This window comes from Amblyomma americanum, chromosome 4 (assembly GCF_052857255.1).
Source record: "Amblyomma americanum isolate KBUSLIRL-KWMA chromosome 4, ASM5285725v1, whole genome shotgun sequence".
NCBI lineage: Eukaryota > Metazoa > Arthropoda > Arachnida > Ixodida > Ixodidae > Amblyomma > Amblyomma americanum.
This window is the reverse complement of record NC_135500.1, coordinates 180,960,685-181,249,042: the sequence shown is the minus strand read 5'-3', so window position 1 is coordinate 181,249,042 and position 288,358 is coordinate 180,960,685. Positions and strand designations below refer to the sequence as shown.

The 288,358-nt window shown below is 48.3% G+C and overlaps 1 protein-coding gene and 1 pseudogene across 7 annotated transcripts; one reads left to right on the top strand and one right to left on the bottom strand.

Annotated features, from left to right (window-relative positions):
* Nucleotides 1-65,121: 65,121 nt before the first annotated feature.
* LOC144128781 (uncharacterized) lies at nucleotides 65,122-286,566 on the top strand. Of its 7 annotated transcripts, none has more exons than XM_077662479.1 (6): nucleotides 128,974-129,161; nucleotides 131,143-131,222; nucleotides 161,976-162,036; nucleotides 215,613-215,689; nucleotides 255,761-257,803; nucleotides 283,626-286,566. In XM_077662479.1, the coding sequence occupies exon 5, from the start codon at nucleotides 256,126-256,128 to the stop codon at nucleotides 257,794-257,796; it is 1,671 nt and encodes a 556-aa protein (XP_077518605.1). In that variant the 5' UTR covers nucleotides 128,974-129,161; nucleotides 131,143-131,222; nucleotides 161,976-162,036; nucleotides 215,613-215,689; nucleotides 255,761-256,125; the 3' UTR covers nucleotides 257,797-257,803; nucleotides 283,626-286,566. The 7 variants fall into 7 exon arrangements, with proteins under 7 accessions (XP_077518604.1, XP_077518608.1, XP_077518605.1 ...); XM_077662480.1 differs by having other exon boundaries at nucleotides 161,976-162,118; XM_077662478.1 differs by lacking the exons at nucleotides 128,974-129,161; nucleotides 161,976-162,036 and adding an exon at nucleotides 65,122-65,366.
* Nucleotides 241,234-241,390, bottom strand: LOC144130685 (U2 spliceosomal RNA; annotated as a pseudogene).
* Nucleotides 286,567-288,358: the final 1,792 nt, after the last annotated feature.

The window sequence follows — 288,358 nt, the reverse complement described above, 5'->3', positions numbered from 1 at the left end:
GATATGACAGAGGCCTTTGTCCTGCAGTGGGCGTCGTCAGGCTGCTGCTGCTGGTGACGATGATGTTTCAGCCATAAAACCATTGCCGTCGGTCATTTTTACGCTTTCTCGCATCCTTGTTATTTTACAGGCCAGGGACATATTTGATGTGATAATTCCGCGAATTAAGACGGCTGCGCTGCTGAATAACATTGTGTTAGACGATTTAATGTCAGTGTTTTACGGTTTATCCTGTTATATAAGAAAATAAAACAGTAAGATAAATGTAATATATTGCACAGGACAGCACTACAACTGACAAATATAATGAACATACGCATTAAAACAGGTTTTTGTCTGTCATCTCGTTTGAATTATGACACATTGAGCCTCGTTTTCTGCTATCTGAATAGACGATTTGTCGTCTTGAAACACAAGGCTTTCTTTCGAATGCCTGTCAAATGCCTCATGACTTCACTGGGAGACGGGTTGCATAGCCTTATTATGCTTTTGCGGGATGCAAAATTAAAGGAGCTAATTTTAGTTGTCCCTGTGTCCTCGCTCTCAGAAGAGGCGCTGAGCAAGGATATACACCGACGAAAATTATGCGCTTTGGTATGGTGCGACCGCAACAGGAACTCCTCGGAGTTCCTCAGCATCTGGCTGTCAACAAAACAGCATTCATCATCATCAGTCTGACTACACCCACTGCGGAGCAAAGGCCTCTCCCATGTCTCCCCAATTAGCCCTGCCTTTTGCCAGCTGCATCCACCCTTTGCCTGCGAACTTCCTTATCTCATCCGCCCATCTAACTTTCTGCCGCCCCCAGCTACGCTTGCCTTCTCTTGGAACCCACTCCGTTACCCTTAAGGACCAGCGGTTAACTTGCCTTCGCATTACATGCCCTGCCCAAGCCTATTTTTTGCTCTTGATTTCGACTAGGATGCCATTAGCTCGCGTTTGTTCCCTCACCCACTCTGCCCGCTTCCGGTCTCTTAACGCTACACCTGCCATTTTTCTTTCCATGGCTCGCTGCGTTGTCCTTAACTTAAGCTGAACCCTTTTCGTTGGCCTCCACGTTTCTGCCTCGTAGGTAAGTACCGGTAGGATACAGCTGTTGTACACTTTTCTCCTGAGGGATATTGGTAATCTGCTATTCATGATGTGAGAGAACCTGCCATATGCGCTCCTCCCGAGCATTGCTACATGTTTACGGCACTAAATTTTATTGTGAGACGTTTAAATCACGTTTTTGAACGGCTACAGCGAAAAACTGAAGCGGTCCTTGTGGTGTCGTCTGCCAGCGCTTCCTTACCAAAGCGTAGCGTCTAAGTCATTTATTCATGTCGCCAGACGGCGTCTCTGCTTTCGGCTTTTCAGGTGCCTCTTTATTATGAGTGACATGACCCTCCTGCTAGCCCTCGGTCCCCTTGAAAAGTTCTGACACTTGTATATGCGCACTCCGTGTTAATATCGGAGGTGTGCAAATTTACAACCACCACACAATACATCTGGGTGCCTAGTTTACTTATTGTGTATTACACAAAAGTAACGAAAGTGGACAAAATGTAAATTCGCGCGAACGGGCGTATGTGGATTGATTGATTGCCTGTCGGACTTTACCTTCATGTGTGTCTGTTCAGACATCTTTGATTCCGTCATCACAGTCTTTCTCTCTCCCCTATCTTTTATTTTTACTTGCCATGTGTTTAGTAGCAAGCCGGATCTTTATTGATTAGGGCGAGTCTCGAGCGTTCCCAAAATTTCCCTTTTCTCTACGTTTACGAGGCACACATCTTCGGGCTTGTACACAAAGAGCCATCGCCGCCACCACTCTTCCTTTTTTTCTTCGTTTTATAAGTCTTATCAGGTAGGTTCCCGCGCGCTTTAAGCAACGCTGCACCAATCGCATGTTTCTGTTCGCAAGAAAATAAAAGTATGTGCTTGTATACACTACGCCACTCCAAAGGCGTATGCAACCGTAAGAAGAAAAATTAGGCAAAAGTAGTATCTGCCGACAGAGGAACATGTAATTTGAGCACAAAAATCTGTTCAGTTCAGAATATGGAGAAAGAGAGCCTTCGTAGAAACCATTTGTCAAAATGCGTTCGCCGCCCAGCCTTGTCATTAAAGATTACAGAGAAAGCCTTCGTGCGAAAGCTCCCGTCTGTCTTGAATCTGTAAAGTAAATAAGCTTCAGGAACCGAGCGTAATCTTTTTTTTTTGATCACGATGCAGGCTCCGGGTGGTCTTGCTGCTGTTTTATTGACTTCTTATTAGTCTTTAGTATGGCGTCTTCGTTTTGTAAAAAGCTTCCTTGCCATCAGTCGCTCTTTGCGCGCAGCTGCCAAGGGGACATTTGATAAACTCTTGCTGCGGCTGCACTTTAGTGCATCAACACTTCTTAAATCAGGTCAGCTGAATTAAAGATTGTAGTGTGTGTTTTATGAAAGAAAAAAATACAAACTACCTTTTAAGGGAGTGTTATTTTACAGTGGTAGGTAAGTTGTGAGCGAGTTGGTTTTAATTTGGTAGCACCTTGCTGTGGATCTCAATCGTAGCGGGTTAAAAAATTTTCCTGCTTCAACCTCTACATTGTTTGCGATGAAACTGCGCACGGAGTTTGCATATTGCGGCAACTTTTGCCTCCTAATAAGCTTGTTAACGCTACATACCTGGCTGAGCCGCACATGATGCATGTTCTTAATAGTCTGCGCCGATATCGAAGGACCGAAATCCGCCAACGCCGGGTTTCTGCCGAAAAACGGAGACGGCGTCACGTGTCGTCTGCAGAGGGGCAGACGATTACGGGATTTTATCCCGTACGACTGAACTTACTACGAGACGGAAGTTACCGCAGGATGCAAGCTCGGTGCGCAGTTGCACCACGGACGAGGCAGCAGTTGAGGCGGGAAATTTTTTAAAAAGTTCCTGCGATTAGGATGCAGAACAAGGTATATAACTGACCTCAAAAATAAAGAAAATTAAAGAACTTACCGTTTGGTGCGTCCGCCATTTTTTCACGCCGTTGCAATTTTTTTTGTGTGCTATTGAGCAAACGAACTATTTTCATTTTAAACCAGCCAGAAGACGCGACACAAAGGAAGAAGCAAACAAGACAAGGCTGGACTAACAACTGAAGTTTTATTGAAAGGAAGAAAACAACGAAGACTCGCACTGAGATGCGCGCGCACATAAGCCGTATCAGTGAAAGGGCACACAAAAAAATTTTTCAATGTCAGGGTCTTACTAACAAGTTATCTAAAAAGGCAAATTCCTTAGCGTGAAGGTTTACCGACGGCTTAGCCACACACGTGTCCTTAGCCTTAGCAATGTAGAAGGCTTCAACTATCTCGCGACAGATTTGTTTTTCATTTCTATAAACTACAGTAGTGTCTTATAGTACAGTAGTGTTTTATAGAAATGAAAAACAAATCTGTCGCGAGATAGTTGAAGCCTTCTACATTGCTAAGGCTAAGGACACGTGTGTGGCTAAGCCGTCGGTAAACCTTCACGCTAAGGAATCTGCCTTTTTAGATAACTTGTTAGTAAGACCCTGACATTGAAAAAATTTTTTGTGTGCCCTTTCACTGATACGGCTTATGTGCGCGCGCATCTCAGTGCGAGTCTTCGTTGTTTTCTTCCTTTCAATAAAACTTCAGTTGTTAGTCCAGCCTCGTCTTGTTTGCTTCTTCCTTTGTGTCACGTCTTCTGGCTGGTTTAAAATGAATACTTACCAACTCGCCCAGTCCTCAACCTTGTTGAACTATTTTCCCCTAGCATACATTTATCCTCTATGCTTTGCCTGCAAAAACGTCCTAATACAATGGGCTTCAACATGCTAGGTCTTACTGAGTATAATAAATATTTACACATTAAAAACAAAGTGAGAGAAGAGGATTAGAAAAGGCGAAATATAACGAGAAAAAAAAAAAACTCGTTAATCTACATTGCGAGGTGGGACGCGCTACCCATGCTGGTTGCCCTTTCCTTCAGGTGAAACTTGTGAGCCTATTACTGCCACCTGTTCGTCCCTAGTTCTAAACTGTCATTAAATATGAAATACTACCTCCGTTTTGCGTCCCCATTGTAGGATATCTCCGCTTCTGCAACGTGACCTCGCTTCAGTATTTCTCGTTTTGCTTTCCCGCACTAGGGTACTATCTGCAAAAAAGCCAGATTTACAGGAGGAAAAGAAATTCCAAGACAATTTGTTGGCAACTGCTTTTATGGCCATTTACGGAACATAATGAGATTTTGCCTACGTATTGTACGCGATAATGCCTCATTGAATTTTCTTTTATTTTTAGCTAACACGGATGACTCAGGGAATATTTTCGTGCTAGTGTATTTAATTGAAATCACTAAATATATACCTTAACCGACGAATGTAGTAGTCAACGAGAAAATGAAGGCGTGGGCAGGCACACACGACACGAGGGTTACTAACAACTGATATTTATTTGGGTGTGCAAGAACATATATAGACTTTTTCAACATGTTCACCGCCCTACTGCTCGCTGGGCTGATGTCTGCATCTGGAGTTCTCTCTCTCGGCGTCACTCTATCGGCGTCGCGCTATCACTTGCTATTCCGCTGTTCGCCCCTGTCACAGGCGCGTTGGACTGCTAATATCAGGGGCAAAACGCCGTTTGGCGAGCAGCATGGCGCTTCGAAGGTCGGAATTTTTAATCCTACACTTCTAACCTTAGGTCACCTCGCTGCTTTTGAGAGCGACATGCTGCGTTGAAATCTTGCCATTATCGGTACACCGCACAACGTGACCACATCTCTATAAAATATTACTTATTTGTTGCAAGTGCATATTGCTTTATCTTTCAGGGGTGTTTGTTAAATTTCATTAGTGTTTACGCTCTATCCAGTGCGCCCTTGTATGAAAAGCATGGCTCTCTTCTTACGACCGAAGAAGTGCTTAAAGCTTTTGTTACGAGATGGCGCCACATTGTTCTGCCTTTCTTGGTAGAAGCTGTAACCACAGTCCATTAAAGGTGTCGTCGACGAGATGTACGTCACTGTTCCTTAACAGCTTTCGTGGGAAACTCAAAAGAACGGTACGCTGTACTACAGATGTTTGATTGTTGTCCGGCGGTGGTGACTGTATATTAAGACGAAAGTCTTTAATGGTTCATGCTCGCGTCCGCCCGTCCGTTACGCTCTTCAACTCGATGAGAAAAAAATCTTTGTGTACGATAGGATTCGAACCACCATCCTTCCGGCCCGCAGTCGAACGTGCTAACGACTACGCTACTTCCTGCCAACGCATATGCAGTTCTCTTTGCCTAGAACGCTGGAGAGTGTATGCAGAAAGGCGTCGAATCATACGGATGCCTCCCAAACGCCCTTTAGTGTCTCCAGCATTTAAGCTTCACAAACAATTGTGTACTTGATTGGCATCTTAACCACACATCAGTGACACGAGCAGCAGCATTGCGATAAAGGCTTTCGCCTTGCCGCAGTTTAGGTCAACGAAGTGCCCCCCTCAATTTTTTTAGTTTTTAGGTCATCGCTTTCGCTAGCGTGCAATAGCCATCGCGCTCTCTGATCACGATTTACAGCGTCGGGATGCGAAAACGGGCGCATCCAGTGATGGAAAACATACTCGGATAAATTATTTTACGTAGTTCCTGAGAAAACCGTTCCGGAATCAAGTACCTTAGTAGCATCTCCCTCACGCTTAAAAAATTGGGCGTTTAAAATTCTGTTGTCGGTTCTTTTAAAGAATGTTGTTGGCAGAAAATTCAGCGAAATACAATGAGCACGTAACCTAACGAGGTCTGACGTAAGTGACGTCTACGTGTTCCTGCCAGTCTATGTTGCTACGTGGAAAGCGTTGCCATTGATGGTTGAAGTAGTTTCTCTAGGAGGGAGCACGTTGTTGCAAGCTACCGTCTAGGGAAAAACAATATACGAAAAATGAGCAACTAAGTGCGGTTGTGTAACGCAGGTTCCGTTTCGTCGCTAATTAACGCGAAGCGCCAAGGACTCGTTATGTATACAAACCTGTGTTAAGTGCCTCTAATTACAGTGCACGAAAATGTGTTTACAAAAGGAGGCATTCGCGCGTCGTAACTGCTTAACGCCGTCGTTAAAGACTCGGCTTTTATTCCCCATCGGGGGAATTTTTGATGGCCTCTATCGTAACGGCGCAATCACCGTTCTGCCTTTAACGGCAACCTAAACGAGACATCATTGATTGTACGTTCGCTTAATGAAATTACATAAGGCGACACGCTCCTGTTTTGCGGAAGTGATGGATCTGACACGCGCGCACATACATACATGCAAAGATAAACATGTCGTTTGTGTAGTCAGGAGATGTCGGTGCTTAACCTGGATATATAAACTACGCAGGAAAAATTGAAAAGACAAAATTAAGAAAAATTAAGAAGATGAAAAAAAAAACAGGGGGATGGTCACACTAACCTAAACCACTGATGGAAAATTCCGCCAGCGGTCGGACGCCAACATCCGCACGAGATGCGAAATATAAATCCTTTTCGTGTTACAGTTCGCCTCTTTCGTTTTGCTTTTCAGCTCCTGTCACGTTCAATGCGCGTCGCTCCCGTCGTCAGGGATGAGTCAGCGTACTTCGTAAAAAATTAAAATCGGTTTTTAGGGGAAAGGAAATGGCGCAGTATCTGTCTCGCATCTCGGCGGACACCTGAACCGCGCCGTAAGGGAAGGGATGAAAATTGGTTGTTGGGGAAGAGATAAAGGAGGGAGTGAGAGAAGAAAGGGATAAAGAGGTGCCGTAGTGGAGGGCTTCGGAATAATTTCGACCACCTGGGTATCTTTAACTTGCACTGACATCGCGCAGCACACGGACACCTTAGCGTTTCGCCTCCATCGAAACGCGGCCGCCGTGGTTCGGTTCGAACCCGGGTACTCCGGATCAGTACCCGAGCGCCCTAACCATGGAGTCACCGCTGCGAGTTACTTCGTCAACAGCGATTTGAAAACGAGTGGAGTAGGTATCGTTGCTGAGCGAGTGATTCGCCATCAGCTGTGTTATGAAAACTCGTTAACTGCGCTGAAAACTGATGCTGTAATAACAATTCGAGAACTAGGAAGGAACAGCACTATTTAATGCGTCAAAAAATTTTTCAATTATTGACGTTCAGCCGCTACATAGGCGTCAGTTTTTTGCTTTAAAAACAGTGGCGTTGTTCTTATTAATAAATTTAGCGGTTCTTTTGTGACCCTGTTCGGGGAAAATCATTAATCACTAAGGTATTATCATAGCAGTTTGGTCTTCATTGCCTAAGTCGCTTTTTTTTTGAAAAGTGCCTCTGGCATCACTCAGGACATGCATTTATTATACACAAGTTGAACGAGCATCACCTCGCTGCTGACCTCTACTCGTCTTGTAGCAGACGCTGCAGAGAATTTGAGAATATAACAAACTGTTCAAAATGAAATCAGTATCGAGGAGCTCCCAGGGTTTCTTCCTCACAGCGATTAGTGGGTATGCCCGAATTTGTTGCGGGAACCTGCCTTGCGAAATTCTGTAATCCCCTGCCCTCAGTTACCATGTTTTTCTTAACACTGTCCGGGACAAAATACTTACTCTAGGCCAATGCTTGCTTCAGTAGTACAGGCCCAGTACTTCCCAGTACATTCCCTCGCCGAACTAGCTCAACAGCTGTCTGGAACACAGCGCTGCCTAAAAGCGCTCTGTGCGTTCCATTATTCGAGCGAAGAAAAACTAAAGGCGTACACTGTTTCCAAAATTAGACTGCAAGAATAATTTACAGACTTACATGGGCGAGAAATGTTTGCGGCTGTATTACAGAAAAAGAAGCTTTGCAAATACGACAGACATGGACGAACTGGTAATACTTTGGACCCCTAGAGCACCGTGGTCTAGAGGTTCCCAAGTAATGTTTAATGGTGGCCCTGTTGGCAGTACATGTTCAAAACGCTTGCTACCAGGAGAAAAGAATAGAGACGCAAGAACAAAAGAGAATAGGAAAGAGCACTCGTGAAATTCATTGCTCGCGTACTTCTTAGCTCCTATTGATACCTCCTTACACTGTTCTAGCTGCAGCCGTTAGTTCTGAAGATGAAATTTGCAGCACTGTGCTCACTAGCAGAGACAGTCAGTCGAGTCTTCAACGAAAAAAGCAACAACAAGTAATCAGTGGATGTCAAGAAGAGCTTGGTTTGTACACTCAGACGCAGTTACAGTCGAAAAACACAGCATTCGCGCTGCGAGATCGAATATGTGGAGAACAGTTGACATTGTTCATGATATGGTTCGAAAGTAGGATAAAATTGTGCGGCATCTTAACAAAGAGTTCCAAAATGGTATATCGCAAAATGTGAGCGTAATGCAGCTGTATCCTCAGACGTAATATGTTTGCAGTCACGGCCAGCTTAGCTCTCGCTACAGTACACAAGGCTGATTTAATATAATAATTATTTCCACACTGCTCTGTTCCTGTCCTTTCATTCTCCGCGTTCTCCAGGTGATAATGAAGGTGTGTCGACGTCTCAGTCGTCATGAAAGGCGAAAAAGAATAGAACTTGAATGGAATCCTTAATATTCTCCAAGCCTCGGGTGCTACGCTTGAGCTCTGATAAGCCTTGTCCTGTGCCCGCCGCGGTCCCTTTGTGTGGGCAGTGCTGTCCAATCTCATTTCCCCATCCCAATCTGTGTGCCTCTTGGCTGTTTACCTCCATTGCGTGCCCAGCCTGTTACTTGAAGAGATCTTCCGTTATTGGTTATTCGCATTACGATGTCTAGCCCAATCAAGATTTTTCTTTATTCCAGATTCAATATTATCCACTCGCGTTTGTTCTATAATCATTAATACTCTCTTTCTGTCACCTAATTCTGTAGAACACGGCTTTCAAGAAAGGGTGTACAGCGCTGACCAAGGAATGCTGCGTGTAGTAGTGACTAAACCTACCGCTAAATGCTTCGGAGTGAACGTTTCAAAAGGGAACTCTTTCTTTTTTTTTTTAGCTGTTACCGCATTTACTTTTATTTACCATGTTCTTATACTACACGTATCTTACAGTGGTGGTCGCATTGCTTCAGAGTAAGCTCATGGGCAACTACTAGGTACTGAAGCTCGAAAATTTGTTTGTGAAATAGACTGTTGTAACGGGCAGTTAAACACCAAACCACAGCGTTTAACAAGACAACGCACTGCAGTGCACCGCAGCGCACCGCAGTACGCCGCAGTACAAGAGTACTGCGGTGCAAGTAGTATGGTGCAGCACTTTTGTGGTCAAACTCAGAGTCCTTTAAGCAAAAAAAAAAAAAAAGACAAACAAAAATATCCGTACCGGTGTGCCCGGTACTAAAGAGTCGCTCCTACTCGGGGCAGCTCTTATGAACCGCGGAACAAAAACAAATTACTTGTCGGTCTCAGCCGCGCTCTCCTCTTTTAGAGCTGCTTTTCTCGATACCCTTTGGCGCGTGTCCCGTGCTCGCCTGGAAGGTCGTCAATCTTTCTTACGCTCTTAAGATACGTTGAAAATTCCTCGTGTCGCGAGTTGTTTGCGGAATGAATCTTCATTCGTTATACAGCGGGCGACAAGAGCCGCAGTCGCATAGAACTTTGTCGGATCAGCGGAAATATTTAGGAGGGAAGACTCTCAAAAGAGGCGCGTTGGCAAGTCAGCGTTCGCCGAAAATTCGGAGCTGTCTGAGCGGAGAAATAAAGAAATGACTAAGCGAATTACGGGATATGATCGAGTACTTTCAAGAGTAGTTTCATTCTCATGTAACAGCATAACCAGAATTAAGGTACGCGGACGGCATTACAGACTCGAAGTATTTAAATTAGATTTCGTCACCAGCTCATTGCCTCGCCACAGCGAAAATATAGAGGAGAGGAGGAAGAAAAGAAGAAAAAGGAAGTACAACGTCCCGGCAAAGGAAGCAAGGGGAACAGACACAAAGAGGGCAATGCGAACACAAAGCAGTGAGGGTGAGTGCGGCGCGCACGGCGTACGCGAGAAGCGGCACACAAAGCCAGAAAGGGTGGCCCTCTTTTCTTTCTCGCCCGTGTCTTAATCGATTGCGACGAACGTTGCGCTTACGAAATACGCCACAAACGGCGAGGACAAAAGAGAACACAAGCTAAACGGGGCTGCATGAACGCCGGCAGCACAACCGGTGCGCCATAATTATTAGGAAGGCGGCTCAAGCAGCCGAATCCGAAGGGCACTAATGAAGAAAAAGACGCCGCAGACCCCGCTGCAGATCCGGCGCGGGAGGGTCGCCGTGTAACGAGAAAAAGGAAGAAAAGGACGGGTGGTTATAAGCGTCGCCCTTAGCGCGCGGGGAACAAAAGGAAGCCGCATTAAGGAGTCTTTTGCACTTCACCTGGCGTTGATAACGGCGGCGCGCCGGGGAAAGGACAAGAAGGAGGGCCGAAGCAGCACCGCAAGCAGACGGCACCACCACGGAGGGCGAGAGAAGGACGCGCGGAGGGTGGCTGTAAAACGGAAAGCGCGTCTGCCTCGGCCGTCGGATGCGGCGGCCAGAAAGGACTCGCGCGGCGCCAGACACGCAAACACGGCCGGCAAACAGGCACGCTAGAGAGTGCTCGCTGCTGCCGCGGGGCCGAGTGGGGCCCCGGGGCCGAGCGATCGATGAGCGTGTTTCCCATTGTGACCGCTGAATGGCAACGCAAAACTCCGCAAACGGCGCGACCCCCCTCCCCACCTTTCTATCCCCCCCCTTGCGCTCTCCTCTAGGAGACACGGACCTCGGCGACGATGATGCCGCGAGCGAAAGCAGCCGTCGCGGACGAAAATCGTGTCCCGAAAAAGCGAATTACGGGGCGGACGTCATTAGCAGCGGCCTCGCCACCGCGGCCGTGGGTCGGTGCCCGCTGCGCGTCTTCTCGCTGGGTGACTGAGGGGACAGACGCACGCTGCAAGGGGCCACAGCAGGTGCGACAGTGGCGATGTTTCTCTGAGGCGCCTACGTTCCTCCCTACCCGGGTGGATTAATAAGCGGCCGTCCTGCACTGTGTGGCGCTAAATACACCCAAAAGTACAAAAAAAACTTGTTACAAAGTGACAACATGAACACGTTTCGTAACTAATGGTTTATTCAAACCTACAGTGACTACTCTCTGACCATCTCTGAAAAAAAAAATTAGTCTGATGTGGAAGCATGTGCACGCAGGCTCAAAAACACATGGATAGCAGGAGAAATAAAATGCAAAATTCACATTTCACACGTGACTTGTGAAGTCTAGATCAAGTTCCTCACTTTTCCTCTAATCACGCTGCTGTTGTGTTAATCCGCACCGATAATTATTAATGCTACGTTGGTTTGGTAAGGTTGGCAATTTTTATCCTTGCTATTGTGCTGCTTACCTGAAAGGCTTTAAATTCAGTGCTACAACTCACCGAAAGTTCACTAACTGGTTTGTATGCTCGTTAATCTTTCCATTTTTGTTATCAGAGTTCGTGCTTTCTGCTCCGTGAACAGTGCTAACAACAGGACAACGCAAAAGAATGTGTCCCGTCGAGATAACGCTCGCACCCACGGGCCACTGCCTAGAGCAGTGGAGCGATAAATCACGCCACGTTAGCAATCTGATATGAAACACGAATAAAGAATGCTTGATTGATAACTCTTCTCTTGACGTTCACTTTTTGGCGCCTAAACGTGTTCTGTTTTTCTATTTCTGCAAAGGACATACTACATATTAAGCGTTTCGGCTGTATAAAATCTTTATTACTGCAAGTCGCCGAGAATAACAATTCTCTGGTGGCCGCGCGGAGCCCACAGTTTCAGCGTTTCTGCAAAGAAATTCTGCTTTGACCGACTGCATTTTTCCTGCGTCGCTTTCTGCTTCTTTGTTCTATTGTGCAAACACACGTAATAAAGGTCGCGTTTTTCAGCGGCCAAATTTTTGGAGTTTTTGCGAGTTGTCCCTGGATTCCTTCTAAAGGCCGCGACGCAGTTCGCGAAAATTGTCGGACAGTGCCATTGTGTGCGGATCGAATTCGGATAGACGACGGCTACGCTTCAGATGGAGTTGGAGATTCGCAAAAAAAAAAAAATGGCACTCGATTTGCGCAGTTGGCACAACACGAATTATGTGCGTCATTACTGTGTGGCCATTGTTTTGCATTGTTTATCGTGGTTATGCTTTCTTATTCGTGATATTGCTAGGCGATTAAAGTGACACATGAAGTGTATTCCGTGTGTTGCGTGCGTTTGCATAACTTGGACGAAGCACAGTAGATGCATGACACAAGGTTTATCACAGTCATTCAATGAACGCATGCATGTCATGGTTCCCGTCCTGCAGAAAATTCGGCGGCGTTGTCAGCTGAACCAGGACACAGCAGCAGTGGCCTAGAGGATGGGCTGAAGCTCATCCCGCAAAGGAAGCGAGTGCTGGGCCCGTAATTGGGAAATTTTTACCGATGGTTGCATGCAGTGGCCATGAGGGCGCCAACAATAAAACAACTATGGAAAAATCTAATAACAACTAACGCTGTAATAATACTAGCAAAATATTACCAATTAATAAGGTGATTCGGCTCTCCCAGTTTTTTTTCCTTGCGGTTCATGATAATGCTCCCACGTACGTGGCTGATTTTAAACCAGCTTGCCCATCCAAATTCTCTCGATGTGTTTCAAGACCTTATCACTAGCGTAGCTCTTCTTCGCTGCCGTATTCCACCGCAGTATCGGATGGTCAACGGCATATGGGCTAATAGCGATGGTACCCAGCCAGATGTTGCAGACGCTGTTGTAGCGGGCACCCATTTCTCCGTCCGTGTGGGCGGCCAGGTAGCTCGGTGTTTGTGTTTTGCGTCGTTGCGGTAATAGCTCATCCAGCTGCAGCGACGTGATATGCATGGCGCGAACCAAAGGCACTGGCTGAGGGAGCTGCAGGAAATGAGGACGCCGTGCTTATCTCACGCATGCGTTCGCCATTCAAGTCGTCGTGGCATGTATGACGAACGCGACACGCGTGCCACTGCGCGACATTTTCGTGTCACGTTCTTAACAGCATTTGCTTTCGTCTTGAATTTGTTGGGTGGTTTTGTTTTAGACTCCGCTAATGTATAACCGTCATCGCTTACGATGTAGGGGTTGTCCGCTTTGTGTGCTTTTAGGCGCGAACAGCGCGTACACTGTGCCCAGGGCGCAGTGTCCGCCACTTCTTAGCTCGCGAGCACTTTGTTTTTCAAAATGTTGAGCGGCAGGTTTATCGCGTTCCTTAAAATGGCCAGGCCAGTACAATTTTGCTGTGAAAACCAAGCGATGATAAGTATGCTTCTGCAATCTGTAATCAGGCACATCCAGCTCACGTACTCCAATAGCGGGAGCTGGGCGCGCCATGTGGCTGTGCCATATCACGGATATCTAATCAGTTTGCTCTTGCAATGCAGGTTAGTGCGTTCTGTAACTTGCTTTCCAGGAAAGCCACTGCCTTGGTGCAGATGCCGAGCCCACATGGCTGGTTTTACTTAGTTGGTGATATTTTTGTTAAGTGGCCTCGAAACAGACCCAGGACCCGACCCTATCCTCGCAGAGTTGCAAAAGCTCTCCGCTGGTCAGTCACAAATACCATGGGATGTGAAGTCTCTTAAAAGCCGATTAGAAGTTACTACCAGCACCATTTCCGAGCTGACGAAACGACTAGCCGACCTCCAAATCCAACATAAAAATCTTTTATCTCTGAAATTGGATCTTAAAACAATACAGACTGGCACCGTCCAAATATCTCTCTATGTGGTTTGGAAGCCCGTATTGACGACTCTGACAACAGTACACGGCTCAATAATTTTATATTATATGCCTCTGCGACAACAACCTCTGGTGGTAGTGGTAACAACTTTATTGGATGCACTAGGGTGGGTTTTAGGGGCGAGTGGAGGGTTTCACCGCTCTCTTGCCTGTAGTCTTTATTCCGGGACACCTTTGGCGGTAGCCGCTGCCCGCGCTCATTGAACCAGAGCCCTCTGCGACTCCAAGTCTAAGCAGTCGGACAGAGTAGCCTCTCAGCCCTCTCTCGTTGACAGATTTATTCCCGGATTTTTCTGGCTGGCCCAGACCAAATGTTATGCATCTGCCCACGTGTCAGAAAACTTTCAGTACCCTGAAAAAGTTGGGTCTGTGTGTTTTAAAATCGCGGGGCTTAGAAATGACTCTTTTTGCAGTCGCTACGCGAGAGGGCATCTGCACCGTCTTGGTCATACAACAACCCATCATAAAGTTTTGCTGAATCCAAAAAAAAACCTTACCGTCTCTCTTCTGATTCCTTGCATAAACAGTTTACCCTGATCGCATCAAAAGCGCGCGCATCGGCCGACCCACTGCTGAACGACTCCGCTCAATAGCCGTCAAATTTTCGTTTTTCAAAAGCAAAAAAGCGAATCTCTTGGATGAGCGCACACTAAAAGACACAGATTAGAGAATTGGCCAGTATTTTTCTCACAATTAAAAACTTTGCGCAGAATAACACAGGACGGAAGGGAGAAACACGCACACACGTGCGCAATTGCGCTCGTGTGTGCGTGTTTCTTTCTCCCGTCCTGTGTTATTCTGCGCAAAGTTTTAATTATGTCGCTACACCAACTGGCCCAACGTTCTACCCTATTAAGCTTCATTTTTCTCACCCAGTTAAAAATTCCCGTAAGCGTATCCTTGTATCTGCAAAGAGCAAGTCTGTGCTTGTTAGAAGAGGATAGGTTTCGGCGTGTTGACAATTCATACTTAAAAAAAATACTTAAAAGAAAAAGGGATAGGCAAACTGACGTCTCGTCGTCATTTGTGCGCCATCTTTTGTTTTTAAGTGCGCCCATTAGGTTGCCAGGCTATAAAAATGTAAACACGGACTCATAGGCGTTATACTTATGCTCAATCCTCAAAAACTTTAAAAGAAATCGCGTTGCTACCGGCAAAATCATAAAAGTGTTTGCAAACAGCGACGCATTGCTGACTGATCAAATCTCTTTTTTCTTTTTGTAATTTGCGCTCACATCCGCAGCTTCTTTCCTAAACGTGCTGCTTCGTCAAGCCTTGTACTACCATCCCGAAGTAATGTACTAACCCTGACCGAAACGTGGCTTACCCATGGCGTCATTCATAATGCAGTCTTGTCAGGCTTAAGAATTTTAACGTTTTTTGCAACAACGATGCCATTACAAAGGCGTCCTTTTGGCTGTTTATTATCAATTATCACGCTCCCATATTAACATCACGTCAAAACTGGAAATCCTGTCGCTTATGTGTCACACCGCACCGAAAACCGCATTGTCGGCCGTATGCTGCAGGTCTACTCAAAGTAATCCACAGTTTCTTTGAAAATTTCATAACTTATCAATCCCCCTAAGATCTAACTTAGAATATCCTAGTGCCAACATTCTTCTCTTTGTAGATTTCCAGTACCTAGACACCTGCTGGGAAAACGAAACATTCCTGACGAGTACTTGCGAATCCAGACAATTCCGGGATTTTTGCGCATTCTTTGACCTACATCGATTAGTATACAAATCAACACGTGTCTCACGGTGCTTCACACGTTTTAAACCTGACACTGATCTCGGAAACTTATCATTCATGACAGATTTGCGTGAAATTAGTGACCACAAAGTTATTCATACCAGGTGTTTCAGCGAACACTTTCAAAAATTTTCAAAAATGGGCTTCTTGGGGTAAAAATATGGCATTTGCGGCATAATATTACAAATGTTGGCCGACACCAAAACCGGTGAATCGTTTCTAGTAAGCTAGTTAAATAAGTTTTAATAAATAACTTTTTTAACTTGTAGAGTTAGGCGCCTAATTGCAATTAGATATTTGTAGTAGGTCGTTAGTAACACTCATATCAGTTTTTAGAATTTCGAAAACGCGAGTACCCTTGCCACTGTGGTTCGACAAAATTTGGCAAAATACACGCGCTTTCGAAAGCACGCAGGCAAAGCAACCCCATCCAGTGCACGCAACTAGTCGAAAAAGTCAAATTTTGTCGAGCCACAGCGCCAAGCTTAATAGTGTTTTCGAAATTAATAAAACTGATATGGCTGTTACTAACGACCGGCTACAAATCTCTAATTGCAACTAGGCGCCGAACTTTACTAATGAAACAGTTAATTATTAAGATTTAGTTAATCAGCTTGCTACTTAAGACGATTCACCGGTTTCCTGGTTTACGCCAACACTGGTAATACTATGCCGTAAAGCCCTAATTTTATCCCAAAAAACCTGGTTTCGAAAATTTTTGAAAGTGTTCGCTGAAACACCCGGTATAGCTTTTCGGTTTGTTGCCTAGTTGAGCGAGAAACTTAAGACTATCAGATTTTACGATAGACGCAATTACGAGGCAGTTAACGATCTGCTTCCTTCATGAGTTTCAACATGAACTTTGCTGCCGTTCTGTTAATAATAATTGGCTACCATTCACTAAGAAGATCATCCAGCTTGCAAACAAATGCTTTTATCAAATCACCATCCGCGCTAATCACTAAAAGCCATGGCTTGCGAACAAATTGAAAAGGCTAGAAAAAAAAGAAAAAGCGTTTTTTTTTCGAGTAGCAGAATTGAGACCAAGAACCTGCTCTAGGAACAGGTATTATGCGGCCGAGAACGCCTGATGTACTACTGCTATTCTTAGCTCTAAACAGTGGTTTTTTAAAGCTCGAATTACCCATGACCCTCAACAGTGACATAAAAAATTCCTGCAAATAATAAACACAAATAACACTCATACCATTACGCTTTCCAACAGAGGGGCAAGGAGGTTAGTGGCGCTGATTGTACTGAATTGTTTAACGTTGCGCTTTAAATCCGCCAATGAAGCTGGCGCGTCATCTCCTGCCCCTCCAACTACTGTACGTTTCCATTCACTGCTTTACGTTCTCTTGTACTGGTATTTTGAATCCAATCTAAAAAATGATGATCTCGTCATAAGCTGGCGAGGACGAAATAACATACCAACTATTAAAGAACACTAAGCACGTTGCTGCTGAATACTTGTCATTGTTGTTCACGCATTCACTTGTTACAGGAAGCCTACCGAAGGACTGGAAAGTGGGGAAGTTCGTTCCAGGGTACAAATCAGGTGGCAATCTCCCCTTAATAATCACCCATTTCTCTAATCAGCGTACCATGTCAAATCATGAAAAATGCTATTTACTCCCAAATCAGGAACTTTGTGGACGCTAAATTTTTTTTCATTATTCACAGAATGGCTTCTGCAAGGGCTTTATTTCTCCAAACCCAGCTCGCACTTTTTGTTCATGATCCGCATGCTAATTTTGATCTTAGTGTACTCCAAACTGATACCATATATTTATATTTTTCAAAATTTTATTGACAGCGCGCTTCACGAAAGTTTACCAGTAAAGCTGGAGCTGCTAAATTTACAACGTGATGTCTTCGCATGGATCAAGGAATTTCTAGCCAACCGCTCTCTGTTTCTTTTCGTTAAAAAACAAATTCTGCCTCACTTGCTGTAACGAAAAGAATCCCACATGACTCTGTCCTTGGTCCGCTATTGTTCCTGATCAACATTAATGATCTGCCAACGCGTCTAACATGTAAATTGTGAATGTTTGCTCGAGATCGTACCATCTATCGCACAGCGACGAACACATCACCCCAAGCAGCTCATCAAAACAATCATCACGTTCAGGAATGGTGCCGAAAGTGGCTCATTGAGCTGAACGCTAACAAGTTAAAACTTTTCTCGTTTTACTGTCGCCGGCAAACCCCCGTTGTTAGCAGTATCACCATCTCGCCTGTTAAACTTATACAATCTTATAAATACCTTGGCTCAATCTAAGTTAAACACCGTTCTTTCCTGGCGTACTCATATCAATAACTTCATATCAACTGCAAACAGATTTCTCGGGTTTCTAAAACATCACCTACGACATGCGCGACCACACATAAAATTATTCAAAAACAAAACGCTCATCAGGTCGAGGCCAGAATATGGATTTCCAATCTGGCACCTACATTAAACTGATCTACGTAGCCCACTTTAAGCTTTGCAGAATCGTACTGTAAGATTCCTTTATTCTGACTATACCTCTTGATACCCGCGTAACAATTTTAAAACTTCAATCCGGACATTAAACCTTGGCACTCGTCGTCGCATCGCTAGGTTTTTTCGACTTCAAAAGGGATAGCACTGTTTCCCTAATCTACCGCGCACAAAGCTGCACCGTCAATTATATCCTACCGCACTGTGCATCCTTTTCATATTGCTCAAAAGTTTTCTAGAACCGCTAAGTTAGCATGCTCTTGTTACACCGAACAGCTATCGACTGGAACGGCCTTCCTCAGGACGTTGCTGCCATCACCTGCTCATCGACACTTGCAACGATCGTGACTCCTCATATTCATAACTTGTAAGTAATCTACACGTAATCCCACTCTTGCGTAATACTTCGAAACGGGTCTTCAAGGTAATAAAACGAAACAAAATTGAATCTGAGTGTTTGGCATTTTCTACTTGGTCGACTATCGGGACCTGTTGTCCACGCCTCTTGAAGCCGGGTCAAGTAGATATGAAAGTATTTTCGTCGGAAACTTCCGTATTCAGCAACACCGGCTTCTGTGCTTTCCGCTGTTCTGGCCCTCGTGACGATTTGTCAAACGCTTGGCGCGGAAAGGCATACCTTCACAGTGGAAGGGCAGCTGAAGGAGCGGGAAAATACGCATTCTGCACTGCCGGCAGTGGAGCGTAAAATAGAGGCCACTGGTGCACGGGTCTCTTGAGACTGCGTTCACTGTTTTTCACGAGCTTCGTGCCCAAACTGAAAATTAAGTAAATTTTTATTAGTAACTTAGGTATCCTAACTGGGTGTAGAAGAGCTTACTGCAATTATTTGTGCGCTGCCGCTCGCGCAACTATGTAACGCAACGGGAAGAACGAGGTTGGCTTACTTAGGTCTCTCAGTACTTTTAAACTTTTTCCGAAGATATTTTACCGCTTAAAAAAAGTTATTGTTCAAAAACTGTACAAGGACGAAGTTTCGATCCCTACAGGACTCTATTGTCACGAAAGGAATGTGATTCCTCGGTCTAAATGAAAAGCTTCCCGACAGTAGCATTGATAGTGTCTGAAGATGCAGCAGCTTGTCTCTGCTCGGGTCGTACGAGCGTTTTTATGACAGCTATTAGACTGAGCCAGCGACATTTATGAATTACGTCTCAGCTATGCAGTGCTCGGTCCTGCGAAGGCATGGGAAGGAATAGCTTTGAGTTGTTAAAAGGAAAAAAAAAAGAAAGACGAAGCCGTGGTTAGCGTGAACAACTCAAATTACAAATAAGCTTTTTTTGCTGTTTTTATATTCGTAAAACAAAACTTGAAGATTTATCGCACAAAAACGGAGCGCTCTTGCGGACACAGTGGCTTTTTACATTTATTTATGCTCTCCCTGAGTTTAGACTTCTTGTGTTTTCTGTGAGATTTAAGTATTCCGGTTTGTAACAAAAGAAAAAAAAAGCAGAGGGCATAACTATGCGAGAAAAAAACCGACCTCCACGTCTCGCTTCACCTTCTTTAGTTTTTTTTTTTTGCACTACGGAACATTCCTGACATTCGTGGTATACACTGAGAGTGCGAAATTATAGAAAAATAGGAAAACACATCGCGCAGTGTTCCAGCGGATACTTCTGCTTCCCTGCAAATCGTCTCAAGAAACCGCGCTTCTACCGGAGCGATTCGGGTTTTTGAAGGTGGTGGTGTGAGCATGCATGGAAAACGTAAGCAGCGCTACGAACCGCGGAATTCCTGGAATTTCTTATCGGCCTCACGGGGGGACACCCAAGACGCCACGCCTTCGCAGCGGCAGCTCAGGACAACAGCTACGGTAGAAAAATGAAAACCTGACAAAAAGTGAGCATATATGCTGACAAAACAATACGGTGCGTAGCAAAGAAAAAAAAAAGCGAACCGGCTGTTGCGCAGCATGAAGAAGTGATGCGCGGAGTGCAGTGTCTGTTGCTTTTACGAAGCAGCGCTGGCACTCAGGACAATAGAGAAACGGAAAAACATTGAATCGTCTACATAAGAGGTAGATAGTTTGGTCAGCCTGTTTGGAAACGGAACCGACGTTCAGCTAGCAGCGTGTGTTTGTCCCATTTTTGCCCACTTCACGAACTTGACAAATACGGTTACCAGAAGAGCACCGTTACTTAGATGCGCTCGCCTATAATGCGGCGGACTCTTTCCTCCGTCAGTAGTACAAACAGCATCAACGGGTAGGTTTGCTTAACTGTCCAGCGCCATCCAGAAATTAAAAAAAAAGTGTAGTTAACTTGGAGCACAAATACGCAGCCGTTTGTATTTGGAGGGACAGTATAAGGGCACCTCCAGAGATTGTATACGCAATCAATTGAATGTGGTCAATATTTTTTTTTTTGCTCAGGGTTAACGCTGTTTGCCTTTACCAAGGTATAAAAATTTGCTTAGCGAAAAGAAGGCAGATTTTTTTTCATTTTACGCCCATTATAATTTGTAAACTTGTGACATATTTTTGTTGTGTTTATTCTTGCGGATTATGCGTCAGCTGTTATTCCAGCAGGCACACTTTCGGTCGCTTCGCCATCGGGGCGATTAATAGACTATTCCAAGGTATCGATAGAACCGCCCTCCCTGCATAATAAGGGCGATTTTATTGAGCAGAATGCTATGTCAACAGTTGGGCCTTGCTACGAATGCTCATTCTGGAGGCCCGTATGTCTCATACATTATTAATGCCTGAAGAGAACACACACGACAAGCTCGATTCAATGCCGAAAGCAGGCTGTAAGCAGTAAAAAACCTTACCTTTATTGGTACACGGGAAAAATTAAGCAAGCAAGCTGATCGTAGCACGGATGCGCCATTGCGCATTTTTATTGCTACAGTCATCAATCACAATGGCAAGTATGGCATGAGCTGGAGTAAACGTGTTGTGAACGTACTGAAAATGTATTGCTGTGACTATTTTTTTTCATGGTTTCATTCCATCTCTTTGGAAGAGAAATTGATTGAGGGCTAGAAAAACCCAATTGGAACAATTGGTTCGTGGCATCAGTTATGCTGCATTGTCTGCTGATAATGTTTATTGCGGAAAACAGTAGCGACCCGTTGGGAAACAATGTCGGTGTCTCGTATTGCTATTTACCGCTTCACACATTTACGATATCTATGAGAGTCAGTCGGACCGCTGTATCGATGTCAGGCATCACACGTCTCAATTGCTTGCAAATGCTATTGTAACATGAACTTAGAGCCACTTGGACTGAACACACAGATTTCGGAAGGTATTTTCCACAATTTGAAAGCATATTTATTGGCTCTACCTCCATAATGGGAAACTATCAAAAGACTTCAGCCTTCCAAGCTGTCAAACTATCAGCAAGTGTGCGGCATGATGCTTACGGTCTCTTTGCATCCAAACTACTTGCGCATTTTGGGCTGACTGAAGTTCGCAGGCCACCCAGTGTGGCGTGACAGCTACAAAGCAGCGCTTGTGTTAACAACGGCACTCTCGCTTTACTTATTTTTTTTTCGCTTTTCCTATCCTAGCTACGTTGAAGCAGCAGCAGCAGCAGACATGTAAAGAGAAAAAAAGGGACAGGACACGAGAGGTAGGGAAGTGGGGGAGAGGGGGGCGGTATTGGCACGCGCGAGGGGCGGCCGACGGCAGCTAAGGGTTACATCGTCATCGCTGATTGCCGCTTCGATTGGGGCGCGCGTACGAAAACTCGGGGGGCGAAGACCGGCCGGAACCGATGGGACCTTGTTTGCCAGCTCAAGGTTGCCCCTGCGCGGCGGCGGGCGAGGTTTAGCGGTAGCGCCTGCCGAAAAAGGAAAGACGTTTCATCCAGCAGCGCATGGCCCGTAATGAAGCTCATTAGGAAAGCGCCTTAATGAGAGCGGGCCCTGATTGGGTTAGCTGTGAACGAATCTCGGCGACACACAGCCCTCCCCCTCCCCCACATCCCCCTTTCGCCCCTTCCCTCGCTTTTCTTGGGCCATCGTAGTACGTCGTCCGAGGTGGTAGTCTTCCACCCGCACTTCGTTGTTCCACAGGGGCGCTCTCCACCGTCTCGGCGCCGCGCTGTCACCTGGCCCTGACACGTTGACAGCGGCCCGTCGACGCTGTTCTTCTCGCATTAGGCTTTACTTCGTGACGTAACCGAGAGGCCAACGCCGTTACTCGTCCGAAAAAAAATCTCGCATTTGTTTTTGTTTTCTTTCCAATGGTCCTACGTGAGAGGACGGTCGCCGTCGCCTTGGACTCGAAGTCGAGCAGAAGTGGGAAGAAGAATAAGGACCCCCCCCCCCCCCCACCCCCCCTCTCCCTTCCCAGGCGTAGGGGTTTCGTGCTCTAATGACGGCGGCAGGTTTCGTAATGAACGCCTCGCGCTCTCATAATTGCGACTCGACGTCCTATAGCTTCTAATTTGCGGATCGCGCCTGTAATGCGAAAGCGAAGATGCCCGAAGACGTGGTCCCTGGTCTATCACCTCGCGGCAGTAAGAACGCGAAAAGAAGGCAGCCTGAGAGAACTGAAGGCAGGCGGAGCCTCGTTTTCTCGAAGCGCTTTTTTTATCAGATGCAGGAAATTATATCAGCATTATAGAGCACTGCGCGGGCTCGTGCCGGCCCGAAAGACCGTAACTGCATTGCTTCGTTGGGCCCGGGCTGGAAGTTGTGGGTCCGGGCCGGACTCGGGCCCGTACAGAAACGAACCTGTGTCGGACCTTTGATTCCTTGACGTGCGTTTCGGCGGCATGCAGGATACATGATGCGGGCTCAGAAAAGAAATTAGCCAACATTTATTTTTTTTATTTGAGGGCTCGGTGTCTACCACAGTCGTGTTATTCTCACGCGAGAAAAAGCAAGAAGACTGCTTTAGATATTTCTTCCTTTTTTGCAGCTGCAAGGAACATTTGGGGAAACGAAATTCCGACTCTGCAATTTCTACAAAGTTCTTCGTTGAAGCAGAGTGAGGGAAAGCCTAACTTCGTAATTTTTAAGCGGGTGTACGCAGCGTCATTCAGAGTGCAATGTCCAAGTAAACCTGCATGCGCATGTTCGGCCACGTTGAATTATAAATAGGTAGAAGTTGAAACACTGCTCTCGGTGGTTTAAGTGCAGTGGCGAAAGACCACTATCCCTGGTTCTAAAGCACAAAATCAAGCAGCACGTCTGGCGGTCTCGGGGCTTTCGCTAAATGACATTATATGTAATCTAGAAGAGTGCAGTGAGGGGCTAGTTGGTACGACATTGCAAGAATAATAATTAACTGCGCAAGAGGGAAGGGACAAGAGAGAAGAATCACACGGCACGAGCGCAGACTATCAACTGGTTGATTGCACCAACACCTCCTTCCTTTAACAAAGCTCATGTTTTATTCGAACTGTGGTTTTCAATTAAACTGCGGTAAGGTGTACGTCGGGCAAACGGGACGCTGTATTAGCGTTAGATTACTAGAGCATTCGAATTCCTTAGCTGATTCACGGGGGCAGCATCTGGCCAAGCATTGTAAGACCTGCAAGCATGACGACAAAGAATGCACTCCACGTTTCCGCAGGCCTACAGTTGTCGGACTCGCAGGGAAAAGAAAGGACGAGAAATTATCGAAGCCTTGGAAATCGTGAGATTAGGTCCTGACAAATGTGTTAGTGAGCCATCCAACGACTTGTACCGCAAGGAGTTGGATTTTCTCGGTTTGACGAGATGATTAGGTTTTTTTTTGTCTTTGCGGATGGTACGCATGCCCTTCGTTGTTGAAAGAAGGAGGCGTTGGTGCAATAAACCAACTGTTAGTCTGCGCTTGTCCCGTGTGCTTCTCTCTTGTCCCGTCCTTTTTTGCGTAGTTACTTATTGTTCTTATAATGACATTATATGGTAAGATATTAAGCAATGAAAACAAATTTATTTTTCTACGATAGCGTTGCCATGAAAGCAGAATTCGGAAAGTTTCATCAAATGCCGTTTTATACATAACATGTTCGTTTTGTGATCGGCTGTTTCATCGAGCTGCTTGCATTTGTATGGCGAAAAACAACGTATTTGCCCGCCTCCTTCGTATATAACAATTTCTGCTCGCTATTTTTTCTTTTTTGGTTCGCCTATATTGTTGCTCGCTGAACTTTTTCATTGCCCAACCTAGCTAAGTGAAGCTCGGCTGTTTAAGGCCTAGCTGACTTGTGGCGCTAAGGACAGGGGAGCTTTGTACACTATTTGCGAACTACAAAAAGCAATCAAGTTCGCGCTGCTCGCGCGATAATGTTCAGGCTCTGTTCGAAAATAAGCGCACGCGAGCGGCCACTGTGCATAATTATTTACAGAAAAGAAATAAACTGCACATATATAGCTTTCTCGCACGTAGCGTCCTGTATCGAACTAATCGCGCGCGCGGCACACTGCACGAGCGGGCGGGTGGGGCGTTCGGCCGCGTACCGTTCGAGGTAGCACCCGCGGAGCGTTCATGCCACGCGTGCACTACTCACGCATCTTTTGTGCTGTTACACGGTTAACCCACCGGTACGCGTAGTAATCAATCGGTATGATTCAATCAGCTTGCGCGTGTCGAAACTCCATACACGGCGGTTGTAACCTGGTCAAGACTTTCATTGACGGCTTAATATTCCTCGGAAGTACCGTTCGGCGCAATTTCTTCGGTTAAACAGCCTTCGGTGCGCAATAACCCCACTGAACCCGCGCAGCTTTCGGGTGGTCACACGGCGCGAGAGCTTCCGGCCTAGCAGCAACCCAGGTGCAGTCCAATGTTTAACCCGATAGCGTTGTTGTTGTTGTGGCCTCAAATCGATGTCACATACGCCCGGAGGGAGGGGGAATTGGCCAGGGGCCGATAGCATTAAAACTCCTGCTGTGCAGAAAAATCGGCGTCGTCGTTGTCGTCATCGGCGCTTGGAGCGAAAAATTCCCGGAGAAGCAAGCTGGGTGGGCCGCCTAGGTCACGTGACCTTGTGGCGTCATCACAACCTGCCCACTGGATTGTGAGCAAACTGACCACAGTGGCAGGTGGAAGCTAAATTAAGGATTGGTCACTAGGGAATAGGAAACTTGGTCGAAGAAGCCCCAACGGTGGCAGCACCTGCCATCGCAGGGCAGTGGCGCATCGCTTAACCGCTGCACCACTGCGCAAGTAGCGTATGACTACCCCCAGGAATCTATGAATAGAGAGTCGCGAATGACCAATTCCGCATAGTATATGGACATTAATTAACCCATTAACGCTATAGAGTTCCCTCCAATTTTGGGGGGAGATAGCCTTACCCGCTTATGCACCGTGAAACCCAACCCAACGACAATATCTAATAATAATAATAATAATAATAATAATAATAATAATAATAATAATAATAATAATAATAATAATAATAATAATAATAATAATAATAATAATAATAATAATAATAATAATAATAATAATAATAATAATAATAATAATAATAATAATAATAATAATAATAATAATAATAATAAAAATAATAATAATAATAATTGGTTTTCGGGGAAAGGAAATGGCGCAGTATCTGTCTTATATATCGTTGGACAATTGAACCGCGCCGTAAGGGACGGGATAAAGGAGGGAGTGAAAGAAGAAATGAAGAAGGAGGTGCCGTAGTGGAGGGCTCCGGAATAATTTCGACCAGCTGGGGATCTTTAACGTGCACTGACATCGCACAGCACACGGCCGCCTTAGCGTTTTTCCTCCATGAAAACGCAGACGCCGTGGTCGGGTTCGACAATATCTCATGGAGAGGGAGAATCCGTCGCAGAAATGTCGCACCTCGATCGAATACCGGTCACTAACCTCGGGCGAATTGAGAGTTTCCGCCATTCTGTTGCGAGCTGCCAATTTTCCTGCAGCAGAATACCTTCGACGGGATTGGTTGTGCAGAGCTACGGACATGTAATAATAATAATAATAATAATAATAATAATAATAATAATAATAATAATAATAATAATAATAATAATAATAATAATAATAATAATAATTGTTTTTTGGGGGGAAAGGAAATGGCGCAGTATCTGTCTCATATATCGTTGGACACCTGAACCGCGCCGTAAGGGAAGGGATAAAGGAGGGAGTGAAAGAAGAAAGGAAGAGAGAGGTGCCGTAGTGGAGGGCTCCGGAATAATTTCGACCACCTGGGGATCTTTAACGTGCACCGACATCGCACAGCACACGGGCGCCTTAGCGTTTTTCCTCCATAAAAACGCAGCCGCCGCGGTCGGGTATCACTGTTTAAGAAAACGAACGGGCAAGCCCACCCCATTTGCTCTTGTTTCTCACTTTACCAAACCAATTTCTTCAAGTGTTGTACCGATATAAGTGCCCTTGCCGGCCCCATTCTTTATTTGTGTGGCATGAGGCTACTTTCACGCAGGGAGCAATTTGCCTCTTGCGCTGTTACCGGGAACGGACTCGGGGTTTGATCTTCGGGCCTGGGCTGTGCCTGGGCCTCAAAATGGGGCTTGTGCAGTGCTTTAATACATATACTTAAGTTACAACCACTTAGGTGCGCGCGAAAAATAAACGAGTGCTCTTGACTCCGAATGCGGTGGTTTTCCCGCAGAACAATAAAAAGCAGACAAGTTTTTTCTGCTAAAAAAAAAAAAGACGGTCGATTTAGCGTGTTTACGACAAAACAAATTATGTGCACTCGCGCTTTAGTTTTCAGTTCGGTTTCGGGTCGAGGCTCCGTTTACGAGGGCAGTGCGTTACATGTGTTTCCTGTATTCACTGCGCGCGAATGGAAGTTGAAGACGACGACATCCAAAGCGCTGCGCGTGAGACTGGCCGTTAAAAACGCGGGATGTTGGGCTGCGGAGATGGCGTAGTGGCTATGAAGCTGATGTGTTCTCACATTCGCGGGTCCGAAGCCCACTCGCGGCCATATAGTGCTTGCCATAAAGCCTGCTGGCAGGGGGCCCACAACCACCTGCACATTGTAGCAGGTGGGCCACCTTCCAGAGGCTTCGGGCAAACATCGGCGATATCTGGGGGTTTCAGGGCTCGCGCGCTAAAAAAATATTGGGGGCGAACACCGACGGCGCGGCGTACTCGAGGCCCAGTCCCCCACCCCACACCCCCCCAGCTGGTTCGAGCCAACGCGGTTTCGGCTGCGAAGCTTTGCCCTGTTGCAACGCCAGCGGTAGGAGTAGTAGCGCCGTAGCCCACTCTGTTGGGTTTGCGAATCCTCAGGCGCGGTGGCAGTGTCCTCTCCGCGGATTTGTGAGCGCGCCGCAGACCACGTAGCCCGTTGTCCGTGTGCGGGGGAACGTCCGGAGGGGGTCTGGACTGGGCACGTGGAATCCGGTTCAAAAAGGCATTACAATTTCAAAAGTGTCAAAGAAAGCCGCAAGATATTTCTCTCGGTATGAAGAGCCTACCGCCCAGCAGCGGACGCGTTGCTTTCCGATTCGAAGATGTGGATGCCTCACTGGGGAATGTGGCTGGCCAAACCATGCCTAGGTTTTGGGGAAGTCGCCCTTAGACCTGAAGGAGTTGAAAGGACACATAGTAAGTAGCCTCTTCGGGATACCAGTGAGTCCGGGCACTAGCGAAATCCTGGCGATAAATGACCATGTAATGGTCAGTATGTAAACCTTATGAAATCGCAGAACAATACCTAGCCCTAAATAATTGAGGAGAGGGGGACAGGGTGCAAGCAAAAAGACATTGCTTTAGCGTGAGGTGTGAACTGCGGACATTAAGTGAGGTGCCAAGCCTTTCAAGACTGGAATTGGGCGTCTCACATACTTTGTCAGGAGCGAACGCCGGTGGTGCGACGCCGCGAACACCGCGAAAAGGTTCCCGCTGCGAGAGCACCTTGGAGTTAAAGCCGAAGCACCAGACGGGTGGCGCGAAAACTCTGTCCTCTCAGTACAAGCGGAAGGTCCGGGTGATGGAACCTGGCTTGGGTAGGAGACCTTGGTCGTCGCCTCTGCGCGATTAATCCTTCTTGGAGAGTCGGAGCCCCCGGCAAACATTTCCTGTGGTATCGAAGTACGTTTGGAGGCCGAATGCCTTCAAGCGCACTTATCGCTTATCGGCTGACTAGGTGACTATTTTGATTGAACAGATGTAGCTAACCGCAATAGTTATTCTAGCTGGCGCATGTGAAAAATTTGCTCTGCCGGCAGCAGAACAACTTAAAAACTTTGCCGATGTATACAGGCCACCACTGGCACACTACATATTATATTTGGTCTGTGCGAGGCGAATAAACAAATTCGAATACAGAGCGCCAGCCTACAAATATATTTTTACGTGCATCAGAGAGCGCTTTGCGATACTTGAAAAGAGTGGCACCGAACTGTTGCGGAGGGCACTTCACTTCCACTTGTGATAACAACGAGGTGACTACATTTTCGCACAGTTTTGTAGGAAGGACTATAATATGAGTCCATCCAATCTTGGGACTCGCTCCGCTCCGTCCCCTAGGGTTTGCCTCCACGCGATGCATCCTTTCTAGTTACCTTAGCCAACTAGAAGTGGCGCCCGCATCGCAGCGACACTAGCGCCACAGACGGCGTGATTACTGCTGCTGCGGGAGACATGCTCTCCCTCCTGGGCCTCGGGACCTTGTCGTGTGCGGATGTTTCGACGCGGATCCCCGTACTCCGCCACGGGGCGAGGTTTCGTGGGAGCCTATCCCGCGAGCTCGTCCCGTCCGACCTCGGAGCTTCTCCTGGACCGCAGCGGTGGCCAAGTGGTTGAGGATCCGCCTCGCATGCGGGAGGTGCGGGGTTCGATCCCCAGTGCCGCCGGGTACCCACCGGTGATACAATGGGCACAAGCTTCCCCCTGGTCTGGTGCTCGGCTTCTTTAGGGTGAAATGCTTGGGAAATGGGTCTTTGACCCCACCTTGAGAAATAGGAAATACCTTGTGCCATGGCGCTCTTTGGCCGTAGATGCTCTTGCGCCATAAAAACCCATCATCATCGTCGTCATCGGAGCTTCTCCCTTGCCTTAGCGTGCACGATCAGCTTTCGCTCGTAACCCCGCTGGAGAGCCGGGCGACTTTGGTTACTTCGTGTGTTTTGTTGCCAGCCGGCGTTGTTGTTGCTGTATCAATAAATGCCTTTCTGTGTCAGCCAGTGCAGTTCCTTTGCTCCCAGCAGAGCAAGGCGCGCCGTGGTCGGTGCTTTTAGCGGTCAGCCGCGGATAAGCGGGGAAAAACATATTTACCCCCTTTTTGAACCCCACACCTGTAATATGGTCTATGCATGTTTTATGCTAGTGCTTCTGGCAAAATTTTCCAGTATGTTTTTGAAGCACTTGTAAAGCTCATTTTCCGTGTAATCTTCTCCTTCATACAAACACCACAAGCCAACTGCATCTCTACCGCCTCCCAAACGCTGACACACCGCGTCTATATGCCGGCTAACATGACGCTTAAAACTCCATTAGGAGGCGTTTTATTCTTGGAAACACGTCACATGGTGGCTTTCAAAGTGGAAAAGAATGCGACCAGGACGCAGGGTTGATTTCACTTTTCTGGGTGTTTTCGAACACAGGCGGCATCTCTTAAGCACACGGTACACAGACGCAGTGTTCGCGTCTCTAAGCCTTTCAGAAAGCGTGATTAGCTCAAACTTCTCAAACCGCAGCTCTGTTTCGCTGTAGTTTTAATGCATGAGCGTTATAGAACGGCCACGCGAACGAAAACCCGCCTCTTTTTGTTCGTGAAGAGTGGAGTGGAGAGGTGGAAGAGGATTTCTGTGTAGTCGCGAAGGAGGAAGCGCTGCTTATGAGGGGGGGGGGGGGGGGGGAGGAGTCAAGGAACCATCAAAGAATTGGAAGGGTTGCAACTTGAAATGAAATTGTAATTGCAGTTAAAAATTGTATTTGGAATGGGAAGAATTGTAATTAGGATTGCAATTTAAAAACTATATTCGGAAGAATTTCAGTTGGAGTTAAGATAGGAATTTGGAAATAAAATGGAAAGAATGTGAATTGAAAAAAATTGTAATTGCTGTTAGAGAACTGAAAAAAAAGCAAGGGAATAATTTGTCAGAGCGGAAATTAAATAGTCATTGCTGTAAATGAATCCAGTTCTTCAACACAAATCGCTCCCGAAATCGGAGCCCACGTGTTAACGCATTTCCTTCAGCATTTTTTGCTCATCATTTAACTCCTAAATGCCTGCCTAGGAATTCCGCTATGCATGTATAATTATGTGCTTCTAATGTTGGAGGTTTTGACGTTGTTAACGGTGCCATATTTAAACAAGGTCAAAGAAGGAAATAGTTCCTTAGAGGAGAAGTAAACATGCCTGCGCTCGCAGCTTCAGTTGTGAGCCCCGGGTCGGCGCTTTGAAGTACGGCGATTCCGGCTAGAAATACATGCTATAAACGTCTTACAAAGTTCATTTCAAGTGAGGGCTGGATGTTTGCTTCCCTCTATACTTTTTTTTTCTCCACCAATTTTGCCTTGGTGCGTTTGGAAGTAATAAAAAAAGAAAACGAGTTATTCGCAAAAAGCTTTTGGGAGAGCGGTGGGTTGAAATCTCCGTGGCCCAGATGCTTGTGTTTGCACAGATGGGTCAGATAATTTAGCTAGCCCTGGACATTAGCATCCGCGCCAGAATCAAATATTGGCTGAAGAAGCGAACAAGCGAGAGATATTTGATCGGCGTTGTTTTTTACCAATGAAGTCGGTCCCGCAGAAACTACTGTGGGATTTCGCTTAGCATAAGGAAGACCTTTTCTGCTAGCGCGACCCGCAATAGTACTAACTACAAATGTTACAAAATAGCACCCGAGGTAGAGCAAACTTTGGTAATTGGCCTGATTTGTTTCTTTGATCTTTCCGCTATGAAGCCTTCTTACAAAGACAAGATCATACTGTTGCGAAATTCTTAACGTATGTGAACTCTAAACGACGTTGTCGGTGTTGCCTGGATTCCTTGTGGCGTTTCTTGCTTGAAGGCGATTTCAAAATCTTTCGGAAACGAAATATGAACGGGGTGAGAATGCCAGAAAAATGGAGGAATTTCAATGTTTCGGATGTGCGCCAGAGGAAAGACAGGAAATAAGTTCTTCGCCGACAAGACAGAACGAGGGACTGAGAAATTGAAAAAAAAAGGGGGGGGGGTTTAAACTGTCTGTTGGGAAGAGGAAATCAAAAGATGCAAGGGTCCCATGTTCTGAAATTTAACCTTGCACAACAGAACCCCGTAATTGGCCTTGCATAAGAGCTGGACAATTTTGGAGGTAAATAGATGATGAACTAATCGTGATAGACAACAACAAGCGCCCCAGCCAGTCATGAAACGCACACTAAATAAGAAAAAGAAGCCGAAACATCGCCTCTAGTGAGGCGTAGGAAGAAAGGGGACGACCAACAAAAATAAAAAAAAATGGATGAGGAAAACGTGAAAGCAATGGTGACCAGCTGATAAACACGGATGTTATATTGAAAAGCGAAAGATAGCGCTTATTTCCGATGCAGGCACATGTTTACTGCAGACTGTTAGTTGAGTGATGAAGCACTTGGATTGAAAGAAGATTTAAAATGTTAGTTTGCGCTTTCTCTCAGTTTGTCTTGAGAAATTTGTTCAGATGCAGTAGCATCACAATATCCATGTCAACGCGTTTAGCTCAAGCAGAAATTTTTGCTGAATACCTGGCACATGTACCTACGAGTCTTAAACACCCTGCCTTTACCGGAGCAAGAGCAGGACCCGTAGTTTTTGCAGAAAACATGCCAATTCCGACACCTGCGGTATCGAAGAAAACGCTGCATGACTGCTGAGATAAGATCGCATGCCAACAGGTAGCAGGGCGCAAGCCCGCGGAAGCTTTATTTTTCTCAAAAGCTTCGAATCTTTTTAGTTTCACTCGACATCTTTCCAAGTTGCGAATCGCAGAAAAACCCGCTTCCATAACGCCAGTCCGCTCACATGCTCGGGATAGCTCTCTGAGCCGTCTTTTTTCTTCCCGAACCAAAACGAAACAAACAGACAAACAAACAAACAGACAATAACAAAAATCTCGATACTGAACATAGCGACTCAGCGGGTCTTTTCCTTTCCTTGGCTGAAAGTGACAAGGAAATAAAAACCAGAGGCACCGCTACGCCCAGACACGGCCGCCGAAGGAGCAACGCTGCAGCAGCAAAGGCGGCGGCGGCCGGCAGCATAAAAAAGGATTACGGCCGCTATATCAGAGCCGAGATGTACCACAGCAGTCGTATACGACTGACTGCAAGAGGCCATATCCCTCTATGGACAGGCAACAACAGACGCAGAGGCTGCTCCTCCTATCGGTGTGGGCGCAATGAGCCACCGTCTGTCGGGAGAGGCCGAAAGGGGGACGCGCGCGCCAGCCGAGCTGGGAGCGATAGCCTAGAGGACTCCGACCAGCGTTCGGTGCTGCTGCAAAACGGCCCGTAGACGTCGCGATTCACGGCACCATTGGGCCGAACGCGCTATACCACCACCGTTGCACACCGGAGCACTCGCGCGCGCGGGACAGCTAGAAAAAATAAAGTGGAGCGGGCGCTCTGGCGAAACTCAGGAACGCCGGGAATCCGGGACGGCAGCTCGTCGGAGTCAGTCCGGGCGACGACGACGCGTCGCTCGGCCGGTCACGGCAGCATCGCGCTTGCATTTTTGGGATACTGACCCATCCTTGCCTCCCCCCTTCGCGCACCTTTCGGGAAGCGCATCAGCCCAGCGGGTGGGCATCTGTTTTGCAACGCTGGCATGCGCGCCATCCGCCGGTGAACGGACGGCACTCGGCCAAATGTTGGTGCCGCTGTCCAATGGGAGCCCGCGCGCGCCGCATTTGCCGTATACCTTGGTGCTGCGCGGAGGAGGAGGCGGACGGAGTAAGAGGGATTCGGTTTCGCCTTTGCGCGTTTCGTTTTTCATTCCCTCCTCCTCCTCCGTATGCGCGCTTCGGTGCAGCCGGCCGAAAAGTGCGCGGCCGGCCCGCCTGGGAACGCAGTCAATCGCAGATCCATCAGGGCGTAAATTGCCGAGTGCGTCGATATGGGGCGAGCCAGTTTGCGCGCCGTGTGGCTCCTGCAGCCGACTGGGCGCCGAAATTGGCAGCGCGGGTGGGGCGGAATAAGCGAAGATCAAAACGAGGATTCCACTTCGCCCAGCGGGCGAGGTGCAGGAAGTGGATTAAAGCAACTTTTTGCGCTACAAGTGAAGCGCGCACGGGGTAGGGGATGGTCTTGCCGGCCGCGCTGCTGCGTTGGAAGCAAGAACATTCTCGTTTTAATTAAAGCTGTGGTTGATGATGACTTGCGCATGGTGGCTTCGCTCTGATTGCGTAAACAACGCATTAAGGAGGTACGCCTTCGACATCCTAGACTTTTTAATTAATGCATCATCATCAGTAACAACTGATTCCTAACCGTCGAGGTCTGCTGAACGCCACGCACATTTACTGCCTCACGTGCCACCGACGAGCCGCGATACTGCGTCCTCACGCGAGCAGCACGTAGGCGATGAGCAGCCATTCAGGACAGATTGAAGACAGCGTTGCCGAACATTGCTCGGAATTTTCACGCGAGGAATTTAGTACCCTCCTGTCTGAAAAAAAAAGAAATGTCCGATATCGGCATTGGCGACCGTTTGACGCCTTGCAGCTACAGCGGCTGGAGCAAGCGGCCCCTCTGGCAACCCAGGTGGGCCACTCTGGTCACGTGACCTTGTGGTGTCGTCCCAACCTGACCACCGGATTGTAGGCAAACTGACAACCGCTGCAGGTGGCAGTTATACGAATGATTGGCAGCGACAGGTTGCTCGGGAAGAGCAACCTGTGTCGCACAAGCCTTACCGGTGGCAGCACCTACCATCGGATGCCAGTAGCGCATCTCTTAACCGCTGCGCCATTGCGCTAGGAGTGGTATGAGGACTCCCAGCCATCTATTAATGTAGTCGAGAATGATCTAGTTTGCATATATGAATATTAATCCATTAACGCTATCACGTCTTACCCTTAAGGTGAAGCTTAAGTGTCCCCTCCGGTTTTGTAATCTAAGAATGCATTACTTGTCTATATTTCCACCTCCCCGTGCCCTGTTCTCCTGGGTCTGCTCGTCTTTCTATGTCCCTCCTTCCGCATACAGACCTGGGTAAGAGTAAACCGCAGGCTCGTGTGGCAATAAAAAGCCTCAACGTCATTGCAAGCTGGCACTGCATACACCGTACCCGGCGCGTATTGCATACTCTGTTTACTTTGCAGCTTACATATGGGAGGCTGGGCTTTTCACGTTATCTAGGTGGAGCATGCAAGAACCGGACGATGAACCGGAAAGAGCACTAGTCGAAAAAAAAAAGATTATGATCGAAGAATACACTTCATGCATTTCGTGCAGTTGCCTGATTCAGGTATAACACGCGCAATATTGCGAACGGAGGGTATTCTCTACAAGTTTCAATGTGACAAAAATTAGGCACTTCGATGAAAGAAGCGTCTGTGCATTTTTATCCCATAAAGATCCTATTTTTATATCGTAAATCCTATAAAGAAGATTGAGGGACACTTAAGTTCCACCGTAAGGGTATGACGATTTAGCGTTAATAGGGTAGTGGCCATATATGTGGACTTGGTCATTTTTTGCTTTGCATTCATAGATCCCTGAGCGCAGTCATACACTCCTTGCGCAGTGGTGCAGCGTTCAGCTATGCGCCACTGCCATGCGATAGCAGGTGCTGCCACCGGTACGAGTTTGTCAGACCTAGGTTGCTTTCCGCGAGCAGACCTCGCGACCAATCATTAATTGAACCGCCGCCTGCCATGGTGGGCAGGTTGCCCACAATCTCGTCTGGAGGTTGTGATGACGTCACAATCTCACGTGACCTAGGTGACCAACCTACCACCTAGGTTGCTTCTCTGGGGATTTTTCGTCCACTGCCAATGACGCCGCCGCCGCCGATGGCGTCGAGTTTTCTGCGACACGGTGCTCTTAACGCTATCGCGTTAAATAAGAGTCAGTGGGAGTCCAGGTCTAAGCAAGTAAAAATCATGCACCAGGCATAAGTTGCAGCTTGCTGGCAACTTCCATCTGCTATGAGATCATTTCATGAGCATCGCCTTTACAAAGCTGCCCATTTCCAACGAAGCAGACGATCAGTCGCGAGCATCGATCCAGGTGCTGTTGCACTGCCCCTTTGCACACAGCCCACCTGATGATAAAGGTCAGTGTTCGCGGCGAAAATTCAGGTTACAGGACGACCGAATTCTCTGCAGACGTATGTGATAGGTGATAGGTTTCTCTTAAGTTCTAGACTGCTCGAAAAAAAAAAAACTGCCAGCCTAGTTAACGGTCTGTAACGCGAATTTCGCAAATTTTAGTGGCTGTTGTGACCATGTACCGTTTTTGCCAAAAGCAGCCAAAGGAAAAAATGGTTTCATTCTCAACAATATCGCGGAGTACTTGCGCTGCCCTTTAAAGCTCTAAATCAGTGTAATGTAAGGAAAACCCTTGTTCTCGTCTTTCAATACCTCCTGATTTTCAGAATTTCCGACCGGCTCCCCATATGCGCCAGAGAAGCAAACCCCGTTGCTGAGTTCCTTTTAGCAAAAGGCGGTACATGTTGAGCGACAATCTGCTGTTACCAGAGTGTTTTGCTGCAGCGCTGAAACGCAGCTTCACTTCCAAAGCGTTGTCGTGGTCCATTGACGGTTCCAACACGCACAACTTCGGAAATCAGCCGGATGAACTGGTTTCGGTGAACGTCACGCGCATTTGATCCCCGCGACCTGACAGTGAACTTCATCAAAGGCACGGATTGGAGTTCGCGTAGCTGCTGCATGCGTTGCGTGGTCATGGCAGGGAGTGCGGAGGCGTATTAGCGTAGACGTTTACTGGATTACCGGATGCAGTCTTCGCAGGCGCATTAGAGGAGCACGCCCCACCCGGCCGCGTAGCTGCCACTGAGCCTGTGCAGCAGGCATCCGGTAATCCGGTATACGTCTAAATGAGCACGTGTGCACAATTCTAAAACCCTCCTTTGGGGCCAAGAATGTACGCCGTGGTCGATGCAAAAAGGGAGCCAAGTGCGTTCACATAGATGACGCTCGACCGCGCGCGCGCGTGCAAGCAAGCAATTAAGCAACCAAGCAAAGCAAGCAAAGGACAGCAAAGCAGAGCAAAGTAAAAAGCAAAGCAGAAAGCAAATAAAAGCAAGCAGGGCAAGCTAAGCAAAGCAGAGCAGAGCAAAGGAAAAAAACAAAACATAAAGCAAATCAAAGCAAAAAAGCAAAGCAAAGCACGCAAAACAAACAAAGCAAAGGAAAGCAAACAAGCAAGCAAGCTGACTCGACTGGGCTCGACTCGACTCGACTCGACTCGACTCGACTGCCCTACAACATAGCTCCTCCGACGAGCCATAATTCTTTACAGATTATTCAGTTGAATTGCAGGGGCTTTCGGCGAAAGCGCGATCCTCTGCAGCAAATTATCGCAAGTTCGTCATCCCCACCAAGCATTATCGCCATTCAGGACGCCAGTGTTTGCAGGCAACTGCCAGGATACGCTTTTATTTCCTCAGACCCCACTGATCTTCCTCGGGTGGTCACATACGTCTGTAAATTCTTGCATTACGCGGAGCACGTAATTAGCTCCCCTATCACTCATAGGCTTATTGACATTTTACCGGCCAGCCCTGCAAAATCACCCCTATTATTTCTTAACTGCTACCTTCTCCCATGTCAGCCAATTAACCTACTCCCCTCACTTCTCAAATCCGCAACCCAATTGGCTGGATCAAACCCCCTACTTATTGCCGGCGATTTCAATTGCGCCCACGTGGACTGGGGCTATCGACGCACCAACCACAGAGGAACAGTTTTATACAATGAGACGCTGGCGCTCCACGTGACCATCTTTAATAATTTCAGCTTACCTACCCGGATTGGTAACAGTGTTACTGGCGATACTAGCCCAGACATCACGCTTGGTAGAAACTTGGACCACCTGCAGTGGGAAAGAATGCTTTCCACACTAGGCAGCGATCACAACCTAATTCGCAAAGCGCTAAACTATCGCCGATTTCAGCGCAAATTTACCGTTAAGCACACTAATTGGGACGCGCTCCGCAAATTCAGGCAAGCGCCGCCAACACAAGCCCCCTTCGACCTAGGCACCTGAATTATTCAGTTGCAAAAAGACATTCGCCAACACACTCAAACGCTGGACTCTACCCGAGACACCCCCGTCACTGACAGCAAGCTCGCCCACCTCCTCCAAGCACAGGACAACATAACGCAAAGGTGGAAAACTCAGAAGCACAATAGGAGACTAAAACTCAAACTTGCCCAGATTCAATCCCAAATAGAACACTGTAGTGCCACTCTTTGCAAAGCTAACTGGGCTCAGGTTTGTGACGGTCTCCGCGGCAGTCTCTCCCCAACCCGCGCTTAGCACCTGTTACGGCACATGTTAGACCCCTCGCAATCCAAATCCCAGACGCGCCTTAGCATTCGCCGCCTCGCTCACAACCATCGACAGGACACCGACGCCTTCCTCGCGCAGGTGAAATGCACCTATACTACCCCCGGTCTCCCTTGCAAGTACCCCGATTATGCGGGCCCACCCCAGCTCGACCATGACGCCCTTATTACAGAATCGGAATTTCGTGCCGCCCTATTGAAATTACGAAATACCGCACCCGGAGACGATCAAATTACCCATGCAGCTATCCGAAATCTTGACTATGCTTCCATCTCTGACTTAGTTAACTACTTTAACGAATGTTGGGAGGCAGGTACTCTCCCTGCCTCGTGGAAGCATGGAAAAATCATGTTTATTCCAAAACCCCACATGCCTATCACCCTAGAAAACATCCGCTCCATTTGTCTTACATCCTGTGTAGGCAAGGAATTATGGAGAACATAATTCTTGCTCGGCTAACAACGTACATGGAAGACAACCACCTTTTCCCCCCACAGTATTCTTGGCTTTCGTTCGCATCTATCTGCGCAGGATGCCCTACTTCAAATTACGCATGATTTGCTTGATGATACCATCCCCCACGACACTAAAGCTATCCTGGCAGTTGACCTCACCAAGGCATTTGACAGAATTCGACACTATGCCATCTTACGGGAACTGCAGGCTCTACAGGAAGGCCCTAAAACCTACAACTACGCTCGCGCCTTTCTCTTGGGCCGCACTGCCTCCCTGCACATAGATCAGATTACCACACCCCCTTACACACTCGGAGAACTCGGAACCCCTCAAGGAGCGGTCCTTTCTCCCCTTTTATTGAACGTTTCTCTCAACCCCCCCCCCCCTCCCCAGCTCACAAACTGGCTCTAATCCCACACCTAAAGCATACGCTGTACGCTGATATTACCACATGGACCACTCATGGCTCTGATGGGGAAATTGAGGAAACTCTTCAGTTAGCTGCAGACACCATCTCCTCTCACGCGTCGTGCATCGGGCTCGAATGTTATTTATTTGTTATTATTTTTATTTATGAATACTGCGATCTTGTGCACAAGTTCATTGCCTTCTAAGTCCGCGCTCTTCCTAATTAGGCCAAAATCTGGCGCTAACTCGCCCATCCAAATCGCTTTAAAAGAACTCCCTATCCCAATCACAACCGCCCTCCGCATCTTTGGCCTCCACTTGCAGGATTCTGGACGAATTGAACATACCCTTAAAAGACTCAAGGCCTCCACACAATCCGTGTTGCACCTTCTACGCCAAGTATCCTCCCTTAACAGGGGTTTAGACGATGCGGAAAACATGCAAGTAGTGCATGCATTTACGATTAGCCGCATTCTATACGCAACCGCATTTCTCAAATGGAACCGCACGGAAACCGAACGCATGAACGCCATCATCCGCCTTGCGACTAAGGCGGCCATAAACCTATCTCGTAGCACTAGCACAGCCAAACTCCTTGCACTAGGCATGCATAACACATTCAGAAACTAGTTGACGCGCACCTTCAGACACAGTACCTTAGACTTATAATAAACTGCACATCTCCAACGAAAAATGTTAACTTTAACCCAGCGTTTCGAAGCCGACTCGGTTCCATCGTCAGGGGTGACTGAGGGCAGTAGCTAGCGTCTTTTAAGTATGAAGGGGAGGGGGGGGGGGGTGAAAGGAACGACAGCTGTGTCGCGCAAGGCGCGGGGGAGGGGGAGGGGTTTTAGGATGTTAATCACGCTGGCGCACTGCAGGTAGGTGATGAATGGCGACTTTTTTGCGTTGCGTTGAAGAGTGAAGTCCCTGGGCATATACTGGGGGCAGGTTTCCTTTTGTGCGGTTGATGTTGTTCGGGGTGGTTTGGATATGCCAGGATTCCAGAAGGGGCCTCTTGTGGTAATTTGTTTCGGTTCCGAGGATGCGGGTCTCTTCAAAGTTGATTCTATGGTCCGAGTCCTCGGAATGTTCGGCTACTGGATTGCGCTCTCTTGCAAATTTGCGGACGTCGTTCTTATGTTGCCGAATTCTTTCTTTGAAATTTTTGGTTTCGCCGATGTAGCTTGCGTCGCAGTCGGCGCATGGAATTTGGTAGACAATGCCTTGGGCTCTTTCTCTCGGCGGCCGGTCTTTGGGAACAGGTAGGCAAAGCGCAACAGTGTTTGTGGGCTTGTGCGCAACCTAGAGACCCGATTTTTTCAGGATTCAAGCGATGGTTTCGCTGACACCTCCGACATAAGGTAAAGTGACGTATTTTGGTGGTGGCGTTGGTCTTTGTGCGTTGATTTCTTGAAGAATGTTGTGTTTTTGACGTCGAATGGTTTTTTGAATAAAGTCTTTTGGGTAGCCGTTCATGATGAGTTCTTTGAATATCGTGCGTTGTTATTTTTTTCTGTCAAGTTCTGTGCTGCAATGTGTCTCAATTCTTCTGAACAGCGTCTTCAGCACTAATGCTTTATGGACTGTCGGGTGGTTCGAAGAGAAGTGGAGATACCGGTCTGAGTGGGTTGGTTTGCGGTATACGAAGAATTGAAGAGTATTGTCATTTCGGGACACGAGGACGTCCAAAAACGGAAGTGAGTTTTCTTGTTCCACCTCTAGCGTGAACTGAATGTCAGGTTCTACGGAGTTTAAATGACGAAGGAAATTTTGAGTCTCAAATTTTTTGATGACGGCGAAGCAGTCGTCGACATACCTGAGGAAAATTTTTGGTTTAGGGTGGAATGAGTTGAGGGCTCGCTGTTCGACGTGTTCTATTGTTAAATTGGCCAGGACGACAGAGATGGATGCTCCCATTAGTGTTCCGTTCACTTGTCGGTAAAATTCCCCGTTTGACGAGAAGTATGTGTTTGATAGGCACAACTCCATGAGGCGGCACACATCATTTACACTCAGCGGGGTTCGTGCGCTGAGTGTGTCGTCGTGTTGTAGGGCGTCACGGGTAGCGGCCACCGCAAGCTTCACGGGGATGTTTGTGAAAAGGGACACCACGTCGAAGGAGACAAGGCATTCGTCGGCCTCAAGGGTGGCTTGGGACACCAATTCGATGAAGTGACTGGAATGACGGATATGGGTCGCTGTTTTTCCTGCGATTGGAGATATTAGTTTGTGAAGGTATTCTGACAACGAGCGAAGAGGGGAACACCGGAAGTCGACAATCGGGCGCAAAGGGATCCCTGATTTGTGGACTTTGGGCAGGCCGTAGTATATGCTCAGGGACTTCGCTCTTCAACGCAACGAAAAAAAGTCGCCATTCAGCACCCCCCTGCAGTGCGCCAGCGTGAATAACATCCTAAAACCCCTCCCCCTCCCTCGCGCCTTGCGCGACACAGCTGTTGTTCTTTTCACCCCACCCCCTCCCCTCCATACTTAAAAGACGCTAGCTACTGCCCTCAGTCACCCCTGATGAAGGAGCCGAGTCGGCTTCGAAACGTTGGGTTAAAGTTAACATTTTTGGTTGGAGATGGGCAGTTTATTATGTCTTCAAACTCAACCAGACAGGTAAATCTGTTAAAATGTTTAGTTTTCTACCTTAGTCTTGCTACTGGCGCCACTGGCCGCCATATACTCTCCTCCCTTCGCATCAACATACAGGCTAACCATCCAACCCCTTATAGCAATTCCTCGACACATCCACACACCTCTCGTTGTGAAACCCCTTCCTCGAAACGTTCATCCCCAATATCATATCCCTCGCCGCGTAGCTCGTGCTAATGCCTTCCATAAGTATTATGGGCAAGCCCACGATGCCGTTTCGGTAGACGCCGCATGTACAGCGCATGAAGCGGTAGCAGTTGCCTACAATCAAACCCTACCCCAACCCCTTACTCACCGTCTTCCCTCGGGCTCTACGCCCGAGGAGGCAGAGGAGACCGCCATCGTCCTAGCCCCTTGCACATTCGGAAGCCCAATACATCCTCAGCGACTCCAAAACAGCTCTGTACAACTTTGCCAGGGGCAGGATTCACACCCCTGCCTAGCAATTGTTGAACACTCCTACCCAAAATTTACCGCTCAGGGTAGGGCTTCAGTGGCTGCCGGCACACTCTGCGAACCCTGGAAACGAGGCTGCCGATAAATTGGCCCGAGGTTTGATTTCCGCGGCTCGGGACAGTCTCGATCCATGGTTCTCGAGGGAGCGGGCGCCCACCTTTGCGGAGCTCACTCAAATACCCTGTTTGGACCGTCGGACTTACCCCCACCCCACCCCTCTCTTGCGCACTCCCAACAGATCCTCTTCAGACGCCTCCATACCCGCTCTCTGTCATCCCCTCAGCTGTTATCCCACTATTGTGGCACATCCCCTCTAATCTCCCTGTGCGGTGACCCTCACGCCACACTCTCCCACATCCTTTTCGGCTGCCCTACTGACCGTCCCCCGCAAGGACAGCACGCCATCTCGAGCTGGGAGGACTGGGAGGTCCAGCTCACGTCTGCAGACCCGACACCGCAGCTTGCTGCGTTGACTCGGGCTGCCGACGTCATGTCCCGGCATGACCTACTTGATGCAGTGCGGGACCGCGCAGTGGCCCAGGGACCCAGCAGGGTCTAAAACTCACTTGCCAAATAAAGTTCTTCTGTCCGTCTGTCGACTCGTTCGGCCCGACTTGACTCTGAGAGCACAATCGCAACTCTTGCAGTGCGCCGTAGTGGGTACCCATGCTGTGGTGAATATGTGCGCTGCTGTGCTGATTCCAACTCTCGACACGCAAGGAGGGCACATTTTGTCTTATTTTCGGGCACAAAAGCAACTGCTTGCAACCTGTTTTTATCTGCTGCCTTTCTACTTTGCTCGGAGTCAGGTGACAAAAGCAAGTAGCAAATGATTCAATGGCCTAATGATTTGAGCATGCGCTTCGTATCGCTCCCCAGAGCGGCCGGGTGCCCACTCGTTTGCGAATGAGTGCGAGGTTATCCGGGGTAATATAATATTAACACGTGATAGGCGCGGGCTTTCTGCCACTTTTATTTTTGTTTTTAGGTGCTACCATGGCAGTTCGACACCCGAGCAAATATGTTGGAATGGGCTTTTAACCGCATCTTGTATGCACCAAGTCTTTTTAGCGTGCCGCTTTCGCTTGCGCCATCGAAAGGAATCATCATCATTAACAGGAGATAGCATAATGTCGAAGAAATCAAGATAAAGTGTCAACGTGGCCTGTTGAGCGACATGCTAAGTGTCAAAGATCCCGGTGATGTTGAAGGACGGAAGCGGAAAACGAGAAACAATTCGCTCTAAAAACGGGGTCTAAACAGAACCCAACCGACACAACTCTTTTTCTGCATGTAAGCGCGACCATCTCATTCTCTAATAATAATAATAATAATAATTGGTTTTTTGGGGAAAGGAAATGGCGCAGTATCTGTCTCATATCTTTGGACACCTGAACCGCGCCGTAAGGGAAGGGAGAAAGGAGGGAGTGAAAGAAGAAAGGAAGTGAGAGGTGCCGTAGTGGAGGGCTCCGGAATAATTTCGACCACCTGGGGATCTTTAACGTGCACTGACATCGCACAGCACACGGGCGCCTTAGCGTTTTTCCTCCATAAAAACGCAGCCGCCGCGGTCGGGTTCGAACCCGGGAACTCCGGATCAGTAGTCGAGCGCCCTAACCACTGAGCCACCGCGGTGGGGTCATTCTCTAACTAGCGAAGAGGAAAATCACGATTAATTCAAAGTGGCTCTGTACCTGCAGGCCAATGACGTTATCCGGTGGAAGTCTACGTGCTCTGTCAGCCTATGGAATATTTCTTACTCCCGTGTCGATTATTATGAAGGGTCAGTGCTACTCTTAGTGCAGCAAAGTTCCCTCAAGTGCAACGCAGAAAACGTAGAGCGGTATGCATTTGCTCCATTTCAGGATGCGCCGCGTCCTTGTACGCTCTAACTAAGGTTCAGTTTTAGACACCTACTTAGAACAGTATGCACAAAGAATTTGTAAAATTAAACATTCGTATTTTTCAAAGACCTCTATAGCTGCTGTTCGCTTTCGCCGTTCCTTAAGAGCTCGCACCGCGTTTACAGCAGCTGTTTCGTTTTTAGAGATCTAACGGGCGCAACAAAAGTCGGCCGCTTCGGCTCGGAATCACTTGCTGCGGCGTCCTTATCAGAGCAGCCGATGCAACTGAGCGATGTACAGCGTTTGTCAAAATTATACAGCCTCAAAGGGTTTGTTTTCAAGCCGTGTAACGGGGTAATTCCTAAGCTTGGGAGAGTTGAGGAGTTAATCTCGTCCCGAATTTGTGAGATTAGGGTCCCTGATTATGCAAGAGAAGCCGCGCTGCAGGGCTCAGAAACAGACCCCTTGGGCTCCATACTTTTGACAAAGACTGCGCGTCAAAACTGCAGCCCTATATTCCAGAAAGCTTGATGAAAAAAATTAATGTGGACTAGCTCAGCTAATCCAGGATATACAAAGCGAACGCGAGATTGAGGTCTCCACTGGCCCACGGAGCTGGTTGTGCGCCTTTCCTTTCGCGAAAATGAACGGCCCTTGCAAAGTTGTCAATGTCAATGAACTCTATAAACGCCGTCGGCTCACTTGTTTTCTTTGGTTTTTGAGGAAAGTAAATGCACAGTAACCGTCTCACATATCTCGGTGGACACCCGAACCGCGCCGTAAAAGGAAGGAATAAAGGTAGGAGGGAAAGAAGAAAAAGAAAACTGAAAATTGGTAGTTGTATTTTGAGGAAAGGCGCGGTGCTGCGCTGCGACGGAACACCAGCGGCTCGGTGCTAATAGTGGCGCATGCGCAGTTGTGACTAGGGAGCGAGAGAGAGAGAAAGAGTCGGCGGCGGCCACCTGCTCCGTGCGGGACGTCACTCATGCTCCGACATACGCCGGCTCGCGCGAAGCACGCTGTTGACTAGCGTTCTCGCTTCAAAACTGACGGAGCCCGGTCGAACTGCCAGCTACTATCGGGCCTGCCAGCGTGTGGCGTAAACATCTCACACCGCGACCGCGTGCGCTGCAGCGTCTTCGCAGTCTCCCGCGTTCTTCCTCATGTCCCCTCTATCGCTTTTAGCTACTCTTTCCTTCCTTCGCTCATTCCTCCTTCAATCACGACCGCGGAGGAATGAGCGAAGGAATAATAGAGTTACACGTTGCCGAAGTTTTTCATTCATGAACTGCCGGGATCACATGGCTGTTGGTGGTGACAAATTTGATGCAACATCGCAGGTATCCATGGACGTTGGTAATAGCAGTAATGGACTCTTTGTAGAGTAAACTTATAGCGGTGAATGGAAAAAACGCTAAATATCTCAGAACTCGTGCTTCGCATCTAGTATGCCAAGTTTTATAGACTATTTGTTCAATACTCGACTGTTTTTATTCGTCCGCCAAAGTTATGATCTACGAAGTGGGCTTTTAATGCGAAAGCATTACCAGTCCCGTTACGAGAAAAGCCGGCGGGGTGTGTTAGCATGTTAGTGTGTGTACGCGGAGATGGTACAGGAATTCACAGTGATGTCAAGGAAAATTAGGTGACGTCATCAAACGGACTTAGGGGCATACACAGCAACCCTAGCACCGCCCTTTCAGACAATCATATGCATGGCGTTCGTCTATATAAACCCCCACTGGCCGACCTCAATGTGGCGCCTGTTTTAATGACTACATTCGTACCAAAAATGTGCGCAACCGTTTGTCGTGCAACGTATCGGGTAGTGCCATGAGATTTCTCATTGCATATACATCACATGTGCTATTCAAATTGGAGGCTAGTTTGCGATAGGGGTTGGAACCGACGACATATGCATCTTCAGTTGTATGCCTTCCCAGACTCTCTGCCTGTTTCCTTATGGCGCAGTTGACGTGTCCAGCGAGGTGTGAGAGAGTTACTGCGCAATTTACTTTCCTCAAAAATCAGTTTTCTAATCAAAATTGTGACGCAGCCATTCGTCGTACACCGTTGCGGGTGGTGTCATACGAATACGATTTCTCTTTGCATATAGCATTCGTCTCTTAGCCAGATCGAGGCTAGCTCGCAACAGGAATTCAAACCGAATGTCCGAGTGTTGACCACATTAACGACTGCTTGGCTATTTTTCATTCCACTGCAGACACCTTTCGTTGGCGATTGCAACATACAAGCGTTGAATCCACAAAGGTCCGAGTGGATTCAGCGCTTGTGGATCACTCGGACCTTTGTGGATTCAGCGCTTGTAGGTTGCAATCGCCAACAAAAGGTGTCTGCAGTGGTATGAAAAATAGCCAAGCAGCCGTTAATGTGGTTAACTGCTTGCTAGCGCATTTAAACCTTGCTCTTGACAGATGATGACGTGTCATTTTTCGGCGAACAAAGGGAAACAGTATATGCTAAAGAGTAGGTGTGTCTTCAGAAAGAAAAATAAAAAATAAAAAATATAAGGAAATAAAATAAACAGTGCTTTCACATTAAAAGTACTTAAGTAATCTTAAAGGAGTGTAGGCACCTAACTTTTGGGTGCGTGTTTTCTTCTTTATAATGATGCGTAAGGCATTATTATACATAGATTACCATGTGGTACTATTCCCCTACGACCGCTCAATAATTTATAATCGAATTTCTTTCTCTTGCTGTTTCGGTTTTTGTTTCAACAGACGAACGACGACTGTGACGTCAACGTGTGTTCATAGGTCATGTGAGGAATGAATAAACTGCGATATAATCGCTAGTTCGTCGTTTTAATACACTACAATGCTAAAGCCAGCCTGCCTGAAGAGACGGAATGACAAAAATATGTAAAAGCGGCGATTACATTACAGTTTTTTTCATGCATCACGTGACCTTTAAGCACACGTTGACGCCCCAGTTGTTATTCGACTGTTGAAACCGCAACCAAAACAGCATGACAAAAAAAAATCGATTTTAAACATATTAGGGGTCTTAGGCGAGTACCACGTGGCGATTCATGCATAGTAGTGTCTTCCGTTTCATTGTCGAGAATGAAACATGCCACTAACATTAGGTGTCTACATTCCTTTAGGTGACCACCGTAATTTTTTTGTTTCTCGTTGCACCCGCTAAAATGTCTAGCATGTTACTGAACTGCTTGGCTGATGCATTCGTAACGAGCTGGGGCTCAGACTCACTCAAAACCTACGCGGTTCATCTTGGCTGCCTTTCAAGAGCTTCCGTTTCTGCCATGCATAAGCAAATATTCTTCATTCTAAATTTGATTCCGGAACGCTCTAGCCGCACTGTCCGTCGCTGCGAAGCGACGGAAAATATAGGCGGATGTAGGTGGTCGACAAAGCAAATGCCAGCATTCGATCATACTCTTTTGTATGACAGTGGGTTTTCGTGCACTTAGTGGGTGTGGAAACAGCCGCGGCCGCATCGGTGAGCGAGCTATCAAATATCACGTACTCTTTGTGTGCTGGCACAGAATCGGACGTGCATTGCTCGTCTATACCAGACCACACTAGAAAAAACCCGTAAGCCATGAAGCGTTATTACTCTTCGGCAGTCGGTAATCAGATGAGCAAAAATATGACTAGAGGGTACTTCACTATTTCTCTACCTGATGTAAAATCGAAGCCGCGCTGAAATACGTTTAGGAGTTTGGCAAGCTAAAAATACTTTTTCCAGCAAAGGCATATCGGTTTAGTCGATAACCTCAGAAACTATACAGACGTAGACCGTCCGAAACCGTTCTCTGAAGTACAAAAATAAAAATGAAACAAATAGGCGCAACGCTCTCTTTGTATCGAGGTTTGCTCTAGCGCACCGTGTTTGTATGTCGAACTGTAAGCAGCACCAGAACGGACTGGTATAGTTAAAAGCCCAACATACTTCGCCTGCGGCCATTTGGTTCGCCAGCCAACATCTGAGTCGACACTTTGAAAAGTATAAGAAACTACCGGTAACTTCAGCCTTCTTCCCCCCACATTCCTGACGCCACTTTCGGTTCCGGGATCATGATGACGTTACACTGAATTTTCATTACAACTTTTGTGGTCAACAACACAAGGTATCGTAGCTGGTGAGTCATATAAGGCTTTCGTCTTAAAAAAAGCACAGAAATTACGTCAAATAATGTAGAAGTTGAGCAAACCGGGTCGGTTTCTTATTGCCTGAAAAGGAACTCCTAGAAAAACTTTAAGAATGGAAGTAAGCTTATAGTCTCTGAAATGCGACATATCGTGGCTTTGTGTCCTGTCTCATTAAATTGTTAAGATGTCGGGGAGGTCGAAAGCCGAGGAAGACCATATATTGTTGGACACGTTTTGATTTCCAACGTATCCAAATTTATTGTTGCGTACCTTCCTTTGCCCCTTTTCAGTCGTAAAAGATTTTAAATGAAAGATGTTTTATTCAAAAGTTATTGTTTAAATGTGCAGCTGAAACAATAGTCGTAGAGTTTTGTATTTGGGACATTGTCGTTTTATAAAAAAATATTCCTTCTGCGCTGTAACTCGGTAACTTCTTGAGGTTTTCATGTGTTGCATACTGCAGTAGTTAATGTGCGAAAGAAATAAAGACTAATAAACTAAGCACATTACGTAAGAGGGTAAGATTCTAAAGCTGCAGGAGAAAAAGGCCATTTTTTTGCGATAACTTAGAAATAATGTGGGGCACGTGGTCCTCAAAGGAAATTTGTTCAGCAAACACGACAGCCAGGCCTTTAAATTGTACGATTTTCAGCGGACAAAATCTAAAATCTCTTTTGCCAAAATAACTTGTTTATTCTTCGCTCTAAAGATACCTGGCTTTCTTTTTAGCTCATATTTGAGAGGCATTATTTTGTGCCCACTCATATAGGTATTTGATCCGCAATTCGCAATAACTATTAGATAACTGCATAGTTAGTGTATGTTTTGTACTACTACTACTAATAAACTTCGCAAGAAAAAAACATGAATATTATGAATGTGAAGATGAAAAGAAATTGTCGCATAGTATCTATATCGCTATTTGGCGACTTCTCTTAGATAGGCCCTTCGATAACTCCGCGGGCCACTCAGCCTGTAGATTATGTGATCAGCAGCCTCCTGGCTTGACCCTGTCACGGCAGTGTCAAGTATATTCGGAGCTTCGCACTAGGAGCCTCGCGAAGTTTCCAACTTTAATCCGCACGGAAGCGGACGGAGACCGGGTGCTTCCCAAGTCACATGAGATGCGCGACCGTCGCTGAACTGGAAAGCTCGTGGCATTCATTTATGAAGATCCGAACACGATGCTTAAGCTGATCCAGATCTGCCCAGGTCACCTTGACTACCGGCGAACCATACGCTCACACGGGTATCATGAGCAACAGCAATTTTTAAGGTCGTTAAAAAACATTATTCGATTAAATTCTGCTCCAGTTGCTAATTTGTTCAGCTGCATAAATTGAGTGCACTTACTGGTGAACTGTAAGAGCTTGCACACAATTCTTGGTAGCATCATATCAATTGTAGTAATTTATAACACGAATGCCGATTTTCACAAAAACGAGAAAAATGGTAGGGTTTTAATTTAGTTTAACCGAGTAGACGTGCGAAAGCATGTGTTTTGCCTGGTTGGCTCGTAGTTTTGCTTTGATGGGTCGCTGGCACGTCTGGCGACGATATTAGACTCAGTTTAAGCTCTGATCGAGGTTAAGCTGATCTGATCTGTTCGCTCCGCAGATGGAAGTTGATGAAGATGACAACGTGCAATGCACAGCGTGAGTGTGTTGCAGTTTAACACGAGGCGTGATTGGCTGCCGCGATCGCATAGTGCCTTCTTGCAGTGGCCAGCGAAGCTGATCTATTCACGCCGCCGCGGGTTCGAAACCGAGGCGCGGCAATACTTATTCTATTTCTGCACCCTCAAGGTCAGGGACGCCACAAGATACTTGGTAAGGTCTGGCCCCGTAAAGAAGTGCTTTCGGACTGAAAGGGCGATTGTTGGTTAGTGGCAGGACCCTATAGGGGCAGTGGGGCCAAAGGTAAATCAAGAATGGCCGCGTTGATTTAGTCTACCATTCGACGTAATTAACTGTCGCCTTAGCCTCGAGCGTTTGAGATCGTAAACAAAACGGAAATGCCATCTTCAGGCAATATAGTGGCTTTCTTGCGGAGTCGTTGCGAAGATCTGAACCGAACTCATAAAGGTTGCATTCGCGGCGGGGAGAAAATACCCGCCCGAGGGCTGGCTCCCGACGGAGCTCGCAGCAACCGTTCGATGGCAATTTTCGACGCTCCTCAAATATGAATGATGATCTGCCATGAGTGAAAACACTAATTGTTGCAGCGTTTGGGGCTATATATTTATTGCTAGCTCGATGTATCGGATGGAGAGAAACGTTAGCAGCTGAAGACGGAAATTGTCGAGAAATGTTTTATGGGCCGCTCACAGAGAGGTACGTCAACATCAATTACTGATGATAAACGTGAAAAAATACGGCAGTTTCGAAGACAGTACGGTACGGTCGTTACATAGTTAAGGTAGCTAATCTGTTATCCTCACAATTTACTCGCTGCTCAGTGGATGTTAAGACTTCTGAGGTTAGCTTCTGTTTTAGTTGTTTCTTAATACGTCGAGCACAAAAAGAGTGCAAGTTTTAACGTCAACAATAGAATATTTCAGGATAGCATATAAGAACTAATTTCTTTTAGTCGTCCGCAACGATGGCTTAGTGAATACAGCATTCAGCTGGGCAGCCCAAGGACCCGGGATTGATTCCCTGTCGCGGCGGCCACATTTCGATGGAGGCGGAATAGAATAAAACCGGTATGCTTGGTACCAGGGCAAGTTAAAGAACCCAGGTGGTAGAAAATAATCCGAGGACGTCCACTACGGTGTCTCTCATAGCACATCTGCAGCCTTGGAGACGTTAAACCTCATACCGGGCCGTCCTGCACCTTATCGTACCATACCATACCATACCATACCATACCATACCATACCACACCATACCATACCATACCATACCATACTATACCATACCATACCATACCATACCATACCATACCATGCCATACCATACCATACCATACCATACCATATGTTACGAACTTTTGATACGGCAAAAAATGGCTTTGTGTTGTGTTATTTTTAATTAACAGGGATCAGTATAATATATATTCATGCCTAACGCGTTTTTATTCGTGAACGTGAAGAGACAAAAGTTATTGTGGGGCGATAAAAAGAACGAAAAATAAAGTGTCCCTGCCCGTACCACTAAGTATAACGGGCTTGAACCAATTAAAAAAGTAAATGAAAAGGGATTGCTCCAATAAGAATTTTGGGGAGAAAAAAGGATAAGAAGGGATGGGGGAGAGAAAAAAATACTACCATCATCAGCGAAACCACGGCCAAAGGAGCGCGCCGGCAAGCTCAGGGATTTATTTTAAAGTCGGAGAGTAGTTGTTTTATTGTGTTTTCTTGAGCCTCTCCAACATTTTGTAAATTAAATTCTATGTCTTCATTCTTCAAATGTTCTTGAAGATCTGCTAAAGTTTCAGGGCTGGTTTGGTATGGCGGGATGGCTTGAGGCAATGGGATGTTGGCTTGAAGATAGTGAAGTCCCAGGGTGCTGAATGGGCTTGAGGATGGTTTGGCCCTTTTGCGTGGAGAGGGGTGCTGGACAGGAAGAGGGCAGAGTGGGTCAGAGAACAAACGCGGGTTAATGACGTCCTAGTCGAAATCAAGAGGAAAAAATAATCTTAGGAAGGGCATGTAATGCGAAGGCAAGATAACCGATGGTTCTTAAGGGTAACGGAGTAGGTTCCAAGAGAAGGCAAGCGTAGCATGGGGCGGCACAAAGTTAGGTGGGGGGATGATATTAAGAACTTTGCGGAGAGAGGGTGGCCGCACCTGCCACACTACACAGTTAACTGGAGAGATACGGGAGAGGCCTTTCCCCTGCAGTATGTGTAGTCAAGCTGGTGATGATGGTCATGGGGATCCACTTGTTTTTCTTCCGGTCTTAATTGCTTTGTTGGACGCTTACCTCAGTTTGGTTAAATTTGGGTAATGGACAGATGCTGCGGTCTCGGACAGAAAACCCTACAAATAGACAGCAGTTATTTATCATTCGTGCGAAAAAGAGAACTTTTTGTGAATTTTTCGAGGTTTTTCGCTATTTTTTTTTGCTGATAATTGTACTTAAGAATTCTTGCGGTGTTTCTAAATGCTTTTCTTGGTGTTGTGACATTCCGTGTGTGCTACGAGGATCCACGTTCGACGGCGCGGCGTAGACGGAGACCCGTGACAGCGGCATCATCAATTACCCAGCCATGCTCTTTGAGTGACGACCAGAACAACCGGACCCGCCGCCGCCCCGGGGAAACAGGCTTTATCCTCCCCAATTTCCGGGCACATTCCAGGACAAGGGAGCTGTCAGCGGGCCAGAGCGCGCCGTACCACAGCCGACGCTATGCGCTACCGCGAAGACAACATTCTTTCCCTCCTTCCCCTTTCGACGTGGGCTATCGCCGGGAAGGCACCCACAGCTTCCCGCCGTGCTTCGTGAACAAAAGCGCATTCCCAGAAGGGCCGTGACGGACACCTGTCATGGCGGACAGGCAGTACTCGCCAAGAATGTGGAAAGACAGGCGCTAGTGAATTAGCTCCGAAGAGAGAGCCTGTGTATACTCTCACTTGAGAGAGAGTGGTGGCGTTTTTGTTGTTTATTTAGTTTGCATTGTTAACAGACTCTGGGTTCGAGGCTAAGCCCAACCCAAGGGGTGGTCCCCATCTCGCATGTTATTTTGGATTGGAGAATTGATGCTTTGGGCGGGCCACTGGAAATGACCGCCCTTAGTCCTTTGTTAATCAAGTGCTTAAAAGCACATGTAAACGGATGCAGTCGAGTCTGAGCTGAGGACGACATCGTTCGCCAAGAGGGCCTTCAGCGCCGAAGCCCGACGGCGTGCAGCTTCTGCCAGCAACCGCTCGAGCCCAACTCCGGAGCCACTCCATCGCCCCCATGAAGTCGTCGGCACGTAAGCTCGGACGCCCCAGCCTCTGATGTATAACCTTAATCATGTGTAATTATTGAATATACCTGTTTGTTTAAACTGAGCCATACGGTGTCTCTTTGCCTCTCCGTCCCGTGTGGACCTGCGCATTATGGGGGTCATCACACTGGTGTCAGAAGTGGGGTCTCAAAAGCAAATGTCCTCTGAATGCTGTGACATTCATGACTTCAAAATTGTAATCAAAATGGAATCACGGGACTGATTGTGGGACTTTTACCCCCATTTGAGAGGCTTGAGGCACCGGAGGGCTTGAAAAAAGAAATGTCTTTATCTGAGGGAGCTCCCACTCCACAGCCGTCGTTCGGAGCAAGCATGCTGGCATTAGGAAGCGTCATTCTGACGTTTACGGGAGATAAGACAGGGGTTCCAATCTGCGATTTCTTTTCCATGCTAGAAGAGATTGGGAAAATGGGGGGATGGTCCGATGCTCAAATGCTGGGAATGGCGAGGTGTAAGATGGCAGGAGCTGCTCATGATTTTGCATGGCGAGACGAAAAAGTAAAATCCACAAAATCATTTGCGGAATTTAAGAAGCTCGCGTTTGAGCATTTTGACACTGAACCACGTCACGTGCGAGTACAGAGGTTCCGTGACGCCGGACAGATGGTAGGGGAGGACGTGCGAACGTTTGCGTCGCGGCTTCAGCGCTTAGCGCGCGATACGTTAAGCAGGGAGGAGGAAGGAGACCAGCTTAAGAAGAAATACGCGGAGGATATACTTAAAGAGGAAATGACCGCTTTGTTCGTGGCTGGTCTGCAAGACCCCGTGCGCCGGTTCGTGCTCTCGCGCAAGCCGAGCAATTTCGACCAAGCCGTGGAGGCCGCATTGGATGAGGAACAAAATGAGGCGTTAACGACAGCCGCAGCGAGAGTACGCGTCATAGAGAGAGCGGTGCTCAACCCTGAGGTTGCTCTCTTGACAGAGCGGTTAGATCGCTTAGAACAGCTGCTATCTCAGCAGGTAGAATGCCAGGTTGAAGCGCGCGCTCAACAGCGCCCATTCGCTGGAAACCGGAGACCGCCACAAAGCTACAGGCGCGGTATGCGAGATTTTGAAGAAATCGTATGCTTCGCTTGCCAGGGTCGCGGACACATCGCCAGGTTCTGCCAAAACGTGCGCCGTGGGGAGCCACAAAGAGAAGCAGGCGAGACACGCCCTAAGCAAGCCGACAGCGGGGCTCCAGATACCGAGTCAAAAAACTAGTTAGTCCTCCCCAGCCTGAGGAGCGTGGGGAGGGAGCAGTGGATGATGAGGTGGTGGTAGTTTGTGTGGCCGACGAGGCATGCCCTGTTGTGCGTTGCAAGTTAAATGGTTGTTGCATGGAATTGTTGATAGATACGGGGTCAAAGGTGACATTGCTTAAGGAGAGCAGTTTTAACACGCTTCGAAGGAAGGGGGACCGCGAGGTGTTGGAAGCGTCTGGTGGCATGGCAACCAAATTTGTAGGCATAACGGGGGATCCTCTTGGCATAAGTGGACTCTACCGGTTACACTTCTCTCTCGGCGGAATTGCATTGGAGCACCCCTGCTACGTATGCCCGGACACGGTGTCTCTGCCAAACGGAGTGTCAGGTATATTAGGGCAGGATTTTTTGAGAAAAGGGAAGGTAGTAGTCTCATTCTCTGAGGAAGAGGTTAATGCGGGCGGCTCAAAAGTTCCGTTTTTGAACAGGAGAGGGGCTGAGATTCGCATTACCGATATTGACACCCGTCAAACAGTGGGATCATTGGAGAAGGTATATTCGCGGGTTGCCGTCCGGCTGGTCGAGGAGGCGGTCGTCCTTCCTTGGTCGGAGCACATTTTGTACGCGTTTGTGCCTTCAGATGTAGAGAGCGGCGCCGTGGGAGTGCTTGAGCCGGTCGACTTTCTCAGCAATGGCCTGAAGGCAGCCGCGTGCCTCGTGACAGTTAATGACGCCCACAGAGTGCCCCTACGGGTGGTTAACTGTAGCCAGCAGCCACTGAGCCTTCCCAAGAACAAAACATTGGCTTTCTTCACCTCTGCGATAGAGCAACGTGAGCCCACCGATACGGTACTCGCAACTGTAGAGCATGCTAGTCCTTCGGCTGCTCCAAAGGTGTCGTTCGATCTTTCTCACGTAAAATCCAGGGAGAGGGAGGCTCTGGCTGGTTTGCTGAACGACTACTCGGAGGTATTCGCCGCGTCCAACCTGGATTTGGGCTGCTGTGGCGTTATAAAGCACAGGATAGAAACCGGCACTTCATCGCCCGTTTACCAGCGTGCGTACAGGATTCCTTACTCCCAACGTGAGGAGATGGAGCGGCAGGTGCAGGACCTGATTGATCGCGGCATTGTCGAACACTCAAAGTCACCCTGGGGAGCACCAGCACTATTGGTGGAAAAGCCAGATGGCTCGTATCGATTGGTAGTGGACTACCGCAAACTAAATGCCGTAACTCGCATCGATCCATACCCCATCCCCAATATACAGGAGACGCTTTCTCAGCTGGGCTCTGCCAGGTACTTCACGGTAGTGGACATGGCGGCGGGATTCTGGCAGATAGCAATGGATCCGGCAGATGCCGAGAAAACGGCATTCAACACGCCCTCAGGGCACTATGAATGGAAAAGAATGCCGATGGGTCTGGCCAACAGCCCTGCTGTCTGGCAGAGAACCGCTGATGTTATCCTGGCAGGTCTTCTGGGGAGGCTGTGCTTCGTGTATATGGATGACATTATCATATACAGTGACAGTTTTGAGAACCATTTGCGCGATATTGAGCAGGTTTTGGTGCGACTAAGAGGAGCGGGTCTCAAGCTGAAGCCCTCTAAGTGCCAATTCCTCAAAAACGAGGTGAAGTACCTCGGGCGCGTTGTTTCAGCTGACGGCGTGCGACCGGACCCTGAGAAACTAAGGTGTGTCTCGGATTTTCCATCCCCGACTAGCGTCCGCCAGGTCCGGCAGTTTCTCGGCCTGATCGGTTACTACCGAAGGCACATAGAGGAGTTCGCCAAGCTCGCTAAGCCGCTCACCGCCTTAACAGCCAAAAATGTCGCCTTTCGCTGGGACGAAAACGCGGAGAATTCTTTTGGGGCCCTGAAAAGGAAGCTAATGAGTGCACCGCTGTTGCGCCACCCGGATTTTAATTTGCCCTTCGTTATGGCCACAGATGCGTCAAAGTTCGCAGTTGGTGCCGTGCTATCTCAGGTTATCGAGGGCAAAGAACATCCCGTTGCTTTTGCTAGCCGACAGCTGAGCCCCACAGAGCAAAAGTACGGAGCTACGGAAAGGGAGTGCCTCGCCGTTGTCCGGGCAGTAAAGCACTTCAGATGCTACCTTTACGGCCGCAAATTCAAGCTAGTCACAGACTGCCATCCTCTGAAATGGGTGATGAGTGTCAGGGACCCTAGCTCGCGACTCGCTAGATGGAATCTACACCTGCAGGAATACTGCTTTGAAGTTGAGCACAAGTCAGGAAAGACACATCTGAATGCTGATGCACTCAGCCGCACAGCTGCCGTGGCAGCTATAGATGAGTTTGTCCCTGTAGTCGACCCCGCCGAATTACGCACAGAGCAGTGCAAAGATCCTGACCTGAAGCGAATAATCGAAAGCTTAGAGGGCGCACCGTCTTACCCCGAACAGCTAGGTTATTTCATTGACAAAGACGGCACCCTGTGTCGGCGCACGAGGCCAACCAGGAAAGGGAGACCAGAGAAAACCGCTTGGGAGAGAGTCGTCATACCTCGGTCGTGGACAGAAAGGGTTCTTCGCGAGTTTCACGATGCGCCATGCGTCGGTCATTTTGGCGTAGCAAAGACACGCAGGCGTGTGGAGCGTTTGTACTTTTGGAGTGGCATGCGACAGGATGTTAGAGACTACTGTGCGAAGTGTCATTCCTGTCTCGAAAGAAAAACACCCAAGGGACGAAGACCAGCTCCAATTCAGCCGTTCTCTGAGGTTTCGGCTCCCTTCGAGCGGACAGGTATGGACATAATGGGCCCATTGCCCACGACCACTTCCGGAAACAAGTACATTTTAGTATTTGTCGATCACCTTTCAAAATTCGCGGAAGCGGTAGCACTCCCAGATCAGAAGGCAGACACGGTTGCAAGAGCATTTGTCGAACAGATCGTGCTCCGACATGGACCCCCGAGGCAACTCTTGACAGATCGGGGAACGAACTTCGTGTCGCAGCTAATGAGGAGAGTTTGCGAGCTGCTTAAGATCGCTAAGAAGCAGACAACACCGTACCATCCGGCTTGCAACGGCGCGGTGGAGCGACTGAACCAAACCGTGGCCGGGTTCCTGTCGCATTTTGTTTCGCGCGACCAGCGGGACTGGGACTTGTGGCTCCCGTATGCAATGTTTGCCTACAATTCCGCAGCACACGAGAGCACGGGCGAATCGCCATTCTTTCTTCTCTACGGCCGAGACCCGGACCAGCCTAGTGAAGTGCCAGAGGGCCCCCGTCGTGTCCCATACGCTTCACTGGACGACTATAAGGTTGAGCTAGAATCGCGCTTGCAAGTGGCGAGGGACATCGCAAAGGAGTCCTTAAAGAAAGCGGCGAAGCGCAGGAAGGAGGTGCACGATCGCAGTGCTAGAGACGCGCCGTTTGATGTGGGGGACAGCGTGTACATTGAAAACTGCCAAAGGCAGATTGGGCTAGCTCGTAAGTTCCAGACGAAGTGGAGAGGACCGTGCGAGGTTGTCGAGAAGCTTTCTCCGGTAAACTTCAGAGTCCGAGACGTGAACCGGCGTTTGATAAGGATACACGCAAATCGCCTCAAGTCGGCACCGGTTCAGTATTCACGAAATGAGGAAAGGGAAAGCGCGGATTTTGATGGGGACAGAAGTGAAGCGGAGCGCGCAGATAGTTCGCAAGAAACGCCCTCTCCTGCATTTGTTCGGCAGGCGCCCGAGGTGACGGCCGGAATGCCACCGGATTTACTTCATGCATTGCTAGAAGAAGAAGCGCGCGAGGTTGCCGCGCAGATAACGCCAGGAGAGGCTCCTGCCACGAGCCCTCGCGAGTCCCAAAGCAGACAAAGGGGCACAGACTTACTTAGTATGACTCATGAAGGCCGATATCCGCTGCGAAATCGGAAAGCTAAATCGGACTAATGGCGTAAACAGAGCGGAGTTGTGAACTGGTTAGAATTGTGTAATGCCGCAGCTCATAACATTGCTATATGCGTATGTGTTAAGTTATCGGAGTTAATAGTTAAACCTTTCTGTCATTAAGTAACACCTTCACAGGAGAGCATGCGGAGCGCATGCAGAACCTGCCCTACTTCCTTTCGTTATCTATATTTTTGTCTGTGCCGTGATCGTGCTAGAAGTGGGAGCTCCTTTGTAACTGTGGTATTTATTTCGTCCAGTTTGGACTAGAAAGGAGAGGCTTGGGTGCTGAGTTTCATGTTTATCTGTAAAAGAAGATCAGTGCTGCCCCTGGAGACGCCAGTATTGACAGCGGAGGCATATGGTGTTGTGCAGTGGTGTTGAGTGCAGCGAAAAGTGTTTTGTCGGACGCACTGTGCGAGGCGATTCAGAAAGACAAGGGGAGCTGCGTGGACTCAAATGTTCGGAGAACATTCTTCTGGAGGGTGAGCGAGTGTGACATTCCGTGTGTGCTACGAGGATCCACGTTCGACGGCGCGGCGTAGACGGAGACCCGTGACAGCGGCATCATCAATTACCCAGCCATGCTCTTTGAGTGACGACCAGAACAACCGGACCCGCCGCCGCCCCGGGGAAACAGGCTTTATCCTCCCCAATTTCCGGGCACATTCCAGGACAAGGGAGCTGTCAGCGGGCCAGAGCGCGCCGTACCACAGCCGACGCTATGCGCTACCGCGAAGACAACATTCTTTCCCTCCTTCCCCTTTCGACGTGGGCTATCGCCGGGAAGGCACCCACAGCTTCCCGCCGTGCTTCGTGAACAAAAGCGCATTCCCAGAAGGGCCGTGACGGACACCTGTCATGGCGGACAGGCAGTACTCGCCAAGAATGTGGAAAGACAGGCGCTAGTGAATTAGCTCCGAAGAGTGAGCCTGTGTATACTCTCACTTGAGAGAGAGTGGTGGCGTTTTTGTTGTTTATTTAGTTTGTATTGTTAACAGACTCTGGGTTCGAGGCTAAGCCCAACCCAAGGGGTGGTCCCCATCTCGCATGTTATTTTGGATTGGAGAATTGATGCTTTGGGCGGGCCACTGGAAATGACCGCCCTTAGTCCTTTGTTAATCAAGTGCTTAAAAGCACATGTAAACGGATGCAGTCGAGTCTGAGCTGAGGACGACATCGTTCGCCAAGAGGGCCTTCAGCGCCGAAGCCCGACGGCGTGCAGCTTCTGCCAGCAACCGCTCGAGCCCAACTCCGGAGCCACTCCATCGCCCCCATGAAGTCGTCGGCACGTAAGCTCGGACGCCCCAGCCTCTGATGTATAACCTTAATCATGTGTAATTATTGAATATACCTGTTTGTTTAAACTGAGCCATACGGTGTCTCTTTGCCTCTCCGTCCCGTGTGGACCTGCGCATTATGGGGGTCATCACAGTGTTTTTATTTTTGGTATAATAATTTATTCACTTATTATTCTGCCCATACGGTTTAAAACACGTTTTATTTGCTCCTTAAAATACAGCCTACAAACGGGGTTCATATTTAGGACGGGAGGTTGTACATATCGATGTCTGCGACCTGTGAAATTGGTTTCGCGAGATATCTCTTTCGCGCCTGCGTTCTGAGGCTGCTACACAAGTTATATACTTTTTTAAATAAATTCAACGAAGTTAAATTTTCTTCTGCAATAAACTCGCTTAGCAGGTTCTTGACCGGGGACAGAAAAGAAGGCCAGCTAAAATACACGTTTTGACCCGTAATGACTTACCTTGAATGAAACGAACTGAGCCTCCGAGCGAAAGAAATCGTTTCCATTTTCGCCACAGAATGAACAAACACTTGTCTGTGCCGTTGAGTGGCTTATCCAGAAAGACTTGCGTTCGATTTCGAAACATGGCAAAAAAAAATGGGAAGAAAAGTGTGAAAACGTTGTATACTAATGTTCTCATCTAAAACGACAGGCACTTACCCAGACTAACCTAGAGTTTTCGTTAAAGAGTATCTCCTCTTCCTGCTGGGCACTTGCTCCTAACAAAAAAGAACTAATGTACGAATTCGAGAGCGAAACAGTGGGATTTTCCCTGCTGCTGACATCAACTCTATACATAAGCAAGAATAGAAATCAGGAATGTAGGTTGAAGTAGTCAGATTCGCTGCTCACACTTCGTATAAGAAGAATTAAGTTGGCTGGAGTGGGCACGTGTGCGCGGGAAAAAGTACGAATAAATCATTCGGACAGTAAGGTATATAACATATAATATGCGGAACATAAATAAACCCATGAACATAAACGCTATGTTCTCCTCGTTACGTTTGGCAAGAAAAATTGTGATAGCCAAGAAGAAATACGACATGCGAACAAAATACGCGCCAGGAAGACAGAAAATGAAAAGCAGTGGAACAGAAAGACAGAAGGAAATAGAGAAAAAAGAGGATATAACAGGCTTCTCAGCGTGACAGGAAATTTTGTCTTTATTTATTTAAGTACGTTTCTGCGCAAATACTGGTCGGGAAGTTCCAGATTTATTAGAAAAAAAAACAGCGCTGGTTATTTGTGTCGGTTTTTAAACGCAGGGTAGCCTACGTATAAAAACGAACTTCCGCGGGAGTAAAAGGCAGTGCAATAAACAGAAAAAAAACAAGAGAACTGGGAAGAGAATTAACGCGAGCCGGCTGTTGTAAAAACGAAGCAAAACAAAACGAATAGCAACAAAAATTGGAGTCTTGCTGTCACAGCCGGCTGCGCTGACCAGTTTGTCATCCCTGGTTTCATGAGCTTGCCTTGGCCCCCACTTTGGCGCGGTATGCCGAACTACCACAGCAACAAGCGCACCGATGCTGTTTTCACTCTTAGCCGTTGCGAGGAGAAACGGTCATTGAGCGAGAATAGATTTGTCTTGATGTGTTAAAGGGTGCCCATATTCGTGCGGTTACAACTTAGCCCTGTGCTTAACCCCCAGTTAGGCTTAATAAATGGCAAGTGTTTTAGGATTGGAGCTGAAGTAAAGGCGTAAACGGTACTCCGCTGCTGATGTCACAAAAACTTTTATTCACAAGCGACAGAATTTCACTGCTGCGTGACGTACGTAGGGCAGCGTTTGGTTGTGAATGAGGTCTAGGCTGCGCCGCAGCGCCACTAAACCAAGAGAAGTTGAAGGGGCCCAGCGATTACTTCGTTATAGCCGCAGCTTCGTTATGGCCCGTGTTGACGAAGCTTCCAAGGGGAATCGTAATTGCTTCGTTATATCCATCATTTCGTTATAACCCGTTCTGGTAAAACGATGTTGCACTGTACTACTATCTCTGGGTTACTGTGGCTTGAAACTTGACTACCAAGTTTCGCCAGCGTGGAACACGATAAATGCCTCGACCGCCCTGTCTCAAGGTTATGTTGGCACACATGACTCTGTGACGTAACGATCTTATCGTTCCACTGTGTTTTCTTGCTTCCCTCACTGCCTGTCCTTTTATCTCTGGGCCATGTTAACTTTCTCCCTCCCCTAGCTGTAATCTAAATTATCGCGGCGCCTTAATAATGAGGCAAGAAATGCACAGGAGGAAATGAAAGGAGAACTCCGAGAATGCCGACTGTGCGTCTGACTGTGCGAGAGTAATGGATCTCTCGCTCCATATGAGATCAGCTTGAAACATCTCGGTGCTGCTGGCATGATACAGCGCACGACAAAGTAGCGAAAATGAAGGCCGTTGCAGTGTGCGCCGTCTTAGGGACGCAGCCGCCTCTGCGTGCAGGTGTAGTTTGCTGCCAGGACGGTAGCGTCGGACACAAGAAAAACGCCACGCTACGCGACTGCTGCCGGTTTCCTTAGGGTACGTTCTAGCTACCGGCCGCCGTACCTCTGTTACCTGGTTACCTAGATTCAGTACCGCCAACTTAGGTGTCCGGCGCACCGAGCCAAGGCTATTTCCATAATTTCCCTTGCAACTTGGAAGCTCTGCAGGTTCCATGCAACGACGGAGCTTGCGAGAGGAACTCGACGAGGTTGGGAATATTACCGTGTGACACTGCAGCAGCTTCCGAAAACGCAGTTCCAGCGGCGTTTTATACGGTGCATAAATGGTGGCATGTTGCACGCGCTTCGCCATCGCTTTTCTTTAGCTATCTATATTCTTAAGCGCAGAATGCTTTTAGGTGCAGTCAACTAGACTTCAAGTCGGATCTTGCAGAATCTCACGCACTCTCTACCAAACACAGTCTGTCATTGGTCACGAGATAATGACTCAAAGAAAACCGCGTAGCGCTTGGTAGAGCGGTCCATCCACGTCTCGAGTGCAGTGCAGGTGAGATACCGGTTAACGTGCGAGCCCATCTGCAGTGATGCTCTGGTTGGGCTGCTCGAGCTCGACACAACCCCTTCTCAAGATTGTGGCCGATGCTTCGAAGGCCACGTCATTTCTTTCCTATGTGGCAGGAATTTACTTTTTTGTGCGGAGCGTATACATTGGCAATCGAGGTTGAGTCGACGTCGCCGAGCCATGCAGCCCCTGATTTGAAGAATTGAAGATTTGAAGATTTGCTGATGCCACTAATAAAATACCTTGGAGAATAACATGTGCTAGTACCAATAGGGATATAATAGGCGCCTGTTAGCGCGTACAGAAAATAAATTTCTGAATATTTTTGATTTTCTAAAAATAATGACGTGTTATTGCTTTCTTAAATACTGTCATGCCGGATATGGACATAAAGTACTATGTTTGATTGTTTAGAACTTTTACGTCACGCATAGGTTGGTTACGCTGCAATCTTTGGAAATGGCGATGGATTTTTTTATCATAAGTTTATCTGTTCATTATTGGCCTCTGCAGATCCTTCGTCATTTCCCTTGTATCTGCCGTCCAGCGCTAGATGCTTGACATATGATGCGTGAAATAACATAACTAAAGTACTCGTATATTTCAAGGCACGATTTAGTACATTTACTTCATTTTCCGCTGTGCGAATTTCTTTTTTATGCGCGCAGTTCTGTGGATTTATCGCTGACGTAGGTGTTCGGTGCTTTCTGCAGAACAAGCGGGGCATAGTAAGGGGAATTCTTGTACCTCAGCGTCAGCTTTGGGAACACCACACTTGCATCGAGAGATTTGATAATGAAAATGGCAGCGTTGACGGAAAATGTCACTACTCCTTGTAGACAGAACGCGATTGGGATTGCGTTTAACGCCCAGAAACTGTACATCGCCTTACATGCTGGGTACATGCTGCGGATTGATTTCCGCCATGCATTATTCTTTAACGTGCACTGACACGACACCGTACAGCATATGAGTGTTTTTGTATCTTGCCTCTACCTAAATGTGGCTGTGATTCGACCCCGTGACCTTCGGATCACCATCTGAACGCTAAAGCTACTGAGGCACCGCGGCGGGTCAGTATGCCGCTGGTGAAACTAAGGGGCATAGCATGTAGAAGTACGAAGTAAGGTTATTGCAGTCAAGTAGCAGGGAAGAAGACTCAATGCAAAAAAAAATGAGTGAGCAAAAAGTGCTGCGATAAACAGTACAGCCTTCCAGATTTTTAATAATATAGTGCGAGCCTGGACCAAACTGATTGTCAGTGCCTTATAACGGCGATAAGCGTACAACACAACGAGAGTTCGCGCACGCGCACGAAGGGAGAGCACCGTCTGCTACGCTGTTCCCATCACGAGGACACACGCCCTGCCACAATATCTGCTGGCAAAAAACCGGCGGGCACTAGAGCACATGTGCATGACTAGGAGGTGATACTGAGACGCGCTTTCCCTTTTTTCTTTTTCCTATTACGGGAGGCCGCGTTGGCGAAGCACAGTTAAGATAAGAAAAAATAAAAGGAAATAAATTAAACAGCACGTGGAAATGATTGCCTGGAATGCGAACCTTCTGATTTGAGCAACCCTCTGCGATATGGGAACACAACAAAAGGGGCGCCAACCAGCTCTTTAATTAGTCCTTCAGTGTCTAGACGGTATAAAAAAAGCATCGCAGCTTTCAAACGTCTCCCATTTGTGGCCTCGTCTACAACCGCCGAACTGGCCGCCATTCATTTGGCTGCTATCCTGAGCGAACGCCCTGGGGTCAAGGAGGCAGCCATCTATACTGACTCCAGGGCAGCCCTCCAGCTCCCCCAGAGGCCCTTCAGGGGCCCCCCTCTCCACCCATCGCCCGCAGGCTGTCTTGGCGGCTTGACGCAATTTGCACCAGGGGAACCCGCATCCGGCTGACCTGGGTCCCGGAACATGTCGGGGTCCAGGGCAACGAGGATGCCGATTCCCTGGCCAAAGCTGCTCTCCCCTGGAACTCCTCTTTCCAGGAACTTCTGACCCTTGGACCTGACAAGGAGCGTAGTGGATCGCCACCTCCTCCTCGACCACCCAGATCCCAGGGTGGCTAAAGACCATCCTCCACACCCACTCCCATCTGTTGGCCTGGACTGCAAAGAACGCAGCCTCCTCCTGAGACTCAGGTTAGGCTGCGCCAACATCGGCTCCCGCCTCTTTCGCCTTGGCCTCTCTGCCTCCCCTGGGTGCACCCTCTGCAATGACCCAGAGGAGACAGCCCAACATCTCCTATGTGAGTGCCCTGCCTTTGTACCCGCAAGGACAATCATGGAGGCGGACTACCGCTCCTTGGGCCTCCCCTGCTGTACAGTTGACCACCTTCTCTTCCCCGGTGGCCACCATCCTGCCAAGGCCTTCCGGCACCTCCTCTCCTTCCTGGAGGCCACCGGCCTCTCTGGTCGCCTCTAGGCCTGAGGGGCAGCACATGTCACCTGGCATGATCATTGCGGATGCGCGCCTACCCTCTCCTTTCAATCTTCTTCCCTTCCCGCTCCTCCTTCTACGACACGCAGGCAGTGGGCGTGGAGGCTAGCCCTCCAGTAGACAAGCCTGTCTTTTCCCACTTTCATCCTTCCTACAACCACAGAAGAAGAAGAAACGTCTCAGTGTCACATCCTAGTGATGCATATGTGCTCTTCTGCCCGCCGCCTTTTCGCTAACCGATATTGAGCAGGGCGTGTGTCCTCGTGAACGGAACAGCATAGCAGACGATGCTCTCCCTTCGAGCGCGTGCGCGAGCTCTAGCCGTGTTGCACGCTTATCGCCGTTATAGTGCGCTGACTAGCAGTTTGGTCGACGCTCGCGCTATATTATTAAAAAATCACGAAGGCTGGACAAATAGAGAGAAAAAAAAACACATTGCACTCTCGGCAGTTCGGCAGCGCCAGTTTCGAGGTCTCAAACAACGGATCCTTATTTCCGACGCTGTTTTATAATGTGCCACCATTCTAAGACAGGGAAGAAATCAGAAGACAAAACAATCCAGAGAAAAGACTCAAACAACGCCACAAAGCGCCGTCTACCAGCCGAGATTTTTAACTCGTGCGCATCAAGCAGCTGGGAAGAAAAAAGAAATGAAGTTTGTTGCAAGTCTGCACTGTTTTGTATTGGCGCCTTGTGTCCCCAGTTGGGTTGCTCTTTGAACCCTTTCTTCAGCCTGTTGCACAATGCTGTCATTATAGCGACGGGTCCACTCAAAAGCCTCACCCATTGTGTGCCTTCTCAGTCACCTTAGCGCTTCACAGAGGCGGCGTCGACTACAGCGTGGGCGGGGAAAGCGCGGGCGAAGGCGCCGCTAACACGGGACGGTGCGCTCCTTCCCCTCGCCGCCGCGAGAGAGCGCGCGGCTCGGGCCACGGGGGCTCCCGGGCGGACCAGAGCCTCTTGGGCCGGTGTTGTGCACGGACGCATCTGTGAACTGCTGCCGACGCCGCCGCTGCTTCGGTCGCGCTACCGCCGCCTCTGCTGCCGCCGTCGACGCGCGGTCGGGCCGCGCCGGCGCTTGTTGCGAAGTCGTCGCAAGTGCGATTGCGGATAGACTGTGCGGCGAGGCGACGACGGGACGCCCGCCACGGGCCGTGCCGCGCGCACCATCGCCCGGAGCCGCCGCCACGGCTGCAGGTGAGTTATACCTCCGTCGAGCGGCGCGCTTTCGATAAATAGGCTGACCATGAGAATTCCTCGACGGTCCCGGAGTCGTTTTCACGGTGAAGTTTTCTGGCCACGAAGGCGCGGACGAACTAAAACATGACACTGGCTGTTTTCGTTCCCTCTCTGTGAGAACTGATAGTTTCAGCAGCAAGTAATCCTATCCGCGATTAAAAGCACCTAAAATTAGTCGGCACGCTTCGTGTTTCAAGTGCAGAAGCCTACATAGTGTGAGCATCCAGCGCCCACAGAATGCAAATAGACGAACGTGACAAAGGACACATACGTGTCTGAACAGAGACGGACGCATTTTCCCCTGCGGCTGAGGCGCTCGGAAACCCCGTCGCGAACGTCCAGCGGCAGGGGGAGGAGATGGAAAGCGTGGCATAGACAGCTTTACAGGGACGCGGCTGTGATAGATGATGATTACGACCGAAGGCCGGCAAACTAGCTGATAGCGGGGCTCATTAGAATGCCCTTTTAGGGCCAATCGGCCGGACCGGTTAATGAGCGCCAGTGGCCATTTCGTGCCCGAATGTTGGCCACACGGTGCGCCCCAGGTTAGAGGCGCGGTGTCCGGGCTTCGATAATCGTCGCGTCCTTTCCCGAAACGGCGGGCTCTGAGCGAGCTCATCCCCCCCCCCCCCCCCCCCCCCCCCCGGGGTGGGTGTGTGCGCTGATTCCGCATGGGTGCGAGATGGAGACGAATGTGCCGGTTTGACCGGAGCGGGCGCATTCGGCAGGCTGCGAGGCACACCTGGGCGCCCTCCCACCGGCGCTTTAGACCATGTGAAACACTATGATCAAAAGCGAGTCTGTCTGTGCCGTTCGTTTGTTCTGAGGGTCAACCTAGGAAAAAAGCAATGAAATGTATTGTTTTCACCACTGAAACCAGTAAATACGAATTTGGTTTAGTACAGAAGCTTTGTGAAATGCAAACTCAAGCTCTTTATGTGATTTTAACGCGGCGGCTTTCAGCAATAATGGTCAGACCCGTTGGGCTTTTTGTTGATATTTTAGCACTGCTTAAGTGTTATCTCGAATCCATGTGCGCAAAATGACAGGGTGTGCATAGCCTCATGTATCGCTCCTGTTCTGATTGAAATATTTCTGGCTCAGTGTGATAAGCGTACTGCCACGTTCTTAGACGGGGATAAAGGTTTTAGATTTATCAAGATTTTTTGTTACGTGGTCGGTTTTCTTATGTATAATTTGGCTTCAAGAAGACGACAAAATGAAGAAGCTGTTATAAAGGCGAGCGGGAAAGTGCGCAACGCGGATGAACTGATATTTTTTTGAGGGGACACGATGCTTGCGATTTCAAATTTGACTTGTAAATGGTGATTGATATTTTATGACGTTATGGTAGCTTGTCCAAAGAGAGCCATAGCACAAGGTGTTTCTACTCAAAATAGGATCAAAAATATATTTTCTAAGCATTTTGCCCCAAGGAGACGAGCACCCGACAGGGAAAAGCTTACAACCATCCTATCACCGGTGGGTACCCTTTTAGCACTGGGGACCGAACCCTGAAATTTTTGCATACGAAGCGGATGCTTAAGGGACTAAGCCACTGCTGCGGTGGTTTATAAATGGGGAGGAAGCAGGAACAAAATGGCTGAAGGCCGCCGCTTAACGGCTTCAATAAAAGTATGAAGAGAAAAATTCAGCTGGTAAACGAACCTTGGACTGGTGTCCCAGTTGATGAGTTCCTTAAGCATGTTTCGCCGTAGTTTTGTCGCAAACAAATACAATGAACAAATACACCTTGTTGGTATGTCTTCTGCGAACAGTAGCGCTTTTTTTTCTTTTTGTTTCGTCTAGCATGGTAATTTTCATGGACCTTAGTTTTAAGCACAGGAGGATTTATGGTTTATGGGGGTTTCGCCCAAAGCTACTCAGGCTATGAGGGGCGCCGTAGTGAAGGGCTCCGGAAATATCGACCACCTGCGTGCGATATTTGCACCTGGGATTCTTTAGCGTTTTTTAACGTGCATTGATATCGCACAGTACATGGGCCTCTAGAATTTCATCTCCATCGAAATTCGACCATAGCCGCCGGGATCGAACCCGCATCTTTCGGGTCAGAAGCCGAGTGCCATAACCACTGAGCCACCGCGGCGGCCTGGACGATTTTGAAACACTGCACATATGTGTGAACAATAAATATGAAATGCAGCATATAGTGCACTAGGACATGAATGTATTATGCTCCTTATCAAAGTGAGTGCTTTTGATTACTTCATTCATATTCTTCTCGTTTTTTTATTAATCGCTTTCTAGCATGAACGTTTTTGAACGCTGCTCCTTGCCTGGTTTCTTTCAATCAGACGTGTAAATTTTGCAATGAGCTGTCCGCACATATTTTATGAGATCACCCAGAATCAAAAGGTGAATTGCCAAAATCAGCAAGAGGAAATCTCAACTAGTCTTCTGGCCTACGCTGTTCACTCTAGCGACAAGTTTATAAAACAGGTAACAGTAGTTAAGCATATAAAGAGCAATACAACTACACAAGGACTAAACCAACGAGACAGAGACTGTGGAATTAGTGTCTTTGATAACACCAACTATTAAACAAATTTTTCTGGTGCTTCATCCTGTAACAAAAAGATGGGCCACCAAATATACCGCACGCCGTAAACGTTGCCCCTGTTGAAAGGAAACAAGGACGAACTCGCGTACAATGACTGAAAATTAATCTAGATGCCAGCCTCAACCTCATGTTAATCAAAATATGAAATAGAAAGATTGTACTCTAAAGACCCAGGGCTCCCAGCTACCACAATCAACATCCGAGGAAGTGCAGATATTTCCCCAGGATAGTGTTTTCTGTGTTCTGGAGGAGTATTGATGCACGAAAATGTTGTTCCTCAGAATTTGAGGAAAAGCGTTTTATTATGACAGCATCGAAACAAAGGTTCCAGGGTCAGATGAGGGCAAAAATAGCGCCAGTACGGTCCAGGAAATGAGGTTGCTCCAATGCCTGCTCTGCTGCGCAAGGATACTCTCCGCTGACAGCGTGCTTGCGCTCTATTCCTCGCCTTCGTTTTTGAATTGGTTCCATTTCGAAATTCGGTGAAAAAAGAACGGAAGTGGGGGGGTGCGGAGAAACGGCAGTTTTTGGCGCTTATACAAGAAACCTTTCTATAACTCGGGTTTGTCGTCGGTATTTTTGCTGGAAAATATAATTATTCGTTGGTACGCATTTTACGCAGGACATCAAACTATTGAAATATTTGTTTATCGTGAAGTGCTGATTGTTGGCTCGTTGCACCAAGAAACTGTTTACCAAATCTGATATTTTTTTCCCGTTCACGCCATTATTTTTACGCGTACGTTACAATTAGAAATAAAATTAACAATTATTTTTACGCGTACGCCACAGCGGCTATCCTGAACGCGCATGAGCGCTTAAACAGGTTGACGCGCTCGAAGCAATGACGTCAGTAAACCGTCAGGCCAGTGCGTGCGTCTTGGCGGTTTACTTTTAAGAGGCACCTTTCGATCTTATCCCCAGGTGAAACCATGCCGTGGATAAGAAGTTTTAAAGGGGGTTTGAAGTCATCAGCAATTTAAATAAATCCTCGCTCTTGAACAGACTCATTTTATTCGGTAATTTCAGTGCGATATCTTCATGTTTTGGGTCCACACGGCCACATTCCTTTTGAAGTCGCCCTCTCGGGTAGAAATTGTGTTTGAGCCAGTTCTTATGAAAACTGGTCTGGATGAAATAGCATAGTAAGATTGCAGATTGCAATTCCAGACTGCAATTTTGCTGGAAAGTTTTTAAGAAAATATGGAAAGAACACATATCAGTAACAAAAAGACTTAACGATATTCAGGCTCTACTGGAAAGTTGCAACCGATTCGTTTGAGAAGCCTATGTAAAAAATAAAAACAGTAAAAATTGTCCTCCTCTACGAGGGCGAAATCGTAGTGCTCGGAGTTGGCAACATACTAGTGCGAGAAATTACAATATTGGAAGTGGCGGCAATCAGCCCTAAAAAGATTTCGTTCAGATCACTTGTGCGCGCACAAAGTCGCGTAGCACAGCTGTAACGTTGTCTCCTTGCCGAAGGCATTATCACGTTGATAGGCGCAGCTTTAAGAAGGGTTAGTAAGTGGATTACAAGAGTCGCTAGGTTACAAGATTCTCATTGCTCCAAGGTTCGAAATCTAAAACGTTTGCTGCAGGCAGGTGCTAATTCTTTTTATTTGCTTTTTAATACATCACAGTGTATCTACAACGCACCTGGTTTCGTGACTTCGGTCCGGGTGTACCTTTTACAAAAGCCTAGTTTCGAGATCAAATAGATTTAGGTCAAACCTCGCAGAATGCCAGCTGACGCCTACGTTTAGAGCGGCTATGGTGAACCGCAGGAAGCGGAACGTGCTCGCTTCGTGGCAAAACATGAATGATTAGAGACATGGAAAGACGTAATGAATGGGGCGAGGCTGTGAGCACCCGTGCGAGCCGGAAACGTTAGCGTAATTAACGATTAACGAATAGCGGCAACTAGTATGAAAACATGAAATGGAAGCGAAATAAACGGGAACCAGTAGAATGAAAAAGACTTCAACCTTTGTCCTTAACGCGAAGTAAAGGCAGAATTCAACGCGACACATCTTCGAAAGAAGTGGGGCCTGAAAAGTCTTCGTCATGTGATAGAAAAATACCTTGATATAATGTAACAGCCTCAATCTGATGCGTGCACAATTCTAGAGTAATCCACTCTAAGGCAAGCTATCAAGGCTAAGTTTCACGGCGCCATCGGCCCATCGAGTGATGCATCCCATAGGTCACATGGCCGTTGCTTTGCACCTCTGGAGAATTCAGAATTTGCAAACTTTCACCCGGTGAAAAGGCAATGCTTCTCAGAAACGTAACTGATTTACCGTAATTTTAGAATTCCAGTTCCTCCGAAACTCGCGATGCTATTGTTGCGTGCAATATAACACGCGAGTTAGGCCTGCCTTCAATTTACCGACAGCTGTTTTCTCCGAACAAGCGCTGCGCACATCAGATATCTGACTCCGTGCACTCGCTTTATTGTGGTATCAGAGAACGCTCGCCAGATGCCGCTTCCTTCTCGTAGGTACGCTATACAGAAGCTTGCGCCGTTGAAAGAAACAAAGGATTAAAAAGGAACGAATTTAAGAAAAGAGTAGAAGAAGCATAGAAAGCTAAATACCATGAATGAAAACAAGAAGAAAGCAACCCGCACAAAGTTCGACCGGAGTTTTCGTACGGCGTTCGTAAGTTTTCCGGCCAAAGCGACAAACTTCGTTACAAACATAAACAAGGAACGGAGTGAAAACAGGCGCACGGCCAACCCAGCTGAGAGCAGAGCTCCCCGCTCCCGGTGAGCGGGTACGCCTCAGTGCCCGTGTTTGCACGGGAATGATCGCAGATGCCGGGCTTTGCCCAATATCGCGCTTTGCAGCGCGGCGTTCGCTCTCTGATGAATAATTGAGTAATAACAAAGCGTGCCCCAATTTAGATGTTGCTACAACGCGGTTTAATTTGCTCGTAAACGTTGAAAACGAGAAAAACAATATCTGGTTATCGTCGATCGATGTCGAAGTACCGTTTTTTTACTTAGACACGAATGGGCTGTTGAAGTAGGAAATGTTTCTTTTCGCTTGCAGATAGTGCATTATAGTATAAAAACAAATATCACAAGTTCTAGTTTTAGTTGAGAGCGAAAAATTCGCGCCTACTTTGGATTTAATTAAAACATTCCACGTATGTTTAAAATAACGTTTATCTCGGCTAGCTTTCGCAACTCAAATATGCTGCTCGTGTCATTTTTACCGAGTTTTCTTTCGGTGCTAATTTCTGAACATTGAGTAAAAAAAAGCACACATGTACGTATTTTTCTGGCGGTGCTTTTTAAAGCGTTTTAAATCAACCCGATTTGAAATCGCAGTACTGCTTTCTCTAAATGAAGGGACAAGATCGACGGTCATATTTTCTTTTCAGCTCATAGGTGCTATTCGATTTATGTGATTTGCCTTCACGTATGCTCGCTGAGCTGACATCAGGCAGTTGTGCATTTTTCGCGATGATCGACGTGCGACACGCATGGTATACGTTAAAGCTATATCAGATTAGGTAAAGTTGTTGGGCTAATTCTGTGACCGTGTAACTTTGTTATTTGTTTTTAATTCTTTCATTTCACTTTTTTATGCATTCTTTTCGTACCACCTTTCTCTCCCAAAAGCCCGCCTGAATACAGAGTGGCGTATGCGCGCAAATGAGGGCGGACAAGTAGCGCAAATTCCAACCAACTTTGAAGAAACAAGGTGACACACAATGAAACCAGGAGGGATGCTAACAAAACATGACCAAACGCAGGTATTCTTCATTCACGCACAAATCATCAGTTTGTTTCCATGACTCAGCAGTTGATTACACGCACTGCACAGTCTATTAATTTCTAACGTGTCAAGTATTTCGCTGTGAACTGTGATGGGCGACTGCCGATAACAAGACCGTTTTCAGAATTAGGATCGCAGGCAGAGTATTGGCAGTATTTCGTAACGTGCCCCCCCACGCATGTCTGATCTCGAGAAATACGCGCTCGTTGAGTCATTTTGTGTGCTTTTTAATTGCCTCTTTTATTTTTCCTTGCGTGTCCAATACATTCCGCTTACTTGCTTAGTTAAAATCTCGCTGAGAATTGTTCTACACCTGTTGTCATCGGTCTGTCCTCGTGTGTGCCCACGTTGTGTTAAGCATTATTTTTTTGGTTAGCCCACACTTGCAGGCAAGAAATATTTATGCAAGTAGTGATGCTAAAAATCTATTACTTCTGAGTAATTACTGCATAACTGGTCCAGAGTACTCCTTGCGGATGTTGCGTATGCGGCGCGAGCCTGATTACCATTTTTTGTTAGATTAGTTTTAAAATCTGGAGGAACCATTTTCAAGGGCTAGGTAATATATAATGTACAGTGGCTTCCAACGGGAGAAGAAGAGAAAATTTCTGATTGTGCAGCTTTCTTTTCTTTTATTACGTGGGTAACTTTCTAAGTGCGCTCCTAGTTGAAATCAAGAGGAAGAATTTGGCTTGGGCAGTGCTTGTGATGCGAAGTCAAAATAACCGCTGGACCTTAAGGGTAACGGAGTGGATTCCAAGAGAAGGCAAGCGTAGCAGTGGGCGGCGGAAAATAAGATGGGCAGATGGGATTAAGAAGTTTGCGGGCATATGGTGGGCGCAGCTGGCAAAGAACAGGGCTAGCTGGAGAGACATGGGAGAGGCCTTTGCCCTGCAGTGGGTGTATTCCGGCTGATGATGATGATGATGATGACTACCAGTATTTTCCTTCACATTGTCTCTTCTTGACATATTCTTCTTGATTGGAAAGCCGGCACCTGTACTAAAATTACTTCGCAGGTAGGGCTACACTGGTGTGGAATTTGCGCCATTCACTAACAGCACTGTTAAGGCCTAGGCGCCAGGTCGATGAAAAACATCTTGTACCAAAAGTTGAGCTGCCATACGGATCCGCCCTTCAACGTGTCATCTAACACTTCCGAAAATAAAGCGCCTTTGTAGCAATACGGCTCTTGCTGCAGAGAAACATAATTTACAGGCATAAACTTCACTAGACATCTTTCATATACCGCCGATTGAAGTGCCTTTCCGGCATTACGGCCTCTACTGCAGGGACAAAATTTACGGGATAGACCGGCCATATGTTGCATACGTCTTGTTCGTATCCACAAATTTCAGTGCGTTTTCGCGAATATTGATCCATACCGCGGAAAAGTCTTATTTACAGCATCCATTTTCATGTTTAGGCTACCTTCTCTGAAAGGAATGGAGTTGAAGAAACAGGAAAAGACGCGAAATGGAACTCAGGAGAGGAAGGGAGAGCAAGTAGATAGGCGTAAAACAAAGCAAAATTCTGCCTGGTAATTGTCTGCACTTCAGATACATACTATGCACTGAGCCAAAAAAAAAAAACCGGTTAAAGCAATTCGTATGTCTCGGTGTTCGTTCCATTGGCATATTGCGGGAAATAAAAACCAGTCTTAGTCAATAGATGTCTCCCCCTTTCCCCCCTTTTTTCGGTTGATTATTGCGCACCAAGAAGATTTTCGTGGGTTGTTCAGATCAGTGCAATGCGAATATCAGAAGCTGGCGTGAGCAGCGAAGCATAATTGACTTATAAAGTTAAAATTAGCGAGAGATGAAAATATCAAATTTCACACCTTTAGTGATGGCGTTAGCCGCTAGCTAAGTCAGCAAAGAGGGTCCTGTAAGCATATAGCCTTTGCACGCATGGTTCCCTTGCCGGGCCAGCACGCACTCTGCGTTGCAGACGGTCTGTTAGACGGCGTCGTCGTTCCGAAGCTCTGGCGTACATGCGTCGAGGGCGGGCCAGGTGCAAACATTGCAGGGCTTCCAGGTGGCTGCCATAATCCTTTGAGTGCCGGGTGGGCTGAGGTTTTTCTCTTTCTTTTCTCTGTTTTGGGGGTTTAAGGTAGGAATGCCTTAACAAAGACGTCGACGCATTTCTCTGCCCTCGGTTTTTTGCGCAGCAGCTTCGGTCGTCGATTTTTGCGAACTGGCGGGTGCTCTGAAGAGTGCGCCATCTACAATCACCTCATCTCGGTGGGACTGGGAGTGGATGCACTCCAGGGACGGTCCTTTACTTGCACGGAGTGCATGTCGAAGCAGTCGCGCACATCTTAGAAGTTGTAAGGGAACGTGCAAAGTACTTGAGCGTAATATAAGCTTAGAAACGCTTCAGGTTATAGCTGAGCCGAGCTGAGAACGAGAGTAGGTCAGCAGGTACGTGACGCACGAAGAACACGCCTGGGAGATGTAATCAAGCACCGATAGCCCTTTCCACTGCGCTTACTGTGGCACACGGAGAAAAGCAATCGACCGACAAAACTTAGTTGAGTAAGCGCACATAATTACAAACTTACTCTCTCATCTATAAAAATGCTCGGAGTTTGTAGGCGGCTTTAGCAGCACACGTAAGCGCCATCTATTCACGGACGGAGATCGGGTGAAAAGGGGCACTGCCGCCGCCATGCCTAAAACGCACGTTTAAAAGAAACAAAATTAAGACAGCAAATAGCGTAAACTCTGCCGAAAGCTGCGGTGCAAAGCATCGTGGTCACACGCGGTAACGAATGTCGTTCGCCAAGCAGTAAAAGTAAAGAAATGAAGACCGGCCGTTCGGCGTTTTCGATGACAGGCTGGCTGTGCCGGGGCTTGAGCCGCGCGTCAAGCCGGCGCTATGGCCCGGACCTGTTTTACGATCAGCCGGAATCGCGGTCGCAGAGCGAAGCGCTCGGCCGAAGCCTCTGTCCGGAGCCCGTTTGCAAAGCCGAATGCGCCCTTATACGGCGCGCGCGGCCGCCGGAGCGGCCCGGCAGGCCGTAAAAGCGGAGAACGGCCGCGGGCCGCCTAAACGCGTTTATACCTGCTCGCGGCGGCGCACTGTGGCACGCGCGGAGGCTTTCGCGATGGCCGTGCGCGCCTTGGGCGCCAAGAAGAGAGGCCACACCTGGCCTAGGTTTGAATCCAAGTGGCCGTTGCAAACTTCTAACGGCCCTGGAACGCATTAATGTTGCGCTTCCAGAAATGGAGATGCCCGCGAAGCGACGTTCTCTGTCTCGTGCAAATCGCGCGTGCCACCGCGCGAATCCTAGCTGTGAGAAGTAACGCCAGTGCGAATGCGAAACAAAGCGGAAACAGGCAGAGGATACGGAAGGGACTGTTGTGGACCCCGTTGCTATAGCGGTCGGTTTGGCTGATGTTACCGGGAGTTGCAGCTTTGGAAGCTGGTTGCCTCTTTTGGTATCGAGCTATTGCGTCTGGACTAGCGTGTAGTTCCAAAAAACCACCGCAACACGTAAGAGCCTGGAAAATATCTTCAATTTAGGCGGCGAGCCTCTGATGGTGAAAATACGCCATAGGTTACAAATTATGTTGAAAAGAACAGCTGTGCACACAACTCTTTGACTCGGTTAAAAAAAGAAAGAGAAAGGAACAAGTCAGGAAAGCTGGAGAAATTATTCAACACCATGCCCGGTTAGCTTCACTTCACATGAAGCAAGGTGGTGAAGAAACGGATAAGTTTGTGGGGCAGAATTGACAGAGCGTGCACAAGCGAGTATACCCAGCTTACCTGCATGCGGTCGCTTAATCCTGTTCGTTTAGGATAGCGCGATATAAGATATCATAATTTTATTTCATAATATCAGAATATTATTTAAGAATATCAGCATATTTTGAATTTAGAATAGCGGCGCAGTTGTGGCATTTCGCGCCATTCAAGCATTAGGCCAAGTATCAGTTCATAGACAAGTAGGAACAAAGCAAAGGGCGGTTAGAATTTGAAGCGAGGGCACTAGAAACTTGCGCCTTGCTTATGTAGCGGGCGCATAGATATCAGTGAGCAGTTGCGTCGTAGAGTGCACGGAAAAGTGCAGGCTGCGCATTGCACTCGCAACGTAGTTGTAGATACCGTAAATCAAATCTAGTGTCCCGAAATGTTGACGCGCTGCAACAAATTCCTTGACGAAAGTTGAAGTATATTAGCCGCCTGAGTTCGCATTTCTACAGGACAGTCTGCTTCTGTGCCTTTGTCTGCATTTGTGTCGCTAAAAACAGTGCGTACGGCGCACTGGCCATTATCGCGGTTGTTATGACTGTATTGTTTGTAAGGATGAATATAGACGCAAGGGAAAAGAAAAAGTGGAAGCGGATAGAAAGAATGGAGAGAGAGAATAAAGAAACTGGGCTAGGGGAGAATAAATGTAGGCGCGCATGCTCACAGAGCCCCGAAGGAATGGCTTGAGGACTCCCAGAGATCTATGAATGCAAAGTAGAGAGGGACCAAGTCCGCAAACAATTCCGTTTCATTTGGTCGTCTCCGTTACTAGAAACAAGCAACGGAAAAAAAACAAACGAAAAAGGACCATCTATTTCGAAAGCGCCGCAGTAAACGACGCAGCAGCACAAAATTTTCAAGCTGGCAATTACTGTTTTCGAACACGTAGCCAGACAAGCGTGCGAGAAAAAAAACTGAAAAAGCGCTTATTGAGGTTCCTATGGAGACGTGGTTTTGTGCTGAATCTCATCATAGACGGTTTTCGGGGAGAGGAGAGGAAAGAGGAGGAGTACGATGGCGCTGCTTGGTGATAAACACCTCAGATTAAAAATCACGAAGCAGCGCGTGTTTTGTCGCGTGACACTTTCGACTACAAATGCGGGACGGTCCGATTTGATGGCTGTAGGCGCCGCGATGTACTTCAGGACCCGGCCCGAGCCCCTTGGTGGACGATGTCCGACACGCCTTTACACTGGCGTAACTCAGCTTACCCTTATTAGAGGTCAGTACGAGGAAAGGACAAACAAAAATGCGAAAACGAAAGATAAAATGAAATGAAATGACAGGGTGTGGCGCGCAGCGTGTTCTTCGTCGGAGGCGATGTCTAACCGCGCGCCATGCACGCTACGCGTTAAGCTGCCGCCGTACATACTCGAGCGGTTCAGCCCGTTCGATAGCCCGCTCCGGGAAGCCGCGGGTGCAAAACGTGTGAGGAAATTTGATCAGGGTGGTCGCCAAGTGCTGACTCGGAGACGGGGCGTTGACTTGGGCGGAAATTTAATAAGGCGTTAAGCTCGCTGCGACAGCCTCGGAACGGTAGCGTTTTGGTTGAAGCCGTTCGGCCTTGTCGATTGCTCAAGCGATGTGCTGATGGCGCCGTCTGCAGGCGAAAGAAACCGAGGTTAATAAAGAAGCTGTAGAAAGTATGGAAGACACATCGCGTGTCCCTGAAGCTCGTTTGGTTTGGTTTTATGGTGTTTAACGCCTCAAAGCGACTCGGATTGTGAGGGGCGCCGAAGTGGAGAGTTCCGAATAATTTCGACCATGTGGGGTTCTTTACCGTGCACTGACACCGAACAGTACATGGGCTTCCAGAACTTCCTCTCCATCTAAATGCCACTGCAGTGGCTGGGATCGAACCTGTGTCTTTCGGGTTAGCAGCCGAGCACCATAACCACTGAGCCAGCGCGGCGGCGTGTCACTGAAGCTGGTGCCGGGCTGTATTATGTACTTTCTGAAGGACTGCCGTCATTTCAGAACTTCAAAGATTCTAAATGACAGTTCTCGTTGCTCCATAGCGCTTCGGAGCTGCAGGAGGGCCATTCGAAGTCCATAATACAGCCTTGCGTAAGCGCCGGTCACGATAAGCAGTGGTCTGATTTCTTCAGACTAGTACTGTACGAAACGCATGCATCAGGATTTTACCGACAGTTTTTAAACGTACGCGCACCGAACAGGCAAATCCCCGACATTGCATATATTTGCTGAGATTTTGGGGGAGTATGTTTACTTCGCGTAATTTTCGTGAGCCCAAGTTATTGAAGATCTGTACTTATACGATCCGGAGATACGTTAACATTTATTTCTCGACACATCATGAAATCTCAAGGTTTTTACAGTTCCATGCAGCGGAAGTAACTCTAGACCGCAGACAAGCTGAGAATAGCATAGAGTGTATCGAATGCATTGTTGTTTTTCCTTCATGTTAAGGAAGCACCGCAATAAAGTTGAGTCATAACATTTGCTACTTAAAGATGTGAGTTTTTCTGCAACACGTCATGGGTTATGCCGAGGAAATTGGCAAGTTAACAGGCCTAATACCAGACATTGCTGAATTTGCCGACATTTGGGGAAAAGATGTTGCTTCACCTAATTCCTCTGGCCCTGAATTTAAAAAAAATTGTACTTACATTATTTGAGACATCGGCTGGAAACTTTCAGCCCCTATGTCAATTTCCACAAGCAGAATAAAAGCACTGCATTTTAATTAGGCTCCAATGTTGCAGTTCGAGCTTGTTACAGCTCCTAACGTTTCAGAGGCGATGCGCTGCTTATCAGAATAGTTTAGTTTACGGACTTTAGCTACTCCAACTACTACTTGCACATACTAGCACACCCTACTTACACTTACTACTTACACTAGTTGACCCGGACACGGTGAGCACATGTGTAACAGTTCACTACACGCGCTTGACATTTGTGTGCTGAACATTTTTGCTCATTAAGAATGGCTGGCGAGGTTATCTGAAGGGGAGGCTACATTTACATAGCGTCAATACCATCAGAATTCGTCACCAAGCAAATCAAAGGCGTGCCCTCGGTAAGTACACCACGCTGCTAGCCTCCTAAATTTGCACCCGCGCAACAGTCGTGCTTTCAAACAAGACATCAACGAGCATTTTACCGCTCGGTGAAACCACTGGAACCCCATACCCAGTCAAACGAGAAAGCCTTGCAGTAGTACTCGGGCTCCATTAATTTCGCACGACACTCAGATGTTCGTTCTATGCGTAGGTGGTTGTTTTCGCGTTAACGTTTGCGTGTTACGCGCGATGGTCGCCGCTACGATGTGAATCGCTTTTTAGAGCACCTACACTCAGTTTGCGTCGATTAAACAACATAGGTTGGACGCAAACATCCAGTCTTCAGATGTCTCCAACGAACGTACGCCGAATGACATGAGCGCGACCGTCAGCAGGAAGCCTCAGAGGTTAAACGAGCTCGTGCACCATAGGCGGCATGTACTCTATGGCCGCTCCAGTATACGAGCGGGCATGAATAAAACTCTGATGGGATCATATAAAACTGCGGTGGCTTAAGGAATTATATAAAACATCTGACAAACGATTAGTGCCCTCAGAAGCTTTTTGGGATCCATCAAAGGCGCTGTGGTGAGCGTTCTTGCGATACAGCCAAGAATGGGTTGAAACACGTGCCCATAGGGAGCAAAATGAGGGCTTTAAATAAGTGCTCAACGCGTATATAGTGTTTGTATTGCTCCTTTTTAAAGCGTAACGCATGAAAGCGATTCCGCTCCCCATCCACGATGTGACCCTGTGGTATTGACTGCGCTGGCGGTAATGACGTTATTACGGCAACTATAATATCTAAATGATGAGGGCTGTTTTAGAGTGTTGCCTGTGGCCACAAAAAAAAAAGTTTTTTTTTTCAAATAAGTATAAGACAACTGCGGCCTCGTGCGGAAGTTGAGCGACGAGGCATATTTATGTGCATATATTCACGAAAGAAGCCAACTCCCTTTGAAGTCATGAAACGCTTTTTTTTTTAAAACGCCTTTCAGACATTTCTGTGGTTTGGAAGGGGCTAGCTTTTTTCATACACATATCCTAACCAGTCCTTCAAGTCGCCTATTTTTGTGGGCCCGCAGAAAAGCACACGTAGGCACGCACGCACACGCACGCAGAATTGCCAGTAGCATGTCCAAACGTGACGGAAGTGCTACGGTGCATCTTCAGTTTTCAACTGATATGACGACATACACTGGGGAGAAGTTGTGGCTACGTGCTTTCATCTTTTGGCAGCCCAGACCACTTCTCAAAGCAGGATTTAGTAGCAAGGCTGAATGCCCGGCCTGTTGGTAAACCTTGTTCTGAAGGGTAACAACCAGTCGAAAGGGCTGCACACACGTCACAGAATAGCACAGGATAAAGGCGTGACTAACAATTGAAAATTTTCAGATCGCCGGGTAATCTGCCACACATGAGCAGAACCGGAAAGGTAATTTACGTATGATAACTAAAAAAAGAAATTGTTTTAAAATCAGCGCTATAGATGCTGGACTCACGCCAGAATGCCCATGTTTCGTTATCTGGAAGGCCTCAAAGGTTTCGCGCGCGTTACGTGCTTTTCGGCGTTGCCCGGACACATCACCGATGCGTGGGGTACATTTGTGGGTACATGTACCCTGCAACAAAAAGTTGCCCTCTTCGGCATCGATTAACGATCGATGCTTGCGCACCCTTTCAATCGTGCATTCGCCTGTCTGTCCTATGCGGTATTTTGGAAAGGTCAGCGGTACCTAATAAACGACCACCGTGTTAAGGTTTACGTACTTGTTTATGTTTTTTGGTGCAGCGTTTCTTATTTCGAATGGGCGTAATTCGTGCCGAAAGACCTGAGCTTCGCTGGAGCTAAAAAAATCACACTAAAACCTTGGCGCTTGGCAACTTTTTTTTTTCATTGTACGCTACTTAGCGTAAATACAGAACGGCTTGAATTTTATTTCTCTGGTTACTAACCTCTTTCCTCTTTTTTTTTTGGACAACGCCGTCAATCTCTTTTAACAGAGAACAAACACCCACATCAAACAAGCGCTTGGCCTGCGTAGTGGCACTGAGTTAAACAGTATGTCTGCAAACGTTTTATTCACAGCGTTTTGGAAGCAAGCCCTCGAATTACCCCTCTTGATTAGCTTCGAATGATTAGACTAGTAATGTAACATTCGTTCTGTGTTCTTGGCGAGCGCATCAAGCCCACATGTCTTTTTCTTAAAAAAGTTAGTAAAAAGTCAAGAAGTAGTTGTGCATGGCTAATGCGTAAGTAAATTTCAAATAGGATGAACATCGTCGAAAGGCACGGACGATGCTTTCTGCTACTTACGGATAAGTCATTTGGCGCGACGTTTAAAAAATTATCAGCATGCCTAACAATTCGCAATTAGCTGCTATTAATTGGAACTATGCATGCTGATAAGTAAATCCCAGTCTTCTGAATAAGAAAACCGTCAATAAAGTCAACGACAGTCGAAGATAAGTGCATAGGAACTAATTAAAAAAATATTTCGCTTTGAATTCCACATCGTGTTTGAAAAGCCAGTTGATCATACTGGTCAGTAAGCTTTTTCACCGCATAGAACATTTCGTAGTGACGGGCCGAGTAGGAAAACTCCTCGATATACACTGAGAGGGCAGAATTTGCTCCTAATAGGCCTTGCTGGAGTTCATCTACGAGAGCTGCAGAATTATTTACCCCTGGTTTGGTCTTTCGGAGTAAGGCTATTCAAATGTCGTTGGAGGTCACTTTTTGCCACGAACCTTCTTCTGTGACTAAGGCCCTTAGCGGCGTAGATGGCCTATTCGTCTTCGCCGAGAAAAAGTCTTTCAGGGAACTACGATAGCATTTACTTCATGTATTTGCGCAAGTTATTCAAATTACTTCCACAAGCAGCTGTTCTTTAGCTACAGGACGCGAGAAACAAAGGGCCATTAAGGGTGCACTGCAATTAAGTAGCCCAAAAAAGGATTACATGACAAATCACTCACAAGCGACGGCACAAAGACCTGAACTCTATTCGTGAACATAAACAAAAAACCCACTTGCCATGCCACGTTCCGGGAGCTTGTTAAATGCGTTTGCACCAGATCGCGGGTAGCTATTCTTTTTATCATGCCGGTCGTAAACGACCTGGGCACTGAAACGCGACCCGGAATGCATGCTGTCTTACTCACTGCCTTTTTTTAATAATTATTTTGGAGCTATGTAGCAGCTTCTCTAGTTTTCGACATTGCAGTAATCCAGTCCAGGTGACTATGCACTTATTTTAAATGAACGAACCTTACTGTACAAGAATTCGAGAAGGAATGGCTTAATAAATGAAATAAGCAAACCTATTTCGTTTACATGCAAAGGTTCTTACTGTTGAAAAAAATATAGCAGCCTACTAAGCCAGCAGTTTGCTTGCAGGTTTCGGCTTTAAATGTCACACTATGCGACCTATCAAGAAGTTAACTGTCTGGACAAATTCGAAAACGCTTACAATAATACCAATAATAATTTGTACACAAAAATCTGCATTGACACTGCGCAATGCGCATAAGAAGTCCCAAATAAAAGGCTAGCATTATTGAGCTCACTTTGTTGCACCCTGGAAGCAATACTGAAAGCATATCGCAGCTCAAGGCCTATTTCATTTTAAATGCGTTTGATACCGAGAGAAAAAAAAAAATGTCCAACCATCTGTGCAAAAAATAAAAAGAAAAAGAAAGACTGCCGGCTGCGTAGTTAAAACTGTTCCTTGCCGCCAACCTATGGATACTTAGATGTTAGATTATGCACAAGTTTCGATATGCGCGACCGTCGAACTTAATCTGTACCGCACAGAAGAACAAACCAGTCAGCGTACTGTCATAGTGCAGACATTAATTAATTTTTTTATCCACACAGGCAATAACCACTATGCTGTAGAGGGTAGGCTATTTTGCCAAGATGAAAAGCAAGAAAAGAAGCAGAAAAAGAAAGGCCTCAGCCGGTATTTTTTCGTGCGGCTTGCACAGCTCGTGGAAGAGTTACGTTCTCCTGTGCTCTTACGCTGGAGAGCACGGCGAAATCCAATTTAGTCGAGACACTTGTAGTCCGCGTTTTGTTAATTAGTGGAGGGTCTTTTTCTTGCACGAATGGAGGGCGTCTATGGCTTCCTTGCGCAACGACGGGTCGCCAGCAGCGTCTAGGTTAATGTCCGAGCAAAAAATATTCGGACAATTCGCTAGGAATAACCGAGAGAGTTTGTAAGCAACGCGACTAAAATTTAGCCATTTAGAGAATGAAAAAACAGGCGCAGGTCATTAGACGAGCGAAGGTGAAGAGCTTGCTCCTGCTACTGTTTCTGAATTTAAAAGGCTTCATTCTTCTGTTTTAAGCTTTTTAAAGCGCTGGCAGAGTAACTACTGGCTAAGAAAACCGTAAACTAATATCAGCAAAGCAGAAACACAATAAAGGAAGAAATGCGTAGCTGAAAAGAACTTTCTTGAAGCTTTGGGGATATATCGCCAACGCTCCAAATTGCCGTATTTTTCTGAAGTCCAGAGAGTGTACTTGCTTCTTCCTCGGAAAATAAACCAGCCATAGACCGCACCAAATACTTAACGAAAACAAAGAAATCGTCTGCAAGGGAAAAAGAAAACTACACAAGTGAACAAAATAGACAGCACTAGCCGAGACGTCTACGGCCCCGTCAGCAAAAAAAAAAAAAAAAAACGGCTGCTTCGCAGTTGAGGCGTTGGGCGCACAGAGCTTTTCTTTCTGAAGCCCCGACTGCTTTCATGTTACCAGAGAGACCGCACTGCAGGAGCACTCTCACGCGACCAGCTCGTTTTTGATGTGGAGAGAGTATTGTGCCCTATTACTTTCTATTTACGTTCTCTGTCAAAATGACAAAACGTACCTCTGGTACGCACCACCGTTCCGAAAGAGTAGGGCTCTCCGCAGCAGAACTATCATATGAAAACCTAATTTATCAGCGCTGAAAAAAAAGTCTTTGTATCCACTGAAAGTGCGTAGTGTGCTTCGAGGGAGGAGTATTGAACGCTAAGAGCTATCGCATTAGGAGAGCAGAAACAGCGAGCGCGAGAGAATATTTCCGTTACTATAGTGGCGCTGTCGTAAAAAAAAAAAACGCGGTGGTTTAGCTTTGGCTAAACCAGGAGTGACGCGATAGCTATAGCTGGCCGAGTGGAACTTGATCACGTGCCCAACCACGTGATCAGCCACGGCACCACGCCGCCGGGAGCTGCTCCGCACCACGTGACCACCAACCACGTTACAGCGTGACGCCGCAGCCACGCTGAAGGCTCGAAATGCTACCGTAATGTAGCTATCGCTACAAAATACCCGTATATATAATTCATCTTATTTTGGGTGAGTTCAAGAACAGCCCCAGCATTTCACATTCTTGCAAAACAGATGCGTGCAGCACGAGCCCTGGTAAGCATGCTGGTTGATAACAGTCGTACTTTTGTAACGTCGGGATTTGTTGCCTGTAATGAATGGGATACGAACGAGGCGACGTAAGCACACTAGGGTGCCTCTCGCAGTTATATTGATTAAATCGTGTCCCACTCAAATTTTAAGTTGTTTTTTATCAGTAGTGACACTAAAAAATTGGAGCTGCAGTCATGAACGCGTTTGCGTTTTCACGCATATAAATAAAAATCGTAGATGCACGACTGTCGTTGGGCTTCATACCTCCTGCCTGGCTTCTTCAGAGAGAGATAGAGAGAAAAAAAAACCCAGGATAATAAAAAATTGCCTTTTTTGAGCACGGTTTCAGCGTCGCGGTGCTCTAGTGTTTTTTTTTTTCGTTTTGTTTTCTGGCATCCAGGCAGACCCGTGCAGAATCGCGGATAAAGTTAAAAGCAGCGGCGAAGCCTCGTGGTGATCCATCAGCATACGACGGCGCTGGTGTCGTTTTCATTGTTTGCTTCCGTGCTTTTTCTGGCGCTTCCGCGTGGAGCTTTTTCATCACACGCTCTGTTGCTTGCGCGTTCGTTACGTTACTCCTACGCTCCACTGCTGCCCAGCTTCTGACCTCGTCCGAAGCATACAATAGGTGCGCTACTCTCGGTAAAGTGAAAAAAAAAATGGAGCGGAAATTACGTACAGGCCGGCAAAAAAGCAGAGAGTCACAGGCACCGTAAACGTCTATAATGACACCTCGATTCACCTCAAACCACCAATTTAAGTAAAACTGCAGGGTCAGACTAAGTTTCACCGCGTGCAGTTCCAGGACTGACAAAGGTAAAGCCTAAAGCTCGCAACTCGCGTTCGGGTAAAGTTTAGGCTTTGCCAACTTTTGTCATCATGCCGGTCGATGTCACTGCAAGATAACGCTTGAATGCTGGTTCTAGTCAAAAGGTAATTCACAAAAAATAAGAATCAAAAGTACTTGATGTTTTAGGTTTTTTTTTACAATCTCCAAAACGCGTTCTGAAGTTTTTAATTCACTTCGTGGTTTTCGTGATTACCTGGACGTCTTCACCCACTGCTTCGTTCTTCAGCATTTTTATTATGGCCCTGAAAGAAATGACGTTATTTATCACATCCAGCTGAGAATTTCGCGAGGCTTAGCTGTTGTTGGTCTTTCACAGATTTGTTGTAGACAGCTGTTGTGTTCGTTCAGTGTTTTCAGACAGCAGTTGCGGTCAGCGGTACCGCAAGGTAGAAAAAAGTAGAAACATGCTCATTACTGAAGGAAGACGCCCTCTCCCCTTTTTTCCTCTCTTTCTGCAGCTGCGGATACGCCTGCCAAAGTCTTCATACGTTTTGACGTCCCCTTTCGTTCGCTTCGCTGCCTGCTCTTCTGTCGTATCTGGCGTATATAGCTCTAAAGGTCTCCTCCATCAAGCAGTTGGACGCAGCCGTCGCGTTTTGGCGGCCATACGTAAACGAATCGAGCTGTTTTTTTTTTCTTTTCGCTTCGCCCGTTTCACCAACACCGCCGTGGAGAGACCAAAGGCGGGGGGTGTCAATGTCGCCCGTAGAAGCGCTCCAAGCGCCTCCATTTCCTGCGGCCTCCATAGCCTTTCCTCTAACAATACTTTCCTCCTTTGCTCTTTTCCTCCTTCAACCCTCTCTCTCTCTCCTCTAGCACTGCTGCAGCAAAGGTCTAGATATATACTTTTTCAAAGAGTTTGTTTCGCGAATCGGCGGCGCCGCTGATGGACGAGGGTAGACCCGAATAGGCTCGAGCTTTCTTTGGCCCCGCTCCTCATCCTGTTGGTTCTTGCTTTTGCGAATGTGCGGCTGCATCTCCCTCTTCGGGCGCGAGGGAGAACAAAAGGAAGCAGAGGAGGCTGAAAACAAAACCGGAAGCCTTTCCCGTCGCTTTTTGTTTGCCCTCCGCGATGTGGCTCTCCTTTCAACCCAGGCGCCGCGCGGCCTCTCGCCCGGTCGAGCGGAAATTGCGTTGTTATCCTTTCGATTCTGCGAGACGTGTATAAGACGGAGGTCAACAGTTTGCCGTTGCCGGCAACGTGATTATTTTTTTGTCCGGAAGCGAGACATCGTTGATGTGGACGCGCTGCCTCTGCCTGGCGCCCCTAAGAGCAACAGTTTTATGGGCTCCCGCCGCAGACGGGTTTGCAGTTGCTATTAAGCTTACGTATAGTTTTTTTTCCTTGTATCCCGTGACACCTGCCATGGCTGGTTACGCATCTGTACCCTGAAAAACCTTCTTAGGGGAAGCTCACTCGCAACGCAGCTGTTAAAAAGACGACCTGCGTTTATCAGTTATGAAAGAATTTATATTTACCTCCTCAGATGGCACTCTTCATGAACGGGCGCAAGAGGAAACTCACGGCTGCTGTATTTTAGCCCGGCAATATTTGTAATGGGGTGTACAGGAGACGTTGAAAAGGCTCGATAAAATCGTGCTGCAGCTGCATATGAAACGAAAGACTCACGCTCGCTGAAATGTGTAAGAATTTTGCGAGGTAACTGGTTCTTCTCACGATCTTCCTCAGAGATGTTATAACTTGCATGGCGGTTGCTTAGAAAGGCGTGGTTGTACCTGAAGTAAGAGATAACGTATGAAGCAGGCTCGACAGCTCTCGCAGAAAGAGCGGGGAAAGTACAGATGCATAATCGAAGACATTGTGATTACGTTTTCGCGATACTAGCCGTTAGTACCATACAGACCCGTGCTCACAGATACTTTTGGAGAAAAAAGGAGTTGGCCTTTCACTGACCCAACTTACTGACCGAGAGAGTTCACCTCTTCAAACACTGAACGCGAAAGGATGTTCTGGAATAACGTTTTCGGATACGTGCTTGAGATGGACGAGATGTTTTTTTGTTTCACTATAGACTGGTGCTTCTTTAAGACCTTAGAAATCGTGAAATCTTAAAATCCAGCGCTTGAAAGCCTAGAAAGGTGTGATACAAAAGAAAAAGACATCGATCGGCTTTAACAGCAACGATTATGTCTATCAACCGATCGTGAATGACTTGCACTAGCAGAACCACCTGAGAAGTGAGGCACTTTCTTTTCCAAGATGCATGAAGCCGCATGGCAGAGTGCGGCCGACAACCCAGCTGTAACTGTCACACGCGTTGCGCGATGGCCCATAACCAAAATGATTCTGTACTGCAACGGCATCATGTTTACGTGACACGAGCTCATCACGCGCGCTCGTTGAACACAATAGGTTTTCGGCCCCAAAGCCCTATTAAGCAAGGCGAATACTAACATGACGTTGGCGCACGAAACAATACTGCACGGTTTTAGACATAGCAGCGAGAGAGGAAAGAAGGAAACGCGAGTTCATCTCATGCGCAGACCTACTCCTCATATTCGTCGGCGCCGAAGTGCGCTTTGACACGGCACGGGGCGCGAAAGGAAGGCGAGACAAATGAAGCCGCTTGACGGAGAATGGCTGTCGCCATCGTTTCGCGACTAAACGCTGCGCTGTCCCCACACAATGGGCTCGCGCTGCTCTCGCCCTCCGCGAGGCGGTCGATGTTGGCGCAGACGAAAGAGTAGCGTTGGCTGCAGTGGCATTTTCTCCCGTCTATTCACTGGCTGGGACGCCGCCCTTCGACGGTAGAAGAGTGCGTACGCTTTCTTCTAAACAGGGCACGCGACGCGAACGCAATCAGTGCTAAAATCATGCAGAGCACGGTGGCGTCGCTGTCGCGAGACACTAAGCTTATGTAAAGTGATCTCCTCGGTCGGCGGCTGTATACAGCACTGCGCGTCATTGCGGGGATAACAGACTGCGTTGTCAAGAATTTTCGGAAAACAAAAAAAGAAACCATGAAATTGATAAACAGGCATGTTCTGAAATAGGGATGTGCAAGTTAAAACGAAAAACGAGGTCGGTTCATAGAAATTGTGATTTCTTTTAAGTGCGGAGCAGCCACTTCCCTCAAATACGAAAGCGGACAATGAAGGCATTACACTGACAGAAGATTTTGTGATTGCGAATGGCAGGTTAATTTGCCTAACGTAAGCAAATGCGCCAGTTAATGACTTTAAATATCGCAACGTAACGACTGCATTTGTTTTCGGCAGAATCTGGCGAGGTGAAAGTGTTGCGAGAAATAAGTTTCGTGAATCTCAGTTGGGAATTTTTGATCACTGGCGCTTTAACACACGCTATTCGGATGGCACGCATAATGATAAGTTTTAGTTTGTATTTATTTGATTGCTATTGAATTCTCGTCACGCCCGTCGTATCGAAGTCGGCAGCCACCTGCGTTTCTTAACAGATTATCACAGCGTTTGCAATCACTTTTCTGCGCACCACTCAGTGCGAATTTTCGATGCGTTTTCGGTTACCGGGAGCCTAATTTACACTTCAGACATTGCCGGAGTCCGTTTTACCAGAGTCTTTAAACATTTTCTCTGGTTATGAAGCTCCCATGTACAGCGATGGGATAGCTTTATATGCTGCCATAGGTGACCGCGCCGCGGCGCTAGCACTCACGGGGAGCCGACGTTAGAAAAAAATTCTTAGAGCACTGTCTGCTTACGTGGAGGAATGCGAAATCATGTGTTATTAAGAAAGTAAACGTTTTTGAGGAATGGAAATGGCGCAGTATCTCTCAGATCTCGACATCTCAGTGGATACCTCAAACCCGCCTTAAACTTTTTTGTTACCCATTGTGTGACCCATGACTCGGCACTTTTTTGTGGCCAACTCTGTGACCAATGACTCAGAACTTTCTGTGACAATGACTCAGCACTTATTGTGACCCATTTTGTGTACGTGGCTTATGATCATGACTCATAACTTTGATGACAATGACTCAATTCCTGTCTCGGACAATAACTCTGGTCATGACCACATTGATTGATTCCGGTCGTGACTCATAACTTCGGACTAATGACTCAATCACAATGACTGACATGACCATGACAATTATCTCACACTATTTATATGCAAAGCGTTCTACACATTCGATCATGACTACTATACACTAGCTGATGACGTCATATCGTGCGACACAATTTGATTCCACATTTTGCGTCCACTTTTTGCGGATACGTGAACTGCCGACATAGCCTAGTAATGCTTTCGCATTAAAAAATAAAATAGAGAAAGAAATATAGAAATCTAGACATATAGGAACAGAGAAATATGAGGCATTCACTACTCCGTTTCAAAGGGGATGCCGCTAACATTAATCCATCCATCCGGCCGGCCGGCGGAGAAGGCGACAACCATTGGCAGCGAGGGTGGTGTTAACGTCGTGACTTAATGCCGCGTCATTTTTACAGTTAATACCCTGTATTACGTGTGGAATGCCGCGTGAGACCGCGGAGACGGATACCAAAGGTTCGCTGCGTTCTGCATTCCCGCGTTGGCTATAGGAGAACGGACGAAAAAGTGTCGATTGTTGCCTCGCCGAGTGAGTCCGAAAGGCGCGGATTATTGCACTGGCTGCACCACGGCGGGAAACCGGGTCGCACTGAGCGTAACTGTAACTGGGACAACTGCAGAATTGTCCCTTGTCATAGTGTTGTTTTTGTTTTTTGCCTTCAGAATGTACCAATTATCTCAACACTCCATTTTATTCCGCTTTTACTCCGTTTTACTCCGTTTACCCTGCTTACAACTTACCTCAAAGAAGGTCCCTGTCTGCAGAAAGTGTTTTTAGGTTTGGTTTAGTTTATGGGGGTTTAACGTCCCAAAGCGACTCAGGCTATAAGAGACACGGTAGTGAAGGGCTCCGGAAATTTCGACCACCTGGAGTTCGCTAACGTGCTTTGACATCGCACAGCACACGGGCCTCTAGAATTTCGCCTCCATCGAAATTCGACCGCCGCGGCCGGGATCGAACCCGCGTCTTTCGGGCAGGCAGCCGAGCGCCATAACCACTCAGCCACCGCGGCGGCGCAGAAAGTGTTTTTATTCTCAGTGGCAGCTCTCACGTCGTCCAAGGTGTTGTCATGTCGCAATGTGAGAGCAGGTGAAGTTCACTGCGCGCGCTCAGAATACAGGACAGACGGACGCTGTCCCGGTTATACAGTCAGCGTCAAACGCAACGCGAACACCACAGCTGAAATGGGAGCAGCAAAACGAGGAGGTTTTGAAGCGAAAAGCTTCACTACACCAGCTTTTCGAGCCCTCAGCGGGGCCGCAAGTTTAACCTTGAATGTAGCTAGAGTTCAAACAATGAGCATAACTGGTGGTAGGGGTCCGACACATGGCGTCAGCTGCTGCAACGACACCAGCGGCTGTTGCACAAACTATCTTGTCTTTGACCTTTGACCTTCGGTCAAGCGGGAAACCATCTGCCGGCATCGCATGCGCAGGTCATGAAAGTGGGTTCTGCGTAAACCTCCCGTGCACTTTGAAGCGTTCAGCCTAACGCTAAAAGTGTTCGATGCGACGCCTGCCGTGGATATCGCCAGTCGCTCGACCACAAACGTAGCCAGGAAATGCAGCTTTCCGTTTTCGACCAGGGTTAACCAGAGCTAAAAACCACCAGCAATTTTACTTGAGGCAGGCTGACTATTAGTGCATTTGATTTTCACTGTGATGACACGAGGACCCATGCATGGAAGTAATAATAAACCCTGCCTGTATTTCTTCTCCAGCACCTAATATTACGGTGTCCAGCCGAAAAACACAACAGAAAATGTTTTGTCTTCACAACAGATGTTTTTCTAGTATTTTTGGCCATGAACTTTTAGTAACAACCCGAAGATTAGTAGTAACAAAAAAATTTTCGGTAGTATTCTGCTGTCCCTTGCCGTACACTCTAGAACACGAATACGCCTGCATGGGAGTTGAAAGGAAGTAAGTTGTTCTCCAGCGCACTTCCTTTTGTATTTGTCTGTTGTACTGCAGAATTTTTCTGTGGTACTGTCGCTACACTCTAAACAGAAAGGAGTAACTAGGGAGTAAGCTGTAAAAGCGTGTGCGCTAGAGGAGAGTTTGTTCCCTTTTTACGCCTTACTGTTTAGAGTGTAGCGACAGTACCACAGAAAAATGCTACAGTGCTACAGACAAATCTGTTTGTTGTGTTGTGTTGATTTTAGTGGCGCCTAAGGAACTAAGGCTATCATGCGCCTGTCGTTAGGACAAAATAAGTCATTATGACAAAATGACAATATTTCGTCGTATTTAGGCATGGTTCTCTCATTCTTTTCGGCTTGGTGTTCTTCGTTTTGTCGGTAATGATTTCCTGTTTGCATTTTGAATTGACGTTGATGGTACTTCTGAAAAACATGTCCGCGTGTTTCTCATAGTAGAAATTGATAAGAGGACCATTGGCACAACAGCGAACCATAAACCAGCATCTTGAACCGTCACCTGTTCCTGGCACAGCGGAAAATTGTGCTGATCCCGTTCTCAAACCTCTCTAACAAAGCTGATATAAATGATGGTAAGTACCAGGGCAGCAGCAGCTCGCTTCGTTACCTGCTCCTTCATTTCGTTATTAGCACCACGCTCTTGACGCGCAAGCTGACGATGCATGAGATTCGGTTTTTATTCTTCTGAAGGCGCCAACGTTTGCAAATCGAAATGTAGCCGCGGCGCCCAAAAAAGTGAAAGCGCAGCATCTGTGTAGACAGCGATTTCAGCAAGTCTAATTAAGCTTTCACAGTGCGCGAAAACACTATTAAAAATAGCACGCTTACCTATTTTAGTTACTTCCACGCCTCGGGCGAAGAGGTACGTAGTTGTGGCTTTTTAATTATTTTGATAAATTGAGTTCATAAATTACATGCTGAAAGTATATGCTGAAAGTAAAGTATATGCTGAAAGTATATGCGCATTCATGTTTTAAACCTTTTTCACATTTTTCGTTATCCTTGTGCGGGGTAAATAATATTTGAAATTGTATACGAACTGAGGCGCGCTCAGCTTTCTCGCGAACATTCGCCTTCACACGCTCGTGCAGTGCCTTGGCACAGTTCTTCACACTATAGGCAGGACTTAGTAACTCCGTGAGAAGTCTGCGTTTCTGCGATCTCCAAGGTGGCGCAGCCTGATTCTAACTTTTTCTCTTTAACCAACACTGTTTCGATACAAAAAAAATGACATATAAGGACTGCTGCAGTCCTGACACGCATTGAAATATCCGACGGCTTCTGTTTACCTGCGCCGTCGTTTCTTTTATGGCCAGGATCGTTACAAGCACATTTTCTTCCCGACTCATGTCTGCTCAAATTTTGCAAAAAAGTGGCGTCGATACTTCACGTAGGCGACGCAAAACTGCATGCGATGCGCGCGCCACAGAGGCAGAAGCGGCAGGTGTCAGCATTGCGGGGTGTATGAAGTGTTCAATTATCCCCAGCCACACCGGCGAAGGACATGACTACAAAGGCAGGTATGAGTACTCCCTCATGCTGTGTCGAATTAAAACTAAGGAGTGTGTGTGCAGCGCTCATTGATACTTTTTCTCGGAAGCGCAGTAGAATTATGATTGATGCTCGGTGGTTTTATATAATTTTCAGTCGGCAGGGCAATCATCATCATCGTCGTCGTCGTCGTCGTCGTAGTCGCCATCATCATCATCAGCCTGAATACACCCACTGCAGGGTAAAGGCCTCTCTCATGTCTCTCCAATTAACCCTGTCCTTTGCCAGCTGCGCCCACCCTATGTCTGTGAGCTTCCCAATCTCATCCGCCCACCTAACCTTCTGCCGCCCCCTGCTACGCTTGCCTTCTCTTGGAATCCACTTCGTTACCCTTAAGGGCCAGCGGTTATCTTGCCTTCGCATTACATGCCCTGCTCAAGCCCATTTCTTGCTCTTGATTTAGACTAGGATGTCATTAACACGCGTTTGTTCCCTCACCCACTCTGCCCGCTTCCGGTCTCTTAACGTTAAACCTATCATTTTTCTTTCCATGGCTCGCTGTGCTGTTCTTAACTTAAGCTGAACCCTTTTCGTTAGCCTCCACGTTTCTGCCCCGTAGGTGAGTACCGGTAAGATTCAGCTGTTGTACACTTTTATCTTGAGGGATATTGGTAACCTGATATTCATGATCTAAGAGAACCTGCCATATGCGCTCCACCCCATATGCGCATCACCCCGCAATGCATTTAGCAGGGCAATAGAGCCTGCTAAATGCACTGCGTCGAAAATAAGGGCGCTCTAAAGGCCGTCGGCCACGAAAGTGGTTGCGCATGCGTTGCGGGATCACGCGACGGTGGACAGAATTTATCGTACACCCACACCAGTTCTCTGCGAGGACAGGTGCGATGAGGCCCGTTCCCCTGCGTTAAAAGTGAGGGTGTGCACATGACAAAAGCGGCGCACTTGCGAAGGACACGGGGCCTATATAGCTGCGACTTCTCAAGTTGCTGTGGCACAGCTTTTTTACGTACGAACTCAGTTCACTTTTCACTACGTAAGTACACTTGCTGGTTTGATAGTGATATAGACTCTAGCTGGGGTCGACTGAGTTGGCTTGATGTGTACGGCTTCATCGCGCATAAGCGACTAAGGCTATTAGGCGCCAAACACAGTGTATGAGTTCAGTACGCTATCAGGCGCCGAACACAGGGTTTAAGTTCAGTTAAGCCTGTTAGAAATTAGAGATGTGAACTTAGCGTGCAATTAAGCACACCGCCCAACCAGTGGGCTCCTGAACATTAGACATCATATATCGCCTGCGCACTAACATTGCCAACAGACTGTGTCTCCACGCGCTCTTTGTGCAGGCAGCCTGCACTTGTGCGCAATTCTGCAAGGTTTCAGAAGAGGACCTCGGAGCGCCGCTTTCTTTCTCTTGGTAGCCCAACACGTTAAGGCTTCTTCCGTTGCAAAATTGCGTCTCTGCGCGTGTAGCATATTCCCGAACCTCCAGGAAGCCGCACTCGTGGGCTTTCCCAGCTCCGTTGTAGGAAGAGGAGCCGAGTGGCGCCGCAGCAGCAGAGGCTGCGGTGTACCAACGGCGCGCGCCGGCACGCGCCTGTTGTGCCGCTCCTAAGTGCCCGTGACGCGCGCGATGGAGACGCGCGGCCGCGCCCGTGGCGCGTGGACACGACAACCGGTGAGCCACGGCGACGAGCCCGCAATCGGAATGCCTCGGGGCTTTGATTATGAATCCGGCGGACCCATTAGGGCGCCGAGTCACGTTCGCCCAAGGAGAGAGCGGGGGGCGCCTCTCATTTGCTTGATTACAAGCCCGGCGCAAGGGGTGGGAGAGAGGAAAAGGTCGACACTTTTGACCTCAGCGGACCACGCTGGAAGCCGGTCACGCGCGCCGCGCGGTCGCCCCCGCCTGCGCGTCGTCCGTCCGCGCGGTGGCGGCGGATTCGAAAGCCCCGCGTGAACGCGGCGACAGTGTGTGTGGGTGGGTGGGGGGAAGGGGGGGGGGGGGGTGTTGAGGCCGTCGGCGTGGGCTTCCCGCACTGACCCACATTCACGCGCTCGGGGGACAGAGTCGGACGGAGAGTGACGTCGCCGCGCAAGCACACACACTTGCCTCCCTTCTTCATATGGCCGACAGCCTTTTGCACTCAGAGAAATCTGCGAGTTTTACATGCGATTCGTATGCGGGATCGCCAGCATTGCGAGAGGCTCCCTTTTGCGCGACCGCGTTGCATCCCCCCCCAGTAATGAAGGCGACTGTCTGGGGCTCCCGCGCCACGTCTGGCAGCACACGCCGGTTCTGGCGCCGCAGTGTGTGCACAGTGAGCATCTGACAGACTTGTCTGCGCAGAGCACTCCGCAATCGCGCCCTGCGCCAATGCGTTCACAGCGGATTTCACACTTACAGGGGACTTCCATGGTCTTGGTTTCACGAAGCGTGGAGAGGAAGGAAAGGTATTGGCAGGAAAAGGAAGAGAGTGGAGATTGCAGAGAGTGATAGTAAGGTACACGGAGCTGCTCATACGGCGTACAACGCTGAACGCCCAAGCTTGCGATCTAATCACACGCACTGACCGCGCCAAAAGTGAGCACGCAGAATGATTTCACGTAGAAACTGATGAATTGAGTTTTTTAACATCACAGGGGATAGATGCCGTGTCGCCCGTTGATATGTGTTAAGCTCTGAGGCAGACGTCGGAGATGGGAAGCCCAGATACGTGGGTTAAGTATAAACTGTTAACTGTGGGGTTTAATGTCCGTAAGAAACGCATGGGCTATGAGGGAAGTTATAGGGGAGGGCTCCAAATTAATTTGGACCACCCGGTGTTCTTTCACGTGAGCTGACATTGCACACGACAGGGCGCCTTTTGCATTTCGCCTCCGTCGAAATACGGTCGCTGCGTTCGAGGTCGAACCGGCGAACTTGGCGTCAGCAGTCGGACGACAGAGCCACTGAGCCGCCGCGACTCACACGAGCCACGAAGGAAACTAGGCCTAATCCTGACATGAACGGTAGAAGCACTATAGGGCTCGGGATCATTACGCTCAGTTAGGCTCACTTACTAGCGCCTGTCCTGTCACTCTTCTACACTTCGTCGCGTCTGGTTACGTACCACTAGCCGAAAACGCAAGCGAAATACGCTACCTCCACAACAGGAACAGAGAATTGGCTGCTCAAGAAAATATAAATGCAGTTCCTGTTAATACTTTCAGCAGTGGTCTTTGCTCACCTAAAGCGAAAATCAAATGCAGTAGCAGTAGCGCTGGTTGAAGTAAGCTCTTGCTTTTTTCTGGTCTCGTTTCAACGGTTTTGTGTGCATTTCGTTTGAAGCTGACAGCACATGTATTATTACTTGCGTCACCTCAGTCGAAAAATACGACAGAGCCGGTACCAAAATAGGACAAAACTTTTATTACTCCTGTCGTTACGAAAGGTTTTTGTGTAGTATTGCGAAGTTGTCTGTTGTCGCGACAGAATTGGCTCTGTCGTTACGACAGGGGACTGCTCAATACTAGTGAAAATACTCTTGTCACGACAAGAATTTCTATGATCAGGTCCCGAAATGCTGCAGGATAATTTGATGTGACAAAAAACATTCTATTGTGTTTTTTTATATGTCTGGAGAAAAAGCGCGCTGTTTTAGTGTGCCGAACCTGCTGTCAAGGGAACGCTTTAGAAACGCCCTGCTACACTTATCTGAGCAATGTATAAACCACAGACACATCGGCTGCGAAGAACTAAACGCAGCACCGCGACGGCGGACAAGAAAGGAGGACAAGCGCTGACTAACATCTGAAGTTTTATCGAAAAACACGCGTATTAATTCACTCTCCAACACAAACAGGACGCTTTCGCCTCCCTACATACTTCTAATCATGAGAATCCAGACATCCAATATCACAGTCATTTAAGAGCACTGAAGCTGTGCTTAGGCACGTGTCACCATGCACATGGATGTAGTAGGCTTCACATATTTCTGTTGTTATCTTGTCCCTATGCCTGCATATAAATTTGGATTCTTTGAAAAGCGGCTTTTTGAAAAGAGGTCGCATTGGAAGTGAGTACTTGAACCACGCCGTGAGCGAAGGATGAAGGCGCAGCTGTGGTAAGGAACCTGTGAGCCACGCCTCCGAGGCATGTTTTTTCACCTCGACATGACTATGGTGCTGGCATCTACGGGGAAGGAAGCGGCTGATGCATCCACCTCTTACTCACTTCGTTCCCTCTGTGTGTCGTCAGTACCTGCCCTCCCATGTGCATCCTCTCTTCCTTATTAACGCTGCCATGGTAGCATTTACACTTGCGTATACCTTCCTCGAACAGAACTTCCGGTTCAGGAAGATGTCCTACATGCAAGCTATGATCTCCGCCCCCGAAAGAATGCAGCGTAATGGCGTGCTGTTAACTTTATTAACCTTCTCAAACAGTCACATCGCATCTGTCATGAAAAGCAAAAGTTTGTTTCTTATGTCAATCCCACCCCCATCCTTGAAGACACCCAAAAAGTGGTCTTAAGTGAAGTGAAATGAAGCAACTGTCTCACTCCTCGGTGGAAACGACCACCTGGGGATCTTTATCATGCACTGACATCGCAGAGTGCACGGGCGCCTTGTATTTCGCCACAATCGAAATGCGGCAGCCCTGGCCGGGATTGAACCTGCGTCCTTTTGGGAAGGCAGCGTGTTCAAAAAGTTTCGACCTTGGCCATTTCGTTCGCTCTCCTCTTGAACGACGTACCCCGCACCGTCTTGTTGTAAAAAAAGTGTATAAATAAAAATAAAGAGAAAGAGGATTCGAAGAAGCCATTTCGTGGCTGAACCATTCCATAAAAATGGATGCACGCTCATCAAGCATAGCTTCTACCGCATATTTGGTACCATCGGTGTCGTGTACGGTCTTATCAGCTCAGTAAGCAAGGAAAGACAGGACAACCCAAACCAGGATCGAAACTAAATTATAACGAGAAAAAAAGGATATCGTACGGGGAAGGAACGGGTCAATACGCGTATGATTCTTTTGCCTAGCTGCCGTCGTTCAGCTTATTGTTAATGCTTGAGTCGGGTCGAACGTACGAAACGTCGTTTGAATATTGATGGGCCGTTAATGATGCATTTCGGAAAACACGGAGCGGGCTCTGGCCGGGCGACGGGCGAAGGGGCGTACGAGGCTCTTGAGTCGGCTGCGCACATGCTGAGACGCGCGCGCCCGCGATTACGTCGCAACAAGATCGGTCCCCCGAGATGTCGTGCTCTACCGCATGCAGGCGGCGCAGAACGCAGGCGCCGCGCCGGCTGCGTATAGAGTTTTTTTCTGTGCCGTACGGTATGCTGCATACTCGAAGCCTGCAGTGTGCGCGTGTTGAGTGCTTTGCCTCATCAAGGATCCGAGCACGAGTGGACAACCTTGAGCCGTGCGTTGTCTGTATTTCTACATTCCCGTCCCCATCTTTTCTCTCTTCCTTTCACCCCGTTGCTCCCGTTGAGGAGTGCGCCCGAATTCCTATAGGCGGCGGGCTTCTTCTCTCTCACCCTCTTTCTCAATCTCTTCCTTCTCCTCTTCAACATTTTCCACCTCTTCCTCAACCGGCCTTACTCTCTAAACTCATGTATCCGATATCTACCCGCCGCGGTGGCTCAGTGGTTAGGGCGCTGAGCTGCTGAGTAGGAGTACCCCGGTTCAATGCCGGTCGAAGCGGTTGTGTTTCAACGCAGGCTAAATGCAGAAGGCGCACGTGTGCTGTGCGATGTCAGTGCACATTTAAGGAGCCCGGGTGATCGATCGGAATTAGCCCGGAGCCCTGTACTATGGCGTCTTCCATAGCCCACATTCTGCCATTAAGCTCCAGATTCTACTGCAGTCCGAACAAATGCAGCTTCAGTGATAATCGAAAGCCGCAACATGCAAGTTTCTTTTAGGGGGCGCAGCGATGTCTTCAAAACTGATCGCGTAACTACCTCTTAGATGAAGTACTGCAGCAGCATGAGACAGCACTCTCATAGTTATAGGTTAAGCGAGCTAGCTACAAAAGAGGCGACAACGTGGCGACATTGTGAGTAGCCTTCCCCAAAAAACGCGTCACTGTTTACCCGGAAGCGGATCGTTCACTCTTCCGGATTTCGGGTTGCTCTCCGTGCATTGCGATGGAGCACGTCTTGGCCTCGGCAGTTTCGCCGACCTGGTGGTCGCCGTTCTGCCAGCGTAGACCTCAAACAGATTCGTCATGCATTTCGAAATGGCTGTGAGATACAATCTAAAGATTTTAATGATGAACATTTTTTTGCCCCTATTGCCGGTAAAGAAGAGTTAGCATAACATTACTAACGACGTTTTATGTATTTTATGTACATGTTTTCTGCATTGTGCGATGCGCGTTGTGCCGGGAACGGGCTCTCGGTTACGGAAGTACCTGCGCTTCAGAGGTCTGTGCTTAATCACAGATTGCGCAAATGCTAGTAATAGTATGCTTAATTTATGAACAGATTATTGTGACAGACTAGTATACGGTTTACAAGTTCGCAGTGAAGGCAGCGAGTGAAATTCAATACTCTGACGGTGTAGGTAGCGTCACCTACAGTCGTTTCTGCCATGCGCTACTGGTTGTAGAGAAGCCCAAAAGCGCAGACTGATGGGCGAGTTGGTGCTGCATTGCAAACCCCGTACGTGCGAGCGCGTACGAACGTTGGCAGAGAAAGACACAGGCCACACAAGCGCTCAACATAAGCTCGCCGTGAAGGAAGACGCATATGTCATGCATTTGTGTCAATGAACGATTAGTTAGAAGTAAGCGCTTGTGTTGTCTGCGTCTTCCTTTCGCTTCGTTCGTGTGCGCTCGTACGTGGTCTGCACTCAAGAAGCCGATCTGACATTTGTAAGAGTGCGGAGATTTAAGAATGGGAGAACTTCTTTTCGCAGCTCGTCGGAAGTCTCGAATGTAGCGTGTAACTTGCGTACAGTTTGCGGGTGAGAGCGCGCAGGATGTAGCATGACGGACACACGCTGGACGTGACTTTAGTCGGGGAGCTGAAGAGCGACGTCCGCCGTACCTTCAATGAGTATTGAATGGATACGTCTGGCGTACCTTAGACTCTTCCGAAAATTTATTGTAAAAAAAAGATAGCATGCCCTTCATTTGCATTTTCAGTCCATGCAAAAAAAAAAGACAATTATCAACGTCGTCATGTTTAAATTCACAATGACAGAAACTGTAGCATAAGCGTTCGTATGGCTAATGATGTTCCGAGTGCAGTCGGGAGTATCGGTCGGTGAGATTTTATGCAAGCTCAGAGCATCTAGTGCGACGAGGCCAGAGAAGACACTATTGACTTCCCTATCTCTCTACTCACCGAAACGCGCACTTCACGACAGCCAGCACAGAACAAGCATTACCACTGCTCAAGAGTTCCTAAATCCAGGGCGACTCGGAGAGCATTCAGCGACAAAAAGCAATTTTTCCGATGTCATCTGATCTCACTCGACGTTCTGGGAAACAAGTATAGTAGGTCGCTTTATTTTGTAATGATAAAGAAACTTAATAGCTTCCTAACAAGGAGTCGGCTGCAAAGATAGTTGACTTTATAATATACATTATGAAAAATTGAAGACGCAGGGAGGTCAAAAAAAAGGAAGCTAAGAAATGCGTTTTACTAAAACGAAGACGCCACAGAAAAGTACTCGCAGGAACGAGCTAGTCGGTTTTTTATGGAGGAGTAATGAATAGTCTGAAGCGGAGTGCTTGGGCTTTGAAGCACGCAGATATGTTTTTAGGCACGACATTGATCTTTCCGTCGTCCGCTTTAATGTAAAACGCACGTAAATGCGTCGGCGAGCACTTCTTAAGAGGTTTCTGGCGTGCGCACGATGCTGTCCCAGATATTCGATGCGGTCTTGTGGCTGCCGTTTTTTTTTTACTGCACAAGAGTGTTTTTGCTACATTAAAGTGTGCTTGCAGGAACTTGGTCAGTGTGCACTTGGTTTCAAGACTGACTTCAATTAATGCTGGTGAGTAACTCATGCTGTTTCAATCGAAAGAGGTTTGTAAAAATGTATGCTGCTGTTTTTGCTTGATGTTTACTCGTTCCGTTTACCCATTGTCTGCTTGATATAGTATTTATAATGGTGTTGAATTTACTTCTGCTCTTTCTAAGCTCCTTACGTAACGCTCTCGCACAGTAGTGCAGCTGAAGCCTGTGGCATATCTGAATAAAAAAATTCAGAGGGGCGCGTAATTTCGTTAGGTTTTGGCAACGCGATATCATTAGCAGCTGTTGACGACTTTACCGGAAGGGACGCCACTGCCGATCTGGCGACGTCACTTTCCCACAAAATGGGAAAGTTCCGGTCTAGTGACGTCACATCCCTCACCCCAGAGGGTGAATTTTATGACGCACGGCACATTTTAGTCCCATGGGGATTTTAAAACTTCCGCATTAAAAATAATGTTCACGGAAAGGTTATGACCGAGGAGCGAAGCCTTGCAAATGCGTAAGATGTGGTAGCGCAGCTAACGGCACATTCGCGTTATGGAATAAATTTTGTCATAGAGTAAAATATAGCCGAAAAAATGGCGGTGGTTTAGCTCTGGCTAAACCTGTAGTGACGCGATAGCTACAGCTGGCCGAGTGGAACTCGCTGAGTCGATTTGCAAAGTCAGTCTTTCGCCGCTCCATTTCGCTGGACGTTTAATCTTCATCTTCGTCCCAGGGCGTGGATTCAGTCTCTCCTCCCCACTCCCCCACTCTCCCCCCTAACTCGGTTTCGCCGGTGCGCCGCGCCGCCGGCAGCTGATCCGCACCACGTGACCAGCCACGGCTCCGCCATGGTGGCCACGCTGAAGGCTCGAAATGCTAGCGTAATGTAGCTATCGCTACAAAAGCACAATTGCCTGGCATAACGTAGTGGCTATGAAACAATCGAATAACTTTAACCTCAATGGCAGTAATATAGTAAGCTTTCTCTGGCGCGGAACGGCGCCTATCAGGAGCTCTAGGAAATGCCGTGCGCAATCCGTTACCGCAGCAGCGGCCGCAAAGTAGTGTCACATTGTGAAATCAAAGTAAGCAGAGGACAAGCATAAAATGCAGTTTCGTGCAGTTCGGCATTCAGTGCAGCAGCTTTCAAACCGAGCGCTCTCCGCCATGGGCAACACAAGAGTGCTATTTGCCACTCACGCGTCGCGTGCTGACGTACTCGCAGGTTATTTTTTTTTTGCGCTATGCCTTGGACAAACTGAAACTGCGGGGATGGACTCTCATTAGGCACATATTCGAGTTTAGAAATATTTTCTATAAAAGAAGAGAAGATAAACGTGCTTCGTAATCTACGACAGGGCCAATTTCCGGAACGGTACAATTTTTTGCCGCCGGCACATCATCACTTGCCCTTGGTGAAAAAGGAGCAAATAGTTGCAGAGTGTTTCCAAGAATAAACCATTAGAGCAACCATTTAGATGCGTGTAAATACGGTGGCTTGAAGCCTGTACGTACGTAAACGTTAACACGCGCAAACGACAGATGCACACGCACAAACTGGAATTGACGTAATGATCTGCGCTGTTTTTTTGTCTGCTCCTGTTGCACATGCTATATCGATCGATGCTTCGCGAAGCCACCTGCTATACTTATCAGCGAGCGAGAGAAATAAAAAAAAATCAATGGCGGTTACAGTCGGGGTAACTAAAATGATGAGCATTAGCTATGGAGACACAATTACCTCTCAGTCTCATTTATCCAGCGTCGATACCAGTCGTGTAAGCTGCACTAGCCTTCGTCCAGGTTACCGTTCCTCGGGGCATCCAAATGATAGGGAGAACTTTACTTAAATGGTATATTGCGGCAGGTCTGTCTGGTAGAGTAACATTAGTGTTAAGGTGAATAGTTGGCAGTAAACGAAAGTAGTTAACCTGATCTTCGGGTAGAATAGAATATATTTTTAATAATGGTTCAGAAGGCAAAATTTCCGGTCTACCACAATGAACTTTAATTGCTTTAATGACTTTTTAGGACAAGGAATATATTAAAATACCCTGATGTAGTGGCTTCCCACACGAGAATCTATTATAATATTTTGGAATAAAAGTGAGCATAATACAATGAAATCTTGAGCCTAGTCGGTATTAAGTTATTGATTTTATGTTAAAAAATATCCTACAGCTTTCTCGTTTTTTGCTTAATTTAAAACATGTACGTTTGATGAATGGTTTTCATTGAACCAAACGCCTAGAAATTTGATTTTTTTATATGTAATAAGTATACTGCTTTGCTCAACGGTGCTGATTGGCCTAAATATAATGTATGTAGATTTACAAAGATTAAAGCTAAATTTATTTATAATAAACCAATCCCCTAGCCTACCTAAATAATCATTGACCTTTATTTATAGTGTCATCGGCGTACATGATCAGATGTGGTGAATCGGGAACATTAGTGATATACACTAGGAATAACAATGGCCCCAAAATTTATCCTGGTGGACGCCTTCTAGTATAAACATGTTAGTATAAAAGCAGTTATTGTCATAGAGCCGTAGTGCATGACAAACGACAGAGACTCTGAAGTAGGGTGCTTTCCACGATGAATGCCTGCCTACAGCGGGCAGGCTTCGCGCTCTTGCGTGGGACATTACGCTTGTCGCGTGGAATTCCGGCCAATTTTTCAATTCACGTTTAAAAGCCTCGGACCCAGATCTGAAACTCCGGCTTCCATCCGGGCTACCACGACGTGAGGAAACTTTTCTGTGTCGCCTGTGGCTTGGTGTAGCTTTCACCAAGCACTACTCGTTCTTAATCGGTATGGCTGATAGCCCTGCATGTGCCATCTGCGAGTACGATGAGACTACATCCCACATTCTTTGTGACTGCCCTGCCTACAGCGCCGAAAGGCAGTCGCTCTGCCGTGCGCTGGAGCGTCAAGATCCACGCCCACTGACAGGAATGAAGATTCTCGGCCACTGGCCGTGGCTCTCATCGGTGGAGAAGGCCTCCAAGGCACTGCTCCGCTTTTTGCGAACTTCTGGCCTGCATGATAGGCTGTGATTTTTACGAACGCTGACTTTTCATACCTTTCATAGTGGCTCTTTTTTCTCTTTCATTTTTTATCCCCTCACCTCTTTCCCCTCGTGTAGGGCAGCAAACCGATTATTATTCCGGTTAAACTCTCTGCCTTTCCTCTACTTCTTCCTCCTCCTCCTCCTGCCTACAGTGCCAACGTTTGAGACACCCGCTTCTGTAAAACCGCTTAGCTTCTTCTACAAGGCGTCCTGTTGCGTGGCGCTATCGCAGAGGTAGATAGTTATCGTATTACGTCATAATTGTTCATGCGCAGGTGAACAGAAAAGCGCTTCCCGTCAAAGTGGTGATTGATTCTCGCCGCGGCAATAAACATGAACTGAAAATTTTTAAAAAAAATTGAAGGGGGGAGAGACTGGTGAAGGATTCTCACCGCGGCAATAAGCATGAACCGAAAATTAAAAAAAATGGGGGGGGGGGGGCACTTAAGCTCTGCCTAAAGGGTGTTGCGCTATAGCGTGATGGGTTATTCCCATATATGCACACGGTCATTCTCTACTTTACAGCAATAGATCCCTGGGAGTCACCATACCCCTCCTGGCGCAGTGGTGCAGCAATTGAGCGATGCGCCACTGCCCTGCGATGGCAGGTGCTCCCAGCGGTGGGCCTTGTGCCTCAGATACTGCTCTTCCCGAGTGACCAATCATTAAATAAGCTGCCACCTGCAACGGTAGGCAGGTTATTATGACGCGAAAAAGTCGCATGGCCTAGATGGCCCCCTGCCTCCTAGGCTGCTCTATGGGCACACCATCTGCCAGAGTCATGCTCGCGATTTTTCGCTCACAACGCCAGCGCCGACGTCGACAACGCCGACACCGGATTTTCTATACAGCGGGGCATTGAACGCTATGGCGTTGAAATGTATTTCCGATGTTAGCCTCCATTCACTGTGCAGTTGATTCGCTGTACGGCGCCATGGGCAAACGTCGATCGGGCGGCGCCGGGGCACGTCGCCCAGTTCAAGAAATCGTGCCGAACTCGCAGCGCGTTGTCGCCGCCCGCGTGCGTCTGTATCTGTCTCGGGTCACGCGGCGGTGCGGTCGTCGGGGAGAGTCGTCGTCGATGGGCGCCGCGTTACGTGGCGTGACCCGGGGCGACGTGCCCTGCGGCGCGCGCTGTTTCTGGGCGCCACGTGCGGCTGGGCCTCCTTCCTTGGCGGTCGACAAACGCGGCCGACCAGCGGAGACGTGACTCGCGGCCCGCTCGTTTAATCGAGCTCTGGCACGGCAGCTGGTGGCGCGGGCCAAGGCACTCTCCGGGCTGGCCGAAGCGGAGACGCCGCACTTTTTTCGTTTTGGTTAAGTGTTGCAGCGAGTTCGCCAGTGGCACGGGGCAGCAGTTTCGTCGGAACACAGTTCTCACGAGGAGATACGCATGTTTGTTAGGGGCTGCCTTTGAGGCGGGCGTTACAGGCGTACGCGGAAAGGCCAGCCGTCCTGCGGACAGGATACGGCGCGATAAGAACGATGTAGTACACATTCGCGAGCTTTTTGCTTTGGAGCTCCTCGTGTCTGCGTTTACCAATTTATTCAGTCTTTGTATCTCCCAAAGCACTGTCCTGGCAGTGAGCCTTTGGCATAATTGTTTCTGCGTTCTCACTGTCTCTGTCGCAGCGCGGCCTTGCAGCGCGTATAGATAAAGACTGTTTTTACAGTGTGTTGTGAAATTCTTAAAACAATAGCTAGAAAATCTGAATGGAGACGTTAAACAAGTTGAAGCCCGGGTAACCATCTCTTTATTGGAAGCAAAGAGTACAGTTTGGTTTGCAAATCTGAACCCATCGCTGTGTGAAGACGTGTCAGCCAGGCTTGCCCGGCCTACGGAGAGATTTCAGGCATCCTCCACATGGTTTGGAGCTGCACCGAGCAACGAAAAGCGCACAGTTTACAGGAGCTCAGCCATGAGTAGTGGGACGCGAAACTGGCTCACACAGAGCTCCCCCTTCAGCGCCAGCTGATGGTCAGGCCTGGAGGGCCGTGTTCGCCAGGGGTTTTCCGGACTTAGGTGAACCACCGGCGTAATTACTCTATATTAATTAAGTTTGTTCTCTCTATTTCTCTCTCAGCCAGGCTTTCAGGAATATACAATTTGATATTTACGCCACCGGTAGCGGAGGCATAAGCTACGCTGACGAAAAAAAAACAAGAACTAAAAAATTGCTTGCGTGTAATACTTATAGAAATTTAAGGAGGTTAGGTATGGTTTTGGAGTAGTGAACACAGAGAAAGGATAAGCAGGCACAGAAATCGAAGAAATGATGCGAATAAAAAAATAGGAACCCAGCTCCAAAAAAAAAAAAGTTTCATTCATGATGGTCAGGGATTTTGAGGCCGAGTTGATCAGTTCATTCACTTATTTTCGATAAACATAACTTTTGCCGAGAAGATATGCGACTATCACCGTTTACTGAAGTGTATCAAACTCAGCAATCTTTTTTTATAACATGTGCTTAGGGGAGAAGAGATAGAGATTGAGAGCGTACTTGGGCAGTGAGAGGGAGGTCACCGCTGCAGTAAGCAGCACTTGACGCTTCTGTTGGACGTGACTGGTCTGATGTGTGAGCTACAAACGGACAACGATGATGGATCGTTATGTCTCGGTGCGGAATGATTAGAGTGTGTTGGATACTTCCGCTCCCACATGGGCAAGCCGGGGCATTAACGTAACTACGCAGCATAACGTAAAAAGTGGGCGCTGACGGAAGATATGAAGAGACAGCACTAGGTGGCACGGAACACAATCGTATCGCGCTGCGCTCTGCCGTGAGTGCAGCAGCAGAACGGAGTAGCGCGTGCGATTCACAGCGTGTTCACGCATTTATAAAAGCAGCTAATGCCTGCCGATGACTGTTGTCACCAGAGGTGGTGTTCGAGGCGTGAGGACACAGCGTTGAGTAGAGCGCGTAGCGGTAGCTATTGCATATATTTGCGGTCTGGGTGGGTTCAGTAGCATGCGCAACAGAAAAATTGCGGTAGGACAACACTACGACTGAGGACGCTCCCGACAGTGGTAATGTGCGTTGTGTTTTTATGAAAACACGTGAAGTAGGGTTGGCCGCTCTGCTTCTTGCTTTGTTTTATGATAAGAAGTAGAACAACAAGTTAAGTTGTCATGAGCTTTATTGAACGTTTCCCCTGTGGGCACGGTTGAATTTTTTTCTTTAACACTTTTAAACCAATTAGGTTTCTATATTAGAAAGGTTGTAAACCTACAATTTTTCAAATTTTCATTACACTGCGAGCGCTGAATAAAAATAGAGCAAGTTGTTTTCTGCTGAATGGATTCATGGTGCAATAAAACAATACTAATTCTGTAGCTCATATTCTTGTTTCTATAACTGTTTGAAAGTCCCGATATCATTTAGGTGCTTGAAATTGTCAGTCACGTAAAATAAAAGCCAAGGAGGAAAGTCGGATAAAGCTGGAGTAAACCAGGGCAGTAAAAAGCAAAGAAAAGTCAGTCGGTAAGTGGTACCACAAAACTATCCGTGCGACCGTGGCCAGTTGTTTGGCTTTTCCGTAGTTAGATGCTTTAGGTAACGAAGCTAGATTTACAGGAGGATATTGAGTGCAAAGCGGTCTGATGAGAAGAATATCAAGTTTGAATGAATTATTTTGGAGGTATTAGAGTAATTACTTTTTTATACAAAGTGTGGTAGTGCAGTTACGTCTGAGAGGAATAATCCTGTGTTTCTTACAAGATATACAGCCTGTGCGTTTTTAATAACGTTAACGTGCTGATTCTGTGTATTCGATTGCAACTGTGTATTCTGTGTATTCGATTGCAATATTACGCCAAGTATTTATGCCATTATATATGTATTTATGTATGGCAATCGTAATTAATAATGGAAATAAGGAACAACGCTGGACTGCAAGAAGCCAACGGGACCAGGTTGGTTTTCAGACGTGTAGTACTCGATAGTAAATCACGTTCATCCTATGAATATAAGTACAGGAGAAATCCCCAGCACAGTACAGCACATCCTTTTATATGCAACCTTATTAGAACCCAAGTTCACATTTAATTAATTACAGACAGTAGTGACCATACAGTTGTGGTGAAATCAAGATGTTGAGGAACCACACCTAATTTGCTGGATAATATCGACAAGGAATGCTTGCCGCGATCCTGACACCACTTACCTTCATTCATTAGGTTATGTGTATGGACTGAAGGAGAACGTTTAGCTAACTTTTAAGCAACTGAGAGGACGAATTACAGCGAATTACTGAAAACCTTGCCGCGCAAACAGCAGCGACAGGCCGGAGACTGAATAAAATCAAAGGACTTTTCAAGTCTTACGAAAGAGAAACAATTTGGCGGACTTGATATGTTGCTGGGATTAGTGTTGTAGTACATCAGTCTACACCAAGTAGTCACGGCTGATCAAAATTATGCATGACAATTGGGTGGAGTGCATATGGCTATCATTATTATTATGAACAGAAACTTACCCATACCGCTGAAAAGAAAATTACCGTAATTTTTGGTGCACAATTCGCCCTCGGTTCGAACTGTATACGTGAATGCAGGGCTTATGTTTTTCCTGACAAAAAAAAATTCTGTAGATCCTCCGCATCCAGCACATGGTCCGTACCCGCAATATAGTCCGAACCCGTTGCTCTGAGTCTCGTTGGGCATTTCATGTGATATTACTTTTTATAATAATTTCTTGCGCTTTGCCGCATTTTATATAAATTCTGTGTTTATTATTTGTTGTTTGTGAATGAAATTTATTTATTTTTTACCCTACTCCTGAAATAGCCCCATATAGGGGCTGTGGCATGTTTAAATAAAATGAATAAATATTAGGCAATATTGAAAAAAAATGCGGTATAGTCCGCATGTATCGATAGTCCGCGAAGCCCCAAAATTTAGCTCCTTAATAAGTACAGTCCGCTCTCTGTAGGCTGTAATCTATGGCCCACGGTAGACGGTAGATGTGCGTTTCCGGCGCTGTCTTGTAGGGCGAAAACTTGGATATTAACAAAAAAAGCTAGACATCAGGCTTAGAACAGTGCGGCGAGCGATGAAAACGAGAACTGTAGGCGCAATGTTGAGAGAGGCTGAAAACAATTTATATAAATTAAACGTGGGTTTAAAATGTTTTAATTGAAGTAAAAATAAATAGGCGCACAAAAAAAGTAAAGAGCAGAAATGATAACCGATGGCCTCGTAGAAAATTGGACAGAATAACGGGGCCGCGCCTGGTGAGAAAGGAGAGTAATGGCACGTCACAGGAATACTCTTAGCCTTCTCTCCTCCTGTGGACCCAACTCGAGTGCTGTTGCTGATGATGATATTTATGGTGTGAAAAGCTTTGAGCCATTAAAGGAAAAAATTGCATTCACATGTTTCACATGTGATGAGCAAACGCAGCTGCACAAGACGTCATTATGACCGCGGCTGTGGTTCGCGTCGATGCAGGATGGCAGGGAAAAAAAATAAAATAAAATATGATCCACGTTCCGGGGTTTTTTGTGAGCTGTACAGCATGCTGCAGAGAACTTAATATTTATTTCGATTACTTATGGCTACAGCTCTTCGCCGTGTGAAATAAATTCAACAAGAGCAATCCTTCGTTGTTAAGTTCATCGTGTTCTAACAAGCGCGCTGCCTGTCATCATTAGCGTGCGTTCGCAGCTCATCAAGTGGCTGTGATGACTAGCACGTAGTGCGACTCGGCATGTGCGTGCGCTACTCGCGGAAGCTTCAACCGTTCGCTTCTACTTAGATACTGCTATCAGAATTGGAAGTCCGTCCCGCCAACTGATGCTAAGCAGCAGAAAGCTATATATAGTTAGCAGGAAATCATACCAGCGCTTCTAATTCGCTTGGAGGCCGCCACATGGTGCTTGGCTTTGAACATTAAAAAATAGCGCGTTAACATCATCCGTTACGTAAAGAAGAGACAGAGAATGACCGAGTGGCTCCCACTGAATCGCTTGGTGGCACTGGCCAGAAGCTGTCCCGAATTCCTGGCGATGAATTGTTAAGCCGTGGCGGCCTGTCACGTGATGTCACAACGTGCAGGTTCCCCTCCCAAATGGAAGCATGTAAAACCCATTGTCTTGGCAGCTGCCTTGACATATCTCTACAGCCGTATTTTAAGCGCCAAAACGTGTAACTTGCAACGCACTGAAATATTTACGCGTGTGTGTTGAGTGTGTAAGGATGTGTGCGCGCATGCCGTGGGGAGGTAGGAGGGTATGTGAAGAATTACCCTGTTCGGCGAACATAAATCAGTTCTCTATTCTTAAACGAGAAAAGAAAAAAAGCCAGCAGTAAGTAAAGTAAATAAATAACGGACTACGCTTGTGCTTCCAATGCGAATGAAAACGGAACGAGTACTGCGGACTAGATTCCCGATTTCCAAGCAGCTCTCTAATTAGGAAAGGCTTCTCTTCATTCGTCTTAAAGAATCTCCTCCGGCGGCCAGAGAGAGAGAGAGAGAAAAAACTCAGTGTTTCTCTGAATGAGAGGCTTTCTGGAGCAAAGATTTACCAATCCGCTTGCAGAGTCCAGCAGTACATTATTATTTGCATCCCGGACAGCACTTGGTAAGTGAGCGCAAGAAGGTCCCTAATTGAAGAGCGACACGAATTTTTCTGCACGATTCTTGACATACGGATGACGACGAGCTTTTTTTAAAAGGAGATCGCTGCCTTGACTACCGGTAGCCATACGCTTGTCAATTAACTTGCCCTACCTCTTGATGAGAGCATGCGAGAGGTTTATGAGCAGCTTGCTTTTGTTGGTGTAGTTATTTCTGTATACTGCTATGGCGTCCAATACAAGAAAAATAGTGCAGGCTGTGGCAAGATTACAAAGAAATAACTAAAAAGAAGACTAGAATACTTTATTTTCTGGTTTTCGTTTACCCGTTTCAATGTACTTCGCATTTTATAGCTCACGAACGCCAGATTTTATTGGAGTCTGTTTGTAGATATTTCTTTTCCCACTTTCTATTGTTGCTTCACTAATAACTCTGCGTTTGACGTCACCCTCTATTAAAAGTGGTGTGCTAACTGATTATCAACAAAATTTTCTCGTTAAAAGCATTATTAAGCATGCATCGGTTCCTTCTGTGCAACCGTCGCACGGCAAACGTCAGAGACGCGCCGACAAGGGCGCACTTTTACACTTCCGAGCGAAAGTCTTTGCATCAATCCTTTAGTACTTTGTTTTGGGCGACTTAGCTGTTGCATTATTGTCTGTTGCGCTGAATTGTTGTGCTTTCGGCGGAGACGAAGGATCATAAAAGAAGAAAAAAACGGGAGATGAACCGAAATAACTTGAATAAAACAGCGAGTACTATTTCTTTCGTTCAACCATTGGAGATTCTCTAACGAGACGTGTTGCAGTTGATGTGGCACTATTTGTATAGTTATAGGCAAATTTAGCTGTGTAAAAATGTCTAGGACGATCAGTCACGCCCACACTCCGGCTATGCACAGCTATTGTAGCTCACAGTCACGAAACTGTGCCTGAAACTCTCGTATATATTTAATGTTTATGTGTCGCTACGGTGCAAGAATTGCCGCTAAAGTAATTGCGAGGTTAACCTCACCTGTAGCTTACAGCAAACTTGACCTAAACCTCATTACGATCTTAAGACTACATTGCCAACTTGAAAAAGTGAGCTTGGAAAAAATTAACGTTACAGAGGGTCAGCTAAAAGATCACTGAAAGACCATTGGACCTTCTATTCTGCGTGCTTAACTTACTAATTTGGCAGTTGGTTGGAACCTAAAGTGCGTTGCCTTCTGAGGACATAACTAAACGTAGCTTTTAATACTTTTTTTAATGGGGCCCAGTTCACGTCTGGACATTTAAACAAACAAGCGCAGTCATATTTCTCAACATGTCCAATCTGTTCGTCCTCGCCGGTAATGTCAAAGGCGCTATGCATTATGCGCAAAGCCCTGAGCATTTTATTTCGGACGAAAAACAGCGCAAGTATCATTGACTAACGAGCACAAGGAAGGAACAGAAGTGCGTAGAGACCAAATAAGAGAGATTATTAAACCGTATCACATTGCTGTAAACGTCAATAAATTTGTTAGCAAGCTTACGCTGCTCTTGACAGAATAAGAAATTGCATTTTTAAATTGCAGATTAGTATCATTACTGTAACGGGGGGTTTGTTACGAGGTACTGGGGCGACGGGAACGGCAACGGCAGCAGTCTGGGATCAGAGCGGCAAAAGACACACAAGCGTAGCGCTGGCAAAAACTCTCGAGAACACTGTCACCTCGTCTTCGTCTTTTCAAATCATCCGACGCATCTTCTTCTTTAGCCTTACAATCACCCCGGGGACAAGAGGAGCCATCCTGGCGACTTAGGATGATGGCAAGACGGCGGGGTCGTAGTAGGGCTTGAGGCGCTGGACATGAACGGTCTCCCGTCCTCGGCGGCGGAGATCAGGAGACGGCGTGAGGGGTTCCACGATATAATTAACCGGAGAGGTGCGCTCCAGCACACGGTAGGGACCATGGTACTTCGCAAGAAATTTTGAGGAGAGACCGGGAGTTCCTGAAGGGATCCAGAGCCACACAAGTGCACCTGAACTGTAGTTCGGTGGGGTTTGGTCTTGGTCGAGGCGGGAGCGCTGGCGATGCTGGGTGTCAGTGGTGAGTGACCGGGCAATTTGGCGGCAGGCTTCGGCGTGTTGCGCGGCGTCGGAAACAGGCCGATATTCGGATTCATCAGGGTGGTAAGGGAGGATAGTGTCGATAGTAGCAGAGGGTTGGCGGCCTTAAAGTAGGAAGAAAGGAGAGAATCCGGTGGTAGACTGCGTAGCGGTATTGTACGCATAAGTAACGTACGGAAGGACGAGATCCCAATTGGTGTGGTCAGAAGCGACGTACTTGGAGAGCATGTCTCCGAGTGTGCGGTTAAATCGCTCAGTGAGGCCATTGGTCTGCGGATGATAGGCGGTGGTAGTTCGGTGAATCGTGTTGCACTCTTTGAGAAGCGCCTTCACCACCTCAGATAAGAACACGCGGCCTCGGTCACTGAGCAGTTCACGAGGTGCACCGTGGCGAAGGATGAATCGGTGCAAAATGAAGGAGGCGACGTCCGTCGCTGTGGCAGCCGGAAGGGCAGCAGTTTCGGCATATCGTGTAAGGTGATCCACCGCTACTATAGCCCAACGGTTGCCGTCTGCAGTGTATGGAAGCGGACCGTATAAATCAATGCCAACGCGGTCGAACGGGCGTGAAGGGCATGGTAACGGCTGCAGCTCAGCAGCAGAACGATGGGGAGGTGTCTTGCGACGTTGGCAGGGAATGCATGCGCGCACGTACTTCATGATAAAGGTGTACATTACGCGCCAGTAGTAGCGCAGCCGTATGCGGGTGTAGGTCTTGAAAACGCCCGCGTGACCGCTGTGGGGGGCAGCATGGAAGTATGCGCATATCTCCGAGCGTAAGTGACGTGGAATAACGAGCAGCCACTTGCGACCTTCAGAGTTGTAGTTACGGCGATAAAGTAGGGTGTCACGGATCGCAAAATGGGCAGCTTGGCGGCGGAGCGCACGTGACGGTGAAGCAGCCGTCGGGTTGGCGAGAAAGTCGAGAAGGGAAGCGATCCAGGGATCCATGCGTTGCGCTGAAGGCATGTCGCTGAGGCGAAGCAAGGGCAGAGAAGTGTCGGAGGGGGAAAGGCTGGCGATCGCGGCTGGAAGGGGGCAGCGTGACAGTGCATCGGCGTCTTGATGCTTGCGGCCGGTGCGATACACGACGCGGATATCATATTCTTGCAAGCGAAGGGCCCACCTAGCGAGGCGGCCGGAGGGGTCTTTCAGGTTGCAAAGCCAACAGAGCGCATGGTGGCCGGTCACAACGTCAAAAGGGCGCCCATAAATGTACGGTTGAAACTTCGCGAGGGCCCATACAATCGCCAAACACTCTTTTTCAGTTACGGAGTAGTTGCGTTCTGCTGGTGTGAGTGTGCTGCTAGCATAAGCAACGACGTATTCGTCAAAGCCAGGTTTTCGTTGGGCGAGGACAGCGCCGAGGCCAACACCGCTGGCGTCCGTGTGAACTTCGGTAGGAGCGGCCGAGTCGAAATGGCGCAGAATGGGCGGCGCCGTGAGGAGACGGCGCAAGGTGGTGTATGCGTCGTCGCACGCTGGAGACCACAGTGATAAATCCGCACTTCCAGACAGCAGTTGAGTCAAAGGCGCAGCAATGGACGCAAAGTTGCGAATAAACCGGCGGAAATATGAGCACAAACCCAGGAAGCTGCGCAGGTCTTTGATGGAGGTAGGTTTGGGAAAGTCAACCACAGCACGAAGTTTCGCTGGGTCGGGACTGACGCCCTGCTTAGAGACAACATGACCTAAGATGGTTAATTGACGAGCGGCAAAACGGCATTTTTTTAAGTTCAGCTGCAGGCCGGCGTCAGAGAGGCAGGTCAAGACGTGCTTCAAACGGGAGAGGTGGGTGTCAAAGTCCGGGGAAAAGACCACAATGTCGTCGAGGTAGCAAAGGCATGTCTTCCACTTAAGTCCGTGCAAAATGGTGTCCATCATCCTCTCAAAAGTCGCGGGGGCGTTACAAAGCCCGAAGGGCATCACCGTAAATTCATACAAGCCATCCGGTGTCACAAAGGCGGTTTTGGGGCGATCGGCTTCTTTCATAGGAACTTGCCAGTACCCGGAACGCAAATCAAGAGATGAAAAGAGTTCGGCCCCTTGCAAAGAGTCCAGAGCGTCGTCTATGCGCGGGAGGGGATAGACATCTTTGCGCGTAATCTTATTAAGGCGGCGGTAATCTACACAGAAGCGTATGGAGCCATCCTTCTTTTTGACGAGCACCACAGGCGACGCCCATGGGCTGCTTGAGGGCTGAATGACGCCGCTCTGGAGCATCTTGTCGACTTGGTCTTCAATAACTTGGCGCTCGGCGACAGACACACGATAGGGACGTTGTCGCAGCGGTGCGTGGTCACCTGTGTCGATGGCATGGGTGACAGTGGAAGTTTGGCCCAAGGAACTTTGATGTGAGTCAAATGATGAGCGAAACTGATTAAGTAAAGTGAGAAGCTGTGCCCTTTGCGGCGCTGGAAGGTTGTCGTCGATGGAGCGAAGGAATGCTTCGGTTGAGGAGGGATCGGGCGCAGCAGTAGGTGGGCTGAGTGCGGCTATGGAGAGGTGCGGCGCGTCGTCCGTCTCTTCGCGGATGAGCAGAGACGCGAATGGTTGTACCGTGCCGAGACATTCACCTAGGCGCAAGGCGTTGGGGAACGAGAATGGGTTAGACACGAACAGTACGGAGAGGCCAGCGGATATAGTCAGTACAGCGTATGGCAGAGGCAGACACTTGCGGTGCAGAAAGATAGGGGACGGAGTGAAGAGGACAGTGTCGTCGCGAAGAGGGCCGCAAAAGAGGGGTACGAGGACGGAAGAGCAGGGAGGCAGGTCAATGTCTTCGGCAACTAGGGCCTTAACACAGGCACCAGGAGGGGCAGTGTCCAAGACAGCTTCGGGCAGGTGAGAGAACTCGACTTCAGCTCGAGCACAATCGATGATAGCAGCATGGCGCGATAGGAAATCCCAGCCCAAGATAACAGCATGAGAACAGCAGGGCAGTACAACGAATTCGACGGCATAAATGGTCCCCTGGATTACAACGCGAGCGGTACACGCTGCTGACGGCTGGATGTTCTGAGCGCTGGCGGTGCGCAGTGAGAGTCCAGCAATTGGCGTCCTTACTTTTCTTAAAGAACTACACAGCTTTGCGTCCATGACGGAAACGGCAGCACCAGTGTCGACAAGCGCCATGACAGAAACGCCGTCGACGGAAATTTCAATGAGGTTAGCGGCTGACGGATGAGGCCTTTCGAAGTTCGTTGTGGACGCAGTTCTCGCCTCAGGAACTGCGGCGCCTAGTTTTCCTCCTGGTTAGCGGTGGGGCGACGTCGCATAGGCGAAATAGACCGGCGTCGTGGAGAAGAGGGCCGGCGGCTGGAGAGGGTAGAACGGTCCGGCGAGGAAGTACGACTTTGCGGCGGCGCAGCTGGTACAGAGTACTGACTCGGTGGGGGCCAGTGCCCAGGAGCTTGGGGAGGAATTTCCGCGTCCGGGAGACGACGGCGGCAATGCCGAGCTACATGACCTGGGAGACCACAAAAGAAGCAAATCGGCCGATTGTCCGTTGTGCGCCAGGAATCGCTGACCCTTGGAGTAGGTCGTCGGTAAGCCACTGGCCCTCGCAAATGCGCCGGAGGCGCACTATAGATTGGCGGCTGCGGTCTTGCTACGACATCGGCATATGTCACTGGAGCCGCGACAGGAGGCGGTCTCGCGACGGCTTCGGCATATGTGAGCGGAGCCGCCACAGGTTGTGGTCTGGCGACAACGTCAGCGTATGTCAGCGGAACCGTGACAGGTGGTGACGGATGAGCCGGTGGAAGAGCCTCAGCAACTTGCTCTTGAATTGTATGTCGGAGCGCTGGAGTCAGATATGATGGTCGGTCGTGAGCGCTCGGCAGAAAGGAAAGTTGACGTGCCACTTCTTCCCGCACGAAGTCTTTAATCTGCTGTAGCAGCGAGGGGTCAGGAGCAGGCGTGAGCCCAGCGAGCGACTCAACCTGCTGTGGCCGCTGGCGTGTCAGAATCCGCTGCTTGCGCAACTGCTCAAAGCTTTGACACAGCGTGACGACTTCAGCAACGGTACGCAAGTCGCGCGCTAGAAGCATCTGAAAAGCGCCGTCATCGATGCCTTTCAAGATGTGTTGGATCTTGTCGGCTTCCGACATACGAGCGTTGACCCGCTTGCACAAGTCGACGACATCTTCAATGTAGCTAGTGAAGCTTTCACTAGCCTGCTGAGATCGTTCACGCAATCGCTGTTCGGCTCGGAGTTGCCTGACAGCCGGTCGACCAAATACGTCTGCAAATTTAGTCTTAAAAATGGACCAGGTTTGAATATCTGCCTCATGGTTGCGATACCAGAGGTTAGCCACACCGGCGAGATAAAAGATGACGTTGTTTAGCTTCGTCACATCGTCCCATTTGTTGTATACGCTCACCCGCTCGTACGATGTGAGCCAATCTTCCACATCGTTCTCGTCAGTCCCGCTGAAAATGGTCGGGTCCCGTTGACGAAGAGAGCCGCCGCAGATGACAGCCTGGCCCACTTGTACGGCCTGGTGTTGGACGTCCTCAGGCATCGTGCGCGCCGGGAGAGCACGACTACGGAGCTCCAGGGCCGATGTTTTTACCCGGCTCCTCCACCAAATGTAACGGGGGGTTTGTTACGAGGTACTGGGGCGACGGGAACGGCAACGGCAGCAGTCTGGGATCAGAGCGGCAAAAGACACACAAGCGTAGCGCTGGCAAAAACTCTCGAGAACACTGTCACCTCGTCTTCGTCTTTTCAAATCATCCGACGCATCTTCTTCTTTAGCCTTACATTACTCTTATATACATTTTATAACAATGAATTGAGATGCTGGACAGGCTTCAGGAATTCGGTGTATTCGCGCAAAGTGCTGAAGATCAAAGTCTGCTCTATATAAGTACGCGCGTGGTCATGTGTCCTTTTGCGTGCGCCAGTGTGCGTGCGTGTGCGTGCGTGAGCGCGTCTTCCTGATCTCGTCTGTTTTCTGCATTTTAAATCTAGCTTCCAGGTCCACGCCTTAATGTCCTTCTACGAAGTACTTTTGTCTTGAGTTGTGTGTTGACATTTAGTTTATGCAAGGACAGCTACTCGGATCAGTAATCTACAGTACATATTGTGATTATTCATTGGCGCAATTTTAGTGCCCAGTTTCCTAATTAGCCACGTGTATAATTCGGCACTATATGCCGGTCAAAAACATACACGTCCACCTTCGCAGTTTCTTAAAATTATTCTCTACTCTTTCGCGCTGGGCCATCTGCTAGACTGCTTATTTAGGCTGGATAGCTTAATTACTACAGTGACTGCTGCGGTGATGTGGTCCTACGGGCACAGATCTATAACGAATTACTCTTCCAGTTACAAAGAAATAAAAAAAAGATCTGTAGCTTTTCCTTACAGTGGTATCCCCACGATGTGGGGCATGTTAATAATAAACATTTCTTCCTTTACGTATTGCTTCGAATATAACGTCAGTCAATACCTTTTGTGCCCAAATATTGGATTTTATTGGCACGACTTACTTAAACGGCCCCAGATAGCATGCTTCTGTGCGCATCGTTCTAGATTTGAATTTCGTGTTGCGTAACTAAACAAAATGCATCCATTCGTGGTATCACTTCTCGTAAAAAATTAAAAAAAGGTCAGTACAGTCATGAGCCCACGATTTCTTATTTAGGACAATTAGTGCATACCCGCGGATATATTGCGTGCGTTGACCTTGAAGCACCTTGTGGCCTGCCTGCAGCGAGCAAGAAGGGCGAGAGAAGAGCAACTACCACAGAAGCAACGACGCGACTTTGTTAACAAATGGTGCCTGAGAGACCGTTTAGGCTCACCCCGTCGTCGTTCTGCACAACGGAGGTCTTTGCCTCTCAGCGTTCACAGTTGGGGCTGCGGGCAGCGCACTGATCCCGGTCGGCAGGCCGGGCTGTACCTCGGCCGCGGAAGGCGCGCGCATCACTTCGTATTCCCTCGGCGTGTCGTCCTCACCGAGCACGTTCGGCTCGCCGTGGTGGCAACGGCTGCGATCGAAGAAGCGGCGCGTCTGGCCCGGCCAGAAGAGCAGCAGCGGCGGAGGAGGAGGGTGAGGGACGAGTAGAGAAGGCCCTTAGCAAACTTTTCTTCCCCCAGGCTAGAGGTTTTCACCGGTGCCGAGGAAGCCCCCAGCTGGCCCGCGCCAACCACGACTCGTGCTCGGCTGTGCACCGTCAATACCTCGCAAGCAGTAGCAGCAGCCCAGAGACGGCGTCGAGTTTTACCAGGGAGCCCCCCCCCCCCCCCCTCCTCTCCTCCTCCTCTCTCCTGCTGGCTTCCCTCAGGCGGACGTGCCCGGGATGGACGGAGACCTCGGGTTACGGCATCGATGGAATGTGGATGGGACGTGCTCGCCAGGACGGAGAAGAGAGGGTGTGGCCATCGAGACGTCAAGCGTTGCTCCATCGCCCTCTCGACTCGAGTCGACCACCTCGTGCTTTGGCCTCCCGTCGGCTCTTCTCATTCCTCACTGGATGGCCTGAAGGAGGGGGAGAGGGAGACGTGTAGAACATTCGGGAGGTACACGGCGGGGAAGAGGATGTACGATGCCCCCGTGAGCGGAAGGGGGGGGGGGGCAACGGCACAACCTTCTCCCTCAGAAACGAGTGATTTTTCGGAGCATGCCGGAAAGACGCACTAGTGGGTAGCATCTGGGAGCCTAGATCTTCTTGATTAGTTGTTGCCGATGTGCTCGCGGCGCCAAATGAAATTCGAACAGGATAGATAATTGCAACGGGAATACAAGAACACAAATACATTAGATGCTAGAGAACCAATATAGTCACACTCCAATAACACTTCCACGAAATGGTCTTTGCGTCATAGAAGTGAAAGTGAAGTGCTCTAATATTATGTCTCCGTGTTGAAAAATCTTCTCCCTTTACTTTTCTTGTTTCAGTTGTCGTGTTCCAGTTTTATTTGGCTACGTCTCGTCGTTGCATCCTTTCCGTAGTGTTGATGTGCAAGCCAGACACGGGTCGTGCGCAATGACTGTTGCTGTGCACGCGTACGGTGGATAGCTGTTTCACAGCAGCGCTACTCGCAGCTAGCGCGAAAGCGTGCTCAGCTGAGTACTCACGAGATGAACATGTACTCTTGTACTTTCTTACCTGTCTCGCAGTGAGGACATTTCTGGGTAAAAATAAAGGTTAAGAAGCGTATATTCGTACGTTGCCTAAAGAAGTGTTTTATCAAGAGCAGATATTTTGCGCGAAGTGGTTTCGCTCGGCAGCAAAATGAAACTGTGGGACCACTTGAGCACTTCTTATGAAAAAATCCGATAACATTAGACTCAGCGGTTGCACTTACTTTGTGTGTTTGCGTCAATACTTTTGCATTTTCATGACCAACATTCTCGGAGGAAAATTTTGAAAATTGAAAAATTGCACGGCACCGTTGTGTACATATTGAAGGCAATGGTTCATTCTTCTGTTGTGTATCAAGATCTTTCTTTTAGAGTGTTGCCATTGATCGCATGGAACAGTTAAGAATGCCATATAAAACCAGTGCGGAACGCTTTTGACGGTAGCAAAAAAACGTTAATAGAGAAAAAAGTGCGGGACTGTCGTCGGGTGATCAGCGGATATATTGATTGTTATAATGAAATCTTACATTATAGGAAAAAATTCTCATCATAGACGGTTTACCGCCCAAAATTGATTTTGTCCACAATTGTTGGGTATTCGTATTCTGAGCTGCAGTAGCAAGTCTGAACTGTGCGGTTTTGTGCTTAGAATGCATGTGCCACATACACTTTGTTTCTGTGTTTTACACTGTTTATTTCACGCACTTAATTATGCTACGTTTTTTCCTTAATCCACTTTCATCCACCCTTAATTCATCTCTGTCGCATATTAATCCGTCTCAACCCGCCTCTTACTTCTTCGTAATCCATTTTGCATTTGGTGGTTTGAACTTGCCTCTAGTGAGTTGTGCGCTGTGGTTAGTTCTTTTTTGTCACGTGACACCTGTTCGTCGACCAATCAGGCAGTCTTGTGACACCGGACATCGGCGTCGTTTTGATGTGACGACAACTCTAATGATACCGCACAAAAACAAACAAACAAACAAACAAACAAACAAACAAACAAACAAACAAACAAACAAACAAACAGACAAGCATACAAGAATAATCAGCACAACGAAATTCAGGTTCTGTTCGATGGTCCTTCCGGTGTAACGAATGTAAACACTGAGACGTCTCGAGCCGTCCTCCTGCCGCAAAATGAAAGTCATTAATTCTCGTATCTCCTAACCAAAACTAAATCTGCGGCCTTTCCGGAGCAACTACTCCTGCACGATGAAAGCGAGCCCCGGATATTAATCACGTATTACGAAACCTAGAAGCGCTGAGAGCGCATACCTGTACTAAAGCCTGGCTGTAAGCTCGCAGGCATATTTCGCGCGGCAGCAGCAGCCACTGAGGAGAAAGGCGTCGGTCAGTGTTCAAGCTCTTCCTGCGCGCACAGCGCGAAGCGGCCCTAATTGCGCCATTTCGCGAGTTTACGTTGTCCCAGACTTCCCCTCGTATGAATTTCACATCGTATATATGCAAAGTAAACGCGCAACATCATTTTTTCCCCGAGCTCCACTTGCACGTTTACAGTGCGTCGGAGGAAACGAGCCATAACTCAGCGGGGACGTCACTTAATAACCTGCCGCGAAGACGACTAATCTTTTGTTGGCCAAAACGAAGCAGAACGCTGCTGCGAAGCAGTCGAAAATTCGGTGCACGAGCGCGCCAGCTGAGAGATAAGCGCCCTCTAATTGCATCTGGTTGCGGACTAAATGTTTAAACAAACCCGGGCTCTAATTATACCGGTCGGGCTCCGACACCTGTTGTAATTAAAGAAGCCGAAAAGAGATGCCCTCCCTCCCGCCGTCCACTCGCGCTCTCCTCCTAATTTAGCCCCGCGCAGCGGCTTGGGTTCCCTCACTGGAAATGGGAGGCGAAAAGAATAACGCTCGCGTGTTAATCTAACACGCGAGCAAAAGTTTAAGCAAGAAAGGAGAGCTCGAAGGGTCCCGCTTTCTCTTTCCTCTACGGGGCCTCGCTGTGTTCGCCGAACGCGCGAGATGTCGCACGAAGCAATGAAGATCGAGTGAGAATCGCGCTCGCGAGATCTCGAGTGTGTGCGACAGTAGAGGAGGAGGAGGAAAGGAAAGGTGAGAATGAGGGCGCAGTGAGAGAGAGAGAGAAAAAGATAGAGGGTGAGGGGACCGACTTGACAGGGCGGGAAGAGTAGGGGGAAGAACGGGAGAAAGAATTGACAATAATCTCGGAGGCAACGTCTTGTTCTGCGAAGGGTTAAACAAGTGGGGCGTTTAACAGGAGGCCCATTTAAATTGCAAATCAACGCCCACGCCGGAGACGACGACGTTCGGGCCCCGACGTCCTCTCCTAGCGAGTGGGTGCTGCGGGCTCACGGAACGCTGCGCTCGCGAGAATGACGTTATCAAAATCAAAGGCAAAAAAAAAAGGAGTCGCCGATGAGGTAGACACCGCCGGGAAGTTGGGGAAAAAAAAGGAAAATTGAACTGGCACAAAAATACGTAGAAAAGGAATGAAGAAAGAAATCGACGCTGGCACACAGAGAAGAGCCGAGCTAAGCCCGTCCTCAGTGAGCGAGACATTCAGACACCGTTATGTTGAGCTTCACTTGCGCAATTCTTGGAGTGCTTTTTTTCTCTCTTCACTCGTCGCGCTCTAGTTTTACCAGAGTGCGCCGTGTTTCGCCCCTCGAATCCCTGCCATCTTCTCACCCTTTGCACTCTCTATGTTTTCTATACCGCCTCTCAAATTTTCGAGCATCGTCTGGGTTTTATTTATTACGCGCGTTTTGCCATCCTTTCGCGCTTTCCAGAAGCAAAGCAATCTTTTGTCCTGTCCCGTTCAGCGGTTCCCGGCTGCGGTGATCTACAAATAGATACAAAGATGCACGTCTGAACATTGAAATAGAGACTTTTTTTTGTTCTCTCCACCTTTCTCGCCCCATTCCTTTCCATTTTTGTGTTTCAATTCGGTTTATTAACGGGACTGAAAAAACACGATCGGCGAAGCTGCAAATTGAATAAGAAGCTGCCACCAGAGGCGTCTAGCAACGAGGAATTTCGCCTGACACATCTATGTATCTCTCTTCGCGTCTTGCGTCCGCCTGCACGCGTAAACGTATCTTCACGCCTTCGAGCGGAGAAAAGAAGGCGGCCGTCGCTAGCGGGCGACATCTTCGATTGAAGGAGCGTCCTCAAACAGCGGCCCGCTCTCGCACACGTCTCCTTCCTCGCAGCCCGTCTCTTTCCCGAACTGAGACGAGGGCCCAAATTCGGTTACGGATGGAGCACGGTGGGAGCACCGGGCGCGCCTGCTCATATGTCGCTCGCTGCGATCGTGGGCCGGAAAAATTTCGCAACATGCCGCGAGTTGTGTCGAAACAGCATAGGGAAAAGAATGAAAAGAAAGAAAAAAATTACAGTTAAGGGAATGGATGTGAAATAAAAACAGGACGTCGAGGTAAAAAGGGGGACCGGAACTCGAGATCTGCGTTGTTGATTCGCTGTTTAAGTGCGCACCTGCTGCTGCTTCGCCTGCTGCGGTCGCTGTGTGAGAGTTGCGCCTAAGGGTATGTTGCAAGCAAGCCGGAACTGGAGTGCTCGGGGAATGGTGCTTGCACGGTCTTACTATGTATCGACCTTCGCAACACTGTGTGTTTTATTTTCTTTTGAAGGCAGAGAGCTGAGGGACGCATAATGAGCCTGAGTGGAGGTCATCCTGAAGCAGCCTGTCGGGGAGTTAAAACTGGGGAAGTGCATGGCGATGTTTTCACCTACTTCGTTATGCGTGTACGAGTTGCGGCATCTTGTTGCTCGCCGCGGTGGCTCAGCGCAACGTTATCGGCCTCCCCTGACTCAGTTTGATGACGCTGGCTCGAAGCCCGGCGGCAGCGGCTGCACATCAAAGGAAACCAGATGCGAAGACGCTCGTGGAATTGGAATTCATTGCATATCAAACAACCCAAAAGCTTCGGAATCTATCGTAAGCCGTTTGTCAACAGTGCATCTTTGCCGCCTAAAGGCCAATGCATTAGCTGATTACACTTAAGAAGAACTATTTGACCAAAACAACGCTGGTTGGAAATGGAAGAACGGAGCCAGGAATAGGAATACGATAACGTCGGTGGCACCGGAGTAATTTTTTCGTGCTTAAGATTTTGGCTAAGCAATTAAGCGCGGGCGTTTGCTGGCATTTCGCGTGTCTTGTTCATGCTTTTGCAATGGTAGTGCTCCTTTCGGCTGAAGTTAGCGCGAAATAAAATTTTGTTTGTTTATGACTAAAAATTGTTTGACTCGTTTTTCTGAGAAGCAATGTTCTTACGACTTTGGGCAATACAATGGTTGTTTAGTTTTAAGTTATACTTATTATCGCCAAAATTTTTCCAGCTCTGAACCACCCGCCGTCTCTGTGTCCCAGGAAAAACCTGATTTGATCGCTCCACCTGACCCTTTGCTGCCGCCGGAAGCGTTTTTCATCCTTGTAATCAATGTTGTTGTTTTTGCCTCTTAATCAGTGTTTTTGGCATGTAATCGATTGATTACATGCCAACTTGGGCTTATTTATTCTGATTTTTTCTGATTACAGGACAGGCATCAATAGCTGGCACATTTCTATAATTCACGCTGTCCTCTTCCTGAATGTTACCTTTAACATCATTACACCCTGCTTGACGCCTGATGGCTCCTCAAACCATTCAAAGTGGCTAACCTCAATGAATAAAATTCCTGCAAGGAAAGTAGCCGCGTTCAATTTTAAATGACCACCTGTCCGAACATATAAATTATCAGCACCCTCTGCTATGTCGCTGCTCTTGCCACCACTCTGGCCAGTAACTTTTCAGCCGGTGTAGACGAAGGTCCGTGAAATAATTAAATGTGTACATAGATTCATCTCGATTTGTATAACTACGCAACTTGAATCAAATCGCACTGTTCATTTTGTACATAGTCTAAATAAAATAACTATATTCACGATATAATCGTGTTGCCCTCGCGCAGTGTTGTTGCGTTTCGACAGTTTAACTGACCATTCCAACACTCATTTTTTTCGTACCATAAGTGAGCTCCAATACACATCATTTATTACACAGACTTATTCACCCTTAGTTGAAAGCATCTGGTAGCACAGAACAGCACCGCAGGCACTAAGACATTTCAAAATTACCGTAAACATGCAGAGAAACATCTCGTGTCTCAGAAAGACGCCGCGGTGGCTGGGTGGTTACGGCGCTAGGCTGCTGGCCCGAAAGACGCGGGTTCGATCCCGGCCGCGGCGGTCGAATTTCGATGGAGGCGAAATTCTAGAGGCCCGTGTACTGTGCGATGTCAGTGCACGTTAAAGAACTCCAGGTTTTCGAGATTTCCGGAGACCTTCGCTACGGCGTCCCTCATAGCCTGAGTCGTTTTGGGGCGTTAAACCCCCATAAACCATAAACCAAACCAATCTCGTGTCTCAGAGAAATAGAGAAATAATTACGCTTCGGTATCTTGTCATCCAAGACTGCACAAACGGTTCAAAAGGAAGCAGCATTAGAACGTACTCATTCAACAACGTGCTGAAGTACGCATTTATTTTTACAACTTTCGAGGCCATCTGACAGAAAGAGACACTGAACTGAAGAAAACGTCGAAAAAGAGTGTGTAATAAGCAAGTATGCAGTTCATTCAATACACGACGCCGGCAGCATGAAGCTTTTTCTGAGTCAGCGGCAACCAAAAATACGCAGAGAAGACAGCAACCGCTCAGTTTTGTTCAATCTGTTCTGCCGCTAATGCACCCATTCACGTGTACGTTCGGGAATTAGCGGAATATAAAATAAACACACAACTCGAGCGCCAGAAGAAAGGCGGGCAACTGGCGACGCCATGGATTAGCATAAGCGAACAGGGGCGGTGACAAGGGACGGCGGTGCGGCGATAAAAACGAAAGCTGCGGCTCTGCGTCCCAGTGGCGCGCGACCAGCGCTTCGTGTACACCGAGCGCAACCCGGGCCTAGGGTTAATTAAACAGAGGCCGGCGCGCTTTTGCGTGCGTGCTTCACGCTTCCCCGCGAATGTTGCTAGTATTGCAGCGAAGCTCGCGCAAATCAGACGGCGGTTGCTGGTGCGATTAGTTTTAGTTGCGCGCGCGAATAAAAGAAAGAGAGAGACGGGGGAAACCAAACTGCGTACGACTTCCAGTTGTGGGGAGGGGCTCTACATGGTGTTATCGCTGCGGCTTGAAGTTCCTCATAAACCAAACTACATTATCGTCGCCATCACCATCCCGGCCACCTGCCTAACTACATAGACTGCAAGATGAAGACCTCTGCCACTGACTGAGAATCAGCCCTGTCCCATGCGAGCTGTGGCCACTTTATCCCCGCAATCTCTCTATTCTGATCAGCCTACCGGACCCGTTGCCATCTCCCGTATGCTTCCCTTCTCTTAGAATCCATTTAGTTTTCCTAAGATGTCATCAGTTATGCTCTATATCAAGGCTTAGGTAAACCAACCAGGCAAACCAAACCAAATCTGGTAGTTTCTAGTTATCTTGCATTATACTACACCAAAGCAAGTCGACGGCGAAGACGTCATGAAAGCGGGGACTGCGGCATATACAGCTGTCGCTGTAAATTAAATAGACTTGCCTTGGCACGTCTTCGGGAAGGTTTCCCTGGCGAACTGCGGAAAAGAAAGTCAATAGTGCAGCACAATAGCTCCTTGACGCAAGGACCCCTGGCTTGGCCGGAATCATTTCGTTGAAACCAAGGGAAACAGAGGAGGACATCTTTTACTCTCGTATTACATTCAGAAACTGAAAATCATTGCAAATTAATTGGCAAAGTGTTCCGAATATGAAACAATTGGCTTGTAAAGAACAAGACCAGAAAATACACTAGCACTGATAGGTATTCATACGTGTGAAAGTCGAGAGCTGTAATGACAAGCATATCGCAATGCCAGGCGTCCGGATTTATTACCACCGCGCCCGGTTTCTCGACCTGCACTGAAATTTTTATAGATGAGTGTATTTTCGCTTCGGTCAAAGCCTCCACCTTGTTCTCTTGTAGCTCAGTACCGTAGCCAGTCACACATTTCGTCGGGAAGGCTGGAAATATTTCTACTTCGAGCCCGCCGTCACACCGGGTTATCACGAAGGGTTCGCTTCTCATAAGAAGCGATCAGAGTGAAGCAAGTCTCGTGCATCTCAAGTTTTGAAACACTCTTGGAGAAAAGTAGCGTGCGGTGCAAAGTATTACGCCAGCGCCACCAAACGGAAGGGTGGGCGTCGCGCAGACTGCAGTGAGGAGCTGCGTGCTGGAGAGGACTCTCCTAAGTAAAAAAAAAAACAACTTAAAAGCGAGGAAAACGGTTCTGCTTGCCGACAGCCTCGTTCCCTTTGCCCCCTTCTCGACGGCCCGCGCTAAGGAACCAATCTTCTTACTCGTAGAACGGCGCTCATTACGCCGAAAGCGCGAGTGCAGAAACTACACGACTTCTTAAGCGCGGCTGTGGCTTATTCTAGGCAGCACATTTTTCTATTCGTTGTTGGCGTTTCCCCGGCGAAATCACGTGTTTTTTTTGTTTGTTTTCGTTGTTCAATACGTTTCTCTTTATTCTTTCGAGACTCATTTGCCTTTTTTTCCGCAAGAGTCCTTCTTCGCTCGCTAAAAAGTGCACGGGTTGAAGCCACTGCAAGGTCGAGGCGGGCGAGGCTTCGCAAGCCCTAGGGGCTCGTAGGGAAACGTAGGCGGATGGGAACGAACTGCGCCGTCGCTGAAGCCAAGCAAAGCCCGAGATAAGAAGAAAACAGCCCCTGTGGTGCGGAGCTGACTTGGAGCGAGTTCGGATCTCTTTGCGACACAGAACGTGCGGAGTGGAAGGCTTCGTTGCGGCCAGACCGGGGCTTGCATACGGGGGAAGGCGGAGCGCAAGTTTGTACGCACTGAATTTTGTGAGAGCGAAACGTGGGGTGTTTGCCTTGGATTCATAAAAAATCTCTGTCGAAAAACAACACGAAATTTTCTCTAGTTACAACAGATTTCCTGTAGTAATATAGTTTTTTATTGACACCAAATTCTCTGTGAAATTTGTCACTAACAACATAACTACAAAAAATGTAAAAACGCCAGCACTACAGAAAAATAGTGCACTACAACAGAAAAATCGTTACGATAGAACGAGAAACATTTAGTCGTATTTTGGACATGATTCTGTCGTCTATTTTTCGGCTGGAATTTGCATGATTTAGGAATAATTTAACGACAGTTTTTATCTCTATGCTAAGGAAAGAAAGCCTGAACAATGCTGCACTGATTTGAAGAGACTTCAACACAGCGTTTTCTGAGCTTAATTCCAGTTTTAACAAGTTTTGCGTCTGAAACTTTTTTTTAAAGTTTCATTGGTACATCCACTGGAAAACCCCATGAAAGTGCACAATAGTCATTTGTGCGGCTACCAACTACATGCGTTGCTCGAGGTAGTATATATGTATTGCAGATGTTATCGGAAGTTCTTTAGTTGATATGATTTATTTTCGTTTCAGGCATCTCTGAGGCAACAACGCTGATGTCACGCATATATTTTCACGCGTCAGATGCGTTGTGTGAGCCTTAAAACCTAGGCGTCGTTCTCTCGACTCGAGCATCCACTGCTGATATTTTACTGCTGTATACGACTTAATAATTTCATATGACGTACTCACATGCGGAGAGAATAAGATGAGATTCCTTTTGTTCGACAGTATGGTAGAAAACGAGCACACGAATTTACTTAATATATCGGAGAAAATAGGGAGTGATGTCGAGGATCGCTGCTCAAGAGAGGGAGCGAAAATATCGTAATCCCCTTCGACGGCAGAATGAAGAACTGATTCCGTGAAAGCGAGTTAAATGTGGACAGCAGGAAGCTCGTCTTGCGTCTCGTACTTCATGTAGTGTGTGGATTCCCAATGCTAACATCAATGAATGTTTCTGAGCCAGCTCAATCCGCTGTGTTTTTCCCGAAGAGCCTGCGCGACTGGTGTAAGTCAACCTGCGAAATGATATCTTAAGGGTTAATTCTTTGGATGAGGTCTCTCTATAATGTAAACTTCTTAAGAAGAAAAATATTGTCAAAATCAGTTTTCTGGTTTTTTTGTTGTTTAGCTGGGACTTGAAGTCACCCGGCGCGATCGCATAGCGGTGGCGACGCTCCGGTTGTTGCACCCAAGTTCGCGGGACCAAATACCGCCCGCGGCGGATGCATTCCTGTAGAGGAGAAATTAATGGGTAAACGCCCGTGTATTGCACGATGTTTTTGCTTGTTAAGGAACCCGATAAGGTCGAAATTGATGCGAAACTTCGTACTACGGCGTCGCTCACTGCCGAGATGGAGCTTCAGGACGTTAAACGCCATGCGCAAACTCTCGAAGTAGTACTGTGAAGGAAGCCGCTGCGGTGGCTCACTGGTTATGGTGCTCGGCTGCTGACTCGAAAGACGCGGGCTCGATCCCGGCCGTGGCGATCACATTTCGATGGAGGAGAAGTGCTAGAGGCCGGTGCACTCTGCGACTTCAGTGCTTTTTAAAGAATCCCTGGTGGTCAAAATTATCCGGAGCCCTCCACTACGGCACAACTCATAGCCTGAGTCACTTTGGAACGTTAGCCTCCATAAAGCAAAATCAGTACTGCAAAGTCATTTTCTCCCGAATCCGTCCACTTCCGCTCCAGGACGACTGACTGACGACACGCTGTAAAAAACAAAAAAAGATCCATGAAGGGAGAAAGAGAGAGAAAAGATGGAATAAGGCGCCCTCTTTGGCACACGAAAGAAAAAAAAAAGAGCGAGCCGCGAGAGCGGAGGTGCAGCAAATGCCTCATGAGCCGTGCAGAAGGCAGCGTTCGCAAGGCGTCTGCGGAGTGTCCGATAAGACGCCCTGATGGCTGCCTGCCCGTCAGGTCGGGTTCGCTTCGCTGGGCGCCTAAGGGTTGGGGACGACAGTGGCGGCGCACGTGAAGGCCACGCCTGCGGGAGCGGCTGCTGCGACAGTCGCCGAGTTCCGCGCCGCAGCGACCCGGATCCAGGCGTCTCGGTATGCTCACTCCAGAAATGTAACGGTCAGGAGACGCGGCAAGAAGGGGTTTGAAGGATCTTGTAAGCACAAGGAGCGACAGAAAAGAAAAGGAGGGACAGCCGGGCAATTACTGCAAAGCTAGTCTTTAACTGCTCCTGTGTATAATTTTTTAAATCGCTTTCCTCACGCCAAGGTCTGCACGAGAGCTGTCATTTTGTGCTTTTGTTTTGCATACTACGCGTGAGCAGCAACGGCTTGCATCGCTGTTTCAATCCATTTCAAACAGCGAGATTTCTCGGCTATGTATTACTCCTTACTAAACGTGTTCGGTTACAACTACATTCTTTGTTCCACATTCATGCATGTTGGGTTGCATGCACCGCTAATATGCTATATTTTTTTTTATGTGAAAAAGATACCTTACATTCATTTACTACCTCCTGCAACTCGACATTCGCAATAAGTCCGCAAAAAAGAATTAGCACATTTTCCTCCCTATAGCGAATAGCCGTTCTGTTCGATAATTATTGGAAAGTTCTTACAGCATGGACATTTTTAATCATAGGGGTTGGTTTAGACGAATGAAAGACGGATTGCACGAATAGAGATTTGAGCACGATTTATGAGGGCTTGCTCTCTGGCACAAAACGCGCAGTTTTGTTCGCATTCAGAAATGTTATGCTCGTTTCATAGAAATACTGTGTTTGCAGGTAACGGTGGTAGAGTGATTAAGTAATGCATCAAATGCTGACGCTGTTCAGGCACTTTATGACGCAACAGGCGCTGATACTGTTTCCGCGGCGACCCCGCGCGCAGGTGGCAAGCTCTTGCGAGCACATTGAGCTCTTCGTCTGACTGTCTTCCAGTGATGTGGAAAAGTCAATTTAACAAGCATTAAAAAAGGTTCTGCTGGGTGGCTATGGCTAACGTCTTTTTTGCTTTCGGTAGTACCAGAGCAGCCGATGAGCTTGTGTTTGTTCTTTTTGGTTGAGTGGGCGTGTGCTGGTTCATCGAATACGTTTGATGACGTGCATGCGCTGAAGCAGAAACGTTTGCATTATGTTGCAGCTCTAGGCGTTATAGCGAAGCTCCAGCGTCGAGCGGCTGCGATCGCGTGACCACCTTGTGCGCATAGGCCCCCACCCACCCACCCACCCACCCACCCCTCGCGCCTAGCGGTAACTGTGTCTGAAGTGACTGGATGGCGCTTCATCATGCGCAGGCAGCCGGCGTAGTTAAAATCCAGCCGCGAAAGGCAATGTGGCGCGTCGATCGCGTTACTGGAGTGTCATGGATGCAGCCGAGGCTGATCCTCTTGCTCGGAACGCTGCACGTATGCGGGATGCCAGAGTTACAAACGGGGTGTTGGTGATGGGGGTTGCAAAAACATTTATTTAGGATTAGTTACAGCCATCAGTGATGGGCGGATTCCTCAGTCCAGGGCTGTAATGGCTCATACGATCCGCCGCGTTCGTTCGATCAGCGATTGCTGGTCGCTCGGTTCCGAGCTGGACAGGGCAGCCTTCCGGGAGGAAAATGAAGGTTTGGGAGATGGGTGTTTGATTTTCAGGTGGGTTCGGACACTCCCATACATGTTAGGCTTGGATTGTTGCACTGTGGACCGCATTCGGGATATTCGGTGGGGAAGAAAAGGTGCTTGTGAAAAATGTTAGGATACGCGAGTGTTTTGAGCTGGCAACAGGCAATAGAGTCTGTTCTATAGAGGGTTTTGTGGGGCGGTGGAAGGGTTCCTTTGCATATACGGTACGCATTGCATGACAGGATGGTCAAATTCGTGATAATACATTTTTCGGACTACAAAGCACGCGTTGTGAAGCTCCCAAAACAAAAAGACACTCGTCACCCAGTCACTCATGGCAGAATCATTCAAAATAAATTGAAACAAATGCGAAACACAGTGCGATTCAGATAGCTCTGATCATCTGCACTGGCAGGAGCCTAATCACCATTTGTGATTCTTTTGTTTATCACCTTGCAGTTCTTTTGCGCATACTTGGTCATCCCTGGAACCGACGCCGAGGACATTTTGAAGGACAACCAAGCCATGACAGTCTCCAGGTATGTCACTGAATGTTAATGTTATAACGAAGATCTTCTCAGAGGTGTAAGTCACAGACGCGTGAACACTGTTGTCAACAGCCAGCAAAAAACAGGGCCTTGTTGTTACTTATGAGCTTGCAGTCGGAATATGGACAGCATACCATCTTTGCCTTGAGAAAGATTTCGCAGAGCGCCACAAAGATTGTAGCTGTGGGCGTGAGTTACACAAAAACCTTTTGAGTTGAAGTAAACACACTCAGTAGTAGCTTATGTCAGCTATCAGCAAGAGCCGTCATCACAAATAGTATCCTGGTATTTTCGCAGAATTTGTAAGAGACTCAGATGCAAAGTATGTTGCATGATTACTGGCCTTGAATCAACGGAAAAGCATTGTGGAGGCTGAGAAACATTTTTTTTTTTGTATGGACGCGAGAGTATTCCCGAGAAAGATCATGTTCAAATCTATGAACAGGGCACAAAATGACATCGCTGACCGGGTGGCAGCATAAAACACCTTTTTGCTTGGCTACATTTTTTTCTACATCTGAATGAGTGAAATACAATCACGTGAAGATGACTGGAAACGTGGCCTGCATTTGCACTCTACACGCCTCAATTGCTATCAATTCGACGCTTTCTGCTGATTGCCTATTCAATGGGAAGTAAGGACTTCCATATTATACTTATAGGTGGTTAACTGTTGACACGTGTGTTTGAACCAGAGTTCCCCCAGTCCCTCAGGTGAGAAATTTTACATAGGAAAAGTTCGCTGAGCCTCACGCCTATTTTCTGTCCGAAAAAAAGTCTCCAGCTGCCCCTTCCAGAAATGATATTAAATGCGCCCCTGGTTTGAACAGATGCTAGCCATACAGAACGTTATTCTTCTCGGCACTCCCCTCAGTGTTCGAACATCTCTGTACAGTTCTGTATAACGACAGTGGCTGTCCTCCAGCTGCTTTTAAATCATTTTAGTTGCCGCTGTCCAGTGCAGCCATGTATATAGCTCCAAAGGAGGAAGCTTTGCCCTTGTGCAGCTCGGGACTTAGTCTGTGCGGCATTACACACATCGGTCCGGTCATCGCGAACGTTTTAAAAAAAGTCAGCGCAGTCAAATGCAGCGATTAGAAACTTATTGTTTTAAGAGTCCAGCGTTTTAAGCACGATCGCAGTCTCAAATTGACACATAAGAGCGGGGAAGAGGACTCGTGTCCCACCCCCCTCCCCCTCTCCTGCGTGGATGTATAAGAATGGCCTGGAATCGCCTCCGCTACGTTCCACATGTGTTGTGTGCGGTTGTGCCGAACATTATCGTACGTGATGTCCAGTGTATAACGCGGAAAGGTGTCTGTTGTTCGCTTCTCTCGCCAAGACAGGGGCCTCTCACAGTTTCCTTCAGGACATCCTCTACCCGCGCCGAAATCAGTCACGTAGAAAGCAGGCTTCACGCAATTCTTTTAAATTTCCTCGACTCGGATCTGGGCTCCAGACGGGAACAGCAGAAATTGACTATTGACTATATATTATGTGTAACTGTGTGTATAGCGATGTAGATCAGTCAGGTTCTGAGCTATCTGCCTAATTTCTGAAGCTTATTTAATATTCAAGTGTCGCTACGGTGGAGCAATTGCCGGCAGAATCCGCAAAGCTAATCCCACCTGTAGCTTTCAACAACCTCAACCTATCGAGTCCACAATCAACATAATGCGAGGCCATTCAAGTGCCGCCGATGTGGATAACACAACCGAAAAGATACAGCATTCAAGCCTTGAACGGGCAGGTTCGTGGCTTTGAATAAGCGCAGCAAGTGTCACACATCACTGGTCACCAGAGCAATAGCAAGTTTCGTACTAACGAATGAATGAATGAATCCAAATGCGCGCCACGCTGCACTACGCCAGATTCGTCGCTATATAGTGGTGGGCGCTGCCGCGCAGGCGACGGCATCGCGCGCTACAGCGCAGGAATGAGGAGCTGCGCAAGCCGACCTCCATCCCGCCGGACTCGCTGCCTCCGCGAAATGGCGCTCTCGCGTGCTTACGACGACGCTTCTCCTTAAACCCCCTCCGGCTGCGGCGGCACCGCTGAAATTATGGCTCTAACAATTTCTTCTTCTCTCCGCCGACACGCGAGAGGGCGCGCTCGGCGGCGTCTCGTACGCTCTCCGGGTGTTTTGTCTCCGCCGGTGCCGAGCGTCGCTCGCGCTCTCACGGGTTGCCACACGCGCACTTTGCTGATGTTTGTTCGCCGCCCGCGCAGCGCACCTTTATCGTTTTCTCTTTTTTTTTCTCTTCCTTCTCTCTCCGTGTTCGCGTCCGTCGTCTTTCTTTTCACTCTCGTGCTGTCCACAGTCTGGAACTGCGTCTCCTTGAGCGTGATATAGTGAGCCATGGGAGTTCATCGCGTTATAAGGCACAGAGAACATAAATCCTGGCTGCATACTCCGGCTTTCTTCGGGGGTCTCGGCGGCCAAGGAGTCGCAAGAAGAAACTGGTTCAGCGAAGTGAAAGGGGGCCGTAAAAGAACCAAGCTGAGGTCAGGCACTCGGATGGAAGCACATTCGAGCCAGTATGTTTTTCCAGTACGACGCGGCCTGAGTAGATAACACTTTATGTTAGTTTTTCGTGGACGCCTGTTCGAGCCGCTAAACTTGAGTGGTGGGTTTAAGTGGTAACGCCGGCGTTGTTGATATAATGCGTGTTAGCGTGCTGACGCTCTCTGAGTTTTTCAAAGAGGTTGCTGAATTAAGTTGCCTTCTCTTACCGGTAAAAAAAAAAATCCCATGGATTTTTGCCGTACTGTCCGAACTAGTAATAAGGGTAGCCGGGTTAATTGGAAAAATTCCACACGTATTTACCGCGTTTACTTACTCGTTGGCACACAACCCTGCTTTGAGTTTACTGAAATGTGTTGCAAAGAAAACGGACTGCGCTAGTGACAGAAAATAACTCTGCCTAGTAGTGCGTTCAGAAAGACAGTTGCGGGTGGTCGGTTGGGCCGCCTTAGAAAGTGTACGCGAACTGAGGCACGTGGGGAAAGACGTGAGCAACCACCTGTTTTTGCGGATAATTTCGTTAACGTAATTATGCCTGGTCACGCAGAGTAAATTTGACAACATATTTCGCACAAAAAAGACTACAGTAGCATTTATCGGGCTCATTGTAGGTTTTCTGAAACAGCGGAAAGGACTTGTACGAAGCCACAAAGGAACATATAGGGCGTTGAAGATGAATTAGAAGGCAATGCACAACAGGCTTGCACTTGGTCAAGACTCAGCCTTTCTCACAAGGGACAGAAGCTCACGTGCTGTCTACTTCGGGGTGAACGGGAAATTTTGGGACAAGGCCAAGTACCCCGGGGACGTTTTTGGGGACCTCCAGGTTTTAGGGGATGTGAACCAGCCCACTTGCTGCATGAGGCTTCGGTAGTTGACGTGTCTTGAAATACGTCAGTCTTCTGGCACAGGAATTCATGCTGTGCGCTTTTCTGTGAGCAGGAATTCTCGTAGTCAACGCTTGGTTTTCGCAGGGTCCAGGTTGCTGTGCAAATGAGCGGAAAGCACAGGAAAGCTTGATTTTTTCATTCTGATCTGAAAATCCTGCAGGTCAGGGAGCCGTAGCCTACTGGAGTCGAGTCGCCTTTATTTACACATCACAGAGATATCAGAAGCGCAGCAAAAAAGCCCACAGAAGGCTTGCTTGGTGAAGAATCTGCACCTCCGTACAAAACTTGGTCATCTTTAATAAGAAAAAAAGCTTTTCGCTTACAGAACAACGAACAGGAGACAATGACATTTTCACATAAAACTGCCAGCAAAAATGGGAAAAGAAGGTTTGCTAAGAGATAGAAATAAAAAACAGACATGCAGTGTGCAAAACAAAAAGTCAGGAATACATAATTTGCAAGAGTGGCAGATTGGGCTAGTTGGTATTTTTCCATAATGCGATACAGCGCGAATAAAGACGGGGACGAAGGTGGTGTCTTGTCTCGCTTCGTCCCCGTCTTTATTCGCGCTGTATCGCATTATATATAATTTGGGCAGAACTTCATAGAGAAATGCAGTTTGTATACTTTAAACCCTCTGCTGTGTTTCAAAAAGACTAGTAAATTATAACTGATCATCCGACGCCCATAATTCGTTCGTGTTTGCGGAATGCGGAAATGATCATGGGTGCGAGCTAGTACCACAAATATTTAACTTGTGCTCTAGCCTGAGTACTGCTTTCAAAAAACATGGCTGGATTATCAGTGGCTGCCCTCTAACGTTTTAACAAGTACGTTTATATAGTTGTGATATTCGAATCACGTTCACTGTTTGAGAAATTATTTCTGTAGGAGCGTCACCGGAAACGTTGACTGTTATTTTGGGGCTCATTTTTGTAGTTTGTGAAGCTTGCTAATATTTGTAAAAGTAGTCAGTCGTCCTCCCCCCGCCCGCCACACGCAACCACACATACACACACACACACAAAAAAGGTAACTAATGACGTGAGTGAATGATGAGGGGTAAATAAGTTCTTTCACACATTGCGGAAAAAAACTAACGTAGTCTGGATAAAATACCGACGACCTCAGGCAGTTTGTTTATCGTTGTCTCTGTATGTTTATTCCAGGACAAATGCTTACACTGCTGGGCTTTTAACACCGGAAAAAAAAGTTAAAATTTAGTTGGACCCAGACAGAGCGAAAAGCCTGGGAGTTTACTAAACTTATTTCTGGGCCGGAACAGATCTGCTTTGGTTTTATTAGTATTGATAACTAAAGAATGAATGGTTGTCCGCCCACAAGGCGAATGCAAACACTGATTCACTCGTGCAGTGAGATGAGATATGTGAATTGATTAAGAAAAAAAGAGTGGTGGAATTGGCATATATTATAAACGTCCGCTTATTGTCTGGTCTAGTAATATTATTTATATACAGGCTATTCAAGAGTGTACCCAAAATGCTGCCCTTATGGACACCAGCTCATACCGATTTTGCGTCTGGAACTTCATCTATCTTTACCTGCTGACTACGGGAGGCTAAGCAAAATTGCATCAATTGAAGAAAACCGCTCAAAAGCGATAAATGTAGAGTTTGTTCTGTGTCGTTCTTTTGCGCTGCTCTCTAATGTCTCAAATATGAACAAACTAGCCCAAACAAAAATTTTAGTCGAAAGTATCATATTGGGCCCCGTTATAAAGCGCCAAAGAAGGCGATGACGTTTTCTTTGAGCTCCTAGGTTCTGATGACGTTGTACAGCGAGCGTGATCGGCAGATAGCGACAGAAACAAGCGCGATGATGAAGTGACCGTCAGAACCACGGCGTAGTCAAGCTTTCAGAAGACAGCTTTTACTATGGGCACCCTTTCATCATCTGGCGAAATCATACCCATTATAAAAATAATCATCATTGTCAATAGTATTGTTATTATTAAAAACAAATCCCTACAGTCTCCTCTTTGGTGCTTTCCTTGAACCAAATAACGTAGACGTCAACTTCGATGTTTCCGCTAAAGTCACCGTTCTGTGGGTGACAAAAAAAATTACCATTTTTAAAAAGACAACTTTCTTGTTGTCCTTGACTTTACTGCTGAACTAGTACCCTCTTTTTGCTCGTTTGAAGGAAAAAGTTGTCCAGGAAAGAACAATACTTGGGGCGGACCTTTTCCCCAAATATATCCACTCTACTTCCCCAACGCATTAAATCCCTTTCTCGCACCAGCCAATCTTTGCAAGGCCAGCGCGGATTTTCGCCGCCGCTGAATAACGGCCGAGAAAAATGCCGGTTTACGTAAGGCCGCAGATTTAGCGCTTTCCGCCGGCCAAAGCCTCCTTCGCGCGGTCTCTGCGTTTCAGTATATAACTCATAACAGGAGAAATTGGGAGCGGGGTGCGTGCGTCGGAGGCTCGCGTTACGTAATGATGGCGTGCCAAAATTGAAAACAAAATGAAAAAACAAAAGGCGCGCGTGTGCCGGGCCTTGATAAATAGCGAGGCCTGCGAATTACACGAGCGACTACCACTGCCTCCGCGTAGGCAAAAGGGCAGGGTAGGGGGGAGGGGGTATAACGCCGAAGTCTTCTCTCTGCGACGAACGTTGACATTTTGCAGTCGGCGGCGGCGAGCTGCGGCGAAACGACCGGGCGAGGAACACTGCTTCGTTCCCTCTGGCGCACCTGCGTGGCTTTTCAGCGTGTGTGGCTGGTGGCTGCGCGCAGCTACAATTCGACGCTGGTCCCGGCGTTGAGACGCGTTTCTCCGGTGGTCTCGTTTCATTTAACGCTGGAAGACGTCGTGTAGCGAGTTTGCTCGTAGAATTTTGGTGGTGGACGCACGAATCATAGAAACGAGGCGGGACAATGCGTGAAACAAGCATGTTGTGTTGCTTAGATGTAATATTTAATGATGAACGCTGTAGGTAACTGATATTTTAAACTACTCAAACCAAGCGCTTCGTACGTTCAAGAGGCGTAGCACATTTGCCACCCAAAGCCACGGGCGCGAGAAGGTCAGTTTATGGCCAATAACTTGCAGTTGAGGTATTGCATTCAGTAGCCGCTCTCTGCACGACAGGTGATACTGCTAAGGTTACCTGACTAGTCCCTGACCAACCCCCCCCCCCCCCCCCCCCCCCCCCCCAAGAAAAACATACACGACCAATGCGATCAATGGGGCAGAGTACGCGTTAGTATTAGTATTAGTGCTCCCCAGGACAGAGCAGCCACTGCCGCTGACGGGATGCGACTGTCCGAGTGGTTGGCTTGATCCAGTCCGTCAGTCACCGTGAGACAGGCCCGCCCCACTCTGTCGGTTTAATCCAGCAATCAGTGTAACTCGCCTGAGCTATTGTGCACTGAAAACTTTTATGGAGCCTTGAAATTTTGTGGCGTGGACCGTAGACATTCATTTAGTTATGTGCCCTGTCACGTGTCATCACGTTACCATCGCCGCCAGTACCGTGACTGTGACTGTGACCCAACATAGCTTCCGATATATGGCTTCGAAAACCTACGTGAAAGCAACCAGGTAGTAGCCGAGCTGTTATGAGTGCCTCGACACAGATGAGTGGCTGGGGGTCAGAGTCACTACCGATGACTGTGAAAGCCCAGGTTGCATCCCCCCCCCCCCACCCCCGGCAGGGACTCCCCGCAGTAACCGTCACCAAGACTAGAAACACTACGTATCCCGCTCCCCAAAACAAAATTGTTCAGGGACATCGGCCACGTAGCAGCCACACTGTCCGAACACAGTGACGTGGCATCGAAGCAGGTTGTATGCTGAATAATGATTATTCAGTTACGTCACGAGTGACGTCACCACAACACGCCATGCTGATTCGTTCCCACGCAGTGACGTCGCTGAAAGGTACTATGGCAACGCACCACGCTGAGAGATCCAAACACAGTTACGCCATGAGTGAAAGTGTAGATAGATTGCGTGCAACTTGGCCAAAGAAGAGAAACAACGAATAAAAGACATTACCTTACCCTCCGGAAACGCCTTGCGCTGGATCTCGCGTTGCACAGTGCTAATGATCCTGGAAATATTTATCAGGAATGTGTGCTCTACCTTGTTCCTGAGAAAAATCTGTTCCATGCTCGTGCGTCACGAAAAGTTTTCTTATAAATATTGACCCAGCGCTACGAGACGTGGACACAAAGAAAACACATACCACAGGACAGCGCCACTCCTGTGGTGCGTGTTTTCTTTTGTGTCCTCGTGTCGTAGCGCTAGGCAAACATTTCTAATCAATGAACCAACTAGCCCAGACCGCAGTCCTCATTCAACGAGAAATCTTCAGGGCCACAAGAGTGACTCAAGAAGTGACCGTGATCGAACCAGGGACCTACCTCGTCACTATGAGGCTGACATCTTAACATCTGCGTCACTTTCGTTTCACTGCGTCAGCTGTATCTCATACGTTTTATGAGCGGTTCAGGGAAGCCACTGAAGGCAGTCTGGCGTGGCAGGGGTGGAACGCAAGCTTCTCAGCGGTGTTTGAAGCCTTCGAGACAACGACCAAGTTGTTTATTGTTTCCGCTGCGCCAATTGTCCACCCCTTGGGATGTTCGCACCGCACGCGTTATGGCAATCCCCGCCACCTCAGCGCGGAAGTGTCGGGGCGCGCTTTCTTGTGCGCTATCAACTGGTGAGAAAAGTGACCCCCTGCGAATACGCGCCGCAGCGTGTCTGTGTGAATGGCGAATGAGCACGAAATCAGTGAGTGCTTGTTAGAATGCAAGCTCAGAATGCCATGTGTTATGTCTGATTCCTGGGAGGAAAGAATAAAACTTAATTTCTTTTGTTCTTTTATTATATATCTGCCAGAACAATGCCAGGTGCTGGCGATGCATGTTTGTGGACAGGGGTTCGTGTTTGGCTCCTCTGGTATGTCTCCCAACAGGGGCACCCTCCGTCACTTTATCAAAGCGAGTTCGATAGCGTTGTACACAACTATGTAGTCCAAAAGTTGTGAACAGGATAAACCAAAGGTTAGCGTCGTTCACGCAAAATAAGCGAGGAGGGTAGATTCAGAGTAGGAAGAGAGCAGACGGAGGGAAACTAGGGTAGGAAAGACGCGGTAAAAAGTGTTGCTGAATTCTTGTGCAACAGGTAAAAACAGACGCGACAGCAGCGAATAAGGATTATTGCCTGTATCAAGTTAATCTTTTCTTTCTTTGATCAGTGATCTTTTTTCTGATGCATGGAAAGCACTGTTTAATAGAGAGGGCTGCTTTGCTGAAAGGAATAGTGTCCTCTTTGATAAATGCTTTGCATCCCTGCATTATCTTTAGTGCCACTGCATACAAGTGCTTATATGATTTTATGTTCTAGCTGCAACCGTGTCTTGCAATCATAAACACCATGCATATTTTGTTCCTTGCGCTGATCTGCGGAATATATAACGAAAGTGGGAGCCTTATGAAGCCGCTCCAGTGTGCGACTTTTTCTTCCACATATTTCTAAGACAAGTATCTATACTTGTTTGAAATAAACTCAAATTAACACTCCCCCAAACACACGCACACACACCCCACACTCATACGCGCACGTCCCCACACACGCACTCATACACACACACCCCCACACACGCACACACATACACACTGCCCGCACACGCATACACACACTCATGCACGCAAACACATGTACGCACAACACGCACACACATGCACGCACGACACACACGCACGCACACACACACACATGCACGCACAACACGCACACACACAAAATGAAAACCATAGTCGTTCAGAAAAAAGTTCGTGATAGGGCGTTCTATTTTCCTTCCGGGTTAGCCGTAAGGCCCGAAAGCACCTAGTGGCTTCGCAGGCGTTCCTTAAATCAACATTGAGGGAACGTATTCGGCGCTTACGACAGTCAGCGTTGCGCGCAGAAGGGCTCGAGGAGAGACGCAGCGAACGGGCGGAAACCGACAGGTGCGCACCAGCTGCTGACCAGAAGCAAGCGGTGCCCCGGCCGGACGCACTCCATGGACGCCGATGTGCGGAAAAACCGAGGGCGATTATTCCAGCCGAGACGGACGGCGCCTGGGCTCTGTCCCCCCCACCTCTCCGGCGGGAATCCTTTGGCGCGACAGACGAGGAGGGGAGCGGCGCGTGACAAACGGCGCGGGGCGGGCTCCGATAAGGAGACGCAGTCCAGGGGCGCACAGCCCCCGGAAGAACAACACAACACCCTCGGCTCGGGCGCGTCAGCGCCACGATAAACAAGCCGGTTATTAATGAACGCGCCGACTCGCGCCGTTGTTCATTAGCCGGGCGCACGTCGGACTTGGCGCACTACCGACGGAGGGGGAGGGCCAGTGGGGAGGGAGAGAGAGAGAAAAGAATGCGCCAAGAAGAAGCAGGGAAGCCCGTCTTCGCGCCGACCGGCAGAACCGCGGCGGGTGGACCGCTGTAGTGGCGCAGTTCCTTCAATTAGAGAGGAAGCGTCCCGGCGCTGGACGTCGCTCGCTTTGTGCGTCGGGCGGCAACAACAGCGCCGAAGGCGTCGCCCGGACAATAAATTCTCCGTCCACTCCGGGAGGGAGGCTCGTCCGCTGCTTCGCCTCCTCGCTGCCGGCGTCCCAAACATTTCCGACGTCGTCGTGATTCGCCCATTGTTTCTGCGGCCACGACGGAAGCGGCCGCGCCGCCTGTAACCCTGCCCCGCCGAGCCTCTCGTTTGGCGTTCGCTTTCGGATATTCGCTGAATGATTCTTGTTTACTGCGCCCTTGGTAAGATCCTTGCTGGTCTTGCATGCTGCGTCGTCTCCGGTGGCTTGCATAATCTTCCGGAACACGAATGCCTGCGTCGAAGGCATTTTTGTACCGTGTGCGTTGTCACCTGTTCGATGAGCGAGCCGCCGTGAGAGCCGTATCGCCGGAGGGAACTGCAGCAATGCGCAGGTGCTGATATATCTGCGTGTTTTTGTTTTAGAGGAAAATCTGGTGGGGTTTTTAACGTAGTTAAACCGAGCAGACGTACCAAAGCATGTGTTTAGACTAATTGGCTCATGGTTTTGCTTTGCTGGATCGTCGACACGTCTGGCGACGGTATTAGACTCATGTTAAGCTCCGATCGAGGTTAAACTGATCTGATCTGTTCACGCCGCAGGTAGAAGTTGATGAAGATGATGATGTGCAGTGCACAGCGCGAGAGTGTGTTGCAGTTTAATACGTGGCGTGATCGTCTGCAGCGGTAGCATAGTGCTCTCATGCAGAAGCCAGCGAAGCTGATCTGTTCACGTGGCGGCTATTTCGAATCCAGTCAAGACAATATTTGTTTATTTAGCCAAGGTAAAGGTTAAGGCTTCAGTGTAGAATGGCCTTTTGCAGTTTGGCCGTGAAGTAGAGCTTTCGTTCTAAAAATTGAGCCCACCGCTGAATGGTCGTTATTGATCGCAAAGCAAGAAAGCCAAAGGTTTAGAGCATTGCGGGTACGCTTTAGAATAATTTTAACAAAAGAAAAAAAACTACGATGACATTCTGGTATTGATTTTAATAAATATAAATTACTATTTTATTTTGTTAGCTGAACAAGTTGCTAATATTTTCCTGAAGTGGGCACAGTTAGCATCCTCAACAGGTGTGCGTAGTATGACTTCTCAATTACTGTAACTGCCAAGTATATCGGAACAATCTGTATATTTTTCGTTTTTTTCAGCCTAAAAGTTCTTGCAAACATTCACCGTCAAGAGCAAGGACACATTCGCTGCAAGTGAGGTCGTACCAGGCTTATATTTAGAATAATAGCCTCTCAGGACTTTGGATATTTCCTTTGGGTGGGAAAGCGAACTTTGAAGCCGACGTCTTTTTTTTTTCCGCACCCAGCATTCGTGCAGCTAAGCACCTCATTATCTCTCTGGGCTTGGCTTGAGTTGTGCTGGCAATCTTAACGCCGCAGTGTCCCTAGAGGGCGCCGCTGCTCTTTCGCCCAGGTATGGGGTCGAGCGCAGTTCTCCAATTCAGCGTGCTTGGTAGGTTAATCAAGCTCCCACATTCAGCATGGGAGAGATCTAGGCGGGGCAGCAGAGCACCTTAAAAAACCCTTGCGCTGGAACAAATCCGGCTGCTGAAAATGCCGCCGATTCAGAACCACGCAAAAACACGAAGATATCACTTTCGAAATTTATTGGCGTCGGAGTTTCGTCATTCTCCTTCGCTGTAAGGGCGCGGATTAGCGACATCGTAGTTATGTCCATGACGCCCCAGGGATTCCGATGCAGGGACAATTTCTTAGCGCAGCGCGACAGTCCTCAGTGGACAAAAATTTTTGCGTGCCTGCAGTATTTTTCTAGAGTGCGCAGGTTCTTTATTTTATTATTTCTCTTAATTTTTGTATGAAACTGAAAGAAATTTGTTTTCTCAGGAAAGGAAATGGAGCAGTAATTGTCTCACATCTTGGCGGACACCGGACCCGCGCCATAAGAGAAGGGAGGAAGGTGGGAGTGAAAGAAGAGAGAAAGAGAAAAACGTGCGGTAGTGGAGGGCTCCGGAAGAATTTCGACCACCTGGGGATGATCTTTAACGTGCACTGACATCGCACAGCACACGGGCGCCTTTGCGTTTCACCCCCATCGAAATGCGGTCGCCGCGGCCTGATTCGAACCAAGGAACTCCGGCTCAGCAGCTGAGCGCTCTAACTAATGCAGCAACGTTTGCAACAACTGCTGGGCCATTAGCTGGTGCGAATAAAATCCAGCTATTACTAGTCATTTTTTTGCAACAAAAGAAGGACAGAACGCGAAACGCAAATATTATGTTCAATATAGAAAGTAGAAGATGTATACAAAAATTTTGTTGAGCAAATGATGTCATTAGAGTAGACAGTCAAGATGATACTTAAATTAGAAACGGCTGCGAAGAAACACAAAGTTCTGAACAATTTTAATTCTATGTGGTATTGGGTTCAGCATATTCGAACGATGAAACCGATTAATGCGCTGTCCACAGGCGCCACGGTAAAGTAGAAATTGAAATCTGTATTTGTATGGGTATGTGAGGTTTAACGTCCTGAAGCGACACATATATGGGCTATGAGGGACATCGTACTGGAAGGCTCCGGATTTTAGAAAAGTAGTGATTCATTCATTCATTCATTCATTCATTCATTCATTCATTCATTCATTCATTCATTCATTCATTCATTCATTCATTCATTCCCACTCTCACTGATGGAGGAAACCGAGGTTAAAGGTGCACAGAAGCAGCTTGAGGAACCCTCGACTACCGCACAAGCAACAGTCGCGGATGGCGTATACACACGTTATGGATCGCTTTCACAACGTGACAGGCTATAATGGGTGTAATAAAATGAAAAAAAAAATTCTGTAACGCAAGTATTAAAAGACATGATTGCTTTTAAAAAAGAAATCATAATAATGCAGCGTAAAATGTATAAGAATTGGTGGAATATATTTATTGAAAGTAACATCTTATGACCAACTTGAATTCCGATGGAGTGTTGTTGAGAGCTTCTATGCATCTATTCTGAAAGCTATTTAGGAGTTTGGAAAGGCGACACTGAAGAATTTGATCACCATAATTTTTTTCGGGGCCTGGGAACTTTCCACAAATCTGTATGACGAGTTAGTCGTGCTGTGCAGAATGCTCCAAGTTTTCCATTTCAGTGAATGTCACGCAGTATCTTCGAGAACTAAAGTAAATTTTTTTTAATAGTCTTTGGTTATATATTGGCTGAATTTTAGGAAGATTATATTTTTCAAAGGCAGGTTCAGTGTAGTCAGTTATATATGGTAGTTTTTCAATGCTGCGCAATATTTTCTTTTTTTTTTGCAATAATAGAAGTTTAATATTGGATTCCGCTGTCGAGCCCCATACCAAATGGCAATGCTGTGTGTGGGAGGCAAATAATGTGTTATAAATTAAGAGCTTTACTGACGCAGGAAAGGTGTATCTATTCCTGCTCAATAAGCCTACAGTGCGATTAAGTTTTAGAGCAACAAAATTAACTTGATCGTCCCACATTAGGTGTCATGAAAAGTACACACCATGTACCTTATTAGTGTTAGTAGTTTCAATCTGTGCCGAGTGAAATGTTACGTTTAGATCTTCTGGAATATGTGTACCTTTAGTGGCAAAAAATAATTGCTTTTGTTTTGCTGATATAAACTTTGAGGAAATTCTGCATGAACTAAGTGCTCGAATTAAGAAGCAATACATTTACTTGGTAAACGAACTTGGTAGGACAGGAAAAAGATATGGATAGGGTGATGCCGTCAGCATACATCATGAGCTTTGCTTCTTTATGTATGTAGGCTACGTCGTTTACGTACAGATTGAAGAGCAAGGGATCGAGAATGCTCCCTCGAGGGACGCCTGGATTTATTACCCTTATATGCAATTTAAATTCATTTATTGAGAAGTAGGACTTGAAAAAGTTTATGCAAGGGCCCCTTACTCTGTTTCTTTCAAGCTGACATCACATAGAACACGGAGTTTCTTACATTTGAAATATTTAGTTCTAGTTTTGCTTAAATCTTTAGCTTAAAGTGTCTAGCTTTTGTCGCTCTGGAAATTTAGAAATATAAACCAACTGCTCCAATACCGCGTATTGTCGTTTTTTGCATTTCGCCTCCATCCAAACGCGGCCGCCTTAACCGGGATTTGAACACGCGACCTTGGGATCAGCAGCCGAATGCCTAATCCCCTAAATTTAAATTAATGTTGCCTGCGTACCTAGTGCGCCTGTTAGGTGATACAAAGTGGTAATTTTTTTGCCCTAGATTGCGATGGAGTTCATGTCTTGCCGCAGGACTTTTGTGAAGCTTGTAAACAGCCGAGGCCCCAGAGTGCGAGCACGGTATGCCTTCTCCCCCTCCAAAGGTATATGCGCCAGGAGCGCCACTGGAGTCATCGGCTTCAGTAACGTGCCATGTGGCCAATGTACCAGCTTCTCTATTTGAGCGCCTAACCGTAAGCGAAAACTGCGCCGGTGTCTGGGGCGGCCGCGTCGGCTCGTTCATTCAGCGTCGCTCTCTCGCACTAGGGTCGAACGAGTGAACTGACTTGCACGCGTACGGCTTGTTCTTCCCAGCCTGCGATTATCTTGCAAGACAGGCAAAGACTCGTTTGCGAAATGCAGCAGGTCTTATCTCTCGCTGAGCAAGAACCTCTCTTTGAGAGACATAACGTCGGCACTTCTCAGAGGCTTCGCACCGCCTCCGTGTTTTTTTTCTTTCTTCACCCCAGAAGCGTATAAGGTGGACGAAAGTAAGAAAAAAATAAAGGGAAGGCTTACTGAAAAGGCAGATTGTGAAGTCAGTGGAACGTATAGACTCGACGACCGGAGGGCGTTTGTGCCACGGCAGCGGACGTGCTTGGGGTTTTGAGGGCGGCCCTTGTTTGCTTGGACACAAGTTGAATTTGCCCGAGAAGAAACTGCAAAGGCAAAACAAAAAAAAAACTTTTCGAGACGCGCAGCTAGCTCGAGCTCGTTACTCTGCCGCATTTTCTCCGAGTAAAGGCGCTACAAATAAAGAGACATCCTGGAGCCGTTACCTGGTCACCGGAGTAGACAAAAGAGGAAAATCGATAGAAATCGCAATGAAAGAAGCTTCAGTGGAGAGTGCTTTTCTTACTGCTGGTTGCTTTACAGGCTGCATGTCCGAAGTTCTTTCTCATTATTCAAGACGTCTTAATTCTAGGTAGACAGCCCTAAAACTTGCTTTCGTGTTAGCTTCGCCGAGGCTGTAAAGAAAAAGAAAAAAAAATCTGCAGGCTTCAAGCCAAAGTAGCTCCGTCAGGGAGCTTTAATTGGGCGCCACTTTTATCAGCAGTTTCCTTCTCAACGTTTGCATCGTTGTACGCTGTTGCTTGACGGAATTAGCAACTGCGACTCGTGGCACGTCCGCTCGTTCATGAAGACCTCAGTCAAGCTGCTGCTTGTTATTGTACCGCATCGTTCTTAAAGAAAAATTGAAAGTCCAGTTTTCATTTTGCAGGGAATAAAACGCAAGAATGAGCCCTGAAAAACGCGTTTATTGCTTTTTGGAAGGATCATTAGTTCGGCCCAGGTGTAGGGCAGTGTGCAGCCGGCGAGTCTTGACGCCTCGTGTCAACGCAATTAATATACAGCTTTCTTTCTAAGGTAAGATTTAATTTGCGCAGCACTGACTTGAAAACACGAGTGGATTGACCTCGGGCCCACTTTCCTGCGTCAGTGCACATGCATGTTGCACATCACCAAGTAGAGGATCATGACAACGATCAAGTGACAAGACCCGGCCACGGTGGGTCAATGCTTATGGCGCTCTGTCTCTGAGCTCGAGGTCACTGCTTCAGTACTTGGTCATGGCAAACGTATTTGCAAAAAGGAGAAAAAAAATGCCCGGGTGGTCGCACTATGTGATGCGACGAATTGTGTTAGCAAGTACCGCTTGTTCATTTCGCTTATACAATGATGGTCTTCCCGTTGTCTCATTGAATTGAATTTCGCCTTCGCTTTTTCGTTCCAGCTGTGCGCGCGCTTGTTGTGAATGGAGGCTTCTGGAGGGTTAAAGTGAGTACATGTGGAGGCGGGTGGCTGGTAGTGGGCGAGCTTCTGGAGGGTGAAGTTGAGTTCTATGATGGTGGATGAAGGATTCTGGAGAATGGAAATGTATTCAAGGCAATGGTGGAGGGTAGCAGGAGGATATCTACTAGAGGGTGGCGGCGTCATAGCACAACCGACGTGTAGATTTTGCCACAGCGAGAGCAATAATGCTGAAGCATTAAACGAATGCAACTTGCCCAGAGGGATTTCATGTGATGAGAGAGAATTCCAGATGGTTGAAATCGGTGCGAATCTTTCATTAAAGTGTTCTTACATGAAACATGTTGAATAGAGGGAGGAGATTACTTCGGAGATGAATTACAACTAAAATTGCACTCTCCATGCCAAGAAGCACACCAGGTGGCCCAGGTAACGTGACACATAAGACTCGCAAAAAGGAAACTAGGCCAGGTTGCTGTGATAAACCGAAGTGATATTGTTGCATATAGTTATACCAATGAATGTCACGCACGCATTATTTGTTGAGCATTTATTATTATACGTTGAATATGCAATACCAGTAAGTGCATACCACAATAAAAGAATAAATAGGAAGCAAAAAGGCGTGCAAACAATAATCTACCCGTATCAGGAGATAGATTTTATATGATAATTTGCCACGCCACCCGTAGCTGCGCAGTCTTGCATGATGTACGAGCTACTCCTGCTGAACATGTTTGTTTGTATTATTTACAAAATACTCCTAATTCGCATACTAACTTTGAAGAGCCTTGCCACTTGTGCTGGCAGTCAGCGTAATTTTAAGAAGATAAATAGCGAAGTCCCCATGCGTAAGGCAATGCCGAAATCCGGGCACTGTATATGATCCGTCAAACGTTGCCACAGCCGCTTTACCTCGTCCCACGCTTTTGGTCTCTGGGCCATAAAATCAGATCACATGCTGGCGGCAGTAATTACGTTTCCCGACCAGAAATCCAGACACATCAGAGCCCGCCACCCGACTTACTCTTCTCTTGTGCAAGACGCAAACGAGCACAGCGTGCAGAGCAGAGATGGTGGGCCAGATCGAATTCGTGCGCTGGGGGGACGACGCGCGTTTTTCCTCGCCGCCGCGGCGTAATGCGCTCGCAGAGCGAAGCAACAGAAGAGATCGCGTTCCATCCCGCGGAGACACGCGGAGCGTTGCCAGGAGGTCTTCTCGGTAAAGGATAGCGTTTATCACTTTCTCCCGGTCGGACGCCTCTGAAGAGGAGGGTGCCGCCATTAAGAAAACGCGGCTCCCCTGCCGACCACCTCGCCGAGGGGACAACTGAGGGCCCGCCGTGAAGAGGGGAGGGGGGTGAAGAGAGGGGTTGGTGTCGTTTCGGTCCCAAGGAAAGCGGCGGTCGCGCAGCGCGCCGTTGTCGGCCACCGTTTAAGTAGATTCTGATGAGCGCCGAGCGGTACGGAAGTTGGGCGACGCCGCTCGCGCTGGGCCGCTCCGCCGCAGCGAGCCATCGATTTCAGATCTCGCTCGGTTAAGAAAGAGAAATGAGCTCTGCCGGCCGACTCGGAACCGTCTCCACCCTCTGGTAGTTTCGCGGGGGAGTCCTCGTCCCCCACCCCCCACCCTCCGCTCCTTTCGTGAAGGGGGGGGGGGGGGGCTCTCTCTTCATCGTTCATGTTCTTGTTCGGATGCGAGCAGGCATCGACGGTAAGGAGCAAAAGGAAGAAGAAAGGAAAAGGTAAAGATGGCGGGGCTCGTCTCCTCTTCAAAAATGAACACGCGCCCGCCTCCCGGTTATTGCCTCGGAGGAGAACAAACTGTCGCACAAGGGAGCCCCGGCGGAGATGAGAGCGAGCCAAAAAAGAAAAAAGAAAATAGAGTAGAGGATGGAAGCCCCGAAAAAAGAAAATCTTACGGAACGTGGATGGAGGCACAAACGCGGAGCGATGAGCGAATGAAAAGAATGAAAGGACGGTGGGGAGGGGAAGACACACTCCCCGGCGACAATTACGACAACTCGAAACATAAATGACACGTCGAGCATGGACTATGGCGCGGGGCGCGTTTTCTCTAAAGAGGTTTGCCCGGGCAAATTCTTTTCTCCTCGTGGGGGACCCCGATGTCTGCTTGTGGAGTCGATGTCGTCGCGTGCGACTGGGGAGTGCCGTTCGCGGCGGATAAGCTTGCTGAAAGCGACGCTTTTGTTATTTGTTGTCGGACAAGCTGATCACTTATAGACTGCTTTTTAGACGGAAGTGCTGCCTCCAAATTTGCATTGCCAAAGCACAAAAGAAAATAAAAACTCTCGGAGGGATTTAGGTTTTCAGCCGATGATAGTGAAAGAAATTGCAGATTTTGTAGAAAATAAAATTAGAACTGCGGCGTAAAAACCGCGTGTTCTGCTGGTCACGGTCGCCCCAATGATTTCTATAGAGTCAGTAATTTGTTTCTGTCGTTTCCATTCGGCATGTGTTACTGCTTGTATATTAATAGGATTTAAGATAGCGAGTAAGAGCTTTCTTAGAACAGGATGTTCAGAAAGACTTTCGTTTAAGATATGGTTGATTAAGGTACGCGCTGTCGAATGATTTATTATCTCGAAAAAAACCCCGCTAATAACCACAAGGGAGTAGACACAGCACAAAAAGAACTGGAAGCTGGCTCACAGAACGATAAGATACAATTAGCGTAATATAGATCATGGAAATTAAAACGCGGGCGTTGAATTGTGCAGAAAAGCTATTTCTTTCTCAGTTCGTGACACCGATGGCTTGCCTACGCATGTGGGGTTCCACTGGTTGATCAAGTATGCTTCTATTATTTCTCGTCCTACACTATCCTTCGACTGACCAGTGAAAATCAGGAGAGTATTTACGGCTTTTGTAATTTATTGCCATGTGGATGATATGGCACGGCAGCACAAAGCGCACGTGAAGAATGGTTATGGTAGCCCCATGAACAGTTCGATGTCCGCGTTTTAATCTGCTTGGTATTTTCTACGCCCTTTGTAGTTCATCGTTTTGTGAGTCAGCTCAGATTCATTTTTGTGCTGTTTACACTCCTGTGTGGTTATTGGCGTTATTTTTTTTCAAGATTGTGCACACTCCTGTGTGGTTATTGACGGCTTTTTAAAATAATAGATCAGCCTGTAGTTTTGCGCCCGTCCCATTTACTGTGTGCTATTGTCTGTGTTTTTTCGCACCTTCGTATTTCATCAGCTGCCCAGAATTGCGGTCGTAAATTAGAGAAACAACAGCTCGATGCTAACTTCCGCAAACATTAAGCTCTAGCGGGACATATTATGCGCTTTAAAACTGCCTTGTAGGCTAACAATGTAAAGATTCTTACGAAACATAGGTATATATGGCCTCCGCAATGTTTAATGTGCATTTCGCCTTGCTTGTCAGCTCCTGTGACTAAAGATTGCCTGTTAGAAGTTGATCGATATGAGATGAGGAAAAGACAAAGAAATAACACGTTTCTAGCTACTGTATGTCACAGGTGGATCACTCTGATTTTCTTATTGGAAAGTTCTCGCACGTCGTTGGAATACTATTTTGTTTGAAACCACTGCCAAGTAAGGCTAAACATCTTTACTATAATGCCTTCTTCCAGAGCCATATGAACTACTGTTGCCCCGTGGGAGCACGACCTCTGCTACTAACACAAATCGATTATTCCTGCTTCAAAAAAATGAAATTCGTACTCTGTAACGAACATCAGATGCTCGAACAGCACCTCTAGTCGAGCGCCTGAGTGTACACACGCTCCAGTGGCTGTTTAATCCCCGGTTGTTTTTAGCCTATCATAAAGAACAGAAACAAAACCAGTAATACATTAGGTGCAAAACGAATTTGGTTGGAAGGACGGTTCAGTTCAGATCCCCTGAACATTGGCACATATCATTTAGTGGCAGCAACAATGTATTTCAGATGCTACATTACTGCTTACTACATTCGTTAAATAACCTTATTCGCAATAACATGATGTGTCTCCATGGCCTGTTTCGTGTCTGTGTTAGTATTTCACCGATGCCGAAACGCGCTCTTAAATTTATTGTGTTCTCATACCTTACTCTGCTCTGATTGTGTTTACTTCGAGGTAGGCTGCTAGTCATTGATTGCTTTGAATATTAGCGCTGTGTCAACTGCGTGTGCATATTCTTGCTCACAGCGATTACTTGGTGAGTGACTTTATTAGTATTTTTGCAGGTTTTTGTTTATTAGCGTCTGCTGACGTACTTCGCTTCTTTTACCGCACTTGTCTGCTGGATTAAGGCGAAGTTAATTTACTGGTTTCTATTGCATTGCTTGTGCTGTTGTTCTTGAATTAGTGCTATGCCTGCCGCTGCTGCATTAGACTGTATTTAGAGCCGGTGAAGTTGCAGAGAGCAATTTTTCTTGAAATTCACCTCAAATTGTGTATTTGTTGACATAAAGGCGGTTTAGGTCAGTTCTATCTGTCACGTGGTCAGTAGTGCACTTTTATTTGGTGTGAAAAAGGTAAAAAGCAAACGATTACTACTGCCGGCCAGAGAAACTACAGCTTGTAAGCAGCGCGAGTGGGGACATGCTAGGAGTGAAAGTTTCCGAATTATTGGACTTAATACGGTTGATAATAATCAATCTTTTAATTCTAGCCGTTGACGAAACTTACCGTGAACTTCCAGCCATCACCAGCCAGCGGGCATTTTCTAGAGATTAAGAGCTGGACGCACCGCCTAATCATCACGCGTGCCGACTTGCACCTTTCATTTGTAAATTTTTTCGCACGCACGGTTTATGCAAGCCCTGGGCACTTCATATGAATGCGACACGTGGCTAGACGGTAAACTATACCCACGAGTTCTGCGCCAATTAGAGCGGTGGATTTGGATACCTGATCCGTGCGTGGCGTTTCGAAAGTGCCACGCAGGGATCCGCTATTCAAATACCTGCGTGGCGGTCAATGAACATGGGATTATTAATAGGATTACTCACAGTTTGTCGGAACCTACTGGGCCAATTAGCTTGGAATATTTGCTTTGCCTAAAATTATTAATTGGAGCTTAAAATTTAAAACCTCGTTCGATTGCTTGTTCTGCCCGCTTATGTTGCTTTAACTCGCAGAGAACGAAACGAGTAAAGAGAGAACACCCGCGAACTCAATTGAACGGAACTGTTTTCAGTAAAACGTCGCCATAGAAATGCATATAGAAACTTCAATAGGTGGTTCTCTTCGACAGAAACGCTTAATGACGCCAGTTCGTGCTGTTGACATATTTTGCGCATCTAATCTCGCTGTTTAAATTGATCTTAAAATGCTTTCTTATTTTCGTGTTTTTTATTATAATGGGGTTTAATATATTGTAGTGATCGGAACGTATCCCCTCCTTCCTTCTTCATATAATATTCCCGCTGTATCCCCCCTTTGCGGTAACATAAATAAATAAAAATAATGAAACTCTAGCATTGAAAAAATTCTGGTGCTTACAAAACACCAGAAAAAACTGACAGACGATTACGACACTTGGTAATTCAAGGTTTGAACGCAGCTCTTCACACGCCACTTGCCACCGCTGGCAGGTGGCATGCTACGCTGCAAGCCACCCCCCGGGATCTCCTCGAGTTAGCCACGTACCTTCCAGTTGTCCATTCCTCCGCTCTCGCTGTGGCAGGTGGCGTTTCGCTCTGCTGCTACCTGCCACTGTTGTCAGGTGGCGTGTTATACTGACAACGACGGCGCCGATGACTGCGGTGCAGAACGCAGGAACGGTCGCATAAGAGCTGCGTCCTAAAATGTTACTCAGGCTAGTGTTATTACTGCAATCAACATGAACAACCAGTTAAATAAGTACGCGACCCAGCATCTCAGGCACAAAGACACAACTTTAGAAAAGCAAGCCGTCGTGAAAGTAGTATGGCATGCTAAGTGAAGTTTAGTTGCGCAGGTGATTTGGATTGAGGAGGTAGCCGCAACTGTTGAGCGTGCCTCGCTCTTCTTCCTGGGAACGCTGGCTGAGTACGCACTCCTCACCTTTACACCTGAACGACAATAACAACAAGATATCACGCCTTACAGGAAGCCTGTAGACGGCACCTCGTCAAATAAAGTCGTTATCTCTCTCTCGTTGCGCAAACTCACCGATTGCTTTGGGGATCTCGCTTGCTTCTGTAGCGAAAGCTTCAATGGCCACGAACTCGCAATTTCGCCGTGCTCGCATTCCCACAGTTCTCGCACCGCACCACGTCACCAACCGCGTGACGAACCACGCGACAACAGCTAGGCAGACAACCAGACTAACCTGGATTGGCAATCAAGATTAACCAAGTCTAACCAAGCTATGCCTTAGCTTTCACTACATATATCCTGGCATAGCCGAGCTAAGCCACTGCAAATTTTTTGTATGCCTCTGTAGAGCGAAATGAAGGATCTGTTATTACTATCTAATAAGGCGCTTTCATAATCTTGCAGGAGTGAACATCGTTTTCCTTTGTAGTGCACTTCGATAAGTAACGCGACAACCCATGCCAGCGCCTAAAGTGCGTCACTACCATGAATGATCGGTCGAAGCAGATGTCAAAATTTTTACCTCACCGCTCCGTGTAACTTGCCGGCATATAGTATTTCAGACCAGAGAACCGCGATAGCCTTGTCCTAAACACGAATCGCACTGATTATAAAATGCTTTTGACGCTTATTCCCGGAGTTCTGGTTCCAGATTTGCGCTCGAACTTGCCACGGAATCTGCTTTGTACATGTTTATCCAAGCCGGGTTGTAGTTTCAACCTTGTGTGGGTTCATCTACAACGGTACCTTGAGAAATAGTGAATTTCGCCAAGTATTTAGCTAAGGTGACCAAACATTCCGCAGCACGTGTTTAAATAATTTGAAACTTGGCGACTTTGGCAGCCGAATACTACCGATCGCACATTTTATTCATGAAAGGGGCCTCAGTAGATTGGCTAATGACGCTGGGAACGAGAAAGAAAGAAGGAAGGAAGAACAAAACAAATGAAAAAAGGTGCAAGGGAGGGAAGGAGAGAGGAGGAAGGTGGAGGAAGGAAATGCAGGCAGGGCGGGTGGCAGGCAGACAGGCAGCCGGGAGGCAGGAGGGCAGGCGGGAGCAGGCATGCGTGCAGGAGAAGGTGGGCAGTACACCTCGTGAGTATCTGATGATTTACGCCCACTTTTTGCGACTCGACAGACTATCAACATAGTGCGCTTACATCTAGCAACATTATCTTCGAGGGAGGTACGTTGCCTAGCTTCACTACGCCACAGCTTCAATAAGCTGTTAAAAATGCTTGTGATCTCAGCCAAAGCGTGGAATGACTGCTTATAGAGGTGAGCTCGGAGAGTAACTTTGAATGTCGCACCTTTCGGAACCAAGGTAATCAATGCGCTGAACAGATTGAGACGGCTTAAGTCACCTCAATAGTGCAACGCGATAGCAGTGTGTTCCGAATGCGTTGCGCACGGATGGAAATTGATGAAGGCGCCGACATCTAAGGCACAGCGCGAGAGACGGGCATTGAAAAAGGCGGGATGTTCGGCTGCGTCGATGACGCTAGAAAACTATTTTTCCTGTAATCAAAACCTTTCGTGTTCGTTTACACGGCGGCACTTATCCGCTAAAAACATGCCTGCAGGAGAAGGGATTACTTGTGGCCTGGGGAGCCCACTGCTTCCTGTGTAAAAAAGGATGAAACGATTAACCACGTTTTCTTGGAGTGCTGGGGGCACAGTTTTTTTTTCTGGGACATCATCCAAAGGATTATTAAGAAGTATTTTCCGCTTGGCCTCTACGGCATTCAGTACCTCCTGATAGAAAATCAAGATAATGTACCTCACGATCTTGTCATGGCTTTGAGATTGCACAGTATATGGAGGAGCAGGATAGCGGTGTGTCACGCAGATCTGGAGGCACAGACAATTATAGAGTATTTCAAAGAAACAATTGCAAAATGAATTAAAGTAAACGAAGTTGAGGATCCGTCACCTGACTGACTTTCGTACATTGAAACCTTAAATAAATTTAGAGAATTTTAGCCTTTTTACGTCAGTAACAGGTTGGCTGGCGGTTCTTGCGTACATATTTTACGGTTTTGTTGGCAATAAATAAAAATAAGGCGGCGATGGCTTAGTGCTCTAATGATGTGGCTAGCGAAGCTGATCTCGCTCCACCGCGGGTTCGAATCCCACTTGCGGTTATAAAATGTTTTATTTACGCACCTATTTCTTACGTCATCCTTCCACCTGACGCTCTTGCGCCCTTTGCTACGCTTTCCTACCCCGGTAGCGATGCCGATACAGTCGCAATATCCCAGCTCCTCCGGTGGTGATGAATTTCCAAATTTGGCGGCGCACTATGATTGGTCCTTAGTGGTCACGTGACACCTATCACATCATCACTGTCACAACCAATCAGGAAATTTTCTTACATTCGGCGGAGACGTTTTAGTGTGGCGACAGCTCTAACGCTATCGCAATAACAATTCCTAATGAGGCGTTCGTTGCACACGAGTGCTACCAGGATAAGACCCAGTAAAGCGTGCTTTGTCTGCTTGAAAAGCATGCGCAATAAAGAAGCCGAGCTTCCGGTCCAGAACTAAAGTATGAAATTCTGATGAGCCCATAACGTGAATCTATTTTTAATTTTACTTCGCTCAACTCTATCCTACGCATGACACACACATGAGTCGAGGCTTTTAAATCAACTTTGACTACCACGAACTATTTTATGCGCACCCAATTTAAACAGACGCATGCCTTCAGTATTTCGCCTTCATCGAAATGCGGCCACCGAGGCCGTGAAGCGAGCCCTTGAACTCGTGCTAAGCGGCACAGACTTCTGGATAATGAGCTTTCGCGACTGGCGGAATCACTCATCGCGTCACTGAGGCTGTGGGTTTGCAGAAAATGTCACCCACCACTCCTTAGTGGTTCACTGGACTAGGCAATAGCAGATGGCATTGTGAATGCGTAACTTACGATCTGCCTTGAGAGGGAAGGTCGTTTTTCTGAGCCTGGTTTTAGCGAGGAATCTGTCGAAGATCGCTTTTTAGTATCCATGCATAGAAACATACATCGTGAGGCCGGTGAATAAATACCGGAGCGTTAGGAGAGGAAATACACGCTGCAGCGCTGGAAACAGTTGAATTAAAGGCTATTACGAGCTGCGGAACAGATAACTTTGTTGTAGGATACGGCTATTCCACATTACAAGTCTCAGCACCTCAAAAATGCAGTTGTAGTACCCCCCCCCCCCCCCCCCTTGATTGACTTCTGGTATCAATACTGCCCTGCTTTATTTTGGCATAATAATTATTAATTTTGTCGTTTAAATATCATAGCACGTGTTGTATCGGTACTTTTCGGATGTTTGTATGAAGGGGTCAGTGAAATTTAGTGACGCACTTAAGTATATTTCCCACCTGAACGCTCATCTCTCCATGCTTCTGCTGCTGCAGAGGTTTTTTTGTCGGCATGCGTACTATGCGTCACTTAAGCCGCACTAAATGACTTGGCTGCTTGCTAAGAAATACAGGAGAAAACACCAAACGTTTGATTCCGGCTGTGCTTCTTAGCTTGAATCAGGGGCCTTCTGGAGCTGGAGTTATCCCAATATTAACAGAACAATGGAAGAAGTGTGCAGCATTTCGGTGGTGTCGTTATGGTATGTTGAAACCGGCATTTATAAATCGTCATTTGCTTGAGCAGAGAGGTCTTGTATTGCTGCAAATCTTGGCTCAGCTTTCCTTAAACACTTTTCATACACGCGTGCTTTTCACACAGAGTGGTTCATACCCGTATAAGTTCTGGGCGATAAATGCCACAAACATATTGAGGCGTTATTGTAGTATGCTGCATAGATTCACTTGGTTTACTAAAGAAACGCTGGAAGAAAAAGGATACAAAGGATAAGCTTTTAAGAGTCACAACTAAGTTGGGCCCTTGGGTGCAGGCTTTACATGAGGGCTTTACACGGAGGAGAACTTGGGTTAAGTGCAAAGGACAACGATTGCCAAAGCAGGAAGCAGATGTACGTGGCGAGGTTCTCTTCCGAGAGGCTCCTCGCGTGGTGGTCACTAGTGTTAACTCCTTCCAAGAGAGAGTATGCGCTCCTTTTTTTTTTCTTGCGCTTGCCAGCGCTGTCTCCTCGAAGTGGTGCAGTGACCAGTGTTTCCTCAGTTCGCGTTACTGAAGCGAATGATGGTGCGAGATAAAAACAAAAAACAAAAGCGGTGGAGTGGTGGAGATTTCCTTCGTTAGTGCGTATTACGCCCGTTGTTTAATTACTGCGCAATTAGGGTGCTGGTGGACCTTCGGAGCCAGCCGCCCGCAAGGCGACAAACTTCTCGCGCATAAAGCCCGCGCGCCGCCGAAGCGGGAGCTGTCGGCGACAAGATAAAGGTGCGGACCGGACAAGAAGAAGATTGAGCGGCCGCCCGGCGCAATCTCGGAGTAGCCGGGCGACAGATCTTCGCCGGCGCGCACGAGAGAGCACGCGCAGGCTCGAGAGTTCACTCCCTCCGACAACGGAAAGCAAATGACTGCGCGAAAAAGAGGAGCAGACGGCACGCGGCGGGCGGGCGGAGTCGTTAATTTAAAACCTGCTTCTAATAGGCCCGCTATAAATCTGGGGCCGACCTTCCCAAGTCTTCCCCTTCTGCCCCCTAGCTGCGCGACTTTGGCGCCCCCCGACCGAAGTTGGTTCGCTCCAAGTCGCCCCTCCTAAGCCGCTGGGTACACAGCAGCAGGCCCCGGCGGCGTTCCTTTTTCGCCTCGACGAGGCTTTTCCGCCTTGCAGCGCGCCGCCGTCCCCCGGGACCCGCCTGGAAAATGGCTGTCCCCGGCCAAGTCCTAATCCTTTCTTTCTCCCAGGGTCACCAGCGCCTAGAGAGAAAAGCCTTGTTTCGTCCTCATCTGCTTCTTTGTTTTTTTTTCTGCTTCCCTCTCACCTTTGGCGCCATTTGTTACTCTGCCCTTCGCTCGTTCCGCGAGGGAGAAGAAAAAAAAAAGCGACAGTGCCAAAGTTTCGCTGCGCCTTCCTTACTCGCGAAGTGCCTGCGAAAGAGGAGCAACGAAAGAAAAAAAAAAGTCGCTTTGTTTCACGTGGAGCGTGTAGTTCCTTTAGCCAGGGGTTATCTCATCTCCGCTCTTCAGCGGCGCTCAGCGCGAGGGAGGCTGACAGCCTGGGCGGCCTCTGCTCCCGCGCGACCATCCGACGGCAAAGCCTGTGATTGAAGCGGGCAGAAATCGCTGGCCAGGAAATCTAATGCAACACTAACTTGCGAAGTTTGCCGCTCACAGGAGTGTTAACTGTCTTGGGCGCGGGCCCGTCTTTGGCGGCAGCTACAACGGCAGTGACCGCGAGAGACGAGGAAACAGAGTTTTCACCTCTTTGGGCGCCTCTTTTGCGCGACAGAATGCAAGCGCGCAAGGCCGTAGTGTTGAAGCAAGTTATCTTAGTCCTGATAAGAAAATATTCGTGCCATACGCGAAGAATGCCTGAAATTTCGATTCTCTTTGAGGCAATTGGTTTATGTTTTGCCGGGTGAAAGAGTTGATGGCACTTCAGGCCTAAAAACGGGGCCACCTTTTAGGGGTACCTCTTATGATCGAGGTACCTGCCCTGCAAATGATCAACATGTTTGCAACAATATATAAAAGGAAACCTGCACTTCATCCGCGTCGTTTCTTTTCAGTGTCTTGTTTGTGAACACAGCGAACAGCGTAAAATGAACGAAAGCTATCTAGCCTAAATTGTTGTTATTTTAAGAAACATTCGTCACTGCCATCCAGATAATGATATGTTAGAACGCGGGAACCGACGCTGCCCAGTTTTTAGTTCTTTACATATAGAAAAAGGGTGTGTAAAACATTGTGTTTCTTAAAATTGGGTGCTTGACTGACAGAAAAAAGGCCTGTAAATAATAATACTGGACGCTGCTTAAAAAGACTGCACCTTAAATGGGAGGAACAAAATGCAGTACCAGCCAATTTAGGAAAGCACTTACTGTGAACTGCACCATATAATTGCGATGTGTTTCACTGATGTATCGCAAGAAGTGACTTTTTCACTGGAAAAGGGGCATGCATGATAAATAAAGCGAGAAAAACGACACTTCATACGGCACATAAATTTAGATAGTAGCGAAAGTGAAAGACAAAAAAATGGAAACAATGGAACAATGGAAGAAGGTGAGCTTAACATTGCAGCAACCTGGAGATTTTTGTGATATGCATCTCTGATCATATCGTGATTGTCACGTCTGATACTCAATAAGCAGTGCTTGACCCCCGCAAAACTTGCAGTAAGTGACATTTCAGACGTGATGTGCCAACCCTGCTCTGCCTTCCGCCCCTCCCCCCTCCGGCTTTTTCCATTAAAAAAAACAAAACAAGTAGAAAAAATGAAGACAGATTGGTTGTTTCTTCGCGAGTCTCGGCTGAGCAACTGATTTAGGTCCGATCCCTACTACCGAGATGATTTTCATAAGGCCCGAGCTGTAAGTCATGCCACTAGAAATAACACGCGGTCGTTCAGGATTGATTTCACCTTGTTAGCAGAGATAATTTATTTTGCGACTAAATTGGCACTGCAATGTGATGGACTTCAATCCGTCGCGTTAGAAAGCCAACTCCGTCGTCATATTTTCTCGTGTACTTTTGCAGCATGAAAACCCTCAGCCCTATTGCAGGGACATCGAAAAGACAACATTAAATTCAAGCCGCCGCAGTAGCTCAGTGGTTATGGTGCTCGGCTGCTGACCCGAAAGGCGCGGGCGCGATCCCGGCCGCGGCGGTCCAATTTTGATGGAGGCGAAATTCTAGAGGCCCGTGTGCTGTGCGATGTCAGTGCACGTTAAAGATCCCCAGGTGGTCGAAATTATTCCAGAGCCCTCCACTACGGCACCTATTCTTCCTTTCTTCTTTCACTCCCTCCTTTATTCCTTCCCTTACGGCGCGGTTCAGGTGTCCAAAGATATATGAGACAGATATTGCGCCATTTCCTTTCTCCAAAAACCAATTATTATTATTATTATTATTATTATTATTATTATTATTATTATTATTATTATTATTATTATTATTATTATTATTATTATTATTATTTTAGTGCAAAATTAACGATATTAGGACCACAAGACTGTAAACTGCTGTCGCCAATCGTCTACCTACGTGGTTGCTGTTGGACGTATACGACATTTATAATGTAAACCGCATGAAATTAGATTCGTAATCTCTTCGACAGACAGACGAAGTACGTGCAATGTGTACAAAAATTCAATAGTTATCGATTTTTGTTAGTTGGCTTACACACCGACTGATGACAGTTCCTTCGAAGATCCCAGTTTCGGCTCCCATAATGAGCACGCTTAATCGCGCGCTCGTATTGAACTTTCATAAGCTTTTTTGGCGCCGTCTTGCTCATTTCCTAGGTACTACTACGCTCCGTAGCCATTTCACAGGCAGGGGGGAGTTACGCTAAGCGAGCGAAAAAATTTGACAAGGGCCTTGCACAGGGGTGCACACAACTGTCATGCTGAAACTGGCGCCAACCGCGTCGCTTTTATCGAGGAGGTGGTTGCGCACTCTGTGTTTCTCGTTCTTCTTATGTGTTGTCATTTTGTATTGAGCTCCAAGGTGCTCATCATGCCGCAGCTTCTAGCGTTTCATAATTGCGGTCAGGGGTCGAGGGGAAAAAGAAAACGGTAAATTATTTTTATTTTGTGCCGAAGTTACAGCACTTGCTCAGACATGCTCATTTCTAGGATTTAGGTGAATTTCGTAATATTAATATTTATCATAATCTCAGCAGACGAGCATTTCTGCACGTCTCATCCATCGAAATACGACCGTCTTTGCAAGCAATGTAACCAGTGAACTCGTGCTCTGCAGAAACTCGCCCCTGCTGCCAAGCCACTACAGTTACGGGACTCCAGTAGGCACAACCTTAGTCTTCCCGTTAAAAGTTTTCTCGCCCTTTGAGCGTTTGAGCGCCTTTGAAACTCAGGGCAAAGTGTGACGAGGGTCCTTCGAGCAGGCACTTCTAGCTGGGCCGCAGTGGCGAAGACCAAAATCGAAGGCAACGCTAGATACATGCGTCGAATCGTGAGCGCGTCAAAAGGGACGATATTGTATGGGTACGGTAAACTGCGGTACGGCATAGCATGGCATGGCAGGGCAAGACATGGTATGCTATGGTATGACATGACATGGCATGATATGGCATGATATGGTATGGTATGACATGGTCTGGTATGGTGTGGTATGATATATGATGCTGTATGGTGTGGTGTGGTGTGGTGTGGTGTGGTGTGGTGAGGTATGGTATGATACGCAAGGTTTCTGTCCTGAAGCGCCGCCGCGGTGGTTGAATGGTTATGGTGCTTGGCTGCTGGCCCGAAAGACGCGGGTTCGATCCCGGCCGCGGCGGTCGAATTTCGATGGAGGCGAAATTCTAGAGGCCCGTGTGCTGTGCGATGTCAGTGCACGTTAAAGAACCCGAGGTGGTCGAAATTTACGGAGCCCTTCACTACGGCGTCTCTCATAGCCTGAGTCGCTTTGGGACGTTAAACCCCCATAAACCACAAAACCCCTGTCCTGAAGCTTCACATTGGGGGCGGGAGGGTGTTCGGAAGACTGTGTAATAGAGAGCTCAGGATTCATTCTAACCATGTGCATTCTAACCACGTGATTTTCCACTCCACAGCAGACGCGCGTGTTTAGTGCGCTAGCACTCAAGACTACATTCATGGAGAAAGTTTTTTGTCGTTCTGGTCCTCTGGTTAACAGGTGTTCGCCAGCTGCCACGATGGGCAGGTTGTGATGACGTCACAAGGTGACTAGGAGGCAGGTGAGCCACCTGATTTTCCGCTAACAACGCCACCACCGCCACCGAAGACGGCGGAAACGCCGGTGAATTCGGACTTCCTGCAGTAAGGGAGCCGACTTATATGCATGCATACGACTGCACTAAACACTGTGTCATGTATCTACTTGTCTTCATCCATAACAAGAAAACGCACTCAACTCGCAGAATACACTTGATACATACGACTTTCATCGCATGCAATATCATGAATAACAAAGAACAAGATAAACAGTGCAAAACCAAGATAAACTACGCAAAACAGTGGCCACACAGTGCTAGCTCGCCTAATTAGCATTTGGCCTAACTTCGCCAATCGACCGTCATATTTTGCATTTCGAAACCCCCCCTCCGTACAACAACTTGTTCGAAATGCTGCGAGGTCGGGATTTGGCCTGGCGACAACGAATACATCGTAGGCGGGGTGAACGGAGCAATGTGATGAAGGCAGGAAATACAAAGTGACAAGTGACCTAAGTTGCATTAACATACAGGGCGTATCCCCAAGAACAGCCCAGTGGGCAAACAAGTCTAGTCCAGCGAGTGCCTCTCAGCACGGAGCCCTAGTGGCCGACGCTGGCGCTTTTATCTCGGGAGGACTTCTTCTTCGCAGGAAGCATAAAGGCCGGCTTTTCCTTTTCTCCGGGAAAGAACGAGTGGCTGTTAACGGAAGGAAGCCGTCTCAATCAATGCGCGCCGCTTGAGGGACAGCAAGCACGGATCCTTTAACGCGGTGCTCAGTTTGCTCTTGTATTGGGCGTCGGCTGTGTTTCGGAAGCAGAAGAGGCGAGTCAGCCGAGGAGAAGGGGCAGTTCCCCTTTGCCGCCGCTCGATTTCGCTTTGAAGCGAGCGCACTTAGGAGAGCACTGGACTCGTTGGCATGGATGGAAACTGCGCCCAGTCGTGGGTAGCAAAGCGAAACTTTCTCTTCTGACGATCTGCACGCCTTTCTGTATTATAACGAAATGTGCCACTGACACTCAAAGCGCTTCTCGGGGAACCTCCTAGAATGAAAAACGGTGAAGGTACAAAAAAATCAAGAAAAATAGAAAAACGGTCCGACTTTATTTGGAAGAGGAATATTGAAGCGAAGCATTTTAGCTCAAGCTCGCCGGTGATGAAGGCGAGCGAACGTACGACGGCTAGCATGCTGGTGGGAGGCGGATGGGCCTGGAGGGCGATAGTCAAATGAGACGTTTAGAATAAAAGAGTGTGGAAAAGCATGACGATTTGAGGAAAGGAAAACTGCATTGGACTGTCTCACTTGGAGTGGGCCTTTCAACCGCACTGGATGAAGCTAAGGCATTGGACAATCTCTCCAGAGCCATATAAATGCCTGAAAGTGTTTCGTAAACATCAATTACGCACTTTGAAAAAGAAAACGTGGTTGCTTGTAATACATTGTGTTTTTTGTTTTGCGTCTTCCGCGTCTCTGCGCTGCTCCGAAGAAAAAAAACTACAAGTGTCTAAATTTAATGAATACTACCTGTCTAATCACTGCTATTCAAGAAATACACCCCGTCCGCCGTGCAGCCCTCCAAAACCCAGCCTGTTTCCGCTTTAAGGGAATGGCAAGCGGCGACTCGAGCATGCTTCCTTTTCACCTATGTTTTCTTTCCAGAATGCCGAGCATTTTCTAAAAAAAAAAAGAGAGCACTTTGCGCGTTCGCGGTAGATGTAATATACTCACGAGAAGCGGCTTAAGCTCATGGAGGAGCAAATGTCGACCCATTAGCAACAAGAGCCGGTCGCCCACACGTGTTCCTCATGCCTGTGAAACTGTTCAGCGTTTCGAAAGCTTTGCTAAAGGTCATGTAATGGGGCAAAGTGGAGACGATGCTGTTCGCAGATTTTGAATGTTCGGGACTAGTGACACGTCGTCCCGTCGCTACAGAGAAAGCGAAGGGTACGATAACGGTGACTCGTGACGACAGCAAACCGTTTCAAGTCGCATAAGCTTTAGCAACTGGACCCGTGATGGGGCTAGGCCTCGCTTATGCGTGGCCTAGCGCTCACAACCGCTGCACGGTTTTAGCGGGACATGATACGAGCGGATACACACGGGAGTTCCCGACGACTCCTGGGACACGACAGAACAAGCAGCGTGCTGGCGCTCCCGCCGCGAAGGATCGCGGGAAGGAACGGCCGGAGGAGAGGGCGGAAGCCAGCTTCCGGCCCCGCGCGCGCGCGGAAGAAAGCGGGCGTCCGCGCGCAACTTGCGCGCTCCGGGGACATTAGCCTAAAAGGAAGTTGCTGTTCCCCTCCCTGTTCGTCGCCGCGCTGGGGGCGCATGAAATATTCAGGCCACAAAGTCTCGGCCACGACTCCGCAAACGCTCGCGATTCAAGCCTCGGGCTGCACAGAGCGCGGTGTTCGCCGCTCGTTCGCTCGCCCCTTTTGCAGTGCCGGCCTCGTCTGAGTACTCTTTTTTTCTTTCTTTCTGCCTTTCGGCAAGGCGTTAGTGCAGCGGTCAGCCGCTTACGCAGAGAGGTTAATTTTCCCCCAAGAAGTCGGGTTCGTAGGTCGAGGTCGCGCGCGCCTGCTTACAAACGTGTTTTCGAGTGCATGATCCCGGCTTAGGTTGCCGAATTGTTTACGCGAACACTTGTGCTGCCGGGAAGGTCGACACTGCTTTACAGCAGCGCAATGTCAGAACTGGGATGAAAGCTGAGCAATGTTTAAGAAAGTAAGAAACATGTCGCACTTTTTTAAATTTACAGTTGAAAGCTTTCTCTTTTTTTTTACCCACACAAAGTGCTTCCTTTATAGCTGGTGACTGTGCATTAACTTTCATTTTGATACTAAGTTTACGAAACCGCGCTCAAATTTGCTGCACAACGGGACGATTCTCTTAAATGAGGCGTAGTTAATGTGAGATAAAAAGTTAAAGGTTCATCCACCTTCTATTTATTCAAGAAAAGATAGCGTTATCAGCACGCATATGGTTTTTTCTTCTGTGCTGTAATCGTGAATACTACAGATTAGTTTGTTTACCGCTCGGCTTGTCTGATCTTTGTTACATTCAATGGTTGCACCCAGTGACGATCATCCTTGCTAGGGAGCACGAGGCGACTACCTCTGTCTAGGGTTATTGAGCCTAAATTTAGATAAGGTTAAAGGCACAGCTTTGGGCTGAAGTTATGCATATCTTTACCATTTTATGCTCAAATATTTGCCTTATTATTCAGGCAGCTGAAAATGTAGGCGGTATCTTACATTGTATAAAGAAACGCAAGTACGCTGTCAGGGAAAAGATTTGCTTTATTTGCCACGGTTTAATGCTGCAATAGCATTTGCATCTCGTCTCTAAAGTTACTCCACAAAACCAACAAAAGTAGCGTCTGATGTCAGTTTTCTCAGACGTAATTTGCTCGAAGTGTCTTTAGGGCCTGTGCCAGGCGCCTTCACTGGTTCCCTCACCGTGCCTCTTCGGAGGGACATCAGATTCTTGACCAGTGTGAGTCATTGGTTCTGACATGATATTTCTTCTCCGATAATTGCACCCGTCGGAAGAAAAATTGTAGAGGACCCTTAAGCTCCGCCTTAAGGGTATGACGCGATTGCGTTAATGGGCTAATGTCCATATATGCGGAATTGGTCATTCTGGACTTTGCATTCATAAATCCCTGGGAGTAATCATACCACTCCTGGTGTAGTGATTAAGCGTTTAAACGATGCGCCGCTGCCCTGCGACGGCAGGTGCTGCCACCGGCGGGACTTGTGCGACACAGGTGGCTCTTCTCCAGCGACCTCTCGCGACCTATCATCAATTTAGCTGCCACCTGCCATGGTGGTCAGTTTTCCAATAGTCCGGTGGGCTGACTGTGATGACACCACAAGGTCACGTGACCTAGGTCGCCCACCTAGGTTTCTTCTCCGGGGGCGTTTTGCCCGCAACGCCGACGACGCCGGCATCGACGACCACGTCGTATTTTCTGCAAAACGCGACCTGCAACGCTATCGCGTTAAAACAGGGGATAAGTAAGAGGTGTGGCAGTAAGTATCGGAGGTAATAATTCAAAAGCCGAATGGCACGAGTGCCTTTTCAGGGTCACTGTGAGCACAGCTATATATCATCCACAATGGGAGGATGCAAAAGGCAGGCAAAATCGTTCTCGCCACAAATGTACTTTGAAGCAAAGGCTCAGCTATAAAGGCAGAATTTGAATGCCTGTGACTGTTTCTTTTTCTTTCTTTTCGCAACCTCGATAAATAGTTTGCCGTGCATTACGAGAGGAACGCACCTACTGATGATGCCAAATCAGGGGCCGGAAATGGCATAAAAATGACGCCAATATTTTTTAAAAGCAGCGCAGTTATTTACACCAACGAAACGAAGATAATGCTACGTTTCTTATAAATCTGAGAGCTGAATAAACTTTTATAAAGAATAATTAAAATAGCGCAACAAAATATCGCTAAAATAAAACACAACTGGCAAGTAACAGTGTAACATTTGTGCTGTCTTTCTTAATTACTAAAGGAGTGCACTTGATGGGGCGCCTTGAATGCATATGGAACTCCGGCTGCGGACCCTCAACTAGTGAAAGAATACCGTCACGGGAGGAGGCGCTTCAAGCTGAACTCGTTTCTTTTTTTTCCTTGTCTCCCAATTCGGGCGCAATCATATTTGTCAGCAGCGAGGTACAGAGAACTCATTACATTTCGTCGACGGCCATGGGTAATTCTGTCGGAACACGCCAAGACCACACCTTAAGTTCCGGCCCAGTTTTTTTCTCCGTCGCTGTACATTACTCCAAGCGTTCTCTCACCACCGCGCTCTCGGCGGCAGAGCGGTCTGTAAAGCAACAAAGGCTGCTCGTAGAAGAACCAGGAGGAAGAAACGGCAGTTTGAATTTCGGTCCAGAAATGACATCACATAAAGCTTTTTCCCCCCCGTAAGTCTTCAGCGAAGAACGCCACAAAACAATGGAAAGAAATCACGTTCCCTCACGAAGGTTGGGTAGTGTGTGTGGAGGGGGCAAGGGGGGGCATGGCAAAGAATAAAGCGGGGAGGTTCGATGGGTTCTCCCATGCTGCCGCGCACGGGGATCATTACTGGGGATCAGTTCGCCGCGCGCACAGAAATCGATGTGAGCGCATTCGGCCCGGCCGCCGCTGCGCCAAACCGTTCAGGTTTCTGCATTTATACTACCAAGAAGAAAAAAGGAAAATGAATGAGCGTGCGAAGAGAGAGCGAAAGACAGAAACAAATCTCGCCCACCAAACTGAACCATGCGTACTCCTGCGGCACGGCAGTGGCAGTGCTCGCTTGGGAGTTCTTTGTTCGGTTTTGTTTCCCTTTCACGATTAGCTAAAAAGTTTTTTCTGAATAAAATTAAAGCGATGTCTGGTTAACTGGTGAGTTTGGCCTCGTTTGTGCAGCAAATTGCCAGGAGAATGGGTTATAGTTCTTTTTCGTTGGGGTTCTGGATATAAAAGGAAAGGAAGTAAGCGTTCTGCGATTGTGTGCGTGGGCGTTTGATGAATGTCAGGGAGAAAACACGCTGAAGAGAAAGACTAGCATTACGCTCGATGCCGTCATTTGTTCTGCGATAATTGTCTAGTTTGCAACGACGAGTGCGACTTGTGTGAGAGGATTTACAGCACAGAGAACGGAAAGAAATGAGAAAGAAATCAGGATGTTGATAACTATTGTAAGCCGCAGTGGTGTCTCGATACTTATGGTGCTCAGGTGCTGGCCGGAAAGGCGCGGGTTTGCTCCCGGCCCCAGCGGTAGCATTTCGATGGAGGCGGAATGCTAGAGGCCCGTCTACTTGGCGATGTCAACACACGTTAAAGAACCCCACGTGTCTGAAATTATTCGGAGCCTTCTACTACAACGTCCCTTCTAGCCTGAGTCACTTTCGGACGTTAAACCCTATAAACTAAACCAGACCAAACCCAATCACACCAAACTATTGTGAAGAAAAAAACTATTTTTTTTCTCGTTTCCAAGAATATAAGCCATATACAACGAGTTGTGCATGAAATCTGACGGAAGTCTTAATTTTTAACTGTCTTATGGAATCTTCCATAAATCTGCACCGCAGTTGTTGTCTAAGCAGTGTGATACGCAGGGGCCCACTGTAATGAAGCCATATGCACGCAGGTGCAATTTGTGGAAAACAAAACTGCTTTCCGGTGTCGCTCATCGAAGCTGCTATTAGAGGCGTTACATATTTTGCGAGAGGATATTTTCTTCACAAGCACAGTTTAGCGGACGTGTGCTTGGTTCTGATGTACTGTACAAATTTTCCCGCTATGCTTAACTTTTTAGGTTATGGGGAAACACGCGTCTTTCGGGAAGCTTCAGATAGTGCTCCTATGAAATGCAGAAAAGGCTAATTTGTTACATTGTTGTCAATACGAGTGAAACCCTTGTTTCAACACACCTCATCATATGGCTCCTAAGGCTCGTCTTACCAAAGCTTGCGATTTTAGTGTGAGGGATGTGGTCAGATCGGCTCACCGAATTTGTGCGAAGCTTGACCTTGAAAGGAACCTTGGCTAAACCATAAATAAATAAAATGCAAAATATCGTCGCCACTTGGGATCGAAGCCATGGCGGCGCGAACAGATCAGCTTCCCTGGCCACTGCGCGAGAGCACCATTCTATCGCCGCAGCCGTTCACGCGTCGTGTTAAGCTGCAGCATACTCTCGCGCCATGCGTTGCACATCGTCGTCTTCATCAAATAATGCTCCAGTATAACGGCCTGTGGGGAGAGTTTGCGCACGATGAAATGAACGGCGGGGCAACGAGGACAGCACGAGAAAAGGACAACACACGCGCACTCCACCAGCTGTTTATTACACGGAAAGGAAGTTATCCTGTCACTGGCTGGGTCCTGAGCAATAAAGCGCCGTGTCACTTCCTTGAGCTGCGTATTATCAATACGCCCCTTCACGGCGGCGTCTCTCATAGCCTGAGTCGCTTTGGGACGTTGAACCCTCATAAACCAAACCACACCAAACCAATCCTATCGGACTAATACTGTCGCCAGACGTGACGACTACAAAGCAAAGCGAAACCATGGGCCAACCAGGCTAAACACATGCTTTCGCTCGTCTACTCAGTTTCGCTACATTAAAATCCTACAAATTTTTTTCCTCTTTTCGGTGCTGTAACTACAGTCGCGGCACAGGTGGTGCGATAGAGAGTTCAAGGGTATAATCTGATGGAAGGCGCAGTGCTCCCGACGCTTTCCGTTCCGTCCAATCAGCGGCGAGTACACAGTGTGCGAACATAAAACGTTGGGATACGCCGGCCTCGCGCGTTTTTTTTTATTACCTTACCCCTTCTTCTCACCTTGCTTTAGATACACCCCTCGAAAGTACGTTATTTTTTCTTCCGAAACAAGAAAGCTGCCCGATAGCGGCATATTACTTGAATAATGCCATAAATGCGTGCCAACTGCACAGACAATGGCAAACCTTGGGAGGAAGGTGTTATAGCGCAAATTTAAGAGATCATAAGAAAACACACAAAGCTCCAAGACCAACTGGCGCAGCATCAGCTTTCTTGGCTTGGATACATATATACAAGAGCTAAAATGAGCTGTCAGAGCTACAGTGTGCACCGTGATGAAAAATTCACTAGCCTTACCGCAGTCATCAGTACCTTCAGTCGACGTAGTACATGTGTGAGGGCGTAGGTCGACTTTAAAAGTCTTCCGAAGCAGTCTTTTATGCCCGTACTTATCTTATGTCATTTTTTGAACAGTATGCGGGGACAGACCAGCATATTTTCAGCGTCGAGTGTCAGAAGTACCGGACAGCAGTCGATACCAATATTGTTTTCGCTACGGCGGAAAGGGGGTACTACGATTGGTCTCCGACGATTGGTCTCCGTGCTCGGAGCCTGTGCTCGGCAGGAGGGGCGCCATCGTCCAATTCGCTCAGCTCTCGGCCGAGCAGAAGCGACATCGTTTTCGGCCCGCCATTCCCGAGGAGGCGCCGAGCTATAGCTCGGAGACTGGATTGGCCAACGCGCGTATTCCGCAAAGTGGCTGCTGCGAAGAAGGGCACTCTTCCATCAGAGGCGCTTTCTGACACGCAGGGCCAGACTGCTTGCACTGCTACAGGTGGCCTTCAGTAGGGGGTCGGCTGAGTGAAAACGGCATGCTCTGGCTGCGAATTTGCTCCGGAAAAAGGAAGTTCATGGCATTGTCAAGGCTCTTAAATGGCCAAGTTTGTTACTTAATTCAACATTATTAACTAGCGGAGATGGGATAAGAGTATATGGAGTTGATTTGTAGTCACATGGCTACGTTTTGATAGATGCCAATCAGTAATTACTCCTTTATTACAAATTTACTCCGTATTGGGGGGTTCTCTTAAACATTTGATGAACAGTTCCCACTTCTAGTTATTAATCATTTCGCTCTCGCCCTACCATATGCTAGCCGCCCAGGTTAGCTGAGTTGGTAGAGCGACTGCTCCGGTGAGGCGGTGGTGGCAGGTTCGAACCCCCTCAAATCAGGACGAATTTCTCTTTAAATACGAAGTTTCCCTGGAAGCTGTATAGGTTTCTTTTGCAGCCATTAGGCTGCGCTTCGGTAGATGCCAACGTGTAATTACCTCCTTCTTTTTACAAATCTACTCCACCTTGGGGATTCCCCTAGACATTTTACCGAGGCAGGCTTCAGAAAGAGAAACTCGCACACAAAACGGCTAAATGAGGGGGAATGGCCACTATAAGTGATTTCGCAGTAAAAGACAGAGGATTGTGGCAATGAGCGTTTTTCATTTCTTCGCTACCTTCCTTATTAATGAGAGTGCGTTTGTGATGTGTGGTCTCTTCTCTGTGCACTGTTTTTTTAGTGCGCAAGCACTAAGGGTTCTAATCCCGCGAAAAACTCGTTTACCGTTTGTCTGAAGCCAGCTCGACCTGCAGGATTAAAATAAATATTGCCGTGACTGGATTTCGAACCCGCGACAGCTCGAGCAGGTAGCTTCGCTGGCCACTACACGAAAGCACTATGCTATCGCCCCAACTGATCACGCCTCGTGTTTAACTGCCACTGTCGTTGTTGTTGTTGTTGTTCACATATTATGGCACATGCCCACATAGGGAGATTGGCCAAGAATTGGGGGGCATAGAGAGTTTTTGAGGTAAATAATTCCTGGATGAAATTAAAATGAATGGTAGCGACGGAAGAAGTAAACAAAAAGGAACAACGAAATGAAACGGGAAATGCAGAACGCACGCAGGAGATCGAGACTGATGTTTATAGCCGAGTAGTTAAATGGTAATGATAATTGTAAGACTTAATATAATATTGAAAAAATTTTAAAAAATTAACAAGGTATTCGTCTTGATTCCATTAAAAAATTTTGCACGGCAGTAAAAACAGACTTGTGGCTGTATGCAAGTATGGTGGCTCCAAAGGACAATAAGACTGGGCTGTTCAAACAAAGGCCAAGCTGTTGTAGAGGTTTCTCTAAAAACCGTCTTCTCATCATGGTGTACCGGCGACAAAACAACAAAAAATGGTCTATGGTTTCGTGCTCACCACAGAATAGACAGACGGGATTAAGCGCCAACCCAGGCCTGTGCAAATAAAAATTTAAGGGTGGGACCCGGCAGCGGAGCCTTGACAGAGATACCTCAAGCTTGCGTGAATGACATGATTGCCTGCTTCACGAACACCTCAGGTGAAGGTAGTCATCAGATCTTAAAAGAGATCCAGTTGTCATTCTTAACAAATTTTGTCACCGGAACCTCGCTGCTGTAATGTACGCTGTAGCCGGAACGATAGGTAGCACGGGGCCATTCAGGGATGCCTTTGCTAGGCAGCCCGCAACTTCATTGGCTGTCACACTGCTATGACTTGGCACCCATATCATGTGAACAAGGCTCAAATGCGGAGGGAGTAAGGAATGGAAGGTGTTTAGGATTGGCGAATCTACAGCCGAAGCAAGGGACGAACACAAAGAAAGAGAGTCTGTAATGGCAGCCACTGAAAAGAAAGCTGGCTCTAGTTTGCCACTGTCTCGCGCTGTGCATTGCACGTTGTCGTCTTCATCGACTTCCATCCTTGCGTAATGGATCCAGAACCCATCACTGTCACAGTGCCCTCTTATGGCCCGCTGATTACGAGTGCTTTGTAAATCGAATGTAAGTACTAGTAAACAAGAAAAAAAACTTGTGATTGCAGGATGCTGTTTTTATTTTAATGATGTCTGGCTGAAAGCTGAGTCCAGCATAACCAGTGCTTGAGGTGGTAAAAACCGTTCACCGACGAGCGGTTTATATATTTCTCGCCGCTCATCACTACGTCTGTGTTTGCGTCGGAGCTTTTTATTCTTGAGTGATTGCTTATGCAAGTAGCAATGCAGTTAAAAAGCGGGTTGCAAATAGTTTTTTTGCGGTCTTTACCGGAGCGGTGGCTTTGAACACAGCTCAAAATCGTGTCCGAGTAGTGTGCTGTGCAGGCGAATAACTCCGTCAACTGAGAGAAACGCTTGCAGTGGCGGTGGATGCTTTGAACTGACTGCGAAGCACTCTGGGCGTATATTGCAGGTTTCCTACGCAGGTGGCGCTATGAGTTCGTAGTCTCGCCGCAAAAATACTTATCTAAGATCTGAACTGCCAATAATCCGGCAAGATGTAATCCACCGCCTTCATTTCACAGCAGGAACGAAGCAAACCTTCCTCTGAAGGTGGTAGGTGTGGCATGCCGTCGAGAGAGAGAGAAAAAACGTTTATACATTGCTCATAAAGCGTCTTGTGAGGACTTATTAGTGGAGTGCGTAGTCCAGAACTCCTGTGGCGGCTGCGACAGCTTGGGCCCGTTCGATCAGTGAAGACTGATCACCGGATTCCCAGCTAGACAGCCTACCTCCTACTTCTCCGGCGTGGCATTGTGTCGAGTTTTTGCGCTTATGCTACGATTTCACCTGTCAGGAGTGGATTCGGCGGCAGTCATGGGCTCAGATTCAAAGCATCTTTTTATTTGCAGACAAGTCGGTATCCTCAGTTCTGTTTGATGTTGTGGGAACGATGAAAATCTCTCCGAGTACATCAGAGAAGACAAGAGCAGTAGTGTGACGTCCACACAATTTGGCCTGCGGCTGTGCAGCTCCACGTACGCAGCAATTGTTTCTAAGGGGCAAAAAAAAAATCTGACTTATTTTTGCGTTCATTCATTTCTAAACGGCAGGAAACTTTATCCGGTACTTTCAGTTCAATAGACAGAAGCAGTAGAGCGGTGGGCAAGTGAATTGTCACCGCGCAAGCTCACGTCACAGTTTCCCCTGGTGTTTGTCTGTGGATCATTCGAAGAACAAACTTGGGCTCTCTTTCGTAGTTCACTTTAGCGCCGTCGTCATCTCGTTCGCGTGACGTATGTTACGGCTGACGATCTTTTGGCAAAAAAAGAAAATGGGACCAATGAAGTTAATAAAGTTCTTACCCGCGCACGCACCCGCCTTCTGCTGTTCGCTAGTGACACGTAGACGCCCGCGAGCATCGTCCCTGAGCGTCAGCTGCTGCTCTGCACAGCGCCGGTTGACAGTTTGGTGACGCAGAAGAGACTCCCGGCCTCCGGTACGGCCGCTACCGCGTCGGCGCACTTAGCTCGGCGAGTGCAAAAAGAACCCCGCAGACACGCTGCGCTAAAAGCCTCCGCGCGTTTGCACCGTCGTCAAGTCGCGCGGCGTTTAGATCCCCCCCCCCCCCCCCCCCCCGCGCTTGGCCGAGAACGCCGGAACAGACGCATATTTCTTTTTTTTTTGTCTTGTTCCCGCGTATACACACCGCCTCTCCTCGTGCATGGCGCCCCGCAGGCTCGTTTGCACAGGCTGCCTGGTTGCGAGGGAGCGCATTTTGTCGCCACCCACGGAGGAAGGGCGCACTGGGCGAGGGAAGGCGCCGCCGACGACGGCCGCTTTACGTTCTCGCGCAACCAGATTGTGCGCGTGCCGAACATACCGCGCTGAATTCCCATCGTGTTATACTTGTTCGCGGTATGGCGGGTGTTTTGTCTGCCCGCCAGTGACGAGGCGGCTCCGGGCTCCGGACAAAAGCGAAGCGTGCCTCTCTCCTATTCTATTTTTCCTCTTTCGCTTTCGTCGCTGTCTGACGGGCAGCATATTCGACTACGTTCGAGAGGGCTTTGTTAAAAAGGAAAAAGATGAAAAATCAGGAATTGGATAAGTAAGATTTTAGAAGGCACTGCCCTAACAAGCGGGGTTCTCCGTGTTAAAGTGTATATTTAATAATGAAAATTTTAAAGTAACCCTCAATGAAACAGTTTTTTTTCTCAGTTCTTCGTTATTTATCGATCAGACAAATGTGCTTATTCTCACGATTATTGCAAATGAAACCGGCTTAACGTTGGGAGGTGGTTTTATGGTTTTATCGGGTTTAACGTCCCGAAGCGACTCAGGCTATGAGAGACGCCGTAGCGGAGAGCTCCGGATAATTTCGATCGCCTGGGGTTCTTTACCGCGCATTGGCATCGCACTGTACGTGGCTCTCCAGCATTGCGCCTCCATCGAAATGTGACCGCCACGGCCGGGATCGCACCCGCGTCTTGCGGGTCAGCAGCCGAGCGCCATAACCACTGAGCCACCGCGTCGGCTTAATCTAGGTAGAATTCTCCAAATCCTGCCGGGTTACTGCAAGTTTCATGGTTGCCACTTCAAGTTTTGTAATAATACGTAATCACCATGCCATGCACATGCCATTCCGGCTAATGGTGTTTGTTTTTGTTTTTGTAGTTCGATGCATAGTCCAATCTATGGGTGGCTCTGGATAAACAAACTCGAAACAAACCTCAATAAACGAGCTCACAATCTGAAAAATGAACTAGGGAGAGCTAATTTTGGGAAGAGGGGCTTTAATTCTAGTTGCGCTTCATCACGCAAAGCCTCTTTCCGATTAGGGTACGTTGAGTCAAAGCGAGACATATCCACAGTGGCGCGACTAAACCTGTGGTGTTGTTAGTAGTGTATTTCTTTAAAAGAGCTGGGAATTACTAGCAGTACAGAAAAATAGTTTTCTTCGTTTTAGTGTGCTTGAATTACGCTGTATCAATCCGGATGAAGTAAAAGCAAAAAACAGCTCCTTAGTTACCAGCCTAGCGTTATATACAAGGGAGCGTAACGTGTATTGTTATCTTTTTCCCTGTCCGAGAAATAAATACAAGCGAGGCACTCAATTGCGAGTTTCGTTCGATAAAACTGCTGCAGTGCAGGGCGAGATTAAAATGTGATTACCCGTTCTGGTCTCACGCTTCGCAGCGCATGCCAAATGAAAACTGCGATTTCACTGCCGGCTGACGCTGGCTAAACATGAGCAACGCAGGTAACGTAATATACGCTTGGAGTACGCAGTCATCGAGTGGTTCTTGAAATAAGCCCATAAAGCAAACACATCAACACCGACTAGCCTTGGGCAACGTATCAATAACATATGCGCCTCGCGAACGCAGTAACGCTCCTCCATATCAATGCTCGCTCACGAACGAGCAAAAACTGAACCAAACAATGCGCGCGCACACCCCGAGCACACAAGGCGTGGTCCCAGAACGGTCGCTCTCCGACGCCGAAAAAGAAAGCGGCTCGATCAAACAAACACACTACATATTTTTTTTTGTCTCCCCGGGAAAGCAAGAAAACGAGGAAATGCCCAGAAGGAAGGTCTTCTGTAGTTTGGCTCGTCATTCCTGCAGCCAGGCGGCTGTTCTCGCTGGTGAGACTCTTTGAAGGGGAAATTGAAAAGAGGCCTAAATCTTTCTTTTCAGTTGGAGATTCCGCCTGCCGGCGCTACGCCAGACGGCCGCCACGATCCCTCGCCTCTTCGTTATAAATAATACATCGAGCCGAACACAATGGGCGGGGGAGTAGGAAAAGTAAAAAGAAGGTGGCAAAACGGTTCTCAGATTGAAGGTACAGCGGATCTTGTTGCCGAGTAGCAGCAGCAGCAGCAAAAACAGAGCTCACATCTCGCGCCACGTAAAATCCTTACAGATGAGGCAAAAGCGAAAGGCGGCAAAGACGAACTTCCGTCGCCTCGGCCGTCCAAGGGAGTCGCTGCGGACGGAGGGTAGTGTGCGGGGCACAATGGCACGTGAAGAGAGGAAGGAGCGGGTCTCGGAGGCAGCCCGGGAGCGGAGGAGGGTCACGGAATCAGGGAGCGGAGAACCTTCTTTTGGCGTCCTTTCCACTTCGTCAGCTCTGAAGCCCTCGTGCGAACGCAGAACGGCGCAAGATGCAAAGAGAAACGTGCTGTGGCAGACTCAGCCCGGGGGTATTGTTGAAACTGCGGTTCGCTGCGAGAACTGCAAGGAGTCATCGACACGTGGGAGAAGTCCTCGCGAAGTTCGAATAAGAGGTCGAAGGAGGTTTTATTTTGCGTGTGCGCCAGCGTGAGGGCTTGTGCGTGTGTCTGCACTGCTTTATGAAAGCGCGAAACTGCGGTTGGTCCGCTGCAAGCCAGTCCTCTTCGCGCAGTCGTCCGTTGTCGAGCTATGTGCAACGACCTTTGCTGCTTGCGGTGTCGGTGAATTTTTTGCACGAGGCCTAGCGTGCGCTTTTCTCCGTACCTGTTAAAGCCACTGTCCTGCCAAAGCACAGCTTTCTGTGTACGCTTCATCCTAAGGTTTGACAGCAAATGTTTCTATTCTCTCTGATTATACTGAAATGAGTAAAAGAAGCTGATGTAAATTTTTTGTTTTTCTTTACAAATGTTTTGTCAGAACCGCATTTAAGGGCATTCAGCGCCATTTGCTGAAGAGTAAAACATTGCTTATATGTTCTTATACATTACTTATACATTACTTATATACGATTGGATGTGACCGCTTCGCTGCCACGCGAGCTCAGCTAATAAGAACAATGAGCATCAATTAAACGTTGGCTGCGTCGTGAGTCATCGGTGGGTCGCGTCCCGTATGCAAGCTGTGCGGCAACGAATGCTGAGTCAAAAGAGCCCGGGAAAAACAAACAGTAAAGGTTTGTATGGTCATCTGTTGGCGACTAAAAGAAGCTGGTTTCGCCGCTGGCACACCGGTGGGTTACAACGCACGCACGCACATGCGCGCACGCGCACACACGCACACGCGCACACACGCACACACGCGCACACGCGCACACGTGGACGTCACCACAGCAATCACTCAAGCGATTTATTTCGTGAGTCGTTGCCTCCACATAACTGCAGTGCGCTAGAGATTTCGGCGAACGCGTCTCGACAGAGGTGACCTCGGTATTCAGGCACTTGTAGCGTCTTTCCAAAAAATCGCAGGTTCACTCGAAACAAATGGTCCCGATGATAATCAAATAGAAGCAGCAGCAGTAAAGTATGCTTTCAGGGAACAATATTAAAAGCGTAATAGTATGACTAGAATACACAAAACATGCATAAAATGTGGCTTATATTTCTTCTGTAGCAAGTGCCGGAGGCGAGTATTATTACGCTTTCGTTATCTTGTAATTACTTTAAGTTTCACAGTACAAATGACGCAGAATTTGAGAGTTTTCATAGTATTCTCTCCATGTCTGCATTGTACATACCCACCCTCAAGATGCACTAAATTTGTTCATCTCGATGGCGCGGTGCAACTTCTTTCTGCAGGGCAAATTTTCAATTGATTGTATTGAAGGTTGTAAGATTGTACTGGAGTGCGCCTGACAATACGACGACGCGTAGATCTCAGAGGCCAGTTGTGGCATATATATCGCCCCGGAAGAAGCAAAGTTCCAACCGTTTTATGAGAGAAAACGTACGAACAGCTTTAACTTTTCTAATTCATCGCCTGAAGTGGAACTTATACGTTTAAACCACGCTTCACCAAGCGTGCGTCTGCATGATGTGAGCCAGCGGTACTGTGGCTGCTTACCAAATCACCGTGCTCAGCGAAGTGTCTCAGCGGACATAGTCAGGAGTTGGACGAAAGTTCGTCTAGTCAAGGTTACATTTGTAACGTTGACATGATCAGTGACTTCCAACCTATTCTGTCTTAGCGAAAGCGCTCGACTACAGCGCTTGAACTTCGAATTCACTCCTGATATGAACCACGTCATCACAAGTGCATCATTGTTCGTAGCACTGAGCGTGAATCTTTGCACAGTGAGGCGGAGCACAGAGAAATGCACGAGAGAGCAGCGATGGACTTACCGTGGTTACTATAAACCGGAGTACGGCGGCCCTTTTTGTCGTACTCTGTATGTCTCGCACGTCAGCATTCGATCCGAGCCGATTGAGCAAGAGGCGGGCAGGTCACGCGTTGCTGACGATGTAATTCGATCTCAAAAGCTCCAGTCTTACCCAGTGCCGCAAATCACAGCTGCGAATCATACTGATAGGCCTGCCTGCAGCTTAAGGCAGTAATGCACAGCCTTTGCGAAAAGTTTACAGCTCACCAGAGTCTGCTTCTGAGCCATGTAGTGGGGGTCCTGTAGCATCTCTGGGAGTCCTTAGCTTCATGACCGGGAGGACCAAATAATAATAATAATAATAATAATAATAATAATAATAATAATAATAATAATAATAATAATAATAATAATTGGTTTTTGGTGGAAAGGAAATGGCGCAGTATCTGTCTCATAAATCGTTGGACACCTGAACCGCGCCGTAAGGGAAGGGATAAAGGAGGGAGTGAAAGAAGAGATGAACAAATAGGTCCGTAGTGGAGGGCTCCGGAATAATTTCGACCAGCTGGGGATCTTTAACGTGCACTGACATCGCACAGCACACGGACGCCTTAGCGTTTTTCCTCCATAAAAACGCAGCCGCCGCGGTCCAAAGCTCGTGTTACCTTCGTTACGTCTCGCCTACAACGCGCGGTATAGCCGGCGCGGATGCAACGGACGCCGCGGCTTCGTTCATCGCGGCCGCAACGCCTCCCGCCAAGCGCGTCCAGGCAGGTTTCAGTGCCACGTGTCGTCGTGCGTGCGTGTGTGTGTGTGTGCATGTTTTGCCCACGCTTGTCAAAGCGCGGCAGCCGGGGAGAGGAGCTCCCCAACTGGGAGGCGAGGAGGTCTGACCGGCGCCGGCCTGGCGGACGCGCCCGTCACGTCTGGACATGTCGAAGCGACGCCGTATCGGATGACTCTTCCCAACTCGTTCCCTCTTGCCCTCGACTCCGATGGTATAAAACGCCGCTGCCCCGGACGCCGAGGGAGACTTCGATTCCTTCCTTCGAGTAACGTGGTCGCCCTGACCGGCTGCTCTTTTTGCGATGCCAGAATAAACAAGTTGTTCTGTTGCCAGTCGACTCATCCTTTGCCGGGACCTTCGAATGTTTCCAGCTTTGCCCCAGGCCGCCAGGCCAACGCTACCCTTGGGGCTTGCAACCCAATTGCAACAACTGGTTGCCAGCGGTGGGATCCCGACAACGGAGGCCAGCAGCGAAGATATGCGTTCAACTGTATGCTGAGCAGCACAACGACCATCCGGGAGCAGTGCAACGAGCCCTGTGTGATGACTGGTTGCCTGCAGCGGAACGACTGCGCTGAATTCTTGGCTGCGAGGTTTGGTGAGTGCGGGACTTTCTTCTTCTGAGTTTTGCCAGGCTTTTGTTAGTGTCAGAAACAGAGCTGGTAATTGTGTTGTCGTTGCTGCCGGGTTAGTTTGCGGCAAGACAATAGTAGGCAGTAGAGAAAGCAGCATTCGGAGCAGCCATGGATTTGAAGTCGTTGCGCAAACCGAAATTGCTGGAGCTTGCAAGAGAGTTGGGTCTGGATGTCTCAGACAAACTCAGAAAACCAGAACTGCTAAGGGCTATTCTTGAGTTGGAGGCTGAGGATGACGAGCTGTCGGAATGCCTTGAGACGATTGAGGAGAGGGAACAAAAAGAAAAAGAGAAAAACGAGCGCGAACGTAAAGAACAAAAAGAGAAAGAGGAGCGCGAACGTAAAGAGCAAAAAGATAAAGAGAAAGAAGAGCGCGACCGTCAACACGCTTTGGAAATGAAGCGTCTCGAGGTAGAGATGGAACGCGCTCGTAATGGAAGTCAGGCACACGGTGCAGGAGAACGGGTATCGTTCAAAATGACTGACCTGATGCGGCCGTTTAAGCTTGGAGAGGACATTGGTTTGTTCCTGGTTAACTTTGAGCGAACGTGCGAGAAGCAGGGGTTCTCTCGGGAAACGTGGCCACAGCGCTTGCTCACTTTGTTACCCGCCGAGGCGGCCGACGTAGTCGCTCGCTTGAAGAGAGAGGAGGCAGAGGATTTCGACCAAGTGAAATCAAGTCTGCTAAAAAAGTACAGGCTGTCAGCGGAGGCGTTCCGTCGGAAGTTTCGGGAAAATGAAAAAGGCAGAAATGAGTCATATACAGAGTTTGCCTACAGGCTTATGTCAAACATGCAGGAGTGGCTCAAAGAAGAGAAAGCGTTTGGTGACCACGAGAAAATTCTGCAGTGTTTCGGGCTAGAACAGTTTTATAGTCGGTTACCTGAGAACGTGCGGTACTGGGTCTTGGATAGGCCAGACGTTAGTACAGTGGCTAAAGCCGCCGAGCTAGCCGAGGAGTTTGTGACGCGTCGGGCTCGCGGAGCTAAGGACGGTCAAAAGGGTGAATTTGGCTCCAAGTCTGAGAGGCCGAAGTTCACACCCATGAGAGCAAGGGGGGACACGCGTAGTGCGGATGCGAGTGAAAGCAGTCCGACCGAACGTAAGGAGACGGCGGCAGCCGAAGCCGAACGCAGAAAGCGGTTCGAGGCGAGGCAAGCGCGCGTGTGTTATACGTGCCAGAAGCCGGGTCACTTTTCGGCGCAGTGTCCAGAAACAAAAAGAGAAGTCGTGTGTTTGTCATTATGTAGCACTGACGAGAACATGAAGCTTCTCGAGCCTTACATGCGAGACTTCCTCGTGAACGGGAAAGAGTGCCGAGTGCTTCGTGATTCCGCAGCTACAATGGATGTAGTTCACCCCTCTTACGTAGAACCCGATATGTTCACGGGCGAGTGCGCATGGATCAAGCAAGCCGTGGAAGCTCACAGCGTGTGTCTGCCCGTAGCAAAAGTGCTTATTGAAGGACCTTTCGGAGCACTTGAGACGGAGGCCGTAGTGTCATCTATGCTGCCCCCCCCCCCCCCCCCCCCCCCCAGTACCCGTACCTATTTTCGAACCGGTCCGATCACCTCCTGCGCGAGAAGGGTCTTTTGTTTGGTGAGGCTAGCGTTCAGGCCTTAACCAGATCGAGATTTCGGGAGCTCGCTGCAAAGGCGGTAGTTGCGGGGCCGACGTTGTCGAACAATGAGAAAGGGTCGGAGGCGCAGCAAGCTGATATTCAGAGCACGTCCGAACTGAATAAAATTGAGCCTGTAGCGCTTAAGGCACCAGGTACTGGAGAGGAAACGCCCGACACGGGAAAGTTAGAAGAGCTATCTGCAGATTTGCTCATCGCGCCTACGTCCGATGGACTTAATAGGTTGCTAAAAGTCAGCCGGTCGGCTCTGATAGCCGAGCAAAAAAAGGATGGCAGCCTAGAAAACATGCGCTGCAATGTCAAGGAAGGTATCGCCAAGAAAAATGTTCGTTTTGTGGAAAGAGGTGGTGTCTTGTACCGGAAGTATCTAGACCGCAGGGGAGTCGAGTTCGATCAGCTGATCGTGCCTCAGTGCTACCGTCAGGATCTGTTGCGCTTGTCGCATGGCGGTTCGTGGTCCGGTCACCTAGGAGTTAAGAAGACTAAGGACCGTCTCTTGCAAGAGTACTATTGGCCAGGGTGTTTCCGTGACGTAGAACACTTTGTGAGGACATGTGACACCTGTCAGCGGGTTGGCAAACCAGGGGACAAATCGAGGGCGCCGTTGAAGTTGGTACCTATCATTACGGAGCCTTTTAGACGGCTCGTTATTGATACAGTGGGACCTCTGCCGGTAACAGCCACGGGGTACAGACACATTTTGACTGTGATCTGCCCAGCGACAAAGTTCCCTGAAGCAGTGCCGCTTAAAGAACTCAGCTCAGTTGAGATAGTCAATGCACTACTGTCCATATTTGCGCGAGTTGGTTTTCCTGCGGAAATCCAGTCAGATCAGGGCACAGTGTTTACCAGCGCTTTGACGACAGCCTTTCTCGAAAGGTGTGGGGTAAAGCTGTTACACAGCTCAGTGTACCACCCACAGTCGAATTCCGTTGAGAAGCTCCACTCCGTCATGAAGCGCGTGTTGAGAGCATTGTGTTTTGAGCAACAAAGTGATTGGGAGCTGTGTCTGCCTGGGGTGATGTTTGCATTAAGGACCGCGCCGCATGCGGCTACGGGGTTTTCGCCAGCTGAGCTGGTGTACGGTCGCTCGCTGCGGTCTCCGCTTCGCATGCTTCGAGACTCGTGGGAAGGCAGGGGCGACGACCCAGTCGTGGTCGAGTACGTGCTTAGTCTCCTCGAACGCTTAAGAAGGGCACAGGAGTTGTCAGGTGAAGCAATGGCAAAGGCCCAGCAGAGGGCCAAGGTTTATTATGATCGGACAGCCAGGGCCCGTCGTTTTGAGGTGGGCGATGAGGTAATGGTATTGCGCACATCGCTAAAAAACAAACTCGACGTGCAGTGGGAGGGCCCAGCACGGATTGTTCAAAAACTGTCGGATGTTAACTACGTGGCGAGTCTGCCAGGAAAGCGGAAAGCACAGCAAGTTTACCACTGTAATCTGCTCAAACCCTATAGACAACGGGAAGCAGTGGTGTGTATGATGGTAAACGTTCCCGAAGAGCTTCCGGTCGAGCTTCCGGGACTAGGCTCAGTGACGAACAGGGAAGACACTGATCAGGTCATTAGTGACTTACTCAGTAAAGCACCGCTGTCGCCTGAGCAGAAAACCGAACTACACCAACTCTTACAAGAGTTTCAAGGTCAGTTCTCTGAGAGGCCTGGTAGGACTTCTGTCCTTACTCATGATATAGAACTTACCTCCCCAGAGCCAGTACGATCCAAGGCGTACCGGGTGTCACCCCGCCAGCGCGATATTATGGAGGCTGAGGTAAAGAAAATGCTACAGCTCGGTGTTATTGAGGTGGGTGAGAGTGATTATACCTCCCCTTTGATTTTAGTTGAGGTACCGGGCAAGGAACCTCGTCCTTGCGTCGACTACCGCAGGCTTAATTCCATTACTAAGGATCAAATTTATCCGATCCCTAACATCGAGGAGCGCCTTGAGAAAGTTAGTAGCGCTCAGTTTATTTCCACCCTAGATCTTGTCAGGGGTTATTGGCAGGTTCCACTTACAGAAGAGGCTAGTAGGTATGCGGCGTTCATTTCACCAATGGGAACATTCCGTCCTAAAGTTTTGAGTTTTGGTTTGAAGAACGCGCCATACTGCTTTTCAAGCCTCATGGACAAAGTGTTGCGGGGACAGGAAGAATTCGCTTTACCGTATTTAGACGACGTAGCGATATTCTCCGCATCCTGGTCTGAGCATATGGCACACTTGCGGGCAGTGCTAACCCGCCTGCGCGAAGCGGGCTTGACAGTCAAGGCTCCCAAGTGCCAATTAGCACAGGCCGAGGTTGTCTACCTCGGTCACGTGATTGGACAGGGTCGTCGCCGCCCCTCTGAAATAAAGGTGGCCGCTGTGCGAGACTTCCCGCAACCGCGCACGAAGACCGATATTCGGTCGTTCTTAGGTGTCGCCGGCTACTATCAGAGGTACATCCCCAGGTACTCCGATATCGCGGCTCCCCTGACGGATGCTCTAAGAAAAACAGAGCCCCAAACAGTCGTCTGGAGCGAGACAAAGGAAAGAGCTTTTAGCGCCCTAAAGAGCGCCCTAACAAGCCAGCCTGTGCTACGATCGCCAGACTATACAAAAGGGTTCGTTGTTCAGTGCGATGCTAGTGAGCGAGGCATGGGCGTTGTACTGTGCCAAAGGGACAATGGAGAAGTGAAACACCCCGTCCTGTATGCTAGCCGTAAGCTGACCTGTCGTGAGCAGGCGTACAGCGCCACCGAGAAAGAGTGTGCGTGTCTCGTGTGGGCCGTTCAGAAATTGTCATGCTACCTAGCTGGCTCGAGGTTTATCATTGAGACGGATCACTGCCCTCTCCAATGGCTGCAGACCATCTCTCCCAAAAATGGCCGCCTCCTGCGCTGGAGCCTCGCTTTGCAACAATATTCCTTTGAGGTGCGTTACAAAAAGGGGAGTCTCAACGGTAACGCCGATGGCTTAAGTCGAAGCCCCTAACGTAGGAATCCGCCTCAAAGTTGTTGGTTACTGATGTTTTCTTCCTGAGGCAGGATTTTTAACATATTGCTTTTGTTTAGTGTTTCAAAGTGATTATGTGCTTTCTAGTGCAATTTTCCAATTTGTGGACGCGTTCTGAGTGCTGCTTGACTACTGTAAGGAACTAGGCAGTAGTATAAAAGGGGAAAGAGCCTGGCAGAGCTTAGTGAGGGTTGTCTCGTGCTTGCTGACTGAGCGGTTGCGTTTCGGCGTAGTTCTAACGCTTGCTGGGAACGAGCACAAAAATGGCAACTCTCCCGAAGTGACTTTGCAGTGTCCTATGTGATCCTGAACCCGAGAACGAGGCCTTCTCTGTGCGCTGCGCTCAAGCAACGTCGAGGGACGATCGGTTTCGATTACGAGCATCATCGAGCGACATCCCTCTGGACAGCGGATGCAGTCCCCTGACCATCGGGATCTCCTTCTCCCGGCGGGGCGGTCTGTTACGTCTCGCCTACAACGCGCGGTATAGCCGGCGCGGATGCAACGGACGCCGCGGCTTCGTTCATCGCGGCCGCAACGCCTCCCGCCAAGCGCGTCCAGGCAGGTTTCAGTGCCACGTGTCGTCGTGCGTGCGTGTGTGTGTGTGTGCATGTTTTGCCCACGCTTGTCAAAGCGCGGCAGCCGGGGAGAGGAGCTCCCCAACTGGGAGGCGAGGAGGTCTGACCGGCGCCGGCCTGGCGGACGCGCCCGTCACGTCTGGACATGTCGAAGCGACGCCGTATCGGATGACTCTTCCCAACTCGTTCCCTCTTGCCCTCGACTCCGATGGTATAAAACGCCGCTGCCCCGGACGCCGAGGGAGACTTCGATTCCTTCCTTCGAGTAACGTGGTCGCCCTGACCGGCTGCTCTTTTTGCGATGCCAGAATCAACAAGTTGTTCTGTTGCCAGTCGACTCATCCTTTGCCGGGACCTTCGAATGTTTCCAGCTTTGCCCCAGGCCGCCAGGCCAACGCTACCCTTGGGGCTTGCAACCCAATTGCAACACCTTCAAGAGATTTGGAACGCTGGGGATGCATGATGAGTCACATGGTGTGGCCCAGGAACAAATCTTTGTGGGCTTCAACTTTAGACGCATTAGGTACATACACGTAGACGAAACTATATTTTCTTGTATGTTGTCGTTTTTATTTTTCGAGGTCTAGTTACCTCGTTATTCACACTGTGAACTACGTCGTGATAATGACAAGAACGTTGAAATAAATGCTGCTAGTACAAAGTATCATCCATATTTTATTCACACATGAAACCGTGCTCACTTTTGTTTAGTTCAGCCGCGCGGCGACCGTGTGACGAGGAGGTCAAAGGTAAGGCAAAGTTAAAGGGCAGGCCATTGTCACCAGGGTGTTGCGCCACTTTGACACGAGTGACCGACTCCTGAAGAGCTGCTCGCGGCGCCCTCACTCGAAGACGCCGTTGCGCGGACGCTAAGACGGACCGCGCCGTTGCCCAGGCCGCACGTGTGTGTGTGTGTGTGGATGGCGAAAGCGGCGGCTCGCTTAAATATTTAGGCGCGGTAATCGGCCGTTTTGAGTCGCGATCGTTATTCACCCGGCCCCCTCCTCCACCTCACGCCTCGAGAGCGGCCCACTGCGCGTTTTGCAACGCACGAACGCCTCTTAAGCGGCGGCGACCCGGCCGCCGCCGAGATGGAAATTTGGACTCGCTCGCGGGCCCGTCTTCGAGTGAGTCCGTCCTCGGCGCTCCTCGAGACCAGCGCACGCGAGGTTCCGGCTCCGGGCAGGCCTCCCTTCCGCCACCCGCAAGGCGCCAGCACACACACGCAAGCAAAGACGGCGGTGGAGGCGCAACGTGTATAGGCTGCTCACAGGGGGCGATAGGGTCGCCAGAAAGAAAGAAAGAAACGGATTCCCGCGAGGTGGCGAGGATTTCTATTCGCGGCCCCTTCATTAGGCAGATCGTTATTCGCCGTCCGACGTGCCCGCTACGATGTCCGCTGCGGTGTGGACGTAGTACACGCTCATGGCGTGACCGCGCCAAGGAATGGCCGGCTCGAAGGAATAGACGCGAAAGTTATGAGCGCGCAGAAAGAAATAATAAATGAAACAGGGACGCGAAGCGAAGGCTGCATATCGAATGCATGCAAATTGAAAAGGGACTCCGCCGGGTATGAGTGTTCTGCCCCGTATCTTTAATTGGCGCGATAGCGCCGACCACTTGGCATGCGGGCCTAAACAGCGCTGAATCGGAAACGGGGCTGCGCTGAATGCGACGGGGCAAGCGAAGAGACTCGTAGAAAAGGTCGGCCATAGAGAGAACCCCAACTCGAAAGCAGAGGTAAGGAACTAAATTTAAGGGCGCTCACGTTCTCTTGCGCGTAATAAGGAACAGACCACTTGATCCGCTTGTCAGAAGAGACTGCTCAGGACTGCGCGAACAATAGTCGGCAGCCGAGATTTTTGAATACGAGAGACTTCTTTTCGTGGCGGAGAAGTGATTATAAGGAAGCGCCAAGTAAAACGAAGGGAGCTGCATACCTGCATTATAACAAGCTTGCGAAGGGGGCGAAGTGAAAAAAAAAGAAAACAATCTTTTCATTCGGTGCCGATAAATCAAGCAGAACAGAGATTAATTTTATGCAATGAACAGAAGCTTGTTGCATAGCATCGGAATAATTATTCGTGAAAGAGAAATATAGCAAGGCGAAAAACTTAACCCGTTTTTCCTCTTAATGGCTGTTTATTTTTTGTGCAATTTCTAACCGTTCTTTATTCGCGAAAGTTGTGCCTGCACGTTGTTCTAAGAATAACGTGTTTATTGCAAGCAGTGCCGTATAAATGAAGGCTTTGTTATGCCACACGGATAGATGCGCGGCACGCTGTGCGGGCAAACGGGTGGAATTGAAGTTGAAATGGGATGGTGCGTGTTTTTAGTGCCAAAAAACAATTCCAAGGGGTCTATGAATGGACAAAAAAACTTTGTTGCCTGAGAATACATTATTCGCGCCTTATCAATAACATAATGCGTTCGCATTTTTTGGCTGTGTTAGGGCCGTTCCTCTGCACCTCTACACTATCGTGAAAAATGATGATCATAGGCAAACAGGACAAGACAGCATATCTGCGTAGTTTTCAAAGGTTATGCGAGAGCTTAGCAATGAGAGTGTCCGCCATTTAGTTGGATTCAACGCAAACAACCATGACGCGTATGAATGCAAAGCGATCTAGGTGATCGTGGCCAGCACGTACCGAAGTCAACTCGCTGAGTTGCTGAGCCCACTCACTAACGGGCTCTCTCCTGACGCGATTATTCTAATTATGCTACAAGAGCTAGAAATGTGTGATCAAGTAGAAACAGCACCCTCGTGTGATGTCTGCTCAATTTGCAACGTAGAAGAGTATTTAGAGGTAATCGCAAATTTTTCTATGCCATCACCTGGTTTGGCAGGTAATAGCTATGAGATTTTTTTTCTGAGGTGATAGCTAGTGGTGTAATTTTTTTAAAGGCAAGTAATGACTACAGGCTCTTTTCTTTGGTTCTTGAAAGCAAAAAACTTGTGCGAATTGATAGGCGGTAGTGAAAAATTAATACCTAATTAAAAATTTGTTTTTCAATTTTTATCGCGTGTGACCGCGTTATCATACAGAACAGAACCACGCTACCTTTTGATAGCGCCTTGGCTCCGGCTTGGTTCAAATGGAAAGCAAAAGGGACAATGCGAGAATAGAGCAAGTATGCAATTGCCGCCGCATCAACTTCCGCATCAACTGACAAGTAAGCATGATCTCGTGGCTAAATTCCGAATTATTTCGCAAATGAAGCATTTTTATGATGCAGCCAATCTTCGCAGTGTGAGGTTCACCGGAATAATTCTTCACTTACTACTTCAATGGCCATTCATGCCAGACCCACTAGACCATGCCCGTTTTCTTCCCTCTATTTCCACACTTGGAGTATTAATAATAATAATAATAATTGGTTTTTTGGGAAAGGAAATGGGGCAGTATCTGTCTCATATATCTTTGGACACCTGAACCGCGCCGTAAGGGAAGGGATAAAGGAGGGAGTGAAAGAAGAAAGGAAGAATAGGTGCCGTAGTGGAGGGCTCCGGAATAATTTCGACCACCTGGGGATCTTTAACGTGCACTGACATCGCACAGCACACGGGCGCCTTAGCGTTTTTCCTCCATAAAAACGCAGCCGCCACGGTCGGGTTCGAACCCGGGAACTCCGGATCAGTAGTCGAGCGCCCTAACCACTGAGCCACCGCGGCGGGGCAATTGGAGTATTCTCAATTTTCATTTTTCGAGGCCTCTGATGGATATCGACAATGAATGGCATGCATGGTGCGCATCATGTCTTTAGGACATCAGCCGAATGTGACAATATTTTACGCTTGTCTTTAATATGTAACAATAAAAGATATCCCTTCGGAAAAAGTTCTGGAATCATGATCGCATTGCATACTATTGGCTTTGAAGAGGCGCTCGAAGCATGCAGATATCTTGTAAAACGTTCAAAGAGAGTTCACAGAAGCCGTAGGCATTCATAAGAGCATCAAGTAGCGAATTAAGACGCGGGCTAGACATGATACACACTGTTTCTGTGTTGTTATTCACTCTATACGCACGCCTATCCATCAGAATACCGCAGCAGAGACGAGACAACCACAAAGAATGACCAGAAAGACGGGGTCCAAGATATTTATTCCTTCCGTCTGTCTGTTCATTCGTTTTCTCATCTGTGCTCCAGAAGAATGCACCAACTAGCTCAGCTATCCACCATATTGCAAGTGTTCAGATTTCTGTATTGGGAGAATGAAGATTGCATACTAATAGCAAACATCTAACGAAGCTAGCGAATAACATCACCGCATTCCTTGATATACGGAAGAATGCTTGGTTACCTTGATACACTTTTGTGAAGCCTTTGTGGAAAGTTCGCATACCACACTGCGCACGACTGGAACAGTCGCGACGCGCGTGGTGCTCCATTCGCTGAAAAGCCTCAGACGTGAAGACCGAATTTCTCCTCGCGTTACTTATAATTTATAGCGTGAAAATCAGCGTAGAAGAACCGTTGCAGGTCGCGAGCAAAGCTGCATGTGCGTCTCTCGTCCAGCCTGTACATGCACGTGTGTAGTAAATACTTAGGTTAAAGGTCATTCTTTGGATTTATGAGGTTTTTATAACAAGGCAAAAAGAAATACGAACGAAGGAATATGAAGGAATATGAGAAATTACTCGAGTTGCTTTACAAGGGACAAAATATTGTGAAGTCGCGCATGACATACGCAGACGTTGTTATTAGGATTTTGCAGCTTCAGCATCCCGCTAATTGTTCGTGGATAGAAGATGTAACATGCAAGCATCCGGTACAAGACTAGCAGACGTCATTTTACTGTTTGCATCTTCATAGAGAGGAATAAAAATTCCTGTGATATCAAAAGACGGAAGTGTTGAACACCTATACGAGGCACTGTGTGCGCATGCACGGAAGGGGCAGTGCACTTCATTAGGAGAAAGAGAGGAAATAAGAGGCTGTTCTAAATTCGTTTTCGTTAAATCCGCCGTGGTGGCTGAGGGGTTAGGGCGCTCGACTACTGATCCGGAGTTCCCGGGCTCGAACCTGACCGCGGTGGCTGCGTTTTTATGGAGGAAAAACGCTAAGGCGCCCGTATGCTGTGCGATGTCAGTGCACGTTAAAGATCCCCAGGTGGTCGAAATTATTCCGGAGCCCTCCACTACAGCACCTCTCTATTCCTTTCTTCTTTCACTCCCTCCTTTATCCCTTCGATTCAGGATTCCAACGATATATGAGACAGATACTGCGCCATTTCCTTTCCCCCAAAACCAATTATTATTATTAAATCCTTGGAGCTCTGAGGAAGCTAAATCGGGCGTGAGCGCTTGCACATAGCAGTTTACTAGCGAGAGCGGTTTGAGACCGGCCGCTACGCCCCCGCAGCACAGTCGACGACACGAGCCGCAAGATTGCGGCCGATTGCGAGGCGTTCTTCCGCGACAAGATCTCTGCTAGCTTGTCTCCTGACCAGCTGACAACATCCCTCACTCCTAGAAAGCCGCACAGTTTCCGGGGACGCAGGTTTTGTTGCGCATCTGCGTCCCTTCGACATCTATGCCACTGCGCCGGCAAAAAAAAAAGCGAAATCGAGCAGACGCCAATGTCAAACACGCGAGAGATCCCTTTAAGGGATCGTTGGAACGAATGTCCCCCGTTTCGCGGCTACGAGCCGTACGACGTCGAAGCGAGAGAAACTCCGGGATATGCCGAGAGGAAGTTTTCGACGAGGAACCACTAGCAGACAGGGGGGAGAGGCGGAGCTGCGCGCCAGATGAATAAGAATAAGATGAGGCCGCAGACGCGCATTCGCGAGTGGCGCGCCGAAAGGGGCCGCATCCATTTTTCAGCCGAGGCGGCGACGTTGCATAGGGGGACCATTTTTCAGGCGCCGCGAAACGCGAGCAACCAGTGAGCGCCGGCGCGCGCGAGCATCACTCGCGGAAAGAGAGAGAGAGAGTAGGAGAATCCCAAGAGCCACCCGAGCCGCGGGTGCGAACTGCCTTTCATTGCGCGAACCTGTTTTATGGGCGCTGTCTCACACGGGTCCCGGAGAGTGTTGCCACCGCGATCCGGCCCTGGAGGCGCGCGCGCGCCCAACCCCGGCACTGCACTCTGGGCGCGCTCAAAGCTCTGCCGCTCTCGGATTGCCTCCGTTGCATATAGTCCTCAGAGTTGCGAGGACGGGGGGAGAAGAGAAAGGCGGAGGACTATTGCGAAAAAGTTTGAGGACCGCCTGAGGTTGCAGGAGGCGGGGAAAAGAAAAACGACAAACACAAGTTTCGCGAAAGATTGCGCGTTGGAAACTAATTCGCTCCCAGCGCATTGGGGTCGAAGCGCGGGATAGATATAAGGAAGTCAGGTAAAGCTCTGTCGCAACTTCGAGAATATACGGGTAAATACAAAAAGAGGAAAAAAATGGCAAGTGAATAGCACGACAGCCGATAGCGTGATCCATGGCTGGCGCGTGCGAGGAGGAGTGAAAAGTTTGCCCAAGTGCAGTTCAGAACGTGCGTGAAATTTTCTTGAAAGAAGAAATGTGAAGAAGCAGTAGGCCACTGCTGGCAGCGTTCCTAAACTAAGCCGCAGAATGCTTGCGTCACGCTCCGGCCGCACGCCATAGTTCATCTATGTTTCATTAGAATCCATTGCTAAGAGCGTCATAATAGCATGCACCAGAACAAAGAATACCCCGAAAACATTTCGTGGCAGCATTATTCTGGCTGAAGCAGTACAAAATTGCCCACCTGCACCGCGTTTTGTATGCTGATGTCGTGACAGGCACTGGAAGGTTGGCAGAAAGAGAAATATATCACGACGACGACGCTGTTACCGCCATAAACTCCGCACAGCCCACCTTCATCATCATCATCAGCCCTACTACACCCACTGCAGGGCAAAGGCCTCTCCCATGTCTCTCCAATTAACCCTATCCTTTGCCAGCTGCATCCACCCTTTGCCTGCAAACTTCTTAATCTCATCCGCCCATCTAACCTTCTGCCGCCCCCTGCTACGCTTACTTTCTCTTGGAACCCACTCCGTTACCCTTAAAGACCAGCGGTTATCTTGCCTTCGCATTACATTCCCTGCCCAAGCCCATTTCTTTCTCTTGATTTCGACTAGGATGTCATTAACCCGTGTTTGTTCCCTCATCCACTCTGCCCGCTTCCGATCTCTTAACGTTACACCTATCATTTTTCTTTCCATGGCTCGCTGCGTTGTCCTTAACTTAAGCTGAACTCTTTTCGTTAGCCTCCACGTTTCTGCCCCATAGGTGAGTGCCGGTAAGATTATGCTGTTGTACACTTTCCTCTTGAGGGAAATTGGTAAACTTCCACTCATGATCTGCGAGAATTTGCCATATGCGCTCCACCCCATTCTTATCCTTCTAGTTATCTCCCTCTCATGATCCGGATCAGCTGTCACTACCTGCCCTAAGTAGACGTATTCCGGCACAATTTCTAGGCTCTCGCTGCCAATTGTGAACTGTTGTTCCCTTGCTAGGCTGTTGAACATTACCTTGGTTTTCTGCATGTTAATTTTTAGACCCATTGATCTGCTCTGCCTGTCTAACTCGTTGATCATGATTTGCAGTTCACCTCCTGAGTGACTCAGCAAGGCAATGTCATCAGCAAATCTCAGATTATTTAGGTATTCTCCATTTATTCTTATTCCCAACTGTTCCCAATTCAGGCCTCGAAATACCTCCTGCAAACATGCGGTGAACAGCATTGGCGAGATCGTGTCTCCTTGCCTGACGCCCTTCCTTATTGGAATTTTATTGCTGACTTTATGGAGGACTATAGTAGCTGTGCAGTTGCTATATATATCTTCCAGTATTTTGACATAAGGCTCTTCTACCCCCTGATTACGCAATGCCTGTATGACTGCTGAGGTTTCCACTGAGTCGAATGCTTTCTCGTAATCAATGAAAGCTATATATAGAGGTTGGTTATATTCTGCGCATTTCTCTATCACCTGATTGATGGTGTGAATATGATCTATTGTAGAATATCCTTTGCGAAAGCCTGCCTGATCATTTGGTTGATTAAAGTCTAACGTTGCCCTGACTCTATTAGCGATTACCTTAGTAAATACTTTGTAGGCAACGGATAGTAAGCTGATCGGCCTGTAATTTTTCAAGTCCTTGGCGTCTCCCTTCTTATGAATTAAGATAATGTTTGCATTCTTCCAAGCTTCTGGTACAGTCGAGGTCATAAGGCATTGCGTATACAGGGTGGCTAGTTTTTCTAGCACGATGTCCCCTCCATCATTCAACAGATCTGCTGTTACCTGATCCTCCCCAGCTGCTTTTCCCCTTTTCATTCCTTCTAAGGCTTTCTTTACTTCATCTTTCGTTACTGGCGGGATGACGTATTGCTGTGCACTGCTGTCTTTCTCATTAGCGTTCTGATTACATTGGCTACTGTACAGGTCTGTGTAGAACTCTTCGGCTACGTTAACTATCTTATCCATATTGCTAATGACATTGCCCTGCTTGTCTCTTAATGCATAAATCTGGTTTTTACCTATGCCTAGTTTCCTCTTCACTGTTTTTAGGCTACCTCCGTTCTTTAGAGCATGCTCGATTCTCTCCATATTAAACTTCCTTATGTCGGCTACCTTGCGCTTATTTATTAGCTTTGATAGCTCCGTTAGTTCTATTCTATCGGTAGTGTTAGATGCCTTCATGTTTTGGCGCTTCTTAATCAGATCTTTCGTCACCTGAGATAGCTTCCCGGTATCTTTTCGAACTGTCCTACCGCCTACTTCTACTGCGCACTCCGTAATTATTGATGTCAGGTTATCGAGCATTGAATGAACATCAAGATCATCTTCCTCAGTTAAAGCCGAGTATCTGTTTTTCAGCGCTATCCTAAACTCCTGTGCTTTCCCTCTTACGGCTAACTCGTTAATGGTCTTCTTCTTCGCTAGCTTCTTCCGTTCCCTCTTCAAGTCTAGGCTAATTCTAGACCTTACCATTCTATGGTCGCTGCAACGCACCCTTCCGAGGACGGCCACATCCTGAATGATGCCAGGTTTAGCGCATAGTATGAAGTCTATTTCATTTTTAATCTCACCATTGGGGCTCTTCCAGGTCCACTTCCTGTTTTCTCGTTTGCGGAAGAAGGTATTCATGATCCGTAAATTATTTCTATCCGCGAATTCGACTAATAGCTCTCCCCTGCTATTTCTAGAGCCTATCCCATAGTCACCTACCGCGTGGTCGTCAGCCTGCTTCTTGCCCACCTTCGCATTGAAGTCGCCCATCAGTACAGTGTACTGCGATTTTACTCTATTCATTGCTGATTCTACGTCCTCATAGAAGCTTTCAACGGTCTGGTCATCATGGCTGGATGTGGGTGCGTAGGCCTGCACCACTTTCAGCTTGTACCTCCTATTCAGCCTAATTACTATAGCTGCTACCCTCTCGTTGATACTGTAGAACTCCTCTACGTTGCCAGCTATATCCTTATTAATGAGGAAACCCACACCTAGTTCTCGTCTATCCTTTAACCCGCGATAGCACAGTATGTGTCCGTCCTTTAGTACTGTATACGCCTCACCTGTCCTCCTAACTTCGCTAAGCCCTATCACATCCCATTTAATTCCCGCTAGTTCCTCGAACAGCACTGCTAGGCTAGCCTCACTAGCTAAAGTTCTAGCGTTAAACGTTGCCAGGTTCAGATTCCAATGGCGGCCTGTCCGGACAGGCCACCTTATGTCGCTATAACTGTGGAAGGTTTGTCAGGGTGCGTTGCCGTGACGCGTCCGTGCTCCTCACGATAGCTCCTAGAGCAGCACGCTAGCGACGCATTGCAGTTAGGAGTGCCACAGCTTCCACATCCTCTGCCTAGACATGATGGCAGCAAACTAATGTTCTGGACACATTAAACACCGGTCTAAAATATAGGTGGCAGCAACGAAAAACTTAACGTTCTGCAGATTGAAGCCGCATTTTCAATCTTCTCTTTTATTAGAAGGTGAACCTCTAACTTGGTCAAAAGCCTACGCTGGTATTTAACGCAAGGTGTTTTATGGACTCAGCGGCGAAAATATCACATTGTGACCGCGGCGGCCGCGTTTCGATGCAGGCGAAACGCAAAAGGCGCCCGCATGCTGTGCGATATCTGTGCACGTTAAAGATTCCCAGGTGGTCGAAATTATTCCGGAGCTCTCCACTACGGTACCTCTTTCTTCTCTCAGTCCCTCCTTTCTCTTTTCCCTTACGGCACGGTTCAGGTTTCCGCCGATATGCGAGACATATACTGCGCCATTTTCTTTTCCCAAAAATCAATTTTCATTTTCATTTTTCTTCTTTCACTCTCTTCTTTATCCCATCCTTGCGGCGCGGTTCGGGCGTCCACAGAGATACATGAGACAGTTACTGCGCCATTTCCTTTACTCAAAAACCAATTTTCCCTCAAATGTTTCCATTTTTATTCAACTGAGCAGCGTGTACGGCGTGTAATTTGGTAACTAAAAGGTGTGCTCATGTTGCATCATAATTTCATAACCAGTACTCCACCGTTAAAATTACCGGAAATTCGGAACAGCACCCAGGCAGTGGGGGATCCCTCCACTACGGCACCTCTTCCTTCCTTTCTTCTTTCACTCCCTCCTCTCTCCCTTCCTTTACAGCGCGGTTCAGGTGTCCAACGATATATGAGACAGATACTGCACCATTTCCTTTCCCCCAAAACCAATTATTATCATTCACCCAGGCAGTGCAGCTAAGCCTAGCGCCCTATCACGTTCTGTTCTGCTGCCATTCGGTCGTCCTCTTTCTTTATTACGTCACGGATAATGTAAACGCGCTAGTTTTGAATGTTTAAAACCATGCACCACGAAGTGACAGCCAAGGGAGCTGGAAGCGCTTCACCTGAATTCCTAGTATCGTCAGCAGGGAAAAGTGCACCAGCAGCGAAATGTCATGGGGAATTCAGTGTACTCGCCCAAGGCCAGGTCTGAAGCAATACCAACGGCCGCAGTCCTTCTCAGTCATTACAGATTTCCAATTTGCTTGACACGTCGCTAAAGGAGGCGAGCCTGTGTAAATACCAATGGAGTGAGAAGGCAGGCACAATATAGATCTCTTGTCGCGACAGGCATGGGCTTTCATGGCGGCATTTCGTTCCCAATGAAACCAACTAGCCCTGATCGAGGGACAGCGCGAGCGAGAAATAGCGACGCGAAAGCAGCCTTAGAGGGAACTGTCTCTGTAAACATTACCGCCTCCGAAAACTCCGGAGAGAAAAGTAAACGACTTTAAACTAATGAAACAGGACTACCTTTCATGAACAAGATATCGAGCAAACGAAAAGCTTAGATAAGGCCACGTTACTGTAATAACATTAATTTATTTGCAACCAAACACTGCAGCCTGATCTGCTTTCAAAGCAGAAGTCCTAAAGTTAACATGTGAAGTTTTTATTTCGAATAAATCTTTGCTTTTTAGAAACTAAAATGACGTTGGACGTTACCTAAGGAGTATACTTCCTGGAATCGGTCCTTAAGCAGATAACCTTGGCACAAAGTTGATCAATACATTTAATTTCATACAACTGCAGACATTTTACAACTAACTCAAGAGGAAAAAGAACCGCATATAGAAGCTTTAAAACGCCCTGTCCTGAGAGTCCTGTGCGTTTGGCGCCTTTGTTTTGGGGCTAATCATGAAATTAGAGTCATTTTACGGGCACCATTGCGATTAATGATTATTTTAGTTAGTTGTGGCTATCTAGCTCTCTCAGACAAATTTATAGTCTTTAAAGGGGTACAGACACAAAAAAGTATGGTGGGGCAACCAGAAAAGGAATGTAAACCAATAGGCCCTGCCTGTGCCACTAAGTATAACAGGCTTAACCCAATGTCATATAAATGAAAAGGCCCCAAGGCAATGTTGTGCTTTTGCCACCCGTAGGTGGGAAAATAAAAAATGAGGGGTGTGGGGTAATACTACAAAGCGACCCACAGCCGGGGGCGCGGGCCCGGGGAGACTCCCCTGATCTCCCCTGGGACGTAGCGAAGGGGGTTGGACGTAGGTTGTGGGAATGGGACTGAGGGAAGGGTTATGGGTAATGGGATGGGAACTGGGGACAGCGAGACATTGACCCTCATTTTATCATTGCTCGACTCCTGTCTGGCCAGGACAGGGAGGGCGTCGATGTTGACCAATGGTGCTGCTCCACTCACGGGATGCCCGACCACCCAACGACGCAATAGCTCCGACTCGGAGACAGGAAATCCTAACCCGGGGCAGCTCCCTCGGGCTCCTCCACGACTTTTAGGGGTCCGGTTCGGACTTGCGAATCGCTGCCCAGCTGCTAACCGTCAAGTGTTTTTCGCGCTTTTTCAGACTCCGGAAGTATGTGTGGTGGATCCAGCCACTGGAATTAGACTCCCGGGGACCCACCTGTGCTTCCAACCAACCAGCCATGCACTTATTTCCTCCCCTAGCTTGAGGGGTACAGACACAGAAGTTCGAACGCGAATAGACAATTTGGTTTGTTTCATGGGATTAAGCAGATGCCTTCTGCCAAGTTTCAGTCGCAGGCGTGTAGCGGAACATAATTTAATAAGATTTTGAATGTTGTCCGACGAGCCACTCGGCAATTTTACCCACATCCAGTGATATCAAGGTGCACTTGTCCCAAATATTTGACGTAATCGAAACCGGAGGTTCTTCACAAGAACAATCAGTGCTTGTCGGTGACGCCGACGACGCTAGGAATGTGATACTTTAGGTTGGCCGGCCGACTGTGACGTCAAGGTGCACTTGTCCCAAATATTCTGACGTCATCGAACCCAGACGTTTTTCACAAGAAGAATCAGTGCTTGCTGGTGACGCCGACGTCGTCAGGAGTGTGATAATTCAGATTGGCCGGCCGACTGTGACGTCAAGGTTCACTTCAGCGCTGGCACCGGCCGAGACCGAAACTTCGATCGGTACAACATCATTTGTAATTAATTATTACCTCGGCGAACTGGTGGTTTGAGCTCATTTTCATGATTACTAGGCCTGTTGGCCTCCTTGAAGGAAAAAAGAAAATCGGGCGGCCAAAAACTGTCTTCTCTACACCTTTAAACTACAATTAAGCAGATTACAACACCACAGTCGTTGTGCGCGACGCTCCTCAAGAAAACTTACTTTACAAGTGTAAATCTGGACCGCAAGCCGAGTCCATCTGGGCCGTTACCATAGTGTGATTAACACAAGAGGGTAGAGGAAAAGTATCTCGCATCTAGAGGCACTCGAACGCTCACACATTACCGAACTACAAGAGACCATAGAAAGCAGCATAAAACCTTCGCCTCTAACGGCCACTTAAGAAAGCGTAACTCTAGCGTAGAGGCGATACATATCTGGCTGAGAACGCACAAAGCGTGCTAGCGCTACAGCTGTGTACAAAACCGACAGCAACAGAGCAGACAGCAGCAGAGGCGGACACCGCGGGAAAGCGTCCAGATTCCGGTCACGACAGTTTAAAGGCTGGCCTTGGCTCACCGCGAGCCAACGAACGCTCGGTCGTTTCGATCTGCGCCTGAGACGGTGCGGTGTGCCGCGGGCCCCTGTGCCGAGTGCGGGGGGGCAGCCGGCCCATCTGCAGCGCCTCGTCGGACGGCCATAAGTCAAGGGGACCAGCCGGGTAGCCGACCGAAACAGTGTGTGTGCGCGGGAGGGTCCGCCGCTAAATGAACGATGAACGCACGGGCGACGACCTGCATCTTAATCCGAGAAACGGCCGCCCGCCCCGTTCTTGGAGACACGGCTCGCTCACGCTGTCAAGCGGCTCTCGGCCTTCCTGCGTGCGCCGACTGCGCGCAGCCTCGACTCCGAGGTTTCTTTCTTTCTTTCTTTCTTGCTCCTCTCACTCGTTCCCTTCTTCCTGTTGTCTGCGGAGCAGTACAACAGTCCTCGCAATCAAGCCAGGGAATGCTTTCTGCTGCCCTGGAATGGCGCGCTGTCTTCCAGCTGTTTGCACCGCTCGCCTTGTGGGGATAAAAAGGAACGACCTTCAAGACTCCAGGGTAAAGAAGAGACGCCCCGCGAAAAGAATACTTTGTAAATCCTGCTCAAAGGCAGTGCATGCCTGGATAGTTAAGGGAGTGCGAGCAATCTGTCAGGGACAGTAAGCAAACAAGTGGCGTCGTGAACGTTTTTGTCTTGCTGAAGCTCTGCGTCTGGAGCTTTAGATTATGCGGAAGTCTGCTTTCAGTACAGCTCTTTCAGCGAAGCATATGAGGTCAGTTCATGCTGTGCTTGAAGTATATCTTGTTACTTTGGGAGAAGTGGGGCAAAAAGTGACACAAATTTTCGAATCATCGAGTTGCTTTTATTTTCCGCACGTTCGAAGAAAAATATTGTGAAATAATTGCCTACCTTCCTTGCGTAGCAGTCAGTAGATGTGAAGGACGATATGATGGGAAACAGTAAAAATTTAAGAAATTAGACCGCTAAAACGCCATGTTTTGCACCATCCACCGGGAATACTTGAGTTAGTGACGGCGCAAAATAAGGCGCTTATTCCATTTTAATTAACACATTGCTCAGTCTCGCAATGTACTCACACGGAGCTGGCTCAATGGGCATCTAGTCATCTTTTCGAGCTTATTCGGAAGACAAACACTGTTTCTAGTCGGAACCTGGTACTGTTCTGTTTCATGACCCACTACAGACTATGTAGGGAGTTCTATAGCTGGGATCTGCTTCTAGCTTTGCTACGCGATCTTTCTGAATTTCGAATTTCGATGGAGGCAAAATTCCAGAGGCCCGCGTACTGTGCGATGTCAGTGCTCGTTAAAGAGCCCCAGCTGGTCGAAATTTTCGGACCCCTTCACTACAGCGTCCCTCATAGACTGAGTCACTTTGGGACGTTAAACCCCCATAAACTAAGCCATACCAAACCTTCTGAATTTCGGCCACTTGACAATTTTTTTCTGTCACGTGTCACAGCTATTGCTCTTTCGCCCTGTGCAATGGACATGCTATTTGGCTTGATTCGCATTATGTGAACACGACATTTTGGGCGTCATTGAAGGACTGACCTAACAGAGCTGGTTTCACCGTCAGTGTGCTGCACAAGTAGCCGTCCTTGTTAGGCGGAAAAAGCGCGGCGCTTCTACCATGAAGAAAGTTTCCGCGTTTTCTTCCCATCGTTTTAATGCCACAGCATTCAAGTTGTCTCACAAAAAACCACCGGGTTTCTCCGTAATGAAATTCCCTGATTGGACGAGAGGGTCGTGATGTCGTCAGCACCACCAAATTTGAAAATCCTAGGATTAGAATGTTCGAGTACCTTCCATTGAATTTTCATAAGGTATTACACTAAGCTGATCCATTTTTTGCACATTAACTCACCAACTAATCCGCCTTAATGCACCCACTAATAAAACTTAATTCATTTTTTTTTTGGGGGGGGGGGGACTTTCAAAATATGGCAGTTCTTTGGAATACTTTGGGGTGGGCCAACTTTCAAATGCTATCGATTTTTTTTTTTTGAGAATGTGGCTAGGACCCTAGGTATTTTCCAACTTTCTTTAGAGTTCTCTGGTGTGGGTATTAGGTATTTCAAAATGTTTAGTGGCACCGTCACTGCTTGATGCTTTTCAGAGCTTTGTTCACGTCTCCTTCGACATGTAATATCGCTTTGTACTTTGGTAGCACTGTGGAGTGTGATGAGTCAAGCGTCGAGCTTTTAGCAGGCATTTAAACAGTTATCACTTCTTTATGCCCTGCAGGACACCACAATGTTGCATTTTTGCCCGACCTGTAAACTGCTGCTAGCGTTATTCGTTCGGAAGAATGTTAGCCGCTTACAATTTGAAATTTTGCGGAAGACCAAAAACCCTTTGTAAGATATACATTCTTGCGTTAATTTCAGGACACCTCGTCAGCTGAGCTGCACTGTATAGAAAAAAATGGCATGCAGAAATTCACTCCTTTTATATGACTTTCTCAATCGCCAAGGCTCACTTCACAATTTTTTCTCTGTTGGGAAACGACCCATCTCGTCAGACTTAAGTTTAGTTGCTGTAGATGTATGGAGGGACGTGCCAACTGATTATCAAAACTATTTGATTGCACGTCTATAATTAAGTGGCTCTAAGTAACAAAATTCCGCGTTTTGCCCCATTTTCCCCTAAATCATGTAAAAAAGGCGTGGAAATCTTAAATCTAGTCGTCTCGATTCCTGGAAGTTCACCTGCTTTAACTTGAACTAACCAGGCATCCTCGACCGCGGCAGGTATGTAGGTGGACCAGGGCTACCACAGAGCAGCGGCGCTGAAGTCGGCGGTCGTTGCTGGCTGCGAGGATAACCTCTGTGTCGTCGCTCCGGATGACAAAACTTTTCCTGATAACATGCCAAGAGATCAGAACAGCCTTGTTAGTTTTCGCAAAGACGATGTTGCTGTCGTTCAGTCTTACGCGGTGGCTTTCCAGGCCTAGAAGTCTGATGCAGCAGGGCCCCGTATGCTGCATCAAAATTGCCTCGATACTGCCTTTCGGTAAGCTGCTGGTAGACATCTCATGCCTGCTGAACTCTGAAGGTATTTGTTTTTATTCTCTCGTTTTTTCTCGACCCCGCCTGAGTGATCTGAAAGAGGATGAACGGCTGTCTATTCTTTCTTGAAGCATCGCAAATCCGTTCGATTTCATAGACGGTCTCTCAAGCGAGTTTAACACCTTTCCCTCCGCCCGGGAACGGTCAGCGCAAAAATAAAAAAAAAAACAGCAAGATATTTTTCGACCCCTTGCGTTTCAGAGCAAACAAAAGCAATGGAAGCGGGGGGCAAGACTCAATTTCATTCCGAACCAGGATCAGAGCATAAACAAACGGCCCGAAGAAGCGGCGGACACAGCCGGCTGCGCAGAGAAGCTCGAAAAAGAGACGGCAGCAACAAAAAGAAAAAAAAGAAGCTCCGAGGAATAACTGGCAAAGAAATGGAGAAGGGTTGGGTGCAGGAAAGGCCACGGGAAGAAAGGCAGGCGACTCGGGAAGGGAAAGATGGGAGGAGACGGCAGTCCTGCGCTTTTGAGACGGTGCGTGGCGAAATCTAGATTGGAAGCAAACATGGCTCGTGTGCGGATGGTACGAGGAGGGGGGACACCGCCGGAGAGGGTGACGTCGGCGGCGTCAGCGGCGAAGAAAGGACGAGCAGTGGCTCCGACGCCAGCGCTACTTCCACAGGCGCTGCTGCTGCTACCGCTGCCGCTGCGGAGATTGGTCCTCGCGCTTCGATGCTTCCGAATCTGCCGGGGAGAAAAGAAAGAAAAGGGAAAAATGAGCGAGAGGAAAGGGCGAGATGAGGGAGCGTAAGAGGTGGCCAGAAAAGCCTGCGCTTCGTGAAGGCCTGCTCAGGGAGGCGATCGTTTGCAGGGCTACGGCCCTCGCTCAGCTCGACACAGACCGAACAAAGCTCATAACTAAAAATCAGCAGAAAGAAATAGGAGGAGTTAGAGAGAGAGAGAGAGAGAACCGATGGAGAAAGTCGTATGGAGACTCGAAAGCGAGCGCTGCCCTCTTGCGCGGCGGTGGCCACCTCGTGCTCTCCTTTGAGCCGTTTTGCTCTTCTCTCGGCCGGTCCGCCTACCCCTCCTCCCGCGAACCTGCCGCGTAGCGTCGGCGGTGGAGACCCGCGCACGGCAAACACAAGGGGTGCCACGGGGAGAGGAGGATGAGGCCTTCGGGGGACGCTCATTACGCGACCCCGGCGGCGCGAAGATGGAGGAGAGCGCGCCGGCGCGAAAAGGTGCCCGACCGAGGGTCAGGGCTCTTAGTGGTTCTCGAAGAATCTCCGCTCTGACGTTTCCATTGATTGCCGTGGCCAGCCGAGTCGATGCCGAGACACCGAGGCCCGGCCGAGAGACTGGCACCCACTTCTCTTCTCCGCACCACCCTCCCCTTTCTTCGCGCTGGAGGGCCTCTCCGTTCGGTTGATTTAAAGCTCCGATTGCTTTAGCGACGTATGGATGGTCGCGCGGGTGGTGGACAGAGTGGACAATAAGGCCCCGTCTCAACGAGGGACTCTGATGTTGGCTTCCTTTTGGTTCCTCTCCTATTCGAGTTCGCCGGGCAGCAGCATAGCGCGTGCCTTTACCGCGAAACTGTTGAATCTGGCCGCCGAGTGTGCAAGATCGATGCGCAGACGTGTTTGTCTTGTTAGAAAATGAAACTATCGGCCGGTCTAGGAAGTCAATAATTGTACGGCCAGCGCAGCCGAATGGGATGCACAGCACTGGCTGGAGCCTCGTCAAACGTACACCCCTTGATTAGTTACTAATAAAGAAGGGCTGAGGCAGAAGAGGGGAGAGAGAACGGGGTCAAGATTATAAATGAAAGCCGGTTCATTATAATGCGACTGGCTTTCTATTCGTGCAATATTCTGAAAGCAAAAATTTCGTCATATGCGTTCGGGTAACTGTGAAAGGTGAAAACCACCGACAGCAGTGACACTGTCCAAGCATAGAATGAAGTTTAAGAGGAATGACGAAAGCAGGCTGGTTTGTCGGTTGGTCGGTAGTCAATCGGAAAGCGTGTTAGTTTTCCCTCTCTGTGTCCTGCCACAGCCGCTCTTTCATCCGCACGCATTCAAACGCGCAGACACCGAAATGCTACACTTACTCAGTCGTAGAAAATGCTCGCGGCATTGCACATGGACAGCGCATGCCTGATAAAGGCTTCTTCAAACTGTGAAGATGTGCGTGGCTGTAGAAATCTGCAAACATAAACACATAGAGAACTTCTCTGTGTCCCTCTGCGCACGTAACAACAGCGAGCTTTTTCCTCGAATTTGCATGGGATGCTTGTAAATACCGGCTACAGCAGGTGAAGTTAGAACGAGCTCGGGACCGCCGCGGCAATAGCATTGCTCTTCTAAGTGATTGAGGGAAGAGCGACGCAACGGTATTGCAGAGGCTTCGCAGTCATGCAAGTGGTACACCGTCAACTGAGTTGTCGTAGTAGTTTGTTGGAAATAAAAATAAAAAGGTGGGCGCCGGCCACGGCAACTGCTAACTACTACCTTACGCGCCTTGGCTGAAGCCGACAGAAACAAGAGACAAAGTTGAAAATAGGCAGGCAGAACAGAGATAGCAGGCACAGCCAAAAAATGCAAGGAAATAATATATATGCAACTATGAACAGGGCCACATTTACAAGCACATTCGCACTAATAAAGAAAAAAGGCAGGCGATGTCCTGGCACTTTTCCACACCACACTCAGTCACTGTCAGTCTATACACGTATGTACATAACGTAAACACAATTCACGTGTTTTTTGTCCTGTCATTGAGTATCGCACGCGCAGCTCACTGTATTCCTGGATCCGGGGTGGGGCGCCCAACTGCTTGCCATCCATATGGAGCACGCGCGAAGCGTCCTGTCAGTGCACGCCTACTCGGCTAGAAGCAGACGGGGCCTTAAGCCAGTCTACTCGATGTATGCGCACAGGCTCACCATTGGTCTGTACCGAGTACGCACACTGCCAAGAGGCCAAAGGAGCGCCCCTGAAAGCCGCGAGCATCTCACGACGGGACTGTGAGAAAGAGGAGCAGGGCAGGTACACGTGCTCAAATGTCACAGCTACACCACAATCACGGCACTGGTCGCTCGTAGCGTGTCCGTGGCATCACCGCCTTACCCCAGAAAACACACAGCCGACTTAAAGAATCGTCGCGCGCCGACGATGAAAACGCTCTAATTCTGCAGCCTGTGGGCCCGAGTGCTGGAGAGGTTGCCGGGGGGCAGTTAGTGTGTGGCGGTGGCGAATTCGTCGGCCCTTTTGTTATGGGGTTTTTTTTCTTCCTGGCAACAACAGACAGACAGCAGTGCCATAGTGAGCGCGCACCCACTGCGCACGAATGGCACAAAACGGTTGCACGTGGCGCTCGATGGGCTCGTCGATGGTACACAACAGCGGGAAATTACGGCCACGGATCTGCAGGCGGCAGAGTGCGGCGCGGGAGTAACACTGCAGCTCGCACCCCTGGGCGAGGGCGGAGCGAGACTGGGTAGCAAACCAAGGCTCAGGCGAAGGTTGGAAGCTCCGCCGTGGTCGAAGAGCCCAGGCACGTGACACGCTGCTGGATGTGCAGTTGCATGGAAATGGATGATGGGGGCCGGCGCTGCGATCGAGCAGCTTTCGCTCGCCACGGAGCCGTCGGTGTACACGAGGATGCGGTCTTTCAGTTCATCGTAGATGACGGATCCGGGAAGCTGCTGCACTGCGCAGAGACCCTTCCTTTTCTGCGCAGCAGTGCAGTCTCGTCTCTCCGCTGGCCAAAAGAAGCTTGGTTGCACAGCAAAGTTGGTTGCACATTGCAAATCTTGCCTGTGCACACCGTACTTTGATAACACTGTGGTGTTGTACCGTCATAAAGAGCAACTAGTACGAGAAGTAGTAGAGGCGTATCATATCTTCACAGAAGCTGACTCGTGTGTGAGCAGCACTTCGATGGCCTTGTATAAGCGCGAGATATGGCTGATGGAACAACGTGGGAGCCTGTAGGTGCTTACGTTTCAGCAATTGTTATTTGTCTTTCTGTTTAGGTTGTAGTTTGTGATGATGACGTGAGGCTCTGACGCGGCGATTAGAGATTATAAATATGTGGTTTTCCGATTAAAACAGACATTTGTGAGTCAGCGCGTGTCCGTGTTTCTTCTTTTTCTGATCCTTCGTGTTAGTTACGCTGTTTCCTACCTTAATATGCAATACCAACTCGCCCACTTTGCTGTGTTGATACAAGCTTTGAACGGTGTTTTGTTTCGGAAGAGTAAAATGTTAGGTTGTGAAAATGCGCCCTTCAGCGATAGTGCATAGTACTACCGTAGCTACAAATTGAAGCTGTAAACCTAAGGCTAGAGTAGCGCACTTTTCATCGCTAATAGCCGGGAATTCCGCTACAGTGCCTTCAGATTGACAGCGGTTGGTGGCTTAAACCTCGAGATATCGGTCGCCCCGGTGCTAGTATCTATGTGCAGCTAGGAGAAAATGTTTACACATGAGATGACCTGCGTTTTCTAGTCTTTCAGGGTGGACAGGCTCGCACCAGCAAATGCTGCCAGGCTCGCATTGAACTTGGTCTTTCGCATTTGACGCTACCATCAGACCTTTTCCATGTATTGGGAAAACCCGTATGCGCAGTAGGGGGCACTGTTTGAGCTTGTTTACTCGAGCGGAGCATGCCTTCATGGCTCTGAAGAAAGCGCACTTTGTTATGCGTCCGAAAAACGGTGCACCGACGGCCCGGACAACGCTGATATTGGCTGATATTGCAGCGCAACTGTTAAGCGCTCACTCCTGGCTTGAGCGGTGGTGGTGTAGCACACCAGGTGACAATATTACGGTCATTTAACATCACGCGACCGTGACATCATCTGCACGTCACCGGTCACATTACATTTCGTGACCTTGCGTGACATTAAGACCGGTCTTTTGACCATTCGACGCGACGTTGTCATGGCCTCCCCATTCGCTTATCACATGACTGCTCGCCGCCTATGACTGGTTGATCTACGAGCGCCTTTAATGAAGTCAGTTACGTTGGCGAAAGAAGAAGGAAACGTTAGACCCGGCTAGAAGAACAAGTCATTCGACAGATGCCTTTGACAGCTGCGCTGGTCGAACGTAGCATTGAGAAATCGTAATCATAAAGTCATTTTATCGAACGACTTACACAAACGCCGAAGATAGGGCTAAAGTATTTGCAATTTCAGACGTTATATGCTTCGTGAGGACGTACAGCGTGGTAAAACAGGACACGTAAACCAACGAGAGAAAGAGGAGGGCTCGCGGCATGTGTAATGAGCATCAGCTCGACCGCCGAAACGCCAGCGCCGAGGAGGTGTGGGATGGCTGTCGGCGTCGAAGCGCGAGTCCGACAGCCGCCGTGTTCCACTGAACGCTCGCCTGCTCGCGTCAGACTCTTCGGAAGCAAGGTGCCTGCGCCATCTGGGCTCCGGCAGCTCCCGCCTAAACGGCCAAGACCGCATTCCAAGTAGGCGAGGGGGAAAGAGGCGGTGTTGTTGAAGGGCTTTTTTTTCTATGTTCCTCTTTGGCGCCGAGAAGAGAGACGGAGAGAGAGAAAGAAAACAAAATGCAGTCTCACAACAAGAGGCGAAAAAAAGTGACGCGATTTCCGGAAGAGAAAGCTCGTTTAATGGAATTCGCTGACGAACAGGGCTCGCTGCCTGTTTCGCAAAGGCCGACGAAAATGGAACAGGCACCGCAGCCGAGCGGGCGTCGGTGTTCCCAGCTCAAACGGAGATGAGAAACGCGTCGGGAGCAAACGACCCCGGCATTCCCGATCGGGTTCCGGCCGAGGCGCAAGCAAACGCAGGGCGCATTCCACTCGCGAGGCTGGCTCTGCTCTCATCGAGGCTGAACAGGGCCTCAAATCCACGAGGCGTCGGGATTTCTAATTGGGGGTACACGTCCACTGACAGCGCCATGCCCCCGAGAGTGGAGCTATGCTGCGGATGCTCTTCTGTTCTTCAATAGCGCGAAGTTCACCAAGACCCGATTGGTGCTGGTGTTATGTCAACGAGCGATGGTTTTGCGGCCGTGTTTTTGACGGCAATTATTATTTTTTCTACTTTTCTTGCGTTCTGGAAAATTCCAATACGTCGTTGTGGAGTGCATGCACCCGGCACTTATGCTAGACTTCTCAGTGCCTAAAAATAATTGGCGCCTAATTTCGATGTCAATAGTACCAATACTTCAAACTGTTCAGAAAAATTGGTGTGGTGGAAAACGTTTGGAAGGTCGAAATAGCTAAAAATATAAATTTTTTGAAGTGCTGATGCCTGAGTCTGTCACGAGTCTGTTCTTCTAAAATGACGATTTCAGAAGGCTGCACGGCGTCTTTTACACAACCATAGTGCGGCACTGAAGGAAATGTAATTCCTAGTTAATTCCTGAGAATTAAGTTTGAGGGCACCATCACTATAAAATCTTTAAGCGTGCACAAAAAATAACAAAACAAAAAGGACACTTGATATCACATAACGTGACGACGGCAGGGGTTTGTTCCTTTCAATGGTAAGTCAAACGCTTAACACTGCACTGTCCGACATTTATTAATGAGCGACAGCACTGCTGTCGTAAATATCATCATTGCATTTTGAATTGCCTCCTTCATCCATGAGCTGGAAATGGAAATTAAATGTGGTCATTTTGGTGTCATGAACTATTTTTAGCTGTAACAGCATTTTTGTTCAACTCCCTCCTCCCTCCATCTGTAAGGTGCTAGTTCGCATTTTCGGACTTCTCCGGAAAGTGGTCAGGATGTCCGTTATATAACTGAACTTCACTTTTTTCTCCTCCAATTTAAATAGGAGGAGTGCTGGAATAATAGCTTTCCAAAAAAAGAATCGAATACGAGTAGCGCAGTTCTGCTACCAAATAAATACTTCATCTAAAAATAAATATTTCAGCTAAGAACCGATTCCGATACGAAGTGAATATATTCACGAATATTCGGCATTTGTGCGAATATTAGTACCATACCAATAACCGTACGAGACTACAAATCTCCAGCGGGGGAGCTGCGGTACGGCGCTGCAACTAATGAATTTCTAGCTGTAGCTCTGACAAGACCGATCTCTATTACGGGGTACACAACACAAAGCAAGTACATCAACTTTATGTCCGTGATGGCATACGTATGAAAACATTACCTGTTGCTTTTGGTGACTCGGTGGATAAGCGAGGCGAGAGCTATGAATGATGCATGGATTCCGAGATCGGGCATCAAGGAGGGTTTGCCAAATCTGCCCGAGTCCTGCCGCATCGCTCAGTTCTGGGGGTCTGAGCATTATGAACGCCGCCACACGAATGGACCGCGTCATGGCGCTGAGCCCTTCGTTCGACGCAGACCGGTCACGGCTGCAGGTTGTGCGGAGTCGGACTGCACCAAGCGCGTCTGTTTTTTTTTTAAAACAGCCGTAGAGTAAAATTACGGCGTGCTTCGTGGCAATTGATCGAAAACTATTCGAGAACTTGAGAGCGTGTTATATTCGTTTCGAATGAATTTGCAAATGCACTATTTGATTCGTAGTATCAATTTCGATTCGCTATGCGAAAGTTTCCCTTATTCACGCACCCCTACTAAATAGCCGTACTCGCAACTTCGCGCATTTGGCTCTTTCACCAGATGAGGTTAGCCTGAAGCAACGTGAGCGTATAGCATTTCACAAATACTGTAACATGAAACCATGGCGATGGTGATGATTAATTTTTATGGAGCAAGAGAAGCTTTGGCCAAAGAGCGCCAAGGTACTGGATTTTTTCGTGTTCATAAGGGTGGAACAAAGACCCATTTCCCGAGCATTTCATTCGATACAAGGCGAGCACCAGGCAAGGGGAAAGCTTGTACCCGTTGTATCACCGGTGCGTACCCGGCAGCACTGGTTATCGAACTACGCACTTCCCACATGGGAAGCGGATGCTCAAACCACTGGGCCACCGCTGCGGTACTAATATAAAACCAGCGTCATGTTCATGTACCTCACAGAGAGGCAGGAGTAACGCACGACAGACATAAAAACAGGCCCTCTAGGCTTCATCCGAACACGCCATCCACGTCATTAAAAACCTCGTGCAACACACGTTGCGTTAACAACCTAACAACCGTGGAACGGTTTGAAATTTTTGCCAAGCTTGTAGCTCCATACCAACGTCACCAGAAAACTGAACTTCGGCGAACAGTTAAAGCGAAAACAATCTTGAATTGTGTGCGAGCTCATCGCTAGGCTCTTTGGACGTGTTTGGGCGACTAGGGGATTTTCGTACACAGAAGGCTTCATGAAACGCCACGCATAGGATTTTATACAGTGCTACTGACGAACACAAGAGGAAAGAGCGGGTAGGGGGCGCTGAAGTAAGTTTTAGGGTGCAGTGTGGCAGAAACATTCCATTCAAGCGCAGTAATTCTCGCCAAACACTCCAAAAAACCAAAGCCCCACCATGAACTTTTGCAAAAAAGAACACAAAAGAAACAATGAAAGAAAGAAACGGCTAAACTAGAACGGCAGTTCCACGGATAGCTTCTACGGCCAGGAAAGAGCGTTAAATATGCAAAACATTCCGAGTTTGTTAGCGGAGCATTTGAATCCCATGGTCATTACTTCTTGATGCAGACTGTTAAATGACCTTTTGGTAAGTGTTTTTGTCTTTACTTACTATGCGCGTTTGTAAAGCAGGTTTCTTTGATCTTTGACCTTTGCGTTGTTTAAATGCGTGCGTTCTAAATTCTGAAGTTTCCAAGCGGAATACTTTTTCAGGGACTTTTGTAAGCCGACCGCGTGTTTTCAGCATTGCCAGTTTTGAAAAGCGTACGTGGGGGCTTTTCAGCTAAAATATTCGTTCACACGAGTGTTTGTGCATCAAACTAACAACAAAGAAAAACATTTAGTGCAATGACACGTACGGAAGCCTGCAAATACGGCCTGGCGCCTCAATGCGCCAGCAAAGGTGAGCAGTGTCAGTGTGCTTTTTAACATTTTTGAAGTCGTAAATATGATGCATTATTGTGGAAGCACACGGTTTTGCAAAAGTTCTGTCGGTTTCTACGTAAAAAAATCGTATCTTGTAAGAAATCAGGCACTGGCAACCCTACATCCTTTCTACACTGAACCCCTTTTTTTTGCGCGGATGGCTTCGAGGAAAGTTTTTTATTTGTGCGATCTTCAGGGATTCCCGTAGGGACACAGACAAATTCTACGAAAATCTTCTCAGAGGGTGTACGCAACACGGATACCACATTACACGGAAGTAAACTTCAATAAAGTGAAATAAAATAATTCAAAAGCAAAAAAAGAAAGAAAAATGGATGCCCAAATTTTCCTTCAGTGGATAACCAACTGGCCCAAAAATACGACTATGCCGCATTACACGCCTCCTTGCCAGGTGTCTTATATATAGAAGAGAGCCTTTATTCCTGTCTTCTTTTTTTGGGGGGGGGAGGGGGGGGGAGGCGGGAGGGAGAAGGGGTTGAACAAAAAATGGCTTTCTTCGCAAAGACGACCAAAAATGGAAGCGCAGGCAGGGAGCGGGTTGTTCACGCTTCGCAAGAGAGCGCTTTCCAGGCGGATGGGGTGGAGGAGGAGGAGGAGGCATACACTGCTTTCTGTGAGGCGAAAGTTTCATTTATTATTTTTTTTTCGCGAGTGGCGCAGAAAGTGGGCCCCTTTCCTGGCAAGCCCCGCTGCGCCGTTACACGAAGGAGGCACGAAGAGATCCGGAAGAAACCGGCTTGACGAGCGCAGGAACCGTGGAAAATTTCATTTTGTCGTCGCTTCCTCGTAATGCGCGCGCGGGGGTATGTGCCATCTTGGTCGAGCTGGATGTCGCCGCCGTGTTTTTCTTGCGCCAGTTGTCTTGTTTCTTCTCGATTCGAGAATCGCTGTCGCCTCCTGGGTTGAAGCGCAGTCTCAAGGCCAGACACAACTGCCACCTCGCGCGGAAGACGGGAAGACGCGGTTGGGAGGAATAGCCGTGCGGATGCCTTTGGATAGCGATTACGTGAAGAAGTCGGCCCTCGTAATAGCCCTAGGAAGGTAGGTGTCGCATTCCACGTGTGGGGTGTGGATGTTGGGAGGGTGAGGACAGGAGACGGGTCCTATTTCGGGCGAGATTCGTACCAGATTTCGAGGAAGTATGGCGCGGATAGGTGAATGCAGTTGTCGCGGTAAACTCGCTGCCTTTTGTCTTCGCGGCGAGGAACAGAGGCTCCACGGCAGCCGCAGCGAGAGAAGAAATCACTGCACCATGAGTGATAGGGGAAAGGCACAATCCACTCTGCGGGGGGAGCTCCATGGTACATCGACTTATTGTACCTTCACAAACTGCTATTTACTTTCTTGTCTCCAGAGTGCTGAAATAACTTTTTGACAATCGTGTTCCTTGCTGCAGTCAATAGCTACTAAAGCATTTGTCATGATACAGAACCTACTTCGCTCCAGCGCAAAGAAAATAATTGGTATTTGCATTTGAGGCCGACCTTCCGTTCTGATTTAGAAGAACGCCCGAGAATTCTCTGTCGTCTTTGGGAGATACAATAGAGCTGGTGTTCAGGAGGGCCTTGAAAACCTTGGCCTACATCTGCCGCGCCACTCTACAGCGTCCCAGAAGAGCTTTTAAACAAAGGACAATCGGCAGACCACTCTCCTTGCTTCAGTTATTTGCGCGATCTACTCTTTACATGACCTGTCGTCTCATTCTATGCTATCTCACCTGTTCTCGTCCTCCGCCGCGAGATAGTACAGGTGCCCACCGCTAGGGGAAAGCATTTACGGTGCGCCTGGATGCACCTCTTCCTTAATAATGGGACAGCATCAGAAGCCCCTTGGGGGACAAAATGTGTGGTCCATCATTATATTCCACAATTGGCTTAGGGAAGTGACGTCATTAGACCAGGGCTTTCCCATTGGCTGGAGGGAAATGGCGTCACCATACCGGAAATGACCTCACTTCCTATAAAATCATCAGCAGCTGCTGATGTCATCGCATCGCACATATAAATGAGATTAGGCGTCCCTCTGATGCATTTTTTTTTGGGGGGGGGGGGGGTAGAGGGTTACCTGCCTCGCTGGCTCAGCGGCTTTGGCGTTTGTATGTTTAGTTGAGAGTCAGGTAAAGAAATACCAGCTGAGGTGGCCGCATTTCGATTGAGCTGAAACGTAAAACACGCCCATAGTCCATGCGATCTCTGTGAGCGTTGAAGAACGCAGGCGGGGGAAAATAATCCGGAGCCCTCTCCTGAGCCCTCTGGAAAAGCCTCTTTTTTCTGCTGGATTCTGGTCATTCCACTAGTTTCTACCGCTTCTGTGCTCGGACGTTCTGGTTACGCTCCTTGTAGGTTTCTTTCTTTTTGTCCGCTGCACTTTTTATCTCTCGCTCAAGAAAAGCGTCAGGGCGAAAGGAAACTTGCTGCATGAAGGTATCGACCACCTTTGAGGGAGGCACGGGGAAAAACTGTGTAAAGCATGGTTAGTTAGTCTCTACCAGCGTTCCTCGCTACAGCCTGCAGGCATGGGAATGATACTGCGGCCCAGTAAGCGAAGAAAAACAAAGCAGACCGAAAACAGTATATCTGTGTGCTGAGGTCGGCGTTTAAATCAGTGTCGTAGAGAATTGGGCATATATCCTGTCTTTATGGGCTTGTAAAACAAAGCAGCGTCTCTTACGAGCCGTAGTCGTAGCTCAGCCATTATTAGAGGCTTTCTCGATGCAGGGGTCGGTACGAACTTACACTGAAGACCGGCTTGTAACGATCGACGTAAATATTGTGCACGTATGTGTCTTTCCATGGCACAACGCCTATCGGTGAAACATACGCAGTGCTTTTCTCTGAGAATTTCGCATAAATATCGCAATAAATAAAAATCGTTTTATTAGCTCGCTCAGTATAGATAGCCAGTGCAGAATGGGACATCATAGTGCCCCAGAAGGAGGCAGCGGCTTTAAACGGGGTGAGTATCCCGGTACGGGTATGCATCGGTTATATTGCTGGGTCATGTTCTAGAAACGTTAAAGGCAAAAATCACAATTAAGCGAATAATAACGAAGCAAATATGCGAAGAATGTTTCGGCTCGTGTCGCCGCGCACAACAACCCGCCCGCTGCACAAAACAGAAAAAAAAGGCGTAACCACGCTAGCTGCCCTCCGCCTCGTTCCGCCGAGTGGATTGCGGCTATTTCGCCGAGCCGCTTAGTTTTAAACGCTGAAGCAGAGCTTCGGCGGCAGCGGCCCCGGGGCCATCGTCATAACACACGGCAGCGTGCGCTGCGCAGCCGTGTCTCTCTCCCTTCCCATCATGCTTTCGGTTTTCGCTCAGTGGGCCCTGACGCACTCGTTCACCGATGGCTGATCCAAAAGCTTTGCCTTTGCTCTTTCCTGCCGCGGTCTTCCAACTTTGCCCGTCGTTCCTGATTGCGAGCATGTTGCTTTCTCTTCCTTTTTATTTTGTACGCTTATACGTACCGACGCGTGCTTGCTTTCAGTTTGCGCCTTGGCGGTGTTTTTTGCGGTAGTGGCCGGGGTGCTAGAAGGCCTAGCGCAATTTGCGGGCGCGAAATTCCATTAAACGAATCAATGAGTAAGGATGCGCCGACAAGGACGCAGCAGCAGCGGGACCGGAACAGGAGGAGGAAGGTTGTGTGCGCCAGCCGCCAGCCAGCAGGAGCGTTGATCAGCGAACGTGCACGACCGAGCGGGCGGCCAGGTTTTGCTTGTCGCGAAAGCGCTGCTCGAGAGGCGGTGATCGCATTCATGCGCGATGACGTTCGGCGGCTTCCACGCTACGGAGCGCCTGCAGCAGCGTCGCCGGCTGTTGAACGGAGTTCGCGGTGTTTCACGCCGTTATAAAGAGATTTACGCAAGCTGCGGACGTGGCGCTTACGACAAGTGCTTGCTATAGGAGCTGGCGGTTTCTTTCGCTTTTTTTGTGGCTTAACGCAAGCGGGGCTTTATTTAAAGAGGGGGGCTTTTGCGTACTGAAAGATTCTGAGCAGCATGAGCGGTTGGTAGCCACAGCTGGCGCCAGCTAATGCGGTGTCGAACTTGGCGGCGCTGTTCTGACGAGAAGCGATTGGTCGCCCTCTTTGCGCTCATCTTCATCGGCCAATGACGACTCGTTTTTGACGGCACGAAGGTTTTCGAATACAGCCGCCAATTCACTGACAGCAGCTCCACCTCCCGCCTCGCTGCACGGTTCTAAAGCGGTCCCATAAACTTCGCTCTTCCAGCTACCTTATCTGGAGTGCCTCGCGGTACGTTGATGCGCCCGCTCTTCTTTTGAGCACCTCTTTAGCGGTCTAGGTAGCGCCCGAAACAGCGTATCAAAAACAGCTGCGCAATGTGAGTTTGCTTTATAGCAGTGTTCCAGCCACGACGCATTAGTCTGATGCCCAGGGGAACACGAGTGGTGTGCTCTTGCTATCGCCGATAGATTGTGTCATTGAGCTTCTTTAAGAAGACTGCCGTCTGAGTGTTCGCCTGTGCTGCTGTTTTTCTGATACGGTTGTGTGTTCATATTACGTGAGTAAGGTAGCGCCTGTATTTGTTACGTGACATCGTTAAGCTCCGGTTCAGTGAACAAATGGCCGTAGTTATTCGCGTTCTCGTGTGGACAAAATCCCGATTCGTCGAGAGGGTCGTGACGTCACACGTTCATCTGTGTAATGAAAATGAATAAATCTGAAATAAAATTTAGATCATGAAGCGTCAGAATGAATCAAATAATATTATTACATGGAAGGTAAACAAATTTCGTTGAAAAGAAAATTGGGACGGGAATCGAACCATGAACCTTGGGTTGCGAGTGAGATACGCTACTTCTAGGCCATTTAGGCACGCTTGTTCGACTTGGTTAAAGGGAGGCCTTGTGTGCAGTCTTGAGGTGTATCAGGTGGTCTAGTATGCCTACTGCTAATGAATATGCCAATGAGTGTGTGTAAATATAAAGAAGTACTGATTAAGAAATAAAGTAGCTAGTAGACATTAACGCTGCCGCGTCATACCCTTAGGGAGGAGCTTAAATCTCATTTTATTAGAAATAAACGGGACTTCACAGAATGCTATTACTGCGGAATGAGTCCGACATTTTCTTAATCGCTGTTGATCCAAAAGCTGCGCACAGCTTCCACAGCAGCCGTAATTGGCGTCGTAAATCCTGATCTCGTCGGGCACGCTCCGAGTCGCTCACACAGAACAGCATACTTGACTATGCTTCTCTTCTAGCACTAGAGGTACAGAAGCAATTGAGACGCCTTTCTTTATAGCGTTCTCCTCAAATTCGCTTCACTGGCTTCATTCTTGTCTGCCTGTCTTCGCAGGAATTGCCCTTACCTCCGAAACCTCCGGTGGCGGTGACCCGTGGGTTGCATACCTCTCTATCGTACGCCGAGTATTCGTAAGTGTTCGGCCCTCTACGTCATACTGCACGCACTGATTCTACATCGGAGAAAGAGTTCAGAGCCCGCAGTCGCTCTTTCCTTTTGATGATGATGATGATGATGGCTCTTTCCTTTTCCTCCGCCGCTTCTAAAGGTTGCCCGTGCATGCTTGGTCGGGTCTTGGCGCGCCATCTCGCGAGAGAGCGAACTGTCGCAAGTTGCGCGTGACACCCCCCACTTGTTCTCTCGATGACCGCGAGTGTCGCGACCTCTTGCGTCAGACGCAAGCAGACACGTCGCACGCCGAGCGGGCTCCGACCCACTCGATCGAACCGTGGTCGCGCGTGTGTTCCCGCGGGACGCCCATTAAATATTTATCGAGCCATACCACGCGCCAATGATTTCTCCGGCGGCAATCAAGGCGCGTCGACAGCGGCTCGAATATTCGCCGTCTTAGAATTCGATCTTCGCGGCCGGCTGGCTTCGCGATGCCACAAGTGGCTCACGGAAGAACGCCGCTTCCAGGGGGAGTGGGGGACGCCGCTGCGCGGCCAATGCCGTACGAGTCGCTACATCCCGACTCGAGTTTACTGCAGTATGCGCGGAATTATACCCAGAGAGAGCCGAGTCTCAATATCCAGATGATTGCGAAACATCACCTTTTTGTGAAATTCGTGATGCGATTTTAACAGAACTGTGTGTAGTTAATTAAGCACATTCTTCACTTTCATTTACAACTGGCTACCCGTGAACGTGGCAGTTTGGGCATGACAGGATTAAACAGCGCACAATGGCGCTCGTGTGTCTCGTCGTTTCATTCCTTGTGTCTTCGTCCATTGTGCGCTGTTTAATCCTGTTATGGCTACCCGAGTTGGTTCAAAATGGATTTAACAGCTAGCTATACCTGGCTCAAACAAGATGTGCGCTTAACAAAGCCTTAACGGAGAAAGCGCTTCTAGTAACCTTATTTGATGTTGAGGACAAAAACAGAAGTGCATATCTAGCATTGAAACACGCTGTCTTGTGTTTGGGGACAAATTTTGCATGAAAAAAGCTATATAAATACGTCAGCGATGCGTACACGCCCTCCTTTAGGGCGTCAGCAGTTTAGTCCAGGAGATGGTTTCAGCTTCGTTCCTTGGGTTTTGCACGAATATAATTGGTTTTGAGGAAAGGAAAGGCCCAGTAAGTTGCTTACGCTCGGTAGACACGTCAAGCGTTGATACAGCAGGATCTTGATGACGGACGAAATCACCGACTTCGGTAGCGGATGGCGTATCACGTGACTGGAAATCACTGGCCCTGCTTCGTCCATGGAGGGGTGTTGGTATCGCAGACACAAAAAGCCTTTTGCAGCGATAGCTTCGCTACACCATGTAATGTCGATTTCGCCTTGCCTGGCACAGCCCTCTACCTCGCAAACGATGTGCCACGCGTGACGTCACCCGTGCGCTGTCGCCGCCGCTGGCTTCACCGCTGCGCTGCAGCAGCCGCCGACTAATAATAATAATAATAATAATAATAATAATAATAATAATAATAATAATAATAATAATAATAATAATAATAATAATAATAATAATAATGGCAACTTTATTTTCCAGCAGGTGAGGAGGCCCCCTACTCCCCGTCCCCGACCCGCAGGTCTGGGGGACGGGGGCAGGACCTCCGCGATTAGAATCAGGCAAATAAGTCTTGACTCCTCACGGCTTCTTCCGCCAGACGAATGGCTTGTTGCTCTGGGGCAGGGACCTCGTTCCGCAGCAGGGCACCTCCGCCGTGCGTGACGTCACAGCCGCGCATGCGCAGTAGAGCACGCGCCGCGTGCCGTTGCTCGGCTGCATATAAACAGGGGATGCGAAGCGCTACCTGTGTGTGAGTTGGTTGGTTCTGGTTTAATACCTGCTACGGGTCCCATCTCAACCCAAGATATTAAATTTATTTTTGGAAATATGGTGGAGTGCTAAAGGCTCTCCGGCACGGGTCAGCCCGGTATTGCACTGCCTCCAGGATCATCCCGGGACAGTAGTAGTAGTAGTAGTAGTAAAGACTTTTATTCGACCATAATTTATAGGCCGAGCATGTCGACCGCCTGGGCGACCAGAAGCCGCTGTTCTTCTTCCCCTTCAGCGCCAAGCCAGTCGAGCCAGGTGGTGATGGATAGAAAGGGTGGGGGGAAGGAACCCGACTGCTGAGCAGCCGGGCAATAGAAGAGGCAATGGGCCAGGTCCGCATAGATGCAGGGGCAGTTGGGACAGGAAGGGTCCGATCGATAGCGATAGAGGAAGAGGCGGGACGGGGTGATAACTGCATTCATCTGAATGTGCCGAAGAAGGCGAGACTCCGGCACCGTGAGTGATGGATGAGGAGGAGGGTAAAGGCGTTTGTCGAGGCGGAGCTCAAGGTAGACCTCTTTTATGGTGCGGCGAAGGGTGAGCCTCCCACCGTCCTCCGAGGGCTTGGGCCAGGGGATCAACGGTGCCCGGAAAAGTGTGTCGCGGGCGAGCTGATGGGCCAGCTCATTGCCGTCAATCCCTGAATGCCCAGGGACCCAGCGGAGGAAAACGATGGAAGGCTGTAGTGCGGAGACCGCTCGCTCGACCTCCTGTTGGAGAGAAGGGGTCAGGGTGCGTTTCTGTATGTGGTGTATAGCGGCTTGTGAGTCTGAATAGACTGTGTACTCTTGGAGAGAGGGAAGGAGGGCAAATGACTGGAGGGCATGCGCAATGGCGAGGACCTCGAGGGACAATGCGTCTGGAGGGTGTAGATACGGCCCGCTGGTGTGGGTTTCAGGAGAAGGGAGGTGTGGATGGTACAGGGCGTAGCCGCAGGAACCTCGAGGAGCCACGAAGGAGGCATCCGTGTAAGCTACACCCTGGGTATCAAAGAGAGGGGAATGGTGCTGTGCGGCCGCATGACGACGTCCGGCGTGCAGGACGGGGGACATGTTGGCCGGGAGGGGAAGGATACGAAGATTGGGAGCGGGGGTGGGAATAGGAGAGGTAAACGGGGAGATTGGAATGAGCGAGATACCCGCTTGAGTCAATAACCACTGACCCTGACGGGTAAGGGAAAGCCGGGCAAGTTGTGAGTCACGATGGAGACTGATAAGAGAACGAAGAGGATGGAAGAGGCCTGTGGCAAAGAGCTTAGTGGTAGAGGTAGTGATAGGGAGGTTGAGGGCTGCCTTGTAGAGGCCCACAAGGGCAGTCTCGAGAGCGTTAAGTTGAGTCTGATTGAAGGAAGCGTAGGGTGCAAAGTACAAGACTTTGTTGAGGGCCAGCGCGTGGGCAACGCGGCACGCGTGAGCCTCGTGGAGACCTGAGCGTCGAGTGACCACGCGCCGCAGGAGGTGAGTTACAGAGTGGCAGGTGGTGACAGCGCGGTGGAGGGCTTGCACATTCTTAGCCGCATGCAAAGGGAAGCCAAGAACTTTGCACTGTGTGACGACAGGAATGGGAGAGCCAGAAAGGTGGAGAGAGACGAAGTGGTTGTGTGAGCGCTGGTAGGAGGAATGGTTGAGAAGGAGAAGCTCGGATTTCTCAGGAGCAGGAGAGAGGCCAGCGGTGGTGAGAAAGGAGTCGATGAGATCTAGGCCACGTTGCAGGGTGTCCTGTACGTGACCGGGAGAGCCAGATGAACACCAGAGAGTGATGTCATCGGCGTAAAATATATGATGCAGGTCGGGAATTTCAGCTAGCTGGGAGGCGAGAGGGGCCATAGCGAGATTGAAAAGGGTAGGAGAGAGAACAGCACCTTGAGGAGTGCCACGGGTGAGGTGGTGTGGGTTAGACAAGTGGGTATCTACTCGAAAGCGAGCCACACGTTTAGAGAGGAATGAGCGGATATAAGAGTACATGCGGGAGCCACAATCCAAAGAGGCGAGTTGAGAAAGGATGTGATCGTGGCAAACACCGTCAAAGGCCTTGCGAACATCGACAGTCACAAGTGCGTAAATTTGAGTGTGTGTAGGGGACAGAAACGTTTGCTGGAGAATCAGAAACATGTCCTGTGCACAGACGCGGCGTCGGAAGCCAATGAGAGAATGGGGGAAGAACTCCCGTGCCTCAAGAAAATCAGAGAGGCGAGTCAGAGCCATTCGCTCAAGGGTCTTACCAACGCACGACGTCAGGGAGATTGGGCGGAGGTTAGAGAGAGAGGGAGGTTTGCCCGGCTTTGGAATCATAGAAATAAGGGAGGATGTCCAGGAGCTCGGCAAGCAGCCGCTCTCCCAGGCCTCATTGTAGGTTTGAAGGAGGAATTCTTTGGCGCAGTCAGGAAGGTTACGAAGTGTGGTGTATGTAATGACATCCTCACCGGGAGCCGAGCGTGTAGAATTAGCAGCCAGAGCAGATTCGAGCTCCCGGAGAGTGAAGAATTGGTCCAGATCGGGGTTAGGTCCACCTGAGTACACCGGGTAGGAGGGTGCCAGAGGGGGCGGGAGGTAGAGAGAGACGAGTTGATCAAAAACTTCGGAGGGAGTCCCCTGAGTGAGGGCTTTAGCTAGAGTGGGAGCAAGGGCAGGCTTACTGCCAAGGAGAGATTTAAAGAGAGACCATGCGGATCGCGAGTGCAATGCAGAATCAAGGCCATCACAAAGAGCACTCCAACGAGAATGCTCGAGGGAGGCGCAGTGGGCGACGATCTCAGCCCGCAGAGCAGTGATCCGGGAGGAAAGTTGGGCATTGTGTGGTTGGGAGCGAAAGGAGCGTTGAAGACGTTTACGGCGACGCCATAAACGGATAAGGTGTGGATCTGGGTCCTGGATTGGGTAACGAGAGCGAACGCGACGGCTACTGGACGTGAGCGCTGCAGAGATGCGCGACGTCCAGTCGTCGTAGGATTGAAAGGAGTCGGAGGCGAGATTTGTGCGAAAAGCATGCCAGTCAGTGTGAATAACCGGATGACAGCGAGGGATGTGGGAAAGAGAGGTGGTGATATGAATGAGAAAGTGGTCACTTAGAAGAGTTTCGGCTGTCACCTGCCAGTGAAAGGAAAGTGAACCCCGAGAGAAAGTGAGGTCGGGTGTCGTGGAGCGTTGTGAGGCAATGCCCGCTCGAGTAGGAGAGCCAGGAGTATTAAGAAGGGTGAGGTGGCGTTCCTGGGCCAGACAGTGCAGGAATTTGCCCAGAGCAGAGAATAAAGAGGAAGTGACAGGGGGGTTGTAAAAAGACAAAAGGACGAGTGAGATGCGGGAAGAAGGGTGGTAATAAACCACACAAACTAAATATTTAAGGAGGGTGGAGGGGATGTCAATTTGCTCTACGAGCACGTCACTGCGTACATAAATAGACGCAAGTGGCGTGGCCGTAGTGGCATGGTAGGCGCGGTAGCCTGGGACATTGCGGGCCGTCCGGGTCTCCTGGAGAAGGAGAAAATGAGGCAGAGAGGGGCGGGTGAGTAGGTACTGGTGGAGGGGGGTCCTATTGTGACAAAGATTTCGGCAGTTCCACTGCACAATTTCGAGGTCCTCACCAAACGCCATTATGAGAGTGGAGAGGAACGCGATGGTACGCGTTCCTTCTTTTTTGCCGGGGGCAGTGACTCATGGACGGATTGGAGCGTAGATGTGAAAGATTCCAATTGCTTTGATTGTGCTTGGAGGGTGGTAAGAATCCCGGGACATATTAGCGCGCGCGCGCCTTTCCTCATCTTTCCTCTCTTATCTTTCGACTCCGGCGCGGTTCAGGTGTCCAACGATATATGAGACAGATACTGCGCCATTTCCTTTCCACCAAAAAAAAAACAATTATTATTATTACTTTCAGCATGTGGCGGCGGTTGTGGCTCAGCCTGAGCCAGTGGGCAGGCCCGTGCACTTTCATTTTCATTTTTCCTGACAGCAATAGCAGTAGCAATAGCAGTAGTAGCGCTACCTGTGAGCGAAGGGGCGGGATGTCAACGCACGTAATCAATGCGACAGCAGTACAGGCTACGCGAAGCCACGTTGTAGCGTGGTACAAGGCGGGTACAAGCCCAAGAGGCGAGGACGGTCTGGCCTTGGCAGACTTAGGGCCGTTTCTCATGCTGCGAATTTCACCGCGCGGCACTGCGAATTCGTTCGCTCTGGGGCGGAGAGGGCCGCCGCTCTTGCCGCAGACGGCTTGCGAACGATTTCCGTCCGGTTGGAATTCGTTCGCAGCGTCGGTGTGTTCGCTCTGCGACTGACCAACAGGGAGCATCCTTTGCTTGGCTCCCCGCCAGGCTTGTCTTGGCCAGCTATGGCTGTCCTTGCACTCACGCCTCATGGGTCTGACGTCACTTGCGGTCACGTGCATTCAGCGCACCAACGTACTTTTTGAATAATTCAGAACTATTTACTTTAATAAAAACATTCAAAATATTTTTTTGTATCTAAAAACACGCATGACTACAACAACACGACCACATTCCTTATTGCATTAATGCCACGTTAATCACGAGTTCCATGAGCAGTCATCTAGCAACCCTGCTGTCACACGGAACGAATTCGCAGGTCCTGCGTTGCATGTGAAACGACTGAGCGGCAATCGCATTGCGGCGTCAACGGCGGGACCGAATTCGCAGTGCCGCGCGGTGAAATTCGCAGCATGTGAAACGGCCCTTACTCTTCTCTTCAAACGAGGGGTTGAACAAACTAAAGTGAACCCGTTTAACCCATGGATCGCTAGCTATCGCGCACACACTAGGTTTGGCCGGAGCTAAACCACCAGCAATTTTCCTCTATTAGATTCTGGCGGTGGTCTGCTGAGTTTTTTAAAGAAGCACAACTCGTGAGTGTGGAAACAATGATATTTTTGTTGCGCTGGCTCAGTGGTTAGAGCGCTCGGCTACTGAGCCGAAGGAAGGAGTTTAAACCTGTCCGCGGCGGCCACGTTTCGATGGAGGCGAAACGCAAAAGGTGCCCCTGTGCTGTGCGATATCAGCGCAAGTTAAAGAACCGCAGATCGTATATATTAATCTGGAGAGCTCCGATACGGCGACACTGATAACCTGTGTGTCGCTTCGGAACGTTAAACCCTACACTTTACGATTTATTATTTTTTGCTCCTTTAAAAAGTGTGACGTCACATCGGCGTGGTTGGTTTGATTCCGTAGCTTGTCCATTTCTTTTGTTCTGGTGCATCTGTGGGGTGCGGTATGTGTCTGTCTCCTCTATAGAGTGGTTCAGTGCTCATATAGGTATTCCAGAGAGGCGGCGCGCGCCGTGCGTTACTAGGAGGGCAGTAGCACACTGGTACTTACAAGTAATTCATCCGTTGTAATAAGTTACATTTTATTCTGTTTTGTTTTTCATTAATTACTTTTCGTAAGGTGCATAATTTTCCGTAATCTAATTATTTTTTCAGAAGTAGGTTATTAATAATCTGTTACATTCACAAAAAGGTTGTAACCAGTGGTATAACTTCGAGAATCGAAACTAGGTGGTGTATCAAGGAATTCCCTGGCGTTAGCGTCACGACAATGAAATTCCGGGTAGCCACGGGCACAAGGAGGAAGAGGAGGAGGAAGAAATGCAGGAAGGTTAACCGGAAGAATAACCGGTTTGCTACCCTGCACGGGCGGAAAGGGGTGAGGGGATAAAAAGATGAAGGATAAAAGAGATGATGATGATGATGATGATGATGATGATGATGATAGATTTTTATGGCGCAAGGTAATCTATGGCCAAAGAGCGCCATGGCACAAGGTATTTTCTAATTCTCAAGGTGGGGTCAACGAACCATTTCCCAAGCATTTCCCCCTAAATAAGCCGAGCACCAGACCAGGGGAAAGCTTGTACCCATTGCATCACCGGTGGGTACCCGGCGGCACCGGGGATCGAACCCCGTACCTCCCGCAGGAGAAAAGAGAGTAGCAGGAAATTGAAATCACAGCATACGATACAGCCCCGCCGCGGTGGCTCAGTGGTTAGGGCGCTCGACTACTGATCCGGAGTTCCCGGGTTCGAACCCGACCGCGGCGGCTGCGTTTTTATGGAGGAAAAACGCTAAGGCGCCCGTGTGCTTTGCGATGTCAGTGCACGTTAAAGATCCCCAGGTGGTCGAAATTATTCCGGAGCCCTCCACTACGGACCTATTTGATCCTCTCTTCTTTCACTCCCTCCCTTATCCCTTCCCTAACGGCGCGGTTCAGGTGTCCAACGATATATGAGACAGATACTGCGCCATTTCCTTTCCACCAAAAAAAAACAATTATTATTATTATACGATACACTCACAGCCTGTCGTGCAGGCCAAGGATGTCGGCACATTCAAGCCCGAGCGGCCTGCGTTCGACTAAACCCGTGATCCTCGCCTCGCATTTCGCAGTTCACTACGACGCCACAATGGAGTGTCATGCTTTGTGAGATTGGTCTGTGTCTCCTGAGAGCGCGAACAACAACGGAGAGCGGCGCTTTGCGTAGTTTCGAGGTGGTGCGCAATGACTTTGTATTTTAAATCACCGCACTGTCCTCTGGCCCGTACATAGAGATTCTATCCAGTGTCGCTATGGATGTGTTCACAAAGAAACGTTGAAAAACGCCGAAGAAAACTTAGAAAAACAACTGCAGACGTAATTAACAGCTTATGTTCAGCAACGTAGTGTAGGTCAAGCAAACCGCACCAGCTCATTATCGCCCGTGCATATTTGTGCTACGCTAATAAAATATGGATCCGAAATAGCACAATTGTAATCGACTACTTCTCTTTAATTGTTCAGTGTTTTCTCATGGGCAGTAGTTGACGACTTTTATCACTTACATTTCAGATGAAGTAATTGTAATTGTAATCAGTTGCTTGTTCTCTCTAATGTGTACAAGACTGCGCAGTATAGTGACCACTGCAGTGACAACAAAGAACATGAAATGATGTGACTCGTCAGATGTGTTGAGTAGAGGCCGCGATAGGAGCCGAGGGCGAGCGGCGTGCTCAGGACGCTGTTTGTATGCGTCAGGTCAGAGCGCGAAAGTATTCGGCGGCTGGTACATACGTGGAACATGCTGCAGATGCTACTCGCAAATGCGCTACACAACAACATCCGTAAATGCATGCCAGAGAAGTGGGCATGATAAGCGCAGTCGTCGCATCGTTACGCATAACATTTTCATTGCGCCGTTTCGTGAATCGTCTAACGTCCATCATTCATAATATCACTGCGAAATGCAACTGTAAATTTTTCTACATGCGCATTCAGCAAATCACGTGCGTTCGGCTTCGAATCATATCAACCTGGTCCTTGGCGCACACAGGCATGTTATGAAATGTGCGTTCAAAGTAAGGAGAGTTGATAGTAGTGGTAGTGGTTAGTTGCAATTGTCGATCCTTGCTGCAATGTACGCCTGCTTTGCTTTAACCGCTTGTGACGTTGGTGTACATCATTAATGATAATAATAACCCGAATGGCCTTGACAACAGTTTCTCCGGGATTGGCTACGCGGGAGAACTGCGCAGGTTGCATTTTAATGCGCCATCTGACAGTTAATAGATTACAAATTCAAAGGTGCAGTTGGTGGAAAAATTTTACGGGACGCATGTGCCCGAAAATAAATTTGTCCTAGCACTTTCTTGCGTCCCAGTCGCCTAATATTGATATACAAGCGAATGAAGCAAACGCGTCCACTCGGTTACCAGCACGCATTTCAGGCGATTGATTGCCTTGCGTGCCGACGACGAAGTCGGTTTTTCTGAACACGCTCATCCCGTAAATATTTCCTCCTGACTGTGCTAACAGATGTTGCAGCAATAAGGGCTTCTAGGATAAAAAAAATAATAATCCGGTTGTTTTATGAAAAGAAACGTGCAATTCTCGTTTACCTTCAAATATGGTGCTTTAATTGCTCTAGCGGAATAAACCTGTTTATTTGGGGTAAGTTGCACTGATCCGTTATCGTTATGATCTGCCCAGTACTAAAGGGGAATGACTTGTAGACGAACGCTGTGTGGCACTGCAAACCGGTTAGGCGACCTTTGAATGGCGCAGCTCAGGTAATGCAACACTTGTGCAAGGTAACAACGTTGCGAAAGCGTAGCCCACTACCTGCTTGTACCGCGGCAGATCTTGTACAGTGCGGCGTGGAGCAATGCTAGCAGTGCTGTAATTTTAAACTAAAGTGAGATGTTCTGCATGCACTCGAGCTTTATTTAGAGGTTGCATGTTCAGTGCGCTCAAGTGCAGATTAAGGATGGCATGCTCACAAAAGCCGACGTGGTGGCTCAATGGTTATGGCGCGCGGTTGCTCACCCGAAAGACGCGGGTTCCATCCCGGCCGCAGCGGTCGAATTTCAGTTGAGGTGAAATTCTAGAGGCACGTGTACTGCGCGATGTCAGTGCACGTTAAAAAACCCCAGGGGGTCGAAATTTCCAGAGCCCTTCACTACGGCGTCACTCATAACCCGAGTCGCTTTGGGATTTTAAATTCACATAAACTAAACCAAACATCAACCAAATGCTCACAAACATCATAACATGAACACTCGCAGAAGTTTCGTAGACGAATGTACTACACTGGATGTTTTGCTCAACATCACGTAGTCCCATCTCCCTTGTTCATATGAAATTCGCTGCAGGTGGCTTTTATACTGGCCCTAATGGGTGATTGCATAAAACTCTTGGCGGAGCGAAAACCCGGCGCCGTTCGGCGTCGTTCAGAAAAATCCTGATTGGCTGGTGCACAGTGACATATTAAGTGAGGACACCAGAGCGGAGAAACCCCCTTGGCTGGTGTTAGTGACGTCACCAGCCCGGCGATAACGTCACCATATCGGAGAATGCCCATTGGGTGGACGGAAATAATGTCACCAGACCAGGCTTGTCTATGCGCAGCTTCCACCATCCAACCGTAGCGGATGACAAGTGATTTACGGGGAGAGCTCGGCAAGAGAAACCTGGTCACTTTCGGTCACTTTCCGGTCACTTTCGGCAAAGGCATCAACAGCTTCGATTGCTAACGCATTGCATCACATAATAGAGTTTAGTGTTCCTGTGTTTTGTGGACGCGCTTATATTCATGGTTTCGTTTCAGTTATCCTGTCCTCAACTTCCCTGAGTTTATGGTAGAGTTCCTGGGGGGAGGGGCGGAGTACACTGGCATTGCATCAAAGTAACATGCGTAAGCACCTGTTAAGACAGACATATAAAAGACAAAGTATGTGACAAATGTAGTGCATATTATAGTGTCAAGTTTTGCCTGAAAATCGCTCTGTCTGCCGTCGCTCGTCAAAAATTCTTCGCGGAGCAAACTGTTCGCCGCCTCTATCTCCTTTGACCTCAGGATGTGGACTCGACTCTAAAGCGATTTAATACGGTTTGATTCAGTCCGTGTTACTTTCAACGGAGAAAAGTGTTGGCTGTGTTCGCGGAAATAAATAATAAGTAAATAAGCGATAATAAGTAAATTTATGTTAAACCATTCTTAGTTTGCGAAGCTTACTTGAAACAGACGAAATATTTACGTTTTGGAAGGGCCCCTGCAAAATAAAATAGATTACATTATTACAGTTAAGAGGACGGTTTGAGTGGTTTGGTTTGGTGTGGTTCGGTTTATGGGGGTTTAAGGCCCCAAAGCGACTCAGGCTATGAGAGACGCCGTAGTGAAGGGCTCCGGAAATTTCGACCAACTGGGGTTCTTTAACGTGCACTGACATCGCACAGTACACGGGCCTCTAGAATTGCGCCTCCATCGAAATTCGACCGCCGCGGCCGGGATCGAACCCGCGTCTTTTGGGCCAGCAGCCGAGCGCCGTAACCACTTTATCACCGCTGCGGCTACGGTTTGAATGAAAAACCGCATAAGGCATTAACAAAACGTGTTCTTTTAACTTGCAGACGACACAAACGTTGTGCGTGCAGCTTGGTTTCAACTGCGGATGAAAACGCATAAAAGAAAAAAAAAGTACCCCCTTTGGCGAGGGCGAGAAATCTACCGTACAGATTTGGTTAAGAGGATCACACACTGCAGATGTCTGCGTTGTTACGGGAAAACAATGCCGTCGCCAGAAATCAGAATGGAACCATTGCAGGCGTGCTTGTGTGTCGCTGCTTTTCCTGCGCGCGCGTCTGAGCCGGTGGAGCTGGGTGTTGCTTATGTAGCTGGGAGGAGGGCCTCCTCAATTAAGAGCACGTCGCACAAATATTGACTTTGTGGCCGGAGCGGCTCCGCCACGAGCAGCCATTGCGGAGACTTAATGATGCCGCTAATTAGGTTTAGTCGGCTGGGAGTAATTGAATTAGGCCCCGATTTCTCAGCGTTGTATGTCCGCGAGGCGAGAACAAATACAAACAGAAAAGGCGAGGAGCGCAAGTCGCTGCCGCCGCCGATCACTTGGAGCCGCCTGTAATGACCGCGCGCGTGCTGGCTGCAAGAGGCGAGATCGGCATCTGCGACTCGGCCTGGCTTGCTCACGCCGTCGGCTAAATGTGAATGGCCGCATAGTCATGAATAGGGCAGGACGCTCGATTACTGCGTCGGCGAGAAGGCGCCCAGTGGGATCGCCCCCATTACAATGTGCTGCAATTAAGTACAAACGTAACACAGTGTAGTACGAAACTCGCAGCGCGGATAAGTGTCTAGGCGAGGCGGTCACTTGCTAGAAACGTAGATGAGGCGGCAGTATTTCGGTAGATAGAGAGGTGTGGAGCGAAAGAAGAGAGAAGGAAGATAGTTAACCAGCGGCCGTATTCTATAATCTGTACAGTGTTCACAGTCCATTTCGCGTCCATTTGATCCTCTGTCGTTGGTCAATAAGGTATACCCACGGCTTTCAAGCGTCAATGGCAAGCGACTCGGGCATTGGTTGGCTGGTGACCGCAACTCATCATTGGCTGAAACTGGATGCAATATGAAGCCAATGCAAGTGCAGCCAACAGCAGGCGCAGCCAATGGTGACGTCCAGTCGCCAGCCACCCAATGGCCGGGACATTTCCCAAAGACGCTCGAAAGCAGCGGGTATACATAAGTGACCAGTGACAGACGACAAAATGGACGTGAAATAGTCGATGGAAAATTGACAGCTTATAGAATACGGCCCCAGAAGGGTGTTGCGGGTGGCTACTCTGCAATGGGAGAGAGAAATGTTAAACGGAAAGAAGGAAGGCAAGGATCGGGTAAGAACCAGAGGCATAAAAGGGAGACGTGGGCTTCTAAGCCACGATCTTTCGAGCACGCACGTCGCACTCAAGAATCGAAACATTGCTTTGTATGCAGTGAGGGCTGCTGGTCGTTGTGGTCATAATCCGAGGAGTTTGCTCTTCGGCAGAGGACGGGGATCGAGGTGGTCTAAAGAACAACGCCGCGTTTGTCTTTCGGCGCTAAGCACGGGACAATCATAAATCAGATGTTCTGTCTCATCACCGCCGCATGTGTCACAAGCAGGGCTGTCACCCATGCGAATGCAGAAGGAGTAAAAGTTTGTGAAAGCAACATTGAGCCTTAGACAATGAAGCTAAGTCGCTTCATGTTGCAGTAGATAAGGTGGCAGACGAATGTGTAGTAGAGTATTCAGTGAACTGAGGCCTGCGTTAAAAAAATTGGTCCCAGTTCAATGCGGAAAGTGTGAGCTCCCGCGCAAGCCTGCGAAGCCGACTCGCTGTGTCAACCCTTGAAATGGGGTATTTGCATGAGAACCGTCGTTGTCGGCAGACCGCGCTGCTTCATTCACGTGGTGGCTTCCTTTGATGCCGCAGTGTTCAAGCAGCCATTAAAACATTTGTCATGTCCTCTGATCATTTCGCCGTTATAAACTGCGGGGATTTCTGAGACCAGCTGTTTATGCGATCCACGGTGTAGTGCAGCTTGCAGGCCTTAGAGGGCTGCTTTGGAATCACAAAAAGCAGACCATGCTTATGTATTTTCTTGGCTAGTGAAAAAATGGCAGACCGAAAGGTAGCGAGTTCCGCTCCCGTTGAGGAAGTATGGTATACGTTGTTTTCACTTTGACCTAGACGGACCTTGCCCTGATGACGACAGAACTTGCAGAACTGCTGGAACTACATGTCTGTGTAGACATGTAATCGGTGACCGTGGATAGAATGCAGAAATTATAAGTGACTTGTTTGAGACAAGCTGATGAAACCCCGGCTTTTTTCCTGATGCCGGCTATGGAAAGGAGCACTCGACGTAGATGCACACTCCATAAGCGAGAGGAAGGTCTCGAGGATGGGCTAAGCTTCGTGGGCAGAAAGACTGGATAAGGATCAAGGAACGCGGTGACTGTAGTATGCGGCCTGGTAACGAAAAGGGTTGCGAGATGGTGACAGCTAGGGGACCCGAGTGACGTACCGAATAGGCCCTATAAGGGGTGTGAAGCGCAGCATAGGTTGTAATGGGATCCCCCCGGTAGAGTATAAACTTAAGAACGCATGTGTACTGGTATTTTTGCTTAATTAAGGAACCACAGAGGTAGCTGACATAAATTCAAAACTTTCTGCTCTGCTGAACCTTATACCCTGCGTATAGTTCTAGAAAGTTGATTTTAATTAATCTTTTGAGGTGTAAGGAGAGTGCCTGAAGAAGCAATCCCTGCCAAGCATCCATGGTTAAGAAAGAGGCACGAAATTAGTCGAGGTTTATGTGCTGTATAAGCTGAACATTGATTAACGCAGCGGGGCTGCCTGCACGAATGCATTTCGCACACTTTCTTCGTGACTAAAGACATTTATCAATAAATTAAAGGATTGAAAATAGTAAAGAACGCAGGAATGCGTGGCCCTCCACGATGTTCGCATTATTAGGGCGAATTCCAGCGCAAGGGAATGGAATGCGCTGGGTTGAGAACGGCACATAGGTTTGCCCGTAGGCGTTGCAACCAGTGAGCCGTAGTAAGATTCCCTGAAGCAATTGGAAGGCCAAATCACGTTTCCAGATTTTGACATCGAAGCATAGATGGCAGATACTATATATGCAAAATGAGTTTATAAAAGATGAAAAGGAGAGGGCTGTGAACGAACCTCCACTCAGCCTTTGTTAGTTATCACCCCAAATCTTGCCATCTTTTTCCGCTTACCGTGACTGGATTCTCTCAGCCGCATCCGGACCACGAACGCTGCTTCTAATGCTACTTCCAGTGGTTACTCAGTTGACAAGTAGTTTCCCTATGCGGGAGATCACTGCTGCTTTTACTGCGCCCCAAAGGTTCTCTCAAGAATCGAATACCACACCCCTTGGAGCCCCTGTCTTTGTAACAACTGTCTTGCCACCCTGTAAGCGATCTGGAGAGCTTCAAAGAGCAAACTAACCTTCCAACGCGCTCTCGAAGTGAGGCACCTACACCTTGTGAGGGGCATTAGGAGAGCATAATCCCAATGAAAAAAAAAACTGCTTTCACTAAATAAACAAACATGAAAGTAATTGTGTTTCCTCGTCTTTCACTGTTCGCTTCAGAGCCGGTCAGTTAAGCAGCGCTCGCATTCGTCCACGTATGCCACGCCATTTGGAACACTGCCTTAACTACTCCTTTTATGGCGTGCACTGGGCGACGTGTAGCGCGGAACAAAGCTTCGTCGTCTTGCTTTCATGGCCATCCATTATTCCACTCTGAGCCGCGCATACTTTGACGAGCTCCTTCTTGGCGCTCAAGACAGCCATTGTTCCTCGCGCTTTAGAAGAGATTTTCAGGGGCGTATGCGAAAGGCGGTCCACGTAGCGATTGGAATTTCTTGGTTGTTTTTGCACTACTGCCGTGGCGGTTTTAGTTAGCGCCTCTTTGTGCTTACCTTGAGTAGATATCACATGCTCTGTTGTCTTTGCCATTGGGGAAGCCCTTTGTTAATCCCTCCACCAGGCTGTGACAGTAACAGAACTGCCTGCTCTAATTTCTCTGTGTTGAGTTACTTGAGGAGAACAAGACGAGCAAGTTTTTGGGCTAACTGATGCATAATCGCTACGCTGTTCTCCGCACAAAATGAAAACACAGAGACCGAACACCACAAGTGTCACTTCCAACTAAGTTCACTTGTCACTTAAGCATAGCTGCCCTTTCTTTTAGATAAAGTACTCGTCTATCAATATCTGTGTTTTCTTAAAGTCCTGCGTGACTCTTTGGAGCCAACCACCGAGGGTTTATTTTTATCCTCGAAGCAGAGACATTCAAAACGAGGCCTGGAAGAAAAGCTAAGCTAAGCGTAGGAGGAACTCGACGTGCGGATAGGGTAAGGTACCTGAGCTCTTCAAGCAGCCTCTAACGCGACCGAGAATGGAATACCCGCTCTGGCAGTGGCTCGCTTCGCGCCTGCGCCGCCACACCTGGGCCCGCCAGCCATGAAGCCTCGCGGCACGCCGGAGCGCCCCGAGCTGAGCAGACGCTCTTTCCCCAGCGCACTTCGATGCATGGCTTCTGGAGACGTTAATTATAGGTCTGCTCGGGGCTCCTAATGGAGCTATGATGTCGTCGAGTCTACCCGCGAAACGCCGCACCGCCTGCAGGTGTATCCCGCGCTGCTTGAGAGCGGCGCCAAGAGAAAGCAGGGGGAGGGGGAGGTGAAACCGAGCCTCTTATCGGGCCACAGAAAAACAACAGCAGCGCTGCGGAGGAGGAGGCGCCGTCCGGGGAGAAGTGGCGAGGAAGGCGGGGGAGACGCGCCTCCTGCAGATGACAGCCGGGAGTGGGGAGCGGAGGGGGCTTCGGGCGTCGGTGTCGCGTGAAGGATCGAGCCGGCGTAGTACACCGCTCGCCTGCCGGGCCCGGTGCCGGCGCTCCGAGCGTCTCTCGCTGCGAGGAATTGCAGCCGCGATTGCTGCTTCTCGAGCGCGATGCGGTTTGGCCCGGAGCGTGAAACGAGAGCGGAGAGGAGGGGGTGGGGAATCATGCGGCTCTGGCAATAGCGCCGCCGCGGGCGCAAAGAATGCGTTCGCCGGGCAAATGCGGAAAATGTGGCGTGTCCTTATCTTGCTGTCGTTTATTTTCCTGTATTTTGCGTGTTATTTATGTATTAGGACCCCTTTAATATTCACCGGTTTTTTTTTCTTTATTACCAAGAGTAGCTGACTTCTATTCTTAAAAAATACCTGCGTAATAACTCCAGGCCAGGACAGTCGTCTGAAGTTAAAACGAACCGGAATAATAAGAAAAAGCTTCCACACGTTAATGCGTATTGGTATAAATGGGAAGAGATCTACAGGAGAGGAGAAAAAGAAATACGCTTTTATGGATCACCGGGTGCTCTCACGTGTTCAGACGCATAAGTATCGTCAAGATGTCATTCGTAATAGGTTTTTCTTGAACATTTATTTAAAAAGAAAACTTTTACTTGTTTTTTTTCTGCAATCGGAAGAGAAAGGTGAGAGAGATGGGGAGGGGGAAGGAAAGTAATTGCAGCTCTCCGATATTTTAGCAATATCACGGAAGTGACGGCCTGAGGTCGCTCAGCGTACCATGCAAGAGCGAAATGGAGAAACGAATGAGAGCACGCGCATGCGCTGAGAGCGCTTGCATATTTCAGCGTCGTATCGAGCAGACGAGCAGCAGGGGTTGTGTGACGTCAGCAGAACAGCCAAGCAGATGACGCTGCAACAGGCAAGCGCTCTTGTGCGCATGCGCGTCCGTTTCTGCACTGCGGTCCTGCATGGGACGCGGAACGACGACTGGCCGACGCTGCCGTGATATTACTAAAACAATCGGAGACTTGCACGGATAGGCTACTCGACACTGGGGGAAAAGGATGGGGGATATAACGGGCAAGAAGAAAAGAGAGCTAACGGCGATGAAGATTCTCGGGCGGTGGCCGATGCGATCACCGTTTGTGATGTCTTCTTAGGCTGTGTTCCGTTTCTTGAGGGCATGGTGCGTTCCCGGTAGACTATGGCGGCGTTTACGTGAACCAGGCAAGGCCGAGTTGAGTTGAGTTATCGGGGCTAAAACCGGTTGCTGGGTTCATGTAAACGCGCGCCGGGTCGCGTCGTGAGTCGAGGAGATGGGTCTAGTCAACTCTACCGCAACGGGTTTGTTGACTCACTTCGACCTTGCTGGCGAGATGCTTCTAAACGCTGTCGAGTCGAAGAGTCGGGTTAATGAGAGCGGAGAAGATAAAGGTGAACCTGTTTTTTGCTCATGCCGTCGCGCCTCCGAGACAGCGGTGGCGTGCCACGATCTTGGAAGCTGCCACTGCTTGCTCGCATTGCGCTACTCGACGCTTGGTGTCGCTGCAACTGAATCGGTCTCGACTCGCTAAAATAGAGTTGATGTAAACGCGCAATCGTCTAGCTGGTGTGGCTTTGCCTCAGTCCGACCTCCTGACTAGACCCGACACTGTCGTGTTTATGTAAACAGGTCTTATGTCTTTGTCGTGAGCCAAGTTCTTATTTCCTTACTTTACACCCTGCATTTGCATTGGGAGTTAATAGGCTCGAGAGATCAGGGCTGAAAATTGGTGAAGTTCAAAACTTGCTGAGGAGTTCACGGTATATTATTTCTAAGTATTCATCTCTAAGGATAGTATAAGCACTGATTGAAAAGTCCATAATTTTTCCTTCCTGATCTGAAATACTAAGTTTTGAAACATAAAAATTGCGAATACGAAGAAAGAAAGTACTAGCTGACAGCTTAATATTGAAGTACGGCTGTTACTTCAGTAGAAAAAAATGCTGCACCTACCCGAATGTGCTGGCAGATTTTTATCTGCTGATTTCTTTTTGTTTCATATGTCCGCAAATGCTTGGAGATTGTTAAAAACTGAAACGAAATTCAAATAAATTCTTATTTTAATGTCAAACTAACTGATGATTCATTACAGGGCATTTCCACACAGTTTATTTCTGTTCAGTTTTTTTCTCCAGACATACGCGACGTTTAACCATGTCCTGTGTTTTGTGTCAGCAAAAAGAAAGCTGTAGCAGCAGCTGCGCGGACAAAGTAGACAAAAGCCATGTTTTTCTAGAGAAGTGAAGTTATATTGAAGGACCGATACTTCTTAAAAGCACTCTTCTGAAGTTTTGATAAAGAAAAAAAAAATATCAACTAAACTCTGTGCGGGTACTGGTTTAGAACCATCATCGTCATCGGCACCTCTGTTTTCCTAAACGAGAACCTCTCGAATACTCTAGATGTCTTCATTTCCAAGAGCTATACAAAGCATCAAATTTAACCTTGCTGCATAACGGAACACAAGGGTCGTTAACATTGTTTCCTGTTGTAACGCAACTTCCATAAAATATACGAGCTTCGAGAGTACATCCACTGAACCACGGGCGCTCTCCCGCATAACGCATACCATTCTTACCGTACAGCTTTGACGGCTGCGGTTGCGGAGACTGCTCAGAGCCGCGCAAGCAGACAGATATGAGGCCGAGCCTGGGCATATGACTGGCTTGACGGGAAAATTTAATACAGCCGGGGCTTTAAGGTCTCCCGGACAGACAAAAGGGAGCAAGGATGAGGAGGAAACAGCGAGCCTCGACCGAGAATGCAAAACCGGCGAGATCGCGCGCAGTCAGCAGAGGGAGGGAGGGGGGGGGGGAGGCGAAAAGGAGGAGGGCGAACATTGCGCAGGGCCTCTCAGCTGGAGCGAAGCCGACAGCGCGATGAATGCGAGACTCGGCTGCCGAGGCCGCGGACGCATTGCCGGGGAACAAAGGCACGCGGCACCGGAGACTCTCAGCGCTGCTGTCGCTCTGCGTGCGTTTGGAAGAATCCGCGACGACTGGCTGAGGCAGCTGTTAGAGCTCGTGGGTGCGAAATGAGTCTTTGCTAGAGCAGTTATTTTTCTTTGTCGTTCTTGCAATTACGAAACTTTGCCTCCGGCCTGTTATGCCACGTTGCTGCTTGCTTTACCACAGCTTTGCGGTTTGAAATAATGTCGAGTTAGCGACGATGTGAGTAGCAAAATTGTGGTAGAGACATCGTAGTGGAGGGCTCGTAATAATTTTGACTTCCATTTTTTTTTTGACGTGCACTGTTATCGCCCAACACACGGGCGTTTTTGCATTGCTCCTCCGTCTAAATGCGGCCGGCGCGGCTTGGGTTCGATCTCACGACCTTTGAGTATGCAGCCGAACGATATAGCCTCTAACCCACGGCGCTAGGCAGGCGCAAGATGAAAACCAAATAAGTGCTGGGAATGGATAGTGGAAAATGACGGTATACTCAGTACCGCTGCTAATAACTAGCAGGAAAGTCTAGTAATACAACGTTGCATCCTCGCGATAATAGAAACTGCGTGGTTTCGTCTGAAATGAAAGTGGTCAATAAAATGACATGGTATTCAACGCGGAAGAGGATTTCCAGCATGATCATGCACACACTTCACCTAATGCCTTCAGCAGGACACATCGTTTGGTTTTCAGTCATGTACATAGTATGAGCTTCTAGCTCCTGTAAAGCACCCGTAATATGAAACACGTAATATTTCAAACGCTGACCACAATAATGACGTCCTGTTCTAATGACGTTGAGTGCGTTTTTTTCGCAGTGTACAAAGAAAGGCCAACAGATCTTATACAGCCTAGAAATCTCTACAGTTGGGATTGCCAATGAACGCAGAGCAAGAACTGGGACACATTAAGAAAAAAATATCTGATGCCGTTAGCAGTTTCTTGGTGTCTGCTATTATGTTTATTTTTTGGTTCATAAAAATAATAATCCAAAATAGAGTATTCTAGGTCGTGCAAAAATACACCAGCGGATATTTGTGGAGAAAAACAAATAGCCCGAAAAAATCTGAATTCAGAAAGTCTTCTATGAATAACTTGATTTGTACCCGAAATTGAGATGTAAAAAATAGCTCCAGATTTTTACTTCTGAAATTTTGTGAACAAATAAAACCTGAAAATTAAGGAACCTGTATACCCACGACTCAAAAGCGAAATATGGGGCCTACATAGTTTTCACCAAGGTTGGACAAGCCTTTAGGTCAGGCTATCAAAGGCCCAACGAGGAAAACACTTGGCATTTAGAATACCTCGTCTGTAAGCCTGCCCATTTAGGACAACACTCGTTTTCACTATGCCGCCTCATCAAGATATGCGCAGTGCTAAAATGTAAGAAATTTTTCCAATTCGACCAGAGCCTACAGTACATCTGTTGCAATGGTCGTGGATGCATTATTACAAATTTCACTTGCACGAACTTTGCATCTATAGCATGTAAAGACAGTATCCTTCACGCCTGCTGCTGTGTATTTTCTTTCCTTGTTTGCAGACCAAATAATAACTAAAAGTAGTAGAAGTACGAAAGACACCACCGCTAAAGCTTCGTGTGAAACAGAGCCGTAAAACTTACTGTTGGCAAGCTTAAGGGCAAATAGTAATTATCATAAAACGAGGCATCCGGAATTCTGAATCGTGACTGGTATACAGACTAATTATGGTGGGAAATGTGAGCAACTGTTACTAAAGCACTCGATATTTTTTTTTTCAGAGAACGTGGAATTATTATAGAGAACCTACGTCAAGTAGACTGAATTATTGTCTTTGAAATGATTTTTTTTTTCTCCACACGCTTAAAAATGGGTGTGCAATGATCTCTTTGTTCGGGCTCTACTTATAATACATTTCATGTTTGCTGTACTGAATGTTTATTTAATGGTCGGTGACTTTTGTTTTTATTAAATTGCGGTGCAAGAGGTGTTTATTGCTTTTTATTTATGTTAATTGCCTTTATGGATAAAATATGCGGTGATGCCGTGACCCTGTAAAAGCGGATGAGACAGTTTTTTTCTCGCCCATAGTCTCATGTACGACACAAAAAATCAATAAAGGTAATAATTATGAAGGATCACTTACGCTGACAGCAGCATCAAGACAAACACGCCAAATAAGCAGAGACAAAAGAAAAAAAGAGCAATTGTCTCTTTTACCTCTTCGCAACGCGAAGACCAGCGGAGAGACAGAGAGCTTCTGAGCAGCTTGAGAAGCGAACTATCGCCTGTTGCGACAAATACCTTTCGAAATGCAGTCAGATACAAGTAGTACTCCTATGGCCTAAACTCTCGTGCGCAAAAATATTGAGGCAGCCCGGCGATATAATTGGTTTTTGGGGAAAGGAAATGACGCAGTATCTGTCTCATATATGTATCTCTTTGGACACCTGAACCGCGCCGTAAGGGAAGGGATAAAGGTGGGAGTGAAAGAAGAAAGGAAGAGGTGCTGTAGTGGAGGGCTCCGGATTAATTTCGACCACCTGGGGATCTTTAACGTGCACTGACATCGCACAGCACACGGGCGCCTTAGCGTTTTCTCTCCATAAAAACGCAGCCGCCGCGGTCGGTTTCGAACCCGGGAACTCCGGATCAGTAGCCGAGCGCCCTAACCACTGAGCCACCGCGGCGGGTTATCTCGTCGAGAAGTTGGCTGTTTTTCGCGGTCTTCTGTTAATTTGTTAGGGTACAAGGACTATAAGATTGCAAATTTAGTTCAGCATATGAAAATGAAGTCAGATAAACCCTTTATACAATATAAGCTTCGTTTAAATGATTCATGTCTCACTGTCGGATATTATTTGTAATGTCAAGGTTTTTAGATGAAATTTAAACTAAACTGACAAAGACACGATTGCATATGCAAAACCGAAAATATTTTAAATAAGCTTTTAAATATACAAAATGGCTGCTTACCTAATAGCAAATACGTGTGGGAATTGTCAAAGTTCCAGCACGTACAGGTTTGTGGCTAGAAAATAATTACTGTGGGCCATATAGTTTGGCACGCTATTGGGCGGAACAGTCGGGCGAACCCGGCGCAGTGCAGGTGGTGTCAAATCCTGGCCAAACGATGCGGGAAGCCTGCAAAGAGACAGATAACATCAGTGCCGTGAATAGAATTGCTTCCACATCAGAACACCACAACTTATTTATACACCCATGCTCGCTCCTGTATAAGCTTTGTCCATCTCTGAACTCCGCTGGAAATTCGCCATCTCTGCCGCTGAAACAGCTTCCATTGGCGACGAAGTTTTCGGGCGCCACCGGCGGGTTGCTGGCGCAATGCATCAAGACTCCAGTTGCCGCTGTATCTCCAACCGCCGACAGAACAAGCAAGCAACGCTGATGACATTACATCGCGTGGTTGAAGCGCTGGGACGTTTCCCCGGTTTTTATGACTCGATCTCAAAAAGCCCGAGTGACGACTGTGCTAAGCGTTTAGCAGCGCGGCGTCGTCGCGTTGTCGGCGTCCCGTTCTGTGCCGGCTTCGTGCATAACACGCATCTGGCTTGTCCGACGAGCCGCTCGCATGGCTGCTTCGGGACAGTGGCTGTCAGGGACGCTTAGCTGGGACGTCAGTTCGGCGCCCACTTCGCCTTGCGTCGTTTCGTGGCGACACACTTTCGTCCCAATAAAGTCGTGTAGCCGCGTCGCATGGGCGTTCTGAGCTGACAGTTGAGTCGACGACCTTTGACGTCTTCATATGGCAATGAACTCGAATAATTTGTGCCGACGGTGAGCTCGCGTGATCTGTAAGGTCGTCGACGGGTTCGTTGGTTCTGCTCAGGATAGCGGTGGCTGCTTGACTGCCTCTAGCCTGTAATTGCGCTGATCTATTCAATTGATGCGTATTCTGTTTGTCTGGAGCATTTGGCGTGCTTTCTCGGCACGCCAATTTTAACATTTTCGCCTTCTTTTTGAACATAGCTAAAAAAAACCTTGATATATAAACAGAGGGTTCACAATGTGCATTGTGATCACACGAAACAAGAACGCGACATTACAACTTATAACACTCAAGTAGAAATATTTTCAAGCAAATTTAACTAAAAATATGATGTATCTAGCTCTGACTTAACATAGCAGTCACAGCACGTCGTAAGTTAACATAAACGGTGCCTCTACATAACGTCCACCAACCGAATTGTTTCTGTAATTGAGTCCGACTCCTTGTTTCAATTGCCTTGTTAGCTTTCCATTCATTTCATTCGTTTTCCCAGAAAACGAAAATTATAGGCAGCAAGCATTGGAGCTTCTTATGAAAACATACTTTAACATAGTGTTAATCTGTTTTATTTTCGATCTAAGGTCACATATCCTACCCTACGTATGATAATTTATTACGGTTTATTCCTGACTCAAGATTAATCATCGGTGACGACGTACGGAGCAGACAGAATGTGGACGCCGGCTCATTATCTTAATACCAGTGTGGGCACATTGGTGCTTCACGGAGTTTATTTTTTTGCCTTTGTCGGCATTCAAAATTACACCCATTGTAGCCATGGCGCCGGAAAATTCGTTGTTGGCGCTGCAGACACGGTGATGAAAAGCAGAGAAGTGTAGGGAAATTAAGGGCTGGTTATGCCATACACATGAAGGAAGCCAACACTCACCGAAACCGAACCTAGCATAGGAGAATCATTTTTTTTTATTTGCGGCGTAATAAACAGGAATTTAATAGTGCAATCATTTTATGGTTGAAGGATAATTGACAAGAAAGTCGAAGAAAGAACAACCGCGTGCCGCCGGTGAGATCCGAGCGACAATCTCCGAATTTCGCGTACAGTGTTCTACCAGCTGAGCTACGGCGGCACCTGTCTATTAATTATTAACGCTTTAAGTTTCCCATTGATTAACATCACAAACTAAAATAAAATTCTCTATGCCTTTCTCATAAGGTGAATGAAAGTCTTCTAAACGCCTCCGTGACGTCTCCACCTTGTATCAGCCCATAAGTGGCACATGGCGACTAGCCTGCAAACTCGGAATGTGAAATCTACGATGTCTTCTACCTGAGACAACAATCGGCTTTAGGCTGCTAAAAGACATACGTTTTATAAAGAAATATTTTCATATTTTCTAAGTTCAGGGGCTATCGCCAGAAATTTAACGGAGGAACACATGACCAGAGGCACATCGGACAAATAAAATTGGGGCTGGATGGACAATTAAAGGAAACCCTGAATAAGATTCAGATCAATGAACTCAGTTTCCCAGAAAAGAGCGAAATAAGGCAGGAAACTGTGTAAAAGTGAAATACTGCTATCGGCGCCACAGTCGAATCCTGTTAATTGTGTGCCTTTACGTGAATTCTTCGCTGCTCATGATTAGCAGACGCTCACGAATCAGCTTTATTAAGCGCAGTTCCACCGCTATTAACGCCGCCACGTGAAGAAAAATTGTCGTGGACGCAGGAAGCAGGACTATAGCGGATGAATAAAGGCGATGGAGAAGGCCGGCTCATTGAAAGCGCCGCTCGAATTTCTACGGCATACAAGTCATGTAGAAAAGCATTCGATGCTTGGAGGAAGAAATGGGAGAGGAGATAGAAGACCTCACTTGAAATTTTCTCAGCTAGGGATTCATCTCTTCGCAAGCTAGCAAAAGGCGTGATGGGCCGTGAGCAGTCCTGCTTGACTTATTTTCTTTAGCGTTTTTTATCACTCGTGACGGGCTTAATCATGACCTCTTTCTTCAGTGCGTATTATTTTCCTAAAAAAATAGCAACAAAATCATCGAGCCCTTGTTTTCTTGAACCAAATTCTTTTGCTTGCTTGCTTGCTTGCTTGCTTGCTTGCTTGCTTGCTTGCTTGCTTGCTTGCTTGCTTGCTGTTGTCAGGAATAATGAAAAGGAAAGTGCACAGGCCTGCCCACTGACTCAAGCTGAGCCACAATCGCGACCACGTGCTGAAATTAGGAGAGTTGAAAGACAGGATAGCAAAGATTGAAAGAAAAGACGCGCGCTATAACGTCCCAGGCCGATCCCGGACGCAGTGCAATACCGGGCCAACCTGAGGAGGAGGTGAAGCAAGCTTCAAGCACTCCGCCACATTTCCAAAAATAAGTTTAATATCTTGGGTCCAAATAGGACCCGTATCAGATATTAAATCAGATATTCCGGATATATTTCAAATTTTTTTGTACTGACGCGTCATGTGCAAAATAATTCTCAGATACCTCTACCTGGTGGCTATCTTTGAAGCTGGCATTCTTAACAGTTTTAGATTAGCGCCAGGATAATTGAGCTTCTCGTACTGCTTATGCTGTGGATGTTTCCAAAAACTTACTTGTCGTTTTCAACACAGCTGTAAAGGTAGAACCTTAAATTACAACCATTAAGGTATGTTGCTTTAGAGAAGTTAATGACGAGTTATGGAGAGCACAGCGCCAATCAAACAAAAAAATCTAACTTCCAAGAAAATATTGCTTAGTTCGTTGTGCTGCGTACTATATTTGTACCACGATGCATATCTTTGACATGTTCACCCTACTTTCGGCAGCCAGCAAGGGGCCGTTTATTCGAGGAACTAACTCAACGAACGTCGTCTTGTTTCGATATCGCAACTCACATCCTGTCGGAGAGTCCACACAAACACTGCGCGACAACAGCAGCGTCTGCTTGTCCCGAAATTTCGTACGAGAAAAGCAATTACAGCTTCGCTCGTTCGCCGGGACGGTGAACGAGTGAGGGACAGCTGCCCGCAGCCTGGTCTCCCCTCATGCCACAGTCGGGATCTCGGCCCTCGCGTAAAAGCAGGACGCGTCTCGGCCTGGGGGGCGCCCAGTTTTTCCTCCGCCCCGTTTTAATGACGTCCCTCCGAGCGCGCGCGTGTTTTGGCCGCCGCAAAAGCAGCAACAGCCCGCTGCAAAACGTCGCGACTCGGGAAAGCGAACCATTATGCAAAGCAGGTTCCCCAGCGCGCGCAGGCAGCAGCGGCGGCGCAGTCGTCCTAATGACGACTGCGTTGCGCATGCTGTGCGGGCGCGCTCGCGTTTCTCTCTCTCTCTCTCTCTTTCACTCCCTGCAATCCGCGCGCTTTGTGCAGAGAAGGTCGGCGTTCCGCTGGCACAGCAAAAGGACAGCGCTTCGCCACCGGAGCGCCCAGGAAGTGGGTAGTAAGGGAAGGGTAGGGGGGGGGGGGGGGGGGGGGGGGGTCTCGCGTTGCTCCCGTCCCAAGAGCGATTTATTTCATAGGAGAGCGCAAAGGGCTTACCGCGCCCGCCACGGATTAGAACTCTGGCGCGGCGCCCGGGTAGCTTACGCCGCGAGCTGACGCCAAAAAGTTACCGCGGCTCCTTTTTCTTCCCCTCACTCTTTCGTTCCCCACGCTGGGAATGCGGGAAGAGATTAGTGAGCGATAACTCTCTTAGTGAGCTCGAAAGCGAAGCGCAACGTGTTTACGACTGCAACCTACAAAAAGACTCGGCACACGTGTCGGGAATAAGCGCGTTATAATATCTGCTCCGAAAGGAAATTGAGTTTGTTGCTCGGAAACGGCGTCTGGTAAGTCGCGCGAGAATGGCCGCAGTATACTGGCAATAAATGAACTCACCTGTGGCCAGCAAGCGGAATTGCTGCTTTAGTAATGCGCTTCTGTTTACCGTGCAAGACGTGTGCTTTCAGTATGAACCTTTTATATATTTCGCTGTTTACGTTAAGAAGTGAAAGATTCAGTGGAAAAAGTTATTTTCCAATTCTGACAAATGCCTCCTGCTCTTCAAAGCTGATATACTGCCACACTGGCATTAATACACTGCAGCCATTCCAACATGAAGCTGGAGGAAATCTCCAGGAAACCTGTAAATACCTGTGTCACAGGTGCTCTGGTAAAGAAAAGAGTGCTAAAGAGAAAGTGATGAGAGGATGCAATCATGTGCATTACCGTTCCCTCACCACAGCCTTCCAATTCGTGCCATCTTTGAGCAGCTTATTCTCTGAAATGCACCGGGAAACAGTTAAATGAGGAACCGCGAAACTATCCTGGCCTCTGCTTCGCGTGGAATATCGGAACGCGTGCGGCGCCTTAATGGCGCCAATGAGAGCGGGCTCGTTTCGCAAACACAGTCCGGGTTCCGGCCGGCAATCTCGGGGTCACTGACGCTGGCAATGGAACCGCGCTTAGCCGTGACGCCGCAGCGCAATCAAGCAGCTCACTTTTTCCACGGGGTGTGGCCTGAATCTGCAAATGCGCACGCCAGGTAAATCACAGCGCTGGTTGGGCCTTTGGGGGGGGGGGGGGGGGGGGGGGGGAGTAGTTGACTCAGGCAAGCAGAAACAAGCCAGTGCCAGGCCGCACGCGAATCAGGCGAAAGCGGGTGGGCGCGAATTGGCCTCATCCCATTCTATCCTTTATTTTTTGCTTTGAAATAAAGCCATCTTCAATATCACAGCGTTGCGTAGTCCCCCGTAACCTTGCGCAAAAAAAAGGCAATTGGCGAAATTGCGGCACCGCTTACGCGTAGCCGCACGTGCAGGGGAACGACAAACGTTTGTGCACGGTGGATACCCCGCACATCGAGACCCCCCGAGCGAAGGAAGCCGCTTTGGCGGGAGTGCCTGGACATGCTTGCAGAGCATCGCTGTTGACTATTTTGACCCTAATTTCGTGCAGCCGCGGCGTGTACAGCTAGCTGTTATGTGTGCAGTAACGGTCGCTGTTCGTATACGAACGTTTTGAAACGATTAGAGCGCTTCCGCGCGACGATGGTAATGATCGTTTTCATTCATGACTACGGTCGCCGCTATGTTAGAAAGACATCACGCTGGAAGAGCAAAGATTACTAGAGAATTGGATGGCGGTAAGGGGGAGTGTCTTAGATTTTACGTTACATGAGACAGTTCGGAGGCGAAACGCGGAGGTGCCCGTGTGCTGTGCGATGTCAGTGCGCGTTAAAGATCCCCAGGTGGTCGAAATTATCCGGAGCACTCCACTGCAGCACCTCTTTCTTCCTTTCTCCTTGCACTTCCTTCTTTATCCTTTTCCTTACGACGCGGTTCAGGTGTCCGCCGATATGTGAGACAGATACTGCGCCATTTCCTTTTCCCGAAAACCAATTTTCATTTTCACGAGACAGTTCGCATTAGCCCTGTGAAAGTACTTTAGGAGGATTTCGTCTGAATGGTGTCTTGATGTGTGGAGGCATTTGTGGTCAAAGCGTTGCTGAGAGGCGCCGAATTAATACGGCTTAGAGGCCGTAGTGTCAGTCAGGCCGAGTGTAACCGCTGACTGAAAAAAAAGTCACCTCAGAGAAGTAATTAGTTATGGGTGCACGTGAACCAAATGATTGGTCTGTATGGCCACGAGCCTCGACTGGACTCTCGGAAGAAAATGAGTTGTGGGAGCGCCTTTCGGTAGAGTATACACTTGTCCCATATTTCACTCCTTTTGGTAGAACCGAAGCACTCTTGCGGAGCCAGAGTGCAGCGCACGCCCTACGCTGGATTGATATATGTCTCCTATTAAGAATATTTGGAAAAAGAAGAGCTGCAGCCAATCGGGGAATTGAATCGATGAACTTTCAGTCCGTGGACCGACTGCGTTACCCTATTGACTGCCGCTGTTTTTTGTAGCGATAGCTACATTACGGTAGCATTTCGAGCCTTCAGCGTGGTGGCGGCACGTGGCGGCGGCGGCGCCCCGTCACCACCGCCACGTGTCCCGTGTGTTGGTCACGAGCCACGCGGTGCGGATCAGCTGCTGCTGCCTGCGACGCGGCGCGCCGGCGAAACCGAGCTGCAACAGCTGTGCGCATGCGCCGTGTCAAGTGGGACGAAGATGGAGGAACGCCCAGCGAAACGGAGCGGCGAAAGACTGACTTTGCAGTTCGACTGAGCAAGTTCCACTCGGTCAGCTGTATCTGTCGCATCACTCCAGGTTTAACCAGGGCTAGAGCGCCGCCAACTTTTTTTTTATTATTCCAGCTGCTTGACTACCTACCACTTGCATGGACGTGTTTGTTTTTTGAAATATCGTTTATGCTTTGCTTTGATTTTCATGACGGTTTCCTGCGAACATTTTGAGCGTCCGTTGGTCCAACTGGATTCAAAGATTGCTGCCGCGTTAGCGCTTGCTTCATCTAAACGATGAAGAAAATAGCCGCACACTGCAAAAACATTTAGCTCCGATGGAATTTCACGGCGTAGGGTATGTTGAAGGTTAGACCTTCGTGAACGCATATAACAGGCGCCTTGCGTTACTCTTTGCATTAAATATCTTCTATAGCGTAAGTTGCGCTCACATCGAGCATTTTCACCGTAGTAGCACTGCAGCATAAAGCAGACTTGTCTAAATTTAACCTAACTCAGCTTATTACAAAGCCCACGCGGTTGGCCGGTCCTAGTGCTTACATTATTTTTTTTAGATTCTAGCTAAAAATCCCGATGCTTGTTTTGCAATATTTCATCTTGATGGTTTTTCTGAACTTGATATCATCACTGGTTACATATCAATCACCGCATCCTCGAAAGGAAACCGTGATCACCCACGCACTACAACGAAGGAAGCGAAGCGTGCGCTTCCGCCGGAGCAGGCGTTGGGGCGCATCACTCTGTGCAGCAGTCTCGCGAGAGCAAAGAGTGCTGGGGTATTTTTATTTCCGGGGGCTTAGTTTGCGGCTTTGTTATCTGCGACTAAAACTATCTATTCATGGTAGACCAACCCCCCTCAAGAGGAAAAAAAAACACTTTTTAGTGCGCTGTTAACGCTCTTTCACCCAATTTATAATCATGCATTGCTTCACGACAATTTCTTTAATTCACCTTTAGCAGTTTTTTCATGCCGTGACCATGCTGTCAAGATCAAACGCATCACATGTCACACTTCATTTTATGCCAAATCACTCATACCAAAATAAATCCCAGTGACTAGAACCGGCTTGCATATAATGTCGCCACTGAAATGACTGCAGCAATTTGAATTGCTTTAAAAAGTGAAAACGACGTGTAGTTTTTCTGATACTTCCATTCTGCTCATCAACTGCGTTTTTCGTCTATTTTTTTGTGTTGTTTTTATCTTGCTCTTTTAAAAATATTAATTTTGCGTGTTGTATTTCCGCTACATTTGGAAAATTGCAGATTACCTATCTCTTGTGTTTTCCAGCTTTGCTTATTGTTTTTTTTGGTGATATTAGTCGCTTTTTACTATATTTTCAAGTTTACTGTGGGCCACCCCTTGCGTAACACCCTCGCAGTGAGGTCATTTAAAGGTATTTCTTGAAATTAATTTAAACGCGGCAGATCACTAAATTTTTTACGAGGGTTACGCGGAAGTGTTTTCCTTGAATCAAAGCGTCCTTTGTTTCTGCGAACCGTTTTTCGCGCAGGATCTCTGATTTTTAACAGATGTTCGAAAGCGTGAATGGAACCTTCGAACGGCATGAAATATTTTGACGTAGAGATAGAGCTATAATTCTTTCGCAAAAATTGCGAAAGCTACGAAATAGCCTCATACTCATGCGCGAAAGTGCCTGCCTTCGCTGAATGGCACTTATTGATAGCCGTTGTTCAGATATGGCACTTTTTTCCTGCCGCTCAAAAGGAGTTCTGTTTGTTTATATTACGCAGAATCAACGACACACTTTTTTTGCGAAAGACGCAGGTCTTTCATATGCATGTACAATGCATCGCACAAACGAAGAAAGTAAACATCTTCCAACTCGTTGTGGCCGCAGAGAGTGTGTACAGGCAGTCCTGCTATCTGCCGAAGGTGGCGTTTCACTCCTCGGGCAATTAAGGCGGGGTAAACAGTTGCCTGAGTGATTATAGCGGCCGCTGTACTATTTCTGACAGAGTGCAAATTCTTCGAGTGTATGCCGTGTTCATGCGGGGAAGAATGGCTGAATGCCGCTGTCCTAATCTGCGTGCTATCATTTCCGAGAGACCAATGAATTGCTGGGCCCTGGAATCGCATCTCGTGAAATGTGACATTAGTTTACTTTTAAAGCTTTTGTTTCGTCTCGAAATGCCTTGCGGGCTGGAAGCTAGTGTGGAAGGCCCAGCACAATACATGCAACCAGGTCAGCGCAGCACGCGCTGAGTTCGTGCCATTCCTGACGCTGTGCCATTCTTTCGACAGCTAGCTTCGTCTTTTTGCCCCCCCCCCCCCCCCTCCCCCCCCCCCCCCCCCCTCTCTCTCTCTCTCTCTCTCTCTCTCTCTCTCTCTCTCTCTCTCTCTCTCTCTCTCTCTCTCTCTCTTTTTACGGCGCTATGTTTGGCGCGTTTTTCTTTTCTATCTTTTAAGAAATGTTCCGTACGAAATAAATTAGGTCTCTTCGTTTCTATCTTTCTTTCTGCATCTTGTCTCTGCTTTGTTTCGTACTTGCACGTTTGGTTCAAGCAAGTTGGCTGGCAGCGGCTTATTGCTGTAGTGGCTCAATGAATGACGTGATAATAACGTGAAGAACGTATGCTTGCCTCTATATGGCTCGCCCGTGAGGTTTCTAAAGAGTTCGTCTTGGCCGTGATATCAAGAGGAAACGGGTAAAAGTGTTTCACTTCCATCATCCTCTGCGTTTGCCATCAGTTTTGTAAGCTGCCGTTTAAGTACGCAACTCAGACACCAGCACATGAAACTAGCATCATACTTCGGCTGTAGCCGCTTGATATATTTGCTGATCGTCACCCCATAAGGACTGAAGGCGACAGCTTTTCAGCTGACGTTCACTCTCACTTGAAAAACATGACAATCTACTTCCGGGCAACGCGTATGTGCCCATGGTATGATGAATGAGCTTATCAGGAGCAAGTTTAAAGAGATTGCTCAGAAGAAAAAAAAAACAATAGGACCTATAGCTGCTTTTCTGCACAAACTCTTCAGCAGGGCTGTGTAGTTGTCAGCAATAGAGTCAAAATAAAGATAAAAGGAAAAAAGAAGCAGCCATCGCTGTGAACTTTTGAACATGCCTCATCATCGCCACTTGCTTCCCATGATCAAGGAGAAACCGTCTCGGGTGCAGCAGGATTAGCTAACAGCCGGCAACTTTTGGTCCCCCTGAAGGGCATGAGCGCAAATCGAGATATGCCCATAGCACTTCGCGCATGCGAAACTAAGCCCGGCAGGCGTGCATATCTAGCTATGTTCCACATTGAAGGAATGAAGAAAAACACCTGTTTAACGAAAGTCTGCCGCATTTGAAGGAGCTCCAAACTTGTGCTCCCATGACATGCGTACGCAATCTTTCTCAATCCGTGCATGTTCGCTTCAGTCCAGGTATAAAGTGCTCGTGAAAGAAGACTCGAAAGCTTGGGAAAGTTTTCTCGACATTTTTGCCGCACAGTTATAGTCAGTATTTGACACAATGTGAATAAATACTTTATTAATAACCGCCATCAAGAGAGATTATGGTTCCCTGCTCAGGAGCAGAAGGTCTTGCTTTGCTCGCCCAAAACGGCTCACGCTAACACGTGTATCGCGTCTGCAAAACCACAAACACTGCGCAAGTGGCCTATCCCGTGGGAACCGAAACACTTCCAGGGGACAATGCAGCGCCTTGCAAGAGGACACGTGTGGCGATGACAGAGAGCGGAAGAATATTTCTGCGGCAGCGTCGCATCAACGTCGCCGGGTAGAGAACGGGATAGCCGGCTGAATCCCTTTCGCGAGAGCCCGAAGCTGGTTAGGAGAAGAGGGCCACGGTGTGTAGCGAGGGAGAGGCGCATTCAAACATCGATCGCTCGGAGAAGCGCCCCGCCGCCGGCCGCCTCACCACGTAGGGGGGCACCGCGCACTCGCTCGCTGCAGGTCGGCAGGAGGGCGCACCAAATGAAGACGGGACCCCTGTCCCGCCGCCGCATGCCCCTTGACTCCTGGTGCCCCGTGTTTGACGCCCGTAAGGAATTCAGGCTGGTCGGCGGGCCGATCAAACACTCGTCGAGTATGGGGCGCCGCGGCCGCGGTCAGGTTGGAGCGCGGCAGCAGCGAAGACCCCTCGTGGCGTCCGCTATCGATCCGCCGTCTCCTGCGGCTTTCTCCGTTGGCGCTGGGATCCGCCAAGGTGCGCGCGGGGCTTATGCGGCGCCGCTGCTGACGGAGGCAGCAGCAGGCCTCGGCCGACGCTCTCGCCCAAGCGAAGGAGAGCTTGGGAGCGGCGGGGAAAGGTGGGGGGGGGGGGGGGTCCTTTTTGCCAGCGAGGTAGGGGTTGGAGGGTAACGCATGGGTATGGCCTGGAAAAAAGCAACAACGAAAAGTGGGCGGCGGTAGTCTGCAGTGGTGCTTTGGAGGAATCACATCGTTGAGCCTTCTGAGGCATGATGAGCATGTACGCATGGCACGATTTTGAGCCCGCGCCACATGCTACGAATACGCGTGAACAGAAATGTTTTCGTTTTAATAATGGTTGTCGCTGTGTATGGTGCAAACGCGTTGGTGCGAAAAACTGAACGGCAATTCATAGCTGCGCATACTGTAAGTTCGGCTCTTTCCTTGTGCACTGCTGCTTAACAGTGCAAACACGCTTTACAGGGGTACAATAAAAAAAAAAAAGCCGTTATCACGTTATTTCCTCCCGCTATCACCAGTTCATGATCATGGAATCTAGCTTTAATTTAAGAATATTATAATTAGGTGGCCTGCTGTAGCTTGATGTAACCATATGCAGAGTACATCACGTAGCTAAATACGGTAATAATGTTACCTCCCTGGACACAGATGTGCTGTCAAAGGTCCCTCGGCGAGATTTTTACGCCGAATTTATCGATACTCGCTCCATTTGAACATGTTCAACAAAGCACCAACATATCACCTGCTTTTAATTTCACCGTCATCGTGCGCGCCATGCCCATGAAAAAAATCGAGGAATGGCGTTCCAAAAAGACGAGCGAAAAGGTGTCGTCGTGTGTCGCTGGGTGCTGTAGACTTCGGCAGAAGCTCTAGTATCTAGAGCTGGTCCCATCGCCAAGTATTCTCTAACATCAGAACGAGAACGTAACACAAGCATAGCGGCTGGGCTCGGTAGAGCCGACGGCTAAAAATGGGCCATCAGCATCGCGAATGGGAGCTACCGTACTGAGGCAGAGCAGACACGTACCTGATGCTACCGCCGTAATGATTTAAACTACATGCAGAGTTGATGGCGTTACACAAATTTAGCCTGGCCAGAAGGGTTTCTAACGATGTTTAATAATAATAATTGGTTTTCTGGGGAAAGGAAATGGCGCAGTATCTGTCTCATATATCGTTGGACACCTGAACCGCGCCGTAAGGGAAGGGATGAGGGAGGGAGTGAAAGAAGAAAGAGAAATAGGTGCCGTAGTGGAGGGCTCCGGCATAATTTCGACCACCTGGGGATCTTTAACGTGCACTGACATCGCACAGCACACGGGCGGCTTAGCGTTTTTCCTCCACAAAAACGCAGCCGCCGCGGTCGGGTTCGAACCCGGGAACTCCGGATCAGTAGTCGAGCGCCCTAACCACTGAGCCACCGCGTCGGGTAATTTAGAAGTGAAGTTTCAAGCCAAACGCTACAATTATGAGCTGAAAAGAATTTCGCGCATGACGAGATATATGCTGGAAAATTGGTTTTTGAGGAAAGGAAGTGAAGCAGTAACACTCTCACATATCTCGATGGACACCCGAACCGCGCCGTAAGTGAAGGGTTAAAGGAGGGAGTGAAAAGAGAAATGAAGAAAGAGGTACCGTAGTGGAGGCCTCCGGAATAACTGCGCCCACGTTGGGATCTTTAACGTGCGCTGACATCGCACAGCACACGGGCGCCTTTGCGTTTCGCCTCCATGGAAACACGGCCGCCGCGGTCGGTTTCCAACTCAGGTACTCCGGATCAGTCGACGAGTGCCCTAACCAGTGAGGCAAGGAGCGCAATGGGTCAGGGCTCTTACTAGCAAATCTGCAAGCAGGCTAAACTGAACAACGGACCGTGAAACGTACGCCACCCTGTGAGCCCGCCACATATTGCAATTTGGGCCTCCCTTAGGGCCCATGCAGACGTTCAATTTATTTCATCAGATACAATTCAGATTTAGCTTTCCAGCCAGAAAGTTGAGAGCGAATGTATGTAAATTTTTACATTTTTGGTGGAATTCTTGATTAGATATTAGAGCGAGCACGTACTTTATTTGAAATCCTCAGAAGCGTTACATGAGCGGATTTGGGGCATTCGCTCGTGTGGCCACTGATCGGCCTACCCAGTGCTGACACGGCGTCCTTACGTTCATAGACAAGTAGAGTTTTCTATCGCACCATACTAGGCCACTGGCGCTATGAATGTACGAGAAAGTCTTTTATGCAGCTGTCATTCTAGGAAGATAACGAAGCTGTTTTATTCCCTTAGTAGTTTGACGAAACATGTTTTAGTACAAAACTAAACTACGGAGACTCTTATTTGCATTACATGCGAGGAATGCGATAGCATTACAATAAGCGAATTTTATAACAGACCACAACGCCGATTTTTTTTCCGTATTGTGGCTTCTCTATGTGGCGATGCAGCTGGAGAGAGGGGCGGGGGGAGAGATGGTAGGTAGTACATCTCTTGACTTGTCAACGTCATTACTGTCTCGACCAATAAGCTAATGTTGTGACATACCACAACGCCGGCTCGACCAATCCGCGAATTTTATAACAGACCAAAGCGCTGTTTTTTTTCTTCCCAGTGGAGAGAAAGGGAGGTGGCAGGTGTGGCAGGTGGAACGTCACGGGACCTGATGGCGCCACGACTGTCTCGACCAATCAGTGAATCTTGCGACAGCACACAACGCCAATTCGACCAATCAGTGAACTTTAAAACAAACCAAAACAACCGCTTTTTTTTCGTCATGAGGCTTCTAAAGCTATGGTATTAGTAAGTGCGAAATAACTTCTAGTGTGAATTGCAGCAATTGCTCTCGTGTGAATTATACACACAATAGATGTTTTGTGAACCGCACTAAGGAGATCATAAACACAACCCGGACGTAGGCAGCTTCTTTCTATTGTGATGTCGACCACAGCGTTAAGATGTGTGCATATTATCTCAATTATTTGGTGCGGGATGAAATCGGGTATTAAACGCTGCACATGCAGCACTTCTCCGCAACACTCAATCATCCGTGGTGTACGAACACTGTCGCCATAATTATCGGTCTCCTGCCACTGGTTCGGCAATCAATCTAAAGGCGGCCACTCATTCGCCCATTTTATTACGACCTGTGGGACACTTCACGGCCACGTGAGCGACCTCTTCGAAACGGAGTTATGTTGATGCTCCAGGTAATCACTGCTGTACTGCTTATGGCTGTTCATGTCGACGTTACAGATAAGATTTCATTTTCTTCCTACCACTTTCTTCTTTTATTCTTAGCCCTTTCCTCTGCATAGTGCAGAGCCCTTTCTGCCAACACTTTACTTTCTTACGATTTGGGCCAATTATGCGAACAGCGATTGATTTCGCGGCATCTGGTTTCAGTTCATATACTCAAAAAAAAAAGAGACTGAAAAGTTTAGCTAAACAGTTCTCCACGTAAATTTTTTCTATGCACGAGAGTTGGCGCATGTTCGGTTAGCGTATAATTTTTGTAGAGATTCTCTCGATCGTAATGTAACCTCGTCTACAGACAGTGAGGACTGATTTGCATGCCAAATTGAAGGCATCAGGTTGTGTTAGAGTGGGGCATTGCATCTGGCATTGCGTCTGGGTTTCTTTTCAATCATTTTATTTTTGTCAAATACTGTCGGAATCCGTTGGCTTCATTACGACTCTGCAATCCTCTTAATAGTTTTTCTAGCAGTGGGACTGATGAAAATTTTGTGCTTGGTGCAGAAAACATTACTGTCAAAACCCAATAGCCGGCCACGTGTAATTTATTTTTGTAGCGAAAGGTGCACCAGAAAGGTTTTCCGGAGTTCCCCGCGTCCTCCTGAAAGTGTGCCTGTGAGATACTCAAAGATGCCACGTCTCAGGGGTCACATTTTTTCTCCTTTCTGGCCACTGTTAATGCACAATTGGAGAATTTATATGTTATCTCTTTGCATATAAGGATGTGAACAATGTCGGCTAGGCCATATTCCAGTGGGGCTAATGCGAAGGGTCTCTGCCAAAGAGAGGGGGTGGGAGGAGGGGAATACATTTCGCTGTCATCAGTTCTTCGCCCCTGTGGAGGCATATTTTTTGCATGCCATAACTTAACGATGATCGGTGGGATCAGATGCACTGGGTCGTAGGGTATTCGGGTGCAGAGTTGCAGCAAGCAGGCAGCCGAGATAATACCACTCCAGAAGACTATCAAGCATATGTGCCTGCCATAAAACAGGCCTCCGTGATCGAAGCCTCCCCCGAAAGTCAAAGCTGAGTTCCATTAAAAGCTTCGCTTGCGAAAGGAAGCGGACGTTCGATACTCTGCTCCCATACACACGGAGCGCGCCTGCGGCACTTGCGTACGTTCACTGCAGCCCATAGGGCTCACGGGGGCACGTGCACGTTGCGTATATTGTCTGCCGTGAAACGAATCTTCCTCGCTCCGGGAGCTCCGAGCTGGGCCTTTAGTGCTGGTGGCGAACGTCAAACTCTCGATCACACGGAGTTTTAAACGCCACCTCCTCTGTTGCCGAAGAGGCAAACGAGCTCCCGCTTCGGCGTTGATGGCTCATGCAAAGCCCTTCTAAAACTCGCCCGGAGAGAAAGGGGCAGAAATGCAGCGCTGTCGGAACACGCCCGGAGCATGAGCGCAGAGGCTGCGCAAGCGGTTATAAATCCAGGGGTTCCCCAGAGGGGAAAGGTAGCGTATTTCCTTTGCTCTCGTGACAGCGAAGATTGCGAGAAATCACGGATGGCAAAAAGAAAACAAGAACGAAACAACGAGGCCAAAAGGTCGAGAAGTGCGGAGAGAGCTCGTTCCCGTAACCGCCTCAGTGCGAATCTCCCAGTGTCGAGCCATAAAAAGTCCTCGGCTTGTCGCCTAAGGCTGCGCTGGGGGTCGTTTTCACTAGGTTGCTCCGAGAAAGCTGCTACAATAACAGGCGAAACAACCGGAGCAGCTCGGCCGGAAAGAAACGCGCGAAAATTTGAGTGGTAGAAAAACTGGCGAGATGGAAAGGCCATTGTGATGGGAAGCGGGGTAGGCCACTGTGAACCCGGTGCTCTGTTTTCTACGCGGTTCTTCTCTTCTTCTTTTCTTCCAACGGGTGAAGCACACTGTCTACGCATACCAGTTGGGAACGGCGGCGCGCACAAACGCGCAGCCAGAGGGCGCTCATTGTGTTCTCCGCTCGTCAAACCTTTTTAGCATTTTTACGCCTCCCTCGTTTTCCAATCGCGGCGCGCGCGCGCGCACTATTTCCCGGGCAGGGCGCCGACGCTGCAACGGCGAGACGGACGAGCCCCGTGCTGCCGCCGGCCGGGGCACGCAAGCGCCAGCCAGCGTGCTCAGTCTAGGCGCACGTAGGCCAAGCGCTCTCTCGACTGCGCCGCTGCTGATCGCGCAGAGCTCGTGTTTTATTGACAGTGGAAGTGGAGTCGCGGCCCCGCGTGCCGACAACGCGCGGAAGGGAGCGACGGACCGGGCGGGCAGGCGCGACCTTCATTCAAAGTGCATGCGTGGCGCGCATTTGGGGCTCTTTTTCTTTACGGCGCTGCAGAGCGCGCTCTGGATACCTCCGTCGTCCCCGTCGCAAGAGGTTCGTGGAGAACGGGTGGAGGGGAGTCACCGCCAGTGAGCAGGCGTTCGCTTGCCCATGCGACTGTACTAAGAGCCCCCTCTCCCCCCTCCCCCATCCCCCCCCCCCCCCCCCCGCACCGGGTGCCGGCGCTTATGTAGGCAGATGCCGTACGTGCTGGCGTCTCTTTTCAGCGTGCCCGTCTGGTTATGCCCTCGGCGGCGTTTCTGTAGCACGTAAACGCTTTTTCAGAGACCGTAAAACGTTCAACTGCAGGCCTCCTGGCTATGAAGGCAGAGGACCAGTGTTAAGCTTTGCCTTGTTTCTTTGTGATTTCATATTTAACTTGTTTTTTTTTGGGGGGGGGGGGGACATGAGGACGGGACAGATGAGAACAAAAGCGACGCTATAGGCAGAACTTTCCGTCATCGGCCATCAAACACGTGAGACCTACCATAAATAGGCTGATGAACCGTGCTAAGCGAACTGTGAGGCAAATCTGCAGTGCAGAGTGACCCGACATGACGCGAAAGAAAGTTGACAACTTCACCAAGATTGTCTAATTTATCCTATAATTCTGGGAACTACGAGGAACTGTAATTTTTATTCTTTCCTTTTATGCCTGCTGAGCATGGATTTATTTCCTACGGTCTGAGAGGGCGAGTAAAGTTGGTAGCATGTACAGAATCACACTATCTAAATTTCGCCACTGGCTGCGCACAAATGGCGCTGCTGTATTGTGGAAATTATTTGGAACTCAGTTGCTGTATTATGCAAAATGCGCACTTAATGAGGGTTGTATCGGAGGCCAGAAACCATGCTGCGTCGGGATTGAGGCGATGTCCTGCGCTTGTCACCCGTAAAATGCCATTCATTGGCCGAGTTTCTCACTCTGTGTATATTTATTTACAGGTTTCCAGGGTCGACTTTTGAAGACAAAGCCTCGTCAAGAACTCGCTTCACTGAGTGACACTGCTTCAATATGCTAAGGGTCTCCGCCCAGTCGGATCGAAGCCCTAGTTCGCATCTGCGGTCCATGACGACGCAAGCACTAGTGCTCTGCACACCACAGCATGCAAACCCCGTCGCGCACCAGCGCCGGCAATAAATGCGACCACCTGCCGTGCGCAGGACGCTCGACCATGCACCGAGCGAGGTGCCGCGTCTTCGGTGACCGTGACAGCTGACAACGGCTGCAAGGACATGTGACCAGGTTGGGCCGCGTGTTCCACCGATGGCCGCGGCGCGCAGAGCTCCTTGACGGGGGCTCGCCCACGATGCGCCGGGCTTCTTCGTGGCGAACCTTTGCTCCGAGAGCCCTCCTGTCACTGGCCATGGTGACCGCCGTCGTGGCGGGCGCCGGCGGCGCGCCAACCCCGGCGACCCCCAGCTGTCCGTCGGTGTGCAGTTGCAAGTGGAGTGGCGGCAAGCGCACCGCCGAGTGCGCGGGCTTGTCGGGCAGCGTCCCGCAGCACCTTCCTGGGGACACGCAAGTGCTCAACCTGACGGGCAACATCCTCAAGACGCTGCCGGGCGGCCACTTTCAGCAGGCGCGTCTGGTGCACCTGCAGCGAATCTACCTCTCGCGCTGCGGCATCGTCCTGATGGCGGACGACGCCTTCCGAGGGCTCAACAACCTCGTCGAGCTCGACCTCAGCCACAACTTCCTCACGGCCGTTCCCAAGCTGGCGCCCTACTGCCCGCTGCTGCGCCGGCTCCAGCTTAGCGCCAACCCGATCCAGAGGCTCGGAGGTCACAGCTTCCGGGGTCTGCATAGCCTCGTCTCTCTAGAGCTCAGCCAGTGCCAGCTCGCTTGGCTCGAAACGGATGTGTTCGCCGACCTGCAGTCGCTCGAGGTGCTTCGACTGGATGGCAATCGGCTGCGCTCTCTTCCACCGGACGGCCTGAGACTGCCGCCGCTCCACTCGTTGGACCTGAGCGACAATCCGTGGCACTGCGACTGCAGCCTACGCAGCCTGCGCCAGTGGATGCAGCGGCACAACGTTCCTCTTTCGGTGCCGCCACGCTGTGAGGGGCCGCCCAGGCTCGCTCGCCATCTCTGGTCGCAGCTGGAACCAGACGACTTCGCGTGCGCGCCAAGGGTCGCGGCCACCGAACTTCGCGTGGGTGCCGTGGAAGGCGAGAACGCCACCCTGCAGTGCGACCTCGACTCCCTTCCGGCTGCCAACGTTCGGTGGCTGTGGAGGAGTCGCGCCATCGCCAACCTGTCGCTCATGTCGTTCGGGCGGCAGATGTACTTGCTGCGCGCCCACCAGAACGGCCGCCAGCAGTCCAGCACACTCACTATCATCAACGTGATGCTCAAGGACAGCGGGCGGTACCTGTGCGCGGCAGCAAACCGGGCCGGAAACCAGACGGCCAACGTGACACTGATCGTGCGACCGCGTTCGGCCGACCTGGCCGCCCTGTCGCCGTCCGAGATTGGCGGCATCGTGCTGGGCCTCCTCCTGCTCCTGGCGTTGGTAGCGGCGTCGGCCTGCTTGCTGGCCGTGCGCCGGCCGGTCCGAGGAGCGCGGGGCGCCGCGGCCAAAGAGACCCAGATGAGGCTCGAGTCCCTGCTGCTCGAGTCCAAGCAGCGCTCGTCAGACGCCGGCAGCCTGCAGACCGAAGAGCAGTCGGGCAGCCCGGCTCCGCTGCTGAACGCCTCCAAGAAGCCGCCGGCCACCACCAAGTCGGGCATCGTGGCCGCGGTGTTGCGCGGCGAATATCGGACTCTGCGCGCGTGTCGTGGCGGCGCCAAGGAGGACGGTGACGTGGTGACGGACGCCGTGCGAGTGTCTGCGGGCACGCCCAGGCACGAACAGGTGTGCGCGACCAGGAAGAGGCCTCTGGGTCTGGTGGCCAACCCGCTGTCGCCCGGCGCGCGCGACTCGCCGGACGAAGGTCTCGGCGACGAACGAGAGTACGAGACGGACATCCTGGACTGACCTGTCGGTGAGTGAGACGCGTAGTATGTGCGCTCTTTCAGCAGCCTTCGCCGCTGGGGTTGGGCAGGAAAAGGACAGGAGGTAGTCGGGGCGATTAAGTACTGAGAAAGAAAAATGTGTGCAGAGCCAAGGGCTCAGGTTTGCCTCACTGACTCAGTTTAAGTGACTACGGTGTGACCTACCCGTTATCTATTGTTATTAGTCTTCGTGACATGTCACGTTGATGCTGATCGTCTAAGTGCAGAGATTCAAAAGTGTGTTTTTCACTTGCTGGTAAATGTTGGTGTTTTTTTCTGGAAAAGAGTAAACCGTATAGTTGCGCCCAAAGCACAAAAAATGTGCGGGGCAGGAGCGTTGTTTTTTATTTTGAAGGCATTTTTCATTACTCCATTGTATGCCATCCTTACCGTTTGGAATGTGAATACAATGAGAATGTGCGATGGGGTTTTAAAGCTGCTGCTCATGGCATTTTTCAAGAAACTAAAGATTAAAGGCGATACAAAATCGTTATCTGTTTCTATGCAAAATTCGGAGGTTTGCGGATGTGTTACAATGAGTCGCTGAAACAGTAAGAGATTGCCAGTGCCATAAGATGTTCGGACATGCCGCTATTTAATGCGTATATGCGGTATCGAATATATAATGAGAAACCGATGGAAAGTGGTCTCTACAAGCTTCTCCCAACAGGCGTTTTATGAACAATATTCGGGCAACAAGAAGATCTTGGAGAATGTCTGTGGAACACGGTAGGTGAACGGGGCAACAGGTCGAATTTTTGCACACAGTGCAATATGCATTAGTAGCTTGCCTTTAGAGTGGCAAGAAAATTTATCAACAGCGTAGTCACTGAAGTCAGCAGCTCGGGAAACGCTGCGAGTGCCATGCTTCGTCGACTCAGTACCATTTTATGTCACCTACATTGTACAGGCTGTAGACTTTATGGCACACTTTAGAGATCGGGTAGAAATGTGTAATAAAGAAAGGCAAGGTCCTCACTACGGTTATTGGTGAACGCATGTGCACAATACTCACTATTGGCGGGAAAGGTAATAAAGCACGCGTTGCGAACACCAGTCAGATTACTCAGTATTACCAATGTTACGAAGCCAAAGAGCGCTCCAGTCTTAAACGACAATCAGTGTAATGTTTTGAATGCACCGATACAACGTCGCGCATTGCTCCACCGCAGAGAACGCTGGCCCAATGCCGCTGCCTCTGGACGCAGGATCATTGCAAAGCCAAGTGCGCCGCGGCCGTACGCAGCAGCGTGCCGTTTACGAGGGGATATGTATAAATCATAACCACCTCTGCTGACTGTGCACAAACAAGATTTACGCGTTGCAAAACGTGCGCGTCACGTCTGATAGAAAGAAACTGCGGAGCGGAGCCGTTTGCGTGCTTACGCGATTCGCCTCCCGGACTCGTAGATTGCAGCGGACGGCGTTAGTATTCACTGCGCGGCTGCGGCTCTCGCAACGGCCGCCTCGGCGCGCAGTTGACGGCCCACTCTGCAATGCACTTCACGCAGTTCGTTGAACGGGACGCCGAACTGCGTGAAGTGCACTGCCAGCGTGGGCCGTCCAACTGCAGCGCCCGAGGCCTGCCGTTGCCGAGAGCCCGCTCGCCGCTCCAGTGGCACTCGGTGGATGCGCGGCCGTTCCTGCTGTAGGATGCAGTGCGGCGCATTTGCTCGCATTTGCGAAACCGATGCGCAGTGAAGCGCACTAGATCGGAGAGCGACATCAGCTGACACGCATTGCGAAGAACTGAAGGATCGCACTGGGTCATTAACTTAGCTTAGAGCGCATTACCAGCCAAGGTTTAAAAATATAAACAAGGCAGAGATAAGGGCGAGTGGATTAACCGGAACACTGACTATTTTCTCTGCCTTTTAGTGAAGGAGAGTAAGCGGAGAGGGAAAAAGACAAGAGACAAAGGAATGTGACGAGAAATCTCAACAGATGCGCAATGTAAACCCGCCGCGGTGGCTCAGTGGTTAGAGCGCTCGGCTACTGATCCGGAGTTCCCGGGTTCGAACCCGACCGCGGCGGCTGCGTTTTTACGGGCGCAAAACGCTAAAGCGCCCGTGTGGTATGCTATGTCAGTGCACGTTAAAGATCCCCAGGTGGTCGAAATTATTCCGGAGCCCTCCACTACGGCACCTCTCTCTCTCCTTCTTCTTTCACTCCCTCCTTTATTCCTTCCCTCACGGCCCGGTTCAGGTGTCCAACGATATATGAGACAGATACTGCGCCATTTCCTTTGCCCAAAAACCAATTATTGTTATTATTGCGAAATGTAAAAGAACCCCGTCCTTGCGTCGAGCAGTCACGCAGTCCAAGTCCAGGTGATTAGCTGTGCCCTCATCACCTTCTGCTTTAGTGAAGTAGGGACGGAGGCAGGTTCGAGAGGAAGGGGCAGTAATAACGTGACTGAGACAGTCGCGACGAGAAAGGGTTTCTTGCTGTAGACGCTCAGCGGCTATGGTATCCAGCCGCTTAGAATGAATTCCTGGTTAGGATTCCGGCCTCTGCGACCACCTTATGATGGAAGCGAAAAAAAAAAACATCAGTGCGCTGAAATTTTGGTGTGATGAACTGTTTCTGACTCGTTTTGACTGAGGAAATAGAGCCGCATTAAAAAGCGCTATCAATATCTCCAGCTGAAGGATTTTAACTAGCAACGTAATAGGCCCGAAAAAACAGGATGGTGGAAGGAGACGCAAAAAAAAAACGCTGCCAGCAAATGAACATTTATTGAAACACGACCGCATCTTGTATACATCCAGCCTACGTGTAAGCCGTAAAACAACCACGACGCGAGACTTAAAGCACGAATGAAGATGAAAGGCAAAGAACAACTTTCCAAAACACACTTATATCATAGCAATCCGCACGTGTGAGGAATCAGTGAAGGAAAAAAAATACTGGCTAGCCCTCTCCCTTACCTAGTGGATGTTTCGTGGGGCCCACTTGTACTTGATTTAAAGGTTATATGTCGTTTTCCAAGTGTCTATCCTTCTGAATGTCGTTTTTCCCCCTGTTTGTGGTCGTCTGGCTTGCTCTTTCCTTTTTAGATGCATTAGATTCCATAACCATTCAAGAACATGTGCACAAAGTTTCATAGTAGTCTGTGGAGCAGAAAACATGAAATCTGCTGCCGGGGCTCGCCTCTCGAAAAATACGTCCGCGAGCGCATTTTTACGAGCGCGCTTACGGTGCTCGGCAGAAAATGATCTAGGAGTGGATACCGTCTTTATAAGCGTCGTTTCTCGTACTATCTTGTATGCGTAAGCTCGGTAGCGAAAAATATAGGGTCTCTCACTTCATTCGATCCCAAGTGATTACAACAGCTCAGATAAATAAATAGCAATCGGATAAGTATTAAGCCAACTTTATTTTTAAATATGGTTGAACGGCCACTTCACCTGGCCGTATAAGCTAACCTCGAAAGCTGTGCTCTGGCTGCTACAGCAATGTTATGAAAAACTATTATGGAATAAACAGAACCGTACAGTAAAAAGGTGTAAAAACATCACTTTTCAATCAAGTTTTGAATGAACAATTGCTTGTCAACGATGTTTTTAGAACTTCTTGAAGAAGCGTTACTGAAAATGAAATTTTAGCCTCTTTAAACTTTAACTGTTTATTTTTCGTTTTTGCATCAAGCCACGCATCTACGAAAACCGTCAGTCTAGTACAGATCAACGAGCACTCTATTTTATCGCAATTTCTGAACCAAAATTGTATGAGAAACTCAACTGTGAGCTTGTTTTAGTCTTGGTTGTTTTCTAAAATATTACGTTTACGAACTGTATTTCTGTCATGAAGCCGATGTAAGCAATTCAGAAACACAAATTTTGTGCTTATTTGGAACAAAGTGGCGAATCCTTTCCACAGTTTGTATTACCACCCTTTCTAGATTAATCTATAATATAAAATTAATTTTTTGGTACTTTCAGAAAGAATAGCTTTCTAGTAAGGAGCATCCACGGGCTATATCAGAATTCATTATTTTTAAAAGTCTGCATGAGTATATATCAACGCCTTGCAGAACTCCGCATAGTGAAAATGTGTGAGAACCTTAAACTGTGATTGAAATCGAACAAGTGATTCGAAATCACACCTTTTATCCTTGCAACTCCTTTTGTTAATTTAACAATACTGCCAGTATCTTGGGAGATTATTACTGCATCAACACGCAGACGTTAAGTACAAAATCCAAGAAAAGGATGAAACGCGAGTGAATATGTTTGAGAGCGATGTCATAGAGGTCGGGTTAACTTTGGGAGTTCGAAATTCATAAAACGCGCGCAGTTCCTATCCGTGCTCAAACATTGTGGTACACAGACATCTTTTGTGCAATGAACGATTTAGCGGGATTCCAGCCCGCTTCTTCATTGGCAAAAAACACAGCCCTACGCGGCTTTGTTATCTCGAAGTCGGGATCGGACAATCGGACGTCTTTAGGCCCTTTGTACAGCTGTTGGTGGGACTTCGACATACAACATAGCGCGGTTAATATCACAAAAGTACAATCAGTGCGACTTCGCAGCATGCTAAAGCGCAATTTTGGGAAAGGGAGCTAAATTGAATGTTTAAGGGCTTGTCTAGTGTGTATAACCAGCGCTAATGATCCATGGCAGCGACAAGAAAATTATTTCCACCTCTCTCCCAAAAAAAGGGGGCTCCTGGCCCTTCATCTTAGTAAAGTGCAGCAACAGTGCACATATTCGAGAACGTTTTGCTACTGTGGTTAATCTTGGCTGGTTGCCATTGAGGCAAGTAGCGCCAGTATGCTAGGAAAGAATGTTATTATTAGGAAGTTCTGATCCTGCATTCCGTCAATCTAATTAGAAAATACAAAAACCTGGAACAACTTCTTACGCCAGGATGAATTTTGGTTGATTGTGACAAAAAAAATGGCAACAAAATTTTGATGGAAGACCTCTCATTATATCATCTTAAAATTATCAGGCAGCATATGCAAACGACGCGATTATGATGATAATACAGTATTGCTCAAAACTCGTCGTTTAATTTAGATGCAACAATGTGCTTAAGAGCATTTCGTGTTTTTATCTCCTCTCGTCGAGAAATCTTGGTTTTTTAGTACCAGCCAGACTGTGCGTTCTTAAGAACGCTGAAGTCGCAATAAGTTCTTAAATACACAGATATTAAATCATTCAAGTTTCATAGACGAGCTAAGGAAAGTCAATGACAAGTATACCTGTGCAACACATACCTTCATACCTTCAAACGGCTTTGCATCGATGGGCACAAAGCCCGTGAACCTCTCGCAAGATGTACTATTTCTCAACTATACCGTGCTACGGACCGACGCTAACCCAACACAACAATGTTGGTTTAGATTTAAACGCTCCTTTTTATAGGCCCACTAAAATTGTCCGGCCTATTACTTAAAAAAATTAATATCCTCATCAGATTCAAACTAGTGAGTTTCAGGGTCTATAAAAAGCCTTCTGGCGAGCTGATCGTGTTCACTTTTTATCTCTTAGTTTTCTCATCTCTCAGCTTATCTGGCACGCTGAAAGCTGCAGGAGAATGCGCGACGACGCACTTGCAAAGTTCCTGATTTTCATTCGTCACATGCAATCATTATGCACCTTTGTATTTTTATTGCGACAGCATTAGAGCTCCTGTTTTTGAGACAAGCCGGTGGCGTCGGCGTCCGTCCGTGTCGCGAAATTCTCATTGGCCAAGAAGTTCGTAACCTCATCGCACGAGCACTTTCCCAGAAAAAAAAAAAATGGTCAAGCGGAATCAAACCTGTTTTCTTTTAATTCTTTTTTTTTCGTTCTACTCTTTGTCCTTTGGGTCAAGAGCCGGTCGCGTTAACGCTGCACCACTGAAAAGCGTTCGTTCAATGCGATAGGTTAGAGGCTTTGTGCGACCTCCACATACCACATAAGAGGTAGCAAAGGCCTGGTTAATTAGAGTCACCAATTTGCGTCCGAAATTAAAAATGGCCTAAGCGCTGATGAACAACGGAAAGCAACATATGTGTCGTGTCATGCTATTGGGTAAAACGTCCTCCAAGTATTTTAAATTTTAATTAACGGTGCGCAAGCGCTTTTGTTATGATTTTCAGTGAATAAAAAATTACGCTAGCAACGCGGCCACAAGTTCACTAAATCTCAATCTTTTCTGCGCCTAAGAAATGGAAGGAAAAACGCTTCACGGTGCTTTGCGTTGCGACAACATGTCTGTTGCAAATTCCCGCTAGTATATTTCACCGCGATATTCACCAGCTTTCCCAGCAGAAAAGTTTCTGCATTGCGCTAGCAGCGCGAACACGTCACCAAACCTTGATTATACGTGATATAGCCCGGAAAATGCGAGACACTCACGAGAAGCGCAGACACTGAAAAGCATACAACATTCCAACAAAACAAAGGACAGGCACAGTATACAGAAAGACGCAAGAAAACAGGGAGGAAATAAAGGCAACGAGCGTTTAACTATGCATATTGAAGCCTAGTTACATAACGTGTTGGAATCTCGAAGAAATGCTATTAAGAATTGTGCAACGCGCTTTTGAAATACAGGGGCCGTAATGCAACCAGGAGTTTTCTTCAAGGCAGCGCTCTTTGAAGTAGTGCGCGTAAACTTGTTTAACGGGTTGTTTATGTTCTCAAATGACCTTTTTAACGCCGTATTTTTTCGTGGAAGTGTACTGGCAAATGGCAGTAGTTTAGATTGAATTACGGAAATTAAGTGCCAGTTACCGCCACGCAACCAAGAGCTGCTAGTCTACCAAGCCTGCGTCGTCTTTGAAAGGGATGCCAGAAGTTGCCGCCAGGAGCGTTTTATTCCTTTTCTAGTGCAAATCAGTGCATTAAATTAAGCATACCCAAATCGAAACTCCTTAAAACGAAGGTTTGTCGACCGTCAGTCACTAGAACTTCAGGTGGAGATATTACGGCGTGAATTCCCGCAAATTCTGCAAAGGCGCCATAATTTTATCACACCCTGAACGTCTAGCTTCCTTATTATCGCGATAAGGAATAACCAACGGTGGTTAAAAAAAACACTCGATAGCGTAGCAAAAGTGAAGCGAAACGGTAAAGAACATGGCTCCTTGAAGAAGAAGGAAAATAAAATAAAGGCAAAGACATAGCCCGGATGCACTACGTTTTCTTCTCCTTTCAGGGAGGACACTTTAGCAGAATTAGTTTTCAAACGGAAGCATCCGCCCTTAGACAGAATAAGCGAAAGTGGGTTGTGGAACGAGGGGAAAAAAGGGGGGGGGGGGAGGGGAGGGAGAGGACATCTTTTCGTCCACGATAAGAAAGCCCAGCCGGACAAAGCGCCGCCTTCGCTAGTGCTTCCCGTACCGTAAAATCCGGCGTTTCCCGCGAACAAACAAGCCGCAGTCGCCAGGGCAGGCTGTTAAAAAGAGCGCTAAAGTCGCCCGGAGAGCGCCTTTTAAAGCGGCGGGAACTTGGCGGCCTGCAGTGGTGGCAAGTAAGAAGATAGGCAGCGGCGGACGCGCGAGTTTGGAAGATAGAGAGAGAGGAAGGAAAGCCTCTTCCTGGCGCAGATTTTTCGTCCTCGGGTCTTCTTTTTCGCGTTCATCAGGCGATGGCGCTGGCCTGGCTTGTCTGTGCGTCTTTTGAGGGCCTCTCTTAGAAAGAAAAACAGCTCCCGGGGCCTTACTGGGGCTATGTGAAGCGGCTTGACAAAGCCGCTTTGTTTGACAAGTGCGGGGTTAACGGTGTCTATTACGGGCCGGGTGCGGACCATCGAAAGGATTAGGTGAGCTGTAAGAAGGCACGAATGCGGGACATCTGACAGTAGACATCGAACAGTCGGAGAAGAAGAACAGGAGACGAGAATGAAAGATGGTGTAGGAATTTATTTCGGTTTGTGCTGTACAGAGTACGACTTGGTAAAACAAAACTAAGTATCTGGCGGAATTTACTTGGTCGGGTTTTTGTTTTCTTATTGAATGAACGGAGGAACACAGTAGCTAGAAGAAGGCTATACGTATTTTAATAATATTTCACACACACACAAAAAAAAGAAAAAAACTGAACAAACGAACCACCGCAGGCTGAAGTGCGGGCTAGCTGGTCGGCCTTTATAATACACAACAGTTCAAGCAAACCGTGGGCAAGGAAGCGTACAGCACAAGCGCAAAGTTTCAAATTAGTTTTAGTTTTCTCTTCAGTAGGCATGTACTACTACTATCGGTCTGTCTGTTGTTGCCAGGAAGAAAGAAAAGGAAAGTGCACAGGCCTGCTCACTGGCTCAAACCGAGCCACAATCGCTACCACGTACAGATAGTAGGAGAGTTGAAAGATGGGATAGAAAGACAGGATAGTACAGACGCGCTAAAGACAAGGCCGATCCCGGAGGTAGTGCAATATTGGGCCAACCAGTGGAAGGACTGAAGCATCCTTCAAACTCTCCGCCACATTTCTAAAAATAACTCCACTGGACCCTTAACAGATACTCTACGAGGTCCGGACAGTCGCGCATTCTATACTACTGCTATCGGGAGCAGAAGATGTGAATATATACCTCGCTATAATTGAGTAAACAGCGTTGCGGCGCGAAGTTCTAAGCGTTTTCGAAAAGCACGACCGCCACGGATTCATGCCTGCAGATAAAAGCGGTCTCCGTTTCGGCTGGCCGGACACCAGACGCGGCCTTGATGTAGCGGAACAGTGCAGCTTAATCGAAGTTGACATACTACGCACCACTTATGCACACGACATAATGAGGACATATCTTCTCCCTCATTTTCAGGATGCGGGTGCGTTCATATAGAAAAATATACTTGGCACAATAAACGACTATTCGTTGATAAGGCTAATAAAAAAAGAACCTCTGACCGCAGCAAAAATATCACTTTAGTTTCTCACTTTACGTGTTCAATTATGGTTATCACGGAGCACTGACACATTCAATGTCCAGCTTTGTGATTTATGCAGCTTGTTTTACCTTTTTAACGAGCCAGCCGCACCGCCTACAGTAGGCGTTGCTCTGTTCAAACGCGGAAACGCAACAATTGTGGCAATACATGCTTAGATCCCGCTGTCAGTCCCTATGCTTCTTTAATCGATCACTCGAGCGCCTCTCCAGCTTCCGCCGTAGCTTTTTTTTTTTTTTCACACGATGATGACATGAAACAAAGCGCGCCATTTACGCATTCAACAAAGCGTTTCCGACGATATTTTGAACACTATTTGCTAGTGGTCTTCGTACCGGCATGTGACAATGAAATGCTTTTGAAACTCGAGAGGTGCAGGAAAAATATCATGACCGGCAGGCGACAGCCGATGACGTTAGAAGTTGTGAATACAAGAGATCCTCTCAGTTTTCCGCTCTTCGTCACCACCAAGCTGTCATAGCTCGCAGCATTTGTTTCTTTTGTAGCGGGAGTTACATTAGGCTACCAGTCGAGAATTTCGCGGTACACGCGAGAGGTCAGTTGTGCGCATGCGCCGTTACCATGGTGCAAGGGGGAGGAAAGTTGTGCGCATATGCGCCGTTACCATGAAAACCGGGGAGGAGGAGTGGGTGCGCCGCGCGCTTCGTCACCTCTTTCTTCTGGAGTCCCTCCTTTATCCCTTCCCTTATGGCGCGGTTCAGGTGTCCGCCGATATGAGAGACAGTTATTGCGCCGTTTCCTTTCCACGAAAACCAATTTAACCTTACGGCGCGGTTCGCGGTGTCGGTCTCCACGACAGGCGTCGCATGGATCACACCTACCGTCCCGCTGAACGCATCAAAGTGCACCGGCGTGATAAAGGAGGGACTGAGAGAAGAAAGGAAGAAAGTGGTGCCGTAGTGGAGGGCTCCGGAATAATTTCGACCACTTGGGGATCTTTAACGTTCACTGACATCGCACAGCGCACGGGCGCCTTAACGTTTCGCCTCCGTCGAAACGCAGCCGCCGCGGTCGGGTTTGAACCTGTGTACTCCGGATCCTGGACCGCAAGGATTGACCTTGTGTATCTGAGAGAAAGCAACCAGTCTAAATACTGGGTAGGCAGCGTTGAGACAACTGCGTATTACTTTACCGATCATCGGGCAGTGTTTATCTCTGTCAAAACAATTGAATAAATAAACAATGTGTCTCTTCGCATACTTCTTCAATGCTTAACATTTTAGTCACCACAACAAAGTCGACAACATGCGTAACCAGTGGGGAACTACAGCTCTCGCTACGTATATCCTGGCATAGCTGAGCTATAGCTGAGCTAATCATTGCCAATTTTTTTCTTGGGAAGGCCTTGGGCTAAAACTATATTGTTTTCAACTTTTAAACATGCCTTTATATTATATTATATGTACGCGCACCCAGAAGGTAACGCAGAGCATTTATATATACCTATACACGTTTCCTGAAAAACGGTGAAGTAAAATTTATAGCCTGTCTTGTCATCGAAATTAGGTACAAGCATGAAATGCCTCGTAGGAAAGGCGTGGAGCATTCCTGAACGCCTCTCAAGTGGTGATAGCCGCACGCTGGTATGGGCCATGTTCTTTGGCGGCTCTTGTTTTCGCCCGCTTCTGTTCTTCGAGTGACGAAACGCACGTGCCCCCCCCCCCCCCCCCCCCTCCCTCCCCTGGCTGCTTTCTCGGCTTGAGGAGGCTCCGGCACCTGCCGCTTTTCTTACCGGAACTACGTGCTTGGCTTCCTTCGCTTCTTTTGGAGCTTTATCTGTCGCCGCGTTCAGCCGATTCTGCTTTATGTGATGGGCAGCAAGCTCAGTGCCCCTCGCTGCTATCGCTGTTTAGACATGCCGTAGCGCTCACCCGCACTTCGTCGCCCTTAGCTACGCATTTTGCCGCCTTCTCACTTTTGTGTGTGCGGCTACGTAAACCTGCTATTGGCGACACAGTGGAGCCCTTCTCTCTTGATGACCCATCCGGCTCAACCGCACGGCCACGGTGGCAGTGCTATACTGGCGCGGAGATTTTGAAAACGATAAACGAACGGAAGAAAATGGTAAAGTCGATGTGAGAACAAGCCGCGTTAGAGGATAGTAGTTAGAACACGCACCGTCAGAGGCTGCGGAGGCGGCATCGAGAAACGCAGCTTTTTTTTCTTTTTGGCAGGAGTGGCTGGAATCCCGCACGGGACGAAAGCGTGGCTTTTTTTTTTCTGCGGACTACTACATGACGAAGAAGTCTGGCATTTTCCGCATAAGTTCAGCTTGATGTCCGGCCTCAGGTTCGGTGCGCGTCTCCGGGCGGTGTACGCCTGAATTTGCCGGGAATGGGATGTAAAAGCATTTCATGCTTAAAAAGCAATGGTTCCATTCTTTCTTGCCTTGTACCTCTCTGCTTTGCGTTGCTGTATTTTGCGACAAACGAAGCAGCTTGTACACAGGTGAATTTCCGGGACGCAGGTAAACCCAATCTTCGTGTCGTACTCACGGAATACTCCAGCTACGCCCGGGATCTGCCGGTGTGCAGAATCCGAGTTGATTTTTAAAAGAAACGAGTCCTGTCCTGCAGTGAAGCGGTAACGCACAAGCTTATTATTATTTTCGTATTCGTCCCTTAAGACAGCAATAACAGACACACAAAAGAAGGAAAGATGTAACGCCGGCCAAGCCGTGAGGGAAGGTCGGTGAATTGTTAAGCCGCTTCTATGACAAGCGATAGTTGCCTTTTCCTGCTGCTACCTATGCGCAGGATGACCGCTTTACAGCTTGGCACGCATGTGGGGCTTGAGTGAAGGCACAGTGGAAACACTTTCTCCTGGGGATATCCAAAAAAGCTATCAGAGCCCTGGTACCGCCCCTCACTTGCAGGATTTTTTTCTGGATGTTCCAGTAAGGTGTGCATCCTATATACAAGATCCAAGAGGCATTAATTTAGACTGTTTTGACACTGTAGATTTGCAGCTACAGTGCTTGCTTGCTTTACCCCAATAGGACATGTTATAGCATCGGGCCAGCGCTTGAGTTCGACTATGCAGCAGAGACAGAGTTAACAGAACGCCGGACTTGCATCTTGCGGTTGGTTGGCGCGGTGCGCATGCTCGCACGCTAAATTCTGGTTTGAGCTTGTGAGCTTGAGCTGAGTACAGAAATACACCTGTGCGCTTCTCTGGTGACGTCACGGTGTCGGACAGGGTAAAAACAACGGCGCGCCTGTTTTGCTTAGCAAAGCTAGACTGGTCCTTGGAAAGCTTGTCCGCCTACACTATGTGCTTGTTGTAAGCGACGAATGAATGTCCCGTGCATATTTCATCTCTACGTGTTTCTTATTTTTGGAGCGAAAGTTTTCACAGCAAGCAAACAAAGGCATCAGGCGTTAGGCGTATTACATGACGAGTGAAGAAAACGGTGTGGTATGTCATTGAATGATTATGATTTTTTCACGTGAAATACATATGTGCCGTGGTGCGTTACCTGCCCTCTCTTGCGAGGAGACGTGCAGTTCCCCTTCGAGACGAGTAAAGTCCGTGTGAATAAGAACATGATAGTGAAGAAAAGCAATATACAGGCCGAATATACAGTGTGACCTTGATAACTCCCTATGACTCCCGTGCGAACATGGAAAGGATCTCCCTGCGTCACGCAGCAAGCGGCCATAAAGTTATGCGTAGAACGTTCGAGATACGATCGTCGTCCTTCCCTGGGATATTAGATCGCCCATATAGGATATCTCTACGATATTCCTGGCGCGCAACTTCTTCACGGGTGTTCCAGGAGTCCAGCATTTCTCGAAAGGCTGCTTTATTTCAGACAGGGGCTGTTCTATTTCTGTCGTATGACACCAACTTTTTTTGCGTGGGGTATCCCCCCGCTACCATTCTCGTACTTCGCAGGGACATTGGATCACCTACTCAGGATACCCGTGGGATATTCCTGCCTTTCTTCACCGGGATGCGGGAGGGGGGGGGGGGGGATAAGGTGTTATGACACCCACTTTTCTTCTTTTAACCCTGGAGTCATGCACAGATTGGGTACAGGACAGATACTCAGTTGCGCTTCTTTTAGTGATCACTTGACAGAGAAGACCCCATTTGAATAGCCTGCATTGCTGACGAAAGATTACCGGGAACGCAAACATTTCGTTTCGCTTACTGTGGCGCTCACTTTGAAAGGTGAGCTCTCACAACCTCCTAAAGGTCAAGCATTCCGAACGAAAGCTTGAAGAGGCACAGGCACTTGCGCAATGCTTTGGAAGAAGGAACGGAAGGCTCTGCGTGGTTACGAATCCAGCTTTCTCGTATTGAGCGTTGATGTAAGTGAAGTTGCCTATTTCGGTTCGCCGCGTAACCAGGCTCAGTTTCGGGGAATGATGCCCTGCGCTTAATGCGAAATTCTTGGACATTTAGCCTGCAGTGATGACAATGCCGTTGTAATAGCGCAGTGTTAAGTTGGTGCTTCACACAAGACGCTGCGTTTTTTTTTTCTTGCCAGAAGGCGAACAAGCTGCTGCACGTTACGTCGTAAATAAAAGCAGGGCTCCATGTCAAACTGTTTTCCTTCCACATTGTTTGTTATACACCAGACATTTAAAAGGGGTGATTTCCGCGCTTCATTTCTTTGTGCTACAATCCATTCTTTACGAAAGCTATCATTTAAGGTGAGCACAATTAATGGCTTATGGAATGCTAGAGAGCTTCATCAGAAAATTTGATTCCAATAGGTTCCGGGTCCTTGCGGTTTACCAACAACGCGGTTCGTCGAAATAGTTTCGTGGACTTAGTTGGTCACGCTGAACGAAGCAGAGCACGGGAAAACAAGGAGTTCTTTAATTTTGTTCCCAGCTTTGTGTTTTCATTTCGCGCGAGTATTAGAAAAGTGACCATATCAGTGCACTGTTTTCGTTATTATTATTTACAAGGCCAAGCATGAACTGCCCTTTGAGAAGTAAGTTAGTATTACTAGTTAGAAAGGGACATTATATAAGACGAAAAAGCACAAGTCAGCCCCCCCCCCACTCCCCCCCCCCTCCCCCCTCATAGCTCAATGTCTGCGCTCTTCATTTGTGTTTCTCGTTGCGCAAGGATAGATTATATCGGAAAATCTCCTGGGACACAAGGGAGCAGCACGGTAGCGTGGTGCGAAAAACGGATTTGAGCAGATCTCGGGGCACAGCCCCTCATTACAGCCAGCCACAGACGGGGTGCAGAGGAACGCGTGGCGCCGGGTTTCGCACGGACAGGCCGCTCACGCAACAGCACGACGTCGGCCAGCGTGTGCGTAGGGGGGCGGGGGGGGGGGGGGGGGGGCGTTAGCCTACACACATGCCGACCACGTCGCGCCGATGCGCGCCGCGGATCCTCGGCTGGACGCCGCGGCGGCGAATCGACCATCCTTCATTATGGAGCGGAGCGGCCGCCGCGCGTTCATTACACGAACGGGGCCCTAATCCTCTCCCCGCTGCCCGCTATTTCCGGGCGCGGCCATCGATTATTGAGTGCCGTGCATCGTCATGTCCGTTCGTCCTTCCGGCCGTCCGTCTGTCGGGCTGCTCCTGCTTTTTCGCCTCCTTGGCCGCACACACGCACGCAGTTTCCCCCTGGGAGTGGCACCGCCGAAGCACTCGCGCGCGCGCTGTGCTCCCTCCCTGGGGGATTAGCGGGGAGGCGGGACCCTGCCCGAAATCCTCAGATTCCCGAGCTGCCAGCAGCAACTCTGCCTCTGCAGCCCCTCCCCTTGCTCGGGCCTTGCTCGGCCAAGGCCGGACGCCGCCACCGTGAAAGCAGCAGCCAGCGACACGAGTCACCTTCGCCGGCACGCATTCCGCCTGGGCGCACACGGCGCACGCAGCTCCCGGGATCCAGCACGGGAGCCGGTGCTCGGCTGCCTGGCCCGTTCGCCTTACTTTCCGCTGCTCCGACCTTATTCTTCCTGCCCCAAAGCAGACAAGACGGGAAGGGGTTCTTGTTCCCGGGGATTATTGCGATAAGCCCCCCCGTGCCGTAATATATGCGGAGCCCTCTTCTATTTCCGGCAGAATTCAACTCAATGTCCTTTCTCTCTTCCTTTCCCTTTCCGCTGCCCGCATTGCCTTCCTCGCCATTTTTTTTTGTTCCTTGTGTCGTGCTTAATTAGAATTGCAAACACGGGGTTAACTTCACATTAGCAGTCACTTGGTAACGAACGACAGAAGCTCCGCGAACTGAGTAAAGCTTATTACGCGTGTTCGCTGTGCGGGTTTTGTTCTGGCCTTTAGATTTGCACGTGTTCGTTTTCTTAATGTTTTTTTTTTATTTCGTGAATGCCGGAATGTAGAGCTGGCATGAAATCGTGGAGCCTTCTAGGGCAGTCTCTATAGGTTCATTTTTAATTATTTTCTCAGTAGCAAACACGCATCTTAAGCGCTGAAAAGTCAGATAGAAAGGCAGACTTCAATCTGTAAAAACAATCTGTGATAATGGAATAGGAAACCTATGACCCGCTTCGTACATCAGGTGCAACGCTGTCCAAGCTAGCGCTCTCGTTTGTGCTGCCTTCATACGCGATATGAAAGTGGTGCGTTCCTTGTGGTGAGCGAGAAATAATAAATGTTTTGCCTGCAGTCTTATATAAGTTTGTCATCAGCTCTTATTGTTGACGACACGTTGTCGCTTTCTGATGCCTTAGAGCACTCGGCCACAATACAAGTGCGGAGTAACACACCTCCATTATTTTTTTTTTCATGCGGACTACTTCCATGCTTTTCATAAAACAGCGTTACACCTAATGCATGAAACGGAGCATAGGAAAGAAAGAGGATACAAAAATAAGCATCGCACATACCTCCATTTCGTTGTTTAATCGTGTTCTTGATATCTCGGATTAAGTAGAATGAAAATGCTCATTCCAGCATAAAAACTAAACTATTTCGTCTTTTTCTATATCAAAGAACGTACCGAAAACGAAGAAAGAAGGTTCCTGGTTACATCTGACCGGGCCTCAAAAAATTGCGCACAATCCTGTAAATTAAAGCAGATTATGCAAGATGTAAAACAGAGCATTCTCCTAAATTGTACTCAACAGAAGAAGTGGAACAGCTGTTTCTTGTTAGGCGACGGCGAAACCAAGATGCGCCGTTGTGACGAAAGACTTTTGAAATAATATTTTTCTGCTCTTTATTATGCGATAGTGGTACAGCTGCCCACTAGAAGCCTCGTCTTCTGCCCTCTGTGGAACATGCACTTCACCACCGTGGATAAGCGAGGTAGGGCATAAAATTTCAGGAGCGAAGCAACAGCACCATAAATGTGACACATTCTAGTGCAGTCATTGTGCAGGCACAAAACACGACGCAAGTGAACAGTCTAATCGGAATTCAGTAGATAGGTATTAACATTGTCATAGTTTATAAGATCAGAGGTTCCACAATTTTCGTTTTTACTTTGCTTTCAAAGGGTGAATTGCACGTAGGGTGTACTATCGCGCTCCATATGGCTGACATTTCTGGCTCGTAATAAATATAAATGCGCCTTCACACAGGGCGGAAGACTTGCATAAGCATTCAGGTTACTTTGGTGTTTGCATCGGAGGCTAAATTAATGAAATTACAGCATCGCTGGCCTCGCGCGAATTCGAGAACTGAGCTCTAACCAGATGATCTACGTTGTAACTTGTACTGAGTGGGATATTTAATTTTTATTTTCGTGTTGTTTCTCTTTTACTTACCAGCCTTTATGCCGATTGTACTGTTGGAGGTCAGTGCTGGAGCCTGCGGCGTTGATAACGCTGAATGTAACCAAAATGATTGCCACTAAATGTAACCTCGAGATGAGGCCACATTACTTTGAATTCACGTGGGGCGTTTCAGCAAATACCTCCGCCGTGGCGAGGCACGATCATCTTCGGGCTTCATGTGTGACATTTGTGAGCGACGTTGCTGTCTGACATAAGCGTGGCAACTACTCTAGCGCACCCAGCTGCCGAGGTAGTGATTGGATGAAATGTCGATGACAATAAGTAGATTAATTAAATATACTACTTAGCGCGCACAGATCAAGATTATGGTACCATTCTTGAGTATAAAGCTGAAGAGCAGCGGTGGCGAGGGAGAAGAAAAAAAATCTAAGTCCGTCAGTGGTGCTTAGATGCGTGAACAAAGTAAATCCGTGTACCCTTTAAAATTTACGCTGATTGGGCTTAAAAGCAGCAATATTATTTTTAACTCTGCGAACCTGGCTAATTGTTTCAGAGGTGTTCGGTATGCAGAATATTTTCGCGCGTAAATAAGTCTCATCTCTCTACAAAGTAACTGAGGGGCCGTGATGCAAGGCTAAATGTGCTTAACAGCATGCACAGTTAAGGAACAAAATGTTTTCTAGCTAGCTTGGCGTCCTTTGATGGGTCCGCATCCATCGCATGTGAGTGAAAATGCCCGTAATTGGAGATATTTGTAGTATCCATTTCTCGGGGAGATACTAATAGGTTCCACAGCTCCCAAAAGTTCAAAGAGGTGAATCAAGAAGTAGGATTTTAACTTTTGAACGAACGTACATTTAATCTAAATAGGTACTTAGCTGTTACTGTTAGAAATGGGCTAGGCACCTTGGGTAACAAGGTGCAATACTAACCACGGGAGCTATTCATGTGCGGACCTACTCTTCCGCCTGCCTGTGTTCTCCCACGTCAGTCTAAAAGCGCAATTATGTTTGACCACGCTCTTGGAAGGCCAGAGCCTGTAACTACCTACATGCAGTAGAATGTACAAGCTTACGCCGAGAAGTAAACAAAATTTCAGGCAGAATGCACCCACACTCTCTAAAACTCCGCGCTTTTAGAAACAAGTGAAAATAAACTAGGAATAGAAAGTGAAACGGCAAGACACGTGGCGAGCTGCAGAGAAGAGGACTACAGGAAGCATCGCACAAAGTTTCTCGAGCCGAGACTCGGCGGCGAACGCGGGGAAACTTTTGAGTGCATTCTCCTAACTCGGTCCAGTTTCACAGCGCCTCTCGCCGGGCCGTATTTTCAGGGCAGATCGCTCTCCGGGGACGACGCGAGAGGATGCTACTTCTTCCTCCGGAAGGTGGTTGGTTGCCATAGCACCGGCCCACTCCGCCGCCGAAACAGCGCGGCTCTGTCAACATCAAACCTTAATAACCTGAAAACGGGCGCAGCCAATCGCTTTTTTACTTTAAAGCTCTTCCGTTGGAAGCAGCTTCCCAAGCCCCGTGCAGCCCGTCAGATTTTTTGTGTTAGCTTAGGCCGTCGTTTATTGCAGGGGCACATCGATAACTCCAGTGGGCGACAAGCGAGGCCTCACCTCCTGTTGTGCGCTGCTGCTTTGCGCGAGAAAGTAGGAATACTACGGCACTCGATTATCATACAGTTGTGTTATACGCCTGGAAGCATACTGCCTCCCGCGGGGATTTCAAGGCAGTCTCTGAAGATGTCCGCTAAGAATAAAGGTGGGAGGAATACTTATGCGGCGCGAACAGAAAGCACGGGAAACCTTATTGCACTGCAGACGTGCCCAGTGCCACAAAATGAGCGCCGACCACGCCTCACTGCTGCCACTCCAGTCGGCGTGAAAGGCAAGGCCAGCTTCAAGCAACAATGGTATGAAAAACGATCACGTAGCGCGCAGAGAGAAAATGAAGTTTCCTAAGCTCGCGTGGCTATAAAACAGGGACATCTTCTCTTCTCATGCGAGTCTGTAGCATCGGCAAACAGCCGGTAAACGGAGGCAGCCATGAATGCCAAGGATGCAATGAAGGTGCCTCTTATAAGACAAATGGGGAGAATCCACGTTTCGTTTCGCTTTGCCTGAGCAATATAGGCACGTGCCAAAAGAGCTCGGTTTACATGTCGTACACGGTAAGCATGCTGTGAATGTAAGCTCAAGGGGTATACATAAACGCGACGAAATTTTTCATATCGCGTAATTTTCTAGTAATATTCTTTTTTTGGCAATAATGAATAATTTATTCTTAACCCTTTCAGGAGACGCTCATTATTTTGATTCAAAACAAGCCTTTCAATTATCTTTCCAACGCAAAAGGCCAAAGGCTAATTTTTCACGCAATTACAAAATTTCCTACACAGGGTCACAATGGTTGACAGCTGTAACTTCGAAATGCCAGGATTCATCAGATAAACACCCCAGGTATCATGGGATTTCTAGTGACCATATGACGCTCAAAAATCTGCCTGCATAGAAACGGCAGAGGACGAACTATCAAGCTGACAGTTTTGCTAAATATCATTTGCTGCGTTCGCATAAAAAATGCCAACCTATTTGCGGCATGAATGATGTTAAACTCACCTGAATCAAACGAACCACTGCTTACTGCAGCGCAGTCTAAGAAAATGCTGAGAGTTCCGTTAGTACGCAGTTATGTACGTAGCACCTAATGAGTTGACGTGCCTTACGCACTAGTAAAAAATTGTCAACTTAGAGCAGTCACGTACGCACCGTTGTAAGCAACCTGCGGGTACATCTTTTTGCTCCTCTAATGAGGACACTTTGTGCTGTTCAGCCTCCACTGAGCAGCGCTGTCTTAGCAGTCATTTAACTTGAGCTGGTCGCAAGGTGGTTTGCTCGCCAAGAAAACACAAAAACTTACAATACGTGGCATACGTGCCAGCATGTCGTGCCCTACTGCTTGCTAGCTCTGGGGCTTAACAGCACAGATGATTGAATGTTATATACGGTGGACCTATCAGCAAGAGGTGTGCTGTAAAAGGTCCACACTTTGCTGCACACGGGTCTGTTTTAGTATTGAGCTTAGGAGTAATGCTTTGCGGTAATAAATTATGTTCCGTTATGAATTGGTTCTGTAAGAAATTACTTTAGGGCACTTACTGTTCTTTTTACGCTACTTGCGGTGAACGGCAGAAACACCGGACGCGTGAAAGCAAGCAGCCTATAAACAGCCGTTTCCCAGTTCGATGCGCGTGCCGACTTTCGCGTATTAGGAAAGCGACATCGCCCATTTGGCTCACTCCATTCTCACTCAGGGAGAATGGACTGAGGCTTCGAGTTGGGCGAAAGGCTGGCCAGATCACCGTCATTTTCAGCGTCTGTTTACCGGTGCCTTGTGAAAATCTAAAATCGTTCATAAAGTCTGGTGGAGGCTCGGAAGAATCTCTTGAAGCGCTTTAAGAGACCGGATGTGAGCAGAGTGTATCAGGTAACAAACCCTAGTTAATGACATCCCAGTCGAAAGCAAGAAGAAGTGGGCATGGGCAGGGCATGTAGTGCGAAGCCTAGATAAGCGATGTTCTCCTATGATAACGGAGTGGGTTCCAAGGAAAGACGAGCATTTACATAGCAGGGGGCGGCAGTGACCCGGGTGGGCGGTCGAGATGAAGTTTGTAGGGGATAAGGTGTTCAAGCCTGGCACAGGACAAGGTTATTTGGTGGTATATGAGGAATGTCTTTGTCGCACAGTGGACGTAATCAGGCTGATTATGATGACAATGATGATGGCGATGGTGATGACGATAATGAAAACGAAAACACGTTGGTTGCAGCCAGTTTTTGACGTATGCCTTCAAAGCCAAGTCCGGTTCAAGGGTAAAAAGAACTGTGACAGGAACAGGACGTGTGAAGAGAGGTGGACAGGACGAGCGGTAACTTGCAACTGGGGTTTATTCGAAAAAGCGTGGTCCAGCAAAAGTGTGCGCCTGCGCAGTCCGTATCACAACAGAGTAAGGTAACCGTCCGTGCACGAATGTTGAACGTAATGTTTCGGCGTTGTTGAATGAGTTTTCATGAGTCTAGTAGGCAGCACGGGCTTGGAATTAAAAATAATCGGTTCCAAACCTGAGTCCATCGATGGTTATAAACAATAACAGCCAAAATGGTTTTTCCTAAGACGCCGGATATCGCAGGGCACAAAGCGTGTTCGCACTTTACCTCTTCTAAAACGTGGCTAGCCGAGGAACGGGTTGAACCCGAGACCATTGGTGGACAAACACCATGGCCACTGATCGTCAGTGACGAGTTGTCTCCGTGATGACCGTCTATAGAGAGCCCTTTATATTTCTTTCCTTTTACAGTCACGCCATAGCATTTGTCAATACACAGGAGAAACTGGCTGCGCACGCTACAGACCGCGTTCGTTACCCCTGCTGTAGGATGACACGTATGGTACAATAGCGCACGGATCGACTTTATATGCAGAGAGTATGTAAATATATGTTTCATGTATATACTGCAAGTATATAAACGCTGTTCGCGAAGGAATTATAGGTCCGATGGTACATGTCGCCTGAGGGCGTCACTCTAGAAACGCTGGAGCTTGTCTTTTCTGTTTTTTTTAAGCTGAGTTGGGGCAACTCAACTTACTGCGTTTGTTTATTGTGGATAAGCGGGTAAGTTATTATGGTGCAATAGCTTTGGGAGCTGATACGGGGCACAGGTCGTCATCGCTACAATATAGAGCAGTTGAAATTAGGACGGCGATGTGCTACCGAGCTACTAATGGATTCAACACACTACTCGAAAGAGCATAACAGGCAGCTGACACCACTGCCTTTGCAGGCACGGCGCAGACTAGGCGCACTGCTTCAGGTGGGCATGAGACAACACGTGGCGTGGCCAGCGCCCCGATGCGCACGTGGCAAGCGTGGTCGATACATCGACTGTTGTAGTGAGCAACGTCCTAAGCATCACGTACGTGCCACCCCTCTTCTATGATTGCAGCTCACGGACAGCATTCGGCCTGGAACGCTAAGCGCGAGTTCACTGCTCTTATGCATTAGTGGACTTGTAAGTCCAATTATAAGACAAGCTATCGGGTACTCCGTTCCGGATTCACCACAGGTCTCGAAAACGCTGGTTCAGCTAATCTGGCCATTAAGTCAGTCCTTATCTCTGTGACCAGCAGGCTGCGTCCACGTGTCCTAGGTTTACCATAGGGAGGGCTTATGTCAATGTTGCCTCGTGTGCCTGATACAGTTTAATGACATGTAGAAATTAGACACATCATTCATCACCATAAAGTCGTCTAGTGATATCAGTGGCCCGCAAGAAGTCGTTACTTATGATAAAGATCAGGCGAGCTTGCAAACTCGCAGTAGTGTTAGCTGCAATATCACTGCAGTGCATCTATGGCCAATACTATCTCATTCGAAAGCTTTTACAATAGAATCCAATAAATTGTGTATTTTATTGGCAACCACTCTTTGGATAGGCTGGCGTTAGAGGCTGCAGTTGTCATGAATTTCAAGCTAAGTTAGCAGAAGCTGCGCGTATGCATTTTAAGATGTTGTGGTTTATCTGAGAAAAGTGAAGCAAAGTTGGAAGTTAACCGGCCGCAATTTGCTATACTTTCAAAACAACAACACTGTCCGGTTCCTTAAAGCTAGCAATAGTGGCTGCTGTGATAACAGCGCTCTGAGACCAGCCCTTCTTGACCAAAAGTTGTCAATTAAGGAGACATACACCTTTTCACGTCTGGCCTCAGGAGCCGCATTTACAACTGCCCGAAAGTAGAGTTTGTGGTGACCCGGCGTCTTTCTTTCTTGCGACCACGATTGCGTTATAGAAGCGCATTAAAGACAGACCGCAAAAGTGCTTTACTAACAACTGATCTTGAATGAAAAATGCAGACTATACGTGAACACGATTAATCTTTTTGATGTGTTATGCATGGTTAATGCGTAGTTTTAGCTCGGGCATAAGTTCATAAGGTGCGTTTCACCTAAGACAGTTAAAAAAGTTTTAAAAATAGCCTTTCTGAGCTGGCATATCTGGCACATCACGGTCATCGATTGTGCGCACCAGAGTACATACTGGTTAACTAATAATAAATAGTTAATTTTTAACTATTACCCTTAAGCTTGAGATGATTGTAGCCCACTATAAGATATATCGTTATCAGTTTCTAGATTCTCGTAAATTCCATTCTAGTCGCTGCTCCAGCGCAAGGAATTTGGAGGCTGCGTATGGGCAAAACCAAAACCACGCTGCCGGAGAGAGAGCCAGCCACGCCTACTAGCGCGCGTCACACAGCGGCACGGGTGTCGCGTGGTTTTTTCGCAGGGCCGGGGAGGAATTGATGACAATAAATTAGTGTTAACCAGTCAAATCACCTCTGTTCTTCCTTTTAAGCTGTACATTACAAAGTCATCTATTGCAAAAATATGTCCAAGTGCGTTTCGTTTTTTAATTCCTTTCTCTCGGGTATTTTCTTGTGCTAACTTTTATTGTATCTAAGCGGCTCTGGGTATGGTGCTGCAAGCAAAATCATAGCGTTCCTTACATCGCACAAACCCACACTCTACGCGAAGTACAGCATTGGTTGTTTCGTTGAAGCCGTTTAACTGTGTTCACTTGCTTACATATTACGTAACTTTTAAATGACTGAATCGATTTGCATTATGTCAACCATTGGTATATCTCCCCGTTACTTATATGCGCGCACCAATGCTCTTTTCCTCCTCACCCTTTCCACCACTGCCAGCTGTTGACTACCCCGTGTCGCCCTAATTTCATATCTTTACGTCCGGGGGTTTATTCAGACCACAACGGGCGACTGAAACTAGCTGGGGTCGACTTGCCAGGCACGAGACGCAACTAACCACCACCTTCTCCTCCTCTTCTACGTATTCAGCGATCCCGACCAAGTAGACTAGGCGTCGCCTCTTCATGGGCGTCACAATATTATAAGTTAGTATTACTGAAACGCAGCATTACTGAAAATAACGGTGTAAATCCCTAAACTGTTGTTCAGGCGTACGAACATAAGCCGGTTCGAACCAGTATAAAATGTGATGGTTTTGCATAAGCAGGCAGAGAAATCAGTGCAAAAGGACCACTTGGCCACCTTGGCGTAGCTGCAGGTCTCTGGCTGCTAAAGGTCACAAGAGTTGTCATCCCATGCGCAGTGAGCGCGTTTTTTTAATATCAAAGGCTTCTTTCAACGAGGCCTCGCGCGCTGTAACACACTGACCTACTTCCCGCCAAGTGCGAACAGCATCCCTAACGAGGCAAGCGGCCGCACTCGTAAAAAGAGCTGGCCGTAAATTCGTCGTCGCAGTGCGCCGTCGCAGCCTTCTGGTCCGAGTAGCATGCCCCGCCATGCTCCGCTGCTCCAGTGAAAACGCAGTAACCTGCTAAGCGCGCGTGTGCGGTGACGCAGCAGGCCCGTGCATAGATTTGTAAACTATACGTCGGGTCACTGACGGCCAGTGCCCCGTCACTGACGGGAGGCGCTGTCACAACCAGCGCTACAACTATACCGAGTTTCACACTTAGCGTGCAGGCATGTGGGATCTGCGCTGATAGCGCGCCCGCAAAAGCACACTACTCCGCCACGTATCGCTCCTATATTTCCACATGCTATAGATCTTTTCAAATTTGTCTTTTTGAGCGCAGTAATATTACCACTGGGCTGTGCCAGCAGCGTTCTGATTGGCGGATATCAAACAGACATCCACTGCGCATGCGCAAAGCAGTCCAACACGCACGCGCGCTCAATCAAGTTGTGAACAGTGCAAAGGTCTATACATTGAAAGTCACGGTCCTTGCAGTTTGTGACGGTGAAAGATGCCTGCTTTGTCAAGGTAGTCACGCATTCAGTTATTGAACCCTCTGATTCTATTTCAATGATGGCGAACTAAACTCTGGGGTGCGAATGCATCTAGCGAGAACAGGCGTGCTAGTTTTGGCAGTGATGCACGCTATGTGTGAAACAGTATACCAAAGTATATAATAGACAAGGTCCTTAGAAAAGATGCAAGAACTAGAAGCAGTCATCCTGTGTCGTGTCAAAGGCGTGAAATCTTTAGAGCCATGAGGGGACCACTCGTTGGAGTGACAGCCCAAGGCTTGTGTCAGAAAGAAATTGTAGCCGTAGTCTCGGACAAAATCTGGGCAATGTCTGTAGTTCTTGTCGTTGCGATGGTATTTTTGGCAGTTTCGGACAGCCCAGTGCAGTAGCGACGGCGTTTACTCCGTCAGAAATGGTGCAAATTCTGTGGCCGCAAGGACACATAACGTTAACAAAACTCCTTGTATTTCGGGAGCGTCTTTATCTTAGACAGGATGTTTTTGTCGTCTCTCAACTGGAAGCTCGTCAGGCGCTATGGCGTCTACATAAGGTTTGGCCACACCGGTCAGTCACAAAATGTTTGCGAGCGTGCGGTCTGTGAACTGAGTTATTGATTACGTGATGCAGCACTGTTTTGCGCAACGCTGTGGGGTTTCCGTGATACAGAGCAATGCGCCAGTCCGGACGCTTGGGTTAAACCCTCTGAAGATTACCAGCAGTAAGATAAGCCTTTCAAGTCTGGCTATTGCGCGTTGCTAAATTAAACTAAATATGCGGCTGGCACTATCGCAGTGTGTATTCTCCGAGAGTGGGTTTAAAGGTTTGAAGTGGTTCTATAAGAAGTATGGCAGGCGCAGAAATCAATTCTGTGGCATGAATTATTTGTTAGAAAAACATGGAGCATGTATCTAAGTGCTGACTTATGGCACACATTTATCTCTGGAGCTGCTGGCAATCGAACGTTTCCATAGTTTTTAGACTTCTTTATCTTTATCAGTGTCTATTTTAAGATGTACCTAACATTAAGTGACCGACGCTGTTGCTTTCTTCGTTAACGCACACGTGTGCGGCGATGCTAGTTGAGGTATACCATCTGGAGCTCATTGTTCCTTGATTCTCTTTTGTTCATTCAATGACTGAAGATATCATCCCCGAAGCGTGAGCAAATTTATCCTATAGTCAGTCATAATTAGCTGAGCATACTTGAAGAACAACCAATTTCTTCTGCACAAACTCCGCTCACCCCACGAGGAGAAAAATTTCAACTTAGTAGCAGTTTCTATTGCCCTTTTAGTTGTTTCATTAATGCGACGTCGCATGCATTAAAGAAAGAAAAGATTCCTCTAAGTTTTTGTCGCATCTTTCTATTTCAGGAGGCGGTCATCTTGTGGAACGCCTGCCAAGGAAAAGACTGCATCAACGTTGCTCACCAAATGCACGTACTTGGCTGGTCGTTAAAGGACAAAACCCTGCACGAAATTATCAAGAAGCAAGAACGTTATGGACCACTGCTCTGCGCAACTGCATGCTTTAAGACAGTTGAGTGTGTGTTATTGCGCTGCCGGGGCTTCAGAACAGTAGCATTCAAAGCAATCAGCATCATACTGTACATTTACGCTTAACATATGCTCCTGTTTGTCGTGAACGCAGCCACGTTGGCCTCTTATCTCCAAAGATAATGCGGGCATAAAAGCTGCGCCAACGCACCGATTATGTGATAGCGCAATAGAGTCTAACGTGAGCTATATTTTATCCCCGCAAGACTTTGTCTGTCAAAGGACTTCTAAATATAGGCACGAAAAATGGTTATGAGCGTTAATGATCGTACAGGACTGTTTAAGCGAGTTCTAAACGTCGTGTGAAGATGTGCGACGCCCAGATTGATCAATGTCCAGGTTAGTTCCGAGTGACCTATAGTCTGTGCACAGTGCAGTTAAATATATCACGTGCCTTTTTAATGCGAGACACGTGGACTAAACTTGCATCGATTCTATCTTAATTCGTTCCGAACTCGAATGAACTCGGGACCTAAGCACGGTGGGGTCAGATATGACAGAAAACACATGTTTATCACAGAACGTTACGAATCCTATTTATAATTGCGTTGCAGAACATGTTCTGGCGTTATATGCAGAACATGTTGCGGCATCAATTTTTGTTTCCGGTTCATGTGCTTAAAGGAATAGTAGTGATTCTTCAGCAGTAACGATAGATGTAACGTAAAACAGCATGCCAGATAAACTCGATTTAAACACAATTTCCGCTCAAGTTTTGGTTCCGGTTTCCTAGAGCTGGCAGTCGCCTGCAACGTCATTCATGACAACGCAATGCCGCATGGGAGCTACTGGAGCCGGCAGAGTTCTGACGACAACGGCTCGCCGTTCTGTGTCTGCTCAGCTCCAAAGATGGCATTCTCGAATGCGCTACATGATGCCATTTTCATCTCTATGTTGGTGGCACGACCGCAGCAATGTTGGTAAATCCTACAGTTGGCGGCAGGGCGCATTTGCACTTCGACACCAAAGCGGAATATGTTGTACAGGTTGCCGCCAATCGTAGTTCGTGAAAACTGGGTCAGAATGCGGACCGTTGCTTTTTCTGCTTTTTCAATGAGGGACTATTTATTTTTTCTCCATTAAGAAGTTAATATGAGGACAAATTTTCAACTGCAAACACTTTGATGTAGATGATATCCACAGTCTTGAGATCATTCTCAAAGAGGCATGATTGTTTTAATGACAGTCTTGTGCTCTCTGTCATATCAAAACCACACAGTACATGAATAGGCACAAATATGCTAAATCGACAACCGTCTTAAAAATAAAAAACTGAACACCTTTAAATGAAAAACTACTGAATATAAGCTGCGTTATTGCTGTTGAAACGGAAGAGGTGGAAGGCAAAGAGAATAGGGCTTTCAGCTAAAGAAAGGGCTCACAAACCGCAAATTAACTGCCATATCACAACAATTAGTACCGATGATTGTCTGCTTGAAGACATAGAAGTAACGTTGCTCCAGCGAATGCTTGCGGGAACACTGATCGCCTGGGTTTTTTTTTTCTTGTTCCGTCACCTTCGAGACAACGACTCCTCCCCAAGTTACTACCTGTTACAGCGGCACTCAATGTTTCGACGAACAAGACTCACGCAGTGATCAGGCACACCGCGTGTCGTACGTACTCGTGTGTACTCGTCGTTTGTCGGTGTCTTTATACCAAGCGAACCACTGGGCGCAGTCCATCGGGATCAGGACGCAACCCCACCAGCAAATGCTTTCAGAACATCGCAAAAGCGTGAGTGGATCAACAACCATCCCACCCCCCTGTAGAGAACTTGAAGCTACCAGGAGTGGAGCCGCCGTCGCGTGCCGTGTGTGTTAAGTGCGTTGGTGTGTGTGCGCGCGTCTTTGCCGGTTGTGAAAGGGCAAGACAAGCAGAGTCATCCGTCGGCGTTGTGCGCGCCCACTTCGGGGACCACGGCGGCTGCGTGCCATGCAATACCTCCGAGACACGATCCGCCGAGGAACGAGTCGACGACGCCTGGTCCCAGGGGAGTGTGGCCCAGTGTGACGCGCAAGGGTCATGTCGAGACGTCGACCACCCTCTCCCATCTCCTCATGTGTGTGCCCTCCCGCACTCTTTCCTGCCGGGTGCGCCTTCCTTCTGTGCTGCGCGAGCCGAGTGTGTCGCGAGAAGTTACCGTTCGGCCTTCGGGCACGACGAGCAAAGTTTCCTAGCGAGTTGGCGGGGGCTTCAGAAGAAGGGGAGAGGGCAGGGGTAAAAAAAAAACCTAAGAGCGAAATCAGCTAACCGTAAATTTCAAAACCGCGCTGTAACCGAGAAGTCTGCTCTTTTCGGGTGGGGCGGCTAATTAAAACACGGCGGACGTTCGGCTAAAGTCGTTCACGAAGAAAAACCAAAGTCGAGATAAGAGCACAAGGGCTGAGTGAGGAGCGTGTGCGGAGGAGGGACGGTCCAGGAGAATGTTGGCTAAAAAAATAAAGCTGACAAAAGTAAGACACTCAGGGGAGCCGAAGGAAAGAGTAGGAACGAGACGTCCGTAACGAGTCTTAGAGGGAGGGAGCAGAGAAGACAGAAAGAAAGTGAAGAGGGTGGTCCTCGCGAGAAGGCGCGAAAGGTGGTGCGCTGAAAGCGGCCCCCTGCCGGCGCTAATCCGCGTGCCCTACGCGGGGATCTCCGGAAGGATTTCAACGGCGACAATGGGTCATCGCGAGCCAGCGGGCCTCATCCATCTTGCTCTGGAAGGAAGAGTGTCAAATTACGTGCGAATATTAAAAATGTTTTGTTTTCCTTACGCCCCGAGCATAATGATGACTTGCACCGTTCCACCCAGCCTTGTCTCCCTTTCTTCTCTCTCTCTCTTGCTCCAGTTTCGCGTCTTCAGTTTACTTTATTTCTTTTTGCCAGCGCACCTCGTTACGTATTCACTGCACGCGAGCCAAGCTTGCTTCTCCGCACTAGCCAAGGCTTCAGCCGTGGTTCTCGCACACAGCCTGACCGACAGGTGCGAGCTGTTTCCATAGTTCTGCGCAGTGTGGCGTTGGGAGAAGAGCTATCGATTCGTATACAGTGCGGAAGCACTCGGATGCTTTGTCGCAGTAATGTCGCGAAATTACTTGATGTCAACTTTTCTTTATTGAACTGCATCTAAAAACACCAGAGGTTTTATTCTAAGTGAATTTTTCTTCGGGGCTGATGTTTAGAAAAAAGGTTCTAAAAAGAACAAGTGGGTATACTCTTGGTGAGGTTTTTCTTTGACGCTGATTTAAAAAAAAAGCGAAGTTGGTTAAAAAGACCTAATTCCTTGGTTTTAACCTGAACTACTTGTTAACAAAAGCTAAGTGTATGACAAGGAAGAGAGAAAAAAAATCCGCACTAGAGTGGCTGACTGTGCTCTCATTGGGGCCCATGCTACGTTTTAGGTGCAAATTGGGCTGTAGTAGAGGACTTCGGATTAATGTTGACCGCATGGAGCTCTCGAAAGTGGGCCGAGCTCTCAGTACACGATCATATTTGCCTTTCACCTCCATTAAAAACACGGCCGCTGCAGCCGGTATCAGTCCCGCAGTTCCATACATTCCATAACAAGGTAATATCCAGTCGTATTGTACTGGTGGTTTAACGTGCTACCCCTTGGAACTACACAACGGTTAACAGAACACAGACGAAGGTCACGACGACGCCACGAAGGCCACGATGTTTTTCAGTGGCAGCACGTTAAACTATGAGAATGTGTCACCAACTGCACTGTATCGTCGAGTTGCTTGCTCCCAGTGGTATTGCTGTGAAATGTGCACCCCAAAGCACGGTACAGAGATATTAAGCGGGTAGGTACGACAATTACAGCAACCGGATCATGGTTTGTAGTTCACACGTCTTGTTCTTCGTCCTCGTTTTGTGGTCGTTTCTGTGTGGTGCAGTGCACATTGTGTCAAAACCAACAAGCCTCGATTTCCACATTACAAGCATCGATATTTCTAATAGCCTCGACCCAAGAAAAATGCCGTTGCCAAACATCACGAGGACTGATAATGACATGCGCGTTGCACTCATTTCGCTCTATTCATCAGTAGAGCGCTAAGTTTGCGTCTCTGAGGCAGTTATGAGAAATGGTTGGATGTAACGACAGTGGATTCCGCACCTCAATGTCGAAAACGGCAGCTACATGTAGAGGCAGGTCAGAAAGTTGCGTATTGCGCACCTCTCGTTATTGATATTGTAATGCTCACTTCCCCTCACGACGCATACCGGCCACGGTTGTTACTCAGTGGCTTTAGTGTTTGCTACTGGTTGCGCCATTTCTAGTTGAATCCCTGCCTAGGGACCTCATAAATACGAAGGCAAAACGCAGAAAAAGAAAGACGCATGTACTGATACTGCGGTGCATGCTGTAGTCAAATTTGTCTAAGTTCACCTAAAACCGCCCCCTGAGGGATAGTAGCCCCTAGGCAAGGAACGTCGAACTTCAGTCATTATCTTTCCGCCGTCACTACAGTACGCGCCATTTGCTATCTATTTCTGCCATGTGCGTAGTAACAGCAGGGCATAAGGAAGGACCGAGAGAACAAAATTATGTTTTACTATCG

Coding starts and splice junctions, on each gene's coding strand:
- LOC144128781 (XM_077662482.1), top strand. CDS start 256,126: ATGCGCCGGGCTTCTTCGTGGCGAACCTTTGCTCCGAGAGCCCTCCTG.